This window comes from Scyliorhinus torazame, chromosome 12, assembly GCF_047496885.1.
Source record: "Scyliorhinus torazame isolate Kashiwa2021f chromosome 12, sScyTor2.1, whole genome shotgun sequence".
Classification (NCBI taxonomy): domain Eukaryota; kingdom Metazoa; phylum Chordata; class Chondrichthyes; order Carcharhiniformes; family Scyliorhinidae; genus Scyliorhinus; species Scyliorhinus torazame.
Genome location: NC_092718.1, coordinates 18434030 through 18721889, shown reverse-complemented (window position 1 = coordinate 18721889; position 287860 = coordinate 18434030). Strand labels below are relative to the sequence as shown.

The 287860-nt window shown below is 49.3% G+C and overlaps 2 protein-coding genes across 5 annotated transcripts; both read right to left on the bottom strand.

Moving 5' to 3' along the window:
• Positions 1–3553: 3553 nt before the first annotated feature.
• Positions 3554–15071, bottom strand: LOC140387414 (transmembrane emp24 domain-containing protein 3-like). The gene is made up of 3 exons (XM_072470499.1): positions 14784–15071; positions 5816–6064; positions 3554–4292 (listed from the first exon to the last, which is right to left on the bottom strand). The coding sequence occupies exons 1-3, from the start codon at positions 14919–14921 to the stop codon at positions 4056–4058; spliced, it is 624 nt and encodes a 207-aa protein (XP_072326600.1). The 5' UTR covers positions 14922–15071; the 3' UTR covers positions 3554–4055.
• An 83250-nt stretch (positions 15072–98321) lies between these two features.
• Positions 98322–260530, bottom strand: LOC140387410 (membrane progestin receptor gamma-B-like). 4 transcript variants are annotated; one of them, XM_072470491.1, is made up of 10 exons: positions 260378–260530; positions 242836–242938; positions 157657–157884; positions 142554–142681; positions 135855–136060; positions 135497–135623; positions 121316–121360; positions 119252–119348; positions 116798–116942; positions 98322–114238 (listed from the first exon to the last, which is right to left on the bottom strand). In XM_072470491.1, the coding sequence occupies exons 3-10, from the start codon at positions 157705–157707 to the stop codon at positions 113979–113981; spliced, it is 1059 nt and encodes a 352-aa protein (XP_072326592.1). In that variant the 5' UTR covers positions 157708–157884; positions 242836–242938; positions 260378–260530; the 3' UTR covers positions 98322–113978. The 4 variants fall into 4 exon arrangements, with proteins under 4 accessions (XP_072326592.1, XP_072326591.1, XP_072326594.1 ...); XM_072470490.1 differs by having other exon boundaries at positions 260313–260405; XM_072470493.1 differs by lacking the exon at positions 121316–121360 and having other exon boundaries at positions 260313–260405.
• Positions 260531–287860: the final 27330 nt, after the last annotated feature.

Sequence of the window (287860 nt, the reverse complement as noted above, 5' to 3'; positions counted from 1 at the left end):
TCGGATGGAGATTCATGGGGCTCCCATTTGTCGGCCAGATTTGAGCATCGTGGTTCAGTGCTTCAGGAGATCGACCACTGACTCCACAGCAATCACTGGCCTCACCCCACACAGCACTGGAACAGAATGTCCTGATTCCTGTTCCAGCCTTGCTGTCGTGTGTCCGCAAAGTCCATGTGTCCTTTTAGGTGTCGCAATTCAAAAGAACATGTCACCCAGTCTGAACTGAATTTAAATCGTAAAAAAAACCATTTAAAATGAAAGAGGTTGGATTCCTAGTAAGGACATTGCAGCTAAATCACAGTGGTCAAGGAGCAGTCAGGATTGAGCCTGAGAGGGTTGAAGCCATTATGAGGCTCCAACCACATAGTTTGGAGTGTGATCATTGTTTGTGGCCATCTCCCTCCAGCTTCCTCCCTCTCCAGCAGGCGCAAAGCTAATATTTTTGCTGAAGGTGCTGACTCATGCTGCGGTATGACTCCACAACTTTCTTCACCCCATTGACTACTGTCCTTCCAGAGATCTATTACTAAGGGGGTGCTGTACTGGCGGAGGTCTCCTCTTTTGGGATGTTCAACCGAGGCTCCAGCTTGCTCGCTTGGGTGGATGCAAACGATCCTATGATATCATTCAAAGAAAAGCGGGGGGTTTCTTTCTGGTGTCCTGGCCAACATTTATTCCTCAACCAATACCTAAAAAGTGATGTTCTGCACATTACAACAATGCTGACTGTGGGAGCAAGTTGGCTGTTGTGTCTCCTACATTACAGCAGTGACAACACTGCAGAAGCACGTCATTGGTTGTGAAGTGCTTTGGGATGTCCTCAGGTTCTGGAAGTTGCTATAGAAATGCAAGTTTTATCTTCAATCTTCAGCTTAACAGACGTGCTCCAGTTCCTATGAGTGAAATACCACCAAAAAATTATTATTTTAGCAGCAAATGGGGAAGATAAACTCATTGGGGCACACCAAACTTGTTATGTCATCAGCAGATCCTAATTAGTGGAATACGCGCCTTGATTCAACAATATCCTTCGAAGGGGGAAGAATATATATCAAACTGCTACTGAGGGAGACACCCGTACTCATCCATCTGCACTGGCCATCCATTTAATTAACTTCATAAAGGGTCGCAGAATATTTTGGTTAGAGCTTGCCAACTCTCCCACAATGTCAAATCACAAAACGGAGGCAGTAGAAAACAACAGGAAATTCTGGAAATACTCAGCCAGTCAGGCAGCATCTGTGGAGAGAAACAGAGTCAACGTTTCAGCTTGAGATGACCTTCCGGCCATGTCCGCCGGCAGGATCTCCCGGTCTGGTTGGAAGTCCATGGACTTCTGGCTGGTCCACTGCCCACCCTGTGGCCGGGCCCACCACAGCGGCGCTATAAAATTGCAGCCATTCGTTCTGTTTCTCCCTCTCCATACGGTGCCTGACCCGCCCAGCATTTTCAGTTTTTCCGTCCGGGTTTCCAGTGTGTGCAGTAGTAGTTGTTGACAAAATGGAGGCACATTGGCCGGCTCCCCACTTCCAATCCCTTTGTGATGCAGACGGTGAAGTTTGGTGATGTCGCAGAGCTTAGTGAGGTTGCACCAAGGCTTCTGCGCAAAATGTTTTTTTTTTTAAAAACCTATCCCGGATCCTCCCTCCCTTTTGGATTAGCATGGGTCCTCCGGTGGGCATGAATTTGCCGTGTCAAATGGCACGGTGATACAGAGGTTAACAGTGCTGCCTTGCAGTGGCAGGGATCCGGGTTCAATTCCGACCTCGGGTGACAGTCTGTGTGGAGTTTGTACGCTCTCCCCGTGTCTGCGTGGGTTTCCTCCCACAGTCCAAAGATGTGCAGGTTAGGTGGATTGGCCATGCTAAATTGCCCCTCAGTGTCCAAGGATGTGCAAGTTGGGTGGATTGGCCGTGCTAAAATTGCCCTTAAGTGTCCAGGGTTACGGGGATTGAGCAGGGGAGTAGGCCTTGGTAGGGTGTTCTTTCAAAAGGGTCAGTGCAGACTCGATGGGCCAAATGGACTCCTTCTGCACTGTAAGGCACACCTTTATGTATTTTTAAAGAATGGGGATCAGGCATCAGCTCACCAGATAGAAGAACAAGCTTGAGAGCTGAAGGGCCTCCTCTCGTTCATGTGTTCCCAGCCCAGAGGAAGGGCTGAGACTCAAAGAACAGGCCACTTCTGAGCTGGAAAGAAGACAAGGTAACACAGGAAATAAAGATTCACTGACGGCAAGCTTGTAGGGGGAAGAGAGATAAAGGTGCAGCAAAGGGATAGAGGCAGGTCGTATCTAGAGGTGAAAGGATAACCTTGTTTCCTAGCCAGGAGTGCGCGAGGTGCCAGACATGAGAGCATCATCTACACATTCTCGGGATTAATAAGTAGCCAGGAGCTGTTGAGGCGACAAGAGGAAACCAAACGGGGGAGGAAGGTTTGGCGATTGAGGAGGTGGAGAAGTTCCACTTGAGATCAGAGGAGATATTGAAGCAGAGGGTCTCAACCTGTGAAAACTGACTAAAGAGTGTGGAACTACTACAGCTGTCTAATGGCTTGTAACAAAGTACTGTGTGTCCTGGACATTGAATGTCAATTATTTAGTCTGCAGTTCCCTGGGTAAGGTGTGAGCCATTATAAGATTTTGATCATTCTACTAATTTTTAGAATCTGTAACAGATTTGGAATTTATTCTTTAACCACTTTTGTTATACGAGGGATCAGTTTGAATTTATATTAGACAATTAACAGTCAAGGTAGTTCGGGAACAGGAAAGCAGTTGTTTGTGAAGAAACAAATTGTTTTATGGTTTTATGACTGAGTTCCTTAGAGTATTACTGTCTTAATGGCCGCAATACAATCAGGTGGTTTTTTTCAGTTTGAAGGAATGGCTAAAAGCATCCTGAACCTAAATCTTGAACCTATGTTTTAACAAACCATGATTGCGTTATTGATCTGTGCCAGCGGAAAGATTTATTCGCTAATATTATGATAGAGAGGTGCTAACAGTTGATTTAAATAGCTTTAGTGTGGGGCTTGAGTTAAAATATGTTGACCAGAGAATGTGACTTTATTTATGGCTTCTCTGTATCTGGAAGTGTGCATTTGTTTGTAATGCAGTGTAAACTTCTCTGAGGAAGTAAGTGATGGAGCTATGTCTCAGTTTACAACCCGTGAAACAAGGGTTGCAAAGGTGAGGGGGGGGGGGGGGGGGTTGACATGAGATAATTTGGACCTTAGAGCCAATAGGAAGGGTGAATTTGGACCATCTCCAAAAGAGGAAGTGCTGTATAACGCGAGATAAGAGTTGAGAAATCGTGATCCTCGTTGGCATTGTGACACCATGCCTTCTGGGGTACAACCCTTCTGGACACATTCAACATGACTTCAAAGACAAAGGCGAGAGAGACATCATCTGTGCTGATCAACGGCAAGAGTTCCTGGCATCTTGAGAGATGAAGTTTCAAAATTGTCTTCGCTACTTCTTGTTAAGTATATGTAAACTCTTGCCTAATAAGTTCCACTTGATTTGTAAATACTGAGGACCCTAGTGTTAGAAATTAAGAATTTTTTTAAATTAAAGGGTTTTATACCTCAAAACCCTTAAACCTTACACCATGATTCCTCCCCTAATTAACGCTACAAACACAGATTAACTGGTCAGACTGGTCATTTGTCATTTTGTGGACGTTGTGTGCAGTACAGTCCCAACAACATTGATAACACTTCTACAAATTAATTTTTTGGGGGACATCCTGAGGTCACGAGGGGCGCTGCATAAATGGAAATTCTTTCTTACTCTTATTAACTGTGGGGTTGTCCTGAGGATGTGAGAGGTTTTGATTCATGGTAAGGAGTGGTGACTCGAGCCACGAGCACAGGCACCTCTCTCTTTGCAACGGTTAGTTAATTGGAGGTCTGGCTTCGCTGCCTATTAGCTCCTCTTTGACCGCCGCAGATTGATTGTCAGAACAATGACCACACTACAGTAATTCGGCGCGCGCACACAGCAGATATCGAGTGGCTGGCTTGCAGCGGCCAGCATATGTTCGACGTTAGGTATTGGCCACGCTCGCGTTGACCCTCTTGTCCGTGAAGAATCTCTTCAGGATGATGACCTGGCCAACAGTAACCAGAAAAAGGATGATGGTCTCGCTTGACGCCCAGTAGATAATGTGGGTTCTGATGTCTTCTGCGTGCAGGCGGTCAATCGCAGCCTGAACACGCTGCTGTGTCTGCAGCTTGGCCACATTGCTCAGTGCAAAATGGATGGAATTGCAGGAGGACTCCAGCTGAAGAGGGAAGCAAAAAGGATCACAATGCAGTCCACCTGCCTCAGCCACCAAGGACTGCATAATGGGAGAGGTTTCTACAATTAGGAGTGGGCCATTCAGCCCTTCAAGCCTGCTCGACCATTTTAATAAGATCATGTCTGATCTGACCCTCACTAAGTCTACTTTCCTGCTGTCTCTCCGTAACCCAGAGTTCCCCCACTGATTAGAAACCTATCGATCTCGGTCTTGAAAATGTTCAAGGACTCGACCTCCATAGCTTCCTGGGGTGAAGAATTCCAAAGATTCACCGCTCTTTGAAGAGAAGGAATTCTTCCTCAAATCCATCTTCAAGGAGCACCTCCTTATTCTTCCCCCTGGTCCTACACTCTCCCGTGAGTGGAAACACCCACCCCAACATTTACCGTCTCTAACCCCCTTAAGAATATTACATGTTTCAATCGTATCACCTCTCAATCTTCTGAACTCGAAGGAGCACAGGCCCAGCCTGTTTAATCTTTCCTCATGTGGCAGTCCCTCCATACCCGGGATCATCCTCGTAAACCTCCTCTGTCCTGCCTCCAATGATAATATATCTTTCCTTGAACAAGGGGGACCAAAACCGTACACAGTGTTTTAAATGTGGCCACGTGCGTACCTTGTAATCGGCAAACATCAATACTCTTACTCGCCGAGGTAATCTTTGAAGGACTTGGGGGCTACCCTCACAACGGGTGGGGGGGGGGGGGGGGAAGAGGGGGGCTATCCTCACAACAGCACCTGGTGGAATTCAATCTCTCTGCAGCTCAGCAGAAACCAGCCAAGCAGCCGGACAGGCAGACTGGCCCATGTGATTTACCCGTAAAAAGGGCAACTGGGAGACGAGGCGAATTTGCTGTTAAATGCAGCGAGTTGTTAATCAACGGAATGGACTGTCTGAAGGGGCAGGGGAAGGGGTTTCAAAAGAGAATTGGATAAATATTTGAACAGAAACAGTTGTTCCAACGTGTAAGGGGGAGTGACACGAATTGGAGTGTCCTTTCAGAGAGCCGGCACAGATTTGATGGGCCAAATAGCCTCTTTCTGTGCTGTAAGATTCTAAAACAGAAAACTCTGGACTAAACTCAACAAGTCTGGCAGCATCTGTGAAGAGGGAAAAGAGGAATTACTCTTCCTCAGAGCGCGTCTCCACGGAGGTGGCCAGATCTTTTTGAGTTTTCCCAGCATTTTCTCTTGTTATTTCAGATTTCCAGCAACCGCAGTATTCTGCTTTTATATTACTGCAAGATTCAATGATCTCCTCTAGTTCACGCAAGGAAGTTCCATTGCTCAACCAGATACACACGACTTTCCAGCAGCTTCAGGATTGAAAACCTGAGCCTGTCTTCACCCCAGTCAGCTCGCTACCGTTTTTCAATCTTGATGTGCTGCAGTCTCGAGCCACCAGCTAGGGGTTCACCATTAAAAGACGCGCGCCGCCAAAGCCATTGACGCCTGTAGGCCCGAGGCCGAGAAGAAGCTACATTTCCACAGGCTGGACTAACCTGCGTCAGGGCAGAATCCTTGGCCTCAGCAATGGGGAGAAGTGGAGCCAGCTCGCCCACCTCGAGATGGAAGGCAACCTTCTTGTGAGTGAAGGTGGAGAATTGGTTGCCAAAGCAGAAGCTGTAGATTCCGGGGAACTCCGCCTTTGCGACGAAGGTGTCGTGCCGAATCTTGTGCTTTCTGTAGATCATGCGCCTTGCGGGACTTTCGATGAAACAATCCACATCGTAGTGACCTCCTGAAATAACCTGTTGAGAGCAAAAAAATGTTATTTTATCAACTGTTTGAACATCGACAAAATGGCAACAATCACGTCAAGGGGCAGCTCAGAACAAAAGGGGGCATTAACAGCCCTCTTGACTCTGAGTTACAAAATACCAGGTTCAACTCCCACTCCAGGCCAACACTCCCGATGGATGGGCAGCATTTGTAACCCGCTTCTTCTGCTTTGAAAACCTGGGAGAATGAGAAATATTGAAGAAACCTTTACCTCGGCTAAAATGACAATGGATGGGACCAGGCCCCCGAAATCTCCACCACCACCCGCCCACAACCTCCCCCCCCCACTTCCCCAGTCTAGCCCAATATTCAATATTGAAGTATTAATCAATAGTTTAGGGTGGCCACCATTTAAAATTTTGGCACTGTGCAAAGTCTGGCTGAAAACTGCCATTTTGTGGACAGAGCCATCTTGAACATCATGACGGAGACGCCTTGAAGCAGACCGAAGAAGGTTTCCAGAAGAATGGCTATTGGACCGCAGTACCAAATGCAGCCTCCAAGAGCCGCCACCTGTAGTACCGTAAAAGTGAAAACAGGAGCCCTCACTCCCTCCCAGGGCCTGCTCTGCTTCTCGAGTCCATGTGCAAAGGCAAACTCTTCCAATCTCTTCAACTGCAGGAGCCATGGCCACTGACATACGGAATCTCAAGCTTCAACCCTTTCACTTCAGTAAGAAAGGGCCCACAACGATATCTCACACAGATGGATTTTTTTTCATTCATATTCAGTCATGGGATGTGGGTGTCACTGGCTGGGCCAGCATTTATTGGCCATTCCTAATTGCCCTTGAACCGAGCAGCTTGCTGGGTTTCAATGGCCACCATTAGACTTTTAATTCTAGATTTTTACTGAGTTCAAATTTTACCATCTGCTGTGGTGGGACTTGAACCGATGTCCCCAGAGTATTTAAAAGCAAATGACTGCGGATGCTGGAATCTGAAACAAAAACAGAAAATACTGGCCAGCTTTGAATAAGAGTCATCCAGATCCAAAACGTTAGCCCCCTTTTTTCTCCACAGATGCTGTCAGACCTGCTGAGATTGTCCAGTATTCTCAGATTCTGTTTCCCCAGAGTATTTGAAATGAAATGAATGAAATGAAAATGAAAATGAAATGAAAATCGCTTATTGTCACAAGTAGATTTCAAATTAAGTTACTGTGAAAAGCCCCTAGTCGCCACATTCCAGCGCCTGTTCGGGGAGGCTGTTACGGGAATTGAACCGTGCTGCTGGCCTGCATTGGTCTGCTTTCAAAGCCAGCGATTTAGCCCTGTGCTAAACAGCCCCTTTATTTCCCTGGTCTCTGGATTGTTAGTCCAGTGACAATGCCACCAAACCATCGCCTTATCTTTAGTATCTTTTCGCCTTTACGTGTTTTTTTATCTTTATATCTATTTTAGTTAATACCTTCATCATTGTTATCAATGTGACTTTCAGCAATAGTTTGGGAGTAAATGAACCTTGATCTTGTTTAAGATTGAAGCTTATCGGCTTGGTTATTTATAAATCGGACCACTCAAGGGGCTACATACACATATATTCTTATCACGTAGACCACTTTGAGGAAATACCTTTTAATAATAATAATCTTTATTAGTGTCACAAGTAGGTTTACATTAACACTGCAATGAAGTTACTGTGAAAAGCCCCTAGTCGCCACATTCCTGCGCCTGTTCGGGTACACAGAGGGAGAATTCAGAATGTTCAACTCACCTAACAAGCACGTCTTTCGGGACTTGTGGGAGGAAACCGGAGCACCCGGAGGAAACCCACGCAGACACGGGGAGAACGTGCAGACTCCGCACAGACAGTGACCCAAGCCAGGAATCGAACCTGGGACTCTGGAGCTGTGAAGCGACATGGTTGTGACGTGGATTTTCCACTCTGCCAATTTATTTCTGTTTCTTTATTCTTTCATGTGGGCATCACTGGTAAGGCTGCCCATCCCTAATTGCCCTTGAACTGAGTTGCATTTTTTTTAAAGAGTCAACCACATTACTGTGATTTGGAGTCACTTGCAGGCCAGACTAGATGAGGACGGCTGTCTAAAGGACATTAGTGAACCAGATGGGTTTTTACAACAACCAACAATGGTTTCATGGTTATCATTTAGAATCTTAATTCCAGATTTGTATTGAATTCAAATTTCACCATCTGCCATGGTGGGATTTGATTCCAGGTTCCCAGAGCATTACCCTCGCCGTCTGAATTACTAGTCCTGTGACAATACCATTTTGCTATCGTAGCATCTGAAAGGGTAGACAGAGAGAAACTATTCCAGAACAAGGAGGCACAACCTTAAAATTAGAGCTAGAGTGTTCTGCAAATCTGGAACTATCTTCCCCCAAAACTGCTGAGATTCTGGATATCAACTGAAAATATCTGTCCTGGTCCATTCAACAGTCTAGAAGCTAAAGAGATTTGGCATGTCTGCATCGACTCTCATAAACTTCTACAGATGTGCCATAGAGAGCATCCTGTCTGGCTGCATCACAGCCTGGTATGGCAACCGCTTGGCCCAAGATCGCAAGAAACTGCAGACTGTGGTGAACTCAGCCCAACGCATCACACAAGCTTGCCACCTTCACATTGATTCTGTCTACACCTCCCGCTGCCTCAGGAAGGCAGACAGCATTGTCAGGGACCCCTCCCACCCAGGCTTTGCCCTCTTCCAGACCCTTCCATCAGACAGAAGGTACAGAAGTCCAAAGACCCGCACATTCAGACAGAGGAACAGCTTCTTCCCCACAGCCAAAGACTCCTCAACGACTCCCCCTCTGACTGATATGTTCCTTGTCAGACACTATTCATGATACCCTATGCTGCTCTTGGTCATGTATTTGCTTTGCTTGGCCCCTGTTCCACACTGTAACCAATCACTATTTGTCGATGTACCATTTGTCAATGTACTCTGTCGATTATTCGTTTTTGTCTACTTTGTACGTACTGTGTATGTTCCCTTGGCCGCAGAAAAATACTTTTAATTGTACTTTGGTACATGTGACAATAAATCAATCAATCAAATCAAATGTCAAATCTGAGTTTAACAGATGTTTATAGTGTAAATATTATGGTTAGCATCAAAACAGGGTACTGGAAATGCATTCAAGCGTGAAGGGAAAGACCAATGAATAATTCACCAAGCAGGTATCTCTGGAGTAATAAAACTGTCAATCACTGGCTAATGCAATACATTGCTGTGCAAAATTGAACAGAAATTCTGCATTTCAAAGGCTGTTAAGCGATGTCAAGGCTTTTGAAGTGTACTGGGGTTTCCAGGAAGCTTCTGACACTGGTACCAGCTGCTGCTTTGAACATTTCTGCCTGAGGCAGCAGATATTAGGAAAGGGTAGTGAAAATGCAGTGATTTTTCCACCTGCCCCCTGGACTGCTCTTCAGCTTTCTGGCAGGAGTCTCTGATTGATGTGGAGGGGGGTGTCTCTGATGGATGGAGAGGGGGGCCTCTGATGGATGGGGAGGGGGTCTCTGGTGGATGGGGAGGTGGGGTGTCTGATGGGGGAGGGGGTTCTGATGAGGTGATCTCTTGGGGGTCTCTGTTGGGAGATCTTTTGAAGGGTGTGGTGGGCAGGATTTGCTTTGTTGGGGAGGTCCTCTGATGGACTTTGGGGTTACATGCTTGCCCTCTTGACCCACCGCGGGGTCCACCGCATCAGGGCCACGCATGAAAATACTTGCACTAATCCACGTCCGCGTGAATCTCCGCCGAGAGCACCAGAGCATCATGGGGGTCTGGAGAATCAGGCTCGAGCAAATTAATCTAACCTAAATGCATCCAAATGACCCCTTTGCATCCTCCCGCTGGCACGGGCCATGTAGCTCGCTGCTGACACCGACTGGGGCATCAGGCTCCAGCCCGATGCTCGATTCTCCACTGGATTGGGAAACAGCGGAGAATCCACCCCATGTCTTGCAGCATTTGGACATGGGCTGTTTCAGTATCTGAATGTTGCTGAACATTGAATTTTCAGCATTAATAATAATCTTTATTGTCCCAAGTCGGCTTACCTTAACACTGCAGCGAAGTTAGTGTGAAAGTACCAATTTATTCATTATTTAAGTCTGTGTATGGTGAGCTAGACCAACAGTCGAAATAAAAATTTGACCGCAACAGAACACACTGAACCAGATGCAATTTGGAAGCAAATGAGAATTAAGCGTCTCCTCCCCACACTGTCTCCCAGTCTCAGGTACCAATAGAACAACTTGCCTGGATGAGCGCAGCTCCAACAACACTCAAGAAGCTCAACACCATCCAGGACAAAGTAGCCTGCTTGATTGGCACTCCATCCACAAAGATAATCTACATGATGCACTGCAGGAACTCACCAAGGCTCCTTAGACAACATCTTCCAAACCTACGACAACTACCATCCACAAGGATGAGGGTAGCAGACACATGGGAACACCACACCTGCAAATTCCTCTCAAAGCCACATAGCATCCTAACTTGGAAAAATATCGCCGTTCCGTCAGGTCGCTGGGACAAAATCCTGGCCCTCCCTCCCTAACAGCATCATGGGTGTACCGACACCATAGGGTCTGCAACGATTCAACAAGGCAGCTCATCGCCACTTTCTCAAGGGCAACTATGGATAGGCAATAAATGCTGACCTAGTCAGTAAAGCTCTTGCACGAATAACAAAAGCTAAGAATCAATATTGACCTGCGTCTGGTGTCAAATAGGCCAAACCACGGCCTATAAGGCAGCTGATTTCCTTCCCAAGGATATAATCCGGATGAGTTTTAACCACAATCCTATCGTTACAGGGTCACGATTACTGAGACTAACTTTTAAAATTTATTAACAGAATTTAAATTTCCCAGGTGCGTTGCTGGGATTTGAACTCATGTCAGTGGATGATTAGTCCGAGCCTCTGGATTACGTGTCCTCTAACATAACCACTTTGGACCACTATTCCCATTCAGGTATTCTCCGTATTAGGATCGCTGCTCTTTTTGCTATTTATTAATAAGATCATAAGATAAAGGAGCAGAATTAGGCCACTCGGCCCATCGAGTCTGCTCCACCATTCAATCATGGCTGATATTTTTCTCATCCTCATTCTTATGCCTTCTCCCGATAACCCCTGATCCCCTTGTTAATCAAGAACCTATCTATCTCTGTCTTAAAGACACTCAGTGACTTGGTCTCCACAGCCTTCTGCGGCAAAGAGTTCCACAGATTCACCACCCTCTGGCTGAAGAAATTCCTCCTCATCTCTGTTTTAAAGGATCGTCCCTTCAGTCTGAGGCTGTGCCCTTTGGTTCTAGTTTCATCTATGGCCGAGGATTGGACATAAATTGTAAGTTTGCAGATGACACTGAACACTGAAGTGGGCAGAATAGTCCTTTTTAAAAAGAAAGTTAAAGCAAGGTCCTATTTGTGAAATTCGAATGAATATAGTTTTGGAACGGACTTGTAATCTAGCCTGGCAAGGGGAACTGCCCCACTCAGCAGTGACTGCTCACGTGGTGTAACATTGGTAATCCTAAAAAATCAAGCCCTTCCTTTTCTCGGCAGAGGCGGAAGCACGAATCCTTGAAAATGTTCACTCCATTGGATAGAATTTCCCAGGAGCAAGTACTGATTCGCACCTACAATCTTCGTTGTAGTGCTGGCAAGGTGCCAGAACCATTGTTTGGAACTGATAGTACACCGAACCAATGTCAAAACTAGGATTTCAGTAAAGTGTGGTGGTTTGCATGAATGTGACCTTGAGCAGCGAAAAGCACCCAGGGGTTACAAGTTGAGACACTGATTGTCCTTTCAACCTTGGGATGTGTATGCACACATCTTGTAGGCCTAGCGCACAGGAAGTACATCACACAGCATCGCAATACCTGAACCATCCTATAATACATTGGCCCAGGGACACTTGAACATGCCGACCATCATTTCCGCAGACAATTCAGAGTTCTGCACCTGGGAATGTTTAAACACATGCTGGGGACCCCTATAATGATGTTAGGCAGTTAGGTCCACAGTTCACTATCCAATTAGTTCCTTTCCAATGTTATACAGCATTTCCTAGTCTTCCTTTCCCCTTTGTTCTGTCAAAGGTGATTCATCTGTGGAGCCGCAGGCTAATTGAACCCAGACTCTCTCCAGTACTACAACATAATGGCAGAAAAGTTTCAAAAACGCTCTTGTGCAAATGTAACATTTCTTTAACAGAATAAAAATTCCCAGGGCCCCTTATCAAACAAAATTGCTGAGACACGTAAGGAGATATTAGGCTAATCGGCCTAAAGTGTGGTCATATGGTCATAGAGGTAAATGTTAAGGAGGGTCTTAAAGACAAGGTAGCGAGGCAGAAAGTTCAGGAAGGAAATTCCAGAGTTTAGGGACTTTGTAGCTGAAAGGACGGCAGCCAATGATGGTGTGGTTAAAATCGGGATGCTCAGGAGGACAGAATTGAGGAGTGCAGAGATTTCGGTGGGTTGTAGGGCTGGGGGGAGATTACAGAGATAGGCAGCAGAGAAGCCACGGGGTGGGGGGGATCTTTAAAATAAAGATGCAAATTTTAAAATCAAGGTGTTGCTTAACCATTGTAATAATAATAATAATTGCTTATTGTCACAAGTAGGCTTCAATGAAGTTATTGTGAAAAGCCCCCAGTCGCCACATTCCGGTGCCTGTTCGGGGAGGCCAGTACGGGAATTGAACCCACACTGCTGGCATTGTTCTGCATTTCAAGCCAGCTGTTTAGCCCACTGTGCTCGTGAACACTTAGAGGATGGGTGTTGCCACCCCCCTCCCTGCCCCAGTGGGCTCAGAGCTCTAGGAACAGATGCGGAATTGATGAAAGTTGACTGTGATTAAGCACAAAAGCTTGTATTAACCCCAAATTCCTGACATACAATAAATTACCATGAAATAAATTGAGAGTTCATCAAATCCCTACAGTACAGAGGGGGGCCATTCGGCCCATTGTGTCTGCACTCTGAAAGTGCACCCTACCCAGGCCCACTCCCTCGCCCTATTCCCCGTAACCTAACCTGCACATCTTTGGATACTAAGGGGCAATTTGGCATGGTCAATCATTTATTGATAGTTGGCTAGTGCAGGAGGATCACTTTCTCTTTAAACAGTCGATCAAGATTGTTAACATCCGGCGACATCAGTTGGCGGCAGGGCATTTTGTGTGCCAACTGTAGGTCAGTAGGTAGCACTTGCCTCTGAGTCAGAAGGTTGTGAGCTCAGGTCCCACTCCAGGATTTGAGCGCAAAAAATGAGGTTGACACCCAGTGCAAGAGTGACAGTCTCTCGATGAGAAGCCCTCATTTCTCTGTAGATCTAAAAGTTTCCATTGCACTATTTTGAGGAGGAGTAGGAGAGTTCCTCCTGGTGTCCCGGCCAATAATTATCCCTCAGTCAACATTAATAAAAGACTATCTGGCCATCATCATCACATTGCTGTCTATGGGAGCTTGCTGTGCGCAAATTTCCTGCTGTATTTCCTACACTACAACACGACTACACTTCAACATGGCGGCACAGTGGTTATCAATACTGCCTCACAGCGCCAGGGGTCCGGATTCAATTCCCGCCTTGGGTGACTGTGTGGAGTTTGTACGTTTGCTCTGGTTTCCTCCCACAGTCCAAAGATGTCCAGGCTAAGTGGATTGGCCATGCTAAATTGCCCCTTAGTGTCCAGGGATGTGAAGGTTAGGTTGTGGGGTAGCAGGGATAGGGTGGGACATGGATCGTTGCAGACTCAATTGGCCGAATGGCCTCCTTCTGCACTGTAGGGATTCTATGATTCTAAAAGTAGGTAGTAGGTTGTAAAGCACGTTGAAAGCATACACCATGTGCTTCGCCCGAAGTCTATGTCTATGTATTTACATTGTGTATTTATCAGATGTCCTATGTTTTCATGTATGGAGCGATCTGCCTGGACTGTATGCAAAACAGGCTTTGCCTTCTTTGAGGTCCTTCCATCAGGCAGAAGATGCAGAAGTCTGAAGACCTGCAGATCCAGACATAGGACCAGCTTCTTCCCCACAGCTACAAGACTCCTCAACGCCTCTCCCTCGGACTGATCTGTTTCCCTGTAAGAACACTATTCACGACTCCCTATGCTGCTCTTGCTCATGTATTTGCTTTGTTTGGCCCCTTGTTCCGCACTGTAACCAATCACTATTTGTTGGTGTACCATTTGTCAATTCACTCTGTCGATTATTCTTTTGTCTACTATGCATGTACTGTGCACATTCCCTTGGCTGCTGGAAAATACTTTTCACTGTACTTTGGTACATGTGACAATAAATATCAATAACAATACTTTTCACTGTATCTGGGTACACCTGACAATAAATCCAAATCTAAACATCTGGTGGTTGGGAAGAGGGCTATATAAATGCAAGTCTTTCTTTTTTAAACAAGATCTCATCGGAAAGGCATTAACCACCCTCCCAGACCAGATTACCCTGGAGTGGGGGATTTGAACCCATCTCACAGATGACAGCGCTAAGCCCGTTTCAGTCACACCATACACCTTAGTCCCCAAAACAAAACTCCCAGAAAAAAAGCTAGACAATCGAAGTAGGTCGTGGAAGAGAAAACAACTTGCTGCCAATTGCAGCCTGCCCACTGGAGTTGGCACCATATGGCTGCCTCAACCAGCCAGACCAGTCATTGCAGAAGCTCTCTCTCTCTCTTTACCTGAAAAGCCAAGGTGAACTTGTCATCCTTCTGCAGAACCTCGTAGAAACACTGAATCTCTTTGTCTGGCAGCTCGAACGTTAGGTCAGTGTAATTGGCGAATGCCGAGTGCAGCAGCATCAGGATGGGGAGGAACATGATGAGCGGTGCAGGGGGAGCGAGAGGAGACAGCGAAGCAGCCTGGCCCCGCTGCGCTGGCTGCTCGCCTCTGCTGGGATTCAGCCTTGAGCCCTTCACACACCCACATGCCGGGCCTCAGCTCCGCCTCTCGCCGACCATTAGCCCCGCTGGGGGTGGTCTGTCTAAGCCTGACGTGGCAGCAAGGATCAATCCTTCCGGGAACCCTTCGAAAGGGAGGGAATTAAGGAGAGATTTAAGAGCTACCTTCCCAGGATTTCTACAGAACAGGTTTAACATTGGGTGAGATCTTTCCCCTTACACAGGATGCACCCCCCCCCCCCCCTCTCTCTCTCTCTCACTTTGCCTACACTTTTCATTCCATCATGGGGAAAACACAGGCTCATTAAAAAAAATCATAGCCATTCGGCCCACAGGACTGCTGCTAGCCCATTAATAGGGTAACCCACTCCACCCCATCCTCATGCCATTCTCTCCATTTTCTTCCCCCTTAAACATTTATCCATTCCCCTCTCTACACGTTCTGCCAACACGTAAACCCAAAACGGTTCCGCTGCAAAGGGTGTTTCGCGAAAAGACAGCGGTGGTAACCTGCGGTCCATCTGGGTTCTGAGTGCCGTCCACGAGACATTTGGTTGATCGTTTTCTCCGATTGATGTGGCTGAAGTAATTTGCACGTAAAGCGAGGGCGAGTGAAGTGAGGTGCGTGCTGATTGCTCACAGCCTTGATTGAGAGAGACGTGCGCTGTGCCCAAAGTGTAAATATTTATTTTGTTTTTACCATTTGAAGTTGATGATAGTTCTATTAATATATAAATGGTTAAGCAAGGGCGGCACAGTGGTTAGCACTGCTGCCTCCCGGCGCTGAGGTCCCAGGTTCAATCCCGGCCCGGGTCACTGTGCGTGTGGAGTTTGCACATTCTCCCCATGTCTGCGTGGGTTTCGCCCCCACAACCCAAAGATGTGCAGCATAGATGGACTGGCCACGCTGAATTGCCCCTCAATTGGAAAAAAGTAATTGGGTACTCTAAATTTAAAAGAAGAAAAAAAGGGTAAGCATTTTCTCTAACTCGTTATGAAATATTCACCGTGTATTAAATGTATTTAATCTTATCATGGTTAGTAAACAAGCCTAATTTCAGTGCGACCCACTGGGATGAAGGAGAGTCACTCACATGGCCCACCCACTGGCCTAGCTTGCCCATCACTAGTCTGGAGGTTTATATGGTTAAACTTCAACTGTTGATTGGTAACCAATAACCATGTACATTTCCAAGGTTCTGCCACGAATGGTCGCTGGCTCCTTCCAGACTTTCCCCCACACAGTCTTGTGTCTGTCTGCATCATACCGTGGGTGCTACTGTTCTCTAGACCCACATTAACCCTTGCTCTGCCGAACACCCTGATACTACAAAGAGATGGCGCTATTCCTTAAAGGTCTATTACAACAGATTCCTCTGTTGTATTAAAGGTCTATTACAAGCAGAAAATGCTGGAAATCCTCACCTGATCAGGCAGCATCTATGGAGAGAATTGTTTCAGATCTGCGACCTTTCATTGTTTCTTTTTTAACATCTCCTATTGCTTCCTGGGAGCTTTACTTGGCTATTCAGCCATGAAGAATATCAATGGATTTATTTATGTTCCGTATATGAAGCCCTCCCCTCCCCTCCACCTCCCTTATTCTGATGTTTCTACCTTCACTTTAAAAGTGATTTATTTCTCCCAGGGAATGTGTTAAGGCATTGTATAATGGAAGGTCTTATATTTTCTTATAGAACAACAATTGCTGAGCTTCAGAGAGTAGTGATAGTTTTGAGGCAATCAACAAGGTTTGATATGACAGAGTTAGCTTCAAGTATGTTATAGCCATTGATTTTGAGACAGGGGGTGGCATTTTCTGTTGGCCGACGCTGAAATCAGGGGCGGGATTCTCCGCAATCGGCGCGATGTACGCCGACTGGCGCCAAAAACGGCGCGAATCAGTCCAGCATCGCACCGCCCCAAAGGTGCGGAATTCTCCGCATCGTGAGGGGCCGAGCCCTCACCTTGAGGGGCTAGGCCCTCGCCGGAGTGATTCCCGCCCCGCCGGCTGGCGGGAAAGGCCTTTGGCGCCCCGCCAGCTGGCGTGGAAATGACTTTGCCATGCGACGCATGCGCAGGAGCGTCAGCGGCCGCTCACGTTATCCCCGCACATGCGCAGTGGAGGGGGTCTCTTCCGCCTCCGCCATAGTGAAGACCATGGCGAAGGCGGAAGGAAAAGAGTGCCCCCACGGAACAGGCCCGCCCGCGGATCGGTGGGCCCCGATCGTGGGCCAGGCCACCGTGGGGTCGCCCCCCCGGGGCCAGATCGCCCCGCGATCCTGGAGCCCGCCCGCGCTGCCTTGTCCCGCCGTTCAAAAGGTGGTTCAATCCACGCCGGCTGGCATGGGTTGACAGCGGCAGGACTTCGGCCCATCGCGGACCGGAGAATCGCCGGGGGTGGGCCCGCTGACCGGCCCGATTTCCGCTGACCGGCGCAGCGCGATTCCCGCCCCCGCCGAATCTCCGGTGGCGGAGAATTCGGGACACGGCGGGGGCAGGATTCATGCCGGCCCCCGGCGGTTCTCCGACCCGGTGGGGGGGTCGGAGAATCGCGCCCCAGGAAAGGCAATGGGGCGGAGAATAGGTTCCGACTCCAAAATCGCGGCAGGTACCATTTCGATGCCAAATCGCAATTCTTCCATCACCTCGACAGTGGCGTCAATGCGTTCTGGAACGCATCTACAGTAAACACCGTTTGCATATCATTAGCGGGCCCGCCGGTATTTTCCGGGGGTCTCCGCGATTCCCTGCCTCTGATGGGCCGAGTTCCCAAGAGCGCAGTTCACTTGTGCCTTTAAAAATCGTGAAACCATGAGAGCGGGGGGCGGTGGGGGGCACGGGAATTGTCCAACATCGCCATAGTTTGCTAACAGTTGTGCCGCTGGCCAGGTGGCTTCTGCCAGGGCTGGAGGGAGTAGTGGGGGGTGGTGGTGGTGGCCAGAGGGTGGGCTATGGGGTCGTGGATGGGCGGTCACAGAACACCATTGCCGTAGCTGGCAAGGCAGCCTTGCATCTGCGCACACCGCTAACAGCCCACTTTGAACCTGGTGCCACAGGTTGTATAGGGGTCCCCCCCTAGGTTCCCCCCCCCCCAAAATCCGGATGCCCTCTGGCCCAGCCAACCCATCAGCGGGATGGCCTCTGCTCCAATGCAACCAGTGCCATCTTGTTGGCTGGGATGAGCGTGTGTGGAGACTGTAATGTGCATATAGGCTGCAGCTTGTCAGCCTCCCGAGTGTCAATCATGGACCTGATGAATCCCGCACCGTTTTTTCATTGGTATCGATTGTGCTCCACGCGTCGACTGTGGTAGCCCCAACAGAGTCACTGAATCGATCCAGGTTCGGCACCAGTTTTGCTGTCGCGAAAGTGCATGAATTCTGCGTCGGCATCAACACTTAGTCTCAGAAACAAAGAATCTTGCTCAATGTGTGGAATAGAGAGCTCAGAATCGCAGAATCAGAGAATTGCCACAGTGCAGCAGGAGGCCATTTGGCCCAGCATGTCTGCACCAGCTCTCCGAATGAGCAACTCACTGCGCGCTACTCCCCTGCATTCTCCCTGTGACCCTGCACATTCTTCCTTTTCAGGCAACAGTCTGAATACCCTCCTGAATGCTTCAGTTGAACCTGCATCAATCGCACTCTCAGGCAATGCATTCCAGGCCTTAACCACTCGCTGTGTGACCAAAGTTTCTACACATACCATTTCTGCTTCTTTTACTAATTACTTTAAACCTGTGCCCTCCAATTCTCCATCCTTTTACGAGCGGGACCGGTTTCTCCCTACCTACTCGATCCAGACCCCTCATGATTTTGAACACGTCGATCAAATCTCCTCTCGGCCTTCTTTTCCCCAGGGAAAACAATCTCAAACTTATCTTTGTAACTGAAATTCCTCATCCCTGAAGCCAGCCCCATGAATCTTTAAAACAGAAGGTTTTGAGCAAGAGCCATTGCTCCTTTAAGTGCAGCCCCAACTTATTTTCCTCTTCCCTAATTATCCTGTTCAGTCCATCCCCTGCCCTGTGCTTGCAGGAGGTTCTGTTTGAAGTGAATTTCACTAGCTTAAAACGAGCCTGTAAAACCACGAGCGGGACAATTCAGCGGAATATCCGGTCAGATACTCTGAGCAGCTGCTCAACATGTGAATTTTGTTTTAGATTTAAAGTGACCAATTCTTTTTTTTTTCCAGTTAAGGGGCAATTAATGTGGCCAATCCACCAACCCTGCACGTCTTTGGGTTGTAGGGGTGAGACCCACGCAGACACGGGGGAGAATGTGGAAACTCCACACAGACAGTGACCCGGGGCCGGCTGTTGGTGTGGTCGGAATACACACAGCCCAGGACGGGTAAATGGGAAAATCGGGCAAGGCAGATAAAGAGGAACCATTACTTGCTGGTCAGGCAGTCTAGATCTGGGGGGGCCGGAGTCTTAAAATTAGTGCCAGACCTTTCAGGAACCAAGTTAGTAAATACCTCTGCACACAAAGACTGGTCTAAGTTTGAAACTTTTGTCCACACATGGCAGTTGATTCTAGGTCCATTATTAATTTTAAGTCTGAGATTGACAACATTTTAATGGCTGCAATAATAGTGGGTATGGAGCAAAGGCAGGTATGTGAATTTAGAGCACAGATTTATACCTGGTCTCATTGAATGAGGGAACATATTCAAGAGATTAGATGGCCAACAGAAGGAAAAACGAGTTCAAAATTTTCAAATTCCAGTAAAAAGCCAGTAATCCTGGCACCAGTAATACTGGGGTTCTGTTTTAAGGTATACAAGACTAATTCGGACACGTTTTACTTGCACCCTCCATCTTCCCCTCTTGATTGGCTGCACGTTTGTTTTTCCCATCCATTATCTAAACTCCAATCTATTTTAAACATGTTAAATGTTCCTCTGCTTCTGTCACAAACAGTAATTTACTGGCTCCAGTGTTAATCACATGTTGTCTGAAGAATTCATCGCTAAATTCACCTTTCTCGAGTTCGAACCTGTGAATCCTTTGCCCGGCTCTCCTGTTTTACCTGAAAGTAATCTCCTGGGATTACGTAATCCTCCGGGATTGTGTTTCATGACTTGTCTGTGTCTATCACATCTTGTCACCCAAAGCTGAGTTTCTCCAGTCCCTCCATGGAGTTTGGATATTCTCTCTCCCACCTCCAATACTTAAATATTTTCACTTGTGTCTTGTTCATTTAAACTGGACTCAGCATTGCTAAGGATAGCATATGTTCATATATGGATCAAGTCACAAGAACCCATACAGTATCTATAAAGCATAGGAACAAAAAAAGGGATAGAGACACTGGAGCAGGTGCAAAAAAAAAATTCCAAAGATAATACTTAGCCATAAATTCACAAAAATCGAAGAAGGAATTCAGAAGAAACTTCTTAATGCAGAAAATATTAATAATCTTTATTGTCACAAGTAGGCTTATATTAACACTGCAATGAAGTTACTGTGAAAATCCCCTCGTTGCCACACTTCGGCGCCTGTTCGTATACACAGAGGGAGAATTCAGAATGTCCAATTCGCCCAACAAACACGTCTTCCAGGACTTGTAGGAGGAAACCGGAGGACCCGGAGGAAACCCACACAGATACGGGGAGAACTTGTACACTCCACACAGAGAGTGACCCAAGCCGGGAATCGAACCTGGAACCCCGGCGCTGTGAAGCAACAGTGCTAACCACGTGATACCGTGCCGCCATTGTGGACTCACTGCCACAGGGAGCAGTTGAGACAAACAACAAAGATGCATTTAAGAGAAAGCTTGATAAGCTCTTGTTCAAGAAAGGAATTGAAGGAATCAGTTTTGACAATGAGTCATCCAGATTCAAAATGTTAGCTCTGTTCTCTCTCCACAGATGCTGTCAGACCTGCTGAGATTGTCCAGTATTTTCTGTTCAGAAATTGAAAGATATGCTTTTAAGGTTGACCAGTGGGGCTGATTGGCCCGTGTCCGTGCTGTAAATTCCGCCAAGCACACAAATGTAGCATGGTAGCACAGTGGTTAGCACTGTTCCTTCACAGCTCCAGGGTCCCAGGTTCGATTCCCGGCTTGGGTCACTGTCTGTGCGGAGTTTGCATGTTCTCCCCAGTGTCTGCGTGAGTTTCCTCTGGGTGCTCCGGTTTCCTCCCACAAATCCCGAAAGGCGTGCTGTTAGGTCATTTGGACATTCTGAATTCTCCCTCTGTGTACCTGAACAGGCGCCGGAGTGTGGCGACTAGGGGATTTTCACAATACCTTCATTGCAGTGTTAATGTAAGCTGGCTTGTGACAATAAAGATTATTAATATTAAATGTGATGTAAGGAACAGGACTAGGCCAATGTCCCCATAAACTGTTGGCTGTTGCGGGGAAAATTTGCATCAGTGCATTGCGGTCACTGCATCCAGAAAGTGTACCTGAGCAAGACCTCCCCCCCCCCCCAGTGTTCAAGTGAAGGCAAGCATCCAGCAGAGGGCAGTAGAGCAGAGCTGCTGATTGGCTGTTGCGGAGAAAATTTGCATCAGTGCATTGCGGTCCCCGAATCTTGAAGGTGGTTTGTGGAGGAGCTGTTGTCAAGTGACAGTTAAACCCAAAACACTTCTTCAGTGTTTCCCTCCCTACCTCCTCGTCTAACCAAAAAAAAAGATAATCACTGTAAGGATCCCAGCCGAGTAAAGATAAAGAGGAAGACTCGAGGGCAGGTAGAAGTAGAAAGAAGCTGAACCGTGATGTCACAGCCTGCAGATAAGTGATTGGCTGGTGACTGGTAAGTAGTTTTTCTTTTCCCTGAGGTGTTATCGTGCGGGGCGCAGTGGTTGCTGAGTGAGTGCTTGCTGAGAAGGGGAGTAAATTTTTTTTAAAAGCTTACTGTTGGGAGTTTCCAGCTGAATCTGGTTGGAGTGAGGACAGAGTGACTGCTGGGTAAGTAGTAAAGATTTAAATTGTTTGCGCAGGCCCATAATAGCTGATTGCTGATCTTGTGTGGGGCGCAGTGGTTGCTGGTTAAGTGTTTTATTTTTACCTGTATTTAAGTTGGGCAGTTTCTAAACCCTAGACACTATACTTGTAATGTCCCCCACCCTTTCTCCTCCTTTAACCTAAGGGGTAGAGTGAATAACAGGTAAGCTCTTTCTTTCTTTTTCTTTTTTTATTGAGAGGGGATGGCAGGGAAGGCAGTGCAATGTTCCTCCTGCAGAATGTTTGAGGTGAGGGACACCGTCAGTGTCCCGGCTGATTTCACCTGTGGGAAGTGCACCCATCTCCAGCTCCTCAGAAACCGCGTTAGGGAACTGGAGCTGGATGAACTTCGGATCATTCGGGAGGCAGAGGTGGTCATAGATAGTAGCTTCAGGGATGTAGTTACTCCGAAGGGGTGACGGTGAGAGGGGCTGGGAGGAAGCAGTCAGTGCAGGGATCCTCTGTGGTCGTTCCCCTCAGTAACAAGTATACCGTTTTGGATACTGTTGAGGGGGACGACCTACCAGGTGTAAGCCACGGTGAATGGATCTCCAGCACTGAGTCCGTCCCTGTGGCTCAGAAGGGAAGGAGGGAGAGCAGGAGAGCAATAGTTATTGGGGACTCGATAGTTAGAGGGACAGATAGACGGTTCTGTGGCAGCAAAAGAGACTCACGGATGGTATGTTGCCTCCCGGGTACCAGGGTCCGTGACGTCTCGGACCGTGTTTTCAAAATCCTTAAAGGGGAGGGGGAGCAGTCACAAGTTGTTCTACACATCGGTACCAACGACATAGGTAAGAGAAGGGACGGGGATTTAAAGCAGGAATTTAGGGAGCTATGGTGGAAGCTGAGAGCCAGGACAAACCATGTTGTCATCTCTGGTTTGTTGCCGGTGCCACGTGCTAGCGAGTTGAGGAACAGGGAGAGAGCGCAGATAAACACGTGGTTGCAGGGATGGTGTAGGAGGGAGGGTTTCAGGTACGTGGATAATTGGAGCACATTTTGGGGAAAGTGGACCTGTACAGATAGGACGGTTTGCACCTGAACCAGAGGGGCACCAATATCCTGGGAGGGAAATTTGCTACGGCTCTTCGGGGGGGGTTTAAACTAATTTGTCAGGGGGCTGGGAAAACAAGCTGTGTTCCAGAAGCCAGTGTCGAGAGTAGTGAGGTACTGAGGAGGGTATCAAGGTCGCAGGAGTGTACCGGCAGACAGAAAGGTGGGTTGAAGAGTGTCTATTTCAATGCAAGGAGCATCCGGAATAAGGTAGGTGAACTTGGAGTGTGGATTGGTATTTGGGACTACGATGTTGTGGCCATTACGGAGACATGGTTAGAACAGGGACAGGAATGGTTGTTGGAAGTTCCGGGGTATAGATGTTTCAGTAAGAGTAGGGAAGGTGGTAAAAGAGGTGGAGGAGTAGCATTGTTAATCAAAGATAGTTTAACGGCTGCAGAAAGGCAGTTTGAAGGGGATCTGCCTACTGAGGTAATATGTGCCGAAGTTAAAAATAGGAAAGGAGCAGTCACATTGTTAGGAGTTTTCCTATAGGCCCCCAAATAGTAATAGAGATGTGGAGGAAGAAATTGCAAAACAGATTATGGATAGGTGTGGAGGTCTCAGGGTAGTTGTCATGGGTGACTTTAACTTCCAAATATTGATTGGAACCTCTATAGGTCGAACAGTTCAGATGGGGCAGTTTTTGTACAGTGTGTGCAGGAGAGTTTCCTGACACAATATGTGGATAGGCCGACAAGAGGGGGGGGCCAGATTGGATTTGGTACTGGGTAATGAACCGGGCCAAGTGTTAGATTTGATTGTGGGAGAGCACTTTGGAGATAGTGACCACAATTCGGTGTCTTTCACTATTGCAATGGAGAGGGATAGGGCCATATGGCAGGGCAAGGTTTATAATTGGGTGAGGGGTAATTATGATGTGATTAGGCAAGAATTAGGGAGCATAAGATGGGAACAGAAACTGTCAGGAAAAGGCACAAATGAAAAGTGGAGCTAGTTCAAGGAACAAATACTGTGTGTCCTTGATAAATATGTCCCTGTCAGGGAGGGAGGAAATGGCCGTGTGAGGGAACCATGGTTCACAAAAGAGGTTGAATGTCTTGTCAAGAGGAAAAAGTAAGAGTATGTAAGGATGAGAAAACAAGGTTCAGTAGGGTCGCTTGAGGGTTATAAGGTAGCAAGGAATGAGCTGAAAAAAAGGCTTAGGAGAGCTAGGAGGGGGCATGAGAAGTCCTTGGCGGGTTGGATCAAGGAAAACCCCAAGGCTTTTTACTCTTATGTGAGAAATAAAAGAATAGTACGAAGTCTTACAACACCAGGTTAAAGTCCAACAGGTTTGTTTCGATGTCACTAGCTTTCGGAGCGCTGCTCCTTCCTCAGGTGAATCTGAGGAAGGAGCAGCGCTCCGAAAGCTAGTGACATCGAAACAAACCTGTTGGACTTTAACCTGGTGTTGTAAGACTTCGTACTGTGCTCACCCCAGTCCAACGCCGGCATCTCCACATCAAATAAAAGAATGACCAAGGTGAAGGTAGGGCCGGTCAAGGGCAGTAGTGGGAACTTGTGCATGGAGTCAGAAGAAATAGGAGAGGCGTTGAATGAATACTTTTCTTCAGTGTTCACAAAGGAGAGGGGCCATGTTTTTGAGGATGAGAGTGTGATTCAGGCAGGTAGGCTGGAGGAAGTAGATGTTCTGAGGAAGGATGTATTAGCAATTTTGAAAAACCTGAGGGTCGGCAAGTCCCCTGGGCCAGATGGGATATACCCAAGGATTCTTTGGGAGGCAAGGGATGAGATTGCAGAGCTTTTGGTGTTGATCTTTGGGTCCTCGCTGTCCACGGGGATAGTGCCAGAGGACTGGAGAGTGGTGAATGTTGTTCCTCTGTTCAAGAAAGGGAATAGGAATGACCCTGCTAATTATAGGCTGGTTAGTCTTATTTTGGTGGTCGGGAAGATAATGGGAAAGGCCCTGAAGGATAGGATTTATGATCATTTGGAAAGATGCAGCTTAATCCGGGATAGTCAACATGGATTCGTGAAGGGTAGGCCTTGCCTCACAAATTTGATTGAATTCTTTGAGGAGGTCACCACGTGTGTAGATGAAGGTGGAGCAGTTGATGTTGTATACATGGATTTTAGTAAGGTGTTTGATAAGGTTCCCCATGGTCGGCTCATGAAGAAAGTAAGGAGGTGTGGGATAGAGGGAAATTTGGTAATTGGATAAGTAACTGGCTATCACATAGAAGACAGAGGGTGGTGGTGGATGGAAAATTTTCAGACTGGAGACCAGTTACCAGCGGTGTACCACAGGGATCAGTGCTGGGTCCTCTGCTATTTGTGATTTTTATCAATGACTTGGAGGAGGGGGCTGAAGGGGGTGGGTCAGTAAATTTGCTGATGACACCAAGATGGTGGAGTAGTGGATGAGTGGAGGGCTGTTGTAGGCTGCAAAGAGACATTGATAGGATGCAGAGCTGGGCCGAAAAATGGCAGATGGTGTTTAACCCTGATAAGTGCGAGGTGATTCATTTTGGTAGAAAAATTTTAAATGCGGATTACAGGGTCAACGGCAGGGTTCTGAGGAATGTGGAGGAACAGAGAGGTCTTGGGGTTCATGTCCACAGATCTCTGAAGGTTGCCACTCAAGTGGATAGAGCCGTGAAGAAGACTTATAGTGTGTTAGCGTTTATTAACAGGGGGCTTGAGTTTAAGAGCCGCGGGGTTATGCTGCAACTATACATGACCCTGGTGAGACCACATTTGGAGTATTGTGTGCAGTTCTGGTCGCTTCATTATAGGAAGGATGTGGAAGCATTGGAAAGGGTGCAAAGGAGATTTACCAGGATGCTGCCTGGTTTGCAGGATAGGTCTTATGAGGAAAGGTTGAGGGAGCTAGGGCTTTTCTCTTTGGAGTGGAGGAGAATGAGAGGCGACTTAATAGAGGTTTATAAGATAATGAGGGGAATAGATAGAGTGGACGTTCAGAGACTATTTCCTCGGGTGGATGTAGCTGTTACAAGGGGGCATAACTATAAGGTTCAGGGTGGGAGATATAGGAGGGATGTCCGAGGTAGGTTCTTTACTCAGAGAGTGGTTAGGGTGTGGAATGGACTGCCTGCTGTGATAGTGGAGTCAGACACTTTAGGAACTTTCAAGCGGTTATTGGATAGGCACATGGAGCACACCAGAATGACAGGGAGTGGGATAGCTTGATCTTGGTTTCGGACAATGCTCGGCACAACATCGAGGGCCAAAGGGCCTGTTCTGTGCTGTACTGTTCTATGTTCTATGTTCTATGTTCTATGTTAAACCTGTTCGCCCACTCAATTTAATCTGACTGAGCTGTAACTCAATCTTTATATACTTTTACTCCATATCTCAACAAAAATCTGTCAGTCTCAACAAAAACTGCCAATTGCAGTGTTGAAAGTTTCAGCCATCCAAGGAAGAAAGTTTAGATTTCCCCAACCTTATGCGGGAAGTGATGTCTCCTGATTGAACTCCTCATTAATTTTAAAATTGTGCCACTTTGATCTGGATTTCCCCCCTCCCACAGGAAATAACTTCTCTTCATCTGTCAAACTCTTGTCATTAGAAATACTGCAACAAGGTCATTCCCCAATCTTCTAAACTCAAGGGAATTCAAGCAAAAATCATGCAATCAGTGCTCACCACTGAATTCAAGCCCCAACCCAAAGCAATTCTGGATTCATCACATATCCAAACGTTCAAACTTCACTTCTCGGTGTACATTTTCCACTTACACATTCTGGTCATGGAATCTCACCTTTGAGGTTCGTACTGAACATGTGGGTCTAACACATTTTTTACAAGGTGGATTAGAATGACATATTTGGCGCACCTTAGAAAATTGCAGAGACCCTCCCTGTGTTGGGAAACGAGGGGGAGACCGTTGAGTGGGGTGGGAAGATGTTTAAGTGCCAGAAATCTAGTGTCATGAAAAGGTGAGTAAGAGGAAGGCTTGAGAAAGAAACTGCAGAATGTTAGGAGATCAGATCTAGAATGGTTGGGGACTCTGGAGGAAGTCAACGTGGTGATGGGGGTGCAGGGGAGAGGAAGGCAACGCAAGTAGCGGAGGCAGCTGTGAGGATTAGTGCTGAACTCTGGAGGGGGATACGTGAGCTCTGTGCACAGGATTGAAGATAAGGCTGTGTGAGATGACACATGTGGTTGAACCAGACCAGATAGTCAGTTACCAGGCCAGATTTGCATTGTGTGCTACAGTTTAGTGTCCTTTGACTTGAAGGAGGCAAAGGAATGTGGTAAATGGGAATAGTGGGGAATAGTGGCAGTGATTTCAGGGCGGGTTGAAGGTCAGAAAAAAAAGTTTGAGAATTTGAAATTGAACTAGTGAGACATCTGGGGAAGATTTTCTCAAAGAGCAAAGAAAAGTACATCCCAGGAACAGGCCTTTCGGCTCTCCAGGTCTGTGCCGATTATGATGCCCTAACTAAATCCAACTAAACAAAACTCTCATAGGTACAAGGTGAGCATAATGGGAGGAGGGAGGTAAGATGAGTTGGGTGATGTGATGAATCAGGAGATCTACAAAGGTCTTGTTGAGGATCAACATTCTGGGGCCAGAGGTGGTGGTGAGGTTGGGGCTGTGGCTGCAGGATTTTCTGTGTAAAGAAACCTCCCCTCAACCCTCCCCAGTCAGACTTGTTCTCTACTGAACATGGAGTATTATAAGCAGCAGAGGCACGGAAGCCAATGAATGAGTCGAGCCTGCTCTCTTCATTGGGTTCTGGAAGAAGTAGTCATGAATGAGTAAAATAGAATAAAATGGAATCTCTACAGTGCAGAAGGAGGCCATTCGACCCATCGGGTCTGCACCTACCCTCTGAAAGATTACGCTACCTAGGCCCACTCCACTGCCCCCACTCTATCCCCGTAACCCTTCCTAACAAGAACAAAGAACAATAAACAATACAGCACAGGAATAGGCCCTTCAGCCCTCCAAGTCTGTACTGGGCATGATATTAACCTTTGCCCAAACGCTCAGCACTTCCTTGTGCCATATCCCTCTATACCCATCCTATCCATGTGTTTGTCAAAAGGTGCACATATGTTGAAGTTGTTCTGACATGCTACAATGGAGGAGCATTGGCATTCACTATTAAGGCTCAAACTGTGAGAATGGCACTATGGTGAAGATCGAAGCATTTGTTGGACTGACTACGTGCTGGAAATCTGAAATAACTACAGAAAACGCTGTAGAAACTCAGCAGGTCTGGCAGCATCTGTAGAGAGAGAAACAAGAGTTCACATTTTGAGCCCAATATGACTCGTGTTTGGAACAAAGAGTGCCAAAGAAAGGTCATATTAGTATTGAAATATTAACTGTGTTTTTCTCTCCACAGATGCTGTCAGACCTGCCGAATTTTCCCAGTGTTTTCTGTCTATTTCAGCTGTGATGGTGTTCAGTGTTGAACTCACGGTCCCAAGGAATGGACGGCCGCTTGGATATTGAACTGAAGGGATGCCAAGTATACCGTCCCCAACAAAAAGTCAACAGGTTGGATTCTCCGCCCTGCGACACCGGTTAGGCGGATCCCGATCGGGCAGCGAATCAGGGGCGTCATTCTCCGACCCCCCGCCGGGTCGGAGAATGGCCGTTGGCCGCCGTGAATCCCGCCCCCGCCCCCGCCGAAGTCTCCGAAGGGAGAAAAGTCGGCGGGGCGTTAATGGCGCCGCTGCCGCGGAGAATGTCACGGGTCTGCGCAAGGCAGCCGATTTTCGGCCTGCCGATATTCTCCCTTCCGGATGGGCCGAAGTCCCGTTGACGTGATGACCGTTCACGTCGACGTGAATCAAACCTCCTTTTCATCGGCGTGACCCGGTGCTCCAGGCTCACGCCGACCAGCGAGGAGGTGAGTGACGGCCTGGGGGGTTGGCTCTGGGCAGGAAATGGCGTGGCCGCAGACTGATTGCGTGAGGAGAGGTGTGTCTCGGCTTGTGTGTGTGTGTGTGCGGCGGGGGTGGGGGGGGGGGGTGGTTAGAGTAGACTGGGCTCCGGGGGAGTGCCGGGAGGGGGTCCGTGCCGGGGTGGAGGTTGGGGGTTGTGGAGGGGGTCCGTGCCGGGGTGGAGGTTGGGGGGGGGTCCGTGCTGGGGTGGAGGTTGGGGAGGGGGTCCGTGCCGGGGTGGAGGTTGGGGGGGGGTCCGTGCTGGGGTGGAGGTTGGGGAGGGGGTCCGTGCCGGGGTGGAGGTTGGGGAGGGGGTCCGTGCCGGGGTGGAGGTTGGGGAGGGGGTCCGTGCCGGGGTGGAGGTTGGGGGGGGGGGGTCCATGCTGGGGTGGAGGTTGGGGAGGGGGTCCGTGCCGGGGTGGAGGTTGGGGGGGGGTCCGTGCTGGGGTGGAGGTTGGGGAGGGGGTCCGTGCCGGGGTGGAGGTTGGGGGGGGGGTCCGTGCTGGGGTGGAGGTTGGGGAGGGGGTCCGTGCTGGGGTGGAGGTTGGGGAGGGGGTCCGTGCCGGGGTGGAGGTTGGGGGGGGGGGGGGTCCGTGCTGGGGTGGAGGTTGGGGAGGGGGTCCATGCCGGGGTGGAGGTTGGGGGGGGGTCCGTGCTGGGGTGGAGGTTGGGGGTTGGGGAGGGGGTCCGTGCCGGGGTGGAGGTTGGGGGGGGGGTCCGTGCTGGGGTGGAGGTTGGGGGGGGGTCCGTGCTGGGGTGGAGGTTGGGGAGGGGGTCCGTACCGGGGTGCAGGTTGGGGGGGGGGTCCGTGCTGGGGTGGAGGTTGGGGGTTGGGGAGGGGGTCCGTGCCGGGGTGGAGGTTGGGGGGGGGGGTCCGTGCTGGGGTGGAGGTTGGGGAGGGGGTCCGTGCTGGGGTGGAGGTTGGGGAGGGGGTCTGTGCTGGGGTGGAGGTTGGGGAGGGGGTCCGTGCCGGGGTGGAGGTTGGGGGGGGGGTCCGTGCTGGGGTGGAGTTTGGGGGGGGGGTCCGTGCTGTGGTGGAGGTTGGGGAGGGGGTCCGTGCCGGGGTGGAGGTTGGGGGGGGGGGGGGTCCGTGCTGGGGTGGAGGTTGGGGGGGGGGGGTCCGTGCTGGGGTGGAGGTTGGGGGTTGGGGAGGGGGTCCGTGCCGGGGTGGGTGATGGGAGGGCAAATGAGTTGGTCCACCTGGCCAGGTGCCAGCCTCCAACAGTTGGACCCATGCGGTCCATGCCACCTGGCTGGGGGGAGGAGGGGATATGGGCAATGATGACATGTCGTCGTTCCCCTCCCCCCCACCAGGCCGTCATGTTTTCAGACCATCCAGCGATGTTGGCCGCCGTGGTGGCAGCCGCTCATGTCTATGTTGCCCTGGATGAGGAGGAGGAGGAGGAGGAGGAGGAGCGTGCCAGAGAGGCGGCGCAGGCTGCCGCAGAGGGGCAGGCGGCAGCCGCCCAGGCTGGAGGGACACCTGACCGACAGGACGAGGAGGGGGAGGAGGACGTCGTGGCCCCACGGCAACGGAGGCACCCGAGGGCGCCCCGTGTGTACCGGCCCCGGCAGTCATACCAGGACCTCACGGACCGGGAATGCAGGAGGAGACTCCGGATGAGCCGGGAAACCGTGGCAGACATCTGCCACCTGCTGGCACACCTGTCACCGCGTGGCACTGGCGGGGGACACCCTCTCCCCGTGTCCGTCAAGGTTACGGTGGCCCTGAACTTTTATGCAACGGGGTCATTCCAGGCACCGACTGGGGACCTGTCCGGCATATCGCAGACATCGGTGCATCCAGGCAGTGACAGATGCCCTTTATGCCATGGCGCACCGCTACATCCGCTTCCCCGTGGACCGGGCCAGCCAAGATGCCCGGGCCGTGGGCTTCTCTGCCGTTGCCGGGTTCCCCATGGTCCAGGGCGCGATCGATGGGATGCACGTCGCCGTGCGGCCACCTGCAGAGAACAGGGCCGTGTTCACTAATAGGAAGGGGACCTATTCAATGAACGTACAGGTGGTCTGCGACCACCGCATGATGATCCTGCACGTCTGCGCCCGTCACCCAGGCAGTGTACACGACTCATTCGTGTTGTCGCGGTCATCCATCCCCGGCATGTACGAGGGACGCCATCCCCGGCTGAGGGGCTGGTTGCTGGGCGACAGGGGCTACCCATTGCGATCGTGGCTGATGACGCCTATACGGAGGCCACGCAATGAGGCGGAGAACCGCTACAATGATGCCCATGTAGCGACAAGGGGAGTGATCGAGAGGTGCTTTGGCGTGCTGAAGATGCGTTTCAGGTGCCTGGACCTCTCTGGGGGCGCCCTCCAGTATCGGTCAGATAGATTCGGCCGCATCATTGTGGTGTGCTGCGTCCTGCACAACATAGCCCAGCAGAGGGGCGATGTGCCGCAGGCAGAGGAGGGCGGAGTGGAGGAGCAGCAGGAAGAGGCCCAGTCCTCCCCAGATGAGGGGGATGGGGGCAATGGTCAGGGCAGACGGGGTAGACACAGGCGGGTGGCTGTCCACCGTTACCGGCTGGCCCAGCGGGCACGGGACAGACTGATAGACGCCCGCTTCACTGACTAGATGGGCGTGGGAATCGGGTAGTATGGCCACAGACCGCACACCATGACAACAGCCGACCACCCACACCCCCCACCCATCCACCCACCCAGCACCCTCACCCCCCTCCCCAACCCCACACACCCCACCCGCATGCACACCACCCCCCCACCCCCAATTGCCGATCCACCGGCGGCACAACGGGCCGGGCTCACCCAGTTGCGGGTGGACGCGTGTCTATCGCAGGCCATGGAGGATGATGACAACCCGCCTCCGATGAGCTCCTGGCTCTACATCGTTGGACTATGTCTGACCCATGGCCACAGTACCACCATCCACCCGGACCATCCCTGCATGCGGCTGTGACACTGCAGCGCACGGTCCCGTCCTCTGCCCGGGGGATGTTGATGGCGGCCCAGGGGGAAGGGGGCAGACTCACCTGGGGCTGAGGTAAGACCACCTGTCACACACACACTTGCGCTCAACGTACATGACACGCCCGCACACTTTGGACAGAGCACAAAGGCAGCTTCGGTAGGTTTAACATTGACTTTAATAACCAAAGGAGTTCATGCACGTGCCCTAGCCCCTAAAACTCATCTATCCCTGCACCCGTGCCAACTTACTCAGTGTCTAATTGTTTGGCCTTACGGGCCCTTTGACTACGTCTACGTGGTTCCCCAGACGGTACAGCAGAACTGGAGGTGGACTCCTGTGATTCCTGCCCTCTGACACCGGATCCCTTTGGCGGCCGTTTCCTGGGGCGTCCTGGCCTAGATGGGCCAGGCTGCGGCCCGGGCGACTGGGATGGCGAGCTGCCAGCCTGTCCTGCCCGTTGCCCACCCGATGCACCTGGGACGGAAGGGGGGGAGTCCGAGGTGTCGCGGTGTACCGGGACCTCCCCTACAGAGGGAGCCGGGACGGACCACACCACCTCCTCCTCCCTCGGGGTGCCCGATGGCCCCCAGGCCTCTACATGGGTGGGGGATGCGAATGGACTGGCCATCCGACGCGCCCCCGACATCTGGCGCTGCCAGTCCTGGAGGCCCGTGCTGGTATCGACAGGGGTCTGCAGGTTTGCAGCCATGGAGCCCAGGGGGTTGTCGAACCCTGTCTGCGACAGTGCGACGCCAGCTCGCACATGGCCACTGGCGCCGATGCCCTCAGCGATGGCCTGCTGAGACTGGGCCATGGCCTGCAGAGACTGGGCCATGGCCTGCAGAGACTGGGCTATGGCCTGCTGAGACTGGGCCATGGCCTGCTGAGACTGGGCCATGGCCTGCTGAGACTGGGCTATGGCGTTGAGCGCCTCTGCCATCTGGCGCTGGCACTGGCTCATGGCCTCCTGTGAGAGGGCAGCCATTTCCTGGGCCACAGACGCCGCCTGCACGGAAGGCCCCAGGCCTCGCAAACCGTTCCCCATGTCTGACACCGTCGCACCCATTGCCTCCACCGCGGACGCCACCCGTGCGGTGTCAGCCTGGGTGGCACGCATGACCGGGACCACTCCCAGCTCCTGGACGCGGGTGGACTCCTCCACCTGCGACCGCAGCCGCCGCAAGCCACCCGTCACCCTATTCGCTCGTCTCCGTGTCGGTGGTTGCATCGGATCTATGTGTGGGTGTGGTAACTGCAGGAACCCGGGATCCATCTGGGCGGCAGATGTTCGCTTGGCCTGGGCTGCCCTCCGACCGCCCGGTCCCTCTGCTGCTCCTACCTCCACCTGCTGTACCGGGACGGCTGTGTTGTGCGCACCAGTGAGTGTACCAGACGCCTCATCACTAAAGTGCCCAACCGTGGTGAGTGTTTCTGCGATGGTGGAGGGTGTTGGTGACAGCAGTGGCGTTGTGTCGTGCTCTTCGTCCCACTCTGAGTCCATGGCACTTTGGGGTGGGGGTTCGTCTCCACCCATCCACTCTGAGTCACTGTCCGGTATTTCGTCTTCCCGGGTAGGGGTGTCCTGGGTAGTGCTGTCCCGGGTAGTGCTGTCCCGGGTAGTGCTGTCCCGGGTAGGGGTGTCCTGGGTAGTGGTGTCCCGGGTAGTGGTGTCCCGGGTAGGGGTGTCCTGGATAGTGGTGTCCTGGGTAGTGGTGTCCTGGCTCGGATGTGACGGGGGCCTGTGGCTGCCCCCCTCATCGCTGGGTGGTCGCTCCCGCACGTGACGGGGGTGTCGTCTCCCTGTTGCTCCAGGTCTCTCCGTCTCCCGTGGTGTGCGAGGGGCATCCTGCGGGCGTCGCATGCTGGAGGGTGCGGGTCTCTCCGTCTCCCGTGGTCTCCGAGGGGCATCCTGCGGGCGTCGCATGCTGGAGGGTGCGGGTCTCTCCGTCTCCTGTGGTCTCCGAGGGGCATCCTGCGGGCGGTCTGCATCTGCGGGGATGGGTGCCTGGACGTTTGGTCCTGCGATACACAATGAAGCATGCATGGTTAGACATCAGGCAGTGATCAGGTGATACGGGGGAGGGGGATATAGGGGAGGGGGGATATGGGGCGGGCTGTTGGTGGCTCACTTGCTCGTGGGGCCCCGACCTCTGCATCAGCAACCTCCCGGTCCTCAGGTCCGCCAGCCAGTTCCAGGGCCCTTTCCTCGTGTACGGTCAGTGGCCTCTCATCAGCGGGCCCTCCTCCAGTCCTCACATGCTCCCTATTGTTGTGTGCGCGCTTCTCCTGTGGGGGGGGGGCGGTGGTGGTGGCAGGGGTAAAAGGCAACAGTGTTAGGCAGGTATATGAATGCACGCCATCGGTTGCGCGTGCATTGCAGAGGTTAAGGTTAGGGCTGGATTCACTTGGGGATATGGGGGAGGGGGGATATGGGGGAGGGGGGATATGGGAGAGGGGGGATATGGGGGAGCGGGATATGGGGGATATGGGGGAGGGGGGATATGGGGGAGGGGGGGATATGGGGGAGGGGGGATATGGGGGATATGGGGGAGGGGGGATATGGGGGAGGGGGGGATATGGGGGAGGGGGGATATGGGGGATATGGGGGAGGGGGGATATGGGGGAGGGGGGATATGGGGGATATGGGGGAGGGGGGATATGGGGGAGGGGGGATATGGGGGATATGGGGGAGGGGGGATATGGGGGATATGGGGAGGGGGGGATATGGGGAGGCTCACCCTGCCTGCTCTGATGAGGTCGTTCACCTTCTTGTGGCACTGGGTGCCTGTCCGTGGTGTTAGGGCCACAGCGGTGACGGCCTCTGCCACCTCCCTCCACAGACGCCGGCTGTGGCGTGGGGCAACTCTGCGGCCGTGCCCGGGATACAGGGCGTCCCTCCTCTGCTCCACCGCGTCCAGGAGCGCCTCCACATCGCGTGACTCGAACCTCGGGGCTGAGCGACGGCCAGCCATCAAGTCGGGTGTTGCGGTCGGGTGTTCCGGTCGGGTGGTGGGGAGCTGCGCGGCCTTATGAGCCGTCACGCCGTGCAGCGCATATGACGCTGCACGGCGTGAACCACTGCGCAAGCGCGGATCCCGTTACGTCGCTGCTAGCCCATTTCGGGCCGCAGACTATCGGCCCATTTTTATGACGTGACGCAAGTGGGATTTGCGCCGTTTTTTGCGCCGATCGGCGGAGTTTCCGCCGATAACGGAGAATTTCGCCCCAGGTGTCCGCTGAAATTGAGGTTCGCGGCGGGTGCCGAACCAACCGCTATGGCATGGCCCCCGTTGGTGGTGGGATCGGGATTCATGCACATGCGCTAGTGGGTGGATGCTAATGGCTGCAAATGTGTCTTAATGACCCATTTACATCCACTTAGCGAGCCCGGCACCAGAGTCTCTGGACCCTCGCCATTCTCCGGTCCACCGGGTCAGGAATCACATGGGCACGGATCACTACAGGTATCACCAAACGTGTACCTGATGTGGTGGTCCCCGCGGTGGGCCAAGGGGGTAATTGCTTAAGGAGTTGCCCCCAAAGTCTGCCCAAGGGCTATACTCCGCCCCCCCCCCCCGCACAATGCACTACCTGCCCACCCCTTCCCTACCAGACCTCCCCCAATGCCCCCACTGAGACTCCCTAAAATGGGAGGCCACCCGATAGAGACCCCTTAACTAGGGGGACCCCCACACGGACCCCCTAAATAGAGGGACGCTTGAGTGATTGGAATGCACTTTGATGTGGTTGTTGGTTGCAAACATTGGGGTTTCAGCACTTAGAGTGACTCATCCATGAATGATACAATGCTGCAGCTGTTTTGTGGAAGATGTCAACCACATCCCACTATCAGAAATCAATGAATGGCTTGCAGCTGCCAGATCTGAGGGGATTAAACACAGGTCACAGCTGTACTCTTTCCAGGAATAGACAGGTGGTGTTACCAGGTAAGTGTCACAACTGTGATTTCTGTTACTGTCCCTGTCTGGATTGCTATCTAGCTTCGGGCAGAGGTCCTTTGTCCATGGGGATCTTAGTTAGGTGGTCCCTGAGGGTCCTCCCTAGTTAGGGAGTCTCTGGCTAGGGGAGGCAGATCACCACTTTACTTGGGAAAGGGGGGCAGCTGGAAAATCCAGGGGTGGGGGCTGATTTGCAACTTGGGGGGCCCTGATTTGCGACCAGGGGGGAGGGGGGGGTGTGGTTTAGCCGACCGCGGGACTTTGCTATCGGGCTCTCCGCTCAAAATGGTGGGCCGATAGCAGAATTCCCTGGAGAATCCCTCTTATTCTTTGGGATGCATAAAGTTGCATGGCGAGGGATACTGAATTGCTACCTGATTTGCTTCCCAGGGGGAACGTTTGAGGCTAAATGCTGATGCGGGCGTGGAACAGTGGCGTTTTACGATGCTAAAATCGGCGGCGCACCCTACTGATCTGCGACCAGTGAGGCGCTATCAGCCGCGCCGGGTAGACCCTCAAAATAAGAGGCTGGACAATGGGCGGGTCCGTGGCTGCGCATGTGCAGAGCGATGACCTGCAGCAGTTGCGCTGTAAAACATGGCACCGGCCGTGCATGAACCCAACCTGCCAAATAGTGCCCCCTTGGTCATCCCCTGGCCAACCCCCACCAGTCCCCCGAGCCCTCGCAGAAGCTCCCCCGGCCAGCAGCATGGCTCCCGGCCGACTGTGGCGCCGCTGGACTAAGTCCACAGCCGTCACACCGGGTTCCTGACCGCTGAGACCACACGTTGCCCGCGCGGTCGGGGGTGGAGCATTAGGGGGCGGCGCATTTTGGGAGGGCCTTCAGGTGACGCACCAACGCCCTTCCAACTGCGTGCGGCTGCGACGCAATGACGCCATTTCGGAAGGGGTGGAGGACAGAAAACCGGCGTCAAACCGGTGCCACCCCCGATTTGGGCGTCGGAAGGGATTCTCCGCCCGATCGTCGATTACGATATCGGCGTCGGGTAATGGTGATTCCCGCCCATAGTCTCCTAAAGAGAGAACCTCGCCCAACATTTACAAGGAAGGAGATGATTTACATTTACAAGGAAGGGGCTGTTTAGCACAGGGCTAAATCGCTGGCTTTGAAAGCAGACCAAGGCAGGCCAGCAGCAGGGTTCATTTCCCGTACCAGCCTCCACGAACAGGTGCCGGAATGTGGCGACTAGGGGCTTTTCACAGTAACTTCATTTGAAGCCTACTTGTGACAATAAGTGATTTTCATTTTCATTTTCATTTCATTTCATGAGGGAAGTGAAGGACAGGGATACTGGAGGAAAAGGGGAAGAGGATAGAGGAGGAAATCAGCAATTGAAGATGTATTAAAAAGTTTCCAGGTTACAGAGCTTCCCGGTGGAGCCGGCCTCCACATTGCTGGAGGAGGTTCCGACAACAGGGGGACTTGAGAAGGGATAATGTCAGCGGTTTATGGGGCTATTTTGGAACAGCAGAAGGCACCGGTGGAAGAGATCAAGGCAACGTGTGGGGAAGAGTTGGGAGAGGGTATGGAGGAGGGGTTCTGGTGTTAGGTGCTCCGGAGAGTGAACGCCTCTACCTCGTGCGTGAGGTTAGGGCTGATACAGCTGAAGGTGGTATATAGAACACACCTTACAAGGGCGAGGAGGAGCCGGCTCTTTGAGGGGGTACAAGATGTGTGTGAATGTTGCTGATGGGGCCCCGGGAATCACGTTCATAAGTTTTGGTCCTGTCCAAAGCTAGAGGATTACTGGAAGGCGGTTTTTAGGGTAATCTCTAAAGTGGTGCACGTGAAACTGGACCCGGGCCCTCGGGAGGCCATATTTGGGGTGTCAGATCAGCCGGGGTTGGAAATGGGTGCGGCGGCAGATGTTGTAGCCTTCGTCTCGTTGATCGCCCAAAAGCGGATCCTGGTGGGATGGAGATCAACCTCCCCACCCTGTGCCCTGGCGTGGCGGGGGGACTTGTTGGAATTCTCGACGCTTGAAAAGGTCAAATTTACAAGCCAAGTTGGGGGCTAGCAATATTTGGAGTAGTGGACGAACCGGGAGTGCAGGAGGCGAAAGAGGCCGGCATTCTGGCCTTTGCATCCCTCGTAGCTCGGCGAAGGATCTTGCTAATGTGGAAGGAGGCGAAGCCCCCCAGCGTGGAGGCCTGGATAAATGATATGGCTGGGTTCATAAAGTTGGAGAGGATTAAGTTCGCCTTGAGAGGGTCTGCGCAGGGGTTCTACAGGCGGTGGCAACCGTTCCTAGACTATCTCGCGGAGCGTTAGAGGAAGGTCGGTCAGCAGCAGCAACCTTGGGGGGGGGGGGGGCGGGGGGGGGGGGGGGGGGACTGCCTGGGAGGGTGGATGAGCAAGAGATAACATGAAGGGTTGGGGAAACTGGCACGTATGGGAGAGGGCCAGTGTACAAAGCTGTGTAAATATATCATTTTGCCATGTATATATCTTGCTCTGCGCGATTTCTCGTTTTTTTGTTGTTGTTACGGGGGGGGGGGTTATTGTTTGTAAGGGAGAAAAATTGTGTTAAAAAACTTTAATAAATATATATTTTAAAAAAAATAAAAGGTCAAATTTGAACTGAGAGGCAGGATGGAAGTGTTCTACAATTCATGGGCGTTATTCATTATGCACTTTCAAGAATTGGATAACATCGAACATGGGGGGGGGGGTTAGGAGGGGGACTGTATGTGTTCATGGTGACTGTGGGTGATTCCTGATTCCTTTTTGTCATTTGTTTATGTTAACATGCGGGCTAATGTTTGGGGGTTTGGTGGGAGGATGGGATTGTTGTTGAAATGGGGATTGACATTATCATAGAATTTACAGTGCAGAAGGAGGCCATTCGGCCCATCGAGTCTGCACCGGCTCTTGGAAAGAGCACCCTACCCAAGGTCAACACCTCAACACCTCCACCCTAACCCCATAACCCAGTAACCCCACCGAACACTAAGGGCAACTTTGGACACTAAGGGCAATTTATCATGGCCAATCCACCTCACCTGCACATCTTTGGACTGTGGGAGGAAACCGGAGCACCCGGAGGAAACCCACGCACACACGGGGAGGATGTGCAGACTCCGCACAGACAGTGACCCAGCGGGGAATCGAACCTGGGACCCTGGAGCTGTGAAGCAATTGTGCTATCCACAATGCTACCGTGCTGCCCCAATGCCCAATTACATTCGTTACTGGTTACATTCGTTGCTGAGGCCTTGACAGAAATCTTTGGATCCTCGCTGTCTTCAGGGGATGTCACGGAGGACTGGAGAATAGCCAATGTTGTTCCTCTGTTTAAGAAGGGTAGCAAGGATAATCCCGGGAACTACAGGCCGGTGAGCCTTACTTCAGTGGTAGGGAAATTACTGGAGAGAATTCTTCGAGACAGGATCTACTCCCATTTGGAAGCAAATGGACGTATTAGTGAGAGGCAGCACGGTTTTGTGAAGGGGAGGTCGTGTCTCACTAACTTGATAGAGTTTTTCGAGGAGGTCACTAAGATGATTGATGCAGGTAGGGCAGTAGATGTTGTCTATATGGACTTCAGTAAGGCCTTTGACAAGGTCCCTCATGGTAGACTAGTACAAAAGGTGAAGTCACACGGGATCAGGGGTGAACTGGCAAGGTGGATACAGAACTGGCTAGGCCATAGAAGGCAGAGGGTAGCAATGGAGGGATGCTTTTCTAATTGGAGGGCTGTGACCAGTGGTGTTCCACAGGGATCAGTGCTGGGACCTTTGCTCTTTGTAGTATATATAAATGATTTGGAGGAAAATGTAACTGGTCTGATTAGTAAGTTTGCAGACGACACAAAGGTTGGTGGAATTGCGGATAGCGATGAGGACTGTCTGAGGATACAACATGATTTAGATTGTCTGGAGACTTGGGCGGAGAGATGGCAGATGGAGTTTAATCCGGACAAATGTGAGGTAATGCATTTTGGAAGGGCTAATGCAGGTAGGGAATATACAGTGAATGGTAGAACCCTCAAGAGTATTGAAAGTCAAAGAGATCTAGGAGTACAGGTCCACAGGTCATTGAAAGGGGCAACACAGGTGGAGAAGGTAGTCAAGAAGGCATACGGCATGCTTGCCTTCATTGGCCGGGGCATTGAGTATAAGAATTGGCAAGTCATGTTGCAGCTGTATAGAACCTTAGTTAGGCCACACTTGGAGTATAGTGTTCAATTCTGGTCGCCACACTACCAGAAGGATGTGGAGGCTTTAGAGAGGGTGCAGAAGAGATTTACCAGAATGTTGCCTGGTATGGAGGGCATAAGCTATGAGGAGCGATTGAATAAACTCGGTTTGTTCTCACTGGAACGAAGGAGGTTGAGGGGCGACCTGATAGAGGTATACAAAATTATGAGGGGCATAGACAGAGTGGATAGTCAGAGGCTTTTCCCCAGGGTAGAGGGGTCAATTACTAGGGGGCATAGGTTTAAGGTGAGAGGGGCAAGGTTTAGAGTAGATGTACGAGGCAAGTTTTTTACGCAGAGGGTAGTGGGTGCCTGGAACTCACTACCGGAGGAGGTAGTGGAAGCAGGGACGATAGGGACATTTAAGGGGCATCTTGACAAATATATGAATAGGATGGGAATAGAAGGATACGGACCCAGGAAGTGTAGAAGATTGTAGTTTAGTCGGGCAGTATGGTCGGCACGGGCTTGGAGGGCCGAAGGGCCTGTTCCTGTGCTGTACATTTCTTTGTTCTTTGTTCTTTGTTGTTACTGATTATTGTTGATGGGTGTAAATTTGGGAGAAAATGTGAAAAAGGAGAATAAAAATATTTATATAAAGAAGCTTTCAGGTATTTGGGATTCTAATTTAAAAGGTGGAAATTCTACATGACTCCTGGTATATTTTTAATTCAACCTCAGAATAATGGGGGTCACTGGCTATGCCAGTATTTATTGCCCATCTCTAGCTGCCTTTGCTAAAGTGGTAGTGAGCCATTTTCTTCAACCCCTGAAGTCATGTGGGATAGGTACTCCCTCAGTGCTGTGGGGTAGCAGGTTTAACAGAGGGAGGTTATCATTGACCATTCACTATAAATGGCTGTTCTCCACGTGAGAGGGTGAAGCGGGAGAAAGTTCATTGCAGCTAAGGCTAAACCCATCCTCAGCTAGTACTCAAATGTGATTAAAATGATTGAATTTTTTTGAAGCTGTACCTTTACAAACTGATGTAAAACCATGAAATCTGAGCGGCGCCATAATATTCTGTACTTTTGTTCTGGAGGTGGTCCCTTCAGGGTCACACCCACCTCACTGTACAGTGCGGTTTTTACAAGCTTAGACAATTGCAGAAAGGCACCAATTAATTGTAACTGGTCGAAGCACGACTAGGGTTCAGAAGTTAAACAGCTTGTATGGAATTCCTTCTCCTGTTCTTTGAACCAATTGCAACTCTTTTTGAACAGTTTAGCATCTCCATTAAAACCTGGTTCAAGGGAACCTCAGGCCACATGAGAATTCAGTTGGTGCAATCACTCTTGCATCTTGTGAAGCTGAATTGTTCACCATTTGAGGTTTTTAGTGGATGGTATTAAATCAACACTGGGCAAAGGCTCAGAACTTCGACAATGATCATATCAGCAGTCGTTGTCAGATCCTGCTCCTTATCCGGGTTTGGATTTGGCAGAAGGTGCAAGACACACTAACACTGCGAGCCCAATAACTCTGGCTAGTAATTCCTGAGCAGTATAACAAGAGCTCATATGTGCAGGAGTTATCGAATGTGAGGTGGAGAGGGCCGGGGGTGGGTGGGGTGGACTGAGGAGTCACTCCCTGACCCCTTTATATTGTAGCCATGTCAAAGTGGTTCAAAATATTCAGCGCCCCTCCCTCCACTGCCTTCTGAGGCAGAGAGTTCCAAATTCGCACAACTCTCCTTATCCTTGTTCTATAACATTGCATCATAATTGCCTTACCCCCAGATATAACTCTTGCCCTGCGGTATATACCTATCCCTTTCCATCACTAAAGTAAACGTAATCGAATTGTGGTCACTATCACCAAAGTGCTCACCTACCTCCAAATCTAACACCTGCCCTGGTTCATTACCCAGTACCAAATCCAATATGGCCTTGCCTCTCGTTGGCCTATCTACATACTGTGTCAGGAAACTCTCCTGCACACATTGGACAAAAACAAACTCATGTAAAGTACTCGAACTATAGCGTTTCCAGTCAATATTTGGAAAGTTAAAGTCCCCCATAACATCTATCCTGTTGCTTTCGCTCCTATCCAGAATCATCTTTGCAATCCTTTCCTCTACATATCTGGAACTTTTCGGAGGCCTATAGAAAACCCCTAACAGGGTGACCTCTCCTTTCCTGTTTCTAACCTCAGCCCATACTACCTCAGTAGACGAGTCCTCATCAAATGTCCTTTCTGCCACCGTAATACTGTCCTTGACTAACAATCTCTTTTACCACCTTCCCTGAGCTTACTGAAATATCTAAACCCCGGCACCTGCAACAACCATTCCTGTCCCTGCTCTATCCATGTCTCCGAAATGGCCACAACATCGAAGTCCCAGGTACCAACACATGCCGCAAGTTCACCCACCTTATTCCGGATGCTACTGGCATTGAAGACGACACACTTTAAACCACCTTCCTGCCTGCCGGTACGCTCCTGCAACTTTGAAACCTTACTCATGACCTCACTACTCTCAACCTCCTGTATACTGGAGCTACAATTCAGGTTCCCAAGCCCCTGCTGAACTAGTTTAAACCCTCCCGAAGAACATTAGCATGTTTCCCCCCCCAGGATATTGGTACTCCTCTGGTCCAGGTGTAGACCATCCCGTTTGAAGAGGTCCCACCGACCCAGAATGAGCCCCAATTATCCAGAAATCTGAAACCCTCCCTCCTGCACCATCCCTGTAGCCACGTAACAACCCAGAGATAATAACTCTGTTTGTCCTAGATCTAAGTTTCCACCCTAGCTCCCTGAATTCCTGCCTTACATCCCTATCTCTTTTCCCACCTATGTCGTTGGTACCTATGTGGACCACGACTTGGGGCTGCTTCCCCTCCACCTTAAGGATCCCGAAAACACGATCCGAGACATCACGCACCCTTGCACCTGGGAGGCAACACACCAACCGCGAGTCTCTCTCGTTTCCACAGAATCTCCCCCCTTCCCTTCTGAGCAACAGGGACAGACTCTGTGCCAGAGACCTGTACCCCATGGCTTACCCATGGTAAGTCCTCCCCCCCGCAAACAGTATCCAAAGCTGTATACTTGTTACTGAGGGGAACGACCACAGGGGATCCCTGTACTGACTGCTTCCTCCCAGCCCCTCTCACCGTCACCCGTCTATCTTTATTCTTCGGCGTAACTACATCCCTGAAGCTTCTATCTATGACCACCTCTGCCTCCCGAATGATCCGAAGTTCATCCAGCTCCAGCTCCAGCTCCCTAACGCGGTTTCTGCGGTGCTACAGCTCCTCCACAAACCACCTTCAAGTTAAGGTGAGCACACGGACGTATGCAAATTTCTCCCACAACAGCCAATCAGCAGCTCCGCTCTACTTCCCTCTGCTGGATGCTTGTCTTCACTTGAACAACTACAGCTCCTCCACAAATCACCTTCAAGTTAGGGTGAGCACACAAACGTATGCAAATTTCTCCCACAACAGCCAATCAGCAGTTCTGCTCTACTGCCCTCTGCTTGTCTTCACTTGAACAGCTAGGGTCACTTGCTGAGGTACACCTTCAAGTTAGGGTGAGCACACGGACGTATGCAAATTTCTCCCGCAACAGCCAATCAGCAGCTCCACTCTACTGCCCTCTGCTGGATGCTTGTTTTCTCTTGAACAGCAAGGGTCTCTTGCTGAGGTACACCTTCAAGTTAGGGTGAGCACACGGACGTATGCAAATTTCTCCCACAACAGCCAATCAGCAGCTCTGCTCTACTGCCCTCTGCTGGATGCTTGTCTTCGCTTGAACAGCTGCAGCTCCTCCACAAACCACCTTCAAGTTAGGGTGAGCACACGGACGTATGCAAATTTCTCACACAACAGCCAATCAGCAGCTCCACTCTACTGCCCTCTGCTGGATGTTTGTGTTCACTTGAACAGCTAGGGTCTCTTGCTGAGGTACACCTTCAAGTTAGGGTGAGCACACGGGGAGGATCCCTCAACCACAGCGCTCACCCACCCAACCACCAGGACCCTTGTTGAACCCCCACCTGGAGCTTGGCAGCAGTAGAGAGGCACTTTAGCTATATGGAATGACCCCCTTGAACCCCCCCCCCCCCGTGGTCCACTGCGCCAGGGCTGCACTTGGCCATACTTACACCAAAGCCTGCTGGTTAGATTTGCCGCTGTGGGGGTTGACGCAACATGTGGTGGGGCAAGGGAGAGAATCATGTTTCCAGCCCCTTAATTGCGTGGCGATGCATGGAAATCAGCACATTGCTTGTCTTGCCAGCGCAGGGTGGGTAGCCCACTGCGGGCGGTGGCCCGGTGACTGGGGACGATTCTCCCTCCTGGCGCTGATCCCGTTTTTTGGACTACGCTCCATTTCCCACCCGATCGGGATTCCTGATCGCAGCGCCAGAGAATGGAGAATCACGGCCATAGTCTCACCAATGCCCGGTATAACTGAAGCATAACTTCCTACTTTTCTGATAGAATTCCCCTAGCCTTCCTACTTGCTGTGCCTGCATACTAACCTTTTGAGACCCATGCACTAGAACGCCAAGATCCCTCTGCACTTCAGACTTCTGCAATTGTTCGCTGTTCTCTGCTTTTTTATTCTTCCTGCCAAAGTGAACAACTTCACACTTTTCCACATTATGCTCCATCTGTCAGATGTTTGCCCACTCACTCAACCTATCCATATCCATCTGCAGCCTCCTCTGACAACATACTTTTCTACCTATACTTGTGTCATCTCTAAATTTAGCTACCATGCCTTCACTCCCCTCATCTAAGTCATTGATGTAAATTGTAAAACGCTGAGGCCCCAGCACAGACCCCTGTGGGACTGCACTTGTCACATCCTGCCAATCAGAGCCAATTATGCTATTCTCTGTTTTCTGCCTGCCAGCCAATCTTCTAGCCACGCCAAGATGTTACCGCCTACACCTTGAGCTTTTGTTTTCCATGGTAACCTTTGACGTTCCACCATAATCTAAATGCAGCTCATTTCTCAGGCTCCCCTTTACCGTCACATTTTACTCCTTCAAAGAACTCCAATAGATTTGTTAAACATGATTTATCATTCACAAACCTCTACCTGATTACCTTGCGTTTCTCTAAATACCCAGCAATAACCCCCTTAATGATCTATACATCCATGACAGGTGTCAATCTAACTGGCCGATAGGCTCCTGCTATCTGCCTCCCTCCTTTCTCCAGAATCCAGCGCATTTTAGAAACTTAAAACCAACGCAACTACAACTCATTCGCCACCTCTTTTACAAACGTAGGGGGCGGGGTTCTCCCATTCTGCGGCAGAGTGTCCACGCCATCGGAAACGCCGTCACGTTTCACGGCGGCGTGAACGGGCCGTTGGGAGCACCGATTCTGGCCCCGACAGGGGCCAGCACGACGCTGGAGCGGTTCACGCCGCCCCAGCCTCCCATCCCGGCGCGAACTGTGTGCCGCGTTAACCCGGGCATGCGCGGTGGCCTCCCTCAACATGCAGGCCCCGACGCAACACGGGAGTTCAGGGGCCGGCGCATAAGAAAAGAGGAAAATAGGCCCGGGGAGCAAGAGGCCGTCCCGTCGTTCGGGGGGGGGGGCCCGATCGCAGGCCAGGCCCGGTCGGAGTCCCCCCCCACCCTACAGGCCGCCCCCCCGACCGTGCGCGGCGATCCCGCCGGCTGCGACCAGGTGTGGACGGCACCGACAGGACTCTACCTTTTTAGAGCGGCTGCTCGGCTCATCCGGGCCGGAGTATCGGCAGCCCGGCCGCGTACAGCGGCCCGCGACCCGCGTCGCGCCAAACAGCCGCCGCCAATAGCGTCGGGGTGGCGTGGCGTTGTTGCGGGGATGCTTAGGCCCAGCGCGGGGTTGGGAGAATCCTGCCCAGGGTGTAGTCCATCCGGACCCAGGGGCTTGTGTGCCTGTATATCCGTCAGTTTGCTGAATACAGCTTCCCAAGTGATTATAATTTCACCAGGTTTCTCTCTCCTTTCCACCCCTTGATTTCTAGCTATTACTGGAATGTTTTTTGTGTCTATAGAGTTTTACATCACAGAAAGAGGCCCTTGGGCACTTTGTGGCTGCACTGGCCATCAAGCACCTATCTATTCCAATCGCATTTCCCAGCACTTGATCCATAGCCTTGTGAAGGTTACAGTGAAGACAGAAGCAAAAGATTTGTTTATTGCATCCACCACTTTCTTCTTATCACAGAATAATACAGCACAGAAGGGTCTGCACTGGTGCATGAAAAACACCTGCCCTGCCTACCTAGTCCCGTTTGCCAGCTCTTGGCCCATAGCCTTGAATGCTGTGATGCGCCAAGTGGTCATCGAGGTGCTTTTTAAAGGATGTGAGGCAACCTGCCCCTACCACCCTCCCAGGCAGCGCATTCCAGACCGTCACCACCCTCCGGGTAAAAAGGATTTTATTAAACCCCCCCTAAACCTCCTGACCCTCACCTTGAACCTGTGTCCACTTGTAACTGATCCTTCAACTAAGGGGAACAGCTGTTCCCTATCCACCCTGCCCTTCTCTGCTCTAACGAAAACAACCCAAGCCTATCCAACCTTTCATAACTTAAATGTTCCATTCCAGGCAACATCCTGGTGAATCGTCTCGGGGAGAATGTGCAAACTCCACGTGGACAGTGACCCAGAGCCGGGATCGAACCTGGGACCTCAGCGCCGTGAGGCAGCAGTGCTAGCCACTGCACCACCATGCTGCCCTCAGGTGACCCACTTTAACCAAATGGTTCACCTACGGACCCAATAATAATAACAATAAATGTAATTGTAGGTGCAATCAAACCACATTGGAAAAGGCGGTGTCATAAAAAAATGATATTTCACGTATATTTCACTGTGACACATCGCTAGTGTGGGCGGGTTTAGAGTAACCAGGGTGGTACATGGCAGAGGAAAGAAAAACGCCCCCATTGGAAAACTAATAAACGACTGCCCTTTTCGAGCTTTGGCTTCTACTTTGGGTCAGCCTGTGTTTCAACTTGCTCATGTTCACAAAGTTCACAACTTCCACAGCTCCTTTCAACCTTTTTGTTTTTTCTTGCAGGTTGTGGAAACAAGTGGACTCATAAGCGATAGCATAGTTTTGTGAAGGGGAGGTTGTGCCTCACTAACTTGATCGAGTTTTTTGAGGAGGTGACAAAGATGATTGAAGAGGGGAGGGCGGTGGATGTTGTTTACATGGACTCCAGTAAAGTCTTTGTAAAGGTGTCTCATGGCAGACTGATACAAAAGGTGAAGTAACACGGGATCAGAGGTTAGGTGGCAAGATGGATACAGAACTGTCTCGGTCACAGAAGGCAAAAGGTAGCAGTAGAAGGGTGTTTTTCTGAATGGAAGGTTGTGACTAGAGGTGTTCCACAGGGATCTGTGCTGGGGCCCCTGTTGTTTGTAGTGTGTTGTGTTGGACGCTCTGGATCCGTAGAACACATACAGGTCGCCAACACTTGAAATAGTGCAACACTATTTTATTGAGTCAAAAACTGTTTAACATACTTTCACTGTGGGTTAACATGATATTAGATTGAACTAAAGACTTATGCCTTGTCCTAACCAGTCGATGCACTCAGCACATGGTGAATATCTGCTGCAGGCTGTGAGCTCCGTCCTACTAGGAAGCTGCAGCTCGAATGAGCGGCAACTCTGATGCCCCCTGTCTATATAGTGAGTGTGCTCTAACTGGTGATTGGCTGCGGTGTTGCGTGTGCTGATTGGTCCCACGGTCTGTCCATCAGTGTGTGTGTCTGCACCATGATGTACTGGTGTATATTATGACATAGTGTACACAAACGATTTGGAGGAAAATATAGCCAGTCTGATTAGTGAGTTCACGGATGACACCAAGGTTGGTGGAGTGGCAAATAGTGTTGAGGATTGTCAGAAGATACAGCAGGATATAGATAGGTTGGAGACTTGGGCAGAGTATTGGTAAATGGAGTTTAATCCGGACAAATGTGAGGTAATGCATTTTGGTAGGTCTAACATAGAGAGGAAATATACCATAAATGGCAAAACTCTTAGAAAGTCAGATCTTTGAAGGTGGCCAACACAAGTGGACAAGTTAGTCAAGAAAGCATACGGAATGCTCGCCTTCACTGGACGGGGCATCGAGTATAAAAACTGGCAAGTCATGCTACAGTTGTATAGAACTTTGGTAAGGCCACACTTGGAATATTGCCCACAATTCTGGTCATCACATTATCAGAAGGATGTGGAGGGTGTTAGCTATGTGGAGAGGCTGAATAGACCCAGTCTGTTTTCATTAGAAAGACGGAAGTTGAGGGGTGACCTGATAGAGATCTACAAGATTGTGAGGGGCATGGATAGAGTGGATGGGCAGGCACTCTTTCCCAGGGTGGAGGGGTCAGTCACCAGGGGGCATAGGTTTAAGGTCCATGGGGCAGAGTTTAGAGGAGACGTTAGAGGCAGGAGTTTTATGCAGAGGGTGGTGAGTGCCTGGAACGCGTTGCCAGGGGAGGTTGTTGAAGCCGATACATTAACGGCGTTCAAAAGGTATCTTGACAAACACATGGATAGGATGGGTACAAGAGAGTGCTGAGGGTTTTGGCTAAAGTTGGTATCATGACTGGTATAGGCTTGGACGGCCGAAGGGCCTGTTCCTGTGTTGTATTGTTCTTTGTTCTTTGTTGTTCAGCGGAACTCCTGGCGCTCTGTTTCAAGCTGGCAATAGTGCTGCTCTGTCCTGTCGTGGACCTGGCAGAGGAGCTAACATTCTTTCTCTGGCAAAATGGATGATAATGGCATAGTGTAGGTTGGATGGCTTTTGTTTCGGTGCAACATCGTGGGCCGAAGGGCCTGTACTGCGCTGTATTGTTCTATGTTCTATGTTCTATGTAAAATCAGTTGTGAGATCCTGGCCGGTAGGTTCATTGGCTACTGGCGTCTTTCGGCTGACGCAACGCTCCATGGATTACAAGCAACTTGTCATTATGTGTGTAGCAGAGAAAGAGTGTGGATCACCTGGCTAGAAAGGGAATGAAAATTGGCGCCAATTGGACAAAAATGTACATGTGAACAATGCATGACTATGTTATCTCGTTCCTTTGAACATGGTTGATTGCACACACAGGGCACACTGACCTGTTTACTGCCCCATGTGGCCGTACTGTGCACTGCAGGGAGAATATGTATCTCATTTATCATATAATTTACAGTGCAGAAGGAGGCCATTCGGCCCATCGAGTCTGCACCGGCTCTTGGAAAGAGCACCCTACCCAAGGTCAACACCTCCACCCTATCCCCATAACCCAGTAACCCCACCCAACACTAAGGGCAATTTTGGACACTAAGGGCAATTTATCATGGCCAATCCACCTAACCTGCACATCTTTGGACTGTGGGAGGAAACCGGAGCACCCGGAGGAAACCCACGCACACACGGGGAGGATGTGCTGACTCCGCACAGACAGTGACCCAAGCCGGAATCGAACCTGGGACCCTGGAGCTGTGAAGCAATTGTGCTATCCACAATGCTACCGTGCTGCCATTTACCCAGAGGGAAATGTCAGGGAATCTGAAAAATCAATTTTGGAGGCCCTTTCTTTTCACATCTGTGGTGAGCCACGTATGGCTGCGTAAGGCTGTTGTATATATGTTCACTATTGTTCTACTGTTCTATTAGTATCGTTATCTCCACTGTTGTATATACTTATTGTTATTGCTGTTCTGTTATTGGTTGTTGCTGTTGTACTGTTGGAATGTTATTATTGGTGCTGCTGTTGGCTCCGCCTGTGGCTCCGCCCAGCGGTGGAGGTATATAGCCTGTTGACCTGGGTCAGCCCTGCAGTGCGGGAGGAGCTACAGGTCGGCACATATTTAGCTTATTAAAGCATCGGTTCACTGCTTCTCAGCGTCTCGTCTGAATTGATGTCTATCAACATCCCGCGCCCCACTCGAGGGTAGCGGGCCCCATTTTGAAAACCAAAACGCTGTAGGACCACCACTCACTTGACCTACTAATTTCCTCGTTAAATACCTGTGGAAACTTTTACCATCCACTTTTACATTTCTAGCTCGCTTCCTCTCCTCTTCTAATCATTTATCCTGACTAACCTTTCAGTCATTCTCTTCCATTCTTTATATTTTAACAAATCACCTGATCTACCACTCATCTTTGAGCAGTTATATGTTTTTTCCTTAACTTTGATGCTTTCCTGAACTTCTTTAGTTAATCACGGATGACGGGTCCTTCCCATGGAGTTGTTCTTTATAGTAGGAATATACATATTCTGAATATTCTGAAATATCCCTTTAAATGTCTGCCACTGCTCCTCCATTGATCATCCTCCAGCCCAGTGACCCAGTTCACTTCACCTTGCTCAGCTTCCATGCCCACATTGTTGCTCTTATTCAAGTTTAAACTACTAGTCTTACAACCACTCTTTTAAAACTGGATGTAAAATTCATAGAATTTACAGTGCAGGAGGAGGCCATTCAGCCCATCGAGTCTGCACCGGCCCTTAGAAAGAGCGCCCTACTTAAGCCCCGTACCTCCACCCTATCCCCGTAACCCAATAACCCCATCTAACCTTTTTGGACAATAAGGGCAATTTAGAATAGCCAATCCACCTAACCCGCACATTTTTGGACTGTGGGAGGAAACCGGAGCACCCGGAGGAAACCCACGCAGACACGGGGAGAACGTGCAGACTCTGCACAGACAGTGACCCAAGCCAGGAATCGAACCTGGGACCCTGGAGCTGTGAAGCAACTGTGCTAACCACTGTGTTACCGTGCTGCCCACATTGGATTGGATTCTCTACTGGATTGAACACAATGGGTTGGATTCTCCACTTCGCCATGCCAAAAGCACAAATCATCGGGCAGAGAATTGTGTGACACTGAAAAATCTGACGCCATGCTCTGGCCCCTCGCTGGTGGCGATATCGACATTCTTGCAGCCCGTGCCAGCAGATCCATACAAAACTATCATTCGCATAGATTTTAATATCATTAACGGCTTGGACACCTCCTGCTCCACACTTCCCTGATGCTCCACCCTTCTTAGGCCTCGCGGGCACGAATTAGGGCAGCTATTTACAAGTGGGGTTGTGCGCTGTGGCTGGGAGGGGGAGCGGGAGACTAAAGAATCTCTCAAAAAAACTCAAACCTTGTCAGGGTTGCCGGCAGCGGTGGGGGGAGGGGGGGGAGGTGGGGGGGGGGGGGAGGATAAGGGTGGGGGGGGGGCACAATATGTGTTTTAAACGCACCCCTCTGATGCTACTTACAGGCTCCTGGCTGCTCACACTGCTGAGTGCTTCCTGTGTCCTTTGAATGCTCACAAGGCCTTTCGTCATTTGGGAGCCCACCCAGGCTGTGCCTGTGGACACCCTGATGCACGATCAATGACCTCTAAAGCGAGGCTGTAGTCCAACTGAAGGCTTTCATAAGCTAGATGTTTCCCCCTGCAGCTCAGGTACAGAAAGAAGGCTGCTGGGGCAGCACGGGTTCTTATACCCCGCCTTGCAGGGCGGAGCTACCATACATCTTGACCAATAGGAAACATACAATATCTACCAATGGTGTTCCAGCATTACCAGGTACCATAATACCTCTCCACAGACTACCACATTCACCCCCTGTTAAAAAAAGTCCAGCGGGGGTGGTGGCTTGATATTACAACATGGTAACGCGGTAGAAATTATAGTTATGGAGGTACCGTAATACCTCCGTACAGCGTTTTGTAACTATTTACAGATTCATAATTAACTATGTCATGATATTCAGGTAAACATCATGGTACAAACATACATACATACTGATGGACAGATCAACGGACCAATCAACACACACAAAACACCACAGCCAATCCCAGGCAAGAGCATACACAGTACAAAACAGGGAACACGACACTTCCCGGGCAGTCCAGCAGGAGACAGCTCAGGGCACAGAGCTCACAGCAAGCCACTCAGACATCCACCATGTGCTGAGTGCCACTCCAAGATAGTATTAGGAATAGGTCCACAGATTCTAGGGTTATGATCAAACCTCAGTAACCAGTTTACCACTGTAAATAAATGTTAGTAATAAAACTGAGTTGCACCATTCGCAACCGTGTTGGTTCGTCTGTGTAGCAGAGTACCCAACACATCATAGTACCAGGAGTAACTGTGGGACCTACCTACGAATCCTCCGGAATCTGCCATCCTGCGCCATGGACACCGTCAGCACACCGCAGCCGCTACAAGTCGCTGGAAACCTCGGCGTCAATTGGAAGCTGTTCAAACAGCGCTTGCAGCTCTTCCTGGAAGCCAACGAAAAGGAGAGCGCTTCGGACACCAGAAAGATCGCCATCCTCCTCTCCACGGCAGGTCAACACGCCATCCATATCGACAACTCCCTGGTGTTCGCGGAAGGTGAGGACAAGACCAAGTACAAGACGGTCCTTCTCAAACTCGACAAACACTTCAACGTCGAGGTCAACGAGAGTTTCGAGAGGTATCTCTTCCAGCAGTGCCTGCAGGGTAAGGATGAGCCTTTTCAATCCTTCCTTAAGCACCTCCGCATCCTCGCGCAGTCCTGCGGTTACGACACCACCTCCGATTCAATGATTCGGGACCAGATTGTTTTTGGGGTCACCTCGGGCACCCTACACCAGCAGCTCTTAAAAATTAAAGGCCTCACCCTAGCCTCCGCAATCGAAGCCTGTGTCCTGCATGAAAACGCGACTAGCCGCTACTCACAATTTCAAGCGGCCAAATCGGCGCGGCAGAGGTCCTACGCGGCTGGATCGGCGAGGCAGGCATCCTACGAGGCCGAACAGGTCCAGGCGATCAAGTTCCTCCCGGCCCATGGCCCGGACGAGGGCGGCCATTCCGCGTGCTTTTCACGGCCTCCCGCGTTTGTGCGCACCAAAAACGACATCGACACAGAGGGACGTGATGCGCAGGCGCGCTCGACGCAAGACCGAACTGTGCATGCGCGGTGGCGCAACGAACGCCATGACGTCACGACGTGCGGCAACTGCGGAGCCGCACATTTAAAGCGGCAATGTCCGGCAAGAAACCGACAATGCCTCTGCTGTGGCAAGATGGGCCACTACGCTGCCTGCTGTCGAGCAGCTCAACCTGCCAATGTTCCCCAATTCCGACAACCTCGCAGGGACGTGCGGACCATTCAGCCTCCTTACTACGAGTCGTGCCCAGACGATATCCAGACCAGTGACACAGACGACCGGGACGCCTTCCGCGTTGCGGTCATTGATGGGAACCGGATGTCTCCAGCCAGGACCCACCAGCCGTTGCAAGTGAACACGATCAATCCGGGTGATGAATGGTGTGCCACCCTAACGGTCAACCGATCACCGATAACATTCCGTCTGGACACTGGCGCCCTCGCCAACCTCATAGCATGGTCAGCCTTCTACGCCATGAAGGTCAGACCACCAATTCGACCATCCCGTTGCAAGATGGTCGACTACAATGGGAACGTTATCCCGGCTATGGGATCCTGCCAGCTCCAGGTGACACACAACACACACACAGCCACACTCTCAATCGAGATAGTCGGATCATCAAAGGACTCCCTGCTAGGCGCACAGGCATGCAAGGTTCTCCACCTCATGCAACGAGTCCACGCTCTGTCTCCAGAAGGCACATCTGACTTCCCGGATGCAGAATTCAGGGCACAGCTCCAATCGCTCCTCGCCCACAACCAGGAGGCATTCGAAGGCATAGGAACACTGCCCTACACCTACAGAATTCGGCTCAAACCGGACGCCACCCCAGTCATTCACGCACCTCACAGGGTCCGAGCGCCACTCAAAGACTGCCTCAAGCAGCAGCTGCAGGATCTCCAGGACCAAGGGGTGCTATCCCGGGTCACGGAGCCCAAGCCATGGGTCAGCTCCATGGTGTGTGTTAAGAAGCCCTCCGGCGAGCTCCGGATCTGCATTGATCCAAAAGACAAAACAAAAACAAAGAACAAAGAAATGTACAGCACAGGAACAGGCCCTTCGGCCCTCCAAGCCCGTGCCGACCATACTGCCCGACTAAACTACAATCTTCTACACTTCCTGGGTCCGTATCCTTCTATTCCCATCCTATTCATATATTTGTCAAGATGCCCCTTAAATGTCCCTATCGTCCCTGCTTCCACTACCTCCTCCGGTAGTGAGTTCCAGGCACCCACTACCCTCTGCGTAAAAAACTTGCCTCGTACATCTACTCTAAACTTTGCCCCTCTCACCTTAAACCTATGCCCCCTAGTAATTGACCCCTCTACCCTGGGGAAAAGCCTCTGACTATCCACTCTGTCTATGCCCCTCATAATTTTGTATACCTCTATCAGGTCGCCCCTCAACCTCCTTCGTTCCAGTGAGAACAAACCGAGTTTATTCAATCGCTCCTCATAGCTTATGCCCTCCATACCAGGCAACATTCTGGTAAATCTCTTCTGCACCCTCTCTAAAGCCTCCACATCCTTCTGGTAGTGTGGCGACCAGAATTGAACACTATACTCCAAGTGTGGCCTAACTAAGGTTCTATACAGCTGCAACATGACTTGCCAATTCTTATACTCAATGCCCCGGCCAATGAAGGCAAGCATGCCGTATGCCTTCTTGACTACCTTCTCCACCTGTGTTGCCCCTTTCAATGACCTGTGGACCTGTACTCCTAGATCTCTTTGACTTTCAATACTCTTGAGGGTTCTACCATTCACTGTATATTCCCTACCTGCATTAGCCCTTCCAAAATGCATTACCTCACATTTGTCCGGATTAAACTCCATCTGCCATCTCTCCGCCCAAGTCTCCAGACAATCTAAATCCTGCTGTATCCTCAGACAGTCCTCATCGCTATCGCTATCGCTAGACCTCAACAACAACATTATGAGGGAACACTACCCCATACCCAAACGGAAAGAGATCATGAGCGAAATGGCCCGGGCTAAAATCTTCACAAAACTGGATGCCTCGAAGGGCTTTTGGCAGATCCAACTGGATCCGTCCAGCCGAAAGCTGTGCACCTTCAACACCCCTTTCGGCAGGTTCTGCTACAACAGAATGCCATTTGGCATCATCTCGGCATCTGAGGTCTTTCACAGGATCATGGAGCAGATGATGGAGGGCATCGAAGGGTTGCGCGTCTACGTGGATGATGTCATCATCTGGTCCACCACACCACAGGAGCACATCAATCGTCTCCAGCGCGCCTTTGCGCGCATACGGGAAAACGGCCTGCGCCTCAACCGAGCCAAGTGTTTTTTCGGCCAAACCGAGCTGAAGTTCCTGGGGGACCACATTTCCCGGTCAGGGGTCCGTCCGGATGCAGACAAGGTGAGCGACATTACAGCCATGCCGCAGCCGGCAGACAAGAAATCAGTGCTACGCTTCCTAGGCATGGTCAACTTCCTGGGGAAGTTCATTCCCAAACTTGCCTCCCACACGACGGCTGTGCGCCACCTCGTCAAGAAGTCCACGGAGTTCCAGTGGCTGCCCACACACCAGAAGGAATGGGAGGAGCTCAAAATTAAGCTCACCACAGCCCCGGTATTGGCGTTTTTTCGACACATCTCGTGACACTAAAATTTCGACTGATGCCAGCCAGTCCGGCATTGGGGCGGTACTCCTACAGCGGGATGACACTGCGTCATGGGCCCCGGTCGCCTATGCCTCGCGGCCCATGACCCCCACAGAACAGCGCTACGCGCAGATCGAAAAGGAGTGCCTGGGTTTGCTAACCGGAATAGACAAGCTCCATGACTACGTGTATGGTCTCCCCCAGTTTACCGTTGAGACTGACCATCGCCCCCTGATCAGCATCATAAATAAGGACCTGAACGAGATGACCCCTCGCCTCCAGCACATCCTACTTAAACTCAGGAGGTATGACTTCCAACTGGTCTACACCCCGGGAAAGGACCTTATCATTGCGGATGCCCTATGTAGAGCAGTGAGCACACCGCCCGATTCGGTGGGGTTTGTCTGTCAGGTCGAAGCGCAGGTGGCCTTCACATCGGCAAATCTGCCAGCTGACGACTCCAGTCTGGCCCGTATTCGCAGGGAGACTGTGGCTGACCCCCTTCTACAACGGGTGATGCGCCACATGACGGGAGGGTGGCTCAAAGGGCAGTGCGCGCAGTTCTACAATGTCCGAGACGACTTGGCCATCATTGATGGTGTCCTCCTAAAGCTGGACCGGATTGTGATTCCACACAGCATGCACAAGCTGGTCCTCGACCAACTACACGAAGGCCATCTGGGGGTCGGGAAGTGCAGACGGAGGGCCCGAGAGGCGGTATACTGGCTGAGCATCAGTGATGACATTGCCAATATGGTGCTCAACTGCCCCACCTGCCAAAGGTTTCAACCGGCGCAACCTCCTGAGACGCTTCAGCCCCATGAGTTGGTGACGTCCCCCTGGGTGAAGGTGGGTGTGGACCTTTTTCACGCGCTCGGCAGGGACTATGTAATCGTCATTGATTACTTTTCAAACTATCCAGAGGTCATACGCCTGCACGATTTGACATCGTCCGCTGTCATAAGGGCCTGCAAAGACACCTTCGCTCGTCACGGCATTCCGATTACTATCATGTCGGACAATGGGCCTGTTTTGCCAGCCAGGAATGGTCGTCCTTTGCTGCTTCATATGGCTTCACACACGTGACGTCCAGCCCTCTGCATCCCCAGTCCAATGGAAAGGCGGAGAAGGGCATTCACATCGTCAAGCGGCTCCTCTGCAAGGCTGCTGCTGCCAGATCGGATTTCTGCCTAGCCCTACTGGCCTATCGCTTGGCCCCACTAGCCACACCAGCTGTTGATGGGTTGCGCCCTCAGGACCACTGTGCCATCCATTCTGGTACCCACAACCAACCATGCTCCGGTACTACACAGAATGCAACAGCAGCGCGTTCGCCAGAAGAGGGCATATGACACACAGGCAACTGATCTTCCCGCCCTGGCCCCTGGAGACAAAGTCCACATCCACCTACCAGAAGGTGGCTGGTCAGCACCTGCCGAAGTTCTCCAACGCGTGGCTCCCCGCTCGTTCCTGGTTCGCATGCCTGATGGATCCATTCGTAGGCGCAATCGCCGGGCTCTTCGCCTACTTCCATGCTCGCTACGGGAACTTACACCGACACCGCGCCCTCCTGTTGTTCCTGATATTGACTTCGTGGAGCTTCCTGCCACCATGCCCCTTCTGTCGTCACCCGTAGCCAGGCCCATTTCTCAGCCGGTGGATCCAGACCCACCCTTGACGCGGTCAACCCGAATTCGTCGCCCACCTACTAGACTGGACTTATGAGCCTGTTTGTACATTGAACTCATAATACCACTGTGTTAATATGTTTCTGTTCTTCCTTGTCGTTACAGGAGTTTGTTTTGTTGTTCAACATTTCCCTGTTCTTTGTTTATGGTACAACCTCGTTGTTATGTCGCATCCGACATCGCCCCTTGTATATAGTTTAGTCCCATGTACATGCTGTAGATATTGCACACACACATTCAGCTGCACTCAGTACACATCTCTATTTATAACCACATAGGCACATGTTCTTGTAAAAAAGGGGGGGGATGTCATGATATTCAGGTAAACATCATGGTACAAACATACATACATACTGATGGACAGATCAACGGACCAATCAACACACACACAACACCACAGCCAATCACAGGCAAGAGCATACACAGTACAAAACAGGGAACACGACACTTCCCGGGCATCCAGCAGGAGACAGCTCAGGGCACAGAGCTCACAGCAAGCCACTCAGACATCCACCATGTGCTGAGTGCCACTCCAAGGTAGTATTCTGAATAGGTCCACAGATTCTAGGGTTATGATTGAACCTCAGTAAACAGTTTACCACTGTAAATAAATGTTAGTAATAAAACTGAGTTGTACCATTCACAACCGTGTTGGTTCGTCTGTGTAGCAGAGTACCCAACACATCAAACTATACACTTTTAAATGAAGCAATCAGTCGATCGGGGGCCCTGGTCGTCCTCTGTGATCGTTGAAGCTTCGATGGTGACTCCGGTGGAGGCTCAGGCGCCTGTGACTCCAGGAGCGTGGCCTCGATCCCTGTGGCAGCTTCGACACCCCTAGACGGCGCTGGTAGGGAAAACGGTTGACCTGGGAAGGGAGCGTCTGCGGGGTGCGTTGGTGGGTGGGGGGGGGCCTAGACGTGGCCGGCGGAAGGAATGATCCTCCTGTAAGGTGCACTGGTGGGAAGGAGGGTGGGGCTGGTGGCTGCCAGGTCTCGTAAGGAGACCGTATCTTGTCGGCCGTCGGGGTACGCCACGTAGGCGTACTGGGGGTTAGCATGGAGAAGATGGAATCTCTCGACCAACGGGTCCGACTTGTGCGCCCGCACGTGTTTTTGGAGCAGGATGGGTCCGGGAGCTGCCAGCCAGGTCGGGAGCGAGGTCCCAGAGGAGGACTTCCTGGGGAAGACAAGGAGACGTTTGTGATGTGTTTGGTTGGTCGTGGTACAAAGCAGTGACCGGATGGAGTGGAGGGCATCTGGGAGGACTTCCTGCCAGCGGGAGACTGGGAGATTCCTGGACCCGTAGGGCCAGTAGGACGGTCTTCCAGACCGTTCCGTTCTCCCTCTCTACTTGTCCGTTACCCCGGGGTTTGTAACTGGTCGTCCTGCTCGCGGCGATGCCCTTGCTGAGCAGGAATTGATGCAGTTCGTCGCTCATAAAGGAGGACCCCGTTTCACTATGTATGTAAGCGGGGAACCCGAACAGTGCAAAGATGCTATGGAGGGCCTTGATGACGGTGGAGGCGGTCATGTCGGGGCAGCGGATGGCGAATGGGAACTGGGAGTACTCGTCAATCACGTTCAGGAAGTACGTGTTGCGGTCGGTGGCGGGGAGGGGGCCTTTGAAGTCCATGCTGAGGCGTTCAAAGGGATGGGACGCATTTATCAGATGCGCTTTCTCTGGCCGGTAGAAGTGCGGTTTGCACTCCGCGCAGATTTGGCAGTCCCTGGTGGCTGTCCTGACCTCCTCGATGGAGTAGGGCAGGTTGCGGGTCTTGATAAAGTGGAAAATGCGAGTGACCCCCGGGTGGCAGAGGTCCTCGTGGAGGGCTCGGAGGCGGTCCACTTGTGCGTTGGCACATGTGCTGCGGGACAGAGCATCAGGAGGCTCGTTTAACTTCCCGGGACGATACAAGATCTCGTAGTTGTAGGTGGAGAGTTCAATCCTCCACCGCAAGATCTTATTGTTTTTTATCTTGCCCCGCTGCGCATTATTGAACATGAAAGCAACCGACCGTTTGTCAGTGAGGAGAGTGAACCACCTGCAGGCCAGGTAATGCCTCCAATGTCGCACAGCTTCTACTATGGCCTGGGCCTCCTTTTCGACTGAGGAGTGGCGGATTTCGGAAGCATGGAGGGTACGTGAGAAGAAGGCCACGGGTCTGCCCGCTTGGTTGAGGGTGGCCGCCAGAGCTACGTCAGACGCGTCGCTCTCGACCTGGAAGGGGAGGGACTCATCGATGGCGTGCATTGTGGCCTTTGCAATGTCTGCTTTGATGTGGCTGAAGGCCTGGTGGGCCTCTATCGACAGGCGAATAACTGTGGATTGGATCAGGGGACGGGCCTTGTCCGCATAGTTGGGGACTCACTGGGCATAGTAAGAGAAAAACGTGAGGTAGCGCTTCAGGGCCTTGGAGCAGTGAAGGTGTGGGAACTCCAAAAGGGGGCGCATGCATTCAGGGTCGGGGCCTGTATCTCCATTTCGCACTACGTAGCCGAGGATGGCTAGGCGGTCGGTGCTAAACACGCAATTATCCTTGTTATATGTAAGGTTAAGGATCTTTGCAGTCGGGAGGAATTTTCGGAAGTTGGTGTCGTGGTCCTGCTGGTCGTGGCCGCAGATGGTGACATTATTGAGATATGGGAATGTTGCCCGTAAACCGTACCGATCAACCATTCGGTCCATCTCGCTCTGGAAGACCGTGACCCTGTTGGTGACACCGAAGGGAACCCTTAAGAAGTGATAGAGCTGCCCATCTGCCTTGAAGGCAGTGTATTTGCGGTCACTATTGCGGATGGGGAGCTGGTGGTAGGCGTACTTAAGATCCACCGTGGAGAAGACCTTGTAATGCGCGATCCTGTTTACCAGGTCGGATATGCGGGGGAGAGGGTATGCGTCCAGCTGCATAAACCTGTTGATGGTCTGATTGTAGTCGATGACTATCCTATGCTTCTCCCCGGTCTTTACCACCACTACTTGAGCTCTCCAGGGGCTGTTGCTGGCTTCAATGACGTCTTCCCTCAGTAGCCTTTGGACCTCTGACCTAATAAAGATCCGATCCTGGGCACTGTACCGTCTGCTCCTGGTGGCGACGGGTATGCAATCCGGGGTGAGGTTCGCAAACAGGGAAGGTGGATCGACCTTGAGGGTCGCGAGGCTGCAGACAGTGAGGGGGGGTATAGGGCCGCCGAATTTGAAAGTTAGACTTTGGAGATTACATTGGAAGTCTAAACCCAGGAGTGTGGCCGCGCAGAGGTGGGGAAGGACGTAGAGCCGGTAATTTTTAAACTTCCTTCCCTGGGCTGTGAGGTTTGCTACACAAAACCCCTTTATCTCTATTGAGTGGGAACCGGAGGCCAGGGAGATTTTTAGATTAACGGGGTGGACGAGGAGAGAACAGCCCTTACCGTGTCGGGGTATATGAAGCTCTCCGTGCTCCCAGAGTCGATTAAGCAGGACGTCTCGTGCCCGTTGAGCAGCAGTTGAGTGTTCTCATCGGGCGGTGTGCGGTCAGCCAAGCTGGGGTCCTGGGAGTCCATCCAAAATGGCGGCTCCCACTGGTAGCACATGGCTGGGGGTGCACAAAATGGCGGCGCCCATCCATCGAACGTGGCGTCCGTGGGACAAGATGGCGGCACCCGGGGGCTGCACGTGGCCCTGGAGGAGGAAGATGGTGGCGCCCGCTGGCCGCACGGGGACCGTGGAGAGGTTTGTGGTGGCGGTCCGCATTCGCCGCTGGAGACCGCAGCGACCGCACGGGCCTGGCATACCACCATGAAGTGGCCCTTTGTACCCCATCCCTTGCAGGTGGATGCGCGGGCCGGACAGCGCTGCCGGGGGTGCTTGGCCTGCCCGCAAAAGTAGTAGCGGGGCCCCCCGGGGTTGCCAGGCCGCCTTGCAGCACAAGCTTGTGGGGGGATGGGGATGTCTCGGGGTCGGCTGCGGAGGGGTTCCACGCAGCCCAGAGGACTGCCGCACGGTTGGGAACGTAAGCGCGGGCGTTTCTGGAGGGACCCTGCAAGGGCCTGTGCCTCCTTGAGGCCTAGGGTGTCTTTTTTCAGCAATCGCTGGCGGATTTGGGAGGACAGCATACCTGCCACGAAAGCGTCCCGGATCAAGAGTTCTGTGTGGTCGCTCGCCAAAACCTGCGGGCAGCTGCAGTTTCTCCCCAACACCAGGAGTACACGGTAGAATTCTTCCAGCAATTCCCCAGGGATTTGTCACCTCGTTGCTAACAGATGTTGGATGTAGACCTTGTTTACCGGGCGAATGTAATGTCTTTTTCGCAGCTCCATTGCTGCATCGAAGTCGTCCGTGTCCTCGATGAGGGTGTAAATTTCCGGGCTCACCCTCGAGTGCACTCTGTTCTCCCGTGGGTGTGATTTCGGCCATTCCGAGATATCCTTTAAAACACGCCAGCCAGTGCTTGAAGGTTGCCTCTGAGTTTGCCGCGTGGGGGCTGAGTTGCAGACACTCCGGCTTGATTCGGAGCTCCATCCTTTTAAATCTAGCTTATTAAATTGATGCACGATAAGACTTCTGGTTGCGGCTATGCGGAGCTAAGTCGCACGTTCGGCAGCTCCCGCAAAAAATGTTGGGCTCTTTTCAGGGCCCCCAACGGCATTTTTACGATGTTTCCCGCTGTGGGAAGGAGAGTACAGTAGTTCCCCGACAGTATATGGCTTTTACCAGGAGTGGGGCGACTAAAAAGGTGGTGGACCCGAAGAAAGTGCGAGGGAAGAAGAACAAAATGGCGGCGGCGGGCGGGGACCAGGCAGCGTGGACGCAATGGGCGGAGGAGCAACAGGAGGTTATCCAGCGCTGCTTCAGGGAGATTAAAGCGAACCTGCTAGAGCCGATGAAGGCTTCTATCGATAAGTTGCTGGAGACACAGACGGCCCAGCAGGTGGCGATCCGCGAGGCCCGACAAAAGATCTCTGACAACAAGGACGAGATCTTAGGCCTGGCGGTAAAAGTGGAGGCGCACGAGGCGCTCCACAAGAAATGGCAGGAGCGGTTCGAGGAGATGGAGAATCGGTTGAGGCGGAAGAACTTGCGGATTCTGGGCCTCCCGGAGGGGCTGGAGGGGCCGGACGTGGGGGCCTATGTGGTCACCATGTTGAACTCGCTGATGGGAGTGGGGTCCTTCCAGGGGCCCCTGGAGCTGGAACGGGCCCATAGAGTGCTGGCGAGGAGGCCTCCGCGGGCGGTGCTGGTGCGGTTTCATCGGTTCGCTGATCGGGAGCGTGTGTTCAGGTGGGCCAAGAACAGTGGTTTTCACCCATGAAGGCATGCCTGCTGGGCCTGGCTAGAAATCCATCTTGTGGGCAGCACAGTAGCACGGTAGCACAGTGGTTAGCACAATTGCTTCACAGCTCTAGGGTCCCAGGTTTGATTCCGGCTTGGGTCACTGTCTGTGCAGAGTCTGTACATCCTCCCCGTGTGTGCGTGGGTTTCCTCCGGGTGCTCCAGTTTCCTCCCACAGTCCAAAGTTGTGCAGGTTAGGTGGATTGGCCATGATAAATTGCCCTTTATGTCAAAAATTGCCCTTAGTATTGGGTGGGGTTACTGGGTAATGGGGATAGGGTGGAGGTGTTGACCTTGGGTAGGGTGCTCTTTCTAAGAGCCGGTGCAGACTCGATGGGCCGAATGGCCTCCTTCTGCACTGTAAATTCTACGAAAGAAGGAGAGGAGCAGCAGGTGGGAGAACGTGGAGGTTCAAATATACCAGGACTGGTGTGCGGAGGTGCCTAAGAGGAGGGCCGGGTACAATCGAGCGAAGGCGGTGCTGCACAGGAAGGGGGTGAAGTTTGGCATGTTGCAGCCGGCGCGACTGTGGGTCACCTACAAGGACCGGCACCATTATTTTGAGTCTCCGGAGGATGCGTGGGCCTTTGTTCAGGCCGAGAAGTTGGACACAGACTGACGGTCGGGATGGGCGGTTGGGGATTGCGGTTGATATGTTACTTTTTGAAGGGGGGAATCGAGTTGCTGCTGCTATGGTCAAGGGGGAGCTGGAGTGAGTGGGGAGGGTCGAGACGGGGGTCTGCTGCCGTGGGGAACGGTCCGGGCGTGGGGTGCGGGTGCGTGGCTGGCCGAGGAGGGGTCATGGCGAGTCGGCGGGGGAGGGGGGAGGGGGCATGGAGCTCCCGATCCGGCTGATAACCTGGAATGTAAGGAGACTGAACGGGCCAGTCAAGCGGGCCCGCATGTTCGCGCACCTGAAAGGGCTGAAGGCGGATGTGGTCATGCTCCAGGAGACACACCTGAAGGTGGCAGACCAGGTAAGACTGAGGAAAGGGTGGGTAGGTCAGGTGTTTCATTCGGGGCTGGATGCCAAAAATCGAGGGGTGGCGATCTTGGTGGGAAAGAAGGTGTCGTTCGAGGCGTCGAGCATTGTGGCAGACAATGGCGGTAGGTACGTAATGGTTAGTGGTAAACTGCTGGGAGAGAGGGTGGTACTGGTCAATGTGTATGCCCCAAACTGGGACGATGCGGGTTTTATGTGGCGCATGTTGGATCGGATCCCAGATATGGAAGTGGGGGGCCTGATAATGGGGGGGGGAGACTTTAACACGGTGTTGGATCCGGCACTGGATCGCTCCAGGTATAGGACGGGTAGGAAGCCGGTGGCGGCTAGAGTGCTGAGGGGGTTTATGGACCAGATGGGAGGGGTGGACCCTTGGAGATTTGCAAGGCCGGGGGCTGGGGAATTTTCATTCTTCTCACATGTCCATAAGGCTTATTCCCGGATCGACTTTTTTATTTTGAGCAGGATGCTGATAGCGAGAATAGAGGATACCGAGTACTCGGCGATAGCCATTTCAGATCACGCCCCGCATTGGGTGGACTTTGAGCTGGGGGAGGAGAGGGACCAGCGCCCGTTGTGGTGTTTGGAGGTGGGGCTGTTGGCGGACGAGGAGGTGAGTGAGCGGGTCCGAGGAAGCATAGAGAGATACCAGGAGGTCAACGATAACGGGGAGGTCCGAGTGGGGATGGTATGGGAGGCGCTGAAGGCGGTGATTAGGGGAGAGCTGTTCTCCATTAGGGCCCACAAGGAGAGGAGGGAGCAGAGGGAGAGGGAGAGGCTGGTGGGGGAGATGGTGAGGGTAGACAGGGGGTATGCGGAGGTGCCTGAGGAAGGACTGTTGAGGAAGAGGCGCAGCCTCCAGGCCGAATTCGACCTGGTAGCCACCAGGAAGGCGGAGGTGCAGTGGAGGAAGGCCCAGGGGGCGATTTATGAGTATGGGGAAAGGTAAGCCGGATGCTGGTGCATCAGCTCCGGAAGTGGGACGCAGCTAGGGAGATTGGGGGAGTTAAGGACAGGGGAGGGAGTGTGGTGCGGAGTGGGGTTGGCAGCAATGGGGTCTTCAGGGACTTTTATGAGGAATTGTATCGGTCCGAGCCCCCACTGGAGGAGGGAGGGATGGGCCGCTTTCTGGACCAATTGAGGTTTCCGAAGGTGGAGGAGGGACTGGTGGCGGGATTGGGGGCCCCAATTGGGCTGGAGGAGCTGACCAAAGGGATAGGGAGCATGCAGTCGGGGAAGGTACCTAGATGGGCTTTAGAGTGGTTTCACAGGTCGGTGCAACATTGAGGGCCGAAGGGCCTGTACTGCGCTGTAATGTTCTATGTTCTATGTCTTCTTGAAGCAGGTGGGAACCTCGGAACTGAGGTGGATGTAGGTTGAAGATGTCCGCGAGCACACCTGCTAGTTGATCTGCGCAGGATCTGAGTGCACAACCAGGGACTCCGTCAGGACCCATTGCTTTCCAAGGGTTCACTTTCAAGAAGGCCAATCTGACTTTGGAGCTGTGACGGTAGGTGTGGGTGTGCCCGAGGCTGCTGGGGCAGTTGACAGCGGTTTGTTGGCTTCCTGCTCTAAACGAGCATAGAATGCATTGAGTTCATCGTGGGGGGGTGCGCTGCTGCCGGGAATTCTACTCGGCTTTGCTTTGTAGCCCATTATGTTGTTTAAGCCTTGCTACAACCGACGTGTCATTAGTCTGTGACTCTAGCTTAGTCTGGTATTGTCTCTTGGCATCCCTGATGGCTTTGTGGAGGTCGCACCTGGATTTCTTGTGTAGGTCAGGGTCGCTGGAGTCAGTAAAATAATCCAGTGATCCAAACTAATCCAGGCGATGATCTGAGTCAAGTGTTACCTGTTAAGCGTTATGTTACAGGTGTTGTATAAATATAAGTTGTTGTTAAGATACATTACTTCTCTATGACGTGAACTTTGCGCAAGTTAGGAATGGGTTGACATCCCTCTTGAAGGCAACGAGTGAGTCAGCACCTACCACACCAGACTTTAAGTCTACGTTGCTGTGGAATAAATAGCGTGAGTTCCTTAAGCCTATCGGAGTAGCTAATGTTCTTCAGCATAGAAATCATTTTCATATTTCTGCTCTGGACCTTATCCAAGGCCACTGTGTCACTCGTTTTAATTAATTGAATTTTAATTCCAACAACTTCCATGGTGGGATTTGAACCCCTGTCTCCAGCATGTTAGCCAGGGCCTCTGAATTACTAGCCCAATGACATTACCATTATGTCACTATCGCCCCCGGTATGACATAATTAAGTATTAATCCTTGCGATTAAGTTGGTCCAACAAGGAAAAAATAGGTGGGCACACATTGGGTGAGAACATTTGTTACGATCCCAGCTAATGTTACCACTGGACAAATCGGATCCCAGAGTAGAACCCGACTTGATAGATCCTAACTTGTTTCTTTAGTACGTAGAAGGCCTCTACTGAACAGAGTCACCAGAGTCAGCTGATGAAATTCTGACAAAATAATAAAACATTTATTTAAAAAATATATTTTTTTACTCAAACAAAATTTTCATTATAACACAAACAATAATAATGCAACACCCGTCCAGTCCCCCTAGTCCCCATCACCCCTCCCCCTCACCCCCATAATGGTAAAAAAATCTTCATCAAAATAAAGAAATCAAACCCCCACCCTCCCTTACACCTGACGGTAACCAGATCCCTGAGAAAGGATGTGAAAAGCTGCCACATCGAATAGAACCCTTCTACCCACCCCATCATGGTACATTTGATCTTCTCAAGATGTAAGGATTCCAAAAGGTCCCCAAATTACTCCGAGGCCCTAGGCGGCACCTGGGGCCTCCACCCAAGTAGTACTCGCCTCCGGGCTATTTGTGAAGGCTGGGGCATCTGCCTTCGGCCCCGACTACAGCACCAACAAGTCCGAAACACTAAAAATGGCCACCAGCGGGCACGGCTCCAGCTGAACGCCTAAAATCCCTGACATTGTATCAAAAAAGGAGACCCAGAAAATAACAAACCCAAGACCAAAACATGAGCGCATGATTCACTGGCCCCCCAGAGCACCATTCACACCTGTTCTCCACCCCCCGGAAGACCTCACTTATATGCCCCCCCCCAAGTCAGATGCGCCCTATGCACCACCTGGAACTGTATCAAACTTAACCTCGTACACGAGGAGGTGAAGTTGACCCTGTGATGAGCCTCATTCCACACTTACCCCCGCCCATCCCCCCCCCCTCAAAGACCAAACCCAGCTCAGCTTCCTACTTCCTGTTCACTTCCTCCAACGATGTCTGCTCCGTCGCCAACATCTGCCCATAGGCATCCAAAATCTTACTCTCCCCTAACTCGGCCAAGGACAGAATCCTGTCCATTAACGCAGTTGACGGTACCGGGAAAATGAAGGAAGCTCCTTGCATAAAAACTCCGCACCTGAAAATACCTGAATACATTCCATAACATCCCGTCTAGACTAGTGAACCTACCTTCCAGAAACAAGTCCCCAAACCTCTCCAGCCCCTCCCTCTGCCATGCCCTGGGCAATGAATCTAAGCCAGGCAGCACAAACCTATGGTTCCTGTAGATCGGAACCAGCAGCGACATGGAACCCAGTTTAAAATGCTGCCCAAACTGATTCCAAATCCTCAAAGTGACTATCACCACCGGGCTCGACGAGACTCTAGCAGTGGAAAACAGGAGTGGTGCAGTAACCAGAACCCTCTGACTCGAGGGCAGCACTGTGGCACAAGTGGATAGCACTGTGGCTTCACAGTGCCAGGGTCCCAGGGTCGCTTCCCCGCTGGGTCACTGTCTGTGTGGAGTCTGCACGTTCTCCCTTGATGGCCTTGATAGATTGGGGAGAGTTACTTAAAGGGATGACAGTGGATAGACAATGGCAAACATTCAAGGAACGCATGGGGGAACTACAGCAACTGTTCATTCCTGTCTGGCACAAAAGCAAAGGGGGTAAGAGGGCCAATCCATGGCTTACAAAGGAAATTAGAAACTGTATCTGATCCAAGGAAGAAGTATACTGATTGGCCAAGAAAAATAATAGGTCTGAGGATTGGGAGCAGTTTAGAATTCAGCAAAGAAGGACAAAGGGTTTGATTAAGAAGGGGAAAGTACAGTACAAAAGGAAGTTGCAGGGGGTATAAAGACTGACACTAAGAGTTTCTACAGATATGTGAAGAGAAAGAGATTGGTAAAGAGAAATGTAGGCCCACTGCAGATAGAAACAGGGGAATGCATAATAAGGGACAAAGAAATGGCTGAGCAATTAAATACATACTTTGGTTCTGTCTTCACAAATGAGGACACAAATCAAATCCCAGAAATGTTGGAGAATGAAAGGTTTAGTGAGAGGGAAGAACTGGGGGAGATCAACATTAGTAGAGAAATGGTGCTGGGAAAACTGATGGGATTGAAGGTGGATAAGTCCCCAGGGCCTGAGAATCTGCATCCCAGAGTGCTTAAGGAGGTGGCTCTGGAAATATTGGATGCATTGGTGGTCATCTTCCGGGATTCTGTAGACTCTGGAACTGTCCCTGCAGATTGGAGGGCAGCTCACGTCACTCCGATATTCAAAAAGGGAGGTAGAGAGAAAGCAGGGAATTATAGACCAGTAAGCCTAGCATCGGTAGTGGGGAAAATGCTTGAATCCATTATCAAGGATTTTATAGCGGAACATTTAGAAAGCAGTGGCAGGATCAGTCAGATTCAGCATGGATTTATGAAGGGAAAATCATGCTTGACAAATCTGTTGGAAATCTTTGAAGAGGCAACCAGCACTGTTGACAAGGGGGAGCCAGTCGATGTGGTATATTTGGACTTTCAGAAGGCATTTGACAAAGTCCCGCAAAAGAGACTATTGTGCAACATTAAAGTGTACGGGATTGGGGGAAATGTATTGAGGTGGATAGAAAACTGGTTGGCAGAGAGGAAACAAAGAGTAGGGATTAATGGGTTATTTTCAAATTGGCAGACAGTAACCAGTGGGGTACCACAGGGATCGGTGCTGGGACCCCAGCTATTCACAATATATATTAATGATTTGGATGAGGGAACAAAATGTAACATCTCAAAGTTTGCAGATAATACCAAATTAGGTGGGAGGGTGAATTGTGATCCTGGAAGAGGATGCAGGAATCCTACACCATGATCTGGACAGGTTGGGCGAGTGGGCAAACAATGGCAGATGCAGTATAATTTGGATAAGTGTGAGATTATTCATTTTGGAAGCAAAAACAGGAAGGCAGATTACTACCTGAATGGTTGTAAATTGGGAGAGGGGAGTGTGCAGCGGGACCTGGGTGTGCTTGTGCACCAGTCGCTGAAGGTAAGCATGCAGGTGCAGCAGACGGTAAAGAAGGCTAATGGTATGTTGGCCTTCATTGCAAGAGGTGTCAAGTATAGAAGCAGGGATGTGTTGCTGCAATTGTACAGTGCCTTGGCGAGGCCACACTTGGAGTATTGTGTGCAGTTTTGGTCTCCTTCTCTGAGGAAGGATGTTCTTGCTCTCGAGGGAGTGCAGCGAAGGTTTACCAGACTGATTCCAGGGATGGCGGGACTGTCATATGAGGAGAGATTGACTAGGTTGGGATTGTTCTCGCTGGAGTTCAGAAGAATGAGGGGGGATCTCATAGAGACTTATAAAATTCTAACAGGACTAGACAGGGTAGATGCAGGGAAGATGTTACCAATGATGGGTGTGTCCAGAACCAGGGGTCACAGCCTGAGGATTCAGGGTAAACCATTTCGGACAGAGATAAGGAGACACTTCTTCACACAAAGAGTGGTGAGCTTGTGGAATTCATTACCACAGGAAGTAGTTGATGCTAAAACTTTGAATATATTCAAGAGGCGGCTGGATATAGCACTTGGGGAGAATGGGATCAAAGGCTCTGGGGAGAAAGCAGGATTAGGCTATTGAGTTGGATGATCAGCCATGATCGTGATGAATGGCAGGGCAGGCTCGAAGGGCCAAAAGGCCTCCTCCTGCTCCTATCTTCTATGTATCTATATATCTATGTATCTTTGGCAGTACGTGTCGAATCCAAATTAGTAGTGTTAATAAATTTATAGCTTTGTTTAAGTTCAGGCTATTTTGTGGTCTTTGTGAACACTGCACCAACCATCCTGAACTAAACAACACCAAGAACACCACAGGATTCAACCTATCCAACCTAGGATCCAAAACACAATTAAAGTTCCCACCGAGCCCATAATTAGCCAATGGGAATCGAGAACTGGGATATATGCCAGCACCTTATTAATAAATGCCAAGTCATCCCAATTCAATGCATACACACTGACCAACGACCCACTGATGATTACGTACCAACCATTTTGGTCGGCCAATATATTAACCGCACAAAAAAAACACCCTCTTATTAATCAATTCAGGGGTCCCCCGCTCCCTACAATCAAAACCCGAATGATCAACCTGCCCCATCCATCCCTTCCGCAGCCTCGTTTGATCCTTGATTTTCAAATGGGTCTCCTGTTGGAAAACCACATCCGCCTCCAAACATCTCAGGTGTGCACCCCAGACCTTTTTGTTGGGGCATTTAACCCCTTCATATTCCAAGTTATCAATCACCCCCCCCCCCCCCCCCCCCACACCAACTTACTGAACATCTTGGATATATAGTCCATGAAGGTAGAGCACTCCAGGCCCTCAGGCATCCAAACGACTCTTACGTTTTGATTCTCCAGATCATCAACCTTGGCCTTTGGCACTTCCTCAGCCATTTCTGACTCCAGGGGGACAATCCGATCACTGTGGTCAGAGTGTTCCCCGTCACCTTCTGTATAATCGCCCCCTGTGCCTCTATCCACTGGTCCATTTTGTCCATGGCCACTTGAATTGGGGCTCCATGGACTTCTCCAGATCCTCATCTGCCGCCTGCTGCTGCTTTTTAAATTCATCGGCCAAGAAGCTAACCAACGAAACTTTCGGAAATGGGAGGAGAAGGGGATTAAGGCGCTAAAAGATTTGTTTCTTAGGGATCGGTTTGCAGGACTGAAGGAGCTGGAAGCGAAGTATGGGCTGGAGCGGGGGGGGGGGGGGGGGGGGGGAGTGTTTAGATACATGCAGGTTCGAGATTTTGCCAGAAAGGAGATACAGAGCTTCCCGGTGGAGCCGGCCTCCACATTGCTGGAGGAGGTGCTGACGACAGGGGGACTGGAGAAGGGGGTAGTGTCAGCGGTTTACAGAGCTATTTTGGAAGGGGAGAAGGCACCACTGGAAGGGATCAAAGCAAAGTGGGAGGAAGAGTTGGGAGAAGATATGGAGGAGGGGTTCTGGTGTGAGGTGCTCCGCAGAGTAAATTCCTCCACCTCGTGCACGAGGTTGGGGGCTGATACAGCTGAAGGTGGTATATAGAGCACACATCACGAGGGCGAGGATGAGCCGATTCTTTGAAGGAGTAGAAGATGTATGTGAGCGTTGCAAGGGGGGCCCTCTAATCACGTTCACATGTTTAGGTCCTGTCCAAAGCTAGAGGATTACTGCAAGGAGGTGTTTAGGGTAATTTCCAAGGTGGTGCACGTGAAACTGGACCCAGGTCCCCGGGTGGCCATATTCGGTGTCGGACCAGCCATGGTTGGAAACGGGTGCGGAGGCAGATATCGTAGCCTTCGCCTCGTTGATCGCCCGAAGGCGGATCCTGTTGGGATGGAGAGCAGCCTCTCCACCCAGTGCCCTGGCGTGGCGGGGGGACCTGTTGGAATTCTTGACTCTTGAGAAGGTTAAGTTTGAACTGAGGGGAAGGACGGAGGGGTTCTACAATTCATGGGCATTATTCATTATGCACATTCGAGAACTGGATAACATCGAACATTAGTTGGGGGAGGTGGGTGGGAGGGTTGGGGGAGGGGGGCTGTGTGTGTTAATGGTGACTATGGGTGATTTCTGATTCCTTTTTGTCATTTGTTTATGTGAACATGCGGGCTAATGTTTGGGGTTTGGTGGGAGGGTGGGATCGTTGTTATTGTTATGGGGATTGACATATTTGTTACTGATTATTGTTTATTGTTGGTGGATGTAAATTTGGGAGAAAATGTGAAAAAGGAGGAGAATAAAAAGATTTTTAAAAAACAAAAAGTAGCTAACCAACGGGCTGCACGGTGGTGCAGTGGTTAGCACAGCTGCCTCACGGCGCCGATGTCCCAGGTTCAATCCCGGCCCTGGGTCACTGTCCGTGTGGAGTTTGCACATTCTCCCCGTGTCTGCGTGGGTTTCGCCCCCACAACCCAAAGATGTGCAGGCTAGGTGGATTGGCCACGCTAAATTGCCCCTTAATTGGAACAAATTAATTGGGTACTCTAAATTTATAATAAAAAGAAGCTAACCAACATCTCCGGCAACCACTGAGGGGCTGACGGTACAGCTGAATCCGTCGGCAATATCCCCCCTGCTGAGACTCGTGGAGCTTCTGAGTGACGACGATCCCTTACCCGACTTCTGCCTTGTCTTATATTTATTAGACATTATTCATCCGAGGGGATCTTAGTCCATTGAACTACATCACCCCATGACATTCAATGGCATTGCCACCGCATTCATTGACCAGGAATTGAACTGCACTAGCCATATAAATGCTGTGGCTACAAGAGCGGGTCAGAGATTAGGGATCATGCAACAAGTAACTCGCCTCCTAACTCCCCAAAGCATGTCAACCATATGCAAGGCACAAGTCAGGAGTGTGGGGAATACTCCCCACTAGCTTGAATGACTGCAGCTCCAACAACATTCAAAAAGCTCGACACCATCCAGGACAAAGCAGCCCACTTGATTGCTCCCCCTTCCACAAACATCCACTCTCTCCACCACTGACGCACAGTAGTAACAGTGTGTACCATATCCAAGATGCATTGCAGGAACTCACCAAGGCTCCTTAGGCAGTACCTTCCAAACCCACAACCACTACCATCTAGAAGGACAAGGGCAGCAGAACTGGTAACACCACCACCTCAAAGTTCCCCTGCAAATCACTCACCACCCTGACTTGGAAATATATCGCCGTTCCTTCACTGTCGCTGGGTCAAAATTCTGCAACTCCCTTCCTAACAGCACAGTCGGTGTAGCTACATCACAGGGACTTCAGTGATTCACCACCACCTTCTCAAGGGCAATTAGGGATGGGCAATAAATACTGGCCGAGCCAGCGATTCCCACATCCCGTTAATGAATAAAAGGAAAAATAGATGACCTGTGGTCAAACACACCACATTCTAAAACCAAGTGCAGATGTTACCCAAAACAACTTCTATGGATCTCTCATCAACTCCTCCAGATCCTTGTCACACTGTGAGATAAGTGGTCCCAAACTATGCTTTCACCTGGACATATTCAACAAGGATCCACCCCCAGGGTTTCAGACTCTCCTACTGATGTTCCACACACTCTGTCAGGTATTCAGCTGTACCAACAGGTCATCACTGCTCCAAAGGCGCACAGTAATGAGTCACCAAACCTTTGGTTCTCTCCATTGATCTAAGGTTTCTCGCAAACACACTTCGTTCCATGTCTGCTTCTGTTAGCTTCCGGTCTTTTGAACTTGGAGCCTTCCCCTGCTCCTCACTTTTGACTTCACTTAACAGGACCTTTGCAAGATTCCTTTCCTTTTCCTCTGACTTAACTGAAGGTCTTCTTTGGTCCGTTCTCCTTTTCCTTTCGGACCTTTTCCCTTCTATTCCTTCTCCCAGTAAACTGCTGTCAACTTGGATTCTCCCTCGGGATCCAGACCTCATTCGACCGTCACTGTTATTTTAACTTTAGAGCAACTCATCTAAGATTCTTAGATTGTAAGGTGCATTCCTGTTGATTCCCTCATTTCCTATTTCTTTTACTTTGTCATTATTGTGTTTGGTCCATGGATCTTTAACGGAGAAATACCTTTAAGTCAAGCAGAGGAAGTGAGGAGTTCAAAAGTTGCAAAATAATACACTGCGCAATTTAGATTTTGAACTCAGACTTTATGGCACCTGAGAGATCGGAGACATCCGGTTTCATTGGTTGGCTGGTGGCCAATGGATCAGTCCGGCAATGTCCTGCCAGGTGGGGTGTTTTCAGAAAACCCAGCAGAATGCTCGTGGACACTGAGAGGAGAAGCTGTGTGTTTCTCTCTCTCTCTCTCACAAATTTTCCTGCCTGCTGTTTCTGAGTCTGCAGGGAAATCTCGAGACCCTGATTAATCTACAGTGAAAACCATTACAGGCTGAAAGCAAGGGCATCCAACTGGAGGCCTGGACAGAAAGAATCCAGCTGGAAGATGTCCATCTCAAACAGATGGTATTATTATTTAGTATTATTTTTAGTATTATTTTTACACCCCTCTTTCCCCTCTGTATTTGTTTGTCTTGTGTGTGCGTGTAGAGGGTGGGGCAAATTAAAGAGGGGTGGGGTGTTAGAAATTAGATAATAGTTAACCAGCTGCCTATTTAATTATATTTATTCTTATTAATAAAAGTTAATTGTGTTTAAATTTACAAACCTGGTGACTGTGATTATTGGGCAGCCAAAGACTTTGGTATTTTTAAAATTAAGAGTTAATTTCAATTGCGTTGCGCCTCTGGGTCAAGTGGGGCTGGAATTCACTGATCCAGGGTTTCGTAACAAGACTTATTTTTGTCAGCAATCTGCTGGTATGTTGAGTTTGAGAGATTTAAACTGCTCCCATCCCATAATCGCCAACTGAATCTCAAACTGCTTGCTATTCCCCTGTGGTCCCTCTGTTGAAATGAAAATCGCTTATTGTCACAAGTAGGCTTCAAATGAAGTTACTGTGAAAAGCCCCTAGTCGCCACATTCCAGCGCCTGTTCGGGGAGGCTGGTACGGGAATTGAACCGTGCTGCTGGCCTGCATTGGTCTGCTTTCAAAGCCAGCGATTTAGCCCTGTGCTAAACAGCCCCTGTTGCCAGGCAAAGCCCAGTTTTACTTTGCGTGTTGGCTTTAACTTCCCTTCAACAGTCAACAAAGAACAAAGAAATGTACAGCACAGGAACAGGCCCTTCGGCCCTCCAAGCCTGTGCCGACCATGCTGCCCGACTAAACTACAATCTTCTACACTTCCTGGGTCCGTATCCCTCTATTCCCATCCTATTCATGTATTTGTCAAGATGTCCCTTAAATGTCACTATCGTCCCTGCTTCCACCACCTCCTCCGGTAGCGAGTTCCAGGCATCCACTACCCTCTGTGTAAAAACAACATTATAAATGTAGGTATACAAACAGCTCCAGCCATATTGTCTCCACTCTGAAATGAAACTGGACCCATACTTCACCTTTTCCACCCACAAATAAAGAACATTTATTAAACTTATCTTAAAGCGAAAGCTTATTCCTCAGACCAACAAATTCAAATACAATTGACTTGTGCTGGCAACATTCAATCACTTCAGGAGAGAAGGGCAAAATCAGGAAGAAATGATTGGCACGATTGAACCAAAACATTTCGATGTCCGGTTTCGACCGCGCTTAGCGAGGTGTTTCATAGCTCCAGCAGTGCTGAAAAAGACCTTGCTCTTCTACGACACTTTGTCCCACTCTCCAATACAGGAAGATTGTCAGCAATCTTTTAAAGGCCGCCCCGATCTTAAGACACCCCTCAGCGACCTCACAGCGGCCTCAGGATTTCACCCAATTTACCTCTTCCGGGGTCCTCGAGTCTCCCCCCCCCCTCACCCTACCTCTTATGGGCAATACAACCCAAGGCCCAACCCCTGGCATGGGAAACCTGGCACCTGGCAACCTTAGTTTGGTGATGTGCATCAATGTAAATGCATGTAGGCTAGCTAGACACTAGAGTGAGCACCAAAGACATCACACACACACACACACACACACTCAACCAATAAATCAGGTAGATAGGACACGACCAATGGACATTCACGGTACACACGGAGGTGACACGACCACAGGAGGGCATTACACCAACCCATATATAAAGGACACCACACACATGATCTGCCTCTTTCCAGTGGAGACAGTCAGTGAGTAGAGGGTTGATTCAATATTACACCCACCACATGGATTGCAGCAACTGGTTAGTCAGTCTGGGTAGCTATAGTAGGATTAGCAGTAGTGTCGAACCCGAGTAATAGAAGTGTAGTTTAATAAACGTGTTGAAGTAATCTCCACGTCTGAACCTTTGTCAAGTGCACCACAAGGAAGCCGCTTGTGTTACACCTACAACATAACAAATCACTTAGCACTGCCAGCCTGGCACCCTAGCAGCATCAATGCCAGTGCCACCCGGGTGACATTGCCAGTCCAAATGGCAGTGTCAAAGTGCCCAGGTACTAGTGGGAGTGCCAGGGTGTCACCCTGCCCAATGCTCAACCCCCCGGGGATCTCCAATGGCCTGAGAGACTCCCCTCCAGGTGACATTATGACTGATCCATGTTTGTGTGGACCAGTACTAGCCGTCACCTTGGCGAGGTCTCCCATGAGCGGCCGGTGAATTCTGGGCCCTGGGTGAATCCAGCGAGCACATACTTAAAGCGCTGAATGGGTCATTTAAACATGCATAAGAGATTCCATTGTATCATGCGAATCGTTTCAAGTGTGGCAAATTTCCCGATATTCATCGGCCTCGTCCGGACACCAAGTCAGGCGCTACGAGGCAGCTGAACTGCGCCCGGTAATTATGGATCAGATGAAATATATCAACAGCAGAGCCCCACTTGGTGGCAGTGCAGTGCTAGAAGTGTGATTAAGTGGAGCTGATGTAAAATGCTTCCTGTGTATGAATAGGATTAACCAGATTAGATGAAAGGGTTCTTATGACAGAGCCTATTAAGTAAATGAAACTATTTGATCCAGGAGTGTCTTAATCATAGTAATGAAAAATCTGAATATTTACAATCTTTCTTAAAGCTTGATTTAGTGAAATGAAATTTTAATCCAGATTCACAATTAAAGGCGTGCAGAGCTAATTTGAGGAGAGGGATTGAAGGAGAGAATTAAAGGGAAGAATTGCTTCCAAGGTGGTGAACACTTTTTCTCTCCGCCTTCTTGTTCAATCACCGTGGTGCCTGTGGTGAGTAAGATATAAGCAAATTACTGCGGATGCTGGAATCTGAAACAAAGTAAGATATATTGCACTTCAGAGCGATCAGGGACCTCAGGTTCGAACCTACAATGTTCTGAATGAACTTTCCTCAACCAATGAACCACTTGGCGTGATGCAATTGACCTCAACATCTCTTAAGCAGAGAGGGGCATAAATTATTTTTTTACAAATTCATTCGGGGGTGTGGGCTTCGCTGGCTAGGCCAGTATTTGTTCCCCATCCCTAATTGCCCTTGAGATTGTGGTGGTGAGTTGCCTTCTTGAACCCTGCAGTCTATGTACACCCACAGTGCTGTATTCAGCAGAATCACCAATTCCGAGAGAGTAGCAGCAGAATTTTTTATTTTAAGGGCCTAATGGGTGTTTAATCATAAATTTTTGTTTCCTTTTAAATCTCCTTGGGAATTCAGATCAGAGGGAATCGGACTTAAGGCAGTTGCATCCTCCTCCTGTAGGATGTGAAATGTAAGGGACACCACTAGTGTCCCCACTGACTACACCTGCAGGAAGTGCACCCAACTCCAGCTCCTCAGAGACCGCATTAAGGAACTGGAGCTGGAGCTGGATAAACTTCGGATCATCCGGGAGGCAGAGGGGGTGATAGAGGAGAGTTACAGGGAGGTAGCCACACCCAAGGTTCAGGACAAGAATAGCTTAGTTAGAGTCAGGGGAAGGAAAGGGAACATGCAGACAGTGCAGGGATCCCCTGTGGCGGTTCCCCTTCAAAACAAGTATCCAGTTTTGGATGCTGTTGGGGGGGACCTCCCAGGAGAAGGCCATAGCTGCCAGGTCTCTGGCACTGAGCCTGGCTCTGTGGCTCAGAAGGGAAGGGGGCAGAATAGAAAAGCGATAGAGATAGGAGACTCAATGGTTAGGGGAACGGATAGGAGATTCTGTGGTCGCGAACGAGACTCCCGGAAGGTATGTTGCCTCCCAGGTGCCAGGGATGTCTCGGATCGAGTCGACAGGATTCTTAAGGGGGAGGGGGAGCATCCAGAAGTCGTGGTGCACATTGGCACCAACGACATAGCTAAGAAAATGGATGAGGATCTAAACTGGAGGGGCACCAATATCCTGGGCGGGAGGTTTGTGAGAGGTCTTCGGGAGCGTTTAAACTAGTTTGGCAGGGGGATGGGAACCAGGGGCAGGATTCTCCAACCCCCCGCCAGGTTGGATAATTGCCGGGGGGCGGCATGAATCCCGCCCCGCCGCTCTGACGCCGGCTGCCGAATTCTCCGGCGCCGGAATTTGGGCGGTGGCGGGGATCCCGCCGTGCCAGTCGGGGGCTGTTGGCAGTAGTCCCCCGGCAATTCTCCGGGCCCCGATGGACCTAGCGGCCGCCCGTCTTCGGCCAGTCCCGCCGCGTGAAATGGACCATCACTGCGGGACCTGGCTGGTAGGCCGTCTACCGGAGTCCTTGAGGGGGCGCGGGAGGATCCGGCCCCGGGCCTGGAACGCGATCGGGGCCCACCGATCTGCGGGCGGGCCTGTGCCATGGGGGCACTCTTTCCCTCCACGCCGGCCTCTACAGGGCTCTGCCATGGCCAGTGCGGTGATGAAGCCCCTTGCGCCTGCGTAGGAACACGGATGTGCTAGTGCATGAGTCGCAAAACGTTGGTTTACAGGTGCAACAGGTGATTAAGAAGGCAAATGGAATTTTGTCCTTCATTGCTAGAGGGATGGAGTTTAAGACTAGGGAGGTTCTGCTGCAATTGTATAAGGTGTTAGTGAGGCCACACCTGGAGTATTGCGTTCAGTTTTGGTCTCCTTACTTGAGAAAGGACGTACTGGCACTGGAGGGTGTGCAGAGGAGATTCACTAGGTTAATCCCAGAGCTGAAGTGGTTGGATTATGAGGAGAGGTTGAGTAGACTGGGACTGTACTCATTGGAATTTAGAAGGCTGAGGGGGAAACTTATAGAAACATATAAAATTATAAAGGGAATAGATAGGGTAGATGAGGGCAGGTTGTTTCCACTGGCGGGTGAAAGCAGAACTAGGGGGCATAGCCTCAAAATAAGGGGAAGTAGATTTAGGACTGAGTTTAGGAGGAACTTCTTCACCCAAAGGGTTGTGAATCTATGGAATTCCTTGCCCAGTGAAGCAGTAGAGGCTCCTTCATTAAATGTTTTTAAGATAAAGATAGATAGTTTTTTGAAGAATAAAGGGATTAAGGGTTAGGTGTTCGGGCCGGAAAGTGGAGCTGAGTCCGCAAAAGATCAGCCATGATCTCATTGAATGGTGGAGCAGGCTCGAGGGGCCAGATGTCCTACTCCTGCTTCTAGTTCTTATGTTCGTATGTTCTTATGTTCTACACATGTGCCAGAACACGCCGGCGGTTCTGCGCATTCGCAGGACCACGGCGGCCCTTCGGCGCCGGTTGAAGTGGCACCAACCCCTCCGGCGCCGGCCTAGCCCCCGGACGTGCGGAGGATTCCGCACCTTCCGGTCGACCAAACCTCGGAGTGGTTCGTGCCACTCTTGGCGCTGGCGTCGGGCCATCCGGCCAGTTGCGGGAGAATCCCGCCCCAGATCTACGGATCAGAGGATAGGGTAGCTGTTGAATGGGCAGAAATAGTATGCAGCGAGTCTGTGAGGCAGGGTAGACAACTGATAGGGCAAAGTGGGATGGGTTAAAGTGTCTGTTTCAATGCAAGGAGTGACAGGAATAAGGGAGATGAACTTAGAGCATGGATCAGTACTTGGAACTACGACGTTGTGGCCATTATGGAGACATGGATTTCACAGGGGCAGGAATGGTTGTTCGGTGTTTCGGGGTTTAGATGTTTTAAGAAGAATAGGGAGGGAGGTAAAAGAGGAGGGGAAGTGGCACTGTTAATTAGAGAGTGCATCACAGCTGCAGAAAAGGAAATGAAAAATAATTGCTTATTGTCACAAGTAGGCTTCAAATGAAGTTACTGTGAAAAGCCCCTAGTCGCCACATTCCGGCACCTGTTCGGGGAGGCTGTTACGGGAATTGAACCATGCTGCTGGCCTTGGTCTGCGTTCAAAGCCAGCGATTTAGCCCTGTGCTAAACAGCCCCTATGACTCCTTGACGTAGTCAAGGAGGGTTTGTCTACTGAGTCAGTATGGGTGAAGTCAGAAACAAGAAAGGAGCAGTTATTTTATTGGGAGTTTTCTATACACCCCCAATAACAGCAGAGATGGAGGAACAGATTGGGCAGCAGATCTTGGAAAGGTGCAGAAGTAACAGAGTTGTTGTCATGGGTGACTTCGACTTCCCTGATATTTTTTAAAATTATAAATTTAGAGTACCTAATTATTTTTTCCAATTAAGGGGTATTTTTTAGTGTGGCCAATCCACCTATCCTACACATCTTTGGGTTGTGAGGGTGAAGCCCATGCAGACACGGGAAGAATGTACAAGCTCCACATGGACAGTGACCCAGGACCGGGATTCGAACCCAGGTCCTCAGCGCCGTAGGCAGCAATGCTAACCACTGTGTCACTGTGCTGCCCTTGCTTCCCTGATATTAACTGGAATCTCTTAGTGCAAATGGTTTGGATGGAGCAGATTTTGTCCGGTGTGTCCAGGAAGGATTCCTGACTCAATATGTAGTTTGGCTGTCTAGGGGGGAGGCCATATTGGATTTGGTGCTTGGCAACGAACCAGGCCAGGTATCGGATGTCTCGGTGGGAGAGCATTTCATTGACAGTGACCACAACTCCTTGACCTTTATCATAGTCATGGAGAGGGATAGGAGTAGACAGTATGGGAATGTATTTAATTGAGGGATGGGAAATTATATTGCTATTAGACAGGAGCTGAGGAGCATAAAGTGGGAACAGATGGTCTCAGGGAATTGCACAACAGTAATGTGGGGGGTTGTTTAAGGAGTACTTGCTGCAAGTGATGGATAGTTTTGTCCCACTGAGACAAGGAAGGAATGGTAAGGTGAAGGAGCCTTGGATGACAAGAGAAGTGGAGCTTCTAGTCAAGAGGAAGAAGGAAACTTATGTATGGTTGAGGAAGCAAGGATCTGGCACGACTCCAGAGGGTAGCCAGGAAGGAACTCAAAAATGGACTTAGGAGAGCTAGAAGGGGGCATGAATAAGCCTTGGTGGGAAGGATTAGGGAAAACCCCATGGTGTTCTACTCTTATGCGAGAAATAAGAGGATGATCAGAGTGAGAGTAGGGCCAATCAGGGATAGTGGAGGGAACCTGTGTCTTGAGATTGTGAAGGTGGAGGTGGCCCTAACTGAATATTTTGCTTCAGTATTCACTCGAGAGAGGGACCTTGTTGCTCGTGAGAATAGCGCAAACCAGGTTAATAGGCTTGAACAGGTTGATATTATGAAGGAGGATGCGCTGGAAATTTTGAAAAGCATCAGGATAGATAAGTCCTCTGGGCCAGACGGGATATACCCAAGGTTACTACAGGAAGCAAGGGAGGAAATTGCTGCACTGTTAGCGATGATCTTTGCGTCCTCACTCTCTACTGGAGTAGTACCGGATGATTGGAGGGAGGCGAATGTTGTTCCCCTGTTCAAGGAAAGGAATAGGGAAATCCCTGGGAACTACAGACCAGTCAGTCTTGCGTCTGTGGTGAGCAAAATACTGGAAAGGATTCTGAGAGATAGGATTTATGATTATTGAGAAAAATATAGTTTGATTAAAGATAGCCAGCATGGCTTTGTGAGGGGCAGGTCATGCCTCACAAGCCTCAGTGAATTCTTTGAGGATGTGACAAGACACATTGATGAAGGTCGGGCAGTGGATGTGGCATATATGGATTTCAGGAAGGTATTTGATAAGGTTCCCCATGGTAGACTCATTCAGAAAGTCAGGGGGCATGGGATACAGGGAAATGTGGCTGTCTGGATACAGAATTGGCTGGCCGAAAGAAGATAGCGAGTGGCAGTGGATGGAAAGTATTCCGCCTGGAGGTCGGTGACCAGTGGTGTCCCACAGGGATCTGTTCTGGGACCTCTGCTCTTTGTGGTTTTTATAAATGACTTGGATGAGGAAGTGGAAGGGTGGGTTAGTAAGTTTGCCGATGGCACGAAGGTTGGGGGAGCTGTAGATAATGTCGAGGGCTGTTGCAGCTTACAACAGGACATTGACAGGATATAGAGCTGGGCTGAGAAGTGGCAGATGGAGCTAGATAAATGTGAAGTGATTCATTTTGGAAAGTCGAATTTGAATGCTGAATACAGGGTTAAAGGCAGGATTCTTGGAAGTGTGGAGGAACAGAGGGATCTTGGGGTCCACGTACATAGATCCCTCAAAGTTGCGACCCAGGTTGATAGGATTGTTAAGAAGGCGTATGGTGTGATGGCTTTTATGAACAGGGGGATGGAGTTTAAGAGCCGCGAGGTTTTGCTGCAGCTTTATAAAACCCTGGTTAGACCACACTTGGAATACTGTGTCCAGTTTTGGTCGCCTCATTATAGGAAGGCTGTGGATGCTTCAGAGAGGGTACAGAGGAGATTTACCAGGATGCTGCCTGGACTGGAGGGCATGTCTTATGAAGAAAGGTTGAGGGAGCTAGGGCTTTTCTCACTGGAGCGAAGAAGGCAGAGAGGTGACTTGATAGAGGTGTACAAGGTAATGAGAGGCATGGATAGAGTGGATAGCCAGAGACTTTTCGCCAGGGTGGAAATGGCTGTCATGAGGAGACATAATGTTAAGGTGATTGGAGGAAGGTATAGGGGAGATGTCAGAGGTAGGTTGTTTACACAGAGAGTGGTGGGTGTGTGGAATGCACTGCCAGCGGAGGTGGTGGCGTTAGAGTCATTAGGAAATTTAAGCGACTCTTAGACAAGCACATGGACAACAGTAAATTGAAGGGGTGTAGGTTAGGTTGATCTTAGGTTAGGATAAATGGTCGGCACAACGTCGTGGGCGGAAGGCCCTGTACTGTGCTGTACCGTTCTATGTTCTATGCAATTATAGAATCCCTATAGTGCAGTAGGAGGCCATTCAGCCCAACGGGTCTGCATCAAACCTCCAAAAGAGCACCCTTCCTGGGCCCACTCCACCACCCTATCCCCATAACCCAACCTAACCTTTGGACACTAAGGGGCAGTTTTAGCACGGCCAGTTCACCTAACCTGCACGTCCTTTGGGCTGTGGGAGGAAACCGGAGCACCCGGAGGAAACCCACGCAGACACGGGGAGGACGTGCAGACTCCGCACAGACAGTGACCCAAAGTCAGAAGTGAACCCGGGTTCCTGGCGCTGTGAGGCAGCGGTGCTAACCACTGTGCCGCCGTGCCGTTTCTTAGTGGCCATATTCTATTTATGGTCGCCTAATTCTTGTCCTGCTCGGAAATGAAAGCATTTTCCAATCCCTTCATAGTCTTACACACCTCTATCAGATCGCCCCTCAACCTTTTATTTCCGGAGCAAACAGCTGAAGATTGTTCAATGTTTACTGACAGCGAGAACCTTTTAGCTCTGGTGTCACTTTTGTACATTTTCTGGGTTACAAGCAGGTTTTGTTTTGCAGCTAAGTGCTTTTTGAAAGCATTCACAATGCTGACAGTTAAAATGGACCCATAACCTGTTTTGACATGTTCTCAGACAACTGACATTGTGGACAATGTACGATTGTATAAGCTGCCTCGGGGGCACACACCCACTGGCCCCTGGAGGAATACCGCTGCATCTTGTCCAGTGTTGCGGGTTGTTTTTATGTACTTCGCAACAACGGCCGGTTTGAAAGGGAAGTTGAAAGTGTACGCAATTGGAAAGCTGGAAGCGGTGATTCCCGGCTCAGAGTGTCATGGGTAATGTCTTATTTATCAGTCTCTCTAGCTGCTCAGAGACTGAGAAACATTCACTTTAAAAAGAACATTGAGGTTTGCTAGCCGGAGGAAAATAATTTATTTTCTTACATCTGTCCGGCTATTAGAGTAATTGAGTCAGCGGGCTCTCACTTCTGACATATTTGTCTGAGGGTGTATCTGGCAGAGAATCTGCTTTACTGTATCTCACCACACCATCTACGCAGGTCATTGGAGACACGTTTGAAGTAGAATTTCAATTCTTAAGGGAGTTGAAGATGGAGAAGGTCAGTAACTACAAATCATGGAACAGAGAAACTGCACGTTGGCTCATCAACTAAATACCAGTTGAGGATCCGGGTTCGACCCTGGCCCCGGGTCACTGTCCGTGTGGAGTTTGCACTTTCTCCCCGTGTCTGCATGCGTTTCACCCCCACAACCCAAAGATGTGCAGGGTTAGTGGATTGGCCACGCTAAATTGCCCCTTAATTGGAAATTTAAATAAATAAATAACTACTAGTTTGCATTAGCCAATTTGTCTAATTTAGGCTTGCCCAGACACCGGCTCGTTGGCCATATCCAGACCCCGGCCCGTGGGCCACATCCAGACCACCGAGCCCCATTGTCAGGCCCCACCGAAACACTGTTCAAACTACAGGTAAGTTCAATGAAGGATCCGGCAAGAAGCTGCTCCTCCAATCACGAGTCAGCCCAGCAGCAGCAAATTCGAGAGAGAAACAGTCTCTGATTGGAGGGGCACAAGCAGTGGGAGGAAGTGTGGTCTGTCTTTCATTGCCACGGGCTGTGCTCTCTCTCACTCTATGTTCTGGGGCCGGTCCCTGGAACAGGCCCTGGAGGCCAGGAGGAAGGGTGAGACAGTGAGTGAATGAATCTGGATGAGTGGGTCTGGATGCGTGAGTGAGTCTGGTAGGACCTGGATGAACGAGTGAGTCTGTGTGGGTGAGGGTGTGCGTATGTGTGTGTGTATGGGTGAGTGAGGGTGTGTGGGTGAGGTGTGTGTGTGTGTATGGGTGAGTGAGGGTGTGTGGGTGAGGGTGTGAGTGTGTATATGGGCGAGTGAGGGTGTGTGGGTGAGGGTGTGAGTGTGTGTCTGTGTATGGGTGAGTGAGGGTATGTGGGTGAGGGTGTGAGTGTGTGTGTGTGTATGGGTGAGTGAGGGTGTGTGGGTGAGGTGTGTGTGTGTGTATGGGTGAGTGAGGGTGTGTGGGTGAGGGTGTGTGTGTGTGTGTATGGGTGTGTGGGTGAGGTGTGTGTGTGTGTATGGGTGAGTGAGGGTGTGTGGGTGAGGGTGTGAGTGTGTGTCTGTGTATGGGTGAGTGAGGGTGTGTGGGTGAGGGTGTGAGTGTGTGTGTGTGTATGGGTGAGTGAGGGTGTGTGGGTGAGGTGTGTGTGTGTGTATGGGTGAGTGAGGGTGTGTGGGTGAGGGTGTGTGTGTGTGTGTATGGGTGTGTGGGTGAGGTGTGTGTGTGTGAGTATGGATGAGTGAGGTTGTGCAGGTGAGGGTGTAATTGTGTGTGTGTGGGCGAGTGAGGGTGTGTGGGTGAGGTGTGTGTGTGTATGGGCGAGTGAGGGTGTGTGGGTGAGGGTGTGTATGTGTGTGTATGGGTGAGTGAGCGTATATGGGTGAGGGTGTGGTGTGTGTATGGGTGAGTGGGTGTGTGTGCGTGTGTATTGATGAGTGAGGGTGTGTGGGTGAGGGTGTGAGTGCGTGTGTGTGTATGGGTGAGTGAGGGTTAATGGGTGAGGGTGTGTGTATGGGTGAGTGGCCAGGGTTTAGCGAACCCCAAAGTGTATCACGGAGTTCACCTGACCCACATCTTTTAACAGATTGTGGTATGGGGAGCACACGGCCCACTCTACAGGTGTGGTACAGCAGAAATGGAAAAGTATTTTTAAAAGCAAAACAATGTTTATTCTATTAACTCAAATTAGCTCTTTTAAAACAAACATTCATTCAACCATTGATTCAAATACAACCCCGAAAGAATACAACACTAAGTAATGCTTACACTGTCCTTTTAACATACAGAAGACTTACAAAAAACATAACCTTTAACAGAAGCACATCAGGTTAAAGTCACTACTCAGAACATTTATAATTCTGAATTCACCAAATTATCAAGAGACAGTCTTTTCATGGCAGAGAGAACAGCAGTACAGCTGCATTGTCTGGCTTCAGCTCCGACACATCCAAGCTTTTCTCAAAGTGAAACTAAAAGCCAGAGCTCAGCTTCACCCACACTCTGACATCACTGCAGTAACATGAGCAGCCAAACATTTCTTAAAGTGACATTCACATGACACCTCCCCCCATTAAAAAAAAAAAATCATAGATTATCATAGAATTTACAGTGCAGAAGGGGGCCATTCAGCCCATCAAGTCTGCACGGTTCTTGGAAAGAGCATCCTTCCCAAGGTCATCACCTCCACCCTATCCCCCAAACCCAGTAACCCAACCCAACACTAAGGTCAATTTTGGACACTAAGGGCAATTTATCATGGCCAATCCACCTAACCTGCACATCTTTGGACTGTGGGAGGAAACCGGAGCACCCGGAGGAAACCCACGCACACACGGGGAGGATGTGCAGACTCCGCACAGACAGTGACCCCAGCCGGAATCGAACCTGGGGCCCTGAAGCTGTGAAGCAGTTGTGCTATCCACAGTGCTACCGTGCTGCCTCAACTTCAAGATGGTTTCATTTTTCACCTTCTCACTATCCCTTAAGAAATGCACACAGTAAATATACTTTTTAATTTCAAAAAACACCACATGCAAACAGGTATAATAATATTGTCCATTTTGTTCTCGTTCTTCTTCCTCCAAATGAAATCCTTCTCGATTGGCAGTCTCTTTGAACAAGAAGGTTTCTGCACGATCCGTCCATTTCTCTATGCCTCGGCATTTCTCCTTAAAGTCTGATACTTTAGTTCTATCTGATCACAGAGTCCCGTGTAATTCTCCAACACAAGAGCATTGGTTATCACAGATTTCAGACCGTCAAATGCCTGTTGAAAGTCCGCTGTCCACTGGAATTTTCGACATTTCTTCAGCAAGTCCATCAGTGGAGCAACCACGCTACAAAAGTTTTTCACCAATGTTCGAACAAATCCACTCATGCCAAGAAATCACATTATTTCCCGTCATGTCGAGGGTGTCGGAAACTCCTCAAGGAAAGTGGCTTGGGCATTTCCAAATTCACTTTTGGCTAGGTTTATCACCAAACCCGCCTCCAGAAGTCTATCAAATAACTCCATCAGAGGTTTTAAATGTTCTTCCCATGTCTGGCTGAAAATTACCAGATCGTCGATGTATACCGCACAATTGGGTTATCCTGAAACAACTTTGTTAGTTAACCGTTGAAATGTGGCTGGGGCGTTTTTCATGCCAAATGGCATAACTTTGAATTGGTATATACCATCTGGAATCACAAAAGCTGAAATCTCCTTTGCCCTTTCGGATAAAGGTACCTGCCAGTAACCTTTAAGTAAATCCAGTTTGGAAATAAAAGCTGATTGTCCCACTTTCTCAATGCAATCCTCCAAACGTGGGATAGGATAAGAGTTCTTTCTTGTAACTGCATTACCCTTTCTATAGTCCACACACAACTGTTGGGTACCGCCTGGTTTAGGTACCATCACTATGGGTGAGCTCCATTGGCTTCAACCAATTCAATTATGCCGTTTTTAAGCATACTCTCAATCTCTTTGTTAACCTGTGCCAATTTTAAAGGGTGAAGTCTGTATGGATGTTGTTTGATTGGAACAGCATTTCCCACATCTACATCATGTATAGCCATTTTAGTACTTCCCAATTTATCTCTACAAACTCGCCCAAGTGATATCAATAACTCTTTCAGGTCAGTCCGTTTTTCCTCTGGAAGGTAACTATACAATTTATCCCAATTTTTAAGAACATCCTCGTTTTCCAATTTAATATGAGGTATGTCAAATTCACAGTCATCTGGATTTGGTTTGTCACTTTGAGTTAGAATCATTAAAACCTCCTCCTTGTTCTCTCCTTCCCTTTCAAAGTACCTTTTAAACATATTCACATGATACACTCGGTGAGTCTTCCTTCTATCTGGTGTTTTTCCCACATAATTCACCTCACTTAATTTCCTTTCAATCTGATAAGGTCCACAAAACCTTGCTTTTAAAGGTTCACCTACCAGTGGTAACAATACTAAAACTTTATCTCCACTGGCAAAACTACGAACTTTGGATTTCTTGTCCGCTACCCATTTCATCACATGTTGTGCAACTTTTAAATGTTGTCTAGCCAATTCACCTGCTCTATTTAATCATTCCCTAAAATTTGACACGTAATCCAATAGTGTAATTTCCGATTTCTCACTCACCAATTTTTCCTTAATCAATTTAAGTGGTCCTCTTACCTCATGACCAAAAATTAGTTCAAAAGGACTAAATTTGGTTGATTCATTAGGTGCATCCCTAATTGCAAACGGTACGAATGGGATTCTTTTATCCCAATCCTCTGGATAATCGTGACAATAAGCCCTCAACATTGTCTTTAATGTCTGACACCACCTTTCTAACGCTCCCTGCGATTCTGGATGGTACGCAGTTTCATAGATTATCATAGAATTTATGAAACTGCATACCATCCAGAATCGCAGGGAGCGTTAGAAAAGTGGTGTCAGACATTAAAGACAATGTTGAGGGCTTATTGTCACGATTATTGACTTAAGTTGATTTAAATTGTTTTATTCCTAAGCTATCCATAACTTCTTTGAATAACCTTGAGGTAACCTCTTATCAAATTCGATCCTTGATCCGATTGTATTTCTGTGGGTAGTCTATATCTAGTAAAGAATTTAAGTAACTCCTCCACAATCTTTTTAGCTGTAATATTACGTACTGGAATGGCCTCTGGAAACCTAGTAGACACATCCATTATAGTCAAAAGATATTGATTCCCACTTTTCATTTTAGGAAGCGGTCCTACGCAATCAATTAGGACCCTTGTTAAAGGTTCCTCAAATGCTGGAATGGGTATTAAGGGCGCTGGTTTTATCACTGCTTGAGGTTTCCCTATCACTTGACACGCGTGGCATGATTGACAAAATTTAACTATATCTTTATGTAGTCCAGGCCAATAAAAATGTTTTTGGATTTTAGCTTGAGTTTTCCTTATTCCCAAATGACCTCCCACTGGTACCTCATGTGCAACTCGCAACATCTCCTTTCTATACCCTACCGGCAATACTACTTGATGAACTTCTGCCCACTTTTCATCCGCCTGCATGTGTACAGGTCTCCATGTTCTCATCAAGGCATCACTTTTACGGTAATAACACTCTGGTATACACTCAGATTCCTCTTCCATGTATGCTTTCTGATACATCCATTTTATTTCAATATCTTTCTGTTGTAACTCCGCCAATTTTCCTGAACTAAAAATATCCGCCTCATCCTCCACCTGTTCTTGTTCTTTTTCAACCATCTGATCAAAAATCGTTTCTGATAATTGCACTTCAACTTCATCTTCACTCTTTGATTTCTCCTCTTGTCTTAACCTGAGACTTTGTGACCTTGTTACTATACAATCCGGAAAAATCCCAGGATATTCGTCCTTCAACACTTCAGTTGTCTGATTTTCCACTGGCCTATCTACCACAGTCGGCATCACTCCCACCTGCGATCGAGCTATATCATTACCCAAGATAAACTGTATTCCTGGACAAGATAGTTTCTCTATTACTCCTGCTACCACTTCACCACTCTTCACTGGACTTTCCAACCTTACCTTATATAATGGAACACTACTCCTCTCACCCTGAATTCCACATATTACCACCTTTTCTAGCAACATTCTTCCCAGACTACATAACTCCTCATCTCTTACCATTAAAGATTGAGTAGCTCCCGTATCTCTTAAACTTGTGACTTCTTTACCTGCTCCTCCTGATACACATGAGTAAACTTTACCCACATAAGTAAATTCTTTAAAGAGATCTGGCACCTTCTTATCAATCACCTCTTGATCAGGCTGCACAATCTTTTGCCCCTCCTTCGCTTCACTTGGGCTTTCCTTTACCACTTTAACAAACCCCACTGTCTTACCCTGTTTTACCACATCCGCCTTCCCAGTGCTTTTCTTCAACCACCAACACTGTGACTTTATATGGCCTAGGTTATTACAGTGAAAACATTTGAAACTTTTCATTTCTTTTCCACCCTCCTGGATTTCTTTTTTAATCTGAGGTACACTCTCCTTATTATCTCCCTTCAGATCGCCTTTACCTTTACCACTTGAGTATTTCTCATGTCCCCAGTTTCTATCCCTCACAGGCTGAAACAGATGTTGGAAACCAAGCTTTGACTTATGAACTAATTCAGAATCATCTGCCATTTCGGCTGCTAATCTCGCAGTTTTAACCCTCTGCTCTTCCACATGAATTCTCACTACATCAGGAATTGAACTTTTAAACTCCTCCAAAAGTATAATTTCTCTGAGAGCTTCATATGTTTGATCTATTTTCAAAGCCCTTATCCACCTATCAAAATTACTCCACTTGATCCTTTCAAACTCCATGTATGTTTGACCAGGTTCTTTCCTTAAATTCCTAAACCTTTGTCTGTAGGCTTCAGGCACTCGTTCATATGCACCTAAGATGGATTTTTTCACCTCCTCATACGACCGAGATACCTCCTCTGGTAGTGATGCAAACACTTCACTAGCCCTAACTACCAGTTTTGTTTGAATCAGTAATACCCACATATCCTGTGGCCATTTCATTTGTATAGCCACCTTCTCAAATGAAATGAAAAAGGCTTCTACCTCCTTCTCGTCAAACCTTCGCAATGCTTGGACATATTTAAATAGATCCAGACCAAGCCTTCGACTTTGACGCTCTTTCTCACTATCCTCATCACTACCATCCAACTGTACGTTTCCCTTTATGCCTGTCAATTTTAATTGACTGTCATGTTTCATGGCCATTTTCTGACGTTCAAACTCTCTCTCTTTATCTTTTTCCCTGATCTGTATCTCCCTTTCTCTTTCTTTTTGTTCTGCTGGGGCTATTCTTTCTGTTTTCCTTTCTTCTCTCTCTTTTTCCGCTCATTTCTCTTTCTTTTTCCTCTCTCTCTCTTTTGTATTAAAGCTGCTTTAATTCTTTCTCATGTTCCATTTGTTTAATTTGTAACTGAATTTTTGCCATTTCCAATGAGTCAAACTGTATCTCAGGCAACTTTAAATGCTTAGCCACCGCCATAATTACCTCATCTTTTCGCATTTTGTCAGATAATATCAACTGCAATGTTTTTGCCAAATGTAACAGTCTGCTTTTAGTCTCTGTCCGAAAGGTACTGCGTATGACCGTCTCCACCCCCAAAAACATCAGAGCCGCTGGAAGAGCCATTGCCCACAACACACTCCCTACTTAAACTAAAATACCACACCTGAAAAGCACCCACAATATGCTCACCCCTCACTGTCTTTAAGTTCACGAAGCCAATCCAATAAATAGACTTTTAACCCCCTCGAGTCCCCAATTTGTTATGGACCAGGGTTTAGAGAACCCCAAAGTGTATCATGGAGTTCACCTGACCCACAACTTTTAATAGATTGTGCTATGGGGAGCACACGGCCCACTCTACAGGAATGGTACAGCAGGAATGGAAAAGTATTTTTTAAAGCAAAACAATGTTTATTCTATGAACTCAAGTTAACCTTTTTAAAACAAACAATGAACATCTTAGCGACCATTAATTCAAATATAACCCCCAAAGAATACAACACTAAGTAATGCGTACGCTGTCCTTTTAACATCCAGATGACTTACAATAAACATAACCTTTAGCAGAAGCATATCAGGTTAAAGTCACTACTCAGAACATTTATAATTCTGAATTCGCCAAATGATCTACAGACAGTCTTTTCATGGCAGAGAGAACAGCAGTACAGCTGCTTTGTCGGGCTTCAGCTCCCACACTGAAAACAAAACCAAAAAGACGCAGACACATCCAAGCTGTTCTCAAAGTGAAACTAAAAAGCAGACCCAGATCTCAGCTCCACCCACACTCTGACATCACTGCAGTAACATGAGCAGCCAAACATTTCTTAAAGCGACATTCTCATGACAATGGTGTGTGGGGGAGGGTGTGAGTGTGTGTGGGTGAGTGAGGGTGTGTGGGTGAGGGTGAGTGTGTGTGTGTATGGGTGAGTGTATAGGTGGGTGAGTGAGGGAGTGTGTGTGGGTGAGGGGATGTGTGTGTATGGGTAAGTGAGGGTGTGTGAGTGAGTGAGGGTGTGTGGGTGAGGGTGAGTGTGTGTGTGTGTATGGGTGAGTGTATAGGTGGGTGAGTGAGGGAGTGTGTATGGGTGAGTGTATGAGTGAGTGAGAGAGTGTGTGTGGGTGAGGGTGTGGGTGTGTGTGTGTATATGGGTGAGTGTATGGGTTAGTGTATCGGTTAGTGTATGGGTGAGTGAGTGAGGGTGTGAGTGTGTGCGTGTGCATATGGGTGAGTCTATGGGTGAGTGAGTGAGGGTATGTGGGTGTGTGAGACTGAATGAGTGAGTGTGGAGGTCAGGGTGAGTAAATGTGTGAGTGTGTGAGTGAGTGAATGAGTGAGTCTGTGTGAGTGAGTCTGGATGAGTGAGTGAGTGAGTCTGGGTGTGTGTGAGAGAGTCAGAGAGCGGCACAGGGTGTATGCCACCAGAGGTCAGCGCAGAGTGTGAGCCAGCAGAGGGCAGCAAGGAGTGTGTGCCAGCAGAGGGCGGCACAGAGTGTGTGCCAGCAGAGGGCGGTACAGAGTGTGTGCCAGCAAAGGGCGGCACAGAGTGTGTGCCAGCAGAGGGCAAATGCAATGTCAATGTTTGTTAAACCCAACTCCTTAGCTGAGACATGGTCCCATCCCCTTCCCCGGTAACCAGGATTGGGACACAGTTTGTCTCTATTTCTGCGTCTTGTGCGAGAAGGTAAACAACGTTTCATGGTTAACTCTGCTGGTTATCACTTTTTAAAGGTTACTTTTTACTAATTACGCTTTAAAAAAAAAAAAATGTATTGCATTGACATTGATTTTCTTTGGAATTAATGTTTAATTTACCAAACTTTACCTTGCTGAAATGTGCTCATTGGCCCCCTGAGTAAGAAAAAAATTAAAATGTGTCCCTCCCATGTCGAAAGTTTGGACAAGTCTGGTCTACTCCACTAAGAAAAATATTACGGTAAATAAGTCCCCAGGGCCTGATGGGATCTACCCCAGAATACTGAAGGAGGCTGGAGAGGAAATTGCTGAGGCCTTGACAGAAATCTTTGGATCCTCGCTGTCTTCAGGTGATGTCCCAGAGGACTGGAGAATAGCCAATGTTGTTCCTCTGTTTAAGAAGGGTAGCAAGGATAATCCAGGGAACTACAGGCCGGTGAGCCTTACGTCAGTGGTAGGGAAATTACTGGAGAGAATTCTTCGAGACAGGATCTACTCCCATTTGGAAGCAAATGGACGTATTAGTGAGAGGCAGCGTGGTTTTGTGAAGGGGAGGTCGTGTCTCACTATCTTGATAAAGTTTTTCGAAGAGGTCACAAAGATGATTGATGCAGGTAGGGCAGTGGATGTTGTCTATATGGACTTCAGTAAGGCCTTTGACAAGGTCCCTCATGGTAGACTAGTACAAAAGATGAAATCACATGGGATCAGGGGTGAGCTGGCAAGGTGCATACAGAACTGGCTAAGTCATAAAAGGCAGAGAGTAGCAATGGAAGGATGCTTTTCTCATTGGAGGACTGTGACGAGTGGTGTTCCGCAGTGATCAGTGCTGAGACTGTTGCTGTTTGTAGTATATATAAATGATTTGGAGGAAAATGTAACTGGTCTGATTAGTACGTTTGCAGACGACACAAAGGTTGGTGGAATTGCGGATAGCAATGAGGACTGTCAGAGGATACAGCAGGATTTAGATTGTTTGGAGACTTGGGCGGAGAGATGGCAGATGGAGTTTAATCCGGACAAATGTGAGATAATGCAATTTGGAAGGTCTAATGCAGGTAGGGAATATACAGTGAATGGTAGAACCCTCAAGAGTATTGAAAGTCAGAGAGATCTAGGTGTGCAGGTCCACAGGTCACTGAAAGCGGCAACACAGGTGGAGAAGGTAGTCAAGAAAGCATACGGCATGCTTGCCTTCATTAGCCGGGGCATTGAGTATAAGAATTGGCAAGTCATGTTGCAGCTGTATAGAACCTTAGTTAGGCCACACTTGGAGTATAGTGTTCAATTCTGGTCGCCACACTACCAGAAGGATGTGGAGGCTTTAGAGAGGGTGCAGAAGAGATTTACCAGAATGTTGCCTGGTATGGAGGGCATTAGCTATGAGGAGCGGTTGAATAAACTCGGTTTGTTCTCAATGGAACGACGGAGGTTGAGGGACGACCTGATGGAGGTCTACAAAATTATGAGGGGCATAGACAGAGTGGATCGTCAGAGGCTTTTCCCCAGGGTAGAGGGGTCAATTACTAGGGGGCATAGATTTAAGGTGCGAGGGGCAAGGTTTAGAGTAGATGTACGAGGCAAGTTTTTTTACACAGAGGGTAGTGGGTGCCTGGAACTCGCTGCCGGAGGAGGTGGTGGAAGCAGGGACGATAGTGACATTTAAGGGGCATCTTGACAAATACATGAATAGGATGGGAATAGAGGGATACGGACCCAGGAAGTGTGGAAGATTGTAGTTTAGTCGGGCAGCATGGTCGGCACGGGCTTGGAGGGCCTGTTCCTGTGCTGTACTTTTCTTTGTTCTTTGTACTCCCACTTCCCTGCTCACTATACATACCAGCCTTCTCTTTTTGTTTTAGAAAATATTTTATTAAGGCATTTATAATTTTAACATTTTAAATGAAGAGATCCAACAAACACAAAAAAATCCACAATAACATATCCATCTCCCCCCCCAGGCATAAACCCTAACTATTATGGTCCCTGTAACTACTCCATCTCATGGTTCTCCCTTCATTAGATTTCCTACCCTTATTCGTAACAGCCCTCTTTTTTTTAAGCCACTATTTTATCCCCTTCTCTGCTGCGATGACAGTTTGTGGCTGACAATTTCCTGTTGAAAGAACGTTTTTGCATTTAAATTGCACCTCACATAAGCTCAGGATGCCCTAAAGTGCTTTGTAGCCAAAAATGTACTTTTGGAGAGTTGTCGCTGTTGCTTGATAGGTAATGTGGCAGCCAATTTTCCACACAGCAACATCCCACAAGCTGCAACGTGACAATGATCAGATAATGTGATTCAGTGGGGCTGATTGAGGCCAAGGATTGCAGAGAGAACTCCCCTCCTCGATTCTGTGCCATGATATCTTTTAACATCCACGCACGAGGGAAGGCAGGTCTCTCACTCGAAAGGTAACAGCACTCCTTCATGGGTGCAATGGCGCGTCAGCCTAGGTGTGTCTCTTCACACTCTGGAATGCGACTTAAACCCATGACCTCCTGACTCCGAGGCAGGCGCATCACCCACTTGAGCCATGGCTGACATCCTAAAACAAATCAAACCAACCTTCAATTGAAAGCCTTCTTATGATCAGCTGGGAGGATTGATTCCTGCAGTTTAGGAGCTGCCAGTTCCTGTGGAGCTATACCCCAGCGTGAGTTAACGCCTCCAGGATAGGAGGGAAGCTATGAGAACAAAATCAGCTTGTGCATCGAGAGCCATAAGAAATTTAACACTCGGCTGGAGTTCACAGCCCAGAAATAATTTCCCCCACCCGCAAGTTTCTCCTGATTGCTGTTAACATGGAGAATTTTTGTTGACTGATTTTTCATGAACATACCTGAAGATGGGGCCAAGATGTGGAGTGCGCAGGAACCAGGGGGGGCATGTAAAATAGAGTGGAATTGCCCACCCCATCACCTTCCCAACCGGCCCCCGTGTTCACCCCATAATGAGGGTGCTGAAATCGGCAGCCCGCCTGCCATATTTAATTAAATAATCACGGGCCGATTCGGCTAGTTACCGAACGAAATGACCCAGATAATGCGCCGCACACATCTTACAACATTGGGCCTGGGCAACCGGGTGGGATTGGACAGCCAGAGTTTTAAAATAAATTCTTCAGAGGGCAGGAAGGAAAGGTGGGAGAGGGGGGTGGGGTTCTTTCATTGGGGCCTGCCCTTTGTGAATCCAGGGGCAGCCCCCCAAGATATAACGTCCCCTTTCTTCCTACTTGCCTGTGGCATTAAACCTGCCAAAACACTTCTTGCCCAACACCCCAGATTGATCGGTTTCTGGGGATCCGTAATGCGACTTTCTGCTTCCCAGCAGTCACCACTAATGTGCTCTTGGCGCTGCCAGGCCTGGTAAAGCTGCCGGCTAATTGGATTGGCCAGCAGCTCCAGAGGGCAGGGCGCCCTCCCTGGCCCCAACATTTCAGCCATCATTCGGCCACCACTTCCACCCTTGTGACCTATCAATCAGAAAGCAAAAAGACCCACTATCCAGAAGACAAACCCCTGACTGGAAGTTAGAGAGCAGTCCAGGCAGAGGCAGTGAAAATAAAACAATGCTTTAACACTCACCTGGGCAATACACCTGCTGGCTCAGACACAGGAAACACCATTTATCAATTTGTGGAAAGAGAAAATCAGTCAGCGGTGTTTAAACTCCCTCAGATCTTTCACCTGCAAGCCTTTCATTCATTTCTCCATGAAGTTGATTTTACTAGGCTGTGATTGACAGCTTCTACACAGCCCAGCTGTTTACATTGTTCCATTCATCTTCCTTCATGGTTGAGTCGCTCCAAAGTGCTCTAACCTCAATGTTTATAAAAATTGAACTTTCATTGACAGCTCCAGGACCACTTCAAACAGGTTTAAGTGCTTTCCAATCACCTCAATTCACCTTGAATGATTTTGAAGTGGTCAGCTGGAAATTGACTGCATTTAACTATGTTCTCCAGCAGGAGAACATAGGCCGTGATCTACCAGCCGCGTTGCGTCTGAAAGGTGGTACAGCCGGTAGATGCCGGGAGATCCCTCTTCCGGGATCTAACTGGCTCGCCACGCCTTGTAAATTCTAACGCGATCTCGCAAGATGTAGTGATAACTATGTGGCAAATCTGCATATTAGAGTGAGACAGCTAGCCTCACTCTAATGCACACTCGTTGGATCTACCAAGGCCCTGGGATCTTACCCCTTTGCCTCGGCGATCTCGGGCGAGTGGTTAGAGCTGCTGCCCCGCAGCGCCCGGGACCGGGGTTCGATTCCAACCTCGGATGACTGTCTGTGTGGAGTTTGCATGTTCTCCTGTGTCTGCGTGGGTTTCCTCCGGGTGCTCTGGTTTCCTCCCACAAGATGTGTCGGTTAGGTGAACTGGCCATGATCAATTGCCCCTTAGTGTCCAAAGATATGTGAGTTAGGTTAAGGGGTAGTATTGGGATAGTTTATTGGGAATGGGCTTGGTTGGGGTGCTCTTTCAGAGGGTCGGTGCAGACTCGATGGGCTGAATGGGCTCATTCTGCACTGTAGGGATTCTATGATTCTATGAGCGCCGTTCAGTGATTAATAATAACCTTAATGTCACAAGTAGGCTTACATTAGCACCGCAATGAAGTTACTGTGGAAATCCCCTAGTCGCCACACTCCGGCACCTGTTCAGGTACACCGAGGGAGAATTCAGAATGTCCAATTCACCTAACAGCACGTCTTTCGAGACTTGTGGGAGGAAACCGGAGCACCCGGAGAAAACCCACGCAGACACGGGGAGAACGTGCAGACTCCGCACCGACAGTGACCCAAGGCGGGAATCGAACCCGGGGTCCCTGGCGCTGTGAAGCAACAGTGCTAACCACTGTGCTACTCTGCCGCCCTAAATGCTTGCTCACAGAAGTGGGTTTTTAGGAGTGTATTTTCTTTTCCATTTAAGGGGCAATTTAGCGTGGCCAATCCACCTACCCGGCACAGTGGTGGGGGGGGGGGGTGTGTGACACCCACGCAGACACGGGGAGAATGTGCAAACGCCATACAGACAGTGACCCGGGGCCGGGATTCGAACCCGGGTCTTCGGCGCCGTGAGGCAGCGGTGCTAACCACTGCAGACCACTCTGCCCCGAGACGGCCTCAGCAGGGCGTTCCTGCTGAGGCCCCAAATTAAAAGAGTCCCGATAGATAGCGTGGCGTTTCTTGCCGCTGCGAGTGCCGGGAAGCACCTGGCTAAATGTACTCATCACGGGACTCTGTTCCAATTGGTTAGATCATGCCCATAGTCTTCCTAGGATTATTCGGCCCAGGATTTATGTAAGATTTTGATATACAGAGATAGCCCCCATGTTCATTGTTTTGGCTCCCACCGTCTGTCGAATGTTGATACTTCAGTTTTATTATTAGTTTATATCAAACCCATTAACACCGGAGAGTGTGACAAAAATACATCCTTAGCTGACGGTTAATCATATGAAAATATTATGCCATTACTTTTTAAAATTTCACATCACTTTAGATGCCACTTCTTAATTAAACTAATTGAATGCTCCTCAACATCTGGCTGTACTTCACTCTCATGTTCCTGATCTTTGGAGCGGGGCTAGTTAGAGGACATCTTCACTGCTCTGTTACTGAGCCTGGTCAAGGAGACCATTCTCAGATGCAATGTTGGCGGCTGGAGAGAGATACAGAGTTAAGGGGCGCGGTTTAACGGCGTCGTCGCGCCCGACTTGGTGTTGGGACGAGGCTGTTGAATCTCACGAGATCTCTTGCGAGACTTGCGAAGTTCGAAACGCCCCGAGGCCAGGAAAAAATGGGATGTGCCGTTGGAACAGCCGGGTGTTTCTCGGAGCTGCACCAAATGCACCGAAGATAGATTTTATCCAGTTAAATCGTGCCCAAAGATTCGAGTCAATGACTTTTTATCAGAATCGGGAAAAAAACAGGAAGACCATTTGCTTTAATTTAACAAGTTCCTCGTGTTTTATTTATAAGTTGGAACGTGCTCTGGTCCCTTTCAAAGGGCAACTTAAAACAAAATCTATATTGATACCAATTGTGTCAATGTAACTGCCACTTTATGAAAGAGTTAGTCACATATCCTGGATAACCCGAGGTCCTGGACCCCCGTAATCTCTCAGAGGTCCAGGGATATTGGCCTGCTTGGTGATTCGCACTGTGGAGATTATTGAACAGAGCAACAAACATTTCACAAGTGGTGCATAGTAACTAAATTCACTGCAGTTGGTGAAACAAACATTAAACATCAAACAATGAGCGCACCACACAGGATGATTTGTTTTATTCAAATTTAAATAAGTTTACTTTACTTTCCCACAAACGTTGTACATTTGGTGCTGGCTCTGAACAAGGTAACAAAAATAGAAAATCTTAAACAAGTTACTGTCGCCAGTGTGGAATCCTCAATATTTAACGGCATTTGAGCAGCTAAGGAAATCACAACAACGTTGCAATTTTAGTGCAGTTATCTCAATTACGGCTTTATGCAAGAACAGAAAGAGCAGAAAGAACACAGTGCACATTCCACGGAAATCCTAAACAATCAAAAAATTCACTATAGCCCCAAGTTGGGCTGAAGGGGCTTTGTATACAGCTCTGAGCGATTAAAGCAATACAGTGGCTATATGCCTCATTTCTCTAAGTTATTTGCAAGCCTAAGATTGCACTTTACCACAAGACGGCATTGCACCAATGCTGAGCCGGTTCTGCGAGTCCAAACCTGTTCTGACTTTGAAGTTAAGTGACACAAGACACTCCAGAGCAGGAAATTTCAATCTGCTTCACCACAATTCTAGATCCCTGCAGTGGTTGCGCCTTACAACATGGCGCGGACCTGACCCGCCATCCACGACCCCACAGTCCACCCCCTAGCCACTCCCTACCAGTCCCCCCCAGACAGCGGCACACGTCCCTGCCGCGTGTGGCGGTGCTAGTCACAGTCCACAACTGCCACGTCGGGTTCCTGACCGCTGAGACCTCATTTCCCCCGCGTGGTGTGAAACTCGGCACATCGGGGGCGGTGCATTGCGGGAGGGCCTGCTGATGACGCGGCAACGGCGTGTGGTGCGTGACGCGACTATGCCACTTCCGAGGGGGCGGAGCATGGCTGACCGGTGTCAAGCCAGCCCAGATTTGGCCGTCGGAGTGGATTCCTCACCCGATCGCCGATTACGATATCGGCATCGGAGAATCCCGCCCATGGTGTTGGTGCAAAGCAAAAACTGCTTCACACCAGTGGTGCAAACCACATCTGACCACCTCAGTGACCTATGGTGTTGTGTCACACTGTGCCAGAGTTCACAGTAGCTCTTCCATTTAAACTGATCTATTTATTGCACTTTGTGCTGATTGAGATCCAGGGTCTAAATGTTGCACAGTGAAAGTGGATACCTGCTACAGCGTGCATCAATCCCAAGTCAAGTATCACCTGGGGAAAGATGTCAAGCAAAGCTCCTCCTATTTATTTGCCAATCTCAGAAGGACGCACCAGCCTTCACCAATGGAACATATTTCCATTTACAGCCTCAGTCGCCCTTTCAGCCTCTCTGAGTGTCAGCTTGGTGCTGACCTCCTTCACAGTGACTGAGTTGGAGGTGGCTATCGTGCTTCACTGTACATTCCCGATGCTCCAAAAGCAAAGGCAACAGAGGTGTCTAAATGACCTGCAAAGTCAGGTTAAAGGTCTTTGTCCTTACATTTATTAGGTTGCATGGATTTAGAATTCATTACAAGACCTCCAACTGCAAAAACAAATGCTTAAAAAAAAGTTTGAACATTAACATTTTACAAATACAGAATAAAAAATATATTCCTTCTGCCTCTGAATAAATTTAGACTCTGAATTTACAGAAACCAGAGTCACCTATGGTCCTCAGAAATCTGTGGCTGTACTGCCACAGATTTCCACAAGGTTTGGTCCAAAGTGATTATATCGTACCTGGTCTGCCAATATATACTTGTTAATATATTAAATCTTATGTCTTCATACACTCTGTGTGCAACTGTCAACCTGGTTCCGTGGGTGGTATGTTCATCTCTGAATCAGGAGGTTGTGGATGGAGAGCAATTCTAGAGAACTGAACACTGACATTTTGCTGTAGTATTGAAGGAATGCTGCGTTGTCAGAGGGGCTGCATTTCAGATGAAACATTTAATTAAGGGCAGATCTGAACAATCCCCCAGCACCATTGTGAAGATGAACAACGGCATTCTCCCCACTGGCTGGTCAATATTTATCACTCAATCGATATCGGTAAATAATGGGGGCTTCCTGTGCGTGAATTGGCTGCTGCACTTCGTACATTGCAACAGTAAGTACACTTCGGAAGTATTTCAATGGCAGTAAAGCACTTGGGGACATCCTGAGGTCGTAAAAGGCATTATATAAAAGCTATCAAGCTTTCCCTTAAATGTGTCAACGCTATTCACATGAACTACTTCTACCAGCTGCGTCCCGCCCAAACGGGAGATGCCTCTTCCGGGATTTACCCGGCTCGCCACACCTCGCGAGACCTAACGGAATTTCACGAAACGTCACCATCTGGATCCCGCCCATTGTGGGCGTAATTTGTATTTGGCTATTATGTAGCTCGCCTGATCTAGCTGAGGCATTGGGATCTAACCCCTTCGCCTTGGAGACCTTCGGCGAGCACCATTCAGTATTAGTCCCCACAAATGGGGACCAGGCGCGACGCCACTTGGGGGGGGGGGCTCTCAGGGGATCAGCGGGCCCCCGGGTGATTGGTGTACGGGGTGGGTCGTACCCTGCGACTGCTGTTGCCACCTTGGCGCATTGGCAGTGCACCACAGTAGGAGGAGGGTTTCCTCTCAACGATCTGACCAACATTTCTCCTGATCGACACATTAAAAACAGACCAGAGACCCACCTTATTGATGATTGTCGGACCTTGCTGTGTACAAAGCTAATCCTGCATTTGCCTCCTTACATGAAACAGATAAAACACCAAAGAAATAAATCCAGACCTTTACAAGAGCAGATCTTGGCCCCCGTGCAAGAGTTTCAACATTCTGCTTTGATTAAAACTATGGGCCATTTTCCAACTTTGCATGCTGGCAGATTTAAGGTTTGCACAGAGCTGGAGTTATCCCATGTTCTGTACAAAGCTGAAGAGGTTTTGGGACCAATTTATTGAGTGCTTTCATATCTTGTGTTAATGTGCTCCTGTCTCTGCTTTGGAAAAGCAGTGTGTAGGACGTTAAAACATTTCCTGCCCTCATCCTCCACCTTGGCATTCTCCCTCGCCTCACAATCACTCCAGCTACCGCTCGATGACTCTTCAACCCATAAAGCGCTTTCCACAATATTGTTGAGCTAAGGCTTTGGGCTTCACTTTCTGTTTGTTCAGCAGAGTAAAGGTTAATTAACTAAAAGCGATTGACTCAGAAGTTCTTAGGCTCATGTAAACTGGGATATCTGCAGGCACTTCCCCCCAAATTACAGAACCGACAAAGCACTCAAAGGCATTTTAATCTATTTTCTGTATTCCTAATGAAAAAAATGGTTACTTCAGAAGCCATCAATACCTGCTGTTAAACCAGTTACAGTTCTTATGATTAATCAATAGTGCTTTAGTCATAATTACATTTAAACACCCCGAGTAATTGTATCCCATTATTTCTACAAAAGAGCACCAGGTTATTTCTGAAAGGCTATATTGCGCAGTTCTCGAAGATATATTAATAACTGCAAAGTATTCTTTTCATTTGGATTAACAGCAAATGCGCTTTTATTGTATTATTTTTATGCAGATTTTGCGCTCACCAAAGTGGTTGTTAACTGTTAACTTAATTTATGATTCTACGATTCGATAACCTAGGGGCATAGATTTAAGGATGTTGGTTGTAGGATTAGAAGGAAATGAAGCAGATTTTTTTCACATCAGAGGGTAGAGGGGTCTGAAACTCATGCGTGAAAGGGTGGTGGAGGCTGAAGCTCTCGTCATACTTTTAAAAATAATTGGACATGGGCTTGGGGTGCTGTAACCGACAGGACTACAGGCCTGAAGGGTGGGAGTAGGCTGGATAACTGTTTTCTGGCCGGCACACACGGGTGGGGGGGGGGGGGGGGGGGGGGGCGCGAATGGCTTCCCTCTTGCTGTGGGTATCTGAGGTCCATGGAAGGGAATGGAACACTTTCTATTTAAGGCACCTGGGGTTGATATCTGTTTTGCATGCTAGGACAAATCTGGGAGCTTTCATACCTGCTACCTGTTAACGCACTGCAGTCAATGGAATTGACTATTGAGTGGAGCCGTACAAGAGGGTGTGAGCATCTCCAATAGGAGAGAATCAAACCATTGGCCCTTGACATTCAATGGCATTACCATCACTGAATCAACATCCATTGACCAGAAACTGAACTGGACTAGCCATATAGATGGTGTGGCTATAAGAGCAGGTCAAAGGCTAAGAATCCTGCGGTGAGAACTCACCTCCTGACTCGCCAAAGCTTGTCCGCAATCGACAAGGCACAAGTCAGGAGTGCAATAGAATACTCTCCAACTTGCCTAGACAACACTCAAGAAGCTCGACACCATCCAGGACAAAGCAGCCCGCTTGATTGGCACCCATTCCACAAACATTCAACCCCTCCACCACTGATGCACAGTGGCTGCATTGTGTACCATCTACACGACGCACTGCAGGAACTCACTAAGGTTCCTTAGGCAGCACCTTCCAAACCCACGACCTCTACCACCTAGAAGGGCAGCAGTCACATGGTAACAGCGCCACCTGGAGGTTCCTCTCCAAGTCATTCATTATCCTGACTTGGAAATACATCACCATTCCTTCACTGTCACTGGGTCAAAATCCTGGAACTCCCTCCAGCACTGTGGGTGTACCTACAGCACAGGACTGCAGCGGTTCAAGAAGGCAGTTCACCACCTTCTCAAGGGCAATTAGGGATGGGCAACAAATGCTGGCTTAGCCAGCGAAGCCCACATGCTGCTCAAAACAAATTTTTATCCCATAGTCTTAGTATCAGGCACTCCCAGTTTTGATTCAGAGTTCCGCAGAGCTACACTGTTTCAACATGCCTCAGTCTCAAACTCGGTAAAGTACAAGTGTGACATTTCTTCCCGCCCAGTTCAAACACCAGCCACCTGATGGCTGACAGGGAGAGATCAGAGGCTTCTAAGAGTCAGATTGCCAAATTAGCACTAAATTAGGGGCAACAATCCCCATAGAATCTGCACTGAGAATATCCAAAACCAATACTTAAGGCCAGAAATCAAGAAGACTTCCAATGCAACAATCTGTATTGGATTTGAATGCTGATCCCAGAGCTGAAAGGCTAGCATCAAAACATCTCTTTAATATGTGTATTAATAGCCTATTTTTTTTGTTCAGGAGCAATTAGATATGATCTTACTATCACCATTCATCACATTTATAGTTTATCAATAATCTAATGAAACCTCTTAAAGAGCTGGGGCGAAATTCTCCGGTATCGGCGCGATGTCCGCCGACTGGGGCCCAAAACGGCGCAAATCAGTCGGGCATCGTGCCGCCCCAAAGGTGCGGAATGCTCCTCATCTTTGGGGGCCGAGCCCCAACCTTAAGGGGCTAGGCCCGGGCCGGATGAATTTACGCCCCGCCAGCTGGCGGAAAAGGCCTTTGGTGCCCCGCCAGCTGGCGCGGAAATGACATCTCCGGTGCCGGAGAATTCGGCAACCGGCAGGGGCGGGATTCACGCCAGCCCCCGGCGATTCTCCGCTCCCCGCGGGAGGTCGGAGAATCTCTCCCCTGATTCTTAAAATTAAGTATTTTGGGGGGAAACAATCTAATTTTCAATATTCAACCAAAAGTACATTTCCCTTGAACTAATTGGTGGCTCCAAATTTAACATGTAATTTTATTCTATTATGGTTAGGCACTATCTAAAATTTGACCCTGATTGTTCAAAAGTTTTTATCTCATCTGTAATTAACAGCTGCATTAATATTTCCCTTCAAATAGAAACTTACTGGATACTGAGAGGCCTAGATAGAGTGGACATGGACTGGATGTTTCCACGCTTAGGAAAAACTAGAGCCTAATTGTTATAGCCCAGCACTCAGGAACAATCATCCCCAGCTGGGTGAGTTCCATGCAGGGTTATAACACCAAGGGCACAGCCTCAGACTAAAGGGACGATCGTTTAAAACAGAGATGAGGAGGAATTTCTTCAGCCAGAGGGTGGTGAATCTGTGGAACTCTTTGCCGCAGAAGGCTGTGGAGGCCAAATCACTGAGTGTCTTTAAGACAGAGATCGAAAGGTACTTGATTAATAAAGAGATCAGGGGTTATGGGGAGAAGGTTGGAGAATGGAGATTAGAAACATATCAGCCATGATTGAATGGTGGAGCTGACTCGATGGGCCGAATGGCCAAATTCTGCTCCTATGTCTTATGGTCTTATGGGTTAGAATAGTTAACTTAGTTAAATGCTGGTCTCTGCTTGAAATGATGGCAGGGATAGACACTGAACTTTCCGCTCGACACAAACAGCAAATTATTGGAACAAAATGCAACAGCTTCACAAATAACATTTCAAACTCTTCTCAGAGAGATTTTCAACAGAAACTGGACCTTTTTCTACATCATGAACTGCAAACAATTGTGGTTCAGCTTCATGTGTGAGGACCATTATGTTGGCTGTGGCAGTCACACCCACTCAATATCTGCGAATAGATTTACAGGCTAATATCTTGAACGTGTGCATTCTTCTGGCTCAGTGAATCCCAACCAAGGGGGAGCACATCAGGAAATTGGAGATGGGGCTGCTCAGTGAAAATTTGGCCAGAACCGTCTGGCCCTGAAGGGGCTAGGAAGGAAGCAAGCGGGCCTGCAAATCTGGTAGATTGTTGTCGGGGTCTTCTTGCGTGCTCTGGATGGGTGGGAAAGACTTCCTGCCCTGTCTCCACTTGAGTCCCTTAAGTAGCCAATTAACAACCTCTTCCTGCCTCTGCTGCATTCTTCCCAGCTCCGGTGCGCTTGCTGACATGCAGCCTGCACAACTGGCAAAACTGGGGGGGGGGGTTGTTGCATGTCAGCTGGGGTGGTAGGGGAGGGGGCCCTCGATCTGCACTAACCTGTGCATAATTGAGGGCAAGCACACAGGGCAGAAGTGTGGCTTCGCTCTTGCTGCCGGCACTCATGGACTCTCCCCAGGACCTCCACCCTATAAGCCCCCCACTCCCAACATCACTCACCTTTCTCCTCAGTTGCTCCATGATCCTGAGGCTCTGTGAGGTGTTGTTATGGCAGTAGCCATGACCTAATTCCTCCTTGGTGCTGCTAAAATCTCCAGCCTCTGACTGGCCCTTGGCAGGCGGGACATTATCTTCCTGGGGTCCTCAATCTGGAGGGAGGCCCACCGCTGTCCACTTAACTGCCTGATGGTCAGAAGATACAATAGGTTTTTCTCCTCAGAGTTAGCGCGGTTGGCTCACCGTTTTGTCAGTCAGCGCCTGAGACACCCGTCGAGAATGGAAGATTTCACCCTTTGTGTCCATTCAAATTATTGGGCAGAGCTCCGTCCATTAGCTACATCCAAGTTCAGCATTGGCATCCCCAAAGAAATAGCACTTAGAAGGGAAATGTTGCATTTGGTGTCCTTCTGTCAATGTTCCCTGTTGACTCAGGCACAATTTGAGAACTGGATTGTAATTTGCTGTTTGGGCATCCTTATTGCCAGCCGCAACATCACAATAACATGAACAGATGTGACTATAATTTGCATTTATTCGTATTATATTCTCATACATTCACTCTGCACTCTCTCGTACAAGGGAGTTTTATGACTGAGGGATAAATTAGCACATAAATAAAGCATTTATTATGTCCAGTTTTAGCTTTTTCCCCGTATACTTACTGATCACTGAAAGCTAGAAAAGATCAGAGAGCAATGTGTTGAAGATTGCAAAACGAATATAGATATAAATAATTATTATCCTCAATATCAGCAAAGTGTTCAAATCTATACTTTGGTAAACCTCATCACAATGTTTCCTAATCCAACTTCCTTCTCTTCCAGGATCTCAGATCTATAGAACTCCTTCATTTCCTCCAACAATTTACAAACCTTTGAAATTCTCTTGCTCTCTAATCATTATGCCTTGACCTGTTCCATCTCCTTCCCCTGGTCACTTCAACCTTGATGATTAGTTTGCGCTGTGATCCTCCCCCATCACCTGGGCCTTGCAATGAAGTAATCCTTTTGTTCACTGATCAAAGTTATCTGCTCGGGACGCTGGGGAGGGGAAGGTTAGGATTAAGGAAGGGAGCAAAAGATGCTGGGCATAAAAAATGCCCCCCCCCCCCCATTCACATTATTTGGGTTATTGATGCACTGAGTGAGATCCCAGTGCCAAAGAGGTATAGTTGTGACAGAAAACATGGTGGAGGCTTCAGAAACGTGACAGTGAGATCAAGACTACATCGACTTACAACATGTAAACGGTCCATTCAGTCCAAGCAGCTGGTGTTGGGCCTTCACCCACACAAAGTAGTGGTCCTCATCCCATTAGCTCATTTGGTTCCCATTCCCTGTCTTCAACCTCCTCCTGAATCTAGTCTCACATGCTCCAATCAATAGTGCATTCCACAACTGTATGTATAAAAAATATTTCTCCTGCTCACTTATCCCAAATCTCTCCCGCTAAATCGTATATCTCTGTGCCCTCATTCTGGATCCCTCAATCATTGTCACAGTCCATTTCTATCAACTCTGCCTCATCCCATCAATCAACATCTTCAAAATCACAAAGTGACTTTAAGTAACTTGTGCAATTCCAGTTCTGTTCCTGCACCCAGCGGTGCACCAAGGCAGACTTCCATAGCCAGTATTCCCGAATCCGCTAGTCTGTCACCAGAGGCTTATAGCTTGAGGGGCGTCACTCCGCATCAAGTGTGGCTGACCAGGAATCTCTCTTGTTCTCACCGCCAGTCATTGGCGTGCTTGGAAGGGTTTTGCAGGTTGACATTCAACCTGCTTGGCTGCATTATGAATACACCTCCCTCAGCCATCAAGTCCTGGGGTGAACGTTGAACCTGGAGCTTCTGGGCTCTTGAGGCATGGAGGCTACCCATTGCGCCACAAGACTTCCTAACATACGCAAGGAAATCCAGGGCCGAGATTCTCCCCTACCCGGCGGGGCGGGGGGTTCCGGCGTGATGGAGTGGCGGGAACCACTCCGGCGTCGGGCCGCCCCAAAGGTGCGGGCGTCTCCACACCTTTAGGGGCCAAGCCCTCACCTTGAGGGGCAAGGCCCGCGCCGGAGTGGTTTCCGCTCCGCCGGCTGGCGGGAAAGGTCTTTGGCGCCACGCCAGCCAGCGCCGAAAGGTCTTCGCCGGGCGACGCATGCGCAGGAGCGTCAGCGGCTGCTGACGTCATCCCCGCGCATGCGCAGGGGTGGGGGTCTCTTCCGCCTCCGCCATAGTGAAGACCATGGCGAAGGCTGAAGAAAGAGAGTGCCATCACGGCACAGGCCCGCCCGCGGATCGGTGGGCCCCGATCGCGGGCCAGGCCACCGTGGGGGCATCCACCGGGGCCAGATCGCCCCGCTCCCCCCTCAGGACCCCAGAGCCCGCCCACGCTGCCTTGTCCTGCCAGTCAAAAGGTGGTTTAATCCACGCAGGCGGGAGATGGTTGACAGCGGCGGGACTTCGGCCCATCTCGGGCTGGAGAATCGCCGGGGGTGGGCCCGCCGACCGGCGCGGCGTGATTCCCGCCCCCGCCGAAACTTTGGTGGCGGAGAATTCAGTACACGGCGGGGGGCGGGATTCACGCCAGCCCTCGGCGATTCTCCGACCCGGTGGGGGGTCGGAGAATCGCGCCCCAGGAAGCCCTTTCAAAATTGTATCAGGATTGACATTCCCTGCAACTATATTAACTGAGAAGTAACTCATTGAAGAGTGGATGGGCGCTTTGACCTTTGGAGACTGGACTTAACATCGAGGAATTAAAAGTACAAACATCAGGGCTTTAAAAAAAAAAGATATGTAGAGCTTGTTCCCACATTCACACAAGACTGGCACAGACTCTGCGCCAATTTAACTATACTAAACATATTGCAAATCAACGGGCTGTGAATAAAGATTGGCATCCTTCGCATAACCTTCCTCACGCTTTGAAATAACAAAGCTATTTGGCATAAACATGTTAAAACTTTGGATGCTAATATCACACAGCCTAGCAAACATCACATGGAGGAGTTGAAACAAACAGCACCGATGCATTTGATGGGAAGCCAGATAGATAGTGGAGAGGGAAAGAAATTGAGTGGATGATCGATTGCATTCAATGAAAGAAGATTGGGGGGAGGCTTATGTGAAGCAAGTACTCCAACATGGACCAGTTGTGTCAACTGGACTGTCTCTGAGCTGTAAGTAATATGGCCCAGATCTTCCATTTCCTTCCTGTGGGTCGTACCTCAGAGGTACCTCAGAAGATGCACTGGGGGATCCCCCAAGGACTGCACGGAAATTGCCCAGAAAAGTTCATACTTCCGTTGGGAAATTATCCTGCACCTGGAACCCTCCGAAACTCAGATGGTAAAACGGGGACTTTGGATGGCTCCGACTCTCTGAGCAGAATAGTCACCCAGGACATGTTAGAAGGATTAAAACCACTTCTAATTCCTGGGTAACAATGGTGCTGACCACTTCTACCCTTCACTGGACCCCGCAAAGACCCGACCACCCCCACACATGAATTACCCCACATTGACCACCTGACTACCCCCAGAAACCTAGCGCCCCTGGCCCCGCCACCATCTGCCCCCCACCCCATCAACTGACCTTCCCTCCTGTCAAAGTGGCTAAGACCTCTAAAATTACTTGTTAAGGAAGGGGGGGGGGCTTCATTCTGTCTCGCCTACCCTTCTACATCGCATAGAAAAGATTCCTGGTGTAGCAGAGCTGCACATTCCTCAGGAAGTTTGTTAGTTAGTTATTTACAGCACAGAAGGCCATTCGGCCCATCGTGTCTGCACCAGCTCCCAAAAGAGCAACCTAGCTAGTCCCTTTCCCCAGCCCTATCTCCATAGCCCTCTAAATTCATCACTTTCAAATATATATCCAGCTCTCTTTTCAAACCTCCTATGGAATCCTCCTCCACCACTCTCCCAGGCAGCGCATTCCAAACCCCAACAACTCTCGGAGTAAAGACGTTTCTCCTCATCTCACTCCGAGCTCTCTTGCTGACCATCTTGAAATTGTGACCTCTGCTCACTGACATACCAACTAGTGGAAACAGAATATCCTTCTTTACCCTGTTGAAATTGTTCAGAATTTTGAACACCTCAATAAGGTCGCCTCTTAATCTTCTCTGCTCCAAGGAGAACAATCCCAAATTTCTCCAATCTTTCCTTGTACCTAAAATTCCTCATTCCTGGTATCATTCTAGTAAATCTCCTCTGCACTCTCTCCAGGGCTTTAACATCCTTCCTTAAATAAGATGCCCAGAACGGAACACAATACTCCAAATGTGGTCTGACTAATGATTTGCAGAGGAGGATGTTCCATCACTTTCTGGCTTTTATACTCTATGCCTCTATTTTTACACACCAAACGCTTTCTTAACAACTGTTTCAACTTGCCTGGCCACCTTCAGAGAATTATGCACTTGAACCCTGAGGTCCCTCTGCTCCTGTACTCCCCTCAAAGTTGTATCATTGCCCCATGTTTCTTCTCCCAAAATGCATAACCTTACATTTCGCTGCATTGAAGTTCATCTGCCAGGTGTCTGCCCATTTGGCCAACTTGTCAATGTCCTTTTGAAGTCGCTCAGCATCATCCTCACAATTCACTATTCACCCTAACTTAGTGACATCTGCAAATTTAGAGATTTTGCCCTCAACACCGACTTCTAAATAATTTGCATAGATCTGAAAAACCACGGGTCCCAACACTGAGCCCTGGGGAACACCACTTTCAACTTGTCTCCAGTTTGAGAATTGCCCATCTGTACTTACCCTGTGTTTCCGATCACTTAGCCAACTTCTAAATCCATGCTGCCAAGGATCCACCAATCCCAAACATTTGTAATTTTCTAATCAACCTACCATCTGGCCAAGTATCAGTTGCTTTCTGAAAGTCCAAATATACAACATCCACGTCACGACCCTCATCCACTGCCTGTGTCACCTGGGCTGAATGGAAAGTGTGGCACTCCAAACCAGGGTAACTACAATGGAGTTGAGTGACAATCCAATAGTGACTGCCGCTCGTTGTCTATCTGAAATCTCCAGCTTTCTTCCTACACAGAGGGTAATGGGTGCCTGGAACTCGCTGCCGGAGGAGGTGGTGGAAGCAGGGACGATAGTGACGTTTAAGGGGCATCTTGACAAATACATGAATAGGATGGGAATAGAGGGATACGGACCTCCGAAGTGTAGAAGATTTTAGTTTAGACGGGCAGCATGGTCGGCGCAGGCTTGGAGGGCCGAAGGGCCTGTTCCTGTGCTGTACTTTTCTTTGTTTTTGAGTTTGGAGTGTACCCGTCTAGTTCTCTATTTGATGCAGAAATCGCTCAAATATCAAGTGAATGCCAGTTCAGTAAAATTGCACCATGTGATATTAACATCTGAAGGCTGAACAGGTCTATGTCAAATTTCTTTTTTTCACTATTTTAAACAGAAGCAGAATAGATGGATTCGATTCGCTGTTAAAATAATGGACAATCGGTTAAATGCTCGTACACTCTCACCCAAATACAAGTCCAATTATCCATTTTCTCCTTCTGTTGATACAGACACGAAACTATTATTCCCGACATTACACCATTCCACTTCAAAAGTACTTCATTATCTAGAAATTGCTTTAGCGGCTTCCAGCGGGAAAGAAAGGTGCTACATAAATGCAACTCTTTCTCAAATATCTCACCTGATCCAATCCTTCCAACAGAAACACATTGAAAGGTTTTGATCATTTCTATTGCCCCCCCCGTATTTGACATGATGATGATTCTGCCGATGTTCAAAGAGTTTCACACAATTACAATCACTCGGCTGAAAAAACACATCGTGGGCGGGATTCCCGGGTCTCCCAGCCGCTTGTCTCTCGGCGGCGCTCCGTTTGCAGGCGGCGGGATTCTCTCCTCCCGCCGCTTATGAACGGGATTTCTCATTGAAGCCACCCCAAGCTGCCAGGAAACCCACGGGCGGGTGTGCGTTGGCAGCAGGAAAAGAGAATCCCATTGGTCGGAGAATTCTGGCACATTTGTGGAGACTTGAGGCGGGATTCGCCCGAATCGGCGCGAGGCCCGATGCCGGCGTAAAAAGCGGCGCGAACCACTCCGGCGACAGGCCGACCGGAAGTCTCCGCATTTCCGGGGGCTAGGCCGGCGCCAGAGGGGTTGGCGTCACGCCAGCCCGGCGCTGAAATGACTGCGCGAGTTAGCGCATGCGCAGAACTGCCGGCATGGTTCAGCACATGCGCAGACCGGCTGGTGTATTCTGGCGCATGCGCACAGGGGTGTCTTCTCCGCGCCGGCCATGGAAGAGCCCTACAGGGGCTGGCGCGGAAGGAAGAAGTGCCTCCGCGGCACAGGTCCGCCCACAGATCGGTGGGCCCCGATCACGGGCCGGACCACCGTGGGGGCCACCCCCCGGTGCCGGATCCCCCTGTGCCCCCGAAGACCGCACCAGCCAACTTACCTGCCAGGTCTCGCCGTGTGGGACCATGTCTAATCATCCACGCCGACGGGACTGGCCAGAAACCGACGGCCGCTCAGCCCATCGGGGCCCGGAGAATTGTTGGGGGGGCGCTGCCAACGGCCCCCGACCGGCGTGACGTGATCCCTGCCCCCGCCCGAAAACCGGCGCCGGAGAATATGGCAGCCAGCGTCGGAGCGGGATTCACGCCGCCCACTGGGGATTCTCCGGCCCGGCCCCGGGAGGCGGGGGGGGGGGGAATCCCGCCACTGCTATTCCGGTTCCCTTTAAACTTCTCCAAGAAAATTCATCACAGTTTCTGAAATAATGGATATCCCTCAACCCTGGTGTCATTGTAGTAAATCTTCAAAACATCCTATCAAAAGGTTTGCTAAACTGTGATGCTCATATGGGACGAACAGCATATCTGAACAAGAACACAAGAGATAGGAGTAGACCACGCGGTCCATGGAGTCACATCTGATCACGGGCTTCAACTCCATTGCCCGCTCCCCATATCAATTAATTCACTGAGACCAAAAAAATCAGTCTATCCCAGCCTTAAATATATTCAGTGACGGAGCAGCCACACCTTCTGAGGTAGAGAATTCCAAAGATTCACAACCTTTGAGTGAAGTAGTTGCTACTCATCTCGGTCCTAAATGATCAGCCCCTTATCCCGATACCCCCCAGGGTGTAGATTCCCCGACCAGAGGAAACAATCTCTCAACGTTCACCCTACCAAACCCCTCAGAATGTGGTAACTTTCAACGAGATTGCCTCTCATGTTTCTAAACGCCAGAGGACATAAGCCGAATGTACTGATCAAGGCTCGAACCTTGGGCTGCAAAATTCAAGGAAGCGATGCTATTTTGCTGAGGTCAACGTATTTTGCACTGAAGTTGCAATATCCAATTATACATTTTGAAAGGTGAGAGGGGAGCATTCCTTTGGTCACTGTTCTCAGAAAATGCAGAGTCAATTAGCTGAACCTAATTTCCCTTGATATGATCGGTTTAGCTACCAACGGCAATCAAAATAAATCTCCCACTGTTTTTGAGGATGCTGGGAAGCAAACAAGAGTACATTTTTCACAGTTCAAAACAAAATCTGTTTCTAGCCATTCCAAGAAAGGAAACAAGTACTTGAACCAATTTTCAAGAAGCCACATTTAGACATTAACCTCCAGGGTTAGATGCAAAGTGAAGTTATAAAATTCAATTCAAAAATTTACATCCATGTCTTCAGATTCTTCCATATACCTCCCCAAATCTGCAGACTCCTCCAGCCCCACGAGACCCCTGCATGCCTCCAATTCTTGCCCCTTGCAATGAAAATCATGAGGAAGGAGCAGCGCTCCGAAAGCTAGCGACGTCGAAACAAACCTGTTGGACTTTAACTTGGTGTTGTAAGACTTCTTACAATGAAAATCAAGGCTGCACTCCATTATTGGCAGCCTTCCCCACAGTTACGTTAGGGGACGCTACCTCAAAACATTTTGGTTTCTCATCCCCCAGCATCTCAAAACCAGGCCTCTCAGAATGCGGCACATCAAACCTGCTCCAGAGGAAAGGGGCAATCAGATCTTCTACTCCTGACTCTGAGCGAGGAAGCCTTAACCCACCTTTAACAGAAGGAGGCGCTTCCCCAAGATTCAGACATGAAACACAGGCCACAGCAGCTGAACCGACCTTCCACCTTCCCCAAGGGCAGTTTTATAACCACCTTAACTAAAAATCATGGTGCAATATAAATATCCACAGCACCGGACTCAAGCATATTGAAAGATTACCATGCACCCATCAATAGGCACTGCCTATCGTTTGGGAGATGTATCCATTTGAAACAGGAATGTACTTCATTTCTTCCCATGTCACAGTGTTATTCCAACCACTTGTACTTCTTCGCCGGCTCAAGGTGAGGTGCGTCATGCTAATCCATTTTGAACTTCTTGTATTCGTATTTCAGGTCAGGCAACTTCGGTGTCCAGTACAGAGCCAGGGAGAATAGTGCAATGATGAGGAGGTTCAACATAAGGGCAAATCCAAGTGCGCCAATGGTGCCCATGAAAGCGGGCAACGGCGCGTGTAGTGTGAGCCAAGAGTGGCGTAATGACATGTCCATAATTATGGCTTCCATCTGAAAATGAGTGCCGATGATTGCACAGATGTGGAACAGCTGGTGGCTATGACCTAAAAGGAATACATTCAGAAGGACAATCGTTATAAAGCATGCAAACATTAGACAACAGACTCAAAAGCATGTTAAAACAGTCTCACCACTTTGTAAACAGTGCATTTCTGATCTTAATTTCTCACAATCTCTTAGCTTTCCCCCTACGAAGGGAGGGAAAATCACCTCTTTGCGACTAATGACACAGTTGCCATGGAAATACATTCTTCCTGCAATTCATTTCAACATAGGAAGCGCTCTATTGGAGCTGTGAGACTCCTGGACATTATGGGACGCTGATGGAACAGTTCAGAATATAAAGGAGGAGTGGCTCACAATTCTCTGCATGGAGGGATTCCAAACTCAATTCTGCTATGAAGGACTGTGTGGAAGTTCAGCATTGTTCTGCAGAAAGAGACCCAAGATGCAAGGTCATTCACTGAGACACTTTCCTGGGGTATTAGCATTTGGCATATAGAGCAGCAATGTCAGAGGCCCATGGAGCAGATTGCCAATGTTGCACCCTCTCCCAAACTGAGACAAGGAGCAGGCGTCAGGCCTATCTGCTGGTTACTCTCCTCACCCGTATGCCCAGGCAAAACAATGACCACATTTCAAAAACACAACAATGAGGAACTTATCCATTCACTGACATCTTCTCATTTCGATTTGTGCGAGCTTGCTGTGCGCAAATTGGTACTGCGTTATGTTCCAACCGTGATTCTGGTTGAAAAGCTCCTCGTTGGTAATAGAGTGCTTTGGGTCAACCTTATGTTATGAAAGATGCTTTACAAGTGCAAGTCTCCCTTCTTTTTTAAAGGTTGTTCTCGGTGCCCTGGTGGGGGGGGGGGATTGGAGGAGGGGGCCCAACAGGGGTTGTTCCTTTTGCTGAATGATGCCCAACAGCCACTCACTCACTCCCCTGGCTTCAGATGAGGAGAATGGCCATTTTGGATGATGTGTCAGAGAGCGAGTACCAGTCAGGGGGCCAGACGTCACTACGAGGGAATGGCTGAAACAAAGGCGGAATGAGAGATGGGCAAAATAAAGAGAGGGCCAGTAAAATAAACTAAAATGAAAGATCCAATTTTGGGAAAGAAACGCTACCCGATGGTTTTTGTGGAAAACGTAATAAAAATATATTTTTTTGTGTGTGAGGTTCCAGGATAGCTTTACACAATTGGATTGAATTGGTTTTGTTTGGGCTTTCTTGCCCATTTCCCCTTAAACCAACGGTGCTCACATTAACACATGGACCAACTTGCAGGTCACTTGCTCCTTCCTGGATCCTCAAGGGACGGGGCACACTCCTGAGTCTCTCTGCCTCCCACCTACAGCTACCGGGGAAAGAGGACCAAGTTTTGTTTCTTCTGCCTCTCTTACGCTTTGGAAAGAGAAAATGAGGGAACGCCATTGGGAAGGTTCCTTGGTATGGTAGCCCGATCAGCCTTTCCATGTGGGTGCATCATTCGTAGTGCGGCGCGTTTCTGCATCCCTTGGGGTTTATTTATCTCAGGGGAGAGAATGGACAAGCAGTGATAAGTAAGCCTGCCCTAAACTCAGATGTCTTGAAGGAGTGAGTCGAAGCTTGGCAGAAAATATCAGAAATACACTGCTCGCAGTCTAACTTCCAATGTCAATGAATGAAAAACCCATTTGCGATTTACCATGGCAAGTCGTCCAATTCACCGGAGGCACCAGACAATTTGTTGTGGTGGCATGAGGCACTGCTACTCCAGTGTGCCATGCCGTATTGTGGCAGAGTACAGCTGTTAGTGGACATCTACAAATGGTCTCCAGATGTGGGAGAGAGGGAGGGGGAAAATTGAAGAGCTGCACTTTTGCATCACCGAATGGGTGGCCTTCCCATAGTCATGGGGCAGCACGGTAGCACAGTGGTTAGCACTGTTGCTTCACAGCGCCAGGGTCCCAGGCTCGATTCTTGGCTTGGGTCACTGTCTGTGCGGAGTCTGCATGTTCTCCCCGTGTCTGCGTGGGTTTCCTCCGGGTGCTCCGGTTTCCTCCCACAGTCCAAAGATGTGCAGGTTAGGTTAGATTGGCCATGCTAAATTGCCGTTAGTGTCCAAAAAGGTTAGGTGGTGTTACTGGATTACAGGGATAAGATGGAGGCTTAAGTGGGGTGCACTTTCCAAGAGCTGGTGCAGACTCGATGGGCCGAATAGTCTCCTTCTGCACTGTAAATTCTAATTTCTATGGTAGGTTCCACCATCCTTCCTTGGCATAAGGTTGGCATATACCCCAGCTTTAAATCAGCTAGCAAATGGATCCAGAAATTTAAAAACTGTGAACGTAATTGCAAGGGTCATGTTTCTGAACAATGTCACGATGCAGAGCCGTTTCTCACCGAGGTAGTTAAGGTTTCCATTGCCAACACCAGACTTCAAGCATCATTTAAACTCCCGTTCCTCACTCCCATCCTGCCCTTGGTTTTAGACAGACCGAGGGATGGCATCCGGTCCCTGGGGTTGCTGGCACAGGGATGAGTGAGCAACTTAAAGTGTCACTAAGTTAAGGGTGGCGTCGAACTCATAAGATTCCAACCTGTCTCAATTCCTTACCGATATAGTCAAACCTCCCAGGGGCCAGGCGCTCTGGTAAGTGTGTGGCAAACAAGAAGCAAGTTAGGAAGGCAAGTGCCACATGCCTGTAGTGGATAGGGATGGTTTCATTGTGCGCACAGCCATCCCCCGAACAAAGGAACAACTGCACAGAGAAGAAAAATAAAACATAAAATGATTCAGGCACACCGTAATTCATTTAGCGAAATCAATCTAAAATTTCAAAGGATTGAGCTGCAGGTTCCCATAGCACAATCCATTTCAGCTTCATACATTGCGATTTAACAGTTTCCTATCTATATTTGTAATCGACCTTGCATTGTAAAACGTTCCAACATATGATTAACGATAGCACCTAGTAGAAACTTTCAGTTGGCAATAAAATGAAATGAGATTTGGGGTATTATTTGGACACATTTGAACATTTAAATGCACGAATAAACTCACTGCGATAAATTATTGTTCCTGCAAATAAAGTGATGAGTGAGCTGAGATTTTGTGTTTGTTGAAAACCAGTCTTTTCACATAGTTTTTAAGATTTTCTGATTGATGGGGAAAGCGCTTTCTGATTTTGGAAAGATTCCAAGGCTTTGCATCTACACAAAGCGGATGGTGAATCTGGCTGCTATTTATAAAGTAGGTGCTGTTTCCTTCTTACAATGTAACTGAGAATGCTAACTTGGAAATCGCCACACAAAAAAAAACAGAACTTGGTTTAAAAGCTGCTACAGTGAGGGTAGCCTAGGTTCGTAACGGGTGAATGAGAAACTCTTTATTACACAGAGTGGCTGAGGCAAATAGCCTGGAGTTGGGCGACACGGTAGCACTGTGGCTTCACAGCGCCAGGGTCCCAGGTTCGATTCCCGGCTTGGGTCACTGTCTGTGCGGAGTCTGCACGTTCTCCCCGTGTCTGCGTGGGTTTCCTCCAGGTGCTCCGGTTTCCCCCCATAGTCCAAAGATGTGCAGATTCGCTGGATGGGCCAGGCTAAATTGCCCCTTTAGTGTCCAGCATGTGCAGGTTAGGTGGGGTTACAGGAGTAGGGCGGGGGGGGGGGTCTAGGTAGTGTGCTCTTTTCGAGGGTTGGTGCAGTCAATGGGCTGAATGGCTTCTGTCTGCACTGCAGGGATTCTATGTGCGAACCTAGGAGACGAGAGGGAGAAATAGGCGAGGGCAAGTCTAGTTTTTGGGTGAGAAAGTAGCAAAGGGGAAGCAACCAAATTCAGGATGGGGTGTCTCACTCCCAATGTCCTTGAGACGTGTGTCTGCTGCCAAATTGGAAGATAGCAGCTTTCACATGTGCAGGGTGCTTGCCTCAAATATACGCACCTGCTGTAGGTGCCCACCCAAAACCTGTCATAAACTGTATGATGTTTGCACCAGAACCTAGGTCTCTCTTCCTAACAGCACTGTGGGTGTACCTGCACGGGACATACTGCAGCGGTTCAAGGTGGCAGCTCATCTCCACCTTCGCAAGGGCAATTAGGGATGAGAAACAAATGCTGGCTTTGTCAGTGATGTTCACATCCCTTGAAAGACTAAAACAAAAAAGGTCGACGCTGGCGCTCCTTACGAGACTGCACAAGGCCACCAAAAAAAGGTTGATTCACCTTTTTTTATACTTATACTCAACGTGGATTCTGGAGCCTGTAACCTTCTCAGCCCAAGTGTTAGCCAATTAATCCCTCATGGTGGCCTGAAGAGGCAGGTCCCACTCAGACACATTTTCCAAAGGACATGCTGGATAATTATCAGAGGGACTCTGACTTTGCCAAAACTCAGGAGCAGTGAGATTATTTTCAATGTTTCTAAAAATGAATGAAATGAAATGAAAATCACTTATTGCCACAAGTAGGCTTCAAATGAAGTTACTGTGAAAGGCCCCTAGTCGCCACATTCCGGCACCTGTTCGGGGAGGCTGGTACGGGAAATGAACCCGCGCTGCTGGCCTGCCTTGGTCTGCTTTCAAAGCCAGCTATTTAGCCCTGTGCTAAACCAGCCCCTAAAACTAACCTACCTGAGATAAACCAACTCAACAAAGGGTTGGTACTCGTCTTCTTGCTCAGCTACCCAATGCTTTAACTGGGCAAGCTACCAGGAATCAATAACATCATCGCTTAAACATTCAACCTACTGCAACAGTAGTGAACTCGCCTACATTGAGGGCATTTAAAAGTTTATTGGATAAGCATAAGGATGATAATGGCATAGTGTAGGTTAGATGGCTTTTGTTTTTTGACTTCCCATGTCGGTGCAACATCGTGGGCCGAAGGGTCTGTACTGCGCTGTATCGTTCTATGTTCTATGTTCTATGTACTCAAGGTCTTTGTACACTTCCAGAGCTCCAGGAAGGCTACTGGAGGGAGCAATGGAGATGAGAGACACAGCAACTGCTCAGCCAGCTCACTGCCGAATGCTCCTTTTATCATATTGGTTCCACTTGCTCGCGGACTTACCCTATAAAATAGTGGGATGTTATCAAAGAGATATGGGTAAGCAAAGGCCACAATCCGCACCACTTTACTCAGGTTCGGGTGTTCCAGTTCTGGAGATCTGAAACAAGAGCAATGTTTAAGGAAGTTTGCACAAATATCGTTCCGTCTTTTCTCAGGTGAATAAATGCTGGAGAACTGCAGTTGAACAGTGCAGTTCGATCCCGTCCCGCATTTTGGTGCTGCTTTGGCCCAAGTTCAATTCCAATTGCGCTGTACACGCTCACTGAGGAGGTCCCAGCTCGGGTACGCATCTTGTCCAAATGGTCACTTTTTGTATGTGAACTTGGGCAGTGAATATCAATGGGCTGACCCACCATGGGAAGCAGCATGGCCAATTTAGACACCCCCCCCACCCCCAAGAACACAAGGTATTGATTGGGAGTGGAAATTCTGATTGTTTTCGATCTCCCTCATCCAAGCCCCCCTCCTGCCCCCCCCCCCCCCCCCCCCCCTCCCCCTCCCTCACCCCCTCCCTCAACTGCACAATCCTATTATCATCTCCGGTGGAGATCAGAGTCTGGATTCAAAGCTGGGGCCTCTTCGTCCCATGCGGTTCAGCGTCACGCCACACTACGCTGCACACTAAAGCAACAAAATGTTTGAATTCTAAATAAAGGAAATTAGGTTTTCAATCACAATCAACATGAATAGCAACCAAGAGCATAATTTCTTCATCTTCATTCAACATGCGATTGGTCTAGTTCCCAAAGATTAAGCAGCCAAATCCATGCAAAGTAAACATGATTGAGCAACCGTACCAAAGCCCCGAACTCGTTACATCTGACATTCACTAAAGGTTCCCACGACAACATTGAAAGCACAGATGTTTCCCTCTCAAAACAGGCGGGGATATCTTGAGTGGGCCTCCGTGGTTGCCTGCCTGATGGCAGGTGGGCAATGTGAAGCAGATGGTTACAAGGGGCCTAGCAGGGTAGACAGGAAGACAAGTGTCCCCCGAGCTGAGGGGCCAACTACCAGGGGGCATGGATTCAAGGTGATTGGTAGAAGGATTATAGGGGACCTTTTCACCCGGAGAGTGGTGGCCCCTGGAATTCACTGCCTAAGCTGGTGGTTGAGGCCAAAACGCTCGACTCATTTAAAACGTACCTGGATCTGCGTCTGACGTGCTGGAACCTGCAAGACCAAGTACCAGTTGCTGGAGAGTGGGATTAAAATGAACGGCTAGGTTTTTTCTGCTCAGCCACGATGGGCTGAATGGCCTCTTTCTGCCCTGTAACCTTTCTGTGGTTCTAGTGCGTAAGTATTATTCCCTCTCACGGCCACCACGCCACAAAACCCCCCCTTCCCCTCACTCCTGGTGGTGTTGACATCTCATCGATCTACAGGCCCACTGGTTCATGTAACCTTCAGGGATTCTACCCTTGGGCCATCCGATATATGTGGGTCTAGTCAATGGGGGTATGTGAAGCATGTTCAACAATGTAGGAAGAGGCTAATCCAGTCTTCAGTTGGGGTCTCACAGGCTGGGTGGCAGGAATCACAGTCAGAGACAGTGAGGTCAATAAACCTTATCATAGCCCTGGCTGAGATCAGAAGATCAAGAATCAAACTTGGTTCCTTCCTGTCTCTGCGGTTTCAAGAGCTGAAATGGGAATGTGGTTTGGGCGTCCGCACTATGGCGAGCATATCTTGAGAGAGGATCGGGAGTAGGGTGGAAACCGAATGAACACCCACCCGAGATGTTTCGCTACAAATTGTCATTGCTATTGTGAAGAGACGCTAGTGCAGATAAGAAAAATCACCTCAAACTGCAGAAGAGCGAATGTAAGAACGACATAGCCAAGCAGGATAGGGCACAAAATAAAATTAAGCATTGCCATTTTCACATCGGAACATGCATCCCATGACCCTGTCTGTGCCATTTCAATGCAGGGGTTGACCTGTTTAACACAGCGTTAAAATAGCACAGGGCAAGCTGGGAACAGGCACATTAAAAACATCCACACAAGAGGAGTGCTGATCAGCATTTCAACCCTATTGGCTTTTCGCTCTTTTCTCATTTACCTTTCCATGATGTTGAAGTTATAATGGATGAAAGGCAGGCCAAGCCTGTGGCGAGGTGACCAGAGCAGGGAAGGAAATGGCAGGTTTAGTAAGGATTAGTAAGGAAGCAATTGGAAGTAGCAGCATGTTTACATACACAACACAAGTGGGGAGAGAAGACCTCAAAGCACCGGCACTGTCATGCAAACCAGATCTACGTGAAGAGACATTTAGCAAACCTTCCTTCATTTGTTCCTCACACACAATGTCAACAATGCATCAGAGGTAGCCCTCTGACTCAAGTTAGAAGTTGCTGGTTCAAATCCCACTTCAGCATGTCGCCCATGCTTGCATTTCAGGGCACGACTGAGATAGCGGTCCCGCACTGTCGGAGGCGTTACCTTCTTGGAGTCACGTCTGCCCCCTCAGGTGAATGTAAAGATCCCATGAAGCTATTTGAAGAAGAGCAGGGGAGTTAACCCCAGTGTCCCAGGCCTGTACCTATCCCTCAACCAAAATCCAGATCCTCACAAAATGTGAGCCTTTGCACAAAGCATTGAGGCAGCAGCAACGGGCTGGTGAAAATCAACCCTGGTATCTTCTTAACTAAATCACAAGCAGGTTTCAACTTCAGTGAGAAAATAGATTAACAAAATCTTCACAAGCCGAATGATCACATGCAGCTTCCAGAGAAATTTCCAGGCTGACAAAATGTGATTCCTTTCCTCCATGGTTGTGTATTTTTAGAGCAGTCACATTGTGACAATAATGCAGCAATAGTGATTTATCAATGGGAATAAAAAAACTTCCCTCTGATGTGAGCTTTGAATTGGAAGGAATTTTTAAAATATATAAAGCTCGGTGTGAGGTACTATTCTAAAGTATTTCGACTCGATTCTAATGATTCCTGTTGAAAAATGCCAATAGTGCAATGAAAATAGAAGTTGGTGGATAAATAACCCAAACCTGGCAGCACCTGGAACTGTGATCAAAGGCAATGAGCACAGAGTTGGAAGCAATCAAACGGCCACACCGCGCCCGAAAAGCAGCTCGCCGCGGCGCAGGGTGGCCAAAGAGAACCAGGAGAGCCCCTTCCCGGGATCTACCCGGCTCACCGTGACTTGCGAGATCCAATGCGCTCTTGCCACACGTTGCGATGTGAATCCCGGCCACAGAATGCGCGGGATCGCTTTTTGTCAAATCTGCATATTAGAGCGAGGCAGTTAGCGTTCGGGCTGTGGGGGCGGTCGGAGATTATTGGAGATCGGGACCCTATTTAAAGATGTCGTCCCAATCTCTCGCTGCAATGGTGAGTTCCGCGCGAGCGGAGCTCCCCATTGTAAAAAACGGGGCTATGTGCGGCCTCGGCCCCGCCTTTCCTGTTCAGGCCCCTTATTCAACGCGAGTCGCATTGAATACCCATGTGTTTCTCCACACTGCGAGCGTCGGGAAACACGCGGCTAAATGCGCTCGCGACGGGACTTTGTTCCCTTTTGGGAGAATCGTGTCTGTTAACCTCGTCCTGTCTCTTATCAGAAACGTAGAGAGCTGCGCTGTATTTCCAGTTCCTTCTGCTTTAAAGTTGATTTTAGACATAGTGGAAAAGTATTTTCGAGGCACCCCTTCAGTCCGGGCAGAGTGCAGTACCATAATCAGCCAGTAGATGTTGCCATTTCCTAATAGCCCTTAGTGGATAGAATGTGGAACTTGTTAGCACTTGGAGTGATTGAGCTGAACAAATGCATGTACGGGGAATTTAGCCAGACACTCAGTAGAATAGAAGGGCATGTGGCAGGGTGAGATGAAGTAAGTTGACAGGAAGCTTGAGTTCAGCGTTAACAACAGCATAGTTGAAAGGTCTGTCCTGTGTTGTAAATTCAATGCAAAACCATATTATGACATTTAAGGTGAGATGCTGACGAAACAGGCCGTTAATGGTCACAAGAAAGATATTAATCACAGAAAAAAAATTCTCAATTACTATTTCCTCGGCAACAGCATTTGGGGTTGGAGTTCAAGTTGTGGTGTGGTACTCAATTGCTCTCATTTTTCAACACTCCCCCTGCTTCCCTCTGAGGCCGGTCACGCCTCCGGGCACCAGCAGTTTGCGCTGCACTCGGGGCATATTCAACTGCACAAGCCATTGCATCCTGACATCCACACACATGCGGGGCGGAATTCTCCGCAATCGGCACGATGTCCGCCGACTGGCGCCAAAAACGGCGCAAATCAGTCCGGCATCGCGCCGCCCCAAAGGTGTGGAATCCTCCGCATCTTGAGCGGCCGAGCCCTCACCTTGAGGGGCTAGGACCGCGCCGGACTGATTTCCGCCCCGCCAGCTGGCGGGAAAGGCCTTTGGTGCCCCGCCAGCTGGCGCGGAAATGACTTTGCCGGGCAGCGCATGCGCGGGAGCGTCAGCGGCCGCTCACGGCATCCCCGCGCATGTGCAGTGGAGGGGGTCTCTTCCGCCTCCGCCATGGTGGAGACCGTGGCGAAGGCGGAAGGAAAAGAGTGCCCCCACGGCACAGGCCCGCCCGCGGATCAGTGGGCCCCGATCGTGGGCCAGGCCACCGTGGGGGCACCCGGCGGGGGGGTCGGAGAATCCCACCCGCGGTTTCCACCCGCGATCGCAGGGCAGCCAGCAGGGTGGAAACATCCAGCTGACTTTCTTCACAACATCTCTTGACACAACACTCTTCAGGTAATTACAAAAACAAAAAACAAACGACGGTAATAATCCTGAAAGCGTTGCCGGCAGCAGTGCTACATGCAGGGTAAGGGACACATAAAGCTGCGAATGTGATTATGGTGACGCCACAGAATCATTTCAGGCAACACGCCAGGAAAAGCGGAGAACCCTGGCCTTTAGGGTGCAGAAATCGGGATGACAAATCTGTCAGCAAGTTTGGGATCATTTAGTTTTTCTCCAATTTCAGCATGGTTAAAAATGTAATTGGTAAATCTCAAGAGTTTTCGTGACAAATAATTGAAGAGGAAAGACCTTTTCAAGAACACTGCATTTTGGGCTTGATGGTTAAATAAGGAAAAGGCATGGCACAGGTACTCTGCTGAACTTGCTGTTTCATCACATGCACAGTTCAAGTTTGGGTATGGTTAATCTTAGATAAGGTTCATCTTTGGTACGTCCATGTTTGAGTTGGAATATTTGGCAGATTTCATGTTTGGTATGGATTATTTTTGGGTATGGTTACCGTTGGATATGGCTACCTTTGATATGGTTATCTTTGGGTATGGCTATCTTTGGGTATGACTCTCTTTGGATATGGCGGGCAGCACGGTGGCACAGTGGTTAGCACTGCTGCCTCACGGCGCCGAGGTCCCAGGTTCGATCCCGGCTCTGGGTCACTGTCCGTGTGGAGTTTGCTCATTCTCCCTGCGTTTGCTTGGGTTTCGCCCTCACAACCCAAAGATGTGCAGGGTAGGTGGATTGGCCACGCTAAATTGCCTCTTAATTGGAAAAAAATGAATTGGGTACTCAGAATTTATGGCAAAAAAAAATCTTTGGATATGGCTATCTTAGACTGGGTTGCTGTTTGAGTGTGTTTCACGTTTTGGTGTCCTTCACTGGGGGTCATGTTTTGTTGCTGTTCATGGTTCGTTGATGTTTGTTTGGGAGGAGGTTGGAGTTAGGGTTAAGGGCTCACATTTGTGGGTGGTTTGCGTTTGCATAGGGATCATATGTGTGTGCTCTTTGTTTTTACGCTGGGTTCATTTTTTTTGATGCAGGCCATGTGTTTGTTGGGTTCATGTTTCAACAGGTTTCAGTTTTGGGTACGGCTCCTGCTTGCGTTCGCTCCCCTGTCTTACACCACAACATGAAGATCCCAGAGGAACAGCTTGGGAGCAATGAATCATGATAATTATTTAAGCTGCATTACCATCATAGCACAACGCTAAAATTACCTTGACTTTCAATGTATTCTTATAAAGTCAATGTGGCCGCAATAGTGACCTTTAACATAGTAAAATGTCCCAAGGCACATTTTACAGAACCAATATCAAACTGAGTCACATAAGGAGATCAGGACAGAGCACCAAAAACTTGGTCAATGAGATAGGAAGAATAGAGGTCAAGAAGTTTAGGGAGGAAATTCCAGATCTTAGGGATATGGCAGCTGAATGCATGTTGATCATTAATGAAGCAAATAAATTCAGGGATGTCCAGGAGGACAGAATTAGAGGAGGAATATTGATAATTGGAGGATAGATATCTTGGGAGGTTTGGAGGAGGTTACAGAAATAGGACGTTCATTGGCGTGAACAAGTTGTCATGTGAGAGTACCTTTAAGACATGGATGTTTAAGCAATGTACCTTTAAGAAAACAGTGATGTCAGAGAGTAGGTAGAGCGGAGGTCAGGTCAGTCATTTTGCAGTTTAGTTTTGCAGTTTGGAGGAAAAGAGCTGGGTGTGTGTCTGTGTTTTGCAGTGAGCTGGATCTCTGCCATGAAAAACTATCTCTGCATCATTTGGGTGATTTAAACTTATAATAGTGAAGCCTTTAACCTGATGTGATTTTGTTTAAAGGTGTTAGGTCTCTTGGAAGTTTGAAGGAACATTTTAAGGAATTATTTACTGTTGCAATATTTTCTGAGTTATCTTTGAAGTACGGGGTGTTAAGAGATCCAATGTTTATTTACGATGTTAAGTTGAGTTCATGGAATAAACAGTGTTTTGTGTTTAAAAACCCACGTGTCCATAATTGTAATCCCACACCTAGGGAAAAAGCCGTGTGCTAGGAAAAGCAGCAAATCCATTAAAGGGAGAGGTTGGTTGAACTCCATGATACATTTTGGGGTTCTGAAAACGACTCGCCCATAACAAAGTTAAGAGGTGGCTTAGTCCGGAAGCAGGTCAGAAATGATGTAAATCGCTAGAAGATGCAATGCCAACTAGTGGGAACAATTGGGGTTAAGCACTAAAAATATCCTTTTCAGTTTTATCCATGCAGTCATAGAATTTACAGTGCAGAAGGAGCCATTTGGCCCATCGAGTCTGCACCGGCTCTTGGAAAGAGCACCCTACCCAAGTTCAACACCTCCACCCTATCCCCATAACCCAGTAACCCTACCCAACACTAAGTGCAATTTTGGACACCAAGGGCATTTAGCATGGCCAATCCACCTAACCTGCACATCTTTGGACTGTGGGAGGAAACCGGAGCACCCGGAGGAAACCCACGCACACACGGGGAGGATGTGCAGACTCCGCACAGACAGTGACCCATGATAACCTAAAAACACAATCCAGAATGTTTCCATTTGCGGAGAAGGTGAAAGGCAGTGACTAATGAATCCACCAAGAAATGCAGGTGAAACCTCTTTACCCAGCCTCTGGTGAGACTGTGGAACCCACTACCAGAGGGAGTGGTTGAAGTGAATAGGTTAGATGCAGTTAAATGGGCAGCTAGATTAGTAGAAGAGGGTGAAAGGAATAGGAGGGGAAGCAAACGGGTTTGAATAATGTAGGGTCAGAAGAGGTTTGAGTGAAGCTTAAACATCAGCGTGCACCAGTTGTGCCAAGTGGTCTGCTTCTGCACTGGAATTTCCATGGTTACCTATCTAAATGGGGGGTTCCAAACCTGATCAATAGGACACCTTCGTGGTTGCCTTGCTTGGTAACCCGTGGTACGTTTCCCCAGGGACCAGAGAGGTCCATGTCTGGATGGCTTTGTACATTCACATAGGCACGCCTTTGAGGGTGTTTTTCTGTAACTGCCCAGGCTGTGGACTCTTTATGTCATCCCTAAATAGGGCTGGTTCCACCTGAAATAACGTTGCTTTACAAGAAGCGTCATGAGAGAGAGAGAGAGAGAGAAAGAGGGAGAGAGGCAGAGACAGAGAGGGAGAGGCAGAAAGAGAGTGAGAGACAGTGAGAGAGAGAGATAGATTGAGAGAGAGGGATTGAGAGAGCGAAAGAGAGATTGAGAGACAGAGAGATTGAGAGGCAGAGAGATTGAGAGGCAGAGAGAGAGAGTATCAGAGAGTGTGATCGAGAGGCAGAGAGAGACTGAGAGAGCAACAACGCGTCAGAGTGAGAGAGAGGCAAAGATTGAGAGGGAGGGTAAGAAAGAGGGTGAATGTGAGTGTGACTGAGTGAGAGAGTGAGTGAATGAGTCAGTGAGAGAGAAAGAGAGCGAGAGAGGGTGTGAGTGAGAGTGAGAGAGAATGTGAGTGAGGGTGTGTGAGAGAGAGAAAGAGAAGTAGGAGAAAGAGAGGGTGAGAGAGAGAAAGATTGAAAGAGAGAGAGAGAGCAAGAGAGAGTGAGAGAGGGAGAAAATGAGAGTGCGAGAGAGAATGAGAGTGCAAGGGTGAGAGCAAGATACTGGGAGTGAGTGAGTGAGAGTGAGAGAGTAAGAGAGAAAGTAAGAGAGTGATGAGCAAGTGAGAGTGAGAGAGAGTGAGGGTCAGTGAGAGAGACAGAGACAGCGATAGAGAAAGCGAGTGTGAGTGAGCAAGAGAATGGGAGAGAAATTGAGCGACTGATTGAGAGTGGATGTGTGACAGAGTGAGGGTATGTGAGAGATTGATAGAGGGTGTGAGAGAGAGAGAGACAGGGAGGGAGAAGGTGAGAGAGAGAGATTGAAAGAGGGAGAGAGCAAGAGCAACACATTGAGAGAGTGGGAGAAAGTGGGGGGAGAGAGAGAGCGTGAGAGGAGTGTGAGCGAATGATTGAGTGAGAGAAACATTGAGTGAGAGAGATAGAAAGAGAGTGAGGGTAAGCAAGAGAGAGTGTGAGAGTGAGGGAAAGTGAGAGAGGGTGTGTGTGAGAGAGTGGGCATGTAAGAGAGTGAGAGGGTGTGTGAGAGGGAGGGTGTGAGAGAGAAAGTTAGAAGGTATGAGAATGAATGGGACAGAGAGAGAGAGAGAAAGGGGTCCAGTGTAATGGGTAGGTGTGAGTGTATAATAAGGAATTTAGTCTTGGCTTTCTAATTACACCATAACCACAAAGTGAAACAGTTTATGAAAATCAACTGAAGCCAGGGATTGAATTACAGCTTCGTAATCAGACTCAGCCCAGCCATCTGGCGTATTTTCCTTCCTTTCACAATATACTCTAACGGAATGTCAAATAAAAAAAGAAATCAGTGTAACGGGCTGGGCCGCAGCTGTGAACGTTCAGCCTGTGAGAAGGCCACAATGCTGTAATGACTATACGGCAATCATCTGATCTGCTATATTGAAGAGGAACCCTCATGAGGGAGAAAGGAATAGAAGTGAATTCTGACGGGGTTAGGTGAAGTCGGAGTAATCGGGTCGGAAGCATCGACAATAGCACTGCCGACATGGGCCGAATGGTCTGTTCTGTGCTGTACATTTCCGCAATGTTGAAGTGAGGCACAGGGTAGAATAATAATAAAATAATTTGTTCCAAATATGGACAAAAGAGTTGAGGTTCAGCAAGACTGCCCTTGAAGTCAAAACAGCATTAGAGTGAGTGTGACTTCTGTGATGAATGTAAGAAATTGTCAGGTTTTTTTATTTTATTGCAATAATGTTATTAAAACCTGGGTTAAGATGCATACAGACAGTGGGCGCGATTCTCAGAACTCGTTGCAACCCTGGCACGGCCAAGGTGCCCAGGTGGCAGTGTCAAGGTGCCAGGCTGGCAGTGCCTGGGTGCACAGGTGAGAGGTTGGCACTGCCAGGGGTCATCCGAGGGAGCCTTGCCACTCGGAGGGGGGTGAGTGGGAGTTCCTGAGGCCTCCCTCGGTTTCGGGGTGAGGGGGAGGTCAATAAAACGGGGGTGGGGGGTGGGGGATGCTGAATGGGGAGTGGGGAATGGTTGGGGCCGCCAGACAAAATTGTCCCCCAATCTGCGAGCAGCCTTTCCTGCAGGAAATCCCTCCAAGCGGCGCCCATGGAGAGAAACATCCCTGGGGCCAAAAAGACCGGCAAAGTGCCGTTGGATAGTAGGATTTTCTTGGCACTGCAGCCGGCAAAAAACAGCCCATTAAACATGGCTGACAGCAGACTTTAGCTTCTGTCCACTGAATCATGCCAAGTATGTCTGCTAAAGCTGTGATTAAGGAGTCGTAGAAGTCAGGTCACCATTAATTTTTTCAGGTGAAGTGTTCGAGAACCATTGACTTGTTTACAGCTAGCTACCTAATGGGATATTGTTTACGTTTAAAGGACAACTGGGGTGTAATATTAATAATAATAATTTTTATTAGTGTCACAAGTAGGCTTACATCAACACTGCAATGAAGTTACTGTGAAAAAGATAATTTATGACGGGTGTTGTGTTTGGTCTTAGCTAAACAGGTCATGGGGCATCTTGTGGGAGGAGATAGAAGAATGCCTTACTCTTTGGGCACAGATGATGTAAATAAGGGGAGAAGCCAGGTCTGTCTGCAAAAGGTAGCTACTCCTCGGATTTGAATCTGAACAGAGGTGTTTTGATTTTGGTCCTGAAATGTTCTCTTTCCAAAGATCCTGAACAGAGAAAAGGAAGTAAAAAAACCTGTTAACTTTACTCTTTGAGTGGTATTTGTACTGCATTGGTCAGCTTAATTGGAATATAGTGGCAGGTTTAGGAAGGAAGTAAAAGTTTCTTCTTTTACTTAAGAATTGCTGTAACTATTAATTGTAAAGCTATTTCTCTGTTGTTAATGTGGTTAATTCTGTGTTTAAATTAAAGTTTGTTTTGACATAAAAGATACCTATTGGTCAGTGTTATCACTCCTGTGGTTGCGGTAACCTTCCCTCACTGTTTTACAAATAGTCGAGGTCTTGTCCGGGATTCTAAAAATCAAGGCGCCCTCGTAAAACTAGAGTCAATGGGAATTGGGGGAAAACTCCCCGCTTGTTGGAGTCATAACTGGCCCAAAGGAAGATGGCTGTGGATGTTAATTATTTCAGTTACACGACATCACTGCAGGGGTTCCTTGGGGTAAGGCTCAGTCCCAATTACTTTCAGCTGCTTCATCAATGACCTACTCCCCATCATATAGTTCAGAAGTGGGGATGTTCGCTGATGACTGCACAATGTTCAGCACCACTTGTGACTCCTCAGATAATGAAGCAGTCCATGTCCAATTGCAACAAGACCTGGACAATATCCAGGCTTGGGCTGACAAGTGGCAAGTTACATTCATGCCACACAAGTGCCAGGCAATGACCATCTCCAACAAGAGAGAATCCAACCATCGCTCCCTTGACATTCAATGGCATTACCATCACTGAACCCCCTCTATTAACATCCTGGGGCTTACCATTCACTAGAAACGGAACTGGACTAGCCATATAAATACTGGGGCTATAAGAGCAGGTCAGAGTTTGGTAAATCTGCAGAGAGCAACTCATCTCCTGAGTCCCCAAAGCATGTCCACCATCTGGAAGGTGCAAGTCAGGAGTGTCATGGAATACCCTCAACCTGCCTGGATGGATGCATCTGGAACACTCAAGAAGCTCAACACAATCAGGACAAAGCAGCCCGCTTGATTGGCACCCAATCCACCAACTTCAACCTGACAACTCCAGGGCAACCCTGCAGGGCTTTGGTACAGTGTCAGGTAGATCAATTGGTAACATATTCACCTCAGAACCTCCGAGTTCAAGTCCCAATCCAGGGCGTAAGCCCAACAATCAGTACTGCGGAACGGCTATTAAATGAAAGCCATCATAGTCCCCAAGGATCATAGGCTGCTCTCCCCTTTTGAGTGGTAATTTGGTGGTAATTTAACCTGAGGGTCACCACACCTCTGGCAAGGGGGCAAGGATGAAAAGGTGGGGCCTTTGCGAATAACCTCAGCCAGTGCGGGAATTGAACCCACGCTGCTGGCGTCGCTCCGCAACACGAACCAGCCGTCCAACCAACTAAGCTAACCGACCCCCACTGAGGGAGTACTGCATTGTCAGGAGTGCAATATTTGGATGAAATGTTAAACTGAATTTCCTGGCGTGGGTGGATGTAAAAAAAAACCCTTGGCACTATTTCGACGAAGAGTAGAGGAGTTCTTGGTCAGTATTCCTCCCCCAGTCAACATCATGGAAAAAACAGAATACGTGGCCATTATCGCATTGCGGTTTGTGGGATCTGGCTGTGTGCAAATTGGCTGCCGCATTTCCTATAATATAACAGTGGTGACACTTCAGAAAGTCCTTCGTTGACTACAAAATGCTTTGAGACAATTGTGAAACACGCTACATAAGTGCAAGTCTTTCATTCTTTTCAACCCTAGTCTAGGAGCTCGCCAGGAAAGACAGATGAGGTATCAACAGGGTTGTCCGGACTTGTGGAACGCTACCCCAACCAGATCCAGTGCCATCAGCAAATAAACGGGAGAGAAAATAAAAAAAAAGTGGAAGAGGCTCCTGAAGTCAGGAAGTTACATTCCAATTTTAGTCAGCAAAATAGTTTGGCAACGAGGGTGAGCTGGTGGCATTTTCTGCCATCATCTTTATTTTTAATTTATTCATCAGACATGGCCATTTCCAGCAAGGCGATCGGGCATTCATTGTCCATCACTTTACGCCCTTGAGAAGGTGGCGAGCCACCTTTTTGAATACAGCTGAGCGGCGAGCTCGGGCATTGCAGAGGTCAGTTAGGGGTCAGCCATACTCGCCTGGGTCTCAGTCACTTATAATCACAGACCAGGTAAGGACGGAAGTTGTTCCTCCCTGAGAGGACGTTATTGAACCCGGATAGGTGTTTTGCTGCGTTTAAACAGTCACCTTTACTGGCACTAGCCCGTTTGTTCCTGATTATTAATTATTCAATTGAATTTTAATTTCCCCACTTGTCACAGGGGAGATTTGAACTCGGACCTCCCAGTTTATCAATCAGATCTCTGGATTATTGGTATAATCTCTTTGCGACCATTCGCCATCAAATCAGTGATACAAATAAGGCAAGGACCAGCGAGCAGAGGGTCAATGTCACCTGGAACATTCACAAGGATTCTCATAGATTATAGACGTTTGCAGCACAGATGGAGGCCCATCGTGTCCATGCCGGTCAACAAAGATCTGACTACTCTCATCCCATTTTCCAGAGCTTGGTCCTTAGCCCTGGAGGTTACGGCAGCACAAGTGAACAGGCTGGTTTAGCACACTGGGCTAAATCGCTGGCTTTTAAAGCAGGCCAGCAGCACGGTTCAATTCCCATACCAGCCTCCCCGAACAGGCGCCGGAATGTGGCGACTAGGGGCTTTTCACAGTAACTTCACTGAAGCCTACTTCTGACAATAAGCGATTTTCATTTCATTTCATCTAAATACTTGTTAAATGTTACGAGTGTTTCTGATTGAACCTCCCTTGCAGGCCGTGAGTTCTAGACGCCCACCACCCTCCAGGTGAAAACGTTTCTCTTTGACTCCCCTCTTAGTCTTCTACCTCTTACCATAAATCTGTGGCCCCAGGTTATTGACCCCTCTACTAATGGAAAAAGTACCTTCCTATCAACTCTATCTATTCCACTTATAATCTTATACGCCTCTATCAGGTCCCCTGTCAACCTTCGCTGCTCCAAGGAAAACAGCCTCCCAGCCTATTCAATCTTTCCTCATAGCTCAGACCCTCCGGCCCAGGAGCATCCTGGTAAGTCTCCTCTGCACCCTCTCCAGTGCAATCACACCCTTCCTATAATGTGGTGACTAGAACTGCACGCAGTACTCCAGTTGTGGCGTAACCAGCATTTTACAGTTCCATAATAACCTACCTGCTCTTGTACTCTATACCTCGGCTTATAAAGGCAAGTATACCAAAACCACCTTATTCTCCTACCCTGCCACTTTCACGGATCTGTGGAAAAGCACGCCAAGGTCCCTATGATCTTCAGTATTTTCCAGGGTCCTACCACTCATAGTGTAATCCTTTGCCTTGCTGGCCCTTCCCAAGTGCATTACCTCACATTTTTCTGGGTTGAATTCTATTTGCCACTTCTCTGCCCACTTGATCAGTCTATTGATATCCTTCTCCAGTTTACGGCTATCCCCCTCATTATTTACCACACTACCAATTTTCGGGTCATCTGTGACCTTCTTGATCATATCCCCTACATTTAAGGACAAATCATTGATGTATGTCGTGTTATGTGGACTGGCCGAAGTGAATGATGAACTACAGAACATCTAGTTTAAATAATTTATTATAAAACAACTGCGTGATAAGATAACTAGGATAAATAAAATAATAAACTACCATCACTAATTAACTATTGTGGAGCTACTGCAAAATACGTCTATCCTCCAGCACAACCTACTCCCAACTCCCAGACTACCGGGTCACGGGTGGATTTACACTGCCACCTAGTGGTCGGAGGTCGTGCATAACATTATGTGCAAACTTGCTTTATGCATATCATCGCGATGTACACCACAGATAACAAGGGCCCCAGTATCGAGCCCTGCGGAGCTCCATTGGAAGCAGACTTCCAGCCACAGAAGCTTCCCTCTACCATCCGGCTCTGCTTCCTGCCTCTCAGCCAATTTGGGATGCAATGTGCCATTTTGCCTTGGATCCCATGGGCCCTTACTTTCTTGACCAGTCTGCTATGAGGGGCCTTTTGTGCACACCACTTGACCAGGCATTCTGCCACTGTTACTGCGGGAGATTGGGAAAACCCCACCAGCAATCCGCCTTGTATAATTAGGGCCAGTGTGATCAGGGTCAAACTAAGGGGGCTGGATTCTCTGCACCCCGACGACGAAATTGAGTTCAGCGATGGGGCGGAGAATCCAGTTTCCCCGCATGAAATCGGGACCGCCACCAGTTCAGCGATTCTCCGCCCCCCGAAAAGTGGCGTATTTGGGGGGTACGCCACGCCGATTATCCTCGACCCGCGGCCATTGCCTGAGGCCCGCACCGCTATTCTCCGCCCCCGACCGGCCGAAGTCCCGACGGCGTATTCCTAACATGGTCCCAGCCGTTCGGGAAACTCACGAGGCGGCTGCGGACTCAGTCTGCGGCTGCCATGGTCGGGGGCGGGCCGATTGGAGGACAGGGGGGCCTCATATGGGACTGGGCCTTTATTGTGCGGACGACCCGGGCACTATTTCCGCGGTCCAGCTCCGCGGTCTGAGTCCGCCATGGAGCACGGTGCGGCCGTTGGAGGCTGCCGTTGTGCGAATGCGCAGCCTCCGACCTGGAAGAGCGGGGGGCCGTATCGGCAGCTGAAGCTGCGAGCTTCACGACAGCTGCCTGCTAGCCCCCTGCAAGGCTGTGAACCTGTGGCCTTTTGACGGCAGTTGTTCTGGCATAAAAGGCCACAGGTGCGGAGGGGGCTAGGCCCGCCCGGAGTGGTTTGCGCCCCGCCAGCCGGCGGGAAAGGGGCTTGGTGCCATGGCAACCGGCGGCGGAGGGCCTCTGCCGGCCGGCATGAGTCAGCGCATGCATGGGAGCGCCAGATCCCCGCGCATGCGCAGAGGCCTTCGCTTCCGCACCGGGAATGGCGGAGGACCAGAGCCTCCGGTGCGGAAGGATAGAGTGCCCCCAGGGCAGAGGCCCACCCGCGGATCGGTGGGCCCCGATCGCGGGCAAGGCCACCGTGTGGGCACCTCCCGGGGCCATATCCCCCCACGCCCCCCCAAGAACCCCGGAGGCCGCCTGTGCCGCCAGGTCCCGCCGGTAAGGGACCTACTCTAATTTAGGCCGGCGGGACTGGCAAAGAACGGGCGGGATTTCGGCCCATCACGGGCCTGAGAATTCCTGGAGCCCCGGGGCCCATTGAGTCGCGCCGGTCCCCGCCATTCTCCGAGGCGGGCGGCACGACTCACGCCAGGGCAATCTTTGGGGGGTGGGAGAATTTGGAGGACGGCGGGGGCAGGATTCACGCCGGCCCCCGGCGATTCTCCGACTCGGCGGGGGGGGTCGGAGAATCCCGGCCATAGTTCCTGAAATGGAGAATCCAGCCCTGGAGCTTTCATACAACTCGGGACACAGTGAAATTTGGGTCACAGTGTAAATGGGATTAGAGAGTCATTAGGCTCACTACATGAATAGAGTCAGAGTTACAATGTAGTTCGCGTAACCATGAGATTTTGAAAGCAACTATCATAAAATTCTTTTAGGTTCTGACAACTTTGATTCAGTCAATCAGTACCTGTAAGCTAATTCTGTTAACATTATATCAGTAAGCAACATGAGGCCTGTCTCGTGAACCAAACATTGAAGTGGCTTCCTCATCTTGTACCATAAGCAGCTACAAACACGGTGTGATGTTCAGGTAACCCGCCTTACCTGGAATAGCACGATAGACCAGTACAAACAACGGTGTTGAAGACAGCGACTGGTACAAACCACTTGTGGAAGGCGGTGTTGATCCATTTGTCCGGCATGATGTAGGTTGCGTAGACAGTGGCAGAACCTGAGGGGAAAGGGCAGTGGAAAATGTTAAACCGTCATTACGTCTTTCATCAGCACAACTACAAGGGGACAGATTTCCTCAGAGCATCTCGTCGAAGGTAACCTCTGTTGAGGTGTGCGGAAGCTTGCTTTCTGCCAAATGTCCGATGTCAGAGACGCTATGAAGACATCCACCTTTCCCCACTGACATGTTGGCTATACATTCAGCTAGAATCAATGTAGTTGTTCGTACCTAGGCTGTACAGGCTGAGAGCACCATAGTCAAAAAAGAAGCAGATGTGCCTGGCGCGGGTGGACATTGAGCTAAATGTATGGGCACAGCTTGAAGTAAATGGGTAGATGCAACTTGACAGCATGTAAACCAGGAGGGGCCACGTGTAAGCTTCATTCCAGAAGTCCAAGGTGTAGGAGAGGGCCAGAAGGTTCCAGAGGAAATACCTGCAGGAGAGAAAATCATTTTTAATTGAATTTAACGTAATAAAGTTCAATGCAGACAAGAAATTCATCTTTGAACTTGCTCAACCCACTTCCTACATAACAATAGTAACTACACTTCAAATGTGCTTCTTGCCTGCAAAGCACTTTGCGATACCCTTGGTACTTGGTAAGGTTTCCCACTGGAGAGTTTTCACAGGAAGAACACAGCGAGTGAAGGCAATGGTCACATTCATTTAAAATGTTCCACTGGTTTTCCTTAAATGAGGGCATGGAGATTAAAGCTCGTGGAAGATTGTTCAGGTCCTTAATTGTCCTTGGGGAAAAAGGAGTTAGCAAAGGAAGCACCGTGGGGTGTCGACAGCTGGAGTTGTTGGTCATTACCTCTTCGAGCCGGTTCACTTTCGGGCTTAATGTACTCCTTGGAGAGATGATGTGGAGATGCCGGCGTTGGACTGGGGTGAGCACAGTAAGAAGTCTTACAACACCAGGGTAAAGTCCAACAGGTTTGTTTCGATGTCACTAGCTTTCGGAGCGCTGCTCCTTCCTCAGGTGAATGAAGAGGTATGTTCCAGAAACAGATATATAGACTGTACTGTACTGCACTGTAAATTCTATGATTCTAGCATAGCCAATCCAACTAACCTGCATGTCTTTAGACTGTGGGAGGAAACCAGAGCATCCAAAGGAAACCCACGCAGACACAGGGGAAGAGCAAACTCCACACAGTCACCCAAGGCCGGAATTGAACCCGGATCTCTGGCGTTGTGGGGCAGCAGTGCTAACCACCGTGCCATTGTGCTACCCATGTAAAGCTTGTGGTCCTGACGATATCACAGACCATGCACTTAATACCAAATGAGTGAGTTTCAACCAATGTCTCAATCTATCTCTCAACAATCCATGAACACCAATTACTTACCCATCGAAGGGCTGCACGGTAGCATTGTGGATAGCACAATTGCTTCACAGCTCCAGGGTCCCAGGTTCGATTCCGGGTTGGGTCACTGTCTGTGCGGAGTCTGCACATCCTCCCCGTGTGTGCGTGGGTTTCCTCCGGGTGCACCAGTTTCCTCCCACAGTCCAAAGATGTGCAGGTTAGGTGGATTGGCCATGATAAATTGCCCTTAGTGTTCAAAATTGCCCTTAGTGTTGGGTGGGGATACTGGGTTATGGGGATAGGGCGGAGGTGTTGACCTTGGGTAGGGTGCTCTTTCCAAGAGCCGGTACAGACTCGATGGGCCGAATGGCCTCCTTCTGCACTGTAAATTCTATGAATGTCAATGAGCCAATGTGGCACTGGACGTAATCCAGAGATTACTACCTTCTGGGTACTGTTTCTTAATCTACTTTCTAGCTCCTTAAATTCTACTTTCGGGACCTTATCCCTTTTTCTGCCTATATGGTTGATGCCAATGTGTATCACGCCACCTGTCTGTTTGCCCTCCCCCTTTAGTATGCCCTGCAGTCGTTCAGTGACTCCCCTGACCATGGCACCAGGGAGGCAACATACCATCCTGGTGTCTCTTCTGCGGCCACTGAAAGGCCTGCCTGTTCCCCTTACAATTGAATCCCCGACCACGATAACCCTGACATTCTTCCCCCTCCCCTCTGGTGCAGCAGACCCACCCACGGTGCCATGACGTTGGCTGTCACTGCTTTCCCCGACACAGCCCATCTCCCCCAACAGTAATCAGAACGGTACATGGATGGCTCCTTTAAATATGATCAATGTTTATTTATTCTTCCGGCATGGATTTTTCCTAAAGTATTTACAGTAAGGAACATTCCATAGTGTCTGTTGCCAGATTGCGCCTGACGAGTTTTAAACTAGTTTTCTCGTCATCGAGGGCAGGGCACCTGAGCGACACCCTTCGCTGCCTGGACTTGGTGCAGCATCGCAGGAAATCTCGCGGATCACATCGTTGCCAACGTGACGCACACACCCTTTCGGAAAAGTACAGGTTTTCCTCCACAATGGGGAACTACAGTTGGGAAAGCTATTTTTTCGGGAAACGAATCTCCCTCTTCCCTGCAGTGGGATTTTCCGGCCCTTCTCACTCGTGAAATCTTCCGGTCCCGCCGCCCCCCCCCCCCCCCCCCCCCCCCCCCCCCCCAGTTGGCGTGACTGGCGAGCCATGCAAAACGGTGCTGATATCTGCGGGGGTGGAAGATCCTGCCGGTAGCCAATGGCGGGCCGGCTCGCCACCAGAGAATGCGCCACAGGGGTTGGGAACGGGGGTGGTGGTGGTGGGGGTGGTTTGGGGGGAGGGGGTCCCCGCTCAATATTATTTCCACACTCTCGCAAACGTCCCTTGTGATTATGTGTGAGCTGTGTTACATTTAACCAAGCTGATTATGGTGGCCTTACACACTGAAGTCTTGGGTTTTTATCGTCTATGTGTAGATACTTTGCACGATTTTCCTCACCTTTCGGTTGCAGTTAGAGACCAGACTGAGATGTCCTGCACAGGGCAGCATGGTAGCATAGTGGTTAGCACTATTGCTTCACAGCTCCAGGGTCCCAGGTTTGATTCCCGGCTTGGGTCTGTCTGTGCGGAGTCTGCACGTTCTCCCCGTGTCTGCGTGAGTTTCCTCCGGGGGCTCCGGTTTCCTCCCACAGTCCAAAGATGTGCAGGTTAGGTGGATTGGCCATGCTAAATTGCCCTTAGTGTCCAAAATTGCCCTTAGTGATGGGTGGGGTTACTGGGTTATGGGGATAGGGTGGGGTTGGGTAGGGTGCTCTTTCAAAGAGCCGATGCAGACTCGATGGGCCGAATGGCTTCCTTCTGCACTGTAAATTCTATGAAATTTGATGTAAACAGGTTGGCGCGTGACAGTTATGAAGTGTGTCTGAACACCCATAAGCCTCAAGTGTGTAGCGCATGCGATTGTCTGGTGGATCATTAGCAAGACATTTATTGCCTCCATTGCCCTGTACTGTCGCAGCCAGCAAGCAATCGGAGAAAATTCCCCGACTCCCTTCGAAATTGCACCATTTCCTGCTCAGGAGTGAAAATGATTCAAAGCAAGTTGCTGTCAGAGGAAGTACAGCAAAGAGATACCCCAGGGTCAACTTGCGATAGGAAGGGGCTGATTTACTTTGGTATATTTGTTGGTTTAATAAGGCGTAGATGGAGGCAACTGTACACCGACTGCTTTCCATAGTGAAGTGATCAATCCACATGAGTGATCTCAGACGATGGCTGTCAGAGCTATTGCGCCACTGGTCCCATCACAGTGAAGCTGATCCTGACATCTACAAAGAAGAATGTGCATTTATGTACAGCTTTTCATACAATCATAGAATTTACAGTGCAGAAGGAGACCATTCAGCCCATCAAATCTGCACCGGCCTTTGGAAAGAGCACCCTACTTAAGTCCATGCCTCCACCTTATCACCGTAACCCATTAACTCCACCTAACATTTTTGTACACGAAGGGCAATTTGTCAGGGCCAATCCACCTAACCTGAACATCTTTGGACTGTGGGAGGAAACCGGAGCACCCGGAGGAAACCCACGCACACACGGGGAGAATGTGCAGACTCCGCACAGGCAGTAACCCAAGCTGGGAATCGAACCTGGGACCCTAGAGCTGTGAAGCAACTGTACTAACCACTGTGCTACCATGCTGCTCTCTGCCCAGAAACGTTTTACGTCCAACGAATTACCTCTGCAGTATCATCACTGCTGTAAGGTAGGAAACATGTGCACAGTAGGATCCCACAAACCTCAATGGGTTATATGGCCAGCCCACCTGCTTGATTTGTTTTGCTGGTTGGGGGATGAATGCCGGCTAGGACACCAGGAAGAATATCCCTGCCGCTCTTCAGCAAAATACTGCCATGGGGCATACAATCGTAGAATGCCTACAGTGCAGTGGAAGGCCACTTGGCCCATTGAGTCTGCACCGGCCCTCTGAAAGAGCACCCTACCTAGGCCCACTCCCCCACCCTATCCCCATAACCCCACCTAACCTGCACATCTTTTGGACACTTTGGGGCAATTTTAGCATGGCCAATCCACCTAACCTGCACAATCTTTGGACATGTCCATGCAAAGCCCCTTTCCAGCAAGGTGCCTCTGAGCCAGATTCAGGATCGGGAAAGCCGGCAGGTATTTTCATTTTCCCGAACCCCAGGAGCGTAATCCCGTCTGCCTCCGCCCCAACTGGGACCAAACTACCTCCGCTTCCATGCTTACAACCTCCATGTAGCTCACTCAGGGCATCAGGTGAGCACGAGCAGGAGATTTACTCCTTATTGGATTTTTTACGACCTTGCCCTCTTCCTTGCATGAACGCGAAGACAGCTTCAGCAGCTCAATTAAAACTAATCAAATTGAAATGAGTTGGAATCCAGCCTCGGCTCAACCCCACCAGACAGGAAAAGAAATTACAGCACAAGATTGCTGCTAGTCCAGTGCAGACATAGCACAGAGCAGCGGTCCTAATTGGCGCTTTTAACCTGTTACCGATAAGTGACTTGTCACCTGCTTTAAGATAACACAAAGAGAATTTAACCTCAGGTACTCTAAGTGTTCGTACTGAGCCAACCTTGGCCAAACAATCCACGCGTTACTCAAACAGCTGGTCGGCGGGCTGGTTTGGACAATAGAAGTACACAGGTGGCTGCCGGACATGCTGAGCTTTTTCCAGCATTTTCCGTTTTCATCTCAAATCTCCAGCATCTGCGGTGTTTTGCTTTCATATTAAAAAAAGGCATTCTCACTCCTTCCCACTATTTGTCAGCCAGTATCCGGTTATTGGGAGCATGACAATGTGCTGCTTACATTGTCCCAGCAACCCTGTGGGAGCAGTCATGTCGTGACCTCATCGTTCCCTCTTTCACAACACAGTCAAGTAAGACTTGCATTTATATAGCGCCTTTCGCAATCCCAGGACAGCGCAAGCGCTGCGGCCCGGTGAAATACTTTCGAAACGTAAGGAACACGGCCGCCACATTTCACACAGCAAGATCCCACATACAGGTGATGCGGTGATGATGACTGGGCAGTCTGTTTTAACGATGTTTGCTGAGGGATGAAGATTTGTCAGAACACCCAGGGGGGAATCGCCCCTGCTCTTCGTCAGGGGGGGAAGCACACGATCCAGACGGATGCCCGTACTGAGGGGGTGCTGCGCTGCCCATGATGCTGACCCTGGGATGTCATCTGCCCTCTCAGTCGGGCCAATGCATTGTTTCAAAGGAGACAAGGGAGGTGCTCTTGAGTGTTCCGACAAATCTTTATCCCTCAGCCAACAACACCCAGACCCCATGAAAGAATTTTTTAAACACATCCCATCCTGAAAGATATTCTGCCCTGAAAGAGCTTATCGAATGATCGGTCGAATCATGGCCCTTTCTTTCTTGATGTTAGCGGCCGTGGGTTTGGAAGATACTGTTGACGAAGCCTTGATGAGTTGCTGCAGTGCATCGTGTAGATGGTACACACTGTAGCCACTGTGCGACAGTGGTGGAGGAATGTGTCTAATGTGGTTATTGGGATGCCAATCAAGTAGGTTGCCTTGTTTTGGATGATGTTGAGCTTCTTGAGTGTTGCAGTTGCACTAATCTAGGCTAGTGGAGAGTATTCCTAACTTGTGCCTTGTCGAAAATGGACAGACTTTGGGAAGACAGGAGGCAGGTTACCCACCACAGAATTCCCAGCCTGTGACCTGCTGGCGTAGCTGGGTCCAGTTCAGCTTCTGGTCAATGGTAACTCCCAGGATGTTGATAGTGGGGGATTCAGCGATGGTAATGCCACTGAATGTCAAGGAGCGATGGATAGATTCTCTCTTGTTTGGCACTAGTATGGCACAAATGTTACCTGCCACATATCAGCCCATCTTGTCCTGGTTTTGCTGCATATGTACACAGACTGCATCATTATCTGAGGAGTTGCAAGTGCTATTGATCATTGTACAGTTATCAGTGAACATCCCATTTCTAACCTTATGATGGAGATATCTGGAAGAGATGGAGTTGGTGGGAGGTATCTGGGAGAGATGGAGATGTTGGGAAAAGAATAAGTCTTTATTAGGGCCGCAAGTAGGCTTACGTTAACACTGCAATGAAGTTACTGTGAAAAGCCCCTAGTCCCCACATTCCGGCCCCTGTTCGGGTACACAGAGGGAGAATTCAGAATGTCCAGATTACCTCACAGCACGTCTTTCGGGACTTGTGGGAGGAAACCGGAGCACCCGGAGGAAACCCACGCAGACACGGGGAGAATGTACAGACTCCGCACAGACAGTGACCCAAGCCGGGAATCGAACCTGGGTCCCTGGCTCTGTGAAGCAATATTCATCCCTTAGTTAGCAGATTAATTAGTCACAGCTCGTTCCTCATTCCCACCCCGGGACCTTGCTCCGTGTAAATTGGTCGCTGCGTTTGCTCACCAAATCAGAGTGACCATCCCAAAGGTGCAAAAGGTGCCATATTAATACAAGTTCATTCTTCAAGAGTGTAATTCCACGTCCAGGGAGCACTTACCAGGTCGGAATGAAGTGGGTCCAGATGTTCACCGTCTCGTTTGTCAATTGGAACAGACTGAATAAGCAGTCCGTAGCTGTGCTCCTGGGGGGGCGATATCCAAAGATGATGCTGTGTTCGTGGAATACCTGTTGCACGGAATGAAAGCACATGATTAAGTCTCTTCCCCGAATTGTGGGTTTGGACAGACTGCATCCCTTGCTGCTGAATTTGATGCCAAACAAACTAATGAAATTGATAAGACGGAAAATCTCATGAAATAATAATAATAATCGCTTATTGTCACAAGTAGGCTTCAATGAAGTTACTGCGAAAAGCCCCTAGTCGCCACATTCCGGCGCCTGTTCGGGGAGGCTGGAACGGGAATTGAACCCGCGCTGCTGGTCTTGTTCTGCATTACAAGCCAGCTGTTTAGCCCACTGTGCAAAACCTGCTCCAAAGTCAGGCAAGCAAGAGACTTCTTCTCAGACACCAAATCCATCGGTTGTGGGACCTCCACATCCCCCCACTACCCCCATATAAAATGTCCAGCGGGAAACTACCACACCGTGCATCTTGCCGATCAATGAGGTATTCCTAAAGTATATTGGAGCAATACGCCAAGTTATTAAAATCATCGATACGATTCTGTTAAGAGCATGCCTCCCCCAAATGGTACCACTTAAGGACATATATTTATATCTGAACAGACAAAACTAATGGCTATTGGAGAAGACTATCCAGTCTATGAAGCGTGCCCCCATGACGCTGTGCTGGCTGGATCATGTTCTATTTGTTCTTGTGTTATGATCTTTTCTGGCAAGCCCAACATATATTGGCCATCCCCAACAGTGATTGAAAAGGTGGCGGTGAGCTGCCTTTACAATTGGATTGGATTGGATTGGATTTATCGTCACGTGTACCGAGGTACAGTCCAGACAGATCGGTCCATACATGAAAAAACATAGGACATATGATAAATACACAATGTAAATACATAGACACAGGCATCGGGTGAGCATACGAAGTGTAGGACTACTCAGTAGTGAAGATGTGTGGAGAGATCAGTTCAGTCTATAAGATGGTGTTGGAATCTTTAATTGAAGGATCTTAACCTGCCGAACTACGCCAAGTTTGGGGGAAGCTTAGTTGACGAATCAAAGTCCTGACACACCACGACAAGTTGAAAGATTTGTAATATTTCTGGACTACGCCAAGTTTTTGGATTCCTCGTATTATTCGACTGTGTAAAGTTGAAGGAATTTATATTATTTCTACTATTCGGTTACCAGTAGCACTTTGCGATTACAGGGACTCAGCAGAAATTTGCAGTTAAAGCTTTTCAGGTGCCAAAAGGAATTCTTTTATTTTGTCTTCTATTGATTACAATTTGAAAGTCATTTAAAAGACAATTCAAAGACAATTTGAAGCTTTCAGAAGAATCAAAGACATTGGGCGAGATTCTCCGACCACCTGCCGGGTCGGAGAATTGCCGGGGGCTGGCGTGAATCCCGCCCCCGCCGGTTGCCGAAGTCTCCGGCACCGGAGATTCGGCGGGGGCGGGAATCACGCCGCGCCGGTTGGCGGGCCCCCCCGCGCGATTCTCGGCCCGGATGGGCCGAACTCCCGCCGCTAAAATGCCTGTCCCGCCGGCGTAAATTGAACCACCTACCTTACCGGCGGGACAAGGCGGCGCGGGTGGGCTCTGGGGTCCTGGGGGGGGGGGGGGGGTGCGGGGCGATCTGGCCCCGGGGGGGTGCCCCCACGGTGGCCTGGCCCGCGATCGGGGCCCACCGATCCGCGGGCGGGCCTGTGCCGTGGGGGCACTCTTTCCCTTCCGCCTCCGCCACGGTCTCCACCATGGCGGAGGCGGAAGAGACTCCCTCCACTGCGCATGCGTGGGAAGCTGTCAGCGCCGCTGACGCTCCCGCGCATGTGCCGCCCGGAGATGTCATTTCCGCGCCAGCTGGCGGGGCACCAAAGGCCTTTTCCGCCAGCTGGCGGGGCGGAATTCCTCCGCCGCCGGCCTAGCCCCTCAATGTTGGGGCTCGGCCCCAAAGATGCGGAGCATTCCGCACCTTTGGGGCGGCGCGATGCCCGTCTGATTTGCGCCGTTTTGGGCGCCAGTCGGCAGACATCGCGCCGTTTCCGGAGAATTTCGCCCATTATCGTTTTGCTTAGGCAGACAGCTCGAAAGTAACTTTTAAAAGGTCAAAGTCTGGAAATGAAACATGAAGAGAGAGAGAGCTAATCTTCAGCTAAACTCAAACTCAAAGTCAAAAATACACTACATCACTCCAAAGACAGACTGACTAAAACAGACTGACAGAATCAGAGAATCAAAGACACAACACCCCAAAAGACAACTAAAATGGCGGGCGGAAACTTTTCAGTAATACACTTTCATATCTGTCTTAAGTCATCTAATCACACCCCAATATAATCCTAATTGGTTTGGGTTAGACTCAAACACATTTGATTTGATGGCAAGCCGTCCATCTTCAATGTGCAACATCAGCTTTTAATTGTTTCATGTCTGCATGTTATGGAATGTGATATTCTGCTAATCTTTACCAGCAATAAACTGGTTTTAAGCGAGCTGAGCTAATGTAACAATGGAGACTTCATATCGAGAAAGATTCAGTAAAATATGTATTTGATTCAATGCTCTACAAGCTGCACTGGACTCCTGCCACCTCGTTGCCATGGAGCTCAGCCCTTGTCCTTGACAATTAGCACAAGCAGTGTCAAATCATCTTGCAACTGTGCTGTTTTAATCGATGATGGAATTTTATGCTGTTTCATGTATCTATTGAAGACCTGAATTTATGGGTGCTGAAATTCTCATTTATAAATGAGTATTTAAAACTGGGGCTTAATATTTATGCTTAAACAACTATCTTTTACCTATACTAGTTGTATTCAAAATACCTGGCTTCTCCAGATGGTCATTCAGGAGTTTGGCAACAGCGGTTTTTGAGATATCTGGGAGAAGAAGCAGTTTTTGAACCTGTTAGTGCGTGTTCTCAGACTTTCGTATCTCCTGCCCAATGAAAGAAGTCGGAAGAGTGAATACCCCAGGTGGGAGGGGTCTTTGATTATGCTGGCCGCTTTCCCCAGGCAGCGGGAGGTGTAGATAGAGTCAATGGATGGGACGCAGATTCGATGGACTGGGCTGTGTTCTTGAACCTCTGCATTCCCCATGTGGTGTGGTTACACCAATGCTGGGCATCCTGCGGCCCGAGTGCCACATGCAGCCCCCCATGTGGGTTCTGAGTCTGGCCCACAAGACATTTCCTGACCATAGCACACGCGCAGGGTCGCCACATTCGGTGTGACTGAAGTGATTCGCACACAAAGCGAGGGTGAATGAAGTGAGGTGCATGCGTGCTGATTGCTCACAGCACTGACGGTGAGAGCCGTGCACTCCCTCTGCGTCCGAAGCGTAAATATTTATTGTGATTTTATATTATCCCACATGGAACCCACGGAGTGGGCACGTTTGTCTACCCCGTGCTCCCTGTGGAGTGCGAGCTCTCCCGCTGGGGACGAGATATCTCAATTAACCATTGTATAAAGGTCAGCCTGTAAGGCACCGTAGGAACCCGGTAGGGATCTACCAGGTTTGTACAGATCGTTTGTGTAAATAAAACTTTATTTTTTATTTTACTCAGTGTGGACATTCCGTGTCCTTATTAAAGTTTTTACCATTTGAAGTTGATGACACTTGTATTAGTATATAAATGATTACATATTTTCTATAACTCATTCTGACATATTCAGCATGTATTAAATGTATTTAATTTTAGTCATGGGGTCATGGTTAGTGAACAAGCTTGATTTCAATCTTACGGGCCCACTGAGATGGAGTGCCACTCATGAAGCCCACTCACTAACCTAGGTCACCCACGACTCAGTTACACTCACAGTGCTGTTAGGGAGGGACTTCCAGGATTTTGACTCAGCAACAACGAAAGAGAAGCATTAAAGCTCCGTCAGGATGGTGAGTGGCTTGTGGATGGGGGTGCCAACATCAGAAGAGAATGAATGTTGAAAGTGGTGGATGGGGGTGCCAAACGAGCGGGTTGTTTTGTCTTGGGTGGTGCCAAACCTGCGTTGTTGGAACTGCACACGCCCAGACCAATGGAATGTATTTCATCACACTCCTGGCTGGTGCCTTGGAGAAGGGAGACAGTCTTAGGGGAAGCTAGGGGCGAGTTACTCGCCGCAGAACCCCAGCCTCTGGCAACACACTTCCCACTAATTACCCAGCCCTTCCCCTGCCCTGCCTCTAGACACCCATGCAGAGGTGTAAAACCCTGGAAAATTCCTCTCCAGCCGGTCCCCCTCCCCACCGATAGACAGCTGGCGATCACAGGGACATTTGACATGAAGACATTTACCTTTTAAAGTATTGGGGAGGGGGGGGGGGGGGAAGAGAGAAGTGGGGACAGTTGGGAGGGAGCGATGGTGGGTGGTTAAGCATCAACATCATTGAATGGATTATCAGCCCTAAAGCTTCACCAACGCAAGAGATGCCTGGCCTTAGTCAGAGAAGCCTGTGGCTTATACGCAGCGATTCAGTGAGCACTTACAATGTTTTATGTAACAGTTATGACCAAGGCGTTGGACACAGAGATGACTGTGTTCAACTGGCAACCCATGTGATTTCCCGTCTGTTAAACTAACAGGCAGGAAATGCTATCAGCTGCGAATCAAACACATTTGCTTTCCAGCTTGAGATTCCAGATCTGCGCAACCTACACATGAAGCATTGGGACCACTAAATTAGAATAGAACCATAGAATCCCTATAGGGCAGAAGGAGGCCATTCGGCCCATCGAGTCAGCACCGACCCCAAACGGGTTTCGTGAAGGGCAGGCAGCTTTCCAGTAACATTAGGTGATTACTAATAGTGATCATGACCCCGTTGAGGGGACGGGTACTGGAGGTAGTGGTCTCTATGCACCCGGAGAAGGCTTTAGACTGGGTGGAGTGGCAGTACCTGTTTGAGGTTCTGGGAAGGTTTGGGTTTGGACCAGAGTTTGTGGCGTGGGTGCATCTACTATACGTGGCCCCGGTGTTTCTATTGAATGAGGCGGGTGCAAAAGCCAATCTGGGGGTGTTGCCATTTAGGGTTGCCAGAATAGGTTTAGGTATTTGGGAGTCCAGGTGACGGGGGAGTGGGTAACGATGCACAAATGGAACCTACAAGTTGATGGAGGAGATTTAGGAGGACTTGAGGAGATGGGATCTGTTATACTTGACACTGGTGGGGAGGGTCCAGGTGGTAAAACTGAACGTTCTGCCAAGGTTCCTATTTGTATTCCAGATCCTCCCGATTTCATTCCGAAGGCCTTTTTCCGTAGCTGGTTGCAGCAATTTTGGAGTTTATATGGGGGGGAAAGTACCTAGGGTGAAGAGGGCCCTGCTATAGGGGCAGAAGCAGAAAAAAGGGTTGGCGTTACTGAATCAGTTGCACCATTACTGGGCGGCGAATGGGGAGAAAGTGAGGCGGTGGTGGGAAGGAGAGAGGTCAGAATGGGTCAGGACGGAGGAGGAGTCCTGTAGGGGGTCCAGCCTGAAGGTCATGGTGACAGCGGTGTTACCTCTGTCACCGAGGAGGTATATGGAGAGCCCAGTTGTACTGTCCATGATTAGGGTGTGGAATCAGTTGAGCACACACTTCAGGATGGAAGGGATGTCGGTGCTGACACCGCTGTGTGAAAACCATGCGTTTAAGCCGAGGGAGACGGGTGGCATGTATCGGAGGTGGAGAGTGGTAGGGCGGGTGAGGGGGAGGGATCTGTACCTGGAGGAGAGGTTTTTAAATATAGCAGAGCTGCGGGAGAGGGTAGAGCTGGCGAAGGGAAGCAAGCGAAGGATCTTGCGCGGAAGAAATGGAAAGGGTTTTCCAAGCTGCCGGAGTATACCCTGCTGGAGCGGTTGCTGCCCCCGGATGTGGAAAGGGAGGGTAGGATCAGGGACAGATACGGGTGGTTGGGGGAACAAGGGGGAGTGTAGGTGGTGAGGATTAAGGAGAAATGGGAGAGGGAGATAGGATGGGGAGTATGGCGTGAGGCGATGCACAGGGTGAATTCGACCAACTCGTGTGCGAGGGTGAATTTGATTCAGTTTAAGGTGGTACACATGGTGCACATGACTCGGGCGAGGATGAGAATTGTAGGCAAGTGCCAGTAAACCACGCACATATGTTCTGGGGCGGTGAGAAGTTGTTGAGGTACTGGGAGGGGAGTGTTATCGAAGATTGTGGGGGTGGAGGCCGGGACGGACCCTATGGTGGCAATTTTTGAGGTATCGGAAATGTCGGAGCTGATGGAGAGGAAGACGGCCATTGTTGTGGCCTTCGCTTCTCCAGTTGCCTGGCCAAGGATTTTGCTGGAATGGCGGTCGCAATGCCGCCGGGGTGACCCCCTGGCTGGGGGTCCTGTACGACTTTCTTTGGCTGGAGAAGATTAAGTTTGAATTGAAGGGAGCAACGGAGGGCTTTGAGACACGGTGGAGACTGTTCATGACCATGTTTGAGGAATCGTTTGTCGCCGGGGGGAGAGGGGGTGGAAAAGGGGAAAAATGTGTACGAACTGTGAACTGTGAGATGTGGAAAATGTTCTTCAATCTATTTATGTTTTTGTACTTCTGAATACGTTTGTAATAAAATACATTTAAGAAAGAGTCTGCATCGAGAGAGCCACCTATCTCGGCCCACTCCCCTGCCCTATCCGCATAACCCCACCTAACTGCACATCTTTGGACTGTGGGAGGAAACCTACGTAGACATGGGGGAGAACGTGCAAACTCCACGCAGATAGTCACCTAAGGTTGGAATTGACACAATCCCAACGGGTCCCTGGTGCTGTGAGGCAGCAGTGCTAAACACTGTGCCACCATGCTGCCCAAATTGAGACACTTACCTCCAAATGTCCAGTTGACCATCATTGACTGAACCCAGGCTTAAGATGAGGAGAAATCTGGAGGGTTTTGCAAATTTGTAAGTCAACTGCTTTGCTTGTCCAGTTTCCCCCTCGACTTCTCCAGATCTAAGAAAGTTGGAAACCTTCGAGTACATCTGCACTCTGAACTAGCTGCAAAGACATGAGGGAGGTCCAGGAACATCTCCAGGAGTTGCCGTGTCTTGGATTGCATTACAGTACTCCCGCTGCCAATTCCGAGTGGACGTGTTTCTGCAGGTTTCATCACCCAGCCACCCCCTTTTACCCTTCCACCCTACAAAAAAGCTTCACCCCCCTTGTTTTCAGTCAGTTATTAAAGCGTTCAAAGACACTGTGAGAAAATACTACTTTATTAAAGCCCCTACGATCTATTCTGCTGGATTGGTTGCAGTTTGTAACCAGGAATTTCATCTTTAATTTGTGGACAATTCTGGAGGGAGGGGTACCTTGTACCACAATGCAGTCGCTACGGCACTGGACCAGTAAGCCAAAGATTGGAGCTGAATGCCCATTACAAAGAGGTATGGAATTTTAGTCAATGAAGCCAATGATTTGTGTTGGCAGGGATATGAATAGAACATTAAAGCTATCAGATTGTTGCAAAAGCCCAACTAATGACCAATGGAAAGGGAATGTTTCCCTCTACACAGTCTTGCTGACCTGTGGTACGACTCCACACGGCAGTGCTGATTCCTAGTGCTCTATGAAGTTAGTTTGCCAACTCTGGAGAGTCAAAGATTTAAACCTTGATTGCCAGGAAACTGCTGGAGAAATCATAGTGGTTTCATGTGAGGATGGAATATCTTTATATATTGAGGAATATTGTGTTATTCTGTAAAGAAGGGGGTGTGTGTGAGACCGTGTGTCCAAATTATTTAATTAAGCTACTGAAAGGTCAATAGAGGCAACTTGGGCGGGATTCTCCGACCTCCCGCCGGGCCGGAGAATCGCCGGGGGACAGCGTGAGTCCCGCCCCCGCCGGCTGCCGAATTCTCTGGCGCCGGGGTTTTGGCGGGGGCGGGAATCGCGCCGCGCCGGTCCGCGGCCGCTGTCAGCGCCCCCCCCCCGGCAATTCTCCAGCCCGCGATGGGCCGAGCGGCTGCCCGTTTTAGGCGGGTCCCACCGGCGTAAATTAGACCTGGTACTTACCGGCGGGAGCTGGCTCTGCGGGCGGCCTCCGGGGTCCTCGGGGGGGGGCGTGGGGGGATCTGGCCCCAGGGGGTGCCTCCACGGTGGCCTGGCCCGCGATCGGGCCCACTGATTCGCGGGCAGGCCTGTGCCGTGGGGGCACTCTTTCCCTCCGCACCAGCTGCTGTGGACCTTCGCCATGGCCAGTGCGGAGACAAAACCCCGGCACATGCGCTGGGATGACACCAGCACACGCTGGCACTCCTGCACATGCGCCATCTCGTGCCAGCCGGCAGAGGCCCTTCGGCGCCGATTGGCGTGGCACCAAGCCCCTTCCGCGCCACTTGGCGTGGCGCCAACCCCGCCGCCGCTGGCCTAGCCCCTGAAGGTGCGGAGGCTTCTGCATGTTCCGGGCGGCCTGACGCCGGAGTGGTTCACGCCACTCCCCGGCGCCGGGTCCGCCCGCCCCGCTGGGTATGGGAGAATCCCGCCCCTTGTCTGGGAGAGTTGAGAGATAAAAGGGTAAAGGTGCCAAATGAATATGTTTGAAATAAGGCCATGGTGAAATAGATTCCTAAGTTAATAGATGAGTTTTAAAAAATTGCATCATGAGATACATAGGGGCTTGGCTTTTCAGCTGTTAAATTTCAAAGGGGAGTAAGGAACTTTTACAACTTACAGACGTTTCATAAATAAACAAAGGGAAAATTATTAAATGTTATTTGACCCAAAAGAGGAAGTGATACAAAGACATGAAAGCTTTTCCAAAAATACAAAAATCTGAGTTCAAAGGGGCTGAGGACAATGGAATTGAAGATGGAAGAGAAAAAGGATATTTAAGGAGAGATGTTGAGTTGAGTTGTGTTGGCTGTGTGGGGAAGGTATCCTGGGGACTGCTCTGTGCTGAGTGAAGGTGTGAAACCTGAAGCAGCCATCCAGAAACCAGAAAAATCTTGTTCTGGAAAACAGTCTTATGTCTGAATTTTCTTGGATTTCCGCAACTGAGTGGGAGCGAGAGAGAAATTGTGTGGTTTCCCTTTACTAAAGTAACAGCAGTTTTGCCTTGGGTAATATTACTGGAGTTGGAGTTAAAAACGTACAAGAGCAAAACAAGATCCCAGTATCATCCAATATCTATGCGCTTGAACATTTTACGGCACGGTGCTTAGCGCTGCTGCCTCACAGCGCAAGGAACATGGGTTCAATTCCGGCCTCGGGTAACTGTCCGTGTGGAGTTTGCACTTTCTCCCCATGTCTGTGTGGGTTTCTGCCACAGTTCAAAGATGTGCCGGTGAGGTGGATTGGCCACGCTAAATTGCCCCTTAGTGTTCAGGGGTACAGGTTAGGTGGGGTTACGGGGATAGGGCGGGGGAATGGGCCTAGATGTGCTCTTTCAGAGGGTCAGTGCAGACTCGATGGGCTGAATGGCCTTCTCTGCACTGCAGGGATTCTGTGATTCAAACGTTGCCTAGAATACTATTTTAGCTGTGTAACTTTAATTGACAAGAAACAAAGAAAACTTAAGCGCACAATTTTAATCTTTTCTTTTAATCCCAAAAGTGTTCCTAAACTTCCATGTTCCTCGGATCATTCTTGAGTCACTCGTTTTTAGACCACAAAAAGGGGTATGATCAGCAAAACAAGTTTCCCTCTGCGATTTTGCTAGGTCAGCAAAGAACATCTGCTGTAGTCATAACAATTAAAAAAAAGAATTTCTTTGAACACTTGTGTTTTGGGGTATTTGTTGTAGAAATACTGAAAATGGAGGAAAAACAGCAGAACTGTGAAAGGTGGAAGGTGATGTGATGAAATCTCTGGCAATATGCAGGCAACCCTACTCTGAAGGGAGCCAAGAGGCCATTGAACCGTACAAACCAATCTTTAAATGCTACTTATCGCTAGGCAAATTGGGTTCGATAAATGGAGACTTGTCAGAATTCGGAGAATTCCTCTTTCCTTAAAGATGACTTTTTAATCCTTTCCAATTGGGAGTACCAGACTGTTGACTTTTCCATTGAGACCAGGATTGGCGTAGGATCCACACAGTACAGCACCTTTCCCCCCGCTATGTTGGGCATTTTAAGTTGGAAACAACATATGGGGGAAGAATTGAACTTGTCATTTTTAGCACCATTAATTAGGTATCACGTTGACAAAGAAAAATAACGGCGCAACATACATACGAACATACAAATTAGGAGCAGGGGTGGGCCGTTTGACCCCTTGAGCCCGCACTGCCATTTACTAAGATCATGGCTGTTCTGATTGTGATGTCTACTTTCTTGCCTACCTCCTCGATTCCCTTGTCAGTCAATCTTTCTAACTCAGCCTCAAATATTCAGTGACCCGATCTCCTCTGCTCTCTGCGGAAGAGAGTTCCACAAACTCACCAACCTTTGAAAGAAATAAAAAATATCCCCATCTCCATCTTAATCCAGTATTTTTAAATGCTATCCCCTGGCCCTAGTCTTTTCCGTAAGGGGTACCACCCTTTCCGCATCCACCCTGTCAAATTCCCTCAGGATCAGTCTTTTAAAGCATTTACCAATAAAGATAAGAGGGTAATGTATAAAATATCCTCTAGGCAATGAAACTGATGCTATTTTTAGAATTGGTAACCCTGGATACAACAGGAAAAAAAAATGCACAGCTGACTGGTGGAAGCAGATTCAATGGCATCTTCACTGAAACCTCCTTCAACATCCTGGGGTTAGCATTGATCAGACCGTAAGACATAGGAGCAGAATTAGGTCATTTGGTCCATTGAGTCTGCTCCGCCATTCAATCATGGCTGATATGTTTTTCATCCCCAATCTCCTGCCTTCTCCCCATAACCCCTGATTAATCAAGAACCTATCCATCTCTGTCTTAAAGACACTCAGTGATTTGGCCTCCACAGTCTTCTGCGGCAAAGAGTTCCACAGATTCACCACCCTCTGGCTGAAGAAATTCCTCCTCATCTCTGTTTTAAAGGATCGTCCCTTTAGTCCGAGGCTGGGTCCTTGGGTTCTAGCCTCTCCTACCAGTGGAAACATCCTCTCCACGTCCACTCTATCCAGGCCTCGCAGTATCCTGTAAGTTTCAATAAGATCCCCCCTCATCCTTCTAAACTCCAACGAGTACAGACCCAGAGACCTCAACCACTCCTCTGGACGAGCCATATAAATACCGTAACTAGCAGAGTAGATCAGAGGCTGGGAGTTCTGAGGTGAGTAACTTACCTCCTGACTCCCCAAAGCGTGTCCACCATCTATAGGGCGCAAGTCCCCATCCAGGCCAAAGCAGCCCACTTGATTGGCACCTCATCCATCAACTTACACCACTCACTCCTTCCACTACCAATGCACACTGGCAGCCATATGTGTCATCGACAAGATGCACTGCAGTAACTCACCAAGGCTCCTTTGACAGCTTCATCCAAATCTGCGACCTCGACCACTTAAAGTGCAGACTCGATGGACTGAATGTTTTTTTCTGCACTGTAAATTCTATGATTCTATGATAAAGGGATAAAGGCAACAGACCACCACTTGAATGTTCTCCTTGAAGCTGAACACCATCTTCACTTGGAACTATATTGCTGTTCCTTTATTGTCACTGGGTTCAAATCCTGAAATCCCTCCCTAACAGCACTGCGGGTGTACCTACACAATGTCACACCATCTCAAGAAGACAGCTCACCACTACCTTCCCAAGGCCAATAGAGATGTGCAACAATGCTGGTTTTGCTCATGAAGTTCACACCCCATGAACAAATAAAACAAAAATGGAGGGATTGAGCGTGTATAAACTCTATTCCCGGCAAATCTCAGCTATGGCAACAGGGAGACTACAAATGTCCTCTGCACTGTGGTTCAGATCGATTGGACCAGGTTTACACACCAGGTCACCATGGGATGATCCTGTGAATGTGAGGAGGTTGTCCGCAGACAGGGTGGGATTGGTCTTGATGTTCTCCATTGTCAAGTAGTCTGCTGACATTGCCCAGGACCATAGGTGACCGGTGGCTGCTAGGCCCCCATATCAGTGGGTCTGTTGATGGCCATGGACCTGCAAACCAGCAGCAGACTAGAGGGTAGGGAATGGTGGGGAAAGGGGTCAATGGTTTTTAAATATGATCACTCAAGCAAGGACCATTGCACAGTTCGGACTTCATCTCCGCATCTGTAAGTGTGAATACGAAACCATTCCAATAACAGTTATAATGTGCTCTAAGGTCAGATTGATGAATACAGATAGTACAAATAACACCACCATGACTGCAATTTCAGTCAGACAGTCAGAGGCGGACGTACACTTTTGGGGCCCCATGCTCTCCCTCTTTGTGGGGCTCCCATGTCACACCCTGCCCCCTCCCAATGATGTCCAGTCGAGTTGCTGCCAGCCCAGCCCTCTCTCTCTCAGCCCTGTGGCCTGACTGGCCTCTGGATCTGGTCAAGTCTGCCCACTCCCGCTGGCCGCTGCTCCCCAATACACAACCCCCACGCTTGCCCGGTCTTCTTCGCACCTCCCGACTGTTGCTCTGCTCACCTCTCGCAGGGCCTCGAGCCTCGACGACCGCGAGCCTTCCTGCCTGGCTGCTGCCTATCTGGCCCAGTGGACTCTGTTCCTTTCGGTTGTTGCCCACCTTCCTCAGCCCTGGCCTGGGGGGGTCAAGAGTCACCCCACCACTCCCCTCAATGGCCGTTGACCAGCACCTCCTCCTCGTCTCACTAAAGGCTTTGCAGGCTCGCACCTCGATGTTCGGTCGGCGATCTCACTTTAACCTCAGGCTGCCCTCCAGGCAGAATGCCAGAAACCTGGCTGCTGCTTTGAAACTTGAAAATTCAATGAAATTCAGAAACTTTGCACCAATTCCAGAGATCCGGGTCTCTACCACCTCCTAACATCTGGCAAACTGTTTCCCTGCTGTAAAGATAAGTCCACCAATCAGAGCCCAATGCTGTTCTGTATTGCCTGCTGATAGGCTCAAGAAATTCGAATGGGCCTACCAGCAAATTTAGAGCTACCAAGGCTCTGATTGGTGTTATAGAATCATACAATTTACAGTGCAGAATGACGCCATTCAGCCCATCGAGTCTACATCATCCCATGAAAGAGCACCCTACTTAAGCCCATGCCTCCACCCTATCCCAGTAACCCCGTAACACTACCTAACTTTTGGACACCTAAGGGGCAATTTAACGTGGCCAACCCACCTAACCTGCACATCTTTGGACTGTGGGAGGAAACCGGAGCACCCGATGGAAACCCACGCAGACACGGGGAGAACGTGCAGACTCCACACAAGCAGTCACGCGAGGCTGGAATTGAACCCGGGTCCCCAGAGCTGTGAGGCAGCAGTGCTAACCACTGCACCGACCTGTTCCCACCACAAGTCACCTCTCCGTATGGTTCCCCCGCCACTGACGCTGTGTTTCACTGAAAGTCTGCCTCTGCTTTCAGCTGTAAAACATCACCACAACAGCAATCGTCAACCTTTCCTGTGCTAATGTTTAGGGAGGTCGGGGGTGTGGGGGGGGGGGGGGGGGGGTTAGGAACTGTGTTTCATAAATTCTGCTATTTCCCCCTTCTCTAAATGCATTCATTCGCCCATTAGGGGTATAATTCCATTGGTGCCAGTTAATATTTCACCCCCAAATGCATGCTGCCTCTCCAAAGTAGCCTCGTTCCATTTATCATGTGTGAGCCTGTCTCACTAAGTGGGCAAAATGACCTGGTGTAAACCCTCTCCTTTTTTATTGACTGGTATAGCTGACCTGTCGGCAGTGATCACCTGCTTAGAATTAGGTAGAGTCTTCAGCACAGAGCCCATTTGTCCCACCCGCTCTTTGTCAATCTTTATGGTCCACATGAGACTGCTCCCATGTCTCGTCATCTAACACGAGCGAAACCAGAGGTGCTGGGGCCATTTGTATGAACCTTACTGGCCATGGCGACTGAGACGGATTAGCACTTGAGCCAGGGTTGGGACCTGAGCCTTTCCTGATTGTGCATGCATGGCAAGAGGCTTTACCTCAGCAATGATGACAGCTCCTGCACAGACACCAACACGACGTTCTGTAACACGGGCTGCAAGATGCTATTGTTTTCCGTAAGGTGATCTTTGCTCAGGTGCGGATTTTTTTTTTTTGCCCTACTTTCAAAGTCTCAGGAGAAATAAAGTGTGCATCATTTCTTCCAGCGGTATGATGGGAATAAACAACAGCCCTTCATTCCACATTTCACCTTGCAGCTCGAAGATGATCTTCTGTTTTGTTTTGCTTGAGGTTGACAGGTTCGGAGCGCGACCCAGGGAGGGGGAAACAAAAAACAGCCAAGTGACGCAGACCCATGAGTGTGAGCGCTCCCAGTTCAGGTGGTCCCCAGGAGACGGGCTACGAAGCTGAGAGGGTGGGGAGCTTCAAACATTAAAACAAGAACTGAAATCTGCGCAATCTCCAATACCCGGAAACTTCCTTGTTCGTTTCCACGTCACAGACTGGCAATTAAGGTCATAGACAACAGGAGCCTTTTGATGATGAAAATAAACTAATACTTGTAGCTGTGACTGGAACCGTCATAAATATCTTTGGTATAAAACGACAAGCTGAATTTATAATTGTAACATATTGTAATTGTAATTATAATTGGGCAGCACAGTAGCACAAGTGTATAGCACTGTGGCTTCACAGTGCCAGGGTCCCAGGTTCGATTCCCCACTGGGTCACTGTCCGTGCGGAGTCTGCACGTTCTCCCCATGTCTGCGTGGGTTTCCTCCGGGTGCTCCGGTTTCCTCCCACAGTCCAAAGACGTGCAGGTTAGGTGGATTCGCCATGATAAATTGCCCTTACTGTCCAAAAAGGTTAGGAGGGGTTATTGGGTTACGAGGGTAGGGTGGACGTGAGGGCTTAAGTGGGTCGATGTAGACCCGATGGGCTGAATGGCCTTCTTCTGCACTGTATGTTCTGTGTTCTATAACCACAATGGAGCAACAAGAGGAGGTTAAAGACAAGACAGAAACAGCAGGTTAAAAATTCACCTACTTTGGGCACTTGATTGATGCTGAGTAGACGAGGTAACTTTAAGCTCAGCATTCCTGAAGTTATTTTGCCCTCCTTGCCCAATGTACCCGCTTCCTCTCAGACCGCCCGAGTGGGTGCTCGTGTTGATGGCCCCTCTGCGATCTCCCTCCCCGCCGCAACAGCCCGACCTCCGGGTCCTTCACATCAGTTTCCTCTTGCACACTTGACTGTGGCTGCAACACATCTGGTCTAAGGAAGCAACAGAAAACACAAACACAAGTGTCATTGCCCTAGCAACGCAGATGGAAGCAAGTACCAGAGACATTTTAACGTCTCCCCATGTTCTGCACTGTATGTTCTATGTTCTATAACCACAAAATCGAAAAACCGCTCTCCAATAGCAAATCATTGTGGCTATTTTTTTAATTCCAGCATTCAGCTCAGTTTTTCCACAGAGCTGACTTTGTAATGTCAAGATAGTCGATCAGTGAATGACTGGAGAATTTTAATTAATAGTTCAACTGTTTCCTAGATAATAACAGGGAGCCACACAATTTACAGTCCGCCTACAATTTATAACTGTCACGGATTAAGTTACCAGTGTATCTTCCAGCAGAAGCTCAACTGGACACTATGGTGATTCAGTTCTTGGCAATGAAGCTGGCTCGAGGAATGTCTTTATCCTTCGTTTACAGTTGACACAATGGCCGAGTGGACGATGACATCACTGAACCCCACTATTCAACAATCCCAAATTTGACTGGTTGATGCTGAGCAGGCTGATTTTCGTGGCACAAAGTCAAGCTGTGCTGATCCCAGCTGGGGCAAAAATGAACAACATTAAGAACAGGAGGAGGCCATTCAGCCACTCAAAGCCTGCTCACCATTCAATTAAGCCAATGCATGACCTGTAACTCAGCTCCATTTACCTGCACTCGCTCCATACCCCTTACTACACATCCCTAGCAAAACCTTCCGAGGGAGTCATTACAACACACAAGGATGCCATTCGGCGCATCAAGTCCATCTATTCAACAATCCGATCGATCCTATTCCCTGGCTCAATCCCCACCTTGCAAGCCTTGCAAGTCTATTTCCCTCTAGTGGTTGGAGGTCTCAGTGAGGGGGGTCAGTGGTGAATTTCATGGTGGGCAGAGGGGGAGCAGTCAAAAGCAAGGACAGGAGGATGGAAGGCTTTCAGTGGCAACCCTCGGTCAATCCCATTGAGACTCCTTCACTATTTAACTGGATCTTGGCTGTTCTTCTACCTCAACGCCATCTTTCTACCCCATCCCTACATCCCTCAATGTCATTGAAAATCTATCAACTTTTGCTATGGACATACTCATGGATTGAGTTTCCACAGTCCTGTGGGGTACAGAATTCAAAAGATTCACCATCCTCTGACTGAAGAAATTCCTCCACCATTCAGTCCTAAATGGCCTACTCATTATTCTGGGACTGTGTCCCCTGGTTCTAGACTCTACAAGCACGGCGACACATCCTTCCTGCATCTACCCTGTCAAGTCCTGTAAGAATTTTGTACAATTCAGTGAGATCACCTCTCATTCTTCTAAACTCTAGGGAATATAGGCCCAGTCTCTTCAATCTTTCCTCATAGGACAATCTCACCATCCCAGGGATTGGTCGGGTGAACCTTTATTGTAGTCCCCCTATGGCAAGTATATCCTTCCTTAGGTAAGTGTTACTACCAAACAGGGACTATGGTGGAAGAATCAAACGAGCCTGTTCTTTTGGGTTCAAGCTGGTTCATTGTAACACACTTCCCTCCAGCTACTAACCCGCAAGAAACTCTCACCCGAGTGTTTCAGTTGTCTGTATTTATAGGATAATCAATGTCACATGTTTAGCAATGCACTTAACAAGGTGATTGCCATACAGAGTGATTAATAGTACATTGACCATAAGGAGGCTAAAACTGAACTATAACAGAACTTCCTGATGATTCCCTTATTTCCCGTTTCTTTATTTTTTTGCAGTTATCATTTTGATCCATAGATGCTTAATGGACCTGTATCTTTAAGTCGAGCAGGGAAAATTATGAATTCAAAAGTCACCAAAGGGAACGCTCTGAGAGCTTTGGACGGCAAAACTCAGACTTTGTGGCACCCAAGAGATACATATACATAGAACATACAGTGCAAAGGAGGCCATTTGGCCCATCGGGTCTGCACCGACCCACTTAAGCCCTCATTTACACCCCATCCCCGTAACCCAATAACCCCATCTAACCTTTTTGGTCACTAAGGGAAATTTATCATGGCCAATCCACCTAACCTGCACATCTTTGGACTATGGGAGGAAACCGGAGCACCCGGAGGAAACCCACAGACACGGGGAGAACGTGCAGACTCCGCACAGACAGCGACCCAGCGGGGAATCGAACCTGGGACCCTGGTGCTATCCACCTGTTCTACCGTGCTGCCCTAGGACTTGGGTGGGACATGGTTCAAATGGTTGACTGGTGGCCAATGAATTGGCAAAAGGCCGTATTCTGCCCGGTAACAGGTGGTGATTGGATCCTGCCCGTGTGGGATGATTTGAAGACTCAAGGAAAACTGCGTCAGGTCCCTGGACACTCGGGGGAAAGGGCCTGCTCACTCTCTCTCTCTCTCTCATGTTTTCTTCAGAAGAGCTGCTGGATTTCTGAAACTGCAGATACCTGAATGAATCTACAGTGAAAACCATTACAGACTGGAAAGCAGAATTTGCGACCTGAAAGCCTGGTTTGAGCGAAAGTGTGCTGGAAAGAACCATCTTTTTACTTTTACTTATTACTTTCACCCCTCTCTTTTCCTGTGTGTTTGTTTATCTTACGTGTGTGTGTATAAAGAGTGGGGGCGAGGGACAGGTTAAAGTGGGGGATTAAGAATTAGTTAATAGTTAACCAGTTGTATTTGCTGCACATTTCATTATAGTTATTGTTATAAATAAAAAGTGATCATGTTTAACTTTACAACCTGGTGACTGTAATTATTGGGCAGCCAAGGGCCAAAGACTTTGGGTATTTTCCGAAGCACTATTTGTTAATTCAATTGTGCTGCACCTCCAGGTTAAGGAGGCTGGAATTGACAGCGCTCCAGCCCAGGGTGTTGTAACAGCACACAGTACTCATCGTGGCTCTATGCATACATAGATACATAGAAGATAGGAGCAGGAGGAGGCCTTTTGGCCCTTCGAGCCTGCTCTGCCATTCATCACGATCATGGCTGATCATCCAACTCAATAGCCTAATCCTGCTTTCTCCCCAGAGCCTTTGATCCCATTCTCCCCAAGTGCTATATCCAGCCGCCTCTTGAATATATTCAAAGTTTTAGCATCAACTACTTCCTGTGGTAATGAATTCCACAAGATCACCACTCTTTGTGTGAAGAAGTGTCTCCTTATCTCTGTCCGAAATGGTTTACCCTGAATCCTCAGGCTGTGACCCCTGGTTCTGGACACACCCATCATTGGTAACATCTTCCCTGCATCTACCCTGTCTAGTCCTGTTAGAATTTTATAAGTCTCTATGAGATCCCCCCTCATTCTTCTGAACTCCAGCGAGAACAATCCCAACCTAGTCAATCTCTCCTCATATGACAGTCCCGCCATCCCTGGAATCAGTCTGGTAAATCTTTGCTGCACTCCCTCGAGAGCAAGAACATCCTTCCTCAGAGAAGGAGACCAAAACTGCACACAAAACTCCAAGTGTGGCCTCACCAAGGCACTGTACAATTGCAGCAACACATCCCTACTTCTATACTCAAAACCCGTTGCAATGAAGGCCAACATACCATTAGCCTTCTTTACCGCCTGCTGCACCTGCATGCTTACCTTCAGCGAATGGTGCACAAGGACACCCAGGTCCCGCTGCACACTCCCCTCTCCCAATTTACAACCATTCAGGTAGTAATGTGCCTTCCTGTTTTTGCTTCCAAAGTGAATAACCTCACACTTATCCAAATTATACTGCATCTGCCATTGATTTGCCCACTCGCCCAACATGTCCAGATCTTGCTGTAGGATCCCTGCATCCGCGTCACAATTCACCCTCCCACCTAATTTGGTATCATCTGCAAACTTTGCGATGTTACATTTTGTTCCCTCATCCAGGTCATTGATATATATTGTGAATAGCTGGGGTCCCAGCACCAATCCCTGTGGTACCCCACTGGTTACTGCCTGCCAATTTGAAAAGGACCATTAATCCCTAATCTTTGTTTCCTCTCTGCCAACCAGTTTTTTATCCACCTCAATACATTTCCCCCAATCCCATGTGCTTTAATTTTGCACAATAATCTCTTATGCGGGACTTTGTCAAATGCCTTCTGAAAATCCAAATACACCACATCGACTGGCTCCCACTTGTCGACAGTACTGGTTACTTCTTCAAAGAATTCCAACAGATTTGTCAAGCATGATTTTCCCTTCATAAATCCATGCTGAATCTGACTGATCCTGCCACTGCTTTCTAAATGTTCCGCTGTAAAGTTCTTGATAATGGATTCAAGCATTTTCCCCACTACCGATGCTAGGCTTACTGGTCTATAATTCCCTGCTTTCTCTCTACCTCCCTTATTGAATATCAGAGTGACATGAGCTGCCCTCCAATCTGCAGGGACAGTTCCAGAGTCTGTAGAATCCAAGAAGGTGACCACCAATGCATCCACTATGTCCAGAGCCACCTCCTTAAGCACTCTGGGATGCAGATTCTCAGGCCCTGGGGATTTATCCGCCTTCAATCCCATCAGTTTTCCAAGCACCATTTCTCTACTAATGTTGATCTCCCTCAGTTCTTCCCTCTCACTAAATCTTTCATTCTCCAACATTTCTGGGATGATTTGTGTCCTCATTTGTGAAGACAGAACCAAAGTATGTATTTAATTGCTCAGCCATTTCTTTGTCCCTTATTATGCATTCCCCTGTTTCTATCTGCAGTGAGCCTACATTTCTCTTTACCAATCTCTTTCTCTTCACATATCTGTAGAAACTCTTAGTGTCAGTCTTTATACTCCCTGTAAGCTTCCTTTTGTACTGTACTTTCCCCTTCTTAATCAATCCCTTTGTCCTTCTTTGCTGAATTCTAAACTGCCCCCAATCCTAAGAACTATTATTTTTCTTGGCCAATCTGTATGCTTCATCCTTGGATTAGATACAGTTTCTAATTTCCTTTGTAAGCCATGGATTGTCCCTCTTAGCCCCTTTGCTTTTGTGCCAGACAGGAATGAACAGTTGCTGTAGTTCCTCCATGCGTTCCTTGAATGTTTGCCATTGTCTATCCACTGTCATCCCTTTAAGTAACTCTCCCCAATCTATCAAGGTCAACTCACGCCTCATATCCTCTTAGTTCCCTTTATTAAAATTCAGCACCCTAGTCTCCGAATCACCAACTTCATTCTCCACCTTGATAAAAAATTCTATCATGTTATGGTCGCTCATCCCCAAGGGGTCTCGTACAGCCAGATTGGCAATAATTCCCTTCTCATTACACAGTACCCAGTCTAAGATGGCCTGCTCTCTAGTTGGTTCCCCCACATATCGGTCAAGAAAACCATCCCGTATACACTCCAGGAATTCCTCCTCTACGGCATTGTGGCTAATTTGATTTGCCCAAATGTTTGCCATTGTCTATCCACTGTCATCCCTTTAAGTAACTCTCCCCAATCTATCAAGGCCAACTCACGCCTCATATCCTGATAATTCCTATACATCTGCAGCAAAACCTCCTTACTCCTGTACTCAAATCCTCTCGTAATAAAGGCTAATATACCATTTGGCTGCCTAATGGCTTTCCGTGTCTTATGCAGAAGGACGCCTAGGTTCCTTTGAACATCAATTCCCAATCTCTCTTCATTTAAGAAATACTCTTCTTTTTCTGTTTTTCCTAATAAAGTAGCTACCTCCACACTTTGCCACATTATATTCCATCTGCCGTGTACTTGCCCACTCACTTAGTCTGTTCAAATCTCCTTGAAGCCTTTTTGCATCCTCCTCACAACTCACATTCCCACTTCAGGGGCGAAATTTTCCGGTATCGGCGCGATGTCCGCTGACTGGCGCCCAAAACGGCGCAAATCAGCCGGACATCGCGCCGCCCCAAAGGTGTGGAATGCTCCGCAACTTGGGGGGCCGAGCCCCAACCTTAAGGGGCTAGGCCCGCGCCGGACTAATTTCCGCCCCGCCAGCTGGCGGAAAAGGCCTTTGGTGCCCCGCCAGCTGGCGCGGAAATGACATCTCCGGGCGGCGCATGCGCGGGAGCGTTAGCGGCCTCTGACAGCTTCCCACGCATGCGCAGTGGAGGGAGTCTGTTCCGCCTCCGCCATGGTGGAGACCGTGGCGAAGGCGGAAGGAAAAGAGTGCCCCACGGCACAGGCCCGCCCGCGGATCGGTGAGCCCCAATCGCGGGCCAGGCCACTGTGGAGGCACCCCCCGGGGCCAGATCGCCCCGCGCCCCCCCCAGGACCCCGGAGCCCGCCCGCGCCGCCTTGTCCCGCCGGTATGGTAGGTGGTTTAATCTACGCCGGCGGGATAGGCATTTTAGCTGCGGGACTTTGGCCCATCCGGGCCGGAGAATCGCGGGGGGGGGGGGGGGGCGCCAACCGGCGCGGCGTGATTCCCACCCCCGCCGAATATCTGGTGCCGAAGAATTCGGCAACCGGCGGGTGCGGGATTCACGCCAGCCCCCGGCGATTCTCCAACCCGGCGGGGGGTCGGAGAATCTCGCCCAAGTTTTGTGTCATCTGCAACCTTGGAAACATTACATTTGGTCCCCACATTAAAATCACTCCTATCGATTGATAATAACTGGGAAACAAGCACTGATCCTTGCGGTACCCCACTAGTCGCAGCTTGCCAACCTGAGAATGATCCCTTTATCCCTATTTTCTGTTTTCTGCCCATTAACCAATCCTCAATTCATGCCAGTATATTACCCCCAATCCCAAGTGCATGAATTTTGCTTACTAGCCTCCTGTGTGGAGCCTTTATTTTGAGACTGTGTCCCCTGGGTCTCGACCATGCAAGCAGGGGAAACCGCCATCCTCCATCTAATAATAATAATATAATAATCTTTATTATTGTCATACGTAGGCTTACATTAACATTGCAGTGAAGTTACTGTGAAAAGCCCCTAGTCGCCACACTCCGGCATCTGTTCAGGTACACGGAGCTAGAATTCAGAATGTCCAATTCACCTAACAGCACGTCTTTCGGGACATGTGGGAGGAAACCGGAGCTCCCGGAGGCATCCCACGCAGACACAGGGAGAACGTGTAGACTCTGCACAGTCAGTGACCCAAGCGGAAATCGAACCTGGGACCTTGGTGCTGTGAAGCAACACCGCTAACCACTGTGCTACCGGGTCTACCCCGTCAAGTCTGAGAAACACAAGTTTAAGTGAGGAGATGAAGGAAATCAGTATTAGAAGAGGAATGGTTTGGGGGAAATTAACAGGATTGAAAGATGATAAATCTCCAGGGCCTGATAATCTTCATCCCAGAGTACTTAAGGAAGTGGCCCTAAAAATACATCCACTGGTGGTCATTTTCCAAAATTCATTGGGCTCTGGAATGGTTCCTACAAATTGGAGGAAGCTAATATGAGCCCGCTATTCATAAAGGGAGATAGAGAGAAAACAGTGAACTATCGACCAGTGAGCCTAACGTCGGTAGTATGGAAGTTGGTAGAATCCATGATCAAGGATTTCCTAGCACAGCAAAGCAGCAGTATAATCAAAGTCAGCATGGATTTACGAAAGGGAAATCATCCTTGACAAAATCTACTGAAATTCTTTGAAGATGTGATTAGTAGAGTTGACCAGGAAGAACCAGTGGATGTGGTTTATTTAGACTTTCAGAAGGCTTTCACCAAAGTCTCACACAGCCGATTACTATGTAAAGTTAAAGCACATGGGATTGTGGGTAGTGTCTTAAGATGGATAGAATGCTGGTCAGCAGACAGGAAGCAAAGATTTGGAATAAATGGGTCTTTCCAATTAGCAAGCAGTGACTCGTGCGATCTGTGCTGTGACTTCAACAGTTTACACTGTATATTAATGATTTGGTTGAGGGAAGAATCTCAAAATTTGCAGATGTTATAAAGTTGAGTGGGACGGTGAGTTGTGAGGAGGATACATCAGATGCTTAAGCGGGATTTGGACAGGCTGAGTGAGTGAGCACATGCATGGCAGATGCAGTATAATGTGGATAAATGGGAGGTTATCTGCTTCGATAACAAAAGTAGGAAGGCAGATTATTATTTGAATGGGTATAAATTGAGAGGCATGGATAGTCAGCGAGACCTTGGTGTCATCATACATCAGTCGTTGAAAGTAAGCGTACAGGTACAGCAGACAGTAAAGAAGGCAAATGGTATGTTGACCTTCATAACCAGAGCATTTATGTCGAGGAATAGGGATGTTTTACTGCAATTTGTAGGGCATTGGTGAAACTATACATGGATTGTGTACAGTTTTGGTGTCCTATAATAATAATCTTTATTGTCACAAGTAGACTTACATTAACACAGCAATGAAATTACTGTGAAAAGCCCCTAGTCGCCACATTCCGGCGCCTGTTCGGGTACACAGAGGGAGAATTCAGAATGTCCAAATGACCTAACAGCACGTCTTACAGGACTGTGGGAGGAAACCGGAGCACCTGGAGGAAACCCACGCAGACACGGGGAGAATGTGCAGACTCCACACAGACGGTGACCCAAGCCTGGAATCAAACCTGGGATCCTGGAGCTGTGAAGTACCAGTGCTATCCACTGTGCTACCGTGCCTCTTATTTGAATGGCGGAGTAGACTTGATGGACCGACTGGCCTAATTCTGCTCCTGTGCCTTATAGTCTTAAGGAAGGACAGAATCATAGAATTTTACAGCACCGAAGTGGGCCATTCGGCCCATCATGTTTGTACTGGTTCCCGAAAGAGCTACTCAGCTAGTCCCATTTAATTGTATTTTTCAGAGCTCTTCTCCCTCCAAAATAAAGTTATCTATTTATACATTTAAGCGAGCTCAGCATTTAAAAGTTTCTACATTCCTTCGCTAGACTCGGATGAGCAGCTACTCCCAGTTTCCATTGAACAAATCACGAACGGCTCATTGGCTAAGACCCAAATCCAACAACTGCAGACATTCTCACTGCAATTGTGAACATAAAAAAATTCAATGAATGGCCAGGGTACGTCTTGAACATCTGTTCAGGCCTCATTATCTGATCTGGGTACACGTGTGCGCGCAAAATGGAGACCACCGCTACTGACCACGCAGGTCGTATCAATTCCCTTGAACAACTAAAGGATGTTCTTGCTATGGAGGGAGTGCAGCCAAGGTTGACCAGACTGATACATGGGATGATGGGACTGTCATATGAGGAGAGACTAAATCAGCTGGGATTATATTCATTGGAGTTTAGCAGACTGAGAGGGGATCTCATAGAAACTTGTAAAATTCACGATTAGACAGGGTAGATTCAGAAACAATGTTCTCGATGGTGGGAGAGTCCAGAACTAGGGGGTCATAGTTTGAAGATAAGAGGTAAACCTTTTAGGACTGAGGTGAGGAGAAATTTCTTCACCCAGAGAGTGGTGAATCTGTGGAATTCACTACCACAGAAAGTAGTTGAGGCCAAAGCATTGCGTGATTTCAAGAAGGAATTAGATATAGAACTTGGGGCTAAAAGGGTCAACGGATATGGGGAGAAGGCGGGATCAGGATATTATGATCAAAATGAATGGTGAAGCAGACTTGAAGGGCCAAACGATCTCCTCCTGCTTCTATTTTCTGCATATGGTTCGATGCAAGTCCTGTAAGAATTTCTGATAATCTAAATACACCACATCCATTGGTTGTCCCTCATCTATCCTGCTTGTAACATCCTCAAAAAACAGTTTTGTCAAACATGATTTCCCTCTCATAAATCCATATCGACTCTGCCCTATCAGACCATTATTTTCTAAGTGCCCAGTTGTCGCATCCTTCATAACAGATTCCAGCATTTTCCCTACCACAGATGTCATATTGGTCTCTACTTCCCTGTTTTCTCTCTCTCTGCTTTCTTAAATAATGGGGTGACATTTGCTACCTTCTAATCTGCAGGCACCGTTCCAGAGATTATAGAAGTTCAGAAGTTTTGTTTATACAAATGTTGAATCGAATAGGTTGCTGGTAAAGCCAATAGGATTTGCTGGGTGACCTTCAGGAGCCATGAAAAACCCATCTGAGTCGCCTAAGTCCACCATTAAACCTCAGGATAATTAGCTTTATGAGGTTCACTAATGATCCTAATTGACATCCTATCACCAGTGAGCAGGATTCCCATGTTGGGTGCTTCTCCCCCCACCCCCATGTCCCCAATCCATTCAATTAGAGATAGTTTACATGATGCTGGGAATTGGACACATGTACCTCTGCCTGTGCTGAGGAGCCGTTACAGTGATACCCCGGGCTGAGATAATTAGCCTCCACCAACCACAACCATCTTCCTCTGTGTTAGGCATGAGACCAAACACGGGGAGCTTTCCCCGATTCCCATTGATGTCAATTTTACAAGTGCTCCATGAAGCCACACTTGGTCAAATGCTGCCTTGATGTCAAGGACAGCCACCTCACCCTCACCCTTCATTCGCGCTATCATCAGCACACTTTGGCAGTGTGCATCATTAACAAGATACACTGCAACAAGATTCACTTGCCAAAACTTCTTTGACAGTACCTCTCAAATCCACGACCTCTACTGCGCAGATAGACAAGGTCAGCAGGACACAAGGGCACTCCCACAGCTCGTTCCCCTCCAAGTCACACAATTTTATTTCAATGGGGACGCACTGGGGAGCAGGGACAGGGAAAGTCTACAAGAGGTAAATATTTAATTCAGACAAAAGTACTAATATTCCCACACTTTGGAAATCTCCTTTTTTCATCCATAACTGCTTGTAGTTTCTGACCAGAATTTCTTTATATCTTTCTTTACTTTAAACACAAGCACACCCAGTGGAGGTCTGGATCCAATAAATATTTTTTAAAATAAAACATCTCCAGGCTTTTACGTTCTTTTGGTTTGGTGTGACTGATTTGCAGGGAGTCCTCTGGATCCCAGCCCAGCATTTCCCGGTGGATGAGTATTTATCCTGCTTTTTATTGATGGCCTCCATCCGCCTTGCAGTCTCTCATCCCTCATTTAGAGGTGATAGTTCCTATGGAACATGGGAATCAGTGTACATACGAGATTGTCACCTAGCCAACTTATAAATGAATAGGTTTCCCATTTGGGGACCTGCTTGCAGCACGAGTCTCGGAGCTACCAGGCCTGATCTGTAAGGGGCAGGTTGGTAAACTTGGCTTGACAATAGAAGACTGAGTGGTGATCTAACCAACAACGCCAACTTCCATTTATATAGCATACTTAACACACTTAACTATCGGAAAGCACTTCACAGGAACATTGGCAAACAAAATTTGACACTGAGGCCTGACTTGGACGGAAGAGGTAGGGTTTAAAGGAACATGTCAAAGGCTGTGTGAGGAGAAATGTGGTGGGATTTAGGGACGGAATTCTATGTTTGTCATAGAATCAGTGCAGAAGAAGGCCACTCGGCCCATCGAACCTGCACCAACCCTCTGGCAGAGCACTCCACCCGAGTGCACTTCCCCACTCTATCTCAATAACCCCTTAACCTAACCTGCACATCCCTGGACACTAAGGGGCAATTTAAGATGGCCATTCAGGGCCTAGATGGATAAAAGCAAGGCCGCCAATGGTGATTCGAAGAAAATCTTTGTTTAATGTAGTAGGTTAGATAGAGTGGATGAGCTATTTTACGCGGTGGAGTGGTCCAGAACAGGGGGGGGGTGTAATCTTAAAATAAGATTCAAGAACAAAATCAGGAGTCACTTCTTCACATGAATGATTTCTCCTCGAATGGTCCATCTGTTACAATCTCGACAAATAAAGGCTTCAAACAGCCTCTTGTACAATGAAAAAAAAAGAATGATTTCTCCGCCAATGGCTCTGGATTCTGGTTGAAGATCAATCGATGTTTGTTAGATAAAGGTACCAAATTAAAAGGTGCAAAGGCAGGTAAATGGGATCAGGTGTAGGCCATGATTTAACTGAAGCCTGGAGCAGGCTGAAGGGGCTGAATAACGTCCTACTGTTGCTGTGCTGTGTTCCCTATGATCTTTGATAATACACGTAGCGCAACCTGATCGCGCAAAATATTTGCCAGAAATGATAGTAGAGAAAAAAGTCACTGGATCCCGAGAGGCTTGGGTGAAGAACCTTTAGCTATTTGATCGTGTCCAGAATGCTAATCATCCTATTATAATATTAGAAGGTAGATTTTGAATGAAGACCCATGATGTGACATCAAATTCTGGAGTTCTCCCACAAGACTCTGAAATTAAAGTCATGATTGCTGAGTCTGGACTGTCCAATGCGAGGAGATAGAAAGACCAAATGGACGGCCAGGATTTATTTCTGTATTGGGAATGAGTAATAGTTCAAGAGTCATCTCTGAGAATCTCTTTTCCGCCCTGAAGTTGGAGAACAGCCGAGTGATGGTTTCTGTCATTGGAACATCTGAGGAGTGGAAATGGAAAAGATGGCTGAAATATAATTACGCACGTCCATCTTATTCTTTTGTTTTGATTGTTCTTTGTTCACCAGTTTTCAAACCTAAACCCTACTGCTAGCATCGACTGCTCACTGGATACAAAGCCACAAGTGCCTATCACCCTCTGGGACCTCACCCAAGAGGTGAGCACCACCTCCTTACAGAGCCAGGGGCCCGGGTTCAATTCTGGCCTTGGATGACTGTGTGAGTGGAGTTTGCACATTCTTCCCGTGTCTGCGTGGGTGTCCTCCGGGAGCTCCGGTTTCCCCCCACAGTCCAAAGATGAGCAGGTTAGGTGGATTGGCCTTGATCAATGCAGTGCGTTACGGGGATAGGGCAGGGGAATAGGTAGTGTGCTCTTTTGGAGGATTGGTGCCACCACGATGAGTCAAATGGCCTCCTTCTATGGGACATGCATCTCAACAAATCATGCAATTGGAGTTGAGGATGAAGGAGTCCTTCACAGTTGAGACAAAACTTGTCCTCATACAACATCCGCTAGCCCAGAGCAGTCAGGAGAGGTATGTACAGTGGTAGTCCCAGCCGATCCCTCCCTCCCCAGATTAGGAGTGTAGTGCTGTTATTTAGAATCACACCAATGTCCAGCTAACTCCGCACAGACGAGGGGTCAAATCTGGGTCCATCCAGGGTCATATGGTTCAACAACTTACAAGATAACCGCACTGATTTATGTTCAGTACCACTTATCATCGGAAGCTGTTGTATAACACTCCTAATGTTTAGTTCCATTTAGGTCATCTGCACAGGTGTAGAATCACCTGTCAACGCTCAATCAATTGTTTTACATTATTCCACAGTTATGAAGCACCCCACTGTTCTTTCTTGTTTTTGAGCAGACAAAATAACAGAGGAACTGTTGTAATTAGGCGTGAAACAAATAATTACAAATTGCCTATTTTTATCTCTCACTTAAGGAAAATTCCACATAATCCTTAGGAAAGTGTAAACTTTTCTCAGCAATACCCAATACAATTGCGACCTCATTATTTTAAACTTGGGTTTCCAGTTGGCCCTCACTATTAACCCTATTTACCTACAATGAACTTTCTAACAATAATAATAATCTTTATTAGTGTCACATTAACACTGCAATGACGTTACTGTGAAAAGCCCCTGGAAAAGGACACAACCTGAAATGAGTGCTGTAATCACAAATAGTAATTTCTACAAAAGCAACTTGTGTTTTTGTAACTCCTTTCATGTAATATTAAAACTTCCAAGGGTTCCGCAGGAAGTTATGAAATTTATCACGGAGCCACATGAGTAATTAAGATAGGTGGCTCAAAGTTGGATCACGAGGTAGGTTTTAAGAAGCGTCTGGAAAGGGGGAAAAGAGAGCTGGTTTAGAAAGGGAATTCTAGAGCTTAGGGTCTACAGCTGGTTTAGAAAAGGAATTCCAGAGCTTAGGATCTAGAATTGGTTTAGAAAGGGAACCCCAGAGCTTAGGATCTCGAGCTGATTTAGAAAGGGAATCCCAGAGCTTAGGATCTCGAGCTGATTTAGAAAGGAAATCCCAGAGCTTAGGATCTAGAGCTGGTTTAGAAAGGGAACCCCAGAGCTTAGGATCTAGAGCTGATTTAGAAAGGGAATCCCAGAGCTTAGGATCTAGAACTGGTTTAGAAAGGAAATCCCAGAGCTTAGGATCTAGAACTGGTTTAGAAAGGAAACCCCAGAGCTTAGGATCTAGAATTGGTTTAGAAAGGGAACCCCAGAGCTTAGGATCTAGAGCTGATTTAGAAAGTGAATCCCAGTGCTTAGGGTCTAGAACTGGTTTAGAAAGGGTATCCCAGAGTTTAGGATCTAGAGCTGGTTTAGAAAGAAATTGTTGTAATAACCCATCTGGTTCCTTTCAAGAAGAAAATCCACTGTCATTATCTGATCTGTCTGGCCTACATGTGACCCCGAGATCCACAATGTAAATTGGCTCTTGACTGCCTCGCAAGCCACTTGGTTCAAAGGGCAATTAGGGGTGGGCAACAAATGCTGACCCTGCCAGCAACGCCCACATCTTAGAAAGAAAGAAGAAAGAAAAGGTCATTTGAGGGCCCGGCCACCATTAATGAAGTGATTACAATTGGAGATATTCAAGAGACCAGACTTTGAACGCTTTGATCAACCTCGTCGCCAATTTTTTCTGATCTGGGAATGCAATAACAGAACATTGAAAGGCATTTCCTTCGTCACGGAAACTCTATTACTGTGAAACTGGATACATCTCCTCCAATTCCACTGTACAATTTTCCACTTTGATTATCCACCATTTAGCTTAACAACCTTCCAATAATACGTTTTAGGCCTGTGGCAGGTTCTGTGACTGAGTCACATGCATTTTCTTGGCTCTTCTTTGCATTTGGGTCTCTGGAATGATATTATCGCAGTCATTGTTTAACGTTGTTTCAATGTCATTGCCGTAATTTGCTTACTGGTCTCAGTTAGTTGAGTTTCAGGTATGTAATGGCTCCAGCCTAAATTCCACAAATGATCAGTGGAAAACAGGTTTGACACTTTAAGTGGCCGTCTTGTTGCAGAGCCTGCTCTACCAGAGGTCTTATCCATTCTGTATCTTGTTTCTAAAGAAAGTGAATTGCGCCCCCTTGCCCTCCCCCCACCCCCGTCCCACTCCCCCATTCTGTGTTTGCATGTGTTCAGTTCACCAGCAGCCCCTCCCCTGGATACTGCAATCCAGGTCAATCTCGAGTGAACAAACACACTCTAACATTACATTTGCCACAAGCAGATAATAAGGTGCATTCTTCGTGCACGTATTCAACGCTCGCTCAATTAACCTTTCATTACGTGTGAGCCCAAGCAATGAATATCGGCGGGCTATTCAACCATGGGAAGACCCTGTCCCCACCTGGCTCCCGCATGCACACTTTCCAGCAGAGGTCACTGTAAAGCAGGCATTTTCAAAGCGGGGGTCGCGACCCGCGGATGGGTGTCGGGAGGGTTGCAGAGCCGTCCGTCGCGGCGTTCTCGATCGCGTGAATCCGCACACAACAGCTGCAGCAGCCGGATTTTAACAATGCCGGCTGTGAGCGACTTTAAAATGACGGCCGTGACCAGATAAAAAATGCGGGCGCACTGCGCATACATGCCCGCTCATCGGTGCGCATGCGCAGAACCAAGCGACACACACTGCCTCTTCCTGACATCAGTGCGCTGACCCAGGAGAAGATTTTTCTTGAAGTTCAATGCAATCTTCCTGACTGAAGCGATGCAGAGAGCAGGTCACGCGCCCCGAACGCTGACGTCACGTACTTTGGCCGTGATTGCGAGTCCTCCATTTTGTCAGCAGCAAACAACTAAATGAGGACCAAGAAGGCTCACCTCTCGCATTAAAGGCAAGAGAAAATGGTGGGCCGCGAATGTCGGCCGGCGTGGGTCATGACGGTCGGCCGGCGTGGATCCCAAAAGTTGGCCGGTTGATAAAAATGGGTCCCCGGAAAAAAAGTTTGAAAAACACGATAAGCAGGAGGTTCCGAAGGGATTTGAACCTTTCTTACCCAGGTCTGCTTGAGTGCAATTGTAGCACCTTCACTCTTTTCTTTAGTTACAGAAGAGGGTGAGAAGTTTTTTTTAAAAATTCATTGATGGGATGTAGGCATCGGTGGCTGGGTCCATATGTATTCACCACAATTCTGTAAGTTTTAAAGTGCGGTTGGACAAGGATAAGAGTGGTCCTAGGGTGAATGTGCTAAATTGGGGGAAGGCTCATTATAACAATATTAGGCGGGAACTGAAGAACAGAGATTGGGGGCGGATGTTTGAGGGTAAATCAACATCTGACATGTGGGAGGCTTTCAAATGTCAGTTGAAAGGAATTCAGGACCGGCATGTTCCTGTGAGGAAGAAAGATAAATACGGCAAATTTCGTGGTCCTTGGATAACGAGAGATATTGTAGGCCTCGTCAAAAGGGCAGCACGGTAGCATTGTGGATAGCACAATTGCTTCACAGCTACAGGGTCCCAGGTTCGGTTCCGGCTTGGGTCACTGTCTGTGCGGTGTCTGCACATCCTCCCCGTGTGTGCGTGGGTTTCCTCCGGGTGCTCCGATTTCCTCCCACAGTCCAAAGATGTGCAGGTTAGGTGGATTGGCCATGATAAATTGCCCTTAGTGTCCAAAACTGCCCTTAGTGTTGGGTGGGGTTACTGGGTTATGGGGATAGGGTGGAGGTGTTGACCTTGTGTAGGGTGCTCTTTCCAAGAGCCGGTGCAGACTCGATGGGCTGAATGGCCTCCTTCTGCACTGTAAATTCTATGATTCTATGAAAAAGAAAAAGGAGGCATTTGTCAGGGATAGAAGGCTGGGAACAGATGAAGCCTGTGTGTAATATAAGGAAAGTAGGAAGAAACTTAAGCAAGGAGTCAGGAGGGCTAAAAGGGGGTCACAAAAAGTCATTGGCAAATAGGGTTTAGGAAAACCCCAAGACTTTATACACATACATAAAAAGCAAGAGGGTAGCCAGGGAAAGGGTTGGCCCACTGAAGGACAGGGGAAGGAATCTATGTGTTGAGCCAGAGGAAATGGGCGAGGTACGAAATGAATACTTTGCATCAGTATTCACCAAAGAGAAGGAATTGGTGGATGTTGAGTCTGGAGAAGGGTGTGTAGATAGGCTGGGTCACATTGAGATCCAAAAAGACGAGGTGTTGGGAGTCTTGAAAAATATTACGGTAGATAAGTCCCCAGGGTCTGATGGGATCTACCCCAGAATACTGAAGGAAGCAAGAGAGGAAATTGCTGAGGCCTTGACAGAAATCTTTGGATCCTCACTGTCTTCAGGTGATGTCCTGGAGGACTGGAGAATAGCCAATATTGTTCCTTTGTTTAAGAAGGGTAGCAAGGATAATCCAGGGAACTACAGGCTGGTGAGCCTTACATCAGTGGTAGGGATATTACTGGAGAGAATTCTTCGAGACAGGATCTACTCCCATTTGGAAGCAAGTGGACGTATTAGCGAGAGGCAGCACGGTTTTGTGAAGGGGAGGTTGTGTCTCACTAACTTGATAGAGTTTTTCGAGGAGGTCACAAAAATGATTGATGCAGGTAGGGCAATGGATATTATCTATATGGACTTCAGTAAGGCCTTTGACTAGGTCCCTCATGCAGACTGGTACAAAAGGTGAAGTCACACGGGATCAGAGGTGAGCTGGCAAGATGGGTACAGAACTAGCTAGGTCATAGAACAGTACGAAGTCTTACAACACCAGATTAGTAAGTTGTAAGACTTCGTACTGTGCTCACCCCAGTCCAACGCCGGCATCTCCACATCATAGGTCATAGAAGGCAGAGGGTAGCAATGGAAGGGTGCTTTTCAGATTGGAGGGCTGTGACTAGTGGTGTTCGGCAGGGTTCAGTGCTAGGACCTTTGCTGTTCATAGTATATATAAATGATTTGGAGGAAAATGTAACTGGTCTGATTAGTAAGTTTGCGGACGACACAATGATTGGTGGAATTGCAGATAGCGATGAGGATTGTCAGAGGATACAGCAGGATTTAGATCGTCTGGAGACTTGGGCGGAGAGATGGCAGATGGAGTTTAATCCAGACAAATGTGAGGTAATGCATTTTGGAAGGTCTAATACAGGTAGGGAATATACAGTGAATGGTAGAACCCTCAAGAGTATTGTCAGTCAGAGAGATCTAGGTGTACAGGTCCACAGGTCACTGAAAGGGGCAACACAGGTGGAGAAGGTAGTCAAGAAAGCATACGGCATGCTTGCCATCATTGGCCGGGGCATTGAGTAAAAGAATTGGCAAGTTATGTTGCAGTTGTATAGAACCTTAGTGAGGCCACACTTGGAGTATAGTGTTCAATTCTGGTTGCCACACTACCAGAAGGATGTGGAGGCTTTAGCGAGGGCGCAGAAGAGATTTACTGGGATGTTGCCTGGTATGGAGGGCATTAGCTATGAGGACCGGTTGAATAAACTCGGTTTGTTCTCACTGGAATGACAGAGGTTGAGGGGCGACCTGATAGAGGTCTACAAAACTATGAGGGGCATAGACAAGGTGGATTGTCAGAGACCTTTTCCCAGGGTAGAGGGGTCAATTACTAGGGGGCATAGGTTTAAGGTGAGAGGGGCAAGGTTTAGAGTAGATGTACGAGGCAAGTTTTTTTTTTTTTACACAGAGCGTAGTGGGTGCCTGGAACTCGCTACCGGCGGAGGTGGTGGAAGCAGGGACAATAGTGATGTTTAAGGGGCATCTTGACAAATACATGAATAAGATGGGAATAGAGGGATACGGACCCCGTAAGTGTAGAAGATTTTAGTTTAGACGGGCAGCATGGTCAGTGTAGGCTTGGAGGGCCGAAGGGCCTGTTCCTGTGCTGTACTTTTCTTTGTTCTTTGTTCTTGTATTGCCCATCCTTATCCCCTTCATTTCAGAGGGCATTTGAGAGTCAACTACATTGTTGGAGTCACATGTAGGTCAGACCAGTTAAGGATGGCAGATTTCCTTCCCTGGAGGACATTAGTGAACCCAGATGGGTTTTTATGACAATCGAAAATGGTTTCATGGTGATCATTAGGCTTTCAATTCCAGATTTTTATTAAATTCGAATTCCCCATCTGCCGTGGTGGGATTCATACCTGGATCATCAGATCTTTTCCTGGCTCTCTGGATTACCAATCTAGTGGCAATACCTCAGCACCAGAACCTCTCATATCATTGTTTCAAGTCTTGTCTGAATTGTAATGGCAGAGATTCCTCTTTTAGCACGAGTCCTGGGGCACTGATTGACACACTTTAAAACAAGTGGAGGGAAGGCAGCACAGTGGTGCAGTGGTTAGCACTGCTGCCTCACGGCGCCGAGGTCCCAGGTTCGATTCCGGCTCTGGGTCACTGTCCGTGTGGAGTTTGCACATTCTCCCCGTGTTTGCGAGGGTTTCGCCCCCACAACCCAAAGATGTGCAGGGTTGGTGGGTTGGCCACGCTAAATTGCCCCTTAAATTGGAAAGAATGAATTGGGTACTCTAAATTTATATTAAAAAAAACAAGTGAAGGGGGCACTCGATAGAATGCATATCTTTGCCACACTGTGTTGCAAACGGAATTTTTCTCATGAAGAATTTCCATCTCACCAAGGAGGCTGCTGACCAATCCACATCCAACAAACTGCTCTGAAAATTCTGCTCACATTTTTATCACCTGTGACAAATTCCAACACAGCAGCTGAGATTATCCACAACATTCTACGTAAAACAATCCACATTATTTTTTTTAAACTGTCAATTCACCCTATTGACCACCGTTGACACACCCTTAAAATAATTCCAGGGTCCGGATCCAGATCTGCCTCTTTGCCAAATCCTCATCAGTTCTTCCTTGGGCCATTCCCTATTTGTGCACCAAGGTTCATTGAAATCCATCCATTTGTTTTTGAGATATATTGTTTACAGACCAACAGTGGTGAAAACATTACCTCTATCCATCATCAGTGGTGAAGGGCACTCAACCAACATCACTGGTCATTATCACATTGCTGTCTGATGGATCTTGCTGTGCACAAATGGGCTTCAGGGATACCCCAAATTACAATAGTGACCTCTTCAAAAACACTTCACAGGTCTTAAAGTGCTCTGAGACATCCTGATGTTGTGAAAAGTGTTCTCTAATAGCAACACAACTTGCGTGCATATAGCACTTGTAATGTAGTAAAATGTCTCAAGTTGCTTCACAGGAGCATTATCAACCAACATTTGATACCAAGCCATGTGACGGAATATTAGGAAAGGTGACCCAAAAGTTTGGTCAAGATGGTAGGTTTTAAGGGGCGTCTTATAGGAGGGGCAAGGGGTAGAGCGGTGGAGAGGTTTTGAGGCAAATTCCAGAGTTTAGTGCTGAGAGACTTCCTTTCTCAAAGTCACCTTCGCACTGGCCCGTAAGTGGTTGGAATCATAGGAGAAAGGTATCTGTCCTCCACTTGCGCCACTTCCTCTGCCAAACTGGCTTGTAGAAATCACAGCTGGTTTCACAATGGAAACTCTGAGCTGGCTCACCTTCTCCTGAAATCTTAAATAAACAAGGGCTTATGTAAACAAACATTTTAGCTCAATCAATCAGAAAAAAATCCACAATTCTTCTGTACAACATTCAGCTGGCTCTGAGGTCACCTTTCTCCAATCATTTTTCTGAGATCTGGGTGTTGCCATTAATTTATAGCGCATTCCTGGTGGTCCTTCCAAAGGTGCTGGCGGGGGGGGGGGGGGGGGGGGGGGCTTCTCCATGAAGCCTTATGGCGAGGCTACCCCCCAATGTGCTGTTTGTGAGAAAGTTCCAAGATTTTGACCCAGCAACGATGAAGGAATGGGGATTTCAGACTAAGTCAGGTCGATGTGTGTGTGTGACTCAGTGGGGAACGTGGAGGTGATGGTGATTTGCTAGATGATGGGGTGGGCTTGCGAAGTGCTGCTGAAGAAACCCCCAGGCATTGAGTGGGTGGGCCGGGTTTGTGGGGCCAGCTGGTCTATTCCTGCCTGTCATTTTCGTATGCTCATATCTAAGTGGGATATTAATGGAGAAAGGTTTTGCCATCTGTCCTGATTTGAACCGAAAGGTCTGATGTAGCAGGTTGCCATTAATTTTCATCCTTGAAAGCGGGTAGCTGAATTCTGGTTTTCAATCACCGTGTCTAAGCCATCAATGTGCACCCCCACTAGTGGTGTATTCCTGGCTCTGTCTGCAGTTCCATATGAGCTCTGCGATATAGAGAGATCTGGGTGTTCTGGTACATGAATCACAAACATTTAGTGTGCAGGTCCAGCAAATGATTAGGAAGACACTTGTGATGTTGTTGTTTATTAAAAGTGGGAATCTTTTGCGGTTATAATAATAATAATAATCTTTATTAGTGTCACAAGTAGGCTTACATTAACACTGCAATGAATTTACTGTGAAAAGCCCCTAGTCGCCACACTCCGGCGCCTGTTCGGGTACAAGGAGGGAGAGTTCAGAATGTCCAATTCACCTAACAAGCACGTCTTTCGGAACATGTGGGAGGAAACCGGAGCCCCCGGAGGAAACCCACGCAGACACGGGGAGAACGTGCAGACTCCGCACAGACAGTGACCCAAGCGGGATTCGAACCCGGGTCCCTGGCGCTGTGAAGCAACATTGCTAACCACTGTGCTGTACAGTGCATTGATGAGACCACATCTGGAGTATTGTGTATCGTTTGGTCTCCTTATACAAGACAGGATATAACTGCATTAGAAGCAGTTCAGAGAAGGTTCACTCGACTAATTTCTGGGATGGGGGGATTATCACATGAGGAAAGGTTGGATGAGTTGTGCCTTTACCCATTGCAGCTTAGAAGAATTAGAAGGGGGTCTGATTGGAACATACAAGATCCTAAGAGATGGATGCGGAAAAGATGTTTCTCTTGAGGAAGAGACTAGAACCAGGGGACACAGTTTAAAAATAATATGCCTCCCATTTAAAATGAAGATGAGGAGAATTTGCTTCTCTCAGATGGTCATGAGTCTATGGAACTCTCTTCCGCAGAGGGTGGTAGAGGCAGGGTCGTTGAATATTTTAAGGCAGAAGTATAATAACCGCTCATTGTCACAAGTAGGCTTCAATGAAGTTACTGTGAAAACCCCTAGTCGCCACATTCCGGCGCCTGTTCGGGGAGGCTGGTACGGGAATAGCTTTTCTTCTAACAATGTAGTTTGTTGGGCGGGGGGGGGGGGGTTAGGTCAGGAAAGCGGAGTTGAGGCCACAATCAGATCCACCCTGATCTTATTGGATGGCGGAGCAGGCTCGAAGGGGAGAATAGCTTATCCCTGCTCCGATTTTGTATGTTCTGACATGCAGGGTCACATGGAAAGTGAAGGGGCGTGCACTTTCAGAAAACTAATATGTGCTCAATGGCTTCCTCCTATACTGCACCCGTTCTATGATAAGTGAGGAGAATCAGAACCTGGCTCTCCATTGACAACACTGATCGCTGAGCTGACCCATACTTGCCATTTGGAGGTTGTAATGAGTGCTCGTTTCTCCCTCTTTCCAAATGGACTGAAAAGGTCTTTGAGGTTTTCCCTCCTCTTTTGCCTGCTCCTTGCCCAGACCAGTGAAAACGCAACAACGTCCCTTGTGATCTCTGAATATGCCCATCATAATGGTTGTTCCACCATAAAGAAGCTCACTTCTGTACACCTCATCAAGAGGCTACCAGCAGAAAATCAGAAATTCCAAAGATCCTCACCCAACACAAGGTCGATTACCCAATGTGGGCAGCGATTGGGCTGCTATGTAAGCAAGCAGTGTTTACTTCATCCCTTTACCACTGCCATTTGGTCACCATGGATCAGACAGGTGCAACTCAACTATGAATCACACCTTAAGACAAACATGTTTACTTCATAAGATAATTGTGAAAGACGCAGCCCCTTTAAGTGGTGCCGACTGGCAAATAGAGCCTCTGAAATGCTAATCCAGCGCAGGCAGATTTTTCAATGCGTTGTTTTTCTTTGCCTCTCAGTTTTTCCCCTTCTCTTATCACCGTGCAAGTTAAGCTGCTAATGCTTCGCAGCTCCCACAGCTCCTCATTCTGCCAATGCTGGCATGGTGGGACATATCAACAGACTTGTGCCTGGCTGCATGTCAGTAGGGTACTGGAGCATACCATCCAGTTTGAGATTCCTGGCCCTTGCAGACGTCTCCACGCTTCCTTCCTCTCCCACGTGACAATGAAAGGCAATTGGCAAAATGGGACACTTTGCGCACGACCCAAATAAAGCAGACAGGCTACCCGGTAATCCCTGTCCAATCACCACAACCACCCCCCCCCGCACCCCCCCTCATGCCTAGTGGGAAGGCCGAGTGCTGGCAATATCAGCCACTGTATCAGAACAGTGGGAAACACTTCATTACTCAGTACAACTGCTTGTGAGAGGCTTCATGTCAAACAACAGGCGATGACTTCCAAACATAGAACTTGCATGAGATAATGAATATTACGGTGCCACGGTTAAAGGGGGGAAATAGCTTCAATTTCTGAGTTTACAAAAGCTAATAATTCTCTTGCCAGTTATCTTCCCACCTCGTCTGACTCTGGCTTGGAGAGGGGTTGACAGGATGTCGCTGCCCACCTAGTGGTCAGTCTTCCAGTGTGATCCTGCACAGTTGGGATTGGCAGGCTGTCCCACCGCAGACGGTAGGGAGCACTCAATCATGATCGGAAAAAGAGTTGAGACCAGCTCCCTCATCTTGGACCAGAGAGTGAGCACTGGAACCTGTACTGAGGCTCAGTTATTCAGTCTCATTCTTGCTGCATAAATGTATCTAACCAGATGACTGAAGGGCGACCTACTGGAGGTCTCCAGAATTATGAAGGAGTTTGACTGGGCAGGCAGAAATGGGCCGGGATTCTCCAATCATCCCGTGGCCAAGTTCTGACGCCGACGTGAAAAGCGGTGCTGACCACCACAGTCAGGAATGGTCCCCTTCCTAGGGGGCTAGGTTGGCGTCGGAGTGGTCGCCGTAGCTCCAGCCTGTGTGGAACGACCGGCGTGAGTTCGCGCATGCGCGCTACGGCCGGCATGATTCCGCGCATACAGGTGTGATTCCGCGCATTCGCGTGGGTTCCCATCTCCACGCTGGCCCCCAGGCAATATGGCGGAGCCTTCCAGGGGCCCGGCGCGGAGGAACATAGGCCCCAACGGAACCAGCCCACCCGCCGATCGGTAGGGCCCGATCGCAGGCCAGGCCACCGTGGCGGCCGCCCTCCGGAGTCGGATCACCAACCCCCCCCCACTGAAAGGTGGAGAAAGAGGTAGAGAGTTTAGAAAAATAATTTCAGATTTTATGTTATCAACAGCCGAATATATGGGTGGCAATGGTGCAGCAATTAAAATTAGAGATGCAGAAGAGGCCAGAATTGGGGGGGGGGCACACAGAAATGCTTTGGGTTGTAGGGCTGGTGGGTTCTCTGCAGAGAAGGAGATAAGGAATGTGTTTCCTAGGTTCAGGTCGAGTCTGGGCACCGCATACTCTGATTGACAGATGTCGTTCAGCTTTTTCATCCTCATAGTGAGAGTGCTGGGTTGCTCCAGAAGCTCAACACCTCCTCACAACACTCAGCAACCTCTCAAAGCCTTCACATGCAATGGATTACTAATGAAGTGCAGTCACTGATGTTGGGCGGGATTCTCTGGCCTCCCCACAGGGCGCGTTTCTAGGCGGTGGGAGGTGGCCTGCTGTTGGTCGGCAGCGGGATCTTCTGGTCCCTGTGACATTATCATAAATGTAAGAACTGCAAGGGTTAATGAAATGTCTAGATCAGCCACTAGAGGGAGTTAATGTTACAAGTATATAAGACTTTGATGCTGAGCCTTGTGGGGAGAGAAGTGAAGGAGATAGCTAGAGTACAGACTGAAGGAAAGATAGTGTGAGTGAGAGCAGATCATAGTTTATAATAGTGTGGAGATTAGTTGTAGATGAGTGTAGACGATATGTTAATTACCAATTGTGTATTATATAGGAGTAAGCGTCGAATCCAATTAAGTAGTGCTAATAAATTTATAGCTTTGCTCAAGTTAAAGCTATTTTGTGGTCTTTGTGGACATTATGCCAACCATCCGCTACTGTCAACGGGATTTCCTATTGAATCCACTCTACACCGCTGGGGAACAGGCATTTCCTGACAGGCCTGTTCTATTTCTCAAGAAATTCCTGTTTAATCAGCGCTCAGCCGTATTTCTATATTCGTCTCCACTCATGTTGTCAAACTGACTTCATAGTCCACATGTAGTACAGTCAAATTCTTTCAAGAAATTATGCCAGTAAAGTCTAATTTTCTCGGGAACATTTTTTCCTCTCTCGTGGCCAGAGTCAAGCTTTCCGACCCAAATATTCACTGACTCCGAAAGAGATAAATTGGTCTTGCGGAGGTTTCTATAAGGGGTGCTCTTGTGTTCTAATGACTTTCCATGTAAATTTTGAATGCAGGCATGTTTTGGATGCCATGTTGTTTCTGATTGTGAATGCTACCAAGAAAGTCTCTGTCATGATATTCAAGTGAACATCACAGCACATACATACATACATAATGATGGACAGATCAACGGACCAATTAGTACTGAGATGCTGAGATGGATGTGTGGGAGTGACGAGACGGGACAAAATCAGGAACCAGCACATCAGTGACAATTGTGGCAGCATCGAAGAAAATAGCTGGGAAGGGATTTAAATAGCATTGTCACTCGCTGCGGAGAGAGAGAGGAAATGTGGTGAGTGGTGGAGATGTGGCTGCGAGGAAGAAGAGGAATGCCACAGACCAGATGGGAAGATGCGGTGGCGAGAAACTTAAACGCACTGGGGTTGGAAGAGGAACAGGTGACTTCACTGGAATGAAATGAAATGAAAATCGCTTATTGTCACAAGTAGGCTTCAAATGAAGTTACTGTGAAAAGCCCCTCGTCGCCACATTCCGGCGCCTGTTCGGGGAGGCTGGTACGGGAATTGAACCATGCTACTGGCCTGCCTTGGTCTGCTTTAAAAGCCAGCTATTTAGCCCAGTGTGCTAAACCAGCCCCTATGGAAACCAAACCTAGGAGATGGAGGGTGGTGATTGACCAGAACTGTGGTAACCCCAACTAAAATGGCAAAGCCAAAAGAGGAAGCTGCTCGAAGTGTAAAAGTGATCCCCTACAGTGCAGACTTTGTTTGCACTGAGTGCTGAATTTGGTGCATTTGATTGCGATAGTGAGAGTTTAGTGACTGAGGGAGTGCCGAATTTGGGTGCATTTGAGTGCTATAGCGAGAGTTTGGTGACTGAGAGAGTTAGGTGAGGAGGGAGTAAGGTGCTCCTTTCATTTCAATTTCCTACATTTCCTCAAAGAGCGTGAAGGGAGCCGTGAGTTTGCAGAGAGTGCAGCTGACTGGGAGCAGAGTTGGAGGGCGGAGGTCCAGTTGGTCCACAGGGCAGCTATATTCTGTAAGGTAAGAGGGGATGGAGGCTAGTCCAGTTGCATGCTCCTCCTGTAGGATGTGGGTGGTGAGGGATACCACCGGTGTCCCCGCTGACTGTACCTGCGGGAAGTGCACCCAACTCCAGCTCCTCAAAGCCCGTGTTAGGGAATTGGAGCTGAAGCTGGATGAACTTCGGATCATCCGGGAGGCAGAGGGGGTTATAGAGAAGAGTTACAGGGAGGTAACCACACCCAAGGTACAGGACAAGAGTAGCTGGGTTACAGTCAGGGGAAAGAAAACAAACAGGCAGACAGTGCAGGGATCCCTCGTGGCCGTTCCCCTTCACAACAAGTATACCGTTTTGGATGCTGTTTGGGGGGGGGGGGGGTGACCTACTGGGCGAAGGCCCTAGCGGCCAGGTCTCTGGCACTGAGTCTGGCTCTGGGGCTCAGAAAGGGAAGGGGGGGAAATAGAAAAGCAATAGTAGTAGGAGATTCAATGGTTAGGGGAATAGATAGGAGATTCTGTGGTCGCGAGCGAGACTCCCGGAAGGTATGTTGCCTCCCAGGTGCCAGGGCCAGGGATGTCTCGGATTGTGTCTTCAGGATCCTTAAGGGGGAGGGGGAGCAGCCAGAAGTCGTGGTGCACATTGGTACCAACGACGTAGGTAGGAAAAGGGGTGTGGAGGTAATAAATGAGTTTAGGGACTTAGGCTGTAAGTTAAAAGCCAGGACAGACCGAGTTGTCATCTCTGGTTAGTTGCCGGTGCCACGTGATAGCGAGGCTAGGAATAGGGAGAGAGTGCAGCTGAACACGTGGCAGCAGGAATGGTGTAGGAGGGAGGGCTTCAGGTATTTGGATAATTGGAGCGCATTCTGGAGAAGGTGGAACCTGTACAGGATGGGTTGCATCTGAACCAGAGGAGCACCAATATCCTGGGAGGAAGGTTTTCTAGTACTCTTCGGGAGGGTTTAAACTAATTTGGCAGAGGAATGGGAACCGGATTTGTAGTCCAGCAACTAAGGTAGCCAATATTCAGGACGCCAAAGCGTGTAGTGAGGCAGTGGGGAAGGGAACACTGATAAAGGAGAGGACTTGCAGGCACGGAGATGTGTTGAAGTGTGTATACTTCAACGCAAGAAGCATCAGGAATAAGGTGGGTGAACTTAAGGCATGGATCGGTACTTGGGACTACGATGTGGTGGCCATCACGGAAACTTGGATAGAAGAGGGTCAGAAATGGTTGTTGGAGGTCCCTGGTTATAGATGTTTCAATAAGATTAGGGAGGGTGGTAAAAGAGGTGGGGGGGGGGGGTGGCTTTGTTAATTAGAGATAGTATAACAGCTGCAGAAAGGCAGTTTGAGGAGTATCTGCCTACTGAGGTAGTATGGGTTGAAGTCAGAAATAGGAAAGGAGCAGTCACCTTGTTAGGAGTTTTCTATAGGCCCCCCAATAGTAGCAGAGATGTGGAGGAACAGATTGGGAAACAGATTTTGGAAAGGTGCAGAAGTCACAGGGTAGTAGTCATGGGTGACTTCAACTTCCCAAACATTGAGTGGAAACTCTTTCGATCAAATAGTTTGGATGGGGTGATGTTTGTGCAGTGTGTCCAGGAAGCCTTTCTAACACAGTATGTAGATTGTCCGACCAGAGGAGGGGCAATATTGGATTTGGTACTTGGTAATGAACCAGGGCAAGTGATAGATTTGTTAGTGGGGGAGCATTTTGGAGATAGTGACCACAATTCTGTGACTTTCACTTTAGTAATGGAGAGGGATAGGTGCATGCAACAGGGCAAGGTTTACAATTGGGGGAAGGGTAAATATGATGTTGTCAGACAAGAATTGAAGTGCATAAGTTGGGAACATAGGCTGTCAGGGAAGGACACAAGTGAAATGTGGAACTTGTTCGAGGAACAGATACTACGTGTCCTTGATATGCATGTCCCTGTCAGGCAGGGAAGAGATGGTCGAGTGAGGGAACCATGGTTGACAAGAGAGGTTGAATGTCTTGTTAAGAGGAAAAAGGAGACTTATGTAAGGCTGAGGAAACAAGGTTCAGACAGGGCGCTGGAGGGATACAAGATAGCCAGGAGGGAACTGAAGAAAGGGATTAGGAGAGCTAAGAGAGGGCATGAACAATCTTTGGCGGGTAGGATCAAAGAAAACCCCAAGGCTTTTTACACATATGTGAGAAATATGAGAATGACTAGAGCGAGGGTAGGTCCGATCAAGGACAGTAGCGGGAGATTGTGTATTGAGTCTGAAGAGATAGGAGAGGTCTTGAACGAGTACTTTTCTTCTGTATTTACAAATGAGAGGGGCCATATTGTTGGAGAGGACAGTGTGAAACAGACTGGTAAGCTCAAGGAAATACTTGTTAGGAAGGAAGATGTGTTGGGCATTTTGAAAAACTTGAGGATAGACAAGTCCCCTGGGCATGATGGGATATATCCAAGGATTCTATGGGAAGCAAGAGATAAAATTGCAGAGCCGTTGGCAATGATCCTTTCGTCCTCACTGTCAACAGGGGTGGTACCAGGGGATTGGAGAGTGGCAAATGTCGTGCCCCTGTTCAAAAAAGGGACTAGGGATAACCCTGGGAATTACAGGCCAGTTAGTCTTACTTCGGTGGTAGGCAAAGTAATGGAAAGGGTACTGAAGGATAGGATTTCTGAGCATCAGGAAAGACACTGCCTGATTAGGGATAGTCAGCACGGATTTGTGCGGGGTAGGTCTTGCCTTACAAGTCTTCATGAATTCTTTGAGGAGGTAACCAAGCATGTGGATGAAGGTAAAGCAGTGGATGTAGTGTACATGGATTTTAGTAAGGCATTTGATAAGGTTCCCCATGGTAGGCTTCTGCAGAAAGTAAGGAGGCATGGGATAGTGGGAAATTTGGCCAGTTGGATAACGAACTGGCTAACCGATAGAAGTCAGCGAGTGGTGGTGGATGGCAAATATTCAGCCTGGATCCCAGTTACCAGTGGCGTACCGCAGGGATCAGTTCTGGGTCCTCTGCTGTTTGTGATTTTCATTAATGACTTGGATGAGGGAGTTGAAGGGTGGGTCAGTAAATTTGCAGACGATACGAAGATTGGTGGAGTTGTGGATAGTGAGGAGGGCTGTTGTCGGCTGCAAAGAGACATAGATAGGATGCAGAGCTGGGCTGAGAAGTGGCAGATGGTGTTTAACCCTGAAAAGTGTGAGGTTGTCCATTTTGGAAGGACAAATATGAATGCGGAATACAGAGATAACGGTAGAGTTCTTGGCAATGTGGAGGAGCAGAGAGATCTTGGGGTCTATGTTCATCCATCTTTGAAAGTTGCCACTCAAGTGGATAGAGCTGTGAAGAAGGCCTATGGTGTGCTAGCGTTCATTAACAGAGGGATTGAATTTAAGAGCCGTGAGGTGATGATCCAGCTGTATAAAACTTTGATCAGGCCACATTTGGAGTACTGTGTACAGTTCTGGTCGCCTCATTTTAGGAAGGATGTGGAAGCTTTGGAAAAGGTGCAAAGGAGATTTACCAGGATGTTGCCTGGAATGGAGACTAGGTCTTACGAGGAAAGGTTGAGGGTGCTAGGCCTTTTCTCATTTGAACGGAAAAGGATGAGGGGCGACTTGATAGAGGTTTATCAGATGATCAGGGGAATAGATAGAGTAGACAGTCAGACTTTTTCCCCAGGTGGAACAAAGCATTACAAGGAGACATAAATTTAAGGTGAATGGTGGCAGATATAGGAGGGATATCAGAGGTAGGTTCTTTACCCAGAGAGTAGTGGGGGCATGGAATGCACTGCCTGTGGAAGTAGTTGAGTCGGAAACATTAGGGACCTTCAAGCAGCTATTGGATAGGTACATGGATTACGGTAGAATGATATAGTGTAGATTAATTTGTTCTTAAGGGCAGCACGGTAGCATTGTGGATAGCACAATTGCTTCACAGCTCCAGGTTCTCAAGTTCCTTTCCGGCTTGGGTCACTGTCTGTGCGGAGTCTGCACGTTCTCCCCGTGTGTGCGTGGGTTTCCTCCGGGTGCTCCGGTTTCCTCCCACAGTCCAAAGATGTGCAGGTTAGGTGGATTGGCCATGATCAATTGCCCTTAGTGTCCAAAATTGCCCTTAGTGTTGGGTGGGGGTGTTGACCTTGGGTAGGGTGCTCTTTCCAAGAGCCGGTGCAGACTCAATGGGCCGAATGGCCTCCTTCTGCACTGTAAATTCAATGATAATCTATGATTAATCTAGGACAAAGGTTCGGCACAACATCGTGGGCCGAAGGGCCTGTTCTGTGCTGTATTTTTCTATGTTCTATGAAGGACAGACAATGAAGTACTTTTTGAAGCATGGTTACTGTGGTAATGTTGGAACACACCCCTGCAATCTGGGAAAGACTAGGTTCAATCTCTGGTCTGGGCTAACATCAGATGGGCGAATGAGGGGGGCATTACTAGGGAAAGGGAATTTGCCCCAGAATTCTAAGATCACTATTCTTTGCTCATAAATTCAGAGTCCCTACACTGCGGAAGGAGGCCATTCAGCCCATCGAGTCTGCACCGACCCTCTGAAAGAGCACACCGAGGTCCATTCCCCTGCCCTATCCCCGTAACCCAGAATTGAACCCAAGTTCCTGGCGCTGTGAGGCAGCAGTGCTAGCCACTGTGCCACCGTGCCGTGAAAAGTTCAAGCGACTAGACATTGAATGATACTGGGATCTTGTTTTGCTGTAAAGCATTCCCACTGAATGACAGCCACATGAGAGAGCAACAAACAACTTTCCCCAACAAGAGGGCAGCACGGTGGTGCAGTGAGTTAGCAATGCTGCCTCACGGTGCCGAGGTCCCAGGTTCGATCCCCGTTCTGGGTCACTGTCCGTGTGGAGTTTGCACAGTCTCCCCATGTTTGCGTGGGTTTCACCCCCACAACCCAAAGATGTGCAGGCTAGGGGGATTGGCCACGCTAAATTGCCCCTTAATTGGAAGAAATTGATTGGGTACTCTAAATTTATATATATAAAAAAAGCTTTCCCCGACAAGAGCAGATGGAAAGCTTGGGAGTGGGAATGAAATGAAAAGCAGAATGATAACACTGTGCGTCAAATCAGGCATACGAACCATTTCTTTTTACATTTTTGAGCTTCATCTCCAGCGAACACAGACGTTAAAAAGAAGTTGATAAAGCCCATTCTTTAAACACCTGGGCAGGACGCCTGCACGTCTAGACTTCAGACTAAGAGCTTTAAAACTAGACGTTCCGAAATAAACCTCAATGGGCAGCGAGCAAACAGGAATACAAATCACCCCACACTGGACCCCAGGAAACATTCCGTTAAAGATTTGTGTGTTTAATGCATCTTTTGTAAAAACCTATTTATAGTTATGTTGGGATAGCGTGCAGGGGCAATGTCACTGATCCACTGTGATGTCATGAATATGTAAAATGTCATTTGCATTTCCAATATCCTCACTTCTGGCTGTAATGGTGATCACAAGGATTGATTATCCGACGTCAAGTAATCCCGTCTGACCTATTTCGCAAGCACAAACCTCGCCATGTCTTGGAATGCTACTTAATGAAGCTGTAGCCTCAGGGACCTCCAGCACAAAGAGAGGTTACAATGTCACTGCATTAACTAGGGTTACTTGGGATGGGCTGAAGTGGGTTGGGTTCAGTATTTACCTTTGTGGTGTGGTCACAAGAATGCAGAGAATGAAAGAAAGAATGTGCATTTATATAGAACTGTTCATAGGGCGGCATGGCAGCACAGTGGTTAGCACTGTTGCTTCAGAGCGCCAGGGTCCCGGGTTCGATTCCCGGCTTGGGTCACTGTCTGTGTGGAGTCTGCACGTTCTCGCCGTGACTGCGTGGATTTCCTCTGGGTGCTCCGGTTTCCTCCCACAACTCCCAAAAGACGTGCTGTTAGATAATTTGGACATTGTGGGCGGGATTCTCCACTCCCGCGCCAAAGTGCTCACACCATCGTGAACGCTGTCGAGGTTCACGATGGCGCGAAACGGCCCCTATCCCGACCGATTCAGGCCCCGACAATGGGCTAGGATCGGGGCCGTGTCATCGACACACGCCAGGCCTTGTCGCTGTGTAAAGGCGGCGCCGCATAGATGACGCGGCCGGCGCCGCATAACTGGCGTCACCCGCGCATGCGTGGTTGCCGTCCTCACTGAGTCTGCCCCGCAAGAAGATGGCGGACGGATCTTGCGGGGCAGCGGAAGGAAGGAGGTCCTCCTTCAGAGAGGACGGCCTGACGATCGGTGGGCACCAATCGCGGGCCATCCCACATTTGAGGTACACTCCAGTGCAGGATCCCCCCCCCCCCACCCGCAGGCTGCCCCCCAAGCGGTCCCGCGCTGTTCCCGACGGCAGCGACCAGGTGTGGACGGCGCCGGGGGGTACCCGCCGTTTTGGCCTGGCCGCTCGGCCTGAGAATAGCGGGGGTGCCGGAGAATCGCCATTTTGGGTGTCTCCGGTGATTCTCGGCCTGTGGCCCGCGGAATTCGACGTGGCCGTTCCTGCCGCTTGGGAGAATCGCGGGAGGGCGTCGGACCGGCGTCCCGGGAAATATTGGCGGCCCAGGCGATTCTCCCAACTGGCGCGGGAGTGGAGAATCTCGCCCTCTGACTTCTCCCTCTGTGTACCCGAACAGGCGCCGGAATGTGGCGACTGGGGGATTTCCGCAGTAACTTCATTGTAATGTTAATGCAAGCCTACTTGTGACACTATTATTACAACGTTAAGATGTCCCAAAGAACTTTACAGCCAATAAAGTATTTTTGAAATATAGCTACTCTTGTAATGTAGTACGTGCGGACACCAGCTTGCGCCCAGCAAGATCCCACTAAGTGGTCAGAAAATCTGCAAGGGCCAACTGGGCTTAATCGGATCATCCATGAGTTGGCAGTTCCAACAGTGCAGCACCCTCTCAGTGCTGTCCTGTTTTCGGGTGGCAGCCTGGACTTTGTGCCCAAGGTACAAGAGTGGGATTTGAGCCCATTCCATACATTTATCAACAAGGTCTTGTGGTGCAGTGGCTATCACTCCCAGCTCGGAGTCAGAAGCTCCGGGTTCCAGTCCCACCCCAGGACATGATGGGCAGCACGGTAGCACAAGTGGATAGCACGCTTCACAGCGCCAGGGACCCAGGTTCGATTCCCCGCTGGGTCACTGTCTGTGCGGAGTCTGCACGTTCTGCCCGTGTCTGCGTGGGTTTCCTCCGGGTGCTCCGGTTTCCTCCCACGGTCCAAAGACGTGCAGGTTATGTGGATTGGCCGTGCTAAATTGGCTTAAGTGACCAAAAATGGTTAGAAGGGGTTATTGGGTTACGGGGATAGGGTGGAAGTGAGGGCTTAAGTGGGTCGGTAAAGACTCGATGGCCCGAATGGCCTCCTTCTGCACTGTATGTTCTATGATGGCCGAGGAAAGTGTGTTCATGACATGGCCAAACTGGTTGTTTATCGACCTGCAAATCCTGCCAAACACGCCTTCGGCTGACGATAAGAGGAGTGATGAAGGAGCAGCACTCCGAAAGCTAGTGACTCCAAACAAACCTGTTGGACTTTAACCTGGGGCTGTATGACCTCTTACCCTGCCGACTAAATGTGGGAAGAGAAACAGCAACAACATATACTTATCAGTACCGTTTATTTATCAGCAGCTGATCCTGGTTTAGATTCAACCTTTACAGCCTTCCCAGTCTGAACTTTCAATTGACTGAAAAACAAATGCTGAGATAAAATGCGCTGACACACTGGAAGCAGTCTGTGTGGTACGCTGAGATTAGTACGCAGGGCTCATGGTATAATCACCGTTTTACAACATACTACACTTCCTCGGACTGGTATCCTAATTGGGCTGGAATAGTTCACAGCACTAAGAGCTGAGTTATCCCAATGGGGTAAAGAACGTCAATCAGTGTGGACCCATGATATACAAGCGGCCGGCCTGTTGCATTGGGGCCAAGTTGGACTTGTTGAGGGCCAGCAAAAGAAATGGCCCATCTTTTACGCTGCCTCTGACAGCAGCTTTCAGGATTACAAATATTTGTGCTCTTGGCACCGTTGCAGTTGAGGAGTTTGTCTCATTTATGTTGCGGAGGGATGGCAGGAGCAGGTGGACAGAGCAGAGCTGCCCATGTTATGCAAAGTGCAACCGATATATTTCTTCGAACGATGAAAACATTGGGGCAGCACAAGGCACATTCGTTAGCACTGCTACCTCTCAGCGCCAGGGCCACGGGTTCACTTCTGGCCTTGGGTCACCGTCTGTGCGGAGTTTGAATGTTCTCCCTCTGTCTGCGTGAGTTTCCTCCGGGTGCTCCGGTTTCCTCCCACATTCCTAAGATATGCAGGTTAGGTGGACTGGCTCTGATAAATTGCCCCTTAGTGTCCAGGGATCTACAGCTTAGGTTACAGGGAGAGGGCGGGGGTGTGGGCCCACTTTCAGAGTGTCGGTGCAGACCCGATGGCCCGAATGGCCTCTTTTTGCACTGTAGGGAATCTATGGTTCTAACTACAGGGGGCTCAGATCTTTGCTAGAACCGTGGACCTTCCAGGTCGGGGTGGCTTATTATGCCTCACCTGCAAACCGGTATACACAGCTCCTTGTTATTTCATCCAAGTCAATGAAAACTAGTCAATTCCTGTTGGTTTCAGCGAAACCTGCCTCTCAAACTACATCAGGACATGTCTCAGAGCAAAATTAACCTCAGAATGTGGCGGAGGAAGAGCTTAAAGGGTCAAACACAGTTTCTCCTGGGCAACAGAATAGCGCACTGTACATTGCACGGTATCATTCATAGACATAGACATAGAACATACAGTGCAGAAGGAGGCCACTCGGCCCATCGAGTCTGCACCAACCCACTTAAGCCCTCGCTTCCACCTTATCCCCATAGCCCAATAACCCCTCCTAACCTTTTTGGGCAATTTATCATGGCCAATCCACCTAACTTGCACATCTTTGGACTGTGGGAGGAAACCAGAGCACCCGGAGGAAACCCACGCAGACACGGAGAGAACGTGCAGACTCCGCACAGACGGTGACCCAGCGGGGAATCAAACCTGGGACTCTGGCACTGTGAAGCCACAGTGCTAGCCACATGTGCTACCGTACTGCCATTCCTTATGAAACACTGTGCCCTAACTTACTGTGAACATGCTGAAATGTGGCTATTAATTTATAGCAAGGCAGGTTGATGAATGTTATGTGGGAGAAAACACTGGTCCCCATTGGGATAACATAAATCAACGTCAACAACAACTTACATTTAGATAGCGCCTTACTCATTGTGTGACATGGGCAGCATGGTAGCACAGTAGCACAAGTGATTAGCACCGTGGCTTCAGTCCCAGGGTCCCAGTTCGATTCCCGCTTGGGTCACTGTCTGTGCGGAGTTTGCACGTTCTCCCCGTGTCATCGTGGGTTTCCTCCGGGTGCTCCGGTTTCCTCCCACAGTCCAAAGACGTGCAGGTTAGGTGGATTGGCTGTAATAAATTGCCCTTAGTGCCCCCCCCAAAAAAAAAAGTTTACGGGGATAGGGTGGAAGTAAGAGCTTAAGTGGGTCGGTGCAGACTCGATGGGCCGAATGGCCTCCTTCTGCACTGTAAGTTCTATGTATGTTCTATGTTTTAATTACATCGCACGATGCTTAGAACCAGGAATGAAAATTGGTATTGAGCCAAAGAAACAATTGCCAAAGGAGTAAGAATTTGGACAGGTAACCAAAGGTTTCATCAAGGAGAGAGTGGCAGAGAGGTTTGGGGAAGGAATGCCAGAACTTAGGACCCAGACCGTGAAAGGCATATCCACCATTGGTGGGCCAAAGGGAGTGGGCGGTGCTCAAAGGAGCCAGAGTTGGGTGAACGCGGAGTTCGCGGAAGACTGTAGGGCAGTTTCAGTGATGGGATCGGATGCACCCGCATGGAGATTTGAACTCGAGGATGAGAATTTTTAAAAATTTTAAAACTGGGAGCCACTTGTCGGTCAGTGAACACTGACACTGATGGTTGGAGGGGACTGGATATGAGGTCGGACACCAAAGAGTTACAGATTGATCAATTAATTTGAAGAGGTCGTCAAACCAATGTCTGTTTTGCTCTCCACAGATGTTGCCTGAATTGCTGAATAATTTCCCTTTTTAATTCGGGCATGGTTGGCCCTAAGTCAACACACGTCCCAGTAAATACTTCTGGGAAAATGTTAGGTGTTCACTGACATTGAAGCTAACTCTTACTGTGAGGCAGTAAGGTATATTCTCCTCCAGTGATGGCACTTTGCAAACACAGTTCAATCCAACATCAATACAAAGCCAGTGTATAAGCTAATCTCAGGAAAAGAACAGGGGCTGGATTCTCCCAAATTGGGACTATGCCCCCACGTTGGCGTAAAAATGCTGGCGTTTCACTTTGAAGATTCCTGTGAAAAAGTGGAGCCGATTCAATGACCTGCAGGGGGCTAGCAGTGACCCAGGGTGATTCAGGCAGCTTTAGCCGCGGGTGGGGGCCCCCGCACTTCCGGTTTGGAGTCCGCGCATGCGCACGCCGGCGGCCTCGCCGAGCGCCATGGCAGACACGGACCGTGGAGGCAGACACAGAAATTAGAGCCCCCCAATCGACCGTGCGCCCGAAGATCCGACCGCGCCGATCTGTCCACCGGCCACCGATAAGGCCCCCCCCCCCCCCCCCCCCCCCCCCCCCGGTGTCCGATCCCCCCGCCCCCCCACCAGGACGGCCAACGGCTGAGTCCGCAGCCGCCACGCAAGCATCCTGACCGGCGATAGGTGGTTAGAGCCACGCCGTCAGGAACTCGGCCGGTCGGGAGCGGAGAATCACTGGGCTGGCCTCTGACAACGCCCCCCCCCAGCCACGCGGACTACTCTGCGAACACGCCGATTCTCAGGTCCCGGAGAATCGCCAGACTGGCGCCTGGCCCGGTTTCAGCGCGAAATTAGATTCCCCGTCCCCGCGCCGAACGCAATTTCGGCGTGGGGCTGCAGCGAATCCAGCCCCTGATGTGGAAATCGCGCCTTCCCAGCAGCAATCCGGTTGCTGCATCCGGTGCATCCCACACTGGCCACACCACCACAGCTCTGCTCTGAAACTCCTTGAAATGGGGCTAGTCCTTTTCCTTGCGTCTGGGGTGTAATTTTCCACATTTAACCTCCGGAGGTGAAAGAACTGACTGAAGTGTGAAGGTCAAATGAGCCATTTCTGGTTTTATGGAGCATCTTGTTAATGGTTTACGATTAGTTAAAAATTTCCGTTAGTCCATGGGAAAATAATACACTTAATATTCAGCAGTAAACCTGCGGGCTCACTTTTAAAATGCCCTGGTGTGTCTCGCCAAGGGTGTAGTTGGTAAATCCACTGCCCAATTGTATTGATTCAACAACAATAATTTGTATTTATATAGCACCTTTAGCATAGATAAACATCACACGGCACGTCACAGGAGTAAACACAAACAGGTGGACAAAAGCTTGGTCAAAGATATAGGATTTAAGAAGCGCCTTAAAGGAGCAGAGGGTTGGAGAGGTTTAAGGAGAGAATTAGAGAGATTGGCTTCATAAGGACGGTTGCCAATGGCGGGGGATAGGATTAAAATCAGAAATATGCAGGAGGCCAGAATTGGTGGAATACGGAGATATTGAAGGGTTGTAGGGCTGGATGAGGTAGCAGTGACAAAGAGGCTTAAGCTGTAGAGGGATTTCGAAACAAAGTCCCACGACAGAGAGCTTCCAGTGAAGTTGGCTCTTGATAGGCCAGGAGTGTGAAACCCGGGGTGCGCAGATTTGACCAGGTAAAAGCTGGTTTGAACTTGGTGGGTTAATTTGGATAGTGCACGGGTCGTTCCTGTTTGTTCTTGTTTATTCCCTGTTTATTCCCTTATTTTCCAGTTCTTTTATTTTTGCAGTTACATTTTTGATCCATGGATGTTTAATGGACCTGTGACTTTAAGGCAAAGCAGCGTGCACCTTTAATTCTAACAGCAGGCTGTGCTGACTTGGACTGGTGATTGCTGATTGGCCAGTGTCAGTGATGACCCGGTTTGATTGATTTGGCTGGTGGTCAATGAATTGGACCAAAAGGCTGTGCTGTGTCCAGTAACAGGCGGTGATCGGATATTATCCCTCTGGAATATTTTTCAGTGCCACGAGGTTCCATTTTAGTTTCAGATTTGATTCTGGCAGTGGAGCTAAAAGATCCAGGAAAATCCGCTCCAGAAGCGTAAAATGGCAAGAAAGATGCGGTGATTTTTTTTTTTTTTACAATCGCGGGGAGGAGCTGTCGTTGTAAGGGACCGTAGATGATGAGCTGAAGGCTAGTTTAAGTTGTGATTAGAGGTTGAAAACTCAAACTGTTAACTCTGTTTTGTTGGAATGTGGTGTTATTGTTTACGTCCGGAAAAAAATATCTTTTTTTTTAAAGTTGACATCTGCAGGAGCCTCCGATTATGGTTACGATGTGTTGTACTTGGCTTGTTTCCTGCCCTGCCTTCTCATTGTTCATAATGAGTAATTTGGCATGCTAAAGAGTGTGGAGGGTGCATTCGTCCAGCATCTTGCTTAGTAGCACCAGGGAGTTAACATAGTCACTCTAGCTCAGGCGTTTTCAGAGTCGGGGTTGGGTCCTGCGGGAGGGTTGCGAGCGGGTGTTAGGAGGGTCGCGGAGCCGTCCATCGCAGCGCTCCCGATGGCGCACATTCACTCGCAACAGCCGGCTTTTAACAATGCTGGCTGCAAGCGGCCTTCAAAATGATAGCTGCGGCCATATAAAAAAATGCGGGCACACTGCGCATGCGTGCCCGCTCATTGGTGCGCATGCACAGAACCGTGTGGTTCCGTGAGCTCCAATAAGGAAAACTGATCACCCGGCATTGTTAAAAGCCGGCTGCTGCGGCTGTTGCTGGGAATTTGCGCAATCGGAGACCCAGGAGAAGATTTTTTTTAAAATCTTCCTGCCTGAAAGGAGGCAGAGAGCAGGTCACGCCCCCCTGAACGTCGACGTCACGTGCTTTGGGCGCGATTCCTCCATTTTGTTAGCAGCAAAGATGGAAATGAGGACCAAGCAGGCTCACCTCTCAGATTAAAGGTAAGAGAAAATGGTGGATAACGAAGGTCGGCCGGCGTGGGTCCCGAAGGTCGGCCGGCGTGGGTCCCGAAGGTCGGCCCGCGTGGGTCCCGAAGGTCGGCCGGCGTGGGTCCTGAAGGTCGGCCGGCGTGGGTCCCGAAGGTCGGCCGGCCTGGGTCCCGAAGGTCGGCCGGCGTGGGTCGCGAAGGTCGGACCGCGTGGGCCCCGAAGGTCGGCCGGCGTGGGTCCCGAAGGTCGGCCGGTGTGGGTCCCGAAGGTCGGCCAGCGTGGGTCCCGAAGGTCGGCCAGCGTGGATCCCGAAGGTCGGCCCGCGTGGGTCGCGAAGGTCGGCCCGCGTGGGTCGCGAAGGTCGGCCGGCGTGGGTCGCGCAGGTCGGCCGGCGTGGGTCCCGAAGGTCGGCCGGCGTGGGTCCCGAAGGTCGGCCCCCGTGGGTCCCGAAGGTCGGCCGGCGTGGGTCCCGAAGGTCGGCCCGCGTGGGTCGCGAAGGTCGGCCCGCGTGGGTCGCGAAGGTCGGCCCCCGTGGGTCCCGAAGGTCGGCCCGCGTGGGTCGCGAAGGTCGGCCGGCGTGGGTCCCGACGGTCGGCCCCCGTGGGTCCCGAAGGTCGGCCCGCGTGGGTCGCGAAGGTCGGCCCGCGTGGGTCGCGAAGGTCGGCCCGCGTGGGTCGCGCAGGTCGGCCAGCATGGGTCCCGAAGGTCGGCCGGCGAGGGTCCCGAAGGCCGGCCGGCGTGGGTAACGAAGGTCGGCCGGCGTGGGTCCCGAAGGACGGCCCGCGTGGGTCCCGAAGGTCGGCCCGCGTGGGTCCCGAAGGTCGGCCCGCGTGGGTCGCGAAGGTCGGCCCGCGTGGGTCGCGAAGGTCGGCCGGCGTGGGTCGCGCAGGTCGGCCAGCGTGGGTCCCGAAGGTCGGCGCGCGTGGGTCGCGAAGGTCGGCCCGCGTGGGTCGCGAAGGTCGGCCGGCGTGGGTCCTGAAGGTCGGTCGGCGTGGGTCGCGAAGGTCGGCCGGCGTGGATCCCGAAGGTCGGCCGGCGTGGGTCGCGAAGGTCGGCCGGCGTGGGTCCCGAAGGTCGGCCGGCGTGGGTCCCGAAGGTCGGCCCGCGTGGGTCCCGAAGGTCGGCCGGCGTGGGTCCCGAAGGTCGGCCCGCGTGGGTCCCGAAGGTCGGCCCGCGTGGGTCCCGAAGGTCGGCCGACGTGGGTCCCGAAGGTCGGCCGGCGTGGGTCGCGAAGGTCGGCCGGCGTGGGTCCCGAAGGTCGGCCGGCGTGGGTCCCGAAGGTCGGCCGGCGTGGGTCCCGAAGGTCGGCCGGCGTGGGTCCCGAAGGTCGGCCGGCGTGGGTCCGGAAGGTCGGCCGGCGTGGGTCGTGAAGGTTGGCCGGCGTGGGTCGCGAAGGTCGGCCGGCGTGGGTCCCGAAGGTCGGCCGGCGTGGGTCCCGAAGGTCGGCCGGAGTGGGTCCCGAAGGTCAGCCGGCGTGGGTCCCGAAGGTCGGACCGCGTGGGTCCCGAAGGTCGGGCCGGCGTAGGTCCCGAAGGTCAGCCGGCATGGGTCGCGAAGGTCGGCCGGCGTGGGTCCCGAAGGTCGGCCGGCGTGGGTCGTGAAGGTCGGCCAGCGTGGATCCCGAAGGTCGGCCGGCGTGGGTCCCGAAGGTTGGCCGGTAGGCAAAAATGGGTCCCCAGAAAAAAAGTTTGAAAAACACTGCTCTAGCTCATAGAGCAGTTTTGAATACTTAGGTTAGATTTAGTCTATTGTCACGTGTACCAAGGTGTTGTCCTGTGTGCTATCCAAGCATGAAAAACATGGGACACATGATAAATACGCAACATAAATACATAGACATGGACATCGGGTGAAGCATGCGGAGTGAAGTGCTACAACAGTCGAGAAGGTGCGTAGAGAAATAGTTCAGTCCATAAGCGGGTCATTCAGAGGTCTGGTAACGGCGGGGAAGAAGCTGTTTTTGAACCTGTTAGTGCGTGGTCTCAGACGTTTGCATCTCCTGCCCGATGGAAGAGGTTGGAAGAGTGAATAACCCGGGTGGGAGGGGTCATTGATTGTGCTGCCCCCTTTCCCATGACAGCGGGACAGACAGACAGAATCGATGGATGGGAGGCTGGTTCGCGTGATGGACTAGGCAGATAAGCACATGAGAAGGGAATTGAATCTCATGGTGACACAGAGTTAGATCAGGAACGATGGGAGGTGATTCTAGTGGAGCATTAATGCCAGCATGCACTGGGGCTGATTGGTGGCTTGTGTGTTCTGTATTCAGTGTAATTCTAACTCTCCAATGCTTTGGTGCTTCGACCATTCTTAATGTGTGTACCCACAACAGTGAGTGTCAGTCAGGTGATTAACTGTGGGGGCTAATGCAGCATTGTATTGCTGATGAGGCCTTTCCCCTCCGCACAAGGGCATTGAGGCCTTGATTGTTACCCTGGCTGACATTAGTTAAGTCAGCACAAAATCTGACTTGGAATCTGATCCACGTAATTCAGTTAGAAACTGACCATCGTACAACATCATCGTGCGACGTGACAGATTAAGCCAATTCTCGGGGAAGATCTAAATTGTGTTTTGACTTGGTTTCAGGTTTACTTGCAGGCTGCTTGCAAACGTCAATCAGGATAAAAAGCTCATTTCCATTTTTTTTGTGAGGAACATTTCTTTACTCGCGATGTCCTTGGACATGGGTTTGTTCTTTCACCCTGGACAAGTTATCCTTGAAATCTCCTCCAGTCCTCTTGATAACTGCATTCTTCCGACTCTGGCCTTGTACAACCCCACAGCCTTTGCCCACGGTTGGTTACTGTAATGGTCCATAAACTCTGGAATTCACACACGGGACGCCTCTGCCTCTCCGCCCCTCTTTCCTTTTAACATCCTCAAAGCTTTGCCATTTATCCTAGCTTCTGATCACTCTCCTTCTTCGTCTCAGAGTCAATCCCGATCTCTCCAAAGCCCTCAGGCCACCTTTCTACCTTCAAAGGCGTTATATCAATGCAAGTATTATGCTGGTACTTAAGTTAAATTCTAAGTTATCCCGTTGTATGGGCAAAGCAAAGTGAGCCGGGGCAAGTGGGGCAGGCAGGGTGGCTTAGTGGTTAGCACAATTGCCTCACAGGGTCTTGGGTTCGATTCCGACCTTAGGTGACTGTGTGGAGTTTGCACATTCTCCCCGTGTCTGTGTGGGATTTCTCAGGGTGCTCCAGTTTCCCCCCACAGTCTAAAGATGTGCAGGTTAGGTAGATTGGCCACGATAACTTGCTCCTTAATGTCCAGCGGTTAAGTGGGGTTTCGGGGATAGGGCTAGGGAGTGGACCTAAGTAGGCTGCTCGTTCAGGGGGTCGTGCAGACTCGATGGGCTGAATGGCCTCCCTTTGTACTGCAGGGAATCTATGATTCTAGGAAAACTGCTACTAAGGGCAGCATGGTAGCATAGTGGTTAGGACAATTGCTTCACCGCTCCAGGGTCCCAGGTTCGATTCCCACCTGGGTCACTGTCTGTGCGGAGTCTGCACGTTCTCCCCGTGTCTGCGGGGTTTTCTCCGGGTGCTCCGGTTTCCTCCCACAGTCCAAAGGTGTGCGGGTTAGGTGGACTGGCCATGGCAAATTGCCCTTAGTGTCCAAAAAAGGTTAAGTGGGCGTTCCTGGGTTACGGAGATAGGGTAGATACGTGGGCTTGAGTAGGGTGCTCTTTCTAAGGGCCGGTGCAGACTCGATGGGCCGAATGGCCTCTTTCTGCACTGATTCTATGATTCTATGAAGCCGCTTCAAAACAGATCCAGCTATATCTCGCTTCCCAATAAGCCTGTGGGTGATGGACTCCTGACAACACAGCCTGAAGGTAGGCCACAAACTGAGCAATGTCTGATGAAACACGGACTCGGTCTCACCAGGAACATTTGAGTACTGGCTGTGAAACAAGCACTGTGCTTCCCAAGTTTGCTGTGGAGAAAGCCTGCAAGGACCCATCATCTGAAGGAAAATGTCTCTTTCATTCACATTTTCTCCCCTTTCCCCCTCTGTGTTTGACTGTATTGTGTATGTAGAGGGTGGGGGCTAGTTACAGTAGGAGCTAGGTACTTACTGATATTTAACCAAATATACCTGTTGCATATTTCACCATTAATCATGTTATAATTAAACAGTAATCACTATTCAACTTATCACCTTGTAACATATTATCGAGTAGCCGAGGGCCAAAGATTTCGGGAATTTTTCTAAGAATTAGTGGTAAATTCACTTGTGCCATGGCTCCAGGCACGTGGGGCTGGAAATGACCGTGCACCTGCTCAGGATGGTGCGTCAATGGCCAGGGTATCCCGGTAAGGCACCCCTTTGGATATGGTCCGTGGACACCTTTGGGGGAAGTAGGGTGTGCTTTGGGAGAAGTAAGCCACCCTTTGGGATTGTCAAAAGTCAGCATGATTGTGCGTAAACAGTGCATTAATTCATTGAAACTAATATAGCTGTCAAAGATCTGTCAAAGATGTCAAAGGACTGGCAAAGCTCATTGGTACGGTCAAAGCTGTCAATAGGTTTAACTCTGCTGGGTTTTAAATTTTTAAAAAGTCAGTGCCTGATATTTAATTCTGTGTGTTGACGGAAGCCTTAAGGTTATCATTGTAAGAGAAGTGCTGCAATGGCTGATTTTTCAAACTAGCATTATCACAATGACTTGCTTGTTAAAGGAACAGTTTGATTGACAGTGGTTATAAGATAGAAAGTTTGTTTTCATAGTGAAGGAATTTCAATGCATTAAATTATTTTTATCAACGAGAGTGTTTGATTTAAACAGTGGCATCATCAATAGGCACATGACTTTATTTTATGTCAGCATTGTTCCTTGGGTTTCCCCAGGATGGATGCTGAGTGAGTTGGCACGGAGGGGACAAGGGCAATGGATGGCGGGTGGGGGCATAGGTTGGCACAGGACATAAGCAGGGACCATGGTGGTGGGTCAAGGGGCATGGGTTGGCATAGAGGGTGTGAGACACCATGAGGGGTGTGTACAAAGGCATGAGGTGGCATAGGTTGGTATGGATGGGGCATGATGGGTGTAGGTGGGGTGTTGGGTTTGAGGGGGGGGGAACGGACAACTGCTTTTTGTTTTAATAATTTTTAAAATCAAATTCAATACATTCCCGGAGCACAGAGGCAGGCCGTCCGCTCAGACCTCCTCCGCACCAGGCAGTTCCGTGGGCGGCAGGCCCGACTTCTAATCCAGCCCAACCTCCCCACCCAGAATGAAAATCAGAACAGTGGGCAGCTTTTTTTAAGGGTCGAGTTCGCAAGGTTGGGCATTCTCCCATCTTTGCACAACCTGACCCAGGAACAAATATCTGGGTGTAGATTCGGACCTGGAGGAAGATGCGGAGCACAGCGGGTAATAGGTACAGGGGCTGTCGTGTATCACCATCCAGTGAACAGTTCACAACCAAAATATTCATCCTCGCTTTTCCCCTCATTGTCCATCTTTCCCCCAATTTTGATAATATAGAACATCAAACATTCTTCAGCAGCACCCAGAAGGTTAACAAGTCAGCTCTGCTCAGTGTATTTACTGAGAGTTTAAACGTATATGAGGGCAGCACGGTAGCATAGTGGTTAGCACAATTGTTTCACAGCTCCAGGGTCCCAGGTTCGATTCCCGGCTGGGTCACTGGCTGTGCGGAGTCTGCACGTTCTCCCCGTGTCTGCGGGGTTTTCTCCGGGTGCTCCGGTTTCCTCCCACAGTCCAAAGGTGTGCGGGTTAGGTGGACTGGCCATGGCAAATTGCCCTTAGTGTCCAAAAAAGGTTAAGTGGGGGTTCCTGGGTTACGGAGATAGGGTAGATACGTGGGCTTGAGTAGGGTGCTCTTTCTAAGGGCCGGTGCAGACTCGATGGGCCGAATGGCCTCTTTCTGCACTGATTCTATGATTCTATGAAGCCGCTTCAAAACAGATCCAGCTATATCTCGCTTCCCAATAAGCCTGTGGGTGATGGACTCCTGACAACACAGCCTGAAGGTAGGCCACAAACTGAGCAATGTCTGATGAAACACGGACTCGGTCTCACCAGGAACATTTGAGTACTGGCTGTGAAACAAGCACTGTGCTTCCCAAGTTTGCTGTGGAGAAAGCCTGCAAGGACCCATCATCTGAAGGAAAATGTCTCTTTCATTCACATTTTCTCCCCTTTCCCCCTCTGTGTTTGACTGTATTGTGTATGTAGAGGGTGGGGGCAAGTTACAGTAGGAGCTAGGTACTTACTGATATTTAACCAAATGTACCTGTTGCATATTTCACCATTACTCATGTTATAATTAAACAGTAATCACGTTTCAACTTATCACCTTGTAACATATTATTGAGTAGCCGAGGGCCAAAGATTTCGGGAATTTTTCTAAGAATTAGTGGTAAATTCACTTGTGCCATGGCTCCAGGCACGTGGGGCTGGAAATGACCGTGCACCTGCTCAGGATGGTGCGTCAATGGCCAGGGTATCCCAGTAAGGCACCCCTTTGGATCCGTGGACACCTTTGGGGGAAGTAGGGTGTGCTTTGGGAGAAGTAAGCCACCCTTTGGGATTGTCAAAAGTCAGCATGATTGTGCGTAAACAGTGCATTAATTCATTGAAACTAATATAGCTGTCAAAGATCTGTCAAAGATGTCAAAGGACTGGCAAAGCTCATTGGTACGGTCAAAGCTGTCAATAGGTTTAACTCTGCTGGGTTTTAAATTTTTAAAAAGTCAGTGCCTGATATTTAATTCTGTGTGTTGACGGAAGCCTTAAGGTTATCATTGTAGGAGAAGTGCTGCAATGGCTGATTTTTCAAACTAGCATTATCACAATGACTTGCTTGTTAAAGGAACAGTTTGATTGACAGTGGTTATAAGATAGAAAGTTTGTTTTCATAGTGAAGGAATTTCAATGCATTAAATTATTTTTATCAACGAGAGTGTTTGATTTAAACAGTGGCATCATCAATAGGCACATGACTTTATTTTATGTCAGCATTGTTCCTTGGGTTTCCCCAGGATGGATGCTGAGTGAGTTGGCACGGAGGGGACAAGGGCAATGGATGGCGGGTGGGGGCATAGGTTGGCACAGGACATAAGCAGGGACCATGGTGGTGGGTAAAGGGGCATGGGTTGGCATAGAGGGTGTGAGACACCATGAGGGGTGTGTACAAAGGCATGAGGTGGCATAGGTTGGTATGGATGGGGCATGATGGGTGTAGGTGGGGTGTTGGGTTTGAGGGGGGGGGGAACGGACAACTGCTTTTTGTTTTAATAATTTTTAAAATCAAATTCAATACAGTGCCAGAGCACAGAGGCAGGCCGTCCGCTCAGACCTCCTCCGCACCAGGCAGTTCCGTGGGCGGCAGGCCCAACTTCTAATCCAGCCCAACCTCCCCACCCAGAATGAAAATCAGAACAGTGGGCAGCTTTTTTTAAGGGTCGAGTTCGCAAGGTTGGGCATTCTCCCATCTTTGCACAACCTGACCCAGGAACAAATATCTGGGTGTAGATTCGGACCTGGAGGAAGATGCGGAGCACAGCGGGTAATAGGTACAGGGGCTGTCGTGTATCACCATCCAGTGAACAGTTCACAACCAAAATATTCATCCTCGCTTTTCCCCTCATTGTCCATCTTTCCCCCAATTTTGATAATATAGAACATCAAACATTCTTCAGCAGCACCCAGAAGGTTAACAAGTCAGCTCTGCTCAGTGTATTTACTGAGAGTTTAAACGTATATGAGGGCAGCACGGTAGCATAGTGGTTAGCACAATTGCTTCACAGCTCCAGGGTCCCAGGTTCGATTCCCGGCTGGGTCACTGTCTGTGCGGAGTCTGCACATCCTCCCCGTGTGTGCGTGGGTTTCCTCCGGGTGCTCCGGTTTCCTCCCACAGTCCAAAGATGTGCAGGTTAGGTGGATTGGCCATGATAAATTGCCCTTAGTGTCCAAAATTGCCCTTAGTGTTGGGTGGGGTTACTGGGTTATGGGGATAGGGTTGGAGTGTGGGCTTGGGTAGGGTGCTCTTTCCAAGAGCCGCTGCAGACTCGATGGGCCGAATGGCCTCCTTCTGCACTGTAAATTCTCTGATTCTATGACCTGAATGTTTGAATTTTTGTGGCTCTGTCATGATTGAATTTTCTGCACTGCACTTTTCATTAGCTGATCATTAGCTGCTTTCGCATGCTGATATCAGTTCTGGTATTTTCTTCCTAACCTTTAAATAAGTATTTCAATAAGATAGCATAACCTGTTAAAACCAAGGACTTTCCAATCTCACTCTGTGGGACACGGCTGAAACTATGTCAGCATCGGGCGGCACGGTAGCACAGTAGTTAGCACTGTTGCTTCACAGCACCCAGGGTCCCAGGTTCGATTCCCAACTTGGGTCACTGTCTGTGCGGAGTCTGCACATTCTCTCCGTGTCTGCGTGGGTTTCCTCCCACAGTCCAAAGGTGGGGTGGATTGGCCATGATAAATTGCCCTTAGTGTCCAAAAAACACAAGGTTAGGTGGGGTTACCGGGTTACGGGGATAGGGTGGAGGTGTGGACTTAAGTAGGGCACTCTTTCCAAGGGCCAGAGCGGACTCGATGGGCCGAATGGCCTCCTTCTGCCTTGTAAATTCTATGACTCTATGTAACTCGGTTGTTGATCCGCCTTTTACTGAATGTACCCAATGGAGGCATTGACTGAGTGCAGGTTGATGTGAAGGAAGTGTCACCTCTGGGACACGTCAGGAGATTGCCGGCACCCAACGAGCATTAGCAACAAGCGAGGTACCTTGTGGCCTCTTGCTGACGGGCAATATGGGTTAATATGGCGACTCACTGTTACTTTTGAACAGACTTTACTCTGACCAGTCAGGTGGCTCAGTTGGTGGCTTTCTCGCCTCCGAGTGAGTAGTGGGTTCAACTCCTACTCCAAGGACTTGAGCACAAAATCAAGGCTGATGCTCCCAGTGCTATACTGTCAGAGTTGCTGTCTTCCGAATGATGTGTAAACCGATGTCCTTCCTGCGCGCTCTCTCTCACATGGATGCAAGAGATCCCATGGCTCTATTTTGTAGCCAGCAGAAGATTCCTTCACGGTCAATATTTGTCTCTTACCCAACGCCCAGAACAGATTATCTGATCATTATCTTGTTGCTGCTTGTGGAGCTTGCTTTGTGCAAATTGGCTGCCGGTTTTCTTACAAAGCAACAGTCGTTACACTTCAGAAAGTATTTCGTAAATTGGCTCTGTGAGGTTTTGAATTCATAAAAGGTGCTATATAAATGCAGATTCTTTCTGCGCAGCTTTCAGCAGGTTCATTTTGTAATTGCTCTTTCAGTCACTTGTTCGCATTTTCATTTTTAACTTTATCGTCCTGGAGGAACGATTTCCCTGAGGTGGAACAGTTCCACTGGTGAGTCACTTTCCTCAACTGAGCATGTGCAAAGCAGTTTTCAGGAGTCACTGAATAGCTTAACAGGTGGAACCCTGTCTCATTTTCCCTAATCTAGACCCACGAGTGCCGAGGCCTTACTACTATGTCTATAGGGGGGTCCACAAGAGAGGCTGTAGCAATCTGCTTGTTTATTGAACAAGAAACGATTGACTCGTCATCCACAGGTCCCGGTCAGACTTCCCTGCTCCCACTCGGGCTGAGCTTTTATATTCAGGGCCCGATTCTTCCCCCCAACATTTAGAACATAGAACATAGAACATAGAACAATACAGCGCAGTACAGGCCCTTCGGCCCACGATGTTGCACCGAAACAAAAGCCATCTAACCTACACTATGCCATTATCATCCATATGTTTATCCAATAAACTTTTAAATGCCCTCAATGTTGGCGAGTTCACTACTGTTGCAGGTAGGGCATTCCACGGCCTCACTACTCTTTGCGTAAAGAACCTAACTCTGACCTCTGTCCTATATCTATTACCCCTCAGTTTAAAGTTATGTCCCCTCGTGCCAGCCATATCCATCCGCGGGAGAAGGCTCTCACTGTCCACCCTATCCAACCCCCTGATCATTTTGTATGCCTCTATTAAGTCTCCTCTTAACCTTCTTCTCTCCAACGAAAACAACCTCAAGTCCGTCAGCCTTTCCTCATAAGATTTTCCCTCCATACCAGGCAACATCCTGGTAAATCTCCTCTGCACCCGCTCCAAAGCCTCCACGTCCTTCCTATAATGCGGTGACCAGAACTGTACGCAATACTCCAAATGCGGCCGGACCAGAGTTCTGTACAGCTGCAACATGACCTCCCGACTCCGGAACTCAATCCCTCTACCAATAAAGGCCAACACTCCATAGGCCTTCTTCACAACCCTATCAACCTGGGTGGCAACTTTCAGGGATCTATGTACATGGACACCTAGATCCCTCTGCTCAGCCACACTTTCAAGAACTTTACCATTAGCCAAATATTCCGCATTCCTGTTATTCCTTCCAAAGTGAATCACCTCACACTTCTCTACATTAAACTCCATTTGCCACCTCTCAGCCCAGCTCTGCAGCTTATCTATATCCCTCTGTAACCTGCTACATCCTTCCACACTATCGGCAACACCACCGGCTTTAGTATCGTCTGCAAATTTACTCACCCACCCTTCTGCGCCTTCCTCTAGGTCATTGATAAAAATGACAAACAGCAACGGCCCCAGAACAGATCCTTGTGGTACTCCACTTGTGACTGTTCTCCATTCTGAACATTTCCCATCAACCACCACCCTCTGTCTTCTTTCAGCTAGCCAATTTCTGATCCACATCTCTAAATCACCCTCAATCCCCAGCCTCCGTATTTTTTGCAATAGCCTACCGTGGGGAACCTTATCAAACGCTTTGCTGAAATCCATATACACCACATCAACTGCTCTACCCTCGTCTACCTGTTCAGTCACCTTCTCAAAGAACTCAATAAGGTTTGTGAGGCATGACCTACCCTTCACAAAGCCATGCTGACTATCCCTGATCATATTATTCCTATCAAATTTCTCAGTTAATTTGGGGCCGTTTTTTTCAGGGAGTTCCTCACCGCTATTCAATGCCACTTAGACACTTTTTGGGGCCCTGGGGTGTTTCTCGCCGGTTTAGCCCACACTTAGAATTCTTTTAACACTGGGGAGCTGAACTCGGGGATCAGGTCGCCATTTTGAAAGGGTGCCCCGATATCTAAATGAGCTTGTGCGTCCCCCAAAACCTCCATCCATGGGCACTGTTCCCCCCCCCCCACATACATCATTCGGTCCCTCCCATTTGGGGCAGGGGTCCGACTCTTACGTCTCGCGGGGCTTCGGAGAATCCCGGGAGGCGCGAAGCGTGTCGGAAGGCTCACTGGAGGCCTCCTCTCCCTGCACTCTCCGGCCACATTACGCTCAAGCGAGAGCCCAACGCGGTCGGAGATTCGCGCCCTTAGTGTCCATGGCTCCGCTGATGGGGGGGGGGCCTTACCCCTCAGCGGGGAAGCTCAACGAGACTCACTGGGAGAATAAAGTGGTCGGACCCCGCAGGTCCCATGCGGGTTATAACACTTAGCTTCACTGTAACTCACCCAATGCAGCCCAGCAATCAAAACCGGGCCCCTTCTGAATCCCGACATTAAATCAGAAGCCAGGTGACAACCTTTGACCATGAGCCCATAACCTTGCTGGATCAGTCCAGCGAAGGTCTGATTGCTGCACTGTCGGAGATGTCGTTCCCCAAGTGAGATGCTAAACTCTGGCACCACTTGCCTGGTTCTGTGATTCAGGTCGATTCTCACAAGCCCAAAGGAAACTGGAGTGACTGGGACAATGTTTTACCCAACTGCAGTTTGTGAGGTTTCGCTCTGTGGATATTGTCTTCTGGCTGTGTCCGGGGCAACAGCAGTGTCGGTGCTTCAATGTAATTTATTGTCTGGGAAGAACTAGGGGACATTCCTGAGAGATGTGCTCCGATATAATTAATCGTTGGAACACTATGGATGGTTGCCTTTCTCCTCAGGCACTTACAGCTGGTGGCAAAAATGTAGTGTGTTCAAACGACCGAGAGGCCTGAAATGTCCATCACAATCTTAGCCCACTAACAATGATTGGTCGGTTGAATATTTCAAGTGTACATCTGTCAAACATCATTCAACACTAGACTGATCATTTTTGACATTTGCTACATTGGTCGCTTAAGATTTGCACAAGCATGAATAAGGGACAGAGAGCAGACGTGTGCTCTGAGGGCAAACGTCAAATAGGATATTAAGTGTCAATTAGTGAGCTACCACAAGGGAGAGGACTGTGAGCAGCAGTTAATGGAAAAATAAAGAGGTAAGGGTTTAAAATGCTTCAGGTCTGGTCTACGGAGGATCAGCTGTTCCTTGCTACTGGGCCTTGGAGTACTGTGCACAGTTTTGGCCTCCTTATTTAAGAAAGGATATATGCGCATTAGAAGCAGTTCAGGGAAGGTTCACTCGGCTGATTCCAGGGATGAGGGGTTAGTTTATGAGGAAAGATTAAGCAGGTTGGGTTCATACCCATTGGAGTTGAGCAAGATTGAGAGATGATCTCATTGAAACATATGGGCGGGATTCTCCGACCCCCCGCTGGGTATGCGCAGGGCATCCACGGGGGGCGGCGCGAATCTCGGCCCGGCGCCAGCTGCCGTATTCTCCGGCGCCGTTTTTCCGGCGGGGGCGGGATTCACGCCACGCCGGTCAGGGGCCGTTGGCAGCGGCCCCCCGGCAACCGTTGGCAGCGCCCCCCCGGCAATTCGCCAGGCTGCGCCGGGCCGAACGGCCGTCCGTTTTTGGCCAGTCCCGCCGGTGTGGGTTACGCACGGTCCCACACGGTGGGACCTGGCAGGTAAGTCGGCGGGGGCGGTCCTCAGGGAGGGTGTGGGGGGGGGTGTGGGGGGATCCGACCCCAGGGGGGGGTGGCCCACGGTGGCCTGGCCTGCGATGGGGGCCCACCGATCTGCGGGCAGGCCTGTGCCGTGGGGGCACTTATTCTTTCCGCGCTGACACCTGTTGGGCTCCGCCATGGCTGGCGCGAAGAGAATCCCCCACGCATGTGCCAAAATATGCCGGCCAGTCTGCGCATGCGCGGAATCACGCAGGCGGTTCTGCGCATGCGCGAGATCACGCCAGCCCTTCAGCGCATACGTGAACTCGCGCAGTCCCGGTTGGAGTATTCCGCAATTTCGGGGGCTGTTGACGCCGGAATAGTTGGGGCCGGTTCTCCCGCCGGCGTGGGGACTTAGTCCCCCAGAAGGGAGAATCCCGCTGATAAGATCCCGAGGGAGATGTACAGGGTGGATGCTGAGGGGATGTTTCCTCTTGTGTTGGAATCTAAAACTATTTAAGACTGAGATGGGAGGAATTTTCTTTTCTCTCGGACGTGTTTTCCCCAGAGATCATTGGGGGTTCAGACGAGGAGTATATTCAGGCAGATATTTGATCGACAAGAGAGTTTAGGGTGTTGGGAGGTCAAAATCAGATTGTCCATGATCTTATCCAATGGTGAGGAGGCTTGAGGGGCTGAATGGCCTACTCCTGTTCCTAACTCTTGTGTTCTTATGTTCTTGTGAACAGGTTTAAAGAAGTCAGAAACACATGCCCTTAATCTGCATTAATCAATCGCAAAGCAAATTCTACGGCAATTCTGTTTTCCATGTAAACCATCCAACACCACCGCAGATACAATGAGAAAGGAGGAGTTTAATTTGGAGTGTCCTTGTACATCTCCCTCAGCACAAGGGTGGGATTTTCCAGCCCCGCCCACCGCTCAGATCATCCGGTCCCGTTGAAAGCCAATGGACTTTTGGCTGGGCCGCCGAATCGCCGTGTGCCACCGGATAATCCCGGCCAGTGTTACAAGTATGTGCCCCTGATGGTGGGAAACATGACTCTCTCCTCCCAATGCGATCAAATCGCCGCTTGTGACAATGCAAAAGGTTGGCAAGTCCTTGCAGACTGAGCTCCCAGTTAAGAATCAGTGATACAAACTTGCGCATATCTGAACCGCGTAGATCTTCCTCGGACATCAGGGAAATTCCACAGCCAGGGTCCCGCGTAAGATGTTAAACGAAATGGCAGGAATCATGTTCACTTTTTCTTTTAATAGCAGTTGTGGGAGGGCGCAATCAGCGACCCAACAAAATTACTGCCTCACAAATTGTGTGCCTCTGTTTGGAAGCAAACGTCGAGGTCCTGGCCCGGAAACAGGCCATTCGGCCCAAACACTCTTGTGCTGGTATTTACCCTCCACATTCTCAAACCCGTTTACCCACTCTATTATACCGCTTTACTCCTTTACTCCATTCATTCATCCGAACTAACCTTGAACTCTTGAGAGACGGGGAATTCAACATTGATTCTGACCATTCAGGACTGATTCCTGGGACGATGACTTAGCCTATGAGGAGATTGAGTGGACTGGGCCGATATTCCTGAGAATATAGAAGAAGGAAAGGGAATTCCATTGGAACATATGCAAGGGGGTTTGACAGGGCAGATGCCAGGAGACCATTTCCCCAGGGCTGGGAAGACTAACGCAAAGAATCTCAGAATAAAAGGTTGACCTATTAGGGGCTGAGATAAGGAGACGGTTCTTCACTCGGAGTGCTGTGACTCTTTGGAGTTCTCTACCCTATAGGGTGTGGACGTCCATTCATTGAGTATATTCAAGACAGAGATCGACAGATTTTTTATACACCAATGGAATGAAGGGACCTTGAGATATGAGGGAATGATAGAGCTAATGGGCGGGATTCTCTGACCTCCCATCGGGTCGGAGAATCCCCGGGGGGCAGTCCGTTTTCCGTGAATTGCACATGGTCCAACACGGCGGGACCTGGCTGGTAGGCCGGCTGGTGCGGTGCTCGGGGGGGGGGCGCCGGAGGGATCCGGCCCCGGGTGGGGGGGGGGCACGGTGGCCTGGCCCGTGATCAGGGCCCACCGATCTGCGGGCGGGACTGTGCCATGGGGGCACTCCTTCCTTCCACGCCGGCCTCTGTAGGGCTCCGCCATGGCCAGCACAGAGAAGACACCCCCCTGCGCATGCGCCAGAACACGCCGGCCGGTCTACGCATGCACAGGACCATGCCGGCTCTTCGCTGCCGGTTGGCGCGGCGCCAACCCCTCCGCTGCCGGCCTAGCCCCCAGAAGTGCAGAAGATTCCGCAACTTCCAGGTGGCCCAACTCCGGAGTGGTTCGCGCCATTTTTTTACGCCGGCGTCGGGCCATCGGTTGATTCGGGAGTATCCCGCCCAATAAGTTCAATTAGCCATGTTTGTAATTAACGGTCAAACAAGCTCAAAGGGCAGAATGGCCGGTTCATGCTCCTATTCCTTTTAACGTTCTTGTAGTTTCTGTCTCAACCAGTAACCCGGTCAGTGAATTCCACAACCACACAATTCCTGTAAAGAACTGACTCTGGTCCGCTTTCCTCTTTACATTTATCCCAGAATTCACCAGCCGTCCGCTGGCGGCAGGAGTCTCTGGTGCCGGTGAGAACGCACCCCGACCCACGGATTCCCATTCGGCGTGCGGGGTCTTCAATGGGAAATCCCATGGACAGTGGCGGGAGCAGAGAATCCCGCCGCCAAGGAACACGCGGCTGGGACGCCGGAGAACCCCGCCCTTAATCTTGCACCTATGGCTCCTCTTTAGAGCCCCCTTAACTATGAGAAATAGTGGACGCAGTCTTCCTGCGGTCACGCCGACAGGATATTCCAGTCCTGCCGACGGTGCACCCCCGCCTGGGGTTTCCCTGCAGCGTGGGGTGAATTCAATGGGAAGCCCTATCCCACCGATGGCCAACAGTATTGGCCCACCTCCCGCGGCCGAGAAACACTCCGCGGAAGACCAAAGAATCTCTCTCACTCTCTTCAGATATATCCTGTCCTGTTCATTCATAATTTAAAATACTTCTGTCAAGTTGCTCTATACTCTGTGTTGTCGTATGTGACTGGATCGGTGTCCTCCCTGAGCTTATTTTAAAACTTTTACAAGAAATTCCTATATTGCCACTTTTAACTGATTTATTTTGGCCAGGCACACGAGAGCAGACTTAAGCAGGCGGGCCAACGGATCTCAGTTTGTACGTCCATAAGGGTTCCACAATCCATTACAACACCATGTAACAGCATCTTAAATCACTCCAAGCACCTTGGCTTCCATTGACAATAAATTGCATTTATATTACACCATTAAAATGTTCCAAGGTAGGTAAAGAGATAGAAATTCACGCTGAGCAAAAAAGGAGATACTGGTACCAGGGACTAAAGGTTGGCCAAAGAGGTAGGATTAAAGGAGTGTCTTTAAGGAGGAGAGGGAGGTGGAAAGGAGGAGACATTTCGTGAAGGGAATTCCAGAGATTGGGCCTGGGTATGATTTTTCTCCCTAGATTACACTGGATACCTGAGGGTTGGCAGCAGTCTTGTGCAAACTGACAAAATGTTGAGCAGTGCCACACCAGAAATCATTTACCGGAATTTCTAATTCTCAAATGTGACGGCATGGTGGCACAGTGGTTAGCACTGCTGCCTCACAGCGCCAGGGACCCTGGTTCAATTCCGACCTCGGGGGACTGTCTGTATGGGGTTTGTACGTTCTCCCCGTGTCTGCGTGGGTTTACGCCAGGTGCTCCGGTTTCCTCCCACAGTACAAAGATGTGCAGGTTGGGTGGATTGGCCATGCTAAATTGCCCCTTAGTGTCTGAAAGGTTGGCGGGGGGTGGGCCTGGGCGGGGTGCTCTTTCAGAGTGTCAGTGCCGACTCGATGGGCCAAATGGCCTCCTTCTGCACTGTAGGGATTCTATTCTATGACAATAAAGAAGAGGTTTTTGTTCAGTATTCACACTACCAAAGGCCCCAACAGGACCAACCAGAAACCTCAAATACTCCACACCAAATCCTCAGGCCAAATAAAACGCATTTTAAAAACTAACGCAATTTGATATTTGCCCACAAGTTTATCTTCTGGAGATAATATAAAGCATGCAAAGAAACGGGTTGCTTGGGAGCACAGCGATCAACTTTACTACAATAATCCTGAGATCAATGAGAATATAGCTCCTTTTTAAAAATCTGCTGTATCTGTTATCTCAAGGTGAGTTTCTTTGCCCACCACCTTGGCAAGGTCATATCAAGATTTTTACCATGTGTAAGCAATTCAAGTCACGCAAAGCTGTCCCTCCCATTTTATTCACTCGGACCCAACCTGGTACGAGGCAATGCAAATAGTGAGGTGGACGTGAATAATAGGCACTCTTTTCATTAAGAGAGAGAGGACTAAAGGGTAGTTTGATAGAGGTGTTTTAAAATTAAGAAGCAATTAGAAAAGGTAAATAAAAAGAGACTTGTGGTTGAGGCGATTTTGATTCAAGGTCATAAGCAAGAAATCTAGGACAGAGTGTTATACTAAAGGCATTAGTGCTGGAGCTACTGATTAAACCAGAGCTCTTGAAGCTCTATTAGGTAGAAGGGTCATAACTATGGGAATACAGTGAAACAGGGACAGTGCAGTCACAGGGGATTAAGACCACTGCGTGTACAGAGGATAAACAGCCTAAAAGGAAGTTCAAACTGACACTTGAATTAACAAAGTCCCGGAATTTGGGTGCAGCCAAACAAGGATTAATAACGGCTTTACAACACCTTCTCCTCAGCAGGCAACTTAATTTGCATATTAAAGGCCTTCATGTCAAGGAAAAGCTCATGAAACCTGGCCTATCCTAGGGAACAAGTGTGGATTCTAAATTTTCATCAAATGCTACCTTCCTAGGGCAGCACGGTGGCACAGCTTTGACAAAACGTCACAGGACTCGAAACGTGGGCTCTTTCTCTCCCTACAGATGCTGCCAGACTTGCTGAGATTTTCCAGCATTTTCTCTTTCATTAACAGTTCAGAACATTTGTGCTCCAGGAGAAGCCAGCCCCCCAGTTCAAATGTAGCTGGGAAATATTAAAAGAGGAATAATTCAATAGGAAATTGGATTGCATTAGCCAACTGAGAAAGCATGTGAGAAAACAAAAATGGAATTCATTTTTTCCCCAATGGGAAGAGTCGTGAGGTTGCGATATTACAGATTTTGTAAGTAATACAGACTTTGTAAAAAAAAAGCTTTGAAAGATTGACACTGCGGGCCTTAACATGGTTACTAAGAGCCACCTGACTTTACACCTGCAATGTTGTTAAGCTTCCGGAAGGCTCTGAGTGGATTGCCAGCAGACATACCCAAGACGTGAGATCACATTTCAAATTGAATGACCCCTCAAACGGAAAATGGCTTTCCTTGAAGTGAGAGTCCCTTCCTATCCCATCAAAAATGGAGGAATTGGGCCATTCAGGTTAGTGGCTGATACATTTAAAAATTGGCTATGGTTAAAATAAGCCCCAGACATGTGTTCTTATGTGGAACATGATTCAGCATTTTGGTGCCAGCCAAAAGTACAGGCAAGCTGCCTGCTTTCGGAACCACTTTCAAACATCTTCAGAGGAAACAGAAACTGGTCCTCATATGAAAGAGCCAGGGAAAAGGATCTAGAAAGTAGCCATGGGCTCTGCTGTAAGTAAATGGACAGTTTGGAAGTGTTACAGCTGTAACACCATAAGCAAGGATCCTTTCCTCTTCCCTGTATCCCAATCCATCGACTAGGCTCACCTGTGAAAGTGTAGCCACCTGGGATGGGCTACCTGAGGGGAGCATATGGCGTTAAGCCCTATAAATACAGTCACATTTATTTAAATGTATTTCAGTGAGGTCCCCACCCTTTCTGGGCAGGAGCCTGATTGCGTCACTGGTGAGATTCCGTTACCATAACCGCCCCCCCCCCCTTAGTCTTTTTCAGTAAAAAGCCTTTGTTCCTGGGTAATTTTAAATTGAATGACTCACTCCAAGGGTAAAGAATAGACACGGACGCACAAATATATTTTTGAGGGGGAACATTGGGGAAGCAACTATTTTTAAAAAGCATCACGTCAGTTCACTTGATCTGTTTAACATCTTTCTGAAGTTTACACTATGTTTTCTGTCGCAACTGTTGCCCCTCGCGGCAGGGGCCCCATGCAATGCCTCAAGACGGCCTACTATACGATGAGATTGAGATTACTCCGAGAGTTTTGTCTCTTGCACCCAGCAACCGATCTGCTATCCCGCCCATCTGAAACAACAATTTGCATTTAAGTAGCATCTTTAACTTGCAAATCATCCTGCGATGCTTCAGAAGGTATAATTAATTGAAGGATGGAAGGGTTCTACAATTCAACAAGCCAGCAGCGTGGGTTCAATTCCCATACCGGTCTCCCCGAACAGGTGCCGGAACGTGGCGACTAGGGGCTATTCACGGTAACTTCATTGAAGCCTACTTGTGACAATAAGTGATTATTATTATTCCATGGGCTTTGTTTATTATGCACTTTCAAGAATTGGATGACATCGAACATTAGGGGGGGGGGGGTTGGACTGTGTATGTTGTTGGCGACTATGTATGGGGTGGATGGAGGATTCCTGAACCCTTTTCTTTGATGTTTGTATTTAAAATGTTGAGGGTTGTTTGAGGGTTGGTGGGAGGGAGGAATTGTTGGCCAGGGGATTGACATTGTATTTGGCACCGTGGATTGTTTTTTGGTGAGCGTAGATTTGGATGAAAATGTGAAAAAGGAATAAAATATTTTTTTTTAAAAGGTATCATTAATCAAAATTTGACACCAAGCCACAGAAGGAGATATCAGGAAAATGACCAGGAACGTTTTCAAAGAGGTATGTTTCGCGGATATTTTAAGGATGAGAGCGAAGGAGATAGAAAAGACCTAGGCCCAACCATCTTCAGCTGCTTCATCAATGACCTTCCTTCCATCACAAGGTTAGAAGTGGGGATTTTTGCTGATGACTGCACAATTTTCAGCTCCATTTGCGACTCCTCAGATACTGAATCAGTCCATGTCCAACTGCAGCAAGACCTGGACAATACCCAGTCTTGGGTTGACAAGTGGCAAGAAACATTGGTGTCACACAAGTGCCAGGCAATGATCATCTCCTACAAGAGAGAAACTAACCATCGCCCCTTGACATTCAATGGCATTACCATCGCTGAATTCCCCACTATCAACATTCTGGAGGTTATCATTGACCAGAAACTGAACTGGACTAGCCACATTAATACTGTGGCAACAAGCACAGGTCAGAAACTAGGAATCCTGCGGTGGGTAACTCACCTCCTGATCCCCCAAAGCCTGTCCACCATCAACAAGGCACAAGTCAGGATTGTAATGGAATACTCTCCACTTGCCTGGATGAGTGCAGCTCCAACTACACTCAAGAAGCTCAACACCATCCAGGACAAAGCAGGTCACTTGATTGAAATGACATGAAATGAAAATCGCTTATTGTCACAAGTAAGCTTCAAATGAAGTTACTGTGAAAAGCCCCTAGTCGCCACATTCTGGTGCCTGTTTAGGGAGGCTGGTACGGGAATTGAACCGTGCTGCTGGCCTGCCTTGGTCTGCTTTCAAAGCCAGCGATTTGCCTTCCGGTTGCGGCGATGCGGAGCTAAGCCGCACATTACGGCAGCTCCCGCATTAACGGACTTTTGGGCTCTCCAGAGGAGCCCCAACGGAAATGTTTTGATTGAATCCCGTGTGGGAAGGTGAAGTAAGGTCCCCCTTACGTTGTATGGCAGGGATTAGCGGTGGAGCGTCGGAGAAAGAGGCTTTGGAGCAGCGGCAAAAACGAGGTGGAAAAAACAAGATGGCGGAGGACGGAGATCGAGCAGCATGGGGGCCGGACCAGCAGGAGTTCCTCAGGTGCTGCGTGGAGGAGTTTAAAAAGGAGGTGCTGGCGCCAATGCTGTTGGCGATCGAGGGGCTGAAGGAGACCCAGAAGGCCCAGGCGGTGGAGCTCCGTGAGGTGAGGGTTAAAACTAATGAGAACGAGGACGAGATCCTGGGCCTGGCGGTGAAGGTGGAGGCGCATGAGGCGGTGCACAGGAGGTGGGCCGAGAGACTCGAGGTCCTGGAGAACAGGTCAAGGAGGAAGAATCTCTGGATTCTGGGTCTCCCCGAAGGAGTGGAGGGGGCTGATGCCGGGCCGTATGTGAGCACGATGCTCCATTCGCTGATGGGTGCGGAGGTCTCTCCGAACCCCCTGGAGCTAGAAGGGGCTCACCGGGTCCTGGCGAGGAGACCCAAGATTGATGAGCCGCCAAGGGCGATAGTGGCGAGGTTCCATCGCTTCGCGGACAAAGAAAGTGTCCTGAGATGGGCCAAGAAGGTGCGGAGCAGTAGATGGGAGAATGCGGTGATCCGAGTCTACCAGGACTGGAGTGCAGAGGTGGCAAAGAGGAGAGCTGGCTTCAACCGGGCCAAGGCGGTGCTGCACAAAAAAGAGTCAGGTTCGGCATGCTGCAGCCAGCGCGACTGTGGGTCACGTACCAGAACCGACACCACTATTTTGAAACGCCAGAAGACGCTTGGACCTTTATCCAGACGCTTGGACTCGAACTGAGGGGTTGTGGTTGTGGGGGGGATGATGACTGTATACGGGGATATAAATATGGGTAAAGAATGTTTCATGGGTGGGATGATGGATGGGGATGGGGGAAGAGTTCTTGTTATTTTTTTTCTTTTGATGAGATAGTGGGGATTGTGGGCGTCGGTGCTGGAGGGAGGTGAGGCTCGGGGATGGGGGAACTGGGATAATGGCCGCAACAGGAGCTGCGCCACAGGGGGCGGGGCTGGCTCAGGAAAGCGCGGGCTTTTTCCCACGCTAGGGAGGGGGGGGATGGAGGGATGTTAGGAGGAGGAGAGATTCCCACATGGGGAGATCAACGGGAAGGCGGGGGAAGCCGGGGTCAGCAGAAGTCAGCTGACTCACGGAAGTAGTATGGGGGGAGCAAAAGAGCTAGAATGCGGATCTAGCGGGGGGGGGGGAGGGAAGGGGGGGAGAGGGAAGGGGGGGAGAGGGGGGGACAATAGGGTTGCTGCTGCACTGGCCGAGGTGGAACTGAAAATGGAAGAGGTGGTCGGGGCGGGGGTTCCCCGTCTGGAGGACTGGAGGGTGCGCGAGCACGGGACTGGCCTAAGATAGGAGATGGCTAGTCTGGGGGGGGGCAGTAGCTCCCCAATCCGGCTGATCACGTGGAATGTGAGAGGCCTAAATGGGCCGGTTAAGAGGGCCCGAGTGTTCGCGCACCTAAAGGGACTGAAGGCAGACGTGGTCATGCTTCAGGAGACACATCTGAAGGTGGCAGATCAGGTCAGGTTAAGGAAGGGATGGGTAGGACAGGTCTTCCATTCGGGACTGGATGCGAAGAATAGAGGGGTGGCAATACTGGTGGGGAAGCGGGTGTCGTTTGAGGCCAAGAACATAGTAGCGGACAATGGAGGCCGATGCGTGATGGTGAGCGGTAGGTTGCAGGGGACGGAGGTGGTATTGGTAAATGTATACACCCCGAACTGGGACGATGCCGGATTTATGAAACGGATGTTGCGGCGTATTCCAGACTTGGAGGTAGGGAGCTTGATAATGGGAGGGGATTTTAACACGGTGTTGGACCCAGCATTAGGCCGTTCCTGATCTAGGACGGGGAAGAGGCCGGCTGCGGCCAAGGTGCTCAGGGGGTTTATGGATCAGATGGGGGGAGTAGATCCGTGGAGATTTGCCAGGCCTTAGGCCAGAGAATTTTCTTTTTCCTCCCACGTACATAAGGCCTACTCCCGGATAAATTTTTTTGTTCTGGGCAGGTCATTCATCCCGAAAGTGGAGGGAACGGAGTATTCGGCCATAGCCATTTCAGACCACGCCCCGCATTGGGTGGAGCTAGAGCTGGGGGAGGAGAGGGACCAACGGCGGTTTGGTGGTTGGATGTGGGACTGCTGGCAGAGGAAGTATGTGGGAGGGTGCGGGGGTGCATCGAAAGGTACCTGGAGGCCAACGACAATGGGGAGGTGCAGATGGGAGTAGTATGGGAGGCGCTGAAGGCGGTGGTCAGGGGAGAGTTAATCTCCATCAGGGCTCATAGGGTGAAGAGAGAGGGCAGGGAAAGGGAGAGGTTAGTGGGGGAGATTATAAGGGTGGACAGGAGATATGCAGAGGCTCCTGATGAGGGACTACTCAGGGAGAGACAAAGTCTCCAGACGGAGTTCGACCTGTTGACCACAGGGAAGGCAGAGGCACAGTGGAGGAAGGCACAGGGGGCGATATATGAATATGGGGAGAAGGCGAGTCGGATGCTGGCACATCAGCTCCGTAAGAGGATGGCAGCGAGGGAAATAGGTGGAGTCAAGGATGGCAGGGGAACTACGGTGCGGAGTGCGGTGAAAGTGAATGAGGCATTCAAGGCCTTTTACGAGGAGCTGTATAGGTCCCAGCCCCAGGGGGAAAAGAGGGGATGCGACGATTCTTGGACCAACTGAGGTTCCCGAGGGTGGAGGAGCAGGAGGTGGCTGGTTTGGGGGCACCAATTGGGGTGGAAGAGCTGGTTAAAGGACTGGGGAGCATGCAGGCAGGGAAGGCCCCGGGGCCAGATGGGTTCCCGGTGGAGTTTTATAGGAAGTATGTAGACCTGTTAGCCCCGTTGCTGGTAAGGACCTTCAATGAAGCAAGGGAGGGGGGGATCCTGCCCCCGACAATGTCGGAGGCGACGATCTCTTTGATCTTGAAGCGGAATAAGGACCCACTGCAATGCGGGTCGTATAGACCGATCTCGCTCCTCAACTTAGACGCTAAGTTGCTGGCAAAAATGTTGGCTACGAGGATTGAGGGCAGTGTCCCGGGGGTGATTCATGGGGACCAGGCGGGATTCGTAAAGGGTAGGCAGTTAAATACTAATGTGCAAAGGCTCCTAAATGTGATAATGATGCCATCGGTGGAGGGAGAGGCGGTGATAGTGGCAGCCATGGACGCGGAGAAGGCCTTTGACCGAGTAGAGTGGGAGTATCTCTGGGAAGTGTTGAGGAGGTTTGGGTTCGGGGGAGGGTTTATTAGTTGGGTTAAGCTCCTGTATAAAGCCCCGGTGGCGAGTGTGGTCACGAACCGGCGGAGGTCGGAGTATTTCCGGCTATATCGAGGGACGAGGCAGGGGTGCCCCCTGTCCCCTCTGCTGTTTGCATTAGCAATTGAACCTTTGGCCATGGCGTTAAGGGAGTCGGGGAAATGGAAGGGGGTGGTCTGAGGGGGAGAGGAACATCGAATGTCGCTGTACGCAGACGACCTGTTGCTGTATGTAGCGGATCCAGTGGAGGGGATTGTTGAGGTCATGCAGACCCTAAGGGAGTTTGGAGACTTCTCGGGCTATAAACTCAATGTGGGAAAGAGTGAGCTCTTTGTGATCCATCCGGGGGACCAGGGAAGAGGGATAGACGACCTACCGTTGAGGAGGGCGGAAAGGAGCTTTCGATACTTGGGGATTCATGTAGCTAGGAGCTGGGGGGCATTGCACAAACTTAATTTGGCGCGGCTGGTGGAACAGATGGAGGAGGATTTTAAAAGGTGGGACATGTTGCCACTCTCGCTGGCGGGCAGTGTACAGTCGATTAAAATGGTGGTCCTCCCGAGGTTTCTTTTTGTATTCCAATGCATCCCAATTGTGATTACCAAGGCCTTCTTTAAGAGGGTAAGCAGGAGCATTATGGGATTTGTGTGGGCGAGCAAGACCCTGAGGGTAAGGAGGGGGTTCCTGGAGATAGAGGAGGGTTGGCGTTGCCGAATTTGGGTGGCTACTACTGGGCAGCCAACGTGGCGATGATCCGTAAGTGGGTGATGGAGGGAGAGGGGGCGGCGTGGAAGAGGTTGGAGATGGTGTCCTGCAAAGGAACGAGCCTGGGGGCGCTAGTGACGGCACCGCTGCCTCTCTCGCCGACAAGGTACACCACGAGCCCGGTGGTGGCGGCAACGCTAAAGATCTGGGGGCAGTGGAGGCGACATAGAGGAGCGATGGGAGCCTCGGTGTGGTCCCCGATCGGGGATAACCATCGGTCTGTCCCAGAAAGGATGGACGGGGGGTTCCAGAGCTGGCATCGGGCAGGGATTAGAAGAATGGGGGACCTGTTCATCGATGGAACATTTGCGAGCTTAGGGGCGCTGGAGGAGAAATTTGGACTACCCCCGGGAAATGCCTTCAGGTACATGCAAGTGAGGGCGTCTGTGAGGCGGCAGGTGAGGGAATTCCCGCTGCTCCCGGCACAGGGGATTCAAGACAGGGTGATTTCGGGCTTATGGGTCAGGGAGGGCAAGGTGACGGCGATATACCAGGAGATGAAAGAAAAGGAGCTGGGGGAGGAGATTGAGGAGGGGTTGTGGGCTGATGCCCTAAATAGGGTTAATTCCTCTTCCTCATGTGCCAGGCTTAGCCTGATACAGTTTAAGGTAGTTCACAGAGCGCATATGACGGGGGCGAGGCTGAGTCGGTTCTTTGGGGTGGAGGACAGATGTGGGAGGTGCTCAGGAAGTCCGGCGAACCATGTCCCTATGTTTTGGTCATGCCCGGCACTGGAGGGGTTCTGGAGGGGAGTTGCGGGAACAGTATCTAAGGTGGTGAAAGTCCGGGTCAAGCCAAGCTGGGGGCTAGCACTATTTGGAGTAGTGGACGAGCCGGGAGTGCAGGAGGCGAAAGAGGCGGGCATTCTGGCCTTTGCGTCCCTCATAGCCCGGCGAAGGATCTTGTTAATGTGGAAGGAGGCGAAGCCCCCCAGCGTGGAGGCCTGGATAAATGATATGGCTGGGTTTATCAAGTTGGAGAGGATAAAGTTTGCCTTGAGAGGGTCTGCGCAGGGGTTCTACAGGCGGTGGCAACCATTCCTAGACTATCTCGCGGAGCGTTAGATGAAGGTCGGACAGCAGCAGCAGCAACCCAGGGGGGAGGAGGGAGGGAGGGGGAAGGGGGCTTTTCTGGGGGGCATTTGCGCGGCGGTGACTGGACCGGGGTGTGCCCTACGTGGGTGTGGGGGTCCTGGGGGCCTCCTTCTAGTGAGTTGGGGCGGAGTATTTCAGGGGTTGCGCAGGGGCGAGCGGAGCTCCTCAGTGCAGTAAATGGGGCTAGTTGCAGCCTCGCCAGTGAGTTCCCCGCTGAGGCCCCTGATCTACCCGGATGGGCATTGGATAGCGGCGTGTTTCGTGGTGCTCCGAGCACCGGGAAACACCTGGCTAACTTTGCGCACTATGGGACTCTGTCCCCATTTGGGAAGATCGCACTCAGTAATTGAAGCGAAGATCACATCAACAGTGCAGGGTAAGATGGATTGGTAGTTGAAGGAAAAGGGGGATTCAGGGATGTAGGAACAAGGTGACTGTGCCTGGCTGTGGACATAGACTGTTTCAGCTGCGTGGCTGGTTTCCATGTTTTGATTTTGAGCTTTATCGTTCTGTGTAAATACCGTAGCAGATAGTCTCTGCACTGTTTGTCCACAATACTAACATTCATGTGGGGACAACACTTTCCTGTTACCAAAACAATTCACGAGAGACTTTAAAAAGTGCATTGTCATCCTCAACATCATTTTAGTAAACCCATTCCTTTGTTTGCACACCAATAAAAAATAAATAGGTCTTCATTTATCCAATACCTCTCACAGCTTCAGGATGTCTAAAGACAGTTTCCAGCCAGCTTTTTCAAGTGAAGTCACTGTTGTTAACGCCACAACACAGCAGTGATGCAGTAAAGTCTGGATTATCCGTTTTAGCGAATGTGGGTTGAGAGTTAAATTCTGGCCAGGACATTCCCCTGTTCTCTTTCAAATAGTGTTATGGGATGCTTTAGGTGCACCCGTGCCAGAAATGGCCGCGGTCGGGCCGTACAACATGGTGCCAGCCATGCGCAGACCCGAGCTGCCAAATACAGCCCCACAGGCCACCCCCCACCAGTCCACCCCCCACCAGTCCTCCCAACCCTCGCGGAAGCCCTTCCTGGCCAACGGCATGGCTCCCGGCCAAGTGTGGCGGCGCTGGACACAGCCCAGGTTTCCGACTGCTCAGACTACACGTCAACCGCGCGGTCGAGAACTTGGCCCAGCCGGGGCGGAGACCCGCGGGAGGGCCATCCGATGATGCGTTCCAACGTCGTTTCAATGGCGCGCAACGCGATGACCCCATTTCGGAGGGGGCGGACACTCGAAAACCAGCATCAAATCGGCGCCGCTCCCGATTTGGGCATCGGAAGGGATTCTCTACCTGATCGACAATTACGATATCAGCATCCGGCAGCGACGAATCCTGCCCAGCACCGTTGAAAGTGCAGCCAAGCCTACTTGTGACAATAAAGATTATTCATTAATTAATTCCGTCAGAGTCTGCTCACTCAGCCTCTGCGGGGGGGGACAGGTGAGCTACAATTCGAAATCTGGACCCTTTTGCCAGATCCCACGTTATGGAATCTTATAACAAAGAAGCAGGCCATACGGCCCATCATACCTGTGCCAGCCCTTTGAAAAAGCTGCCCAATTACAGCCACACCCCCTGCATTTGTCCGTCCTCTTGTGCATGTTTCCTTTTTGAATTCACTTTTGAAAGTCACTAAAGAATCTGTTTCCACTGGCCTTTCTGACAACGCGTTCCAGATCCTCACAACGCACTCATTTACCTCCCATCATTTTCTGTCCCTGTTTTAGATTTCCTTCCAGAATCTGTGGCCTTATCTTCGCTTTTTGTTTACAATGTTACGCAAGTGGATCCTCTCTCATCTTCTGTCTGAACCTGTGGATTATAATAATCTCCAGCTACCAAGCAGTTAATAGCAGAAGTTTATGGTTGCTCCCTTGTGGTACTTGCTTTCAGGTTGAAAGGCATTTTTATACATTATGTGATTCATACCAGAATTCTGTAGTCTTACAACACATGTCCAGTACAGAAGCAGGCCACTGAGCCAAACATGTCTGTCACAGAGTAATAGCACTGTAGCTACATGCTTTGAAATTTGGGTAAAAGGACAACATCCTGTTGTGTGCTCGTTCTGCCAAAGGAATGTTTCTTAAAAACATTAGGAGCTGGTTTAGCTCACTGGGCTAAATCGTTGGCTTTTAAAGCAGACCAAGGCAGGTGGCAGCATGGTTCAATTCCCGTACCAGCCTCCCCGAACAGGCGCTGGAATGTGGCGACTAGGGGCTTTTCACAGTAACTTCATTGAAGCCTACTCGTGACAATAAGTGATTTTCATTTTCATTAAAAGTCAAACATTATTTTGGGAATCCTGGATTCTTGCTGCCTTCATTGTCCCAGGAATGCTGAGACTAACTGTAGCAGCTCCTAATGCCACCCTGCTTTGATCAGCATGGACTGGGTATTGACAATCTGGGACCTTTCGTGCCAGCCTTGGAACTTGCAAAAACTGAGTCAAAAAGGTTGTGGATTCAGGTCCCACTCCAGAAACGTGGACACTTATTCTCGGCTGCCTCAGAGTGGTACTGAGGAAGTGCAGAATGGGGTTGTGGACACAATTCAAAGACGAGTGAGGACATCATCCCCAAGTGACCATCCAAATCCCCTATCTCGAACACCCAGAAAAATGGATGCATGGGAGGATCACCACCTACATGTTCCCTTCTAAGCTGCACAGCATCCTTACTTGCAAATGTATCAGCGTTCTTTCATCATTGCTAGATTAAAATCAAGGAAACCCCGCCCGAACATCATTGAGGGAGTTGGAAACATAGGGATTCGGAGCAGAAGTGGGCAATTCAGTCCCTCGAGCCTGCTCCGACATTCAATCAGATCATGGCTGATCTCTTCCTGGTCTCAAATCCACCTCCCTACCTGTTCCCCATATCCCTTTCACCCATTTTTAAAATCAGAAATATATCTATCTCCTCCTTGAAACCATTTAATGACTCCGATTCCACCGCACTATGGGGCAGCGAGTTCCACAGACTCACCACCCTCTGCGAGAAGCAAAGAACAAAGAACAATACAGCACAGAAACAGGCCCTTCGGATCTCCAAGCCCGCACCGGTCATACCACCCTTGGTCAAAACCGTCAGCACTTCCTTGTGCCGTATCCCTCTATACCCATCCTATCCATGTGTTTGTCAAGATGCCTTTTGAATGCCGTTAATGTATCTGCTTCCACAATTTGCCTGGCAACACGTTCCAGACACTCACAACCCTCTGCGTAAAAAAATCTGCCGCGCACATCTCCTCTAAACATTGCCCCACGGACCTTAAACCTATGCCCCCTGGTGCCCCCCTCCACCCTGGGAAAGAGTGCCTGCCCATCCACTTCATCCATGCCCCTCATAATCTTGTAGACCTCTGTCAGGTCACCCCTCAACCTCCGTCTTTTTAATGAAAACGGTCCGAGTCTATTTAGCCTCACCGCATAGCTAACACCCTCCAAACCAGGCAACATCCTGGTCAACCTCCTCTGCACCCTCTCCAAAGCCTCTGCATCCTTCTGGTAGTGTGACGACCAGAATTGTGCACAATATTCCAAGTGCGGCCTTACCAAGGTTCTATACAACTGTAGCATGACTAGCAAGTTTTTATACTCGATGCCCTGTCCAATGAAGGCAAGCATTCTGTATGCTTTATTCTTTAAAAAAAAAAAATTTAGAGTACCCAATTAATTTTTCCAATTAAGGGACAATTTAGCGTGGCCAATCCACCTACCCTGCACATCTTTGGGTTGTGGGGGCGAAACTCACGCAAACACGGGGAGAACGTGCAAACTCCACACGGGCAGTGACCCAGAGCCGGGATCGAACCTGGGACCTCGGCGCCGTGAGATAGCAGCACTAACCACTGCGCCACCGTGCTGCCCTTTCCGTATGTTTTCTTGACTACCTTGTCCACTTATGTTGCCACCTTCTGTGGACATGATCTCTCTGACTTTCTATATTCCTAAGAGTTTTGCCATTTACTGTATATTTCCCCTCTGTGTTAGACCTACCAAAATGCATTACCTCACATTTGACTGGATTAAACTCCATTTGCCATTTCTCTGCCAAAGTCTCCAACCTATCTATGTCCTGCTGTATCGTCTGACAATCCTCAACACTATCTGCCACTTCACCAACCTTGCTGTCATCCACGAACTTACTATTATTATTATTAATCAGGCTGGCTACATTTTCCTCCAAATCGTTTATGTACACTACAGACAACAGAGGCCCCAGCACAGATCCCTGTCACAACCTTCCATTCAGAAAAACACCCTTCTACTGCTACCCTTTGCCTTCTGTGACCGAGCCAGTTCTGTATCCAACTTACCACCTCACCTCTAATCCCATACCGAGCCAGTTCTGTATCCAACTTACCACCTCATCTCTGATCCCGTGTGACTTCACCTTTTGTACCAGTCTGCCAAGAGGCACCTTTTCAAAGGCTTTACTGAAGTCCATGTAAACAACATCCACCATTTGTCACCTCCTCAAAAAACTTGATCAAGTTAGTGAGGCACAACCTCCCTTTCACAAAACCATGCTGTCTATTGCTTATGAGTCCATTTGTTTCCAAATGGGTTTAACTCCTATCCGAGAATTCTCTCCAATAATTTACCTACTACCGACGTGAGGCTCACCAGCCTATAATTTCCAGGATTATCCCTGCTACCTTTCTTAAACAGCGGCACCATATTAGCTATTCTCCAGTCCTCTGGGATCTCACCTGTAGCCAATCAGGATACAAAGATGCACCACAGAAAGCATCCTATCTGGCTGCATCACAGCCTGGTATGGCAACTGCTCGGCCCAGGATCGCAAGAAACTTCAGAGAGTCGTGAACACAGCCCAGTCCATCACACAAACTTGCCTCCCATTATTCATTGACTCCATCTACACCTCCCGCTGCCTGGGGAAAGCGGGCAGCATAATCAAAGACCCCTCCCACCCGGCTTACTCACTCTTCCAACTTCTTCCATCGGGCAGGAGATACAGAAGTCTGAGAACACGCACGAACAGACTCAAAAACAGCTTCTTCCTCGCTGTTACCAGACTCCTAAACGACCCTCTTATGGACTGACCTCATTAACACTACACCTTGTATGCTTCATCCGATGCTGGTGCTTATGTATTTACATTGTGTATCTTGTGTTGCCCTATTATGTATCTTCTTTTATTTCCTTTTCATTTCATGTACTTCATGATCTGTTGAGCTGCTCGCAGAAAAATACTTTTCACTGTACCTCAGTACACGTGACAATAAACAAATCCAATCCAATCCAAGATGTCAGTCAAGGCACCGGCAATTTCCTCCCTTGCTTCCCTCAGTATTCTGGGGTAAATCCCATCCGGCCCAGGAGACTTAGCTACCTTAATATCGTTTAAAAGACCCATTTGCCTTTTTTAATTACATGCTGTACCTGCACACCGACTTTCTGCGATTCATGGACAAAGACACCCAGATTCCTCCGCCTGGAGGCATTCTGAATCTGTTTTCCATTTAGATAATAATTTACCTTTCTATTTTTTTCAGTCAAAACGGATAACCTCACACTTATCCACATTAAACTCCATCTGCCAAATGTTGGCCCATTGTCCTAGTCTATCTATATCTGTCTGTTGGGAGGGCACTGTCAAAGTAACATTGAAAAGCTGCCACTGTGTATCTTGACGATGGCGCACCAGTACACAAAATAATAAATTTAAGGCCTATTTAACACTAATATCGGCAAATGTTTCTTCTCACATTAAAGTGATTAACAACATAGAATGGATTCCTGGAGTAATTTTTAAGAACCAATTGGATATTGCAATGAGGGCAGTTGAGGATCAATCTGGGCAACAAAGAACAAAGAACAAAGAAATGTACAGCACAGGAACAGGCCCTTCGGCCCTCCAAGCCCGTGCCGACCATACTGCCCGACTAAACTACAATCTTCTACACTTCCTGGGTCCGTATCCTTCTATTCCCATCCTATTCATATATTTGTCAAGATGCCCCTTAAATGTCCCTATCGTCCCTGCCTCCACTACCTCCTCCGGTAGTGAGTTCCAGGCACCCACTACCCTCTGCGTAAAAAACTTGCCTCGTACATCTACTCTAAACTTTGCCCCTCTCACCTTAAACCTATGCCCCCTAGTAATTGACCCCTCTACCCTGGGGAAAAGCCTCTGACTATCCACTCTGTCTATGCCCCTCATAATTTTGTATACCTCTATCAGGTCGCCCCTCAACCTCCTTCGTTCCAGTGAGAACAAACCGAGTTTATTCAATCGCTCCTCATAGCTTATGCCCTCCATACCAGGCAACATTCTGGTAAATCTCTTCTGCACCCTCTCTAAAGCCTCCACATCCTTCTGGTAGTGTGGCGACCAGAATTGAACACTATACTCCAAGTGTGGCCTAACTAAGGTTCTATACAGCTGCAACATGACTTGCCAATTCTTATACTCAATGCCCCGGCCAATGAAGGCAAGCATGCCGTATGCCTTCTTGACTACCTTCTCCACCTGTGTAGCCCCTTTCAGTGATCTGTGGACCTGTACTCCTAGATCTCTTTGACTTTCAATACTCCTGAGGGTTCTACCATTCACTGTATATTCCCTACCTGCATTAGCCCTTCCAAAATGCATTACCTCACATTTGTCCAGGTTAAACTCCATCTGCCATCTCTCCGCCCAAGTCTCCAGACAATCTAAATCCTGCTGTATCCTCAGACAGTCCTCATCGCTATCCGCAATTCCACCAACCTTTGTGTCGTCTGCAAACTTACTAATCAGACCAGTTACATTTTCCTCCAAATCATTTATATATACTACAAAGAGCAAAGGTCCCAGCACTGATCCCTGTGGAACACCACTGGTCACAGCCCTCCAATTAGAAAAGCATCCCTCCATTGCTACCCTCTGCCTTCTATGGCCTAGCCAGTTCTGTATCCACCTTGCCAGTTCACCCCTGATCCCGTGTGACTTCACCTTTTGTACTAGTCTACCATGAGGGACCTTGTCAAAGGCCTTACTGAAGTCCATATAGACAACATCTACTGCCCTACCTGCATCAATCATCTTAGTGACCTCCTCGAAAAACTCGATCAAGTTAGTGAGACACGACCTCCCCTTCACAAAACCGTGCTGCCTCTCACTAATACGTCCATTTGCTTCCAAATGGGAGTAGATCCTGTCTCGAAGAATTCTCTCCAGTAATTTCCCTACCACTGAAGTAAGGCTCACCGGCCTGTAGTTCCCGGGATTATCCCTGCCACCCTTCTTAAACAGAGGAACAACATTGGCTATTCTCCAGTCCTCCGGGACATCCCCTGAAGACAGCGAGGATCCAAAGATTTCTGTCAAGGCCTCAGCAATTTCCTCTCCAGCCTCCTTCAGTATTCTGGGGTAGATCCCATCCGGCCCTGGGGACTTATCTACCTTAATATTTTTTAAGACACCCAACACCTCGTCTTTTTGGATCACAATGTGACCCAGGCTATCTACACCCCCTTCTCCAGACTCAACATCTACCAATTCCTTCTCTTTGGTGAATACTGATGCAAAGTATTCATTTAGTACCTCGCCCATTTCCTCTGGCTCCACACATAGATTCCCTTGCCTATCCTTCAGTGGGCCAACCCTTTCCCTGGCTACCCTCTTGCTTTTTATGTAAGTGTAAAAAGCCTTGGGATTTTCCTTAACCCTATTTGCCAATGACTTTTCATGACCCCTTCTAGCCCTCCTGACTCCTTGCTTAAGTTCCTTCCTACTTTCCTTATATGCCACACAGGCTTCGTCTGTTCCCAGCCTTTTAGCCCTGACAAATGCCTCCTTTTTCTTTTTGACGAGGCCTACAATATCATTCGTCATCCAAGGTTCCCGAAAATTGCCGTATTTATCTTTCTTCCTCACAGGAACATGCCTGTCCTGTATTCCTTTCAACTGACACTTGAAAGCCTCCCACATGTCAGATGTTGATTTGCCCTCAAACATCCGCCCCCAATCTATGTTCTTCAGGTCCCGCCTAATATTGTTATAATTAGCCTTCCCCCAATTTAGCACATTCATCCTCGGACCACTCTTATCCTTGTCCACCAGTACTTTAAAACTTACTGAATTGTGGTCACTGTTACCGAAATGCTCCCCTACTGAAACATCTACCACCTGGCCGGGCTCATTCCCCAATACCAGGTCCAGTACCGCCCCTTCCCTAGTTGGACTGTTTACATATTGTTTTAAGAAGCCCTCCTGGATGCTCCTTACAAACTCTGCCCCGTCTAAGCCCCTGGCACTAAGTGAGTCCCAGTCAATATTGGGGAAGTTGAAGTCTCCCATCACCACAACCCTGTTGTTTTTACTCTTTTCCAAAATCTGTCTACCTATCTGCTCCTCTATCTCCCGCTGGCTGTTGGGAGGCCTGTAGTATACCCCCAACATTGTGACTGCACCCTTCTTATTCCTGATCTCTACCCATATAGCCTCACTGCCCTCTGAGGTGTCCTCTCGCTGTATAGCTGTGATACTCTCCTGAACAAGTAGCGCAACTCCGCCTCCCCTTTTACATCCCCCTCTATCCCGCCTGAAACATCTAAATCCTGGAACGTTTAGCTGCCAATCCTGCCCTTCCCTCAACCAGGTCTCTGTAATGGCAACAACATCATAGTTCCAAGTACTAATCCAAGCTCTAAGTTCATCTGCCTTACCCGTAATGCTCCTTGCATTAAAACATATGCACTTCAGGCCACCAGACCCGCTGTGTTCAGCAACTTCTCCCCGTCTGCTCTGCCTCAGAGCCACACTGTCCATATTCCCTAGTTCTCCCTCAACGCTCTCACCTTCTGACCTATTGCTCCCGTGCCCACCCCCCTGCCATACTAGTTTAAACCCTCCAGTGTGACACTAGCAAATCTCGCGGCCAGGATATAGACTAAATGGCTGTCTTTTCTCACCTTTAAATAAGTTTTGAACGCTAAAGCCAACAAAGGCGTGGTTTTTTTGGGGGTTTTTTTGTTATAAAATTTAGAGTACCCAATTAATTTTTTCCAATTAAAGGGACAATTTAGCCTGGTCAATCCACCTAGCCTGCACATCTTTGGGTTGTGGGGGCGAAACCCACGCAGACATGGGGAGAATGTGCAAACTCCACACGGACAGTGACCCAGAGCCGGGATCGAACCTGGGACCTTGGCGCCATGAGGCAGCAATGCACCACCGTGTTGCCTCAACAAAGGCTTGATGACACGAAGACTTAACAGGCACAATGCCGATCTTTACAGATCAAAAAAGTTAAGGCTAATATCAATACAAACGGCTTAACTAGCTTCAACTGTTGACAACAAAAAGATCTCAGTGCTGAATTGGTAGAACTCGCATAAAAGATCCTAGGACGATTTCCCAAAGCACAGCACATTTATGAAAATAACTCCCATTGAAACTGGTTAATGACATGCCAATTAGTTTACATCAGAATTGAACAGACAACAAACGATGAGTAGGATGACGATTAGAAAGATAAATATAGGCGGAGATGGTCTAATGCTGAATGGAACATTGTTGCTTCATTTGTGGCAATGGCATCAATGGAATGTAGTTAATCAAGCTTGGGGCAATGTTACATTAAATATTCTGGAATTCTGAATCCTACGAAAGCCAAGATATACTCAACAGTTTTCTCTTTTCTCTAATGTTCCTTACAAGTGCCCAATTTCCTCAGCCCTCATTTCAGTGCATTTCGTAAGAGTCAAAAGGGGTCTACAGCACAGAACAGGCCCCTCGGCCCATCATGTCTGTGCCAGTCAAAATCATTAGTATTCTAAATCCATTTTCCAGCACTTGGCCCATAGCCTTGTATGCGTTGGCATCGTAAGTGCACATCTAAAATACTTCTTAAATGTTCTGAGGGGCTCCACTACCCTTCCAGGCAGTGAGTTCCAAACTCCCACCACCCATAGAATCACATGGAATTCTTACAGTGCAGAAGGAGGCCATTCAGCCCCTCGAGTCTGCACCGACCGTCCGAAAGAGCACCCCCTCTTTCAGCCCACTCCCCCACCCTATCTACGTAACCCCATAACCCCACCTAACTGCACGTCTTTCGACACTAAGGGGCAATTTAGCATGGCCAATCCACCTAACCTGCACTGCATTGGACTGTAGGAGGAAACCAGAGCACCCGGAGGGAACCCACGCAGACACGGGCGAACGTGCAAATTTCACACCGTCACCTAAGGCCAGAATTGAAACCGGGTCCCTGGTGCTGTGAGGCAACAGTGCTAACCACCGTGCCACTCTCTGGGTGACAATGTTTTCCTTCACATCCCATCAGGCGAGCCCCTTCGCTTAACTCTATGCCCCGGTTACTGATCAATCCACCTAGGGGAAAATTTTCTTCATTTCTATCAATGCCCCTCATAATTTTATACATTCAGTTGTGTCCCCTTCAGTCTCCTCTGCTCCAAGGGAAACAACCCCAGCCTATCTAATCTCTCTTCAGAACTAAACACTCCAGCCCAGGCAACATCCTGGTAAATCTCCCCTGCACCCCTTCCAGTGCGATCACATCACTCCTATAATGTGGGTTCAGGAACTGCACACAGTACTCTAGCTGTGGCCGAACCAATGTTTTATACAGTTCCAGCATAACCTCCCTGCTCTTAAACTATATGCCTCGACTACTAAAGGCAAGTATGGTGTGAATGCACACCAAGGTCCCTCTGATCCTTGGTGCTTCCCAGGGCCCTGCCAGTTATCCTGTATTCCCTTGCCTTGTTTGTCCTGCCCAAGTGCATCACCTCACACTTGTCCAGATTGAATTCCATTTGCCACTGATCAGCCCATCTGACCAGCCCGTCAATATCCTCCTGTAATCAAAGGTTATCCTCCTCACTATTTACCACTGCACCAATTTTATAACATCCGTGAACTTACTGATCAACCCTCCTATATTCATGTCTAAAACATTTATATAAACCAAAAACAACGGGCTGGACACCAAATTCGCGTTCGGCGACGGGGCGGAGAATCCATTTCCCCGCACAAAATAGGGACCAGCGCCAGTTCCGCTATTCTCTGCCCCCGAAAAGCGGCGTACTCGTGGAGTACGCCAAGTATCCACCGCCACAGGCCATTGCCTGAGGCCCGCCCCGCTATTCTCCGTCCCCGAGCGGCCAAATTCACGACGGCGTGATTCTAATCTGATCCTGCCCTTCGGGAAACTTGCGAGGCTGCTGCGGACTCGGTCCGCAGCCGCCACAGTCGGGGGAGGGCGGGGTGGGCCTCATTCGGGACCGGGGGCTATGTGTGCGGCCGGTCCAGGTCGGGCGAGCGGCCGATGCGGGGCACTATTTCGGCGGTCCAGGTCCGCGGGCTGAGTCCGCCATGGAGCACGGCGCGGCCGCTGGAGGCAGCCGCCGTGCGCATGCGCGCTCCCTGACCCGGATGTGCGAGGAACCGTATCGGCAGCTGGAGCTGCGAGCTCCACGACAGCTGCCTGCTCGCCCCCTGCAAGGCGGGGAATCTGAGGCCTTTTGTCACCAGTTTTCATGACATAAAAGACCACAGTTTTCACGACGGCGTGGGGAGTCTGTGCTGGGACCACAACTTTTTACAATATACATTAATGATCTGGAAGAAGGTACTGAAGGCACTGTTGCTAAGTTTGCAGATGATACAAAGATCTGTAGAGGGATAGGTAGTATTGAGGAAGCAGGGGGGGCTGCAGAAGGACTTGGACAAGCTCGGAGAGTGGGCAAAGAAGTGGCAAATGAAATACAATGTGGAAAAGTGTGAGGTTATGCACTTTGGAAGGAGGAATCTAGGCACAGACTATTTTCTAAATGGGGAAATGCTTCGGAAAGCAGAAGCACAGAGGGACTTGGGAGTCCTGGTTCACGATTCTCTAAAGGTTAATGTGGAGGTTCAGTCGGCAGTTAAGAAGGCAAATGCAATGTTAGCATTCATGTCAAGAGGGCTAGAATACAAGACCAGGGATGTACTTCTGAGGCTGTATAAGGCTCTGGTCAGACCCCATTTGGAGTAATTGTGAGCAGTTTTGGGCCCCGTATCTAAGGAAGGATGTGCTGGCCTTGGGAAAGGTCCAGAGGAGGTTCACAAGAATGATCCCTGGAATGAAGAACTTGTCATATGAGGAACGTTTGAGGACTCTGTGTCTGTACTCGTTGGAGTTTAAAGGATGAGAGGGGATCTTATTGAAACGTACAAGATACTGCGAGGCCTGGATAGAGTGGACGTGGAGAGGATGTTTCCACTGGTAGGAAAAACTAGAACCAGAGGACACAATCTCAGACTAAAGGGACGATCCTTTAAAACAGAAATGAGGGGGAATTTTTTCAGCCAAAGGGTGGTGAATCTGTGGAACTCTTTGCCGCAGAAGGCTGTGGAGGCCAATTCACTGAGTGTCTTTATGATAGAGATCGATAGGTTCTTGATTAATAAGGGGATCAGGGGTTATGGGGAGAAGGCAGGAGAATGGGGATGAGAAAATATCAGCCATGATTGAATGGCGGAGCAGACTCGATGGGCCGAGTGGCCTAATTCTGCTCCTGTGTCTTCTGGTCTTATGGGGCATGGTCTCAAAAACGGAGAATCCAGCCCAACATTGATCCCTGTGGGACCCCACTAGACACAAGCTTGCAATCAAAAAAAACACCCCTCGACCATCACCCTCTGCTTGCCACTCACACACCTTCTCTAATGAAATGAAAATCACTTATTGTCACGAGTAGGCTTCAATGAAGTTATTGTGAAAAGACCCTAGTCGCCACATTCCGGCACCTGTTCAGGGAGGCTGGTACGGGAATCGAACCATGCTGCTGGCCTGCCTTGGTCTGCTTTAAAAGCCAGCGATTTAGCCCATTGTGCTAAACCAGCCCCTGTAACCAACCAAGTAGTACTACGCTCCTGTATGCTTCACTCAATGCCTTTGTCTATATGTTTACATTGTATATTTTATGTTTGCCCTATTATGTATTTTCTTTTCAAGTACAGAATGATCTGTTTGAGCTGCACGCAGAACAATGCTTTTCACTGTACCCCGACACGCGTGACAATAAACAAATCCAACAATTCAACAATCAGCCAATTCGAGATCCAATGTGCCAAATTGCCTTGGATCCTATGGGCTCTTACCTTCGCTATCAGTCTTCCATGTGTGACCTTAGTAAAAGCCTTGCTAAGTCCAAGCTAAGTCCAAGCAAACGAATGAAATGCATTGCCGTCATCTGCACACCTACCTGGTCACCTCTTCGAAAAATCTCATCAAATTGGTCAGACATGACCTCCCTTAAGAAAACCATGCTGACTGTTCTTGATTAACCCCTGCCTCTCCAAATGCAGATTAATTCTCAGAATTGCTTCCATGGGGACTTCCAGTGGTGACATGAAGGTGGAGGTCGCACGGTGGGTAGCGCCTGCTTGGGTCTTTGGTTTTTGGACTTTTATGCCCGGTTTCCGGGGGAACCTTTTAGATGATCTGGTGTGGGAAGTTCTAAGGAATTGGTGGCATGACGAAGTTCCAGAAGAAAGGTCAGGGCAGGAAGGGGGTGAGTGAAAGTCTGCCGGCGAGTGCTGCTGTGAGTCCAGCAGGAGGGAAGATGCTGGGGGCTGGCTCCTCAGGTGCGGCCGCCCTCAATACGATTGAAGCTATGACCGAGGTGGTATTGGGGGAGTTTGAAAGGTTGTTCGTCAAGCATTTAGAGGTGCATCGGCGAGAGATGATGGCCTCGCTCAAAGAGTGGGTGGAGGAGATGCTTGCCCCAATAAAGGCGGCTTTGACGAAGGCGTCGATGGAAGTGCGAGGAGGCATTGTCGCAGCACAGTGACCCGTTCACCTCGATGGGTGAGGAGCTGCGGAGGATGGTGGAGGTCAATAAAGGGCTGGTGACCAAGCTGGAGGACCTGGGGAACAGGTCGAGGAGACAGAACTTAATGATCGTGGGCTTCGAGGGGGGTGGAGGGTTGGAGGCCAACCGAATATGTATTATTTAAATTCAGTGTATCCAATTCGTTTTTTTCCAATTAAGGGGTAATTTAGCGTGGCCAATCCACCTACCTTGCATATCTTTGGGTTGTGGGGGTGAGACCCCCGCAGACACGGGGAGAATGTGCAAACTTCACAATGACAGTAACATGGCCACTCTGCTTCCCCTGCCGACAGAATATTTTACGAACATGTTCGCCAAGTTGATGGGGGAGGAGATAGAGCCCTCCTATTATGAGTTGGACAGGGTCCATTGGTCACTCCAGCTGAAGCCTAGAATGACTGAGGCACCGAGGGCGGTTATGGTCAGCTTCCACAGCTACCAGGTGAAGAAGCAGGTTTGAGTTGGGCGAAGCAGAAGCGAGAGGCGAAGTGGGAAGGAGTTAGTATTGTAAATATGGTGGGGTTGGCGAGGAGGTAGGCGGGCTTTGGTTGGGGAAGGCGTCGTTGTCAGTAGCGGTGCGTGGTTTGGAGTGGTCGACTCAGCGAAGCTGAGGGTGACTCACAATTCGAAGAACTTCTATTTTGAGATGGTGGAGGAGGCGGAGGCATTCGTGAAGACTGAAGGACTGAGACTGAGATGAGTTTGAGACTTGGATGTTGTGGACTGGGATCTTTTTTCTTTGATTATTTCACTGTTTTTTTATTTATTTTTTTATTTTTGGGGTGTGTTCTGTTGATGCATTCTCCACACGCTGATTGGATGGCTGGGGGTTGAAGTTTAATTTTGGTGGGAGTTTGGAGAGTTTTGGGCAGGGGGGACCGGGTTGTTGAGTGTGTTTCTGGGAGGGGAGGCTCTGGCAGGGGTCACGATGCTAGCAAACGAAGCTTGGCTAGTGAACGGGCATGTGGTGGGAGGAGGGGCCGCGGTCATTGGAGCCAGGATTCGATGGACCTGGGAGGAGGGAGGGGATCGATTGGTGAGGTGTTTGCCAGAGGAAGCGGCTGGGAGGATTGTGGGAAGGGATTGACGGTGACTAGAGGATGGGGCGCGACCCGCCGGATTGCACTGAGGAGCTCAGAATTGTGGAAGGGGATAGTTGGGGGGGGGGGGGGGGGAGGGAGTGGGGCATAATAATAATCTTTACCAATCTTCATTAGTGCCACAAATAGGCTCACATTAACACTGCTCCTTAGGGCAGCACGGTGGCGCAGAGGGTTGGCCCTGATGCCTCACGGCACCGAGGTACCAGGTTCAATCCCAGCTCTGGGTCACTGATTGTGTGGGATTTGCACATTCGAAAATGAAAATCGCTTATTGTCACAAGTAGGCTTCAATGAAGTTACTGTGAAAAGCCCCTAGTCACCACATTCCGGCACCTGTTCGGGGAGGCTGTTACAGGAATTGAACCGTGCTGCTGGCCTGCCTTGGTCTGCTTTTAAAGCCAGCGATTTAGCCCTGTGCTAACATTCTCCCCGTGTTTGCGTGGGTTTCGCCCCCACAACCCAAAGATGTGCAAGCTAGGTGGATTGGACTCGCTAAATTACCCCTTAATTGGGAAAAATAAATGAATTGGGTACTCTTAATTTATTTTTTTTAAAACACTGCTCCTTGTACGCAGCAGATTTGTTGTTGTACATTTCGGAGCTGGGCTCCTCGGTGTGGGATACAATAGGTTTTTTTAAAGAGATTTGGGGCATTTTCAGGGTAGTAGCTGAACTTGGGAAAGTGAGTATTTTGTGATATTCGCTCCAGGCACATGGGTCAGCTTTGGGGGGGTTGCCAGTCTGTGTGGCGGCTTCTCATTTTATGTATCTGGGGGTGCAGGTGGCTCGGGATTGGGCAGGTCTTCGGAAATTGAATTTTTCGAGCTTGGTGGGGAGGGTGAAGACGGATTTGTTGAGGTGGGATAGTCTTCCTCTGTCGTTGTCAGGCGTTGAAGATGGAACATTTTGCCGCGGTTTTTGTTTGTATTTCAGTGCCTGCCGGTCTTCTTGTCCAAGGCGTTTTTTAAGGGGGTGGATAGGCCGATTTCATTGCTCGTTTGGGTGGGGAAGGTTGCCAGGATAAGGAAGGTGGTACTGCAGAGGGGAGGGCAGTCGGGGAGGTTAGGCCAGCCAAGTTTGATGTATTATTACTGGGCGGCGAATGCGGAGAAGATTCGTGGGTGCAATAGAGAGATAGGGTGCGGGGTCGAGGGTGATGCCAATCAGAGGGAATCACGGATTCGAGCTGGGGAGGATGGATGTGACGTTCCGGGATGGGAGGAGAGGGGGATGAGGGAGATGAAGGATCTGTTTCTGGGAGGGTGGTTTGCGAGTTTGGAGGAGCTGAATGAGAAATTTGGACTGGTGTGGGAGGAGAGCTTCCTGGACATGCCGGTGTGGGACTTCGCAAAGAAGATTTCTCTGACCTTTCCCATAGCGCCCGCCTCCTAGTTTCTTGAGGAGGTGCTGTCAGTGGGGGGGACTGGAGAGGAGAGTTGTCTTGGGGATTTATGGGAGGATTCTGGAGGAGGATAAGGTGTCTGTGGAGGTGATTCAGGCTAACTGGGAGGAGTTGGGGTGACATTAGAGGAGGGAATGTGATGCGAGGTGTTGCGGAGGGTGAATGCCTCAACCTCGCGTGCAAGGCTGGGGCTGCTACAGGTGGTGCACATGACGCACCTGATGAAGTCATGGGTGAGCCGGCTGTTTGAGGGGGTGGAGGACATCTGCGAATGGTGTGGGAGCGGCTCTGCTAATCATGGGCAGCACAGTAGCACAGTGGTTAGCACTGTTGCTCCGGAGCACCAGGTTCCTGGGTTCGATTCCCGGCTTCGGTCACTGCCTGTGCGGAGTCTACACGTTCTCCCCGTGTCTACGTGGGTTTCCTCCAAGTCCCGAAAGACGTACTGTTAGGTAATTTGAGGATTCTGTGGGTTCTAACCACTGTGCCACCATGCCGCCCCTTTCATTGACTACAATTGTCATATGTATGGTGTCATGATATTCAAGTGAACATCACAGCACATACACACATACATAATGATGGACAGATCAACGGACCAATTAGCACACACAACACGGCAGCCAATCACAGACAAGAGCATACACAGTACACAACAAGGAACACAACACTTCCTGGGCAGTCCAGCAGGAGACAGCTCAGGGCACAGACCTCATTGCCAGCCACGCAGACAGTCACCATGTGCTGAGTACCAGAGTTTACTATGTCAATAGTTAAATGAAATAAAACTGCGTTGTACCATTCGCAACCGTGTTGGTTCGTCTGTGTCTCAGAGTACCCAACACTTCATGGTACCAGAAGTGAATTAATACCTACCCACAAATCTGCCATCCCATGCCATGGACACCGTCAACACACCGCAGCCGTTGCAAGTCGCTGGGAACCTTGGCATAAATTGGACATTGTTCAAACAGCGTTTCGAACTCTTTCTGGAAGCCAACGACAAAGAGGGCGTCTGGGACAAAAGAAAGATCGCCATCCTCCTCACCACCGCAGGTCAGCACGCCATCCATGTCTACAACTCCCTGGTGTTCGCGGGAGGCGAGGACAAATCTAAATACAAGACGGTCCTCCTCAAGCTCGACCAACACTTCAACGTCGAGGTCAACGAGAGCTTTGAGAGGTATGTCTTCCAGCAGCGCCTGCAAGGTAAGGATGAGCTCTTTCAGTCATTCCTGACGCATCTCCGCATACTCGCGCAGTCCTGTGGTTACGACACCACCTCAGAGTCCATGATCCGGGACCAGATCGTTTTTGGGATCGCCTCGGGCACCCTACGCCAGCAGCTTTTAAAAATAAAAGGCCTAACCTTAGCCTCTGCAGTTGAAGCCTGTGTCCTGCATGAGAACGCGACTAGCCACTATGCCCAATTTCAGGCGACCAAATCGGCGCAGAGGGGGTCCTACGCGACCGGATCAGCGAGCCAGGTGCCCCACAAAATCAAACGGGTCCAGGCGATCGAGTTCCTCCCGGCCCGCAGCCCGGACGAGGGCGGCCGTTTTGCGCGCTTTTCGAGGCCTCCCGCACTTGCGCGCGCCAAAACCTACGGCAACACTGAGGGACGTGATGCGCAGGCACGCTCGACGCAAGACCGAACTGCGCATGCGCAGTGGCGCAACGAACGCCATGACGTGCGGCAACTGTGGAGCTGCACATTTAAAAGGGCAATGTCCCGCAAGAACCCGACAATGCCTACGCTGTGGCAAGGTGGGCCACTACGCCGCTTACTGTCGAGCAGCTCAACTTGTCGATCTTGCAGATCTCCGACAACCTCGCAGTGACGTGCGGACCATTCAGCCTCCCCATTACGAATCGGGCCCAGACGACATCCAGACCGGTGACACAGATGACCGAGACGCCTTCCGGGTTGCGGTCATTGATGGGAACCGAGTCAACACAATCAATCCGGGTGATGAATGGTGTGCCACCCTGATGGTCAACCCAAATTCGTCGCCCACCTACTAGACTGGACTTATGAGACTGTTTACACGTTGAACTCATACAACCACTGTATTAACATGTTTATGTTCTTATCATTACAGGAATTTGTTTTATCTTTCCACATTTCGCCGTTCTTTGTTATGGTACAACCTCGTTATTATCCAACATCGCCCCTTGTATATAGTTAAGCCCCATGTACATGCTGTAAATATTACACACACACACATTTAGCTACACTCAGTACACATCTCTATTTATATCCACGTAGGCACATAATCTTGTAAAAAAGGGAGGATGTCATGATATTCAAGTGAACATCACAGCACATACACACATACATAATGATGGACAGATCAACGGACCAATTAGCACACACAACACGACAGCCAATCACAGACAAGAGCATACACAGTACAAAACAAGGAACACGACACTTCCTTGGGCAGTCCAGCAGGAGACGGCTCAGGGCACAGACCTCATTGCCAGCCACTCAGACAGTCACCATGTGCTGAGTACCAGAGTTTACTATGTCAATAGTTAAATGAAATAAAACTGCGTTGTACCATTCGCAACCGTGTTGGTTCGTCTGTGTCTCAGAGTACCCAACACTTCATATGGTTAATCAGAAGGCTCCTTGGGCCAAAGGATTGTTCTAGCTATGTGCATTTTCCCCAAACTATTTCCCCCTCTGCTAGCAGGTAACCTGGGGAGTTCCTCACCCCTTTCCAAGAGAATACATTTGGTCTCTGATCCTGGCAACTTTGTAGCCTCGTTCACAATGCACAGCTTTAAAGGGACATTTTCTAGATTAAAGACACATATTAAATGCACCAGCTGTTGCTGTAATAAATGAACAAGTGTTTTGTAGGATCGGACAAGGTTGAGGACATCTATCTAGTCTGGGCATGATGTAACTGATGAATGATTGCATAGGCATAGCACAGGGCTAAAGAGCTGTCTTTTAAAGCAGACCAAGGCAGGCCGGCAGCACGGTTCAATTCCCGTACCAGCCTCCCCGAACAGGCGCCGGAATGTGGTGACTAGGGGCTTTTCACAGTAACTTCATTTGAAGCCTATGTGACAATAAGTGATTTTCATTTCATTTCTGCAATGATAGAACCTGGATTGGGTTTTGTTTGTTATTACAGTAGCGTGTACTCAGGTAATTGACAGTCAGAAATTTGAATCTAAGGAGTGGTTTTGATGCTAGTTTTGAGTCCGAATGTTTAATTAGGTTTGTACTTTGTGACAGTATTTTCTTAATGCAACAGGAATCCAACTAATTGTTGACTCGAGTTCAACCAATTAACATCTTGTTCTTTTGCAGACTTGTACTACTCACCTGACCTTTAATACCTCCACTTATCCATTGCCTCCTCTAGCCAACTGCTTCAAACGGGGGACGTGAGTTCAAATAAGTTTCCACTGGTCACCTTTTGGAGAAGCTGAGAAATATAAATTCAATTAAATAAATCGGGATTTAAAAAGCTAGTACGATTAATGGTGCCTGGAGTATTATGAAAGCTCGTCTGAATTACTAATGCCCTTTAGGGAAGGAATTCTGACCTATTTCCCAATCTGGCCTCTGCACTGAATAGAATCATAGAATCCCTACAGTGCAGAAGGCGGCCATTCGGCCCATCAGGTCTGCACTGACCCGCTGAAAGAGTACCCGACCCCAGCCCACTCCTCATACCCTATCCCCATAACCCTATCCAACCTGCACATCTTTGGACTGTGGGAGGAAACCCACACCGACACGGGGAGAACGTGCAGACTCCACACAGACAGTGACCCAAGGCCGGAATCGATCCCGGGGTTCCTGGAGCTGTGAGGCAGCATTGCTTTTTTTTTTTTAATTTAGAGTACCCAATTCAAATTTTCCAAGTAAGGGGCAATTTAGCGTGGCCAATCCACCTGTCCTGCACGTCTTTGGGTTGTGGGGGCGAAACCCACACAAACACGGGGAGAATGTGCAAACTCCACACAGACAGTGACCCAGGGCCGGGATCGAATCTGGGACCCTGGCGCCGTGAGGCAGCAATGCTAACCACTGTGCCACCGTGCCGCCCTAAATTCTGGACCCACAGTAATCTGATTGATTCTTAATTGCCCGCTACAAGACATAGCCTAGCAATCCACTCAGTTGTATTGACTGCCACCCTCCCGAGGGTAAAATAAGGATGAGCAATAGATGTTGACCTTGTCAGCAATTCCAAGAGGCTATGAATATTTTTTTTAATTCCCATCCGCCCTTGCCCATTCCCCAATCAGGTGAGCATTAGAGGATACCAATAGTGAAAACCTGGCAATTTCTTCTACCCCTCAGACAAGTTCATTGAAGTCAATCGCATTGCTTTCACTACTACCTCATCAATGACCATGAATCCAGTCTCACCATATTGAGGCATCCCTCATCTGTATGACCATGCACCACATTACATGGTGAATTTATCTATTAAATCTCTTGGATCATATCCTCAAATTCCCCACGTACTTTTGTTTGGTCCATCCACTGCCCCAAATCTTATTGATGCGACACACGTTTTCCCCCTGATTAGAAGCCCCTGTTTGAAAAACCTTTGATATCCCCCCCCCCCCCCCAAGAAAATTATGCTTGAACAGGGGAATTGCAGTAAATCCCTCTCTGTGAATGTTTGAACCATACACCTTGAGTCACAGGTAGCCAGATTGGTCTGTGGTTGTGCTTCAGAAAGACCCAAGTCTTAACCTTCGCGGATTGCGAAAGTGACCAAAGATTTGATAAAAGGAGGTGGATTTTATGAGGGAGAGGGGGACCGAGATTAACGTAGTCTACAACAACAGCTTGCATTTGAGTGGCATCTTTAACTTCGAAAAATATCGCAAAATGGTTCTCATGTGCATAATCAGACAAAAAGTAATCCATTAAAAGGGTAATTAAATACTTGCCCACGAAGTGCCTGAACAGAGGGGAGGTGGAGAGGAGAAAGTTTTATGGAGGAAATTCCAAAGCTTAGGGTCTGGAGCTGAAGACACATCCACCAATGGTGAAGTGAAGGAACTGGGAACGCAGAAGAGCCCAGACTTGAATGGACATAGACTTTCTTCGAGTGTTTTCTGGCAGAAGGAGGTTCCAGAGAAAGGAAGAGGGAAGGCCATGGAAGGATTTGAACTTAGGGGTTAAAGCTTTGAGATCAAGGCATTGGTGGATCCGGAGGGAGTGGAGGTCAGCGATCACAGTGCTGATGAGGGGACATGGTGTCTTGTGAATCTGATTACAGGCAGCAAATGTTTGGATGATTTCAATTTTATGGAGGATGACAACCTGTCCGATTTTCCCACTCTGTCATCCACAAATGCTGAGGGCAATTGAAGCACCATAAGACCATAAGAGCACAAGACATAGGAACAGAATTAGGCCACTCGGCCCATCGAGTCTGCTCCACCATTCAATCATGGCTGATATTTTTCTCATCCCCATTCTCCTGCCTTCTCTCCATAACCCCTGATCCCCTTATTAATCAAGAACCTATCTATCTCTGTCTTAAGGACACTCAGTGATTTGGCCTCCACAGCCTTCTGCGGCAAAGAGTTCCACAGATTCACCACCCTCTGGCTGAAGAAATTCCTCCTCATCTCTGTTTTAAAGGATCATCCCTTTAATCTGAGATGGTGTCCTCTGGTTCTAGTTTTTCCTACAAGTGGAAACCTCCTCTCCACGTCTACTCTATTCAGGCCTCACAGTATCCTGTTTTAATAAACTCCTCAACTTTCTAAACTCCAACGAGTACAGACCAAGAGTCCTCAACCGTTCCTCATAGGACACCAACATGGATTCGATAGGCCGAATGGCCTCGTTCTCTGCGGAGTGACTGTATGACGCTAAAACAAAATCAATAGGAGGTCAGCTAACTGAATCCAGGCCAGACATAAACCGTGGGATCTTTGAGACAGCTTATTTTCGTCTCACCCTGTGTAATGAATTTCGCCGCTAAGCCACCTGGGCAGATTGTCAATACCTTCCAGTTTCCATGTACATCTCATTGTTTGAAATGACAAAACATAGACCTGGGGCTCCAAATGGCAATATCATTGCATTGGCAACAAAAGACTGGTCCCTATTTGGTCAATATTTGTAAAATAGTGTCCAATGGGGCTGTTTAGCACAGGGCTAAATTGCTGGCTTTGAAAGCAGACCTAGGCAGGCCAGCAGCACGGTTCAATTCCCGTAACAGCCTCCCCGAACAGGTGCCGGAATGTGGCAACTAGGGGCTTTTCACAGTAACTTCATTGAAGCCTACTTGTGACAATAAGCGATTTTCATTTAATTTCAATCTCAAATAATTTAACAAAATGCGTAACTATATTTTACAATTATCCCTTGGTATTAGCTGTGGCTCAGTTGGTAGCACTTTTTGCGGAACCATAAAGCTCTGGGTTCCAATCCTACTCCAGGGCTTGAGTACAGGAAACCCAAGGTAGATACTCCAGTGCAGTACTGAGGGAGCACGGCACTGTTGACTGAGCTATGTTTTGGACGAGGCGTTAAACTGAGGCCCCATCAGCCTGCTCAGGTTGATGTAAAGGATTGTGTGTCACTTGGAGGGGGATTTTCCATCCCCCCCCCTCCCCCGTCCTGTGGCATGTTTTATGGCGGCAGAGGTAGCCTGCCATTCGCCAGTGGCGGGATCATCCATTGTCAACAGGGGATCCCGTGACAGGGGGTCGACGTTGGCGGGAGCGTCCAGAAAACCCCACCCACTGTTTCAAACAGAAGGGGAGATATCCACAGTGTCCTGGCCAATATGTATTCCTCCAACAAAATCACAGAAAGAAAACAGACTATCTATCTAGTCTTTATCACATCACTAACCACACTCACAAGAAAAGTTGACAGAATTTGGACGTTAGTTATGTTGACACAACCAAAAGAACAAACAGAATTTCGGGGTCAGTTAAAAATAAGACGCAACATGAGTTATCCCAACAGCACTCAATGGGCCAAATGGCTTCCGTCCGCACTGTAGGGATTCTATAATGACAGTGTAATAAACAACCACAAGATTAATCCCTGACATCAAAGGGTTAAGTTGCAAGAAACCATGGAGAAACTGAGGGTTAGAAATTTGTATGCCTTATGTCCATTCTTACATCCAGAAAATGAGCATAAAGCGTACCAGCATCGCCATGGAGACATCCTGTGGCTATTCTGCATTGCCTTGGGAGCCATTTTTCGTGCATCTTGGACAGCAGCTAAAACAGCCACCAGTTCCTTTGGATATTTTCTTTTGAAGTATGCTTTGAGACATGAGTTTGTGTAAGGTGCTATATGAATGCAAATTATTTGACTATATTATGAGCGATAATAAGAGAGTGCAGAGCATCTCTGACTTATATGTGTTGGTTACTCAGTAGGGATTGCATAAAGGCTCCATGTAATCAGATAATCATTAAAGAGCAAACCTTTATTCGAGTAAACAGAGCCCCCCCCCCCCCCCCCCCCCCCCCCGTATGCCACCAATAGCTAATTGATTGTCCCACAGGTTAATTATCATCATTTGTTGTCAAAACCCATCTGGTTCACTCATGTCCTTTAGGAAAGGAAATCTGTCGTCCTTACCTGGTCTGGCCTACATGTGACTCCAGACCCACAGCAATGTCGTTGACTCTTAACCGCCCTCTGAAATAGCTGAGGAAGCCACTCAGTTCAAGTACAGTTAGGGATGGGGCAGGCCTTGCCAGTGATGTCCGTATCCCATGAAAAAATAAAACAGATCACGGGACTGCAAGAGTCAAAAACAGAGGGTATTTCTTTTCTATGCAAGGGAAGTCCTTCTTAAAAAGAGGGGGGAATTAACATACACACTCTAAGCATGGAGAACAATCGACCATGTCTATGCATTGTTTAAACTAATGCAGCAGGGGCATGGGAACCTGGATTGTAGTTTTAGGGTAAGGGAGAATGAGAGTATAGAGGTCAGGAGCTCAGATTTGACGTCGCAGGAGGGGGCCAGTGTTCAGGTAGGTGGTTTGAAGTGTGTCTACTTCAATGCCAGGAGTATACGAAATAAGGTAGGGGAACTGGCAGCATGGGTTGGTACCTGGGACTTCGATGTTGTGGCCATTTCGGAGACATGGATAGAGCAGGGACAGGAATGGATGTTGCAGGTTCCGGGGTTTAGGTGTTTTAGTAAGCTCAGAGAAGGAGGCAAAAGAGGGGGAGGTGTGGCGCTGCTAGTCAAGAGCAGTATTACGGTGGCGGAGAGGATGCTAGATGGGGACTCATCTTCCGAGGTAGTATGGGCTGAGGTTAGAAACAGGAAAGGAGAGGTCACCCTGTTGGGAGTTTTCTATAGGCCTCCAAATAGTTCTAGGGATGTAGAGGAAAGGATGGCGAGGATGATCCTGGATAAGAGCGAAAGTAATAGGGTAGTTATTATGGGAGACTTTAACTTTCCAAATATTGACTGGAAAAGATATAGTTCGAGTACATTAGATGGGTCGTTTTTTGTACAGTATGTGCAGGAGGGTTTCCTGACACAGTTTGTTGACAGGCCAACAAGAGGCGAGGCCACATTGGATTTGGTTTTGGGTAATGAACCAGGCCAGGTGTTGGATTTGGAGGTAGGTGAGCACTTTGGGGACAGTGACCACAATTCGGTGACGTTTACGTTAAGGATGGAAAGGGATAAGTATACACCGCAGGGCAAGAGTTATAGCTGGGGGAAGGGAAATTATGATGCCATTAGACGTGACTTGGGGGGGATAAGGTGGAGAAGTAGGCTGCAAGTGTTGGACACACTGGATAAGTGGAGCTTGTTCAAGGATCAGCTACTGCGTGTTCTTGATAAGTATGTACCGGTCAGGCAGGGAGGAAGGTGCCGAGCGAGGGAACCGTGGTTTACCAAAGAAGTGGAATCTCTTGTTAAGAGGAAGAAGGAGGCCTATGTAAAGATGAGGTGTGAAGTTTCAGTTGAGGCGATGGATAGTTACAAGGTAGCGAGGAAGGATCTAAAGAGAGAGCTAAGACGAGCAAGGAGGGGACATGAGAAGTATTTGGCAGGAAGGATCAAGGAAAACCCAAAAGCTTTCTATAGGTATGTCAGGAATAAGCGAATGACTAGGGACAGAGTAGGACCAGTCAAGGACAGGGATGGGAAGTTGTGTGTAGAGTCTGAAGAGATAGGCGAGATACTAAATGAATATTTTTCGTCAGTATTCACTCAGGAAAAAGATAATGTTGTGGAGGAGAATGCTGAGCTCCAGGTAAATAGATTAGATGGCATTGAGGTACGTAGGGAAGAGGTGTTGGCAATTCTGGACAGGCTGAAAATAGATAAGTCCCCGGGACCTGATGGGATTTATCCTAGGATTCTCTGGGAGGCCAGGGAAGAGATTGCTGGACCATTGGCTTTGATTTTTATGTCATCATTGGATACAGGAATAGTGCCAGAGGACTGGAGGATAGCAAATGTGGTCCCTTTGTTCAAAAAGGGGAGCAGAGACAACCCCGGCAGCTATAGACCGGTGAGCCTCACGTCTGTAGTGGGTAAAGTCTTGGAGGGGATTATAAGAGACAAGATTTATAATCATCTAGATAGGAATAATATGATCAGGGATAGTCAGCATGGCTTTGTGAAGGGTAGGTCATGCCTCACAAACCTTATCGAGTTCTTTGAGAAGGTGACTGAACAGGTAGATGAGGGTAGAGCAGTTGATGTGGTGTATATGGATTTCAGCAAAGCGTTTGATAAGGTTCCCCACGGTAGGCTATTGCAGAAAATACGGAGGCTGGGGATTGAGGGTGATTTAGAGATGTGGATCAGAAATTGGCTAGCTGAAAGAAGACAGAGGGTGGTGGTTGATGGGAAATGTTCAGAATGGAGTTCTGTCACAAGTGGAGTACCACAAGGATCTGTTCTGGGGCCGTTGCTGTTTGTCATTTTTATCAATGACCTAGAGGAAGGCGCAGAAGGGTGGGTGAGTAAATTTGCAGACGATACTAAAGTCGGTGGTGTTGTCGATAATGTGGAAGGAAGTAGCAGGTTACAGAGGGATATAGATAAGCTGCAGTGCTGGGCTGAGAGGTGGCAAATGGAGTTTAATGTAGAGAAGTGTGAGGTGATTCACTTTGGAAGGAAAAACAGGAATGTGGAATATTTGGCTAATGGAAAAGTTCTTGAAAGTGTGGATGAGCAGAGGGATCTAGGTGTCCATGTACATAGATCCCTGAAAGTTGCCACCCAGGTTGATAGGGTGGTGAAGAAGGCCTATGGAGTGTTGGCCTTTATTGGTAGAGGGATTGAGTTCCGGAGTCAGGAGGTCATGTTGCAGCTGTACAGAACTCTGGTACGGCCGCATTTGGAGTATTGCGTACAGTTCTGGTCACCGCATTATAGGAAGGACGTGGAGGCTTTGGAACGGGTGCAGAGGAGATTTACCAGGATGTTGCCTGGTATGGAGGGAAAATCTTATGAGGAAAGGCTGATGGACTTGAGGTTGTTTTCGTTAGAGAGAAGAAGGTTAAGAGGAGACTTAATAGAGGCATACAAAATGATCAGAGGGTTAGATAGGGTGGACAGTGAGAGACTTCTCCCGCGGATGGAAATGGCTAGCACGAGGGGACATAGCCTTAAACTGAGGGGTAATAGATATAGGACAGAGGTCAGGGGTAGGTTCTTTACGCAAAGAGTAGTGAGGCCGTGGAATGCCCTACCTGCTACAGTCGTGAACTCGCCAACATTGAGGGCATTTAAAAGTTTATTGGATAAACATATGGATGATAATGGTATAGTGTAGGTTAGATGGCTTTTGTTTCGGTGCAACATCGTGGGCCGAAGGGCCTGTACTGCGCTGTATTGTTCTATGTTCTATGTTCTATTGTTGATCAGCTCACAGCTAGACCATGGGTGTTCTCATAGTCATAGGCAAGAGCACATGCGGAGGGTGTTGCCCCTGGTGCAAGGCTGCTTACCTGCTGCTCTTTGCTCCTCAGGCTGCCTTTTGCATTGCATGAGATTTCCTCCCTGGGATTGTGCCAATTAGCTCTGCTTTCTCTCCGGCTGCCAGCCTTGGCTCACTGAGCCGCACCCTGGCCTCAAGGTCAGGGGTTCCAGACCAACTTCAGAGACTTGGAAGCAAAATCTTGCCTCATGCTCCCAGTGCAGGTTCATGGGAGAGTGCTGCACTGTCAGAGGTGCCTTTGCTCAGGCCAGACATTAAACCGAGGCCCGATGTGCTTCCTCAGGTGGGTGTGGAAAATTTCACTGCTCTGTTTCAAAGAAGATTGTGGAGTTCTCCCAGTGACCTGGACAATATTTATCCCCAAACCAACATCACTAAACCAGACATTACATATCCTATGTTATAACAGTTCAACATTACTTCATTGGTTGTGGTGGTCTTTGGCACGTCCTAAAGCGATGAAAGATACTTTAGAAATCTAAGTTTTTCCTTACTGCCCCCGCAGCTGCTCAAGACTGAAGAGCGAACCTGGAACTGTTTGATCTGTCTACTCAGATTCACTCAACTCAGGGGGACTTTTCCAGAGACTGGTTAATAGACAGAAACAAGCATCTCCCCAACAGATGTCTTGAAACATCAAAGGAGCAGAACTTTGCTATTTCTGCTGTTGAGGCAACACATTAATCCATAGAATCCCTGCAGTACAAGAGGAGGGCATTTGGCCCATCGAGTCTGCACCGACCCTCTGAAAGAGCACCCTGTCTAGGCCCACTCCTGCACCCTGTCCCAGCAATCCCATCTAACCTTGGGCCACACGGTAGCATTGTGGATAGCACAATTGCTTCACAGCTCCAGGGTCCCAGGTTCGATTCCGGCTTGGGTCACTGTCTGTGCGGAGTCTGCACATCCACCCCGTGTGTGCGTGGGTTTCCTCCGGGTGCTCCGGTTTCCTCCCACAGTCCAAAGATGTGCAGGTTAGGTGGATTGGCCATGATAAATTGCCCTTAGTGTCCAAAATTGCCCTTAGTGTTGGGTGGGGTTACTGGGTTATGGGGATAGGGTGGAGGTGTTGACCTTAGGTAGGGTGCTCTTTCCAAGAGCTGGTGCAGACTCGATGGGCCGAATGGCCTCCTTCTGCACTGTAAATTCTATGAAATTCTATGAAATAACCTGCACACCTTTGGAGTGTGGGAGGAAACCGGAGCACCCGGAGGAAACCCCCGCAGAAACGGGGAGAAAGTGCAAACTCCACACAGAGAGTCACCCAATGTTGGCATTGAACATGGATTCCCTGGTGCAGTGAGACAGCAGTGCTAACCACTGTGCCACCATGCCTTAATTTCCTAATTTGTAGATTGTGGTCCAAATTCTACCTGTCTGTCAATAAATGTACTGCACAATCTGGTACTCAACAATGTGAAGAGAGACGTTATTTATATTGTGCCTTTCATGAACTCAATTGTGAGCAGAATTTCTTGTCAACAACAAGTTACATTTATAAAGCACCTGGATCATCCCAGGAGACTTTACAGAAGCAATTATCTTTCATTCATGTGATGTGAGTGTCGCTGGCTGGGACATTTAACCATCCCTAAATGCCCTGCATTTAAGAGTTAATCACATTGCTGTGGATCTGGAGTCACATTTAGTCAGACCAGGTAGGGCTGGCAGATTTCCTGCCCTACACGGCAACACAGATGGGTTTTTACAAGACTGACAAGACTGTTTTGTGGTCACCATTAGACTTTTAAGTTCAGGGGAGGGATTCTCCGAGCCTCCGCGGCGAAATTGCGATCGGCGCGGGAGCAGAGAATGCCCGTGATCGGGTCCGACGGCGAGACGCAATTCCCCGGCGACCGGAGAATCAGCGGCAGTCGCGCACGCATGGTCGACGCGGCGCTGGTCGGGGGCCGTTGAAAGGGGCCCCCACGCCGATTCTCTGGGGTTGACCAGCCGAGTTCCCCCCGAAGTCCGCTGGGTCCCGCCAGCGTGATTCCCGTATGGTTTCACCCGGTGGGAGCTCGGCGTCGAGGCTGCGGGGGCCGTCCAGGTGGGGGGGGATCAGGCTCCGGGGGGGTGGGGGGGGACCTCCATGATGGCCAGGCCCGCGATCACAGGCAACTGATCGGCATGCACGCGCGATCCGGGGGGGGGCTATCTTCTTCCGTGCCGGGCCGCTGCAGGGCTCCGCCATGTTGTGCGGGGGCTGGCGTGAAAACGGCCGCCGCGCAAATGCGCAGACCTGCGGCTGGAAATGCTGGGGCCTGTATCAGCAGCCGGAGCTGCACTCCAGCGCCATGCTGGCCCCCTGTGGGTTGCAGAATCGCTGGGCTAAGAGGCCCATTGACGCCGGAGTGAAACACTCCGGTGTTTACGCCACGTCAACATTTTGCCGCGATTTTGGAGAATCCCGGCCCAGGTTTTTTATTGAATTCAAATTCCACCATCCGCCGTGGTGGTATTCGAACCCAGGTTCCCACCCTGGCTCCCTGGATTACTACTACCAGCGACAGTACCACTACACCACCACTCCAGTATCCTGATACCGAGCCACATGGGGAGATATTAGGACAGGTGACCAAATGGGGCATATTCAACGTCGTCTTAAAGGAGGAGAAAGAGAGAGTGTGGGAGGTAGAAAGGCGAGAAGAAGATTCTAATCTCAGCAAAGTGCAGCAAAAAAGTGGCAGCATGTGGTGCAGTGGTTAGCCCTGGGACTGCGGCGCTGAGGACCCAGGTTCGAATCCTGGCCCTGGGTCACTGTCCGTGTTGAGTTTGCACATTCTCCCCACGTCTGCGTGGGTTTCACCCCCACAACCCAAAGATGTGCAGGTTAGGTGGATTGGCCACGCTAAATTGCCCCTTAATTGGAATAAAAAATAATTGGGTACTGTAAAAGAATTTAGGGCAGCACGGTAGCATTGTGGATAGCACAATTGCTTCACAGCTCAGGGTCCCAGGTTCGATTCCGGCTTGGGTCACTGTCTGTGCGGAGTCTGCACATCCTCCCCGTGTGTGCGTGGGTTTCCTCCGGGTGCTCTGGTTTCCTCCCACAGTCCAAAGGTGTGCAGGTTAGGTGGATTGGCCATGATAAATTGCCCTTAGTGTCCAAAATTGCCCTTAGTGTTGGGTGGGGTTGCTGGGTTGTGGGTTGCCGTGCCGAGGACCCGGGTTCGATCCCGGCCCCGGGTCACTGTTGATGCGGAGTTTGCACATTCTCCTTGTGTGTGTGTGTGTGTGTGGGTCTCACCCCCACAACCCAAAAAGATGTGCAGGATAAGTGGCTTGGCCCCACTAAATTGCCCCTTAATTGGAAAAAGAAATAATTGGGTACTCTAAATGTATTTATTTTTTACTTTTATTTTACAACTGAAGCCAGGCACAACAAAAATAGACCCCCCCCCCCCCCCCCCCCCCCACCGTGAGGACTTTTATTTTACCAGGGAGATGACTCTGAAACCGAAGCGATACCATGTGTTGCTACGGGCACTCAAACGAGCGAAGGGGAAAGTGAAGATAGGATGATTATTTTAAGAAAAATACCTCAGCCTGTCTTTTCTTTAAGCTGCAGGATCACGGTTAAAGTCGCGGGAGGCAGTCGCTGTCACAATGCCTGGGATACATGTGGCCCTGGAACAACTCGGCAAACACACTCTCAGTAAAACCCAAGCAGAAACAGCAACACCACTTTACACACACAGCTGGGAAAGGAGAGGGTCCTGTTACTAACCACTGTACCACCATGCCTTAATTTCCTAATTTGTAGATTGTGGTCCAAATTCTACCTGTCTGTCAATAAATGTACTGCACAATCTGGTACTCAACAATGTGAAGAGAGACTTTATTTATATTGTGCCTTTCATGAACTCAATTGTGAGCAGAATTTCTTGTCAACAACAAGTTACATTTATAAAGCACCTGGATCATCCCAGGAGACTTTACAGAAGCAATTATCTTTCATTCATGTGATGTGAGTGTCGCTGGCTGGGACATTTAACCATCCCTAAATGCCCTGCATTTAAGAGTTAATCACATTGCTGTGGATCTGGAGTCACATTTAGTCAGACCAGGCAGGGCTGGCAGATTTCCTGCCCTACACGGCAACACAGATGGGTTTTTACAAGACTGACAAGACTGTTTTGTGGTCACCATTAGACTTTTAAGTTCAGGGGAGGGATTCTCCGAGCCTCTGTGGCGAAATTGCGATCGGCGCGGGGGCAGAGAATGCCCGTGATCGGGTCCGACGGCGAGACGCAATTCTCCAGCGACCGGAGAATCAGCGGCAGTCACGCACGCATGGTCGACGCGGCGCTGGTCGGGGGGCGTTGAAAGGGGCCCCCGCGCCGATTCTCCGGGGTTGACCAGTCGAGTTCCCCCCGAAGTCCGCCGGGTCCCGCCAGCGTGATTCCCATATGGTTTCACCCGGTGGGAGCTCGGCGTCGAGGCTGCGGGGGCCGTCCAGGTGGGGGGGGGGGAATCAGGCTCCGGGGTTGGGGGGGGGGGGGGGACACCTCCATGATGGCCAGGCCCGCGATCACAGGCAACTGATCGGCATGCACGCGCGATCCGGGGGGGGGCTATCTTCTTCCGTGCCGGGCCGCTGCAGGGCTCCGCCATGTTGTGCGGGGGCTGGCGTGAAAACGGCCGCCGCTCACATGCGCAGACCTGCGGCCGGCCGCCACACGCATGCGTGGACCCGCGGCTGGAAATGCTGGGGCCTGTATCAGCAGCCGGAGCTGCACTCCAGCGCCATGCTGGCCCCCTGTGGGTTGCAGAATCGCTGGGCTAAGAGGCCCATTGACGCCGGAGTGAAACACTCCGGTGTTTACGCCACGTCAACATTTTGCCGCGATTTTGGAGAATTCCGGCCCAGGTTTTTTATTGAATTCAAATTCCACCATCCGCCGTGGTGGCATTCGAACCCAGGTTCCCAGAGCCCTACCCTGGCTCCCTGGATTACTACTACCAGTGACAGTACCACTACACCACCACTCCAGTATCCTGATACCGAGCCACATGGGGAGATATTAGGACAGATGACCAAATGGGGCATATTCAACGTCGTCTTAAAGGAGGAGAAAGAGAGAGTGTGGGAGGTAGAAAGGCGAGAAGAAGATTCTAATCTCAGCAAAGTGCAGCAAAAAAGTGGCAGCATGTGGTGCAGTAGTTAGCCCTGGGACTGCGGCGCTGAGGACCCAGGTTCGAATCCTGGCCCTGGGTCACTGTCCGTGTGGAGTTTGCACATTCTCCCCATGTCTGCGTGGGTTTCACCCCCACAACCCAAAGATGTGCAGGTTAGATGGATTGGCCACACTATATTGCCCCTTAATTGGAATAAAAAATAATTGGGTACTGTAAAAAAATTTAGGGCAGCACGGTAGCATTGTGGATAGCACAATCGCTTCACAGCTCCAGGGTCCCAGGTTCGATTCCGGCTTGGGTCACTGTCTGTGCGGAGTCTGCACATCCTCCCCGTGTGTGCGTGGGTTTCCTCCGGGTGCTCCGGTTTCCTCCCACAGCCCAAAGATGTGCAGGTTAGGTGGATTGGCCATGATAAATTGCCCTTAGTGTCCAAAATTGCCATTAGTGTTGGGTGGGGTTGCTGGGTTGTGGGGATGGGGTGGAGGTGTTGACCTTGGGTAGGATGCTCCTTCCAGGAGCCGGTGCAGACTCGATGGGCCGGGTGGCCTCCTTCTGCACTGTAAATTCCATGAAAACGACATTTGGAGTAGGGAATGGAGAGGGTCGATTGCTTTTCACGACAAGCACCTTTCTTCAATGATGAAGGTGCCTTTTCTTTATCATTCCAAGGGAAAGGTTTTAAATAATTGCAGAACAGGAATGCACATTTTTTGCACCAGTGTGAATGTGTCCCCACCGGTAGATCCAGTTCCACAACTAGTTTGTGAAATGAATATATAACGCCCGTTGCCATGTGAAACAAGAATAGGTTATTTGAGACCAGGCTGACGTTAAATCAAAGTATAGTCCAGTGAGACACTTAAGTTGTTTATACTTGATATATAACAATCTGAGGAAGTTTTACATTTTAATTTCTGGCTGATCCTCTCCGTAGAACCATAGGAGAATTACCATGCAGAAAGTGTGAATATGAAAACTGTCAAGTTTCAATTATCCACCAAGGAGTTCACAGAATCACAGAATTTACAGTGCAGAAGGAGGCCATTCAGCCCATCGAGTCTGCACTGGCTCTCTTAGAAAGAGCACCCTACCCAAGCCCACACCTCCACCCTACCCCATTACCCAGTAACCCCACCTATCCCCATTACCCAGTAACCCCACCCAACACTAAGGGCAACTTTGGACACTAAGGACAATTTAGCATGGCCAATCCACCTAACCCGCACATCTTTGGACAGTGGGAGGAAGGCAGAGCACCCGGAGGAAACCCACGCACACACGGGGAGAACGTGCAGACTCCACACAGCCAGTGACCCAAGCCGGGAATTGAACCTGGGAACCCTGGAGCTGTGAAGCAATTGTGCTAACCACAATGCTCCAATGCTGCCCCTAAGTTAGTTGCACAGAAGTCGGCAATAAATCCTGTGCACAAATCATCTGACATTCTTCAATCCATTCAAATTTTTAATTATAGACTCAATCATCTGGGGCTGGTTTAGCACACTGGGCTAAATCGCTGGCTTTTAAAGCAGACCAAGGCAGGCCAGCAGCACGGTTCAATTCCCGTACCAGCCTCCCCGAACAGGTGCCGGAATGTGGCGACTAGGGGCTTTTCACAGTAACTTCATTTGAAGCCTACTTGTGACAATAAGCGATTTTCATTTTTCATTTTCAAGGGAGATCTGAATGCTCCCAGGATGGTCAAACAATTTGGAAAGCCAGAAGACTTAACCCATTGCCTCTATTTTTACAACTGGACACACAGTGTTAATGCAATGCTAACTGCGCCTGTTCATCACCGTCCCCTACCCTTCCCCCAAACTCTACCACCACCAACCATAGCACAAAGAAACCTTTCAAGGTAAACACACATACGTTCTTTAAATATATTCATATTGATTGGGATCGATTTTCAAATCTACCCTATCCCCGTAACCCCCACTTAACTGTGTATCAACCTAGATAGGCTACATTGGCCAGCTATTTGACCCTGGGGTGCATCAGAGTCTACCACAAGCCTGACTCAGACAGCACTTTCCTGCAGGAGTCGTTCAGTGGTAACTAATATGATAAGGGTATTCAATTGTCCACTCTAGTGAACATACATCTTTGTGGGTTGCTGAAGACTCATTGTCACTGAGTTGAGGTGAGTTAACTAATCCCAGCTGAGTTGACAATTGGACTATTTCAGCATGGTTTAGAGAGCGGGCAAATCAGCTCGTTCTCCAAGTCTTAGTAAGTGCAGCCCTCGAGCTTGATCTGGTCTACAATTAGATAATGGCTGATCGATACCTTGTCCCCATTTTCCTGCCTGTGCTCCACACCAATGACTGTCCCATTGAGCTTGGATCAGTTAATAGCATTCTAATGTCAGAATCAGGAGATGGTTAGTTCAAGACCGACTCCAGATTTGAGCACATAGTTGAGGCGCTCACTTTAATGCAGTACTGGGAAAATGCCACAGAGTTGGAGGTGTTTTATGTGGACGATACCTACATATTGTTAAATGAATATAATATGACTGGTGTTAGCATCTTGTAGCAAGTATACACCAAGGTAAATCCTGCGCTCTTTTTGATTTTATTTGATGGAATGTTCTCGAGGGTTTGGAGATTTTGTCCACTGTGTTCTTTGGCCGCAGAAAAAATACTTTTCACAATAATTTGGTACATGGGACAATAAATCAATAAAATAAAAGCAGCTAATTATCACCACACCAATCTTAGTGTGTGTTTAAATAGAGCAAAGAACAAAGAAAATTACAGCACAGGAACAGGCCCTTCGGCCCTCCCAGCCTGCGCCGATCCAGATCCTTTATCTAAACCTGTTGCCTATTTTCCAAGGATTTACTGCCCTCTGTTCCCCGCCCGTTCATATATCTGTCTAGATGCATCTTGAATGATGCTATCGTGCCCGCCTCTACCACCTCCGCCGGCAAAGCGTTCCAGGCACCCACCACCCTCTGTGTAAAAAAACTTTCCACGCACATCTCCCTTAAACTTTCCCCCTCTCACCTTGAAATTGTGACACCTTGTAATTGACACCCCCACTCTTGGAAAAAGCTTGTTGCTATCCACCCTGTCCATACCTCTCATAATTTTGTAGACCTCAATCAGGTCCCCCCTCAACCTCCGTCTTTCCAACGAAAACAATCCTAATCTACTCAACCTTTCTTCATAGCTAGCACCCTCCATATCAGGCAACATCCTGGTGAACCTCCTCTGCACCCTCTCTAAAGCATCCACATCCTTCTGGTAATGTGGCGACCAGAACTGCACGCAGTATTCCAAATGTGGCCTAACCAAAGTCCTATACAACTGTAACATGACCTGCCGACTCTTGTACTCAATACCCCGTCCGATGAAGGCAAGCATGCTGTATGCCTTCTTGACCACTCTATCGACCTGCGTTGCCACCTTCAGGGTACAATGGACCTGAACTCCCAGATCTCTCTGTACATCAATTTTCCCCAGGACTCTTCCATTGACTGTATATTCCGCTGTTGAATTAGATCTTCCAAAATGCATCACCTCGCATTTGCCTGGATTGAACTCCATCTGCCATTTCTCTGCCCAACTCTCCAATCTATCTATATTTTGCTGTATTCGTGTAAATGTAACAAGGTCCCTTCTACCTTCCACAGTTGGATTTTAAAGATTCCTTAGCAGTTCTTGAAGGAGCACCTGGAGATGTCATAGTCTCCTCCTGTTCGATATTCCACCCTCAGCCAATCAAAAAAAAATATATCTGGTTATCAAGAGATGCAGCAAAGTTACTGTCAAGTTTAAAAACGATAGCCAGCCTTCCTGGGTAATCAAAAGCTAGGCATCAGTTGTGAAGTATTTTGGGATGTGCTAAACCTCAGGGCAAACTTTCTTTTAACTTGGGGGGGGGGGGGGTGGTGATGAGCATCGAGCTGCAGGTGGCTGAAATAGGTTGGCAATGAGACCGATTCAAAGTTGGAGTAGAAGAGATAGCAATCAGAGAAGTATTGGGGGCTCAAATTCCTGGCAGCATTTTATTTTTCGGCGGCAGGTGGGTGCAGTGGTTAGCACTGCTGCCTCACGGCGCCGAGGACCCGGGTTCGATCCCGGCCCCGGGTCACTGTTGATGCGGAGTTTGCACATTCTCCTTGTGTGTGTGTGTGGGTCTCACCCCCACAACCCAAAAAGATGTGCAGGATAAGTGGCTTGGCCCCACTAAATTGCCCCTTAATTGGAAAAAGAAATAATTGGGTACTCTAAATGTATTTATTTTTTACTTTTATTTTACAACTGAAGCCAGGCACAACCCCCCCCCCACCGTGAGGACTTTTATTTTACCAGGGAGATGACTCTGAAACCGAAGCGATACCATGTGTTGCCACGGGCACTCAAACGAGCGAAGGGGAAAGTGAAGATAGGATGATTGTTTTAAGAAAAATACCTCAGCCTGTCTTTTCTTTAAGCTGCAGGATCACGGTTAAAGTCGCGGGAGGCAGTCACTGTCGCAATGCCTGGGATACATGTGGCCCTGGAACAACTCGGCAAACACACTCTCAGTAAAACCCAAGCAGAAACAGCAACACCACTTTACACACACAGCTGGGAAAGGAGAGGGTCCTGTTACTGTCTAAGCAGTGAGAGAAATCAATATTAAGACATGCAGCCACAACATAAAAGGTGACCAGAAAGTGTCCCCTGCAGCTGCACAAAGTGCAACAAAAGTTGGTTTCCTTCTGCCCTCACCTACCTGCCCACTCCCTCTCTCCAGTCTGCCAGTCGGAAGACGGTGTGCCGGTTCTAAGATGCACCTACCTGTGATAGGTGTGAGCCTCTGTTTGTGTGTCACGGCACTGTTAGACTGCACTTCCTGATCTGCCGGCAACATTGCTGTGAACTGGTTTTGCAGGCTTGTCAAGGGGAGGGGTGGAGAGAGGACAAGGCAAGAAATGGAAGGGGGAGTGGGCTGGCATGGAAGGAGCAGAAAGAGGAAATATTCTAATTAAATCATTGCTTAAAATTCTCTCTCCTCCCCCCCCCCCCCACCCCAAAGCGCTGGAGGGGGGGCAGTGAAGCGCATATAATAGGATTAATTATTATAACTTCAGCTTTGCCATTCCATACAAATAAATGCACAAAAGTAAGAGGTTAATTATTAAAGCCTTTCCCTACAATTCGTCAGATAGTGCATTTGTAATAGCCTGTGCGGTGTTACTGTTTATAAACATGTGTCAAAAACTAATGGCTGCAGGGCCTCCAAGGAATGCACATCATTGCAAAACGAAGCTTATTAAAATGTTCAACTGTTGTTCCTCCATTCATAAAGGAGAGTGTCCCTGCTGGGGGACAGTTGCACAAGCGGAATTCTCTGCTGGGATATAGTTTCACACCTGGAATTCCTGCTGGGATTCAGCTCCACAGTTGGGGTCCCTTGCTGGGAAAGCACTCCAAAGGTGAGACTCCTGCTGGGATGCAGCTTCACAGGTGGGAATATCTGCTGGGATACAGCTCCATGGAACCCTGCTGCAATAGAATTGTGGCGTTGTTGGTACAGTTTTAATGCAAGGAGTCTTGCGCCTAAGGCAGACTAATTGAGGGTGTTAGTTAACACATGGATTGGATTGGATTGGATTTTGTTTATTGTTACATGTACTGAGGTACAGTGAAAAGTATTTTTCTGCGAGCAGCTCAACAGATCATTAAATACATGGGAAGAAAAAGAAATACAAGAAAATACATAATAGGGCAACACAACATATACAATGTAACTACATAAGCACTGGCATCGGATGAAGCATACAGGGTGTAGTGTTAATGAGGTCAGTCCATAAGAGGGTCATTTCGGAGTCTGGTGACAGTGGGGAAGAAACTGTTTTTGAGTCTGTTTGTGCTTGTTCGCAGACTTCTGTATCTCCTGCCCGATGGAAGAAGATGGAAGAGTGAGTAAGCCGGGTGGGAGGGATCTTTGATTATGCTGCCCACTTTCCCCAGGCAGCGGGAGGTGTAGATGGAGTCAATGGATGGGAGGCAGGTTCGTGTGATGGACTGGGCGGTGTTCACGACTCTCTGAAGTTTCTTGCGGTCCTGGGCCGAGCAGTTGCCATACCAGGCTGTGATGCAGCCCGATAGGATGCTTTCTATGGTGCATCTGTAAAAGTTGGTAAGGGTTAATGTGACATGCCGAATTTCCTTAGTTTCCTGAGGAAGTATAGGCGCTATTGTGCTTTCTTGGTGGCAGCATCGACGTGGGTGGACCAGGACAGATTTTTGGAGATGTGCACCCCTAGGAATTTGAAACTGCTAACCATCTCCACCTCGGCCCCCGTTGATGCTGACAGGGGTGTGTACAGTACTTTGCTTCCTGAAGTCAATGACCAGCTCTTTAGTTTTGCTGGCATGTGGAATATGATGTTGTTGCGATCACAGAGAAATGGTTGAGGGAGGGGCAGGACTGGCAGCTCAATATTCTGGAGTATAAAATCTTCTGGTGAGACCTACGGGGGGGTGGGGGGGGGGGGGGGGGTGCAGAGTAAAAGAGGAGGTGGTGTCGCAATATTGATCAAGGCGTCAATTACTACAGTAAGGAGGGATGATATCTTAGAAAATTTCTCCAATTAGGCCATATGGTTAAACAAAAAGGGGCCAATCACATTTCTGAGCCTGTACTATCGATCCCCAAACAGTCAGGGTAATATGGTGTCGCACAAAATGTTAATGCACAAGGTAAGATCACATGGGATTAGGGTTAATTTATTAACTTGGATAGAAGGCTGGATAACCAACAGAAGGCAGAGTCGGGATAGATGGGTCCTTTTCTGGTTAGCAAGATATAACTAGTGGGGTGCCACAGGGTTCGGTCCTCAGGCCCCAACTGTTTACAATCTCTATAAAATGACTTGGATGCAGGGATAAAAGGTACTATTGCCAAATTTACAGATGACACTACAATAGGTGGAATAGTTAGTTGCAATGACGGAATAAGAGATTTACAAATGGATATAGACGGGTTAGGTCAGTGGGCCAAATTTTGCAGATTGAGTTTAACGGGGATAACTGTGACATTATACATTTTAGTCAGAAAAATGGAGAGGCAACTTATTATCTAGATGGAGATAAACCTCAGAGCGCTTGAGTGCAAAGTGATTTGGTTGTCTTCGTGCCTGAATCACAGAAAACTAGCACACACGTACTGCAGGTAATAAGGAAGGCTCTTTCGGAAGGGTCAGTAGAACTTGATGGGCCGAATGGCCTCCTTCTGCACTGTAGTGATTCTATGATTCTAAGAGAGATTGCGCAAGTTGGGATCTATTCTCTGTCAAGTTTAGATGACTGAGAGCAGATATTATTGAGGTACATAAGATGATAAAAGGTGTTGACAAAGTAGACACAAAGCAGATGCTTCTCTTGTGCGGCAATCTAGAACGAGAGGTCATAGTTTTAGGATAAGGGTTAGCAGATTTAAAACAGAGATGAGGAGAAATTACTTCTCTCAAAGGGTCGTGCATTATAGAATTCACTACCCCAGGATGCGGTGGATGCCGGGACTTTGAGTAAATTTAAGAAGGAGATAGACAGATTTTTAATTCGTAATGGATTGAAGGGTGATGGAGAATGGGCAGGAAAGTGGAGTTGAGGCCATGATGAGATCAAACATGATCGTATTGAATGGCGGAACGGGCTCAATGGGGTTAATTTGCCTAATCCTGCTCCTGGTTCTTATGTTCTTACGAGAGAAATAGATGGGCGGATATGCAGGCAAATCTCTGAGTAATGTAAGCATAATTGGGTAGTAGGAGGTTGCAACTTCTCCAATATTAACTGGGATAGTCAAAGTGTGAAAGGCTCAGAGGGGGCAGAATTCTTAAAATGCATCCAGGAGAGCTTTTTATGTCAGTATGTAGAAAGCCCTACAAGTGAGGGGGTGGTGCTGGGCCTAGTAGGGAATGAAGCCAGGCAAATGGTAGAGGTTTCAGTGGGGGAGCATTTTGGTATTAGTGACCATAACTCGGTAGGATTTAAGATAGTTATGGAAAAGGACAAAGATGCACCAGAAATAAAGATTCTGATCGGGGAAGTCCAATTTTAATTGGATATGACAGGATCTGGGGGAAGGTCAACTGAAGCAGATAATTGTAGGAAAATCTACATCAGAGCTGTGCGATTCATTCAAAAAGTAAATCGGGAGAGTCAACATGTTCCCATAAAAGGGAAGGGTGGGAGCAACAAATCCAGAGAACCCTGGATGTCAAGGGATATCCAAGGTGGGATAAGGAAAAAAAAAAGGAAGGTTTATGGGAGATACCGAGGGCTCAAAACAGAGGAAGCCATAGAGGAATATAGAGAATGCAGGGGGGGTATTTAAAAAATAAATTGGGAGAGCGAAGAGAGGGAATGAATAAACACTGGCAGATAAAATAAAGGAAAATCCAAAGGTGTTTTATATGTATATTTAGGGCAAGAGGATGGCCAGGGAAAGAGTAGAGTCCACTTGGGACCCACATGGTGTGTGGAGCTGGAAGACATCGAGAGGTCTTAAATGAATAGATTGCATCTGTGTTCACTATGAAGAAGGACAATATAGGTATAGAAATCAGGGAGAGGGACTGTGATGTACTTGAACAAATTAACATTGAGAGGGAGGTGGTATTAATGGTTTTAGTGGGATTAAAAGTGGATAAATACCCCAGGCCCAGATGAGATGTATCCCAGGCTGCTGTAGGAGGCAAGGGAGGAGATTGCAGAGGCTCGGACAATAATTTTCAAATCTTCTCTGGCCACAGGAGAAATGTCAGAGGACAGGAGAACAGCTGAAATGGTGTCATTATGCAAGAAAGGGAGTAGGGGAAAAATCAGGAAATTACAAGCCAATGAGTGTAACTTCAGTGGTAGGGAAACTATTGGAGAGAATTCTGAGGGACAGAAATAATCTCCACTTGGGGAGGCAAGCATTAATCAAGGATAGTCAGCATGGCTTTGTCAAAGGGCGATCATTTCTTACAAATTTGATTGAATTTTTTGAGGAGGTGACTAGGTGTGTAGTTGAGGGTAGTGCAGTTGATGTAGTCTACATGGAAGTCAGTAAGGCTATTGACAAGGTCCCACATGGAGACTGAGTAAGAAGGTAAGAGCCCATGGGATCCAGGGCAATTTTGCAAATTGGATCCAAAATTGGCTTAGTGGCAGGAGACAGGGTAATAGCCATAGGTTGTTTTTGCGACTGGAAGCCGGTGTGGTGTGGTGTCGTGCAGTGATTGGCTCTGGGTCCCTTGCTGTTGGTAGTGTACATTAATGATCTGGACACGAATGTAGAAGGTGTGTTCAGAAGGTTTGCAGAGGACACAAAAATTGGTGGTGTGGTAAATAGTGAGGAGGAAAGCCTTAGATTACAGGGCATTATAGATGGGCTGGACAAATGGGCAGAAGAGTGGCAAATGGAATTTAACCCTGAAAAGTGTGAGGTAATGCATTTTAAGAGGACTAAAAAGGCAAGGGAACACACAATGAATGGTAGGAACCTAGGAAGTAAATTGGATCAGAGGGACCTTGTTGTGCATGTCCATAGATCCCTGAAGGCAGCAGGACAGGTTAGCACTGCTGCCTCACAGCATCGAGGACCCAAGTTCAATCCCGGCCCTGTCCGTGTGGAGTTTGCACATTCTCCCCGTGTCTGCGTGGGTTTCACCCCCACAACCCAAAGATGTGCATTGTGGGTGGATTGGCCACGCTAAATTGCCCCTTAATTGGAGAAAAAAACGGAATTGGGTGCTCTAAATTTATTTTTTTAAAAGACAAAAAAAAAAAGGAGAGGGCATTAATGGGGTTGCCGAACTTAGAGCTGCTGGAAAGTTTGTGTATGGACGGGGGTTAGTCTTGGCTCCCGGGATCCCGCAGTTGAATAGCCTCCTGCCACACATTGTGTGGCTCACAAGGGGAATCGTTAATTTGGGTAATTTGTCGGAGAGCACACACACAGAGTAACGGTGGAATTAGCAGCGTCAGGCAGATCGAGGATAGAGTGGACTAATTTTATTGAGGTATTGAAATAGTTAATTTTATTTCTGTCTGCTAAAGGCTATGAGTTTCTGAAAAATGCAAAGTCATGGAGGCACAATACAACTGGCACAGTGGTTTCTCTGTAATACCTCAGGCATATGACAAACTAACTGCAACTTTGATCTAAAACCATCATTTATAATCGTATATATAGTAAACACTCCTCTTTCAATCATTTATAATTCCTCAAACAAGTTCTTTGACACCTGTAATCATTAAGCCTTCAGACACTGGCCCTTCCTTGTGAGTTTTCTCTGTTCACTTTACGTTTTCAAAGTCATAACATCAACAAAGCCCATTTTTCTCCTCCGATTTTAATCAGCTCCAAGCTGTTAACACGGCGATGGTAAATCCGTGTTAATATCCCCAAATCCCCAATTATTCCGGTCTCAGTCCGCTTCATATTAAGGGCCCTGAGTAAAATTGGTTCTGATTAGGCTACTTCTGAGCGCCCCCAGAAACCATGAACCCCACATTTGGTCAAATGGAAAATCCTGAGACCACCTCGTCCCCCCGCTCTCTGACTGTGCTTGTTGTCTGTCCCTACTTCAGCCCTCTGCGTGTCCACCGCCGGAGGGGGGGATGGGTGGTGCACCTAAGCTAGATAAAACCCCTGCTGACCCTCCAGGACCAGAGACTTCCCCACGCAACGGGTGTGATATATCAATTGATTATACCGGCCAGATAAGAAGTTTGATTTGATATTTAGACTCTAGGAAGCAACTTCACTGCCCATAACATTCTTCAATCTCCTTTTGTTTAAAACTACTGAATTTAATTTAACTTAAAATCTCAATATTTAAATGCAATTCTTTTTCCAAACCCTTTTTGTAGAAAACCGGGTACTGGGGTCTTTTGTTTGTTCAAGACTATCTTACAGCAGTAACAGGGTGTAGCAGCTAAAGTGAGATGGTCAATCATGCTCATTGATTTATATCCTATATACATCATACTCTAAATTGGGGCTGGTTTAGCACAGGGCTAAATCGCTGGCTTTTAAAGCAGACCAAGGCAGGCCAGCAGCACGGTTGAATTCCCGTACCAGCCTCCCCAAACAGGTGCCGGAATGTGGCGACTAGGGGCCTTTCACAGTAACTTCATGTGAAGCCTACTTGTGACAAGAAGCGATTTTCATTTTTTTGCATTTCAAATTGCCCCCAAAAAGGCGACAGAATGTTGAAACTCTTTCCCTATCCTGCTTAAAATTTATTCGTGCACTGGGGTTCCCGAGGATTTCATAGTTATAGACCCCCAGCTTAAATCCCCAGCCTCTCGTGGGGTCATTAATCTCACCCTAAGTGTGCCAACTCTGGTTCAGTTGTAGCATTTCTGCTTCCGAAGGTTCAAGTTCCGCTTGAGCACCAGAATAAAAAGTAACACTTCAGCACTGAGGGTGTGCTGCACTGCCCGAGAATTGGATTGGTTTTGTTTATTGTCACATGTACCGAGGTACAGTGAAAAGTATTTTTCTGCATGCAACTCAAACATCATTTAGTACATGAAAAGAAAATACGTAATAGGGCAACACAAGGTATGCAATATAAGTACATAGACACAGCATCAGGGGAAACATACAGGAGCGTGGTGTTAATCAGATCAGTCCATAAGAGGATCATTTAGCACTGTTGCTGCACAGCGCTACAATCCCAGGTTCGATTCCCGGTTTGGGTCACTGTCTGTGCTGAGTCTGCACATTCTCCCCATGTCTGCGTGGGTTTCCTCCGGGGTGCTCTGGTTTCCTCCCACAAGTCCCGAAAGATGTGCCATTAGGCAATTTGGACATTCTGAATTCTCCCTCAGTGTACCCGAACAGACGCCGGAATGTGGCGACTGGGGACTTTTCACAGCAACTGCATTGTAGTGTTAATGTCAGCCTACTTGTGACAATGATAAAGATTTAAAAAAGATTTAGGAGTCTGGTTACAGTGGGGAAGAAGCTGTTTTTGAATCTGTTGGTGCGTGTTCTCAGACTTTTGTATCTCCTGCCCGATGGAAGAAGTTGGAAGAGTGAATAAGCCGGGTGGGAGGGGTCTTTGATTATGTTGCTCACTTTCCAAAGCAGCGGGAGGTGTAGATGGAGTCAGTTGACAGGAGGCGGGTACGGGGAGCTAGCTCTCTGATGACGTATTAACAACTGAGAGCCCTTTCTTGTACATCAACCCTCTCAGGTTCATGTAAGATCCCCTAGTGCTATTATCCACCCCCCACCCCCCCCCCCCCCCCACCCCCCCCACACACACACCACTCCTCACCCTGGCGAATATCCCTTCACCAACGTTACAAAAGCAAGAACGAGGAGGCTGGAAAAATTCGGCAGGTCTGCCAGCATTGCAAAAACAGCTTTCTGGTTATTACCACATCGCTGTCTCTGGAGCTTGCTGGGATAATCGGTGCCGAAATTGGCTGCTGTGGTTCCTGCATCACATCAGTGACGATGCTTAAAAGTACTTCATTGGCTATAAAATGCTTTGGAGCATCCTGTGGTCACAAAAGGAGTCTTTTGTGCAAGTCTTTTTTTCCCCATCTTTAAATGTGGGCATTGGGGACTCAATGAAAGGCCACCCAAGCTCTGAGCTTTGGGGAGGTCAGTTGGCTCGCCCCATTCCTTCTGATCAGCCGAAAGCAGTGTCAACGTTTGGGTGAGGCTGTGATGTCCCGGGTTCATGCACGAAGAATAATGGCCACTTGGGAAGACTACCCAAGGGAAGGTGTCACGCGGAACGTTCGCAGTTAGACCAAGAGTAACGACACTAACGGGACAACCTCTGGTATCTCCGCTCAGACCACCGAGTGCTTTGTTAACGCTCATGATCTGGACTGGGCAAATAAAGAGGGATTAGAGAGAGGCTGACACGCCCAAAAAAACCACTGCCTTCAGGTGGGAAGGGGACAAAACCGAAGGAAAAGAAATCAGCTCAATTTCCAATCGAGATAAGTGTTTTCTCCATGTTGCAGTGCAATACAAGCCTGATTTATTCAAACAAAACTATCTAATGTAATACATTATCATGCAAAGTGGAGTTAATACAAAAAGCTGTATGGAGTAAGCATAATTATCATTAGTATTGGAATACTGCCAGTGTTAATATACCAGTACAGCAACACAAGGGATCTAAACAGTTGCTTTTACAATTACACAAAAAAACAATTAAACTCTACACTATACTAAATTAATGTGATGGATGCTGCATTCAGATCCAATATTAGAGCATGTTAGAATAATTTGAATAGATAGCTCCAGTGCGATAGCATTAGCAGAGACTTGATAAGATAAGATTGGGTGGCACGGTAGCACAGTGGTTAGCACTGTTGCTTCACACGCCAGGGTTCCAGGCTCGATTCCCAGCTTGGGTCACTGTCTGTGCGGAGTCTGCACATTCTCCCCGTGTCTGTGTGGGTTTCCTCCGGGTGCTCCGGCTTCCTCCCACAAGTCCGAAAGACGTGCTTGTTCGGTGAATTGGACATTCTGAATTCTCCCTCTGTGTACCCGAACAGGCGCCGGAGTGTGGCGACTAGGGGATTTTCACAGTAACTTCATTGCAGTGTTAATGTAAGCCTACTTGTGACACTAATAAAGATTGTTATCATTATTTGTCTCTTCCTGCGTTGAAGTGTCCAAGGCAGGACATTTTCATGGAGGGCATTGGGCCTGGCCCCTATCTGGAAAATCAGGGACAACCCGCCTCCGGAAGGCTGGGAAGCCATGATTTAAGGCTTTCTGCCTGTTAAATATCTGAGGTTATGCATTCCACTCCTCTCTGGCTGGATGCCCCGCCTCCAAGAGCTACTAGTCAATCAGATGGTCAGTCCCAGCAGCACCACCATGAGCGGTGGGCCACTGCTGGGATTGCAGCCAGTTGCCCAAGGGGAGCAGCATGGAGGCTGGACTGCAGGGGTGTTTTTCCCAGCGCCAGTGAGGCAGACCCCAGGAAGAAGGGTGGGGGTTGTGATCGGGAGGCTAGAGTGGGGAGGAACAAGCAATTGACGTTGAAGGGGCCAGCCATTGGACACAGGGTGCCTGAACAGGAGGGACCCCACCTTAGTCCACAGTCTCACCATCTGGCTTGGGCACAACACCCCACTACTGACAAAGTACCAGGATCTAAGTAGCCACTAATATGTTGCGTACGGACCTCAGTTAAGCCAAATCTGGTGAGGCTACAATACCTAACCAGCTGCTGGTAGAATTCCAGCAAAGATTGGTGGGTGAAGGGTACAATACCCCAGCCGTGCCACTTAATTTTATAACCCCCCACCCCCCGCCCCACCTGCCAGCCCACTCCTGGGAGAGTGGGAAGGTGTTGAGAGGGGGCAGGGCATGTTTCTATCTGCACTGCTTGTGTGTAATATTACTTCATGATGTGGAGATGCCAGCGTTGGACTGGGGGGGGGGGGGGGCACAGTAAGAAGTCTTCCAACACCACGTTAAAGTCCAACAGCTTTGTTTGGAATCACTAGCTTTCGGAGCGCAGCTCCTTCATCAGGTGAGGATTAATTTATGCCCAGGATTAGCAAAACTCAGAGAAGTATCAGCGAAGTGATGATAAGGAGAACGTTACAGGAAGTATGTGCCACATGCACGGGACAGGAAGTGCGTGTTAGATATTTTAACATACCAGAAATAATTTTGCAATGCATCATGTGTAACCAACTCTCCAACCCTTCTAAATGAAATGCATGTTTATTCTGCACTGGTTAATTCCCCCTTCACCAATGCTGCTCACTCACAAATAGAACATCTTCCTTTTGTTGTAATTGCCTTCCTCTTGCTTCTTGCTCTCAAAATTGCTTCAGCCTCCTTCCCTCTGTCTGTCTTACTCCCTTCCACTCTTCTGTCTCTCTACACTGACATGCTTCCTCTCCATTGCTGTCTCCAAATCTGTTGGAAACCAGTCCAATTAAAGACGGAGAAGGGAGTTTTTGCTCTGAAATAGAGATTGGCTGAAGCTGCAGAACCATGTGGCAATTGATTCTGCTTAATTGCTCACGGGGTAAAGCTGCTCTTGATGCATCGAACTGGCAGAATCAACTGCCAGGCTCCAGATGCATGAGACATGCATAACAAATGATAATCAGAGTCTCTTGAAATACATGAGAAGCGGCAAATGGTATTAGTGGGGGTTCCATAATTAAGGAAAGAAGCAACCTGTTTTCTATCACAGACGAAAGCGAAGCAAAATAAATGGTAACGGGGCTGCAAGATGGTTTTTGTAGACACATCTACATACATTAATGATCTGGAAGAAGGAACTGAAGGCACTGTTGCGAAGTTTGCAGATGATACAAAGATATATCAAGGAACAGGCAGTAATGAGGAAGCGGTGGAGGGGGGGGGGGCTGCAGAAGGACTTGGACAGGCTAGGAGAGTGGGCAAAGAATTGGCAGATGGAATACAATGTGGAAAAGTGTGAGGTTGTGCACTTTGGAAGGAGGAATGGAGGCATGGACTATTTTCGAAATGGGGAAAGGCTCAGGAAATCAGAAGCACGGACTTCCGGTGGCGTCCATGGAGTAGGAGGTCGGACATTTGGTAGCTCCCGCTCGTGATAAAACTTTTGGACCTTTTTTCCCGTTTTTTGGGGAATTTTACTGAATAAATCGGTGGAGAGTGAGACAGTGAGGAGAAATCCCCCACCAGTGCTGGGTCACTGTCTGTGTGGAGTTTGCACATTCTCCCCATGTCTGCGTGGGTTTCACCCCCACAACCCAAAGATGTGCAGGTTAGGTGGATTGGCCACGCTAAATGGCCGCTTTAATTGGAAAAAAATAATAATTGGTACTCTAAATTTATATATAAAAAAAGAAATCCCCCACCAGTGTATGGAGCATTGGGATAGAAGTGGCCATGTAAGGAGACATCGTCAATTAAGGAAGACGATTGCAGAGCCGGCAGCGCAGGAAAACATGGCGGAGGTGCAGGATCGTGGGGTGGTGGCACAGTGGTCGACGGTACAGCTGGTGAAGTTCTTTGAGGAGAGCTTCGCCAAGCTAAAGGAAGATACGCTGGATCCGATTAAGGCATTGATTGATCATGTGGGACAGGGTCTAGAAACCCACGGACGGGCGATTCAAAAGGTGGAGGAAAAGGTGTCCGAGCACGAGGACTATCTAACCGCTTTGGAGGCCAAGGTGGGGCTGATGAAGGACCACCAGAAAAGGTTGCAGGAGAAGTTGGAGGATTTGGAGAACAGGTCCAGGAGACAAAATCTGAGGATCGTCGGCCTCCCTGAGGGCAGTGAGGGATTGGACGTGAGGGCATATGTGGCAATTATGATGGAAAAGTTGATGGGAGATGGGGCGTTTACGTGACCCTTGGAAGTGGACAGTGCGCATAGAGCTCTTGCAAGGAAGCCGCGAGCGAATGAACCGCCGAGGGCGATGGTGGTGCGAATGTACCGGCTCCTGACAAGGAACAGATTTTGCGGTGGGCCGAGCAGGTACGGAGCTGCAAATGGGAGAACTGTGAGTTGCGCATCTACCAGGACCTGGGCGCGGAACTGGCCAAAAGGTGAGCCGGATACAATCGGGCAAAATCGTCCCTCTTCAAGAAGGGGGTGAAGTTCGGGATGTTGTATCCAGTGCATCATTGTGTCACATTTTAGGGACAGGAACTTTATTTTGAATCACCGGACGAAATGATGAACTTTATCAAGGGCAAAAAACTAGCAGGGTATTAAGGTCACTTAAGCTTGGGGGAGGGCACTGCGGTGGCGATTTGGTTAAAATCACTTCTGTGCTGTTTTGAATATGCAGTGCTCTCAGTAACAAGGGGTTATTTTTCTTTCTTTGGTTACTTTTGCCCCTCTTTTTCTTTGATTTTCGGTGTGTGATAAGATGTTTGAGCAGCTGCTCAGAAATGCAAAGTTAACTCTGTTCCATTGGGAAGTTGGGTGGAGGGATTTCTTTCTACTATTTGTTTACTGGGGACTGTGATTCTTTGAATATGTATGTCCAAGCCGGTGGGGGGGGGGGGGGGGGGGGGACGGGGACAATGGGGAGACAGGATGTCTGGTGCCATGGGCGGGAGTGGCCAGTCTAGCTAGGTTAGCTAGCTCACAGAAGCGCAGTAGGGGGTGAGTAGGTGATAAGTTTGATATGGGGTGTTGGGTTTCTGGTGCTGTTACTAGGGGGGGAAGGAAGGGTGGGGGAGAGCTGCTCTGCTGACAGGGGAGGAACTGTTGCTAGGGGACAAAGGGGAGGTCGAGGACGGCGGGTGCCCAAGGGCGGGCCTGAGGAGACGAGACACGCGAGCTGGTGGCTGGCCTAAGAAAGGTGATAGCTAATCGGCGGGGGGGGGGGGGGGGGGGGGGGGGGGGGGGGGGGGGGGGGCGACTAACCTGATTACCTGGAACGTCAGAGGCCTGAATGGGCCGGTTAAGAGGGCTCGCGTGTTCGTGCCTCTGAGAGGATTGAAGGCGGACATGGCAATGTTACATGAGACACACCTAAAGGTTATAGAGCAGGCAGGATTGAGGAAGAGGTGGGTCGGGCCAGGTATTTCATTCAGGGCTGGACTCTAAGACCAGGGGGGATGTGATCGTGATTAACAAACGAGTGGCATTTGAGGCAGGGAGAATCGTGTCAGACGCGGGGGTCAGGCACATTATGGCGAGTGGGACGATTGAGGGGATGCGGGTGGTACTCGTGAATGTATATGCACCAAACTGGGATGATGTGGAATTTATGAGGCGGGTGTTAGGTATGATCCCGGACCTAGAGCCACATAATCTGATCATGGGAGAGATTTCAATACAGTCATTGATCCAGGATTGGACCGGTCAAAATCTCGGACAGGGAGGGTGCCAGCTGCGGCGAGGGAATTGAAGGGACTTATGGAGCAGATGGGGGGAGTGGACCCATGGAGGTTGGGGCGGCCAAGAGTGAAGGAGTTTCCTTTTTTTCTCCCATGTCCACAAAGTATATTCTCGGATTGACTTTTTTATCCTGAGCAGGGCTCTACTGCCACGGGTGGTTGATACCGAGTGCTCGGCAACCGCGGTGTCGGATCATGCCCCACATTGGGTGGATCTACGGGCTAGTATGGAGGGAGGGCAGCGCCCGGTATGGAGGTTGGATGTGGGACTATTAGCAGATGAGGGGGTCTGTGGACCATCCAGAATTATTTTGAAAAAAATGATTTGGGGGATGTCTCGGGCAGCAACGGTGTGGGAAGCTCTGAAGGCAGTGGTTAGAGGGGACTTAATTTCGATACGGGCCCATAGTAAAATGGTGGAACGAGCAGAGAGGGATGGGTTGTTTGGGGAGATACTCCAGGTGGAGAGGAGATATTCGGAAGCACCGGACACAGGGCTACTGAAGGAGCGGCGGAGGTTACAGGTGGAGTTTGGGCTGTTATCTACAGGGAAGGCGGTGGAACAACTGAGGAAAGCAAGGGAAGCGGTGTATGAGTATGGGGAAAAGGCCAGTAGAATGCCAGCACACCAGCTGAGGAAAAGGGACGCAGCCAGGGAGATAGGGAGAGTACAAGAACAGAGGTGGGAATGTGGTCCTGGACCCAGTGGGGGTGTTTTAAAAAATTAGAGTGCCCAATTCATTTTATCCAATTAAGGGGCAATTTAGCGTGGCCAATCTACATAGCCTGCATATCTTTGTGATGTGGGGACAAAACCCATGCAGACATGGGGAGAATGTGCAAACTCCACACGGACAGTGACCCAGGGCCGGGACCTCGGCACCGTGAGGCAACAGGGCTAACCCACTGCGCCACCCGTGCTGCCCCTGAATAAGGCGTTTAAGGACTTTTATAGCAAGTTGTATGAGTCGGAACCCCGGCTGGGGTGGATGGGATGAGGCAGTTCCTGGGTCAGCTGAGGTTCCTGAGGGTAGATGAGGATCTGGTGCAAGGGCTGGGAGCCCCAATTGAAATTGAGGAATAATGGAGGGGCTGGAGGTCATGCAGTCGTGCAAGGCCCCGGGGCCGGACGGCTACCCGGTGGAATTCTACAAGAAGTTCTCGGAGATATTGGGCCCACTCCTGGTGAGGACATTTAATGAGGCAAGGGAGAGGGGAGTCCTTCCCCCAATAATGTCACAGGCCTCGATCTCATTGATACTGGAGCGGGAGAAGGACCCTGAGCAATGCGGGTCACACAGGCCGATCTCCCTATTGAATGTGGACGGCAAACTGCTGGCTAAGATATTGGCCACAAGGATAGAGGACTGTGTCCCGGGGGTGATAGGGGAAGACCAGACGGGGTTTGTAAAGAGCAGGCAACTCACGGCCAATGTTCAAAGGCTCTTAAATGTTATCATGATGCCCTCAGGGGTGGGTCAGTGGGGGGGGTGGGGGGGGATGGAGGTGGTGGTTGCGATGGATGCGGAGAAGGCCTTTGATCGGGTGGAGTGGAATTATCTGTGGGAGGTGTTAGGAAGGTTCGGGTTTGGTCAAGGTTTCATTACTTGGGTGCTGTTGCTGTATCAAGCATGGCAAGTGTGTGTACGAATTGGCTGATGTCGGCTATTTTAAACTGCACTGAGGGACAAGGCAAGGGGTGTCCCCTCCACCTGCTATTGTTTGCTCAGGCCATAGAGTCATTGGCTATGGCATTAAGAGCTTCCAGGAACTGGAAAGGGCTGGTCTGAGAGGGGGCGGGGGGGGCGGGTGGTGGAGCATCGGGTCTCGCTTTACACAGATGACCTGCTCCTGTACATTTCAGACCTGTTAGAGGGATGGGGGAGGTTATGCGGATCTTAGGGGAATTTGGCAGGTTTTCGGGGTATAAATTGAATATGGGGAAAAGCGAAATGTTCGCGGTCCAGGCAAGGGGACAGGAGAGGAGACTGCAAGAGCTGCCGTTTAGAATAATAATAATCGCCTATTGTCACAAGTAGGCTTCAATGAGGTTACTGTGAAAAGCCCCTAGTCGCCACATTCCACTGCCTGTTCGGGGAGGCCGGTACAGGAATTGAACCTGCGCTGCTGGCCTGGTTCTGCATTACAAGCCAGTTGTTTAGCCCACTGTGCTAAACCAGCCCATAATGGTAGGAAGGAGCTTTTGCTATCTGGGAATCCAGGTGGCACGGGAATGGGAAGCATTGCACAAGTTAAACTTGTCCCGGCTTGTAGAAGAAATGAAGGAGGACATTAGGAGCTGGGACATGCTCCCGCTGTCACTGGCGGGGAGGGTACTGACCGTGAAAATGACGACCATCCCCAGATTTCTGTTTGCCTTTCAGTGTCTCCCTATCTTTATCCCGAGAGCTTTTTAAAATGGGTGAATAAGGTGATTTTGAGCTTTGTGTGGGCGGGTAAAACCCCACGAGTGAGAAAGTGTTGTTGGAGTGTAGTTGGGGAGGGGGGGTTGGCGCGGCCGAACGTTTGCAACTACTACTGGGTGGCTAATATAGCCATGATTAGGAAGTGGGTAGTGGGGGGGTCGGTGTGGGAGCGAGTAGAGGCGGCATCGTGTAAGAACACAAGTTTGGGGGCACTGATAACGGCACCTCTGCCGTTCTTGCCGGCCCGGTACTCCACAAGCCCGGTGTAGTGGCGGCTCTGAGAGTCTGGGGGCAGTGGAGGAGATATAGGAGAACGGAGGGAGCATCGCTCTGGGCCCCGATTTACAACAACCATCATTTTGTGCTGTAAAGACTGGATGGAGGGTTTCGGAGATGGCGGAGAGTAGGAATTGAGAGGATGGAGATTTATTTATAGACAGGAGCTTCCCTAGCTTGAAGGATTTGGAGGAGAACTTTGAACTGCCAGCAGGAAATGGGTTTTGATATCTGCAGGTATGGGATTTGCTGAGAAGGCAGGTTCCGACCTTTCCGCTCCTGCCACCATGAGGGACACAGGACAGGGTAGTTTCCAGAACATGGGTGGGAGAGGGGAAGGTATCAGATATCTACAAAGAACCTATGGAGTCGGAGGAAACTCAGATAGAGGAACTAAAGGGCATGTGGGAAGATGAGCTAGGGGGTGGGATAGAGGCGGGTTTGTGGGCGGATGCCTTAAGTAGGGTTAACACATCCTCATCATGTGCCAGGCTTAGCCTGATACAATTTAAGGTAGTCCACCGGGCACACATGACGGTGGCCCGGATGAGCAAGGTTTTGGGGTAGAGGGCAGGCGTGCGAGGTGCGCTGGAGGTCCAGCAAATCATGTCCACATGTTTTGGGCATACCCGAAGCTTAGAGGGTTTTGGCAGGGTTTTGCTAAGGCAATGTCCACGGTGCTCAAAACACAGGTGGTGCCGAGTGCAGGGGGCGAGAGAGGCTGGAGTTTTGGCCTTTGCCTCCCTGGTAGCCCGGAGACGGATTCTGTTAATGTTGAGGGACTCGAAGCCCCTGAAATTAGAGACCTGGGTTAGTGACATAGCTGGGTTTCTCAGTCTTGAGAAACTAAAGTTCGCCCGAATGTTAGGGTTCGCCCGGAGGTGGCGGACTTTTGTCGACTTTCTCGGAGAAAATTAAAATGTCAGCAGAGGCAGAAATCTAGGGGGGTGGAGGGGCAAGGGGGGGGGGAGGTTACGCTATTGTTTCATTGGAGGGGGTGCGAACAACGTGATAGGTATGGAAATGTTTTATGTACCATGTTTATGTTGTTATCGTTATTATTATAAAAACTACAAATACCCTGATTAAATGTTTTATTTTAAAAAAGGAAATCCGAAGCACAAAAGGACTTGGGAGTCCTTGTTCACGATTCTCTTAAGGTTAATGTGCAGGTTCGGATGGCAGTTAGGAAGGCAAATGCAATGTCAGCATTCATGTCGAGAGGGTTAGAATACAAGACCAGGGATGTACTTCTGAGGCTGTATAAGGCTCTGGTCAGACCCCATTTGGAGTATTGTGAACAATTTTGAGCCCTTCATCTAAGGAAGGATGTGCTGGCCTTGGAAAGGGTCTAGAGGAGGTTCACAAGAATGATCCCTGGAATGAAGAGCTTGTTGTATGAGGAACGGTTGAGGACTCTGGGTCTGTACTCGTTGGAGTTTAGAAGGATGAGGGGGATCTTATTGAAACTTACAGGATACTGCGAGGCCTGGATAGTGTGACGTGGAGAGGATGTTTCCATTTGTAGGAAAAACTAGAACCAGAGGACACCATCTCAGACTAATGGGACGATCCTTTAATTCAGAGATGAGGAAGAATTTCTTCAGCCGGAGGGTGGTGAATCTGTGGAACTCTTTGCCGCAGACGGCTGTGGAGGCCAAATCACTGAGTGTCTTTAAGACGGAGGTAGATAGGTTCTCGATGAATAAGGGGATCAGGGATTATGGGGAGAAGGCAGGAGAATGGGATGAGAAATATATCAGCCATGATTGAATGGTGGAGCAGAGTCGATGGGCCGAGTGGTCTAATTATGCTCCTATGTCTCATGGTCTTATGGTCTAACTAGTGGCTCTCGTACATCCCTGACTCCCTTTTCCCCACCACCGGTGGCCATGCTCCTTGGGTTGTTAGCGAGATGTTAGTAAGGTAGGGGGTAGGACAATTACTGGGTGAGAAAGGAAAGCTTGTTGTCATGGGGCAGAGGCACTAAATCAATACTTTGCTGTTGATTCTTCAATGGAAGAGGAAATTGCCGTTTTTAATCCACTGGTGCATTAATAACTGTGAGGGGAGGTTATTACGCGAAGAGTAATTGGAAGAATGGGGGACCTGTTCATCGACGGGACGTTTGCGAGCCTAGGGGCACTGGAGGAGAAGTTTGAGTTACCCCCGGGAAATGCCTTTAGATATATGCAGGTGAGGGCTTTTGTGAGGCGACAGGTGAGGGAATTCCCGTTGCTCCCGGCACAAGAAGTTCAAGATAGGGCGATCTCGGGTGTATGGGTCAGGGAGGGCAAGGTGTCGGAAATACACCAGGAGTTGAAAGAAGAGGGGGAAGCGCTGGTAGAAGAGTTGAAGGGTAAATGGGAGGAGGAGCTGGGGGAGGAGATCGAGGAAGGTCTGTGGGCTGATGCCCTAGATAGGGTTAATTCCTCCTCCTCGTGTGCCAGGCTCAGCCTGATACAATTTAAGGTGGTCCACAGAGCGCACTTGACGGGGGCGAGGTTGAGTAGGTTCTTTGGGGTAGAGGACAGATGTGGAAGGTGCTCAGGGAGCCCGGCGAACCATGTCCATATGTTTTGGTCATGCCCGGCACTGGAGGGGTTCTGGAGAGGAGTGGCGGGAGCAATATCTCAGGTGGTGAAAGTCCGGGTCAAGCCAAGCTGGGGGCTAGCAATATTTGGAGTAGTGGACGAACCGGGAGTGCAGGAGGCGAAAGAGGCCGGCATTCTGGCCTTTGCGTCCCTAGTAGCCCGGCGAAGGATCTTGCTAATGTGGAAGGAGGCGAAGCCCCCCAGCCTGGAGGCCTGGATAAATGATATGGCTGGGCTCATAAAGTTGGAGAGGATTAAGTTCGCCTTGAGAGGGTCTGCGCAGGGGTTTTACAGGCGGTGGCAACCGTTCTTAGACTATCTCGCAGAGCGTTAGAGGAAGGTCGGTCAGCAGCAGCAGCAACCTTTGGGGGGGGGGGACGTCCTGGGAGGGGGGGGGAGAGGGGGGACTGCCTGGGAGGGTGGATGAGCAAGAGATAGCATGAAGGGTTGGGGAAACTGGCACGTACGGGTGAGGGCCAGTGTACAAAGCTGTGTAAATATATCATTTTGCCATGTATATATCTTGCTCTGCGCGATTTCTTGTTTTTTTTTGTTACGGGGGGGTGGGGGGGGGGGGGGTTATTGTTTGTAAGGGAGAAAAATTGTGTTAAAAAACTTTAATAAATATATTTTTTTTAAATTATGCGACGAGTAATCTACCTGAAGGAGGCAACCCACGAGGCTCTAATTATTTATATCCAGAAAATCCTTGGGTCAAAGCAGCAAGGGATCTGAATATTATTTTCAACATCTGGGATAGGGAAAAATGCTGGAGGACTAGAGGGTATCAAAATAAAAGAGAGGTAAGACAGAAAGTTACAGACCAGCTAATCTGGTCCTTGACCGATGGGCCTGGCTCCTGTGGTACTCGGTCCAGGGTGGGAAGCCCCCTTTGTACCCAGCAAAACCCTCCACGTACAGAAGGAGGTTTCTTTATGGCAATGCACCTTCTCAATCGAGAATTCTTTCTCCCTTCCTGTCCCAATTCTCACTCTCATTTTGTTTAAGGGGCATTGGTTGCCATTATGAGCTATCTACCCGGCCAGCTGACGATAAGACACTTGACGATATTGCAGGCCAGCCTGGTCCTGCCTTTACCTGGCACCGGGGATGTCTGCATCTTTTGGCAGGTCAGGAGAGGACCTCGGGCTGACCTCTCATTTCCTTTGGTTGTGGCAGCAAACCGTTACCCTGAATGAGCTGCAGATAACTCAACACAGGCCCGGGGAGATCAAACCTAATTCTTTCCTGACTGTGTTCCGCGCTGAGCAGCGAACAATATCTTTGCCAATTCAGTCACCAGGGGAGAGTGCAGCAGAATATTGAAGGCACCACAAAGTGCATTTAATACATTTTTATTGGTGCTAAAATATTGGTGCTAAGATTTCTCATTAAAAAAAAAAATCTCTTTATCTTAATGGGCCTTGGTGGCACTAAAATACACACGTGGGTGTCAGGGTGATTGCCTGTGAGAACGTAGCAATTTCTGTCAGCCTCGCATTACTTAACAGCAGAGCAACAATTGCTTAAAGGCAGATCAAGGGGATGGCAATGGGCAATGATTGATCTAAGTGATCAAGGCTGTTGAAGCTTAATTAATTTTGTAGCTTCCAGTTTATGTCCTACTTACAGGATTTCAATTAAATCTTCAATAAGGAGCAATAAATCAATTAAAAGCAATCAGCTTGATAAGGCATTAGTGTTATGATTATTGCTTTGAAATATTCCATGTGATGATTATATGGCACTGTAACATTGCACAGCAGTGAAGGACATTGGGCAAATGGGTCTGCACATTTTGGTTCCAATCATTAAATGTGACTTATGGAAACTTTGGGCGCGATTCTCTGGAAGGATTTCTCAGTATGGTAGCGAGCGAGAATTGCCGCGAGCTTCCCGGCGCTTGGCCCAGCGAGGAAAAACTATTCAACGTTAATTGTCCACTTAACGAGGCCTCATGGGCATCTCGCCGCAAATGACAGCTCACCACATTATTCGCCTGCATTGCCCCGCCAGCACCCCCCCCCCCCCCCCCCCCCCCCCGAACAAGGTCGAGCAGCACTTAAGGTACTTAAGGTGCACTTGCTCAGCCAACCCCAGACAGCTCGCAACAATGGCGTAGAGGAGACCAACCCTAAGATTCGGGGACGCTGACCCGGTGGAGGCCAGGAGGGACGTCCTGTTCCCCCGGGGGCCAGGAGGGTGAGTCACAAGGCTGCCAGTGCTGCCTGAGACGAGGTGGCGGCAGCTGTCCCCACTCGAGCCCTGGAATGATCCTGAGGCATAAAAGTTCAGGGCTGCAGTGACCTTGATGGCCACCGGGAGTGGGTGTCCCCCTCCTCCGCGTGGTGCCAAGTCCGTGAGGATATGGCACAGGTGGTGCACTGTGAACTTGTTGAGGTGGAGCCTCCAGTGGCACCCGCTGTCCGTCGTCTGTTCGAATGACCAGCAGCACTTGTACATCCTGGGCCGTCGCGGGTCTCCCCCTCTGGGTTCCTTCCTGGCCTGATGGGCGGCTGGGTCCTCAGGGTGTGGGGCTGGGTCTGGCACATGGGCCGCAGCCTCGAGCATCTCCAAACGCTGTTGCTGCTGCCGCTTTCTCCAGCGTCTGGTTGCATCGCATAGCACCAGCATCATTAGGGCAACCTCTACGTCCAACATCCCTGCCATAGCGTTCAATATCTGTAAGGCATTGGGAGAGGGTGTTAGACCGAAAAACAGTGGTGTTCCCACCCCGGGACCCTCCAGTACCCCACTGATACCCCTCCCCAACTAAATTTAGCTACAAGGTTAAGGTTGGGGAAGCTACCGTTGTTCTCCTTGGAGCAAGGGAGGCTAAGGGAACATCTGATAGAGGTGTGAAAGGTTATGACAGATGACAGATCTAGATGAGGTAGACAAAGAAAAGTTGTCCCCAGTTAGCTGACTGTACACAGACGAGGCTGCCACAGATTTAAGGTTTTAGGAAAGAGAGATGGGGGAGCGAGGAAGCACTTTTTTACAGAGGGAGTAGGAATGAGCAGGAACCCGTTGACTACGAGGCTGGTGGAAGTGGAGACGATGAATGATTTCAAAAGGAAATTGGACAGACACTGGATGGAAATAAAATGGCAGGGCTAGGGTGATAGCACAGGGGAATAGGAGTGACTGATTGTGCGACAAAGAGCTGACATGGACTTGATGAGCTGAATGGACTTCTTTGCCCGAATAATGGCTCTGAATTAATTCCTCTATTCCATAACTGATGCACCATCAATTACCACAAGGCAAGAATAGTGGAACAATCGAGGCTTTATTGAGCAAGATGCTGTGCCTCCTGTAGCTGGAACCAGAATGGCTGCAGCTCAGGAGAGCATACACATTAATACGCCGCCTACTGGGCGGAGCCAGCAGGCAGGGATTTACCCTTTTACCTCTAATATACGGGCAGTCCCGTAATACATATAATATATTACTAGTGGTGGCTACCACATTCACCCCCTGTTAAAAAAAAGAGTCCGGCGGTGGTGGTGGAAAACATTACAAGTTAAGTCTGTCGGGGGCCTTGACCCTCCCCTGCGATCGCCTCAGTCCAGGTGGTGATGTGGGCGTCGACTTGGTCACCTGCGACTCTGGGAGAGTGTTGTCCTCGTCTTCGTCACCCCTGAGTGGAACCAGTGGGAGGACGGATCCTGCTGGGGTGGGGGCTGCGGTGAGGTTCGCTGGAGGGAGGGTGAGTGGCGCAGGGGTGAATGAGGCAACCGGGGGGGGGGGGGCGGTGTCAGGTCGTGGGTCGTGGGTGGGGATCCCACGGGTGCCAGGTCCCGGGGAGAGCCTGTGTCTTGGCGCCCGTCGGGGTGTGCCATCTAGGTGTACTGCGGGTTTGCATGTAAGAGGTGGACTTTTTCGACCAAGGGATCCGTCTTATGGGTCCGCACATACTTCCGGAGGAGGACGTGTCCAGGAACTGTCAACCATGTTGGGAGCGAGACCCCTGAGGTGAACCTCCTGGGGAAGGCAAACACACGTTCGTGAGGGGTCTCATTAGTCGCGGTGCAAGGAGCGAACGGATGGAGTGGAGTGCGTCGGGGAGGACCTCCTGCCAGCGGGAGACCAGGAGATGTTTAGACCGCAGGGCTAGCAGGACGGCCTTCCAGACCGTCCCGTTCTCCCTCGCCACCTGCCCGTTTCCCCGGGGTTTGTAGCTGGTCGTCCTGCTCGAGGCGATGCCCTTGCTGAGCAGAAACTGACGCAGCTCATCACTCATCAAAGCGGATCCCCAATCGCTGTGGATGTAGGTGGGGAAACCGAACAGAGTGAAGATGCTGTGCAGGGCTTTGATTACCGTGGCAGAAGTCATATCGGAGCATGGGATGGCGAAAGGGAACCGGGAGTGCTCATCAATCACATTCAGGAAATATGTGTTGCGGTCAGTGGAGGGGAGGGGCCCTTTGAAGTCCACGCTGAGGCGTTCAAAGGGGTGGGAGGCCTTCACCAGGTGCGCTCTATCTGGCCGGTAGAAGTGCGGCTTGCACTCCGCGCAGACCTGGCAGTCTCTGGTGACGGTCCTGACCTCCTCAATGGAGTAGGGCAGGTTGCGGTCCTTGATGAAATGGAAGAACCGGGTGACCCCCGGGTGGCAGAGGTCATAGTGGAGGGCCCGGAGTCGGTCTACTTGTGCGCTGGCACATGTACCGCGGGATAGGGCATCAGGGGGCTCATTGAGCTTCCCCGGGCGATACAAAATCTCGTAATTATAGGTGGAGAGCTCGATCCTCCCCTCAAGGTCTTGTCATTTTTGATCTTACCCCGCTGTGTATTATTAAACATAAAGGCAACCGACCGTTGGTCAGTGAGGAGAGTGAATCTCCTGCCGGCCGGGTAATGCCTCCAATGTCGCACAGCTTCCACAATGGCTTGGGCCTCCTTTTCGACAGAGGAGTGCCGAATTTCAGAGGCATGGAGGGTGCGGGAAAAGAAGGCCACGGGCCTGCCCGCCTGGTTGAGGGTGGCGGCCAGAGATACGTCCGATGCTTCGCTCTCCACCTGAAAGGAGAGGGACTTGTTGACCGCATGCATCGTGGCCTTGGCGATGTTCGCCTTGATGCGGCTGAAGGCCTGGCGGGCCTCAGCCGTCAGGGGAAAAACTGTGGACTGAATGAGTGGGTGGGCCTTGTCCGCATAATTAGGGACCCACTGGGCATAATAGGAGAAAAAACCCAGACATCGTTTCAGGGCCTTGGGGCAGTGGGGGAGAGGGAGTTCCAGGAGGGGGCGCTTGTTCCCGGAGTCAAAGAGGCAGGTCGTCTCGTGCCCGTCGATCTTCACTGTCGTCATCGCGGTCGCGAGGTTGCGGGGCCGAGACTGATCCAGGGTGATAGAGGCGAGCTGCGGAAGACGCTGGGAGGTCCCGGGCTGGTCAGCGGTGGCGGAGGTAGCGATAGGCGATGAACGGCCAGACGAGCTGGGTCCTGAGACGCAGTCCAAAATGGCGTAGAAGATGGCGGCGCCGAAGATGGCGGCCCATGTGAGCGCACATGGCGGGCAATATCAAAGATGGCAGCGCCCACGGGCCGCACGTGGCTTGCGGTGAGGAAGATGGTGGCGCCCACGCGTCGCACGTGGCTTGCGAAGGGGAAAATGGCAGCGCCCCTGGGTCGCACGTATTTACATAGAATTTACAGTGCCGAAGGAGGCCATTCGGCCCATCGAGTCTGCACCGGCTCTTGGAAAGAGCACCCTACCCAAGGTCAACACCTCCACCCTATCCCCATAACCCAGTAACCCCACCCAACACTAAGGGCAATTTTGGACACTAGGCGCAATTTATCATGGCCAATCCACCTAACCTGCACATCTTTGGACTGTGGGAGGAAACAGGAGCACCCGGAGGAAACCCACGCACACACAGGGAGGATGTGCAGACTCCGCACAGACAGTGACCCAAGCCGGAATCGAACCTGGGACCCTGGAGCTGTGAAGCAATTGTGCTAATCACTATGCTATCGTGCTACGTGGGGGGTGTAGAAACGCCGGGCCGGGAAACAGAAACAAAGTGTCCTTTCTTCCCACACCCGTTGCAGGTCGTGCTCCGCGCCGGGCAGCGCTGCCTGGGGTGTTTGTCTTGTCTGCAAAAATAACACTTGGGCCCCCCAGAGTTGGCTGGCTGCCGCGTGGTGCAGGCTTGCGGTGAGCTGGAGTCGGCAGCTAGTGGGCCCACGATGCCCATGAGGGTGCCGCGCGGTCGGGCGCATAGGACTGAACATTGTGGGAGGCCACTTCTAATGAATTAGCGAGCTGCCTAGTCCCCGCAAGATCGAGCGTACCCCCTTCCAGTAGCTGCTGGCGGATGTACGCAGACTTCATGCCCATGACGTAAGCGTCTCTAATTCAAAGTTCGGTGTGCTGGACTGCCGAAACTGCCTGGCAGTCACAGTTCCTACCTAGGATCTGCAGGTCACGCAAGAAATCATCCAGAGTCTCCCCGGGGAGTTGCTGTCTCGTGGCTAGGAGGTGCCTGGCGTACACTTCGTTCACCGTTCAAACGTAATGTCCCTTCAGGAGCGCCATTGCTTCGGAGTAGTTGGGCGCATCCCGGATGAGGGGATAAATGTCAGGGCTCACCTGTGAATAGAGGACTTGGCACGTCCAAGGGTTCTTCAGCGGCTGCTCTGAGGTAGTCTTCGAAGCAGGCTAGCCAGTAGTCGAAGGTGGACGTAGCATTGGTTGCTTGAGGGCTCAGCTGCAGGCGATCAGGCTTGATGCGGTGATCCATCGTTTAAAACATCTTGCTCAATAAATTGATGCACCGTCAATTACCACAAGATGACAACAGTGGAACAATCGAGGCTGCAATTGCTTTGGGATCCACAGGGACTGTGATAAAACATCCCATAATCTAATGACCTTTTGCAAGAAGTAACATTCTTTTCAACTTTCCCGAAAGAAATCATTACAAAGTACAACGGGTTTTGAAAAGGAGAGGCAAAAAATGCAGACCGATGAAGTAATGTAACTGTGCAACACGCCCCTGCCCTGTGTGGTAAACCACGTGATTGTATTGTCTGGACTGTACTGGATCATACATGCCTGGGCTTGTCCAGGTTGGCTCCGCCTGTGGCTCCTCCCCTCTGGGCTTCTGTATAAAGGTGGCAAGTCTCCGACTCCGGCCCCAGTTCGGGTCCAGAGGCTGGAGGCTTGCTGTTTAGTGTATTAAAGCCTCAGTTAACTTTATCAACTCGTCGTGTATTATTGATGGTGTATCACCCTGCAGACATGTTATGGAGATGCAAACTCCACCATGCCCGACACCCAGACAAAAAACAGAGGGAAGATAGGGGAAAAAATAATCTGGGAAATTCCTCCCTCAACCCCCGTCAAGTAATGGAAACTGGTCCAGAAGATCACGTGAAGCAAGAGTACATTTGTTAGTCCTCTCAGTTACAAGACCGCACCTGGAGTATTGTGCACAGTTTTGATTTCCTTATTTGCAGTGGCACTGGAGGGAGTTCAGAGGAGGTTCACGAGATTGATTCAGCAGTCCAAAGATCTGCAGGTTAGGTGGATTGGCCATGATAATTTGCCCTTAGTGACCGAAATTGCCCTTAGTGTTGGGTGGGGTTACTGGGTTATGGGGTTAGGGTGGAGGTGTTGACCTTGGGTCGAGTGCTCTTTCCAAGAGCCGGTGCAGACTCGGCGGGCCGAATGGCTTCCTTCTGCTCTGTAAATTCTAAGATTCCAGAGATGAGGGGCTGGATTCTCCGGTCGCCGATGCTCAAACCACGATTTGGTTTACGACCAAATTGGGCGGGGTGCCGCTTTCGCGATACTCCGCCCCCTCCAAAGTGGCGTACTCTAGGAGTACGCCGCGCCACGTATCGACGCCCTGAGGCCTGGCCTCTCCCCCCCCCCTCCCCGATGCTCCACCCCCGACTGGCCAAGATCCCGACGGCGTGGGTTTCATCCATCGGAAGCTCAGCGTGGCGGCTGCGGACTCAGTCCAGCGCCACCGCAGTAGGGGGAGGGGGCATTATGCGGGGCTGGGGGCACTCTGGGGGGCACGCGAGCCGGCCGAAGGGGAGGACTACTTCGCGGGCCATGTCCGTGAGCGGTCTCCGCCATGGAGCACAGCTTGGCCGCTGCAGGCCGCCGCCGTGCGCACACGCGGCCACGGACCCGGCAATTCTCCGGGGTGTATCAGCAGCTAGAGCCGGGTGCTCTACGCTGCCGTCCTGCTAGCCCCCAGCAAAAGGGGGAACTGGTGGCCGTTTTGGGCCAGTTTTCCTGCCGTTCCCACGTCGGCGAACCGGAGAATCCAGCCCAAGGTGTTTGTCATATGAGGTGAGATTGAACAGTTTAGGCCGATACTCTCTGCAGAATAGAAGACTGAGGGGAGATCTAATTGAGGTATGCAAGATGCTAAAAGGTCTGGATAAAGTAGACGTGGAGCTGATGCTTCCTCTTGCGGGGCATTCTAAAACCAGAGGTCTTCATCTTAGAATAAGAGATGGCAAATTTAAATTTGATTTGAGGAAACACTACTTCTCCCAAAGGGTTGTGAATCGGTGGCTGCAGGGACAGTGAGTAAATTTTTAATTGGTAATGGGCTGAAGGGTTCTGGAGATCAGGCAGAACGGTGGAATTGAGGCCATGATGGGATCAGCCATGATCACATTGAGGGTGTTAGGCTTGGGAGGCTAAATTGCCGACTCCCGCTCTTAGGTCATGTGTTCTAGGGAGGAGATGCTCTGGCTAATTTTGCAATCCACTTCTTGGTCTGTAACATTGTAGGTAGCAGATGAGGAACATATCAGCCATGACAGAATGGCGGAGCAGACTCGATGGGCCGAATGGCCTAATTCTGCTCCTATATCTTATGCATTTATGAACTGAGAAAACACTCTGGCCATGGTTTTCACCATGATGGACAGCCTCACTTAAGTCGCAATCCCCCCCAACCTCCTGCCCCCCCCGCACCCAGCAAGGAGGGGTGGAAGGACAAAAGATATCGGGTGGGGGCATGGGCTGGTATGAGTTGGTATTAAATTGGCAAAGGGGCAAGAAAAGGTGGGGAGGATGTGGGAGGCATAGGAAGGGTGAGGGGATTGGTACAAAGGAATGTGCTGGCATATGGGGTACGAGGGTCCATGGGGGTGGC

Excerpts from the sequence above, each read along its gene's own strand:
- LOC140387414 (XM_072470499.1), bottom strand. The coding sequence starts at position 14,921 with ATGTTCCTCCCCATCCTGATGCTGCTGCACTCGGCATTCGCCAATTAC. Across the intron at positions 6,065-14,783 it reads AGTTCACCTTGGCTTTTCAG|GTTATTTCAGGAGGTCACTA; the intron begins GTAAAGAGAGAG and ends TGCTCTCAACAG. Across the intron at positions 4,293-5,815 it reads AGGATTCTGCCCTGACGCAG|CTGGAGTCCTCCTGCAATTC; the intron begins GTTAGTCCAGCC and ends TTCCCTCTTCAG.
- LOC140387410 (XM_072470491.1), bottom strand. The coding sequence starts at position 157,707 with ATGCTGAGCTTAAAGTTACCTCGTCTACTCAGCATCAATCAAGTGCCC. Across the intron at positions 142,682-157,656 it reads GCATCAATCAAGTGCCCAAA|GTATTCCACGAACACAGCAT; the intron begins GTAGGTGAATTT and ends TCCGTGCAACAG. Across the intron at positions 121,361-135,496 it reads GGTCTATCGTGCTATTCCAG|GCTTGGCCTGCCTTTCATCC; the intron begins GTAAGGCGGGTT and ends ACCTCGCCACAG.